The sequence below is a fragment of the Balaenoptera musculus genome, chromosome 8 (genome assembly GCF_009873245.2).
Source record: "Balaenoptera musculus isolate JJ_BM4_2016_0621 chromosome 8, mBalMus1.pri.v3, whole genome shotgun sequence".
Classification (NCBI taxonomy): domain Eukaryota; kingdom Metazoa; phylum Chordata; class Mammalia; order Artiodactyla; family Balaenopteridae; genus Balaenoptera; species Balaenoptera musculus.
The window spans coordinates 12430299-12718656 of record NC_045792.1 but is presented as its reverse complement, the minus strand read 5'-3'; the positions used below and the strand labels follow the sequence as shown (position 1 = coordinate 12718656).

Genomic DNA, 288358 nt, shown 5'->3' with positions numbered 1-288358 from the left:
GCACCACTATTTCCTCATCTGCGACATGGAGACAACCATCACCACCCTGCCTGCTGCAGAGGGATGCCGTGTAGGTCAAAGGAGACAGGAGAAGAAAGGCACTTGTGCTGCACACATGGGGCAGATCAGGCTGTTCCCTCCTCTCTTCTGCACCGGACATGGTAGCAGGACAGACTAGAAGACCCCCCACCCAGAATTAATTAGGACGCCTTGTTTCTCAACGCGTGCCTGGCGTCTTCAGTCCCAGCACCACCACCCACCAGCTAGGTAACCTTGAACCAGACAGCTCAGAGCTCTGGGCCTTTTCTTTGACCTGGGAGAGGAAGAGCTGGTGCCAGGTGACTGCTAAGCCCTGCCTTTGTCCCCTGGCCCCTCCATCCCGGACTCCAGACTTCTCCCTTCTGTCCTATCTTGCTCTCAGCCCAGGGGAGCCTGCGGAAGAGGAACCTGGGCTTCCAGTGAAGGTGCCGGCTGGCTGGCAGCTGAGAATGGCCGCAGATAGCACAGGGGATGGGACAGCAAAGGACCAGAAGTGAGCCTTCCAGCGCCCCTCGTGCAGATAGGCGAAAGATGGGGGGCTGGAGGGTGCCAAAGGGGATCCCCATTTGTTACCCTGGCACCTCGTGCTGAGCATCCTTTCTTTTCTCCATCTTTCATGTTCATTCATTCACCTGCTTCTGCGGCAAATATTTATACAACATGCCAGGCACCATCCTGGGTGTGGGGAATACAGAAGTGAGTCCGCTCACAGCCTCGTGAGGGGACCACACGAGATGTAAACAGATGGTTCCCGGCTGGTGTGAGGAGGGCTGGGAGAGCAGCCGGGTGCCTGGGGCATAGGGTGGGCCTGCCCCCAGGCACATGGGACAGCTCTCTCCCAGACACGCAGTCGGCTTGCTGCAATGATGGGAAAATACAGAAATTGCTTGGTGCCCAACAGCTTAGGGGGTGGTAAAAAAAAAAAAAATGCCAGAGAAAAAGGTTACCGGGTGGGATAATTAATGTTTTGCAGAGGAGGAAAATATTAGTGTGTGTTGCTCAGCATGGAAACACCTCAACTAACAAAACGGCTCCAAGAAAACAAGTGGAACCACAGGGTTTTTCTCACAAAAATTAAAAAAAAAGAAGAAAAGAAAAAGCAGTCACAGACGTACCTCCTCCAGTGGCTGAAAGAACATTCCCCGCCAGGTGAGAAAACCAAGGCCCAGCACTGGTCAGGGCAGGGCCTGGCTGCAGCTCTTTCCTGGGTGAAGGCTGACCAGCACCGAAAGCCCACACTGCAGCTCCTGACCCAGGCTGCCTTCTCATTTCAAGGCACTCATCCATCACCGAGGCGAGGGGAGTTTCTGCCCATGCTGGTCAAGCATCCTAAGGAAATTAGAGATTTCTAATTCCCGGGGGAGTATTCAGCCAGTGTCACATCTGGACGCTTGGGGTTCCACTTTCATGGGAAGGGTTGCATTGTCTGCAGCTCATGGTCACAGCAGAAGGACCTGGTTAATAGGAGGAGATAAGCTATTTTTGTTTCTACTTGTATGAACTGTAAAAAAATGTTCAGAATCTCCAGGCGATAGTACGGGCCCAATGAGCCTCTCTCCAGTTTGATGCCAAAGCTGACAGGGGCTGCCAATTAGTGCCAAGAAAATGAGCCAGAACCAACGTGCCTGCTCTCTTCCCCAGGTGCGATTCCAGGGCCATCGCCACTCAGGGGGATTGCTCTAGTTTTAGGCCTCCCTCTAGAATCTGGTCCAGGCCTCAAGAGACAAAAGTTTAGGAAGGATCCTCTTCCCACTGTCTCCAGATGCTTGGGGGCTGGAGCCCAAGGGAAAATTTATAAGACAGGCTTGTTGCTGCAGCAGCAAGCCGACCTGGAACTCCCTCTTCCGCCCCTGACTACCAGAAGATCAGCCCCAGAGTCCAGGCAAGGGTGAGCTCTCGGCTGTGTGGAGACGAGGGAGAGAGCATCATACCCGCAGAGAAGCCCAGGGAGCCCCCACCCTCCACTGGGACAGGATCGGGCCTGGGTCTTGCCATCCAGCTTGGGCATGGGTGACCCCTCTTTGTAACCCCAGAGCAGATGCAGAGCCAGCAGTCCCCACCATGCCTGGCCTGTGGGGAGCGGGTTTGGGGTTTGCCATTGGCAGCGGCTTAGCATTGATTGTGGCTCAGCTCCGGGACCCACGGTCAGCCTGAGGTCTTCCTCCACCAGAGCTGCCTGCTGCCCCCTTAGCCATCAGAGACTGCCACATGCGGCCACTGATCTTCCTTCCTTGCTTCCCCCCAGTTCATACCCAAGGTGTGAACGCCCCTCTCGTGGGTGTTTACATCCCTGCTTGAGCATGTTAGGCAGGTCTTTGGTTGGCCAGCTCTTTCCACTATAGACCCCACAGGTCAGGGTCCCTGGGCACTTTCAATGTCAAAGTGGATCTGGCTTAGAGTCCCAGCTTTACCAGATATGAACTATTTGGTCATGACAACAATAAAATAGCAAAAATATTATTTTACAGATTGATTATATTAAATAAGACAGTCTAAAAAAAAACCCAGCACCCAGATGTTGTTGCCCCCTTCTTCTTCTGCCTTAAGGTCCTAGGAAACAGACTCTAAGAGATTGGTACACACCTACTGAGGTGCTCTTGGGATGACGCTGGTGGGGGAGTGAAGGAAGCAGGACTGGGTAGAGGGAGAAGTTGGTCTGTGGTGCAGTGGCATCCAAGGCCTCGGCCGACCCCACTGGGAGCTTTGGAGCTGGGGTGCCCCTGCAGAGATGACCCACCTTGAGGCAAGAGGGCTAAGCCTTGTACCCAACGGCAACTGGTCACTGGATGCAAGCTATCCCCCAACCTAGGAAGGGGCATGACCTTGGGCAGTGCAGCCCCCTCGGGCTGAGGGCAATTCTGCAGGGACGTGACTCTGGGCAGCAATGAGCGCCTCCGTCCTAAAGGGGGCGCTGCGCTGCGCACCCCAACACCTCGCCCTACAGCCTCTCAGCTCTCTCCTCCTGCCCCAAACCTAATACCAGTTTCCAAGAAGTGAGTTAAATTCACTCTAGTAGAAACACGGGCTGGGAATGAGAAGGCCGCCATTCCTCTTTGGGCCCAAACTCTTAAATGTGGGGCTTTGGACAAGTTCTTTCATTTCCTTTACCCTCAGTTTGCTCATCTTTAAGTAGGCTCTAATCACTTCTCTGCCTTTCCCAGGGGGTTGTGAGGAGCTTAAAAGGCCATCATGCAAATTGTGAAATGCTCTGAAGCCGGTGGGATTTTTACAACATGGTGCCCACACAGACCATAAATTCAGAGTCACTCCTAATTCCAGTTTCACTTACTTGTGCCCCCGTAAGCTCGTGCCTTCCTGTCGGGCTGTGTGTCCTTCTCTGAGGCGTGGAGCATGGATCACCCCAGCCACGGCCCACCCAGAGGGCAGCGGAATGAGAAAGGTGCTGCTTGCAGGACCCGAATTGGTTTGGGTGTGAGGACAGCAGGGCCCTGAGCCCCTGGACACTGTCCTTTGCTGGGGGGTTGGGCTCAGGACTGGAGGCTGTCCTTTCCAAGAGGCTGAAGGACAGTGTTGCGGTGCCCGGACGGGAGGCAGCAGATGCCGTGCACTTCCTCGGAGTGCCTCGTTTCTTGGTCCTGATGGTGGAGCAGGTGGCCCTCCTGGTCGGCTCCCGACCGCTGGGAAGTCTCAGCCGCCACCTGCATCCATCACCAGCTGCCCTCCCTGGGAGCGAGATGCACCCAGAAGCATCCTCTAAATCAGCAGGTTGCTTCTACCCACACCGTGTCTGTCTGGCCCTCGACAGAGGTGAGTCACATTTTCTCCCCCAAGCCCAGCTTCGGGCATCGTTTCCAGGTGTTTCAGAAGCCTGGTTATAACGCTTTTCCTTTCCACTGACTGTGCTCTTGCTGGATTCCTCCTTCTAAGCCATTTTACCCAGTTTAGTTCCTGCTTCTTTTCTCTCCTCACCCCCTTTTTCTCTAAGTCTTTGTGGTGGGGAGAAGGGAGGGGGACCCTCAGAGGACACTGAATTTCCAATGCCAGTGCCCTCTGTGGCCGAGGAGCTTGTTAAAGGTTCAGGATCGGTGTTCTGCTAAGGCCTCCAACACCAGCTCTTTGCGCGTCTGTGAAGACCGGCCTCGGAGGGACCCAGGTGACTCGGAAGTCTGCACACTGGCCTCTGGAGTCTGCCTCAGCTGCCCATTTGCTTCAGCTGCAGGTCTGCAAGAAGAGAGGAAAGGAAGCCTGAATTCTGGCAAGACCACTGCAGTCCGCCACAGCGGCATCACCTGAGAACTTGTCAAGATTCCTGGGCCCCATCTGAAACCTGCTGAAACAGGTCTTGGGTAGGGGAACCCCGCCACCTGTCATTGAACAGGCCCTCCAGGTGACTCTGATGCCCACCGAAGAAGGCCAGGCAGGAAGCCCCCTTCATCAACCTCAGGAGAGCATGGTTGGCCTTGACCCTACCTCAGAACAGGCCAGCCATTAGCGCCACTGCCACCGGGACTGGAGAGCAAAGGTGGGTGTGGCCTCCCAGCAGAGTGTCTGAGGTTCCTGGTGTAGTGGTGAGGAGGGAGTCGAGGGGAAGGTTCTGGAATGCAGCCCAACATTCTTAGGGACCTGGAGACCTGGGCCATTCCACAGATCCCCAAGGCAGCACCATCCCCTACCCCTCCAGAGTCAGCATCTTAAAACCCCTTCATTTCCCAGGAAAAACCCAAAGCCTTGGAAAGTTAGGTCACTTACTCAAAGTCTTTCAGAAAATTAGTGGCTGAACCCAAACTCAGGCAGAAGGAAATTGACCTGAATGCAAATTCCAGCTTCTGAGGCTACAGGGATTTGTTAGTTCATTCAGTCATTCAACAAACAGCACCTACAGCCTCCCTGACTCAGTACAAGCTCATCTACACCCAAGCCTGTGTGGTAGAGGTGACCGTTTCCATTTTTCTGATGGAGGGAAATCGAGGCTTCCAAGGGCGAAGTTATTCTCCCAAGGTCCACAGCTTGGAAGCAAGCAGCAGAGTCAAATTAGAACCCAGACGGCCAGCTACAAGCCCAGAGCTTGACCCACGACTGATCTCTCCCATGAAAAAAATCCTAATGGCCAATGCCAACAACCCCTCTTGTCCCCGAGAAAGCCCATGAACAGTGATACGTCCCCAGCAGTTCTCGCAGGGACACAAGCCAGCTCTGTTCCCAGCGGCAGCCCGGGAATGGACAGAAGGGGCAGAGGAGAATCACTGCAGGGGGGAGCTTTGGCTGCGCCCTTACGCTTCACCGAGACTCAGCCCCCGCCTCAGGACCCTCACCCCCTCCTCGGGCCCGGGAGTCCCTCCCCACCCCCAGTTCAGCATGGCCTTGGGCAGGGCTCCACCATTAATTCCAGACACCATGTCTCCTCTATTTATGGGTTTTTTTCTTTGCTCCTGCGGTTCTCCCTGGATGAATGCCCCCTTTCCCTGGATTTACAGCATCCTCCTGCGGTGGGGTTGATGGCACTTTAATGAGAGTTACAGCTGCCTTCAACTGTGACTGCTGCATTCCAATTTATGGCCTGGCCTCCAGGAGTGCAGCAGGACTTCTCCCTGGCGGGAGGGGTGGCCTGGGATGGGGGTGGAGAGTGGAGGACTGCAATCTCCTCCCCGTGCCTGGGGACAGCCGGCCCGAGCTCCGAACTAGGGCTCCAGGCTCGAACTGGGACAACAGGGAACATTAAGAATGGGGCCGGGGGAGGGCATGCACTATAGGTTTGGGAAACAAGATCTCTCAGATTTTCTGGCCACTTCTCCCCCTTCCACGCCTGTGAGAACCATAGTTCTGAACTGGAGGACCCAGGGCAGAGGAAGGTAGAGGCATTCACAGAAAGCCTATTGTTCTCTAGTTGAATCCAGATGTGGATGGTGGGAGGGGGGGAGGGGGGAGGGGAAAGGCGGAGGGGAACTGGGAAAGCGGAACGCCTGGCAGGAGTGCCCGAGGTGCCCTGGAATTATTTCTGGATCTCAGTGCCTTCTGATTGGGGTCTAAAAGTGTCACCCCAAATTGGCCTCCATTGTCTCCAGTTAATAGATAGGAGGCGACATTGCCAATGGCTAAGCACCTATGGAAAACCTGCTGCCGTGTGTAGAGGACTATCAGGTACCTCTTGCTAGGCAGCCCAGACCTCCAGCTGTGTGGACTTGCCCTCTGCCCAGCACCTCTGCTACAGGTCCAAATGCAGAGGTGAATGCCTGGACACAGAATACAGTACTTCATTACATTATCACAACAACCCGGGACTTCCCTGGTAGTCCAGTGGTTAAGACTCTGCGCTCCCAATGCAGGGGGTCTGGGTTCGGTCCCTGGTCAGGGAACTAGATCCCACGTGCCACAACTAAAGATCCTGCGTGCCGCAACTAAAAGATCCCACACGCGGCAACGAAAATCCCTCATGCTGCAACTAAGACCCGGCGCAGCCAAATAAATAAATAAATATTTTTAAAAATTATCACAACAGGGCTTCCCTGGTGGCGCAGTGGTTGAGAATCTGCCTGCCGATGCAGGGGACACGGGTTCGAGCCCTGGTCTGGGAAGATCCCACATGCCACGGAGCGACTAGGCCCATGAGCCACAACTGCTGAGCCTGCGCGTCTGGAGCCTGTGCTCCGCAACAAGAGAGGCCGCGATGGTGAGAGGCCCACGCACCGCGATGAAGAGTGGCCCCCGCTTGCTGCAACTAGAGAAAGCCCTTGCGCAGAAACGAAGACCCAACACAGCCAAAAATAAATAAATAAATTAAGTAAAAAAAATTTAAAAAAAAAAGAAAAAAAAAATTATCACAACAACCCGATGAGATAGGAATTATTACTTTTGAGGCTCTCTGTCTCAGAGGTTTAGCTACACATCCAAGGCCATACAGCTGGAAAGTGGCAAAACCACAATTCAGACTTGGGGCTGTCTGACTCCACTGCCCATGCTCTACCACCCACTTTGGAGCCATGGCATTTGCCCAAGACCCAACGTTTCTTAGAAATCTGAAGTTGGCTCAAGTTGGCTCAAAGTTGCCCCAGAGTCATGCTGAAGACAGGCTCCCTGGGGCAAGACCTTGGCCATGTGTTTATAATGCTCCAGCCCGCTTTGCCCTTCCCCGTGCCCACCTGGGAGGCGGAGTCTGCTCTCCGGTGGCCTTAGAGAGGGAAGCTGCACCATCCGGGAAGGCCCAGGGTGTAGATTCCCCTAGAGGCCCTTGACCCTGGAGAGGGGAAAGGCCTGTCCCCGCCCTCCCCAACTCCCTGTTGCCTCATCCTCTCCAGGAACAGGAAGTCCATGATCAGGTCCGAAGGCTCAGCTGGGAGTGGGAGCCAAGGGCTGCAGCAGCGGGGACATCACCCCTGCCCTCCCCACCTGGGGCCGAGCCCACAGGGAACATCTGGCCCTAGGCAAGAGGCTGCGGCTTGGGTGGGACCCAGGGCTGTGCAGCACAGAAGCCCCTGGAGACTATAAGTGGGAGCCCAGACTTCGGAGTCAGACGGCCTGGGTGTGGCCCTAGTTCTGCTGCACTAACTGCGTGACCTTGGACAGAACACCGTGTCTCACTGTGCCCCCCTACAAAGTGGCGGGCATCGTAGTTTCTACCACCTGGAGTGCAAGTGGGTATTGATGGGATGCTGTATTTAAAGCTTTTGTAGTGAGCTCCAGAAATGTTACCTGGTACGTTTCTAGATTCCATTTCCCATGTCACTGCTGATTCCGGCTTCAGTTTCCTTACACTTATTATAGGTAGAAAGATCCTTTGGGATGAAACCATTCAGTTTCCCCAGGTCTCCCCAAACCTTTCATCCCAGGGACCCAAGGGACCGTAGAGGTATTAATTAGCGAAGCCTCGGGACAGGCCCAGGCAGTGAGGGAGCCTTGCTGGCATTAACTGATGCTATCAGATCTTTGCCTAGTCAGGATGGAGCGGTGCAGACTGCGACAGCCTCTCTGCCCTTGAGATTCACCATCTGCCCAAGACTACACTCCCAGAGTGGCTGTGGTGGGTGGATGGGCAGGCAGCTTCTCCCCTCCCTCCTCTTCACAGGGCCCAGCATGGAGAAGGGCAGGGACGAGCCGGGGGAGAGGCAGGGATGGGGCTACACCTCCTATGAAAGGGTCGGGGCCATGTTCTCAGGCCAGCCGACACACTTCATGCTATCAATGCCAAGGGCTGTGAGAGATGCCAGTCTCTGGCAATGGCCCTCAACTAATTTAATGAGCCCGGGGAGCCTGTTTGAAATGCAGAGTCCCAAGCAATGCCCTCAGTGGTTGAGGTCCAGGGACCTGTATTTTTAACAAGCACCCAGGGGATTCTGATGAGGCTGGTCTGCAGCACCACACTTTAGAGAACGCCGGTCTGATGTTTGTACGTCCGATATTACTTAGTGCAAAGCCAGGCACACAGTAGGCAACAATAATAAATGCTGATTGAAGAAAAAAAAAATGAGTGAGTGAGTGGGCAGAATAGAAGGAGACTATGAATGTCTGTACCGTCTTTAACCGAAGATCTGCCTTCCTCTAGGAATTCCCTCCCTCGGGGAAAAGTGGGCCCCTTCTCTCTGGCTCACTCCCTTTTGTGGGTGGGACCAGACTTCTGCTGCTGAAGTTGCAAGTGGCTGCCTAAGTTCTAAGGAAAGTTCTAGTTCACGCAGAAGAAACCCACAGAGTCCTTTTCCCCACCTCAAATCTAACCAGAGAGGTCAGGGATCCCTGAAGATTCTATTTCCAGAAAAATGCAAATACATACAAAGATTTGCCTATAATATCCAGAGTTCTGGACCCTGAAGCTATCTGTGGTTAAGGATCCCTGCTGGGGCATCCTTTGATCTGTGAGTCATTGTTAACTGCAGGGAGGTGGGCAAAGGGGAGGGGAGGACCCCGGAGGAGTGTCTGGACAGAGGGCGAGGCATTCAGGGCTCTGCCCCCACCCGGGGAGAGAGTTGGGCAGGAAGCCAAGGTTTGGCCTGGGTTTCTTTGCTTCCTTCTCCATCTCTCCAGGAGAGCTGAGGGGCAGCTAGGGCAGCAGGGGCAGGGCTGGGGGTCTGACAGACATGGGGCAGGAAGCAGCTGAGGTGACCCAAGAGTGTCACAGGGAAGGCAGTAAAGGAAGGAGAGGAAAAGAAGTTTTTCTAAACTCCAGTTGGTGCAGGCACCAGGCTAATTGTGCATCTCATCACATTTAGTCCTCCATATAACCACTAGCAGGAATTCCTATCCCCTTTTCACGTGTGACAGAGGGCGCGGAGACTCACTGGGCGGGGGAGGGGTATCACTGGCTCAGCTTCACACAGCCAGGAAAAGGCAGAGCCAAGATTTCAAAACCAGGCCTAACAAACACCAAAGCCGCAATCCTCCTTAAACTATGGGACTGGGACAGTCTCAAACTGCAAACTCAAGGGACAGTTTTTGCTCTGTCCTCCTCTGGTGCCACTGACAGCCCTTTCTGAGCTTCCCTTCGGTTATTTGCAGGAAATGAGAAGGAGGTTCCAAATAGACAGTGAGAAGGAGATTCCTTCCCCTCTGCCGTCACCCTGAGGGCCCTGACCAAGTCCCCCACCCCGACCCACGCAAGGTCTTGGGTTTGAAAGCTTGCTTGGTCTCCTCTGACTTGTTCAAGGGCATCAGGGCAACCACATACACACAGAGGGACTTTCAGATCCCCTATTTCCAGGAAGAGGCAAAAAGTTACAAATAAAATGAAGAACTAGACTCTTTGTAGATGAGAGAGATGCCGGGACATTTAGGAGGACAGCAGGCAGAGCCCAAAGCCCAAGACCTTGGAGCTGGACTCTGGTTCCAGGTTGAGTCCCATTCCTTTCTTGTGTGACCTTGGCATTCACTTCTCTGAGCTTCAATTTCCTCACCTATTAAATGAGTAATAATACCTGCCTCCCAGAGATATCATAAGAATTAAGTAAGAAAATGAATCCAAAGTTCCCAGTCTCACAGTAAGCAATGGATGAATAGTCATAGGGCCTCTCACCACTTCGTTTTTTGTTTTTGTTTCTTTTTAATTTATTTTATTTATTTATTTTTGGCTGTGTTGGGTCTTCGTTGTGGTTCACGGGCTTTTCATCGCGGTGGCTTCTCTTGTTGAGGAGCACGGGCTCTAGGCGCGTGGGCTTCAGTAGTTGTGGCACGCAGGCTCAGTAGTTGTGGCTCGCGGGCTCTAGAACACAGGCTCAGTAGTTGTGGCACATGGGCTTAGTTGCTCCACGGCATGTGGGATCTTCCCGGACTAGGGCTCGAACCCGTGTCCCCTGCATTGGCAGGCGGATTCTTAACCCCTGGGCCACGAGGGAAGTCCCACCACTTCGTTTTTAACAAGTGGGGTATTTGGGGAAAGTAAATTGAAATTCCAAATAGGAGACATGTAAAATGAGAAATAATTTTTAAAAGCTAGGAGTTGATTGAATCATCTTCTTTTCTCATCTGTAAAATGGAAATCATTATAGTACCTACCTCAAAGGGTTGTTCAGGATTTGATGAAAACTCATGAAAAGCCTCTGACATCCTCCAGCAGAATACTAGCGCATATAAGTGATTCCCATAACTGATCAGACTCTTCCGATTTGCACAGGGATGCTATACGCAGGTCAGAGAAACTGTCCACACTGAGGAAAAGTAGAAAGCTTAAATTCACGTCAAAGAGATTTGTGTTGTACATTAGAAAGAACATTCTAGTTGAAAGCTGGCTAAGATCCTGTATTTACACAGTAATAAATGAGTCCCCTCAGGATATGATGGGATCCTTTCCCTTCACAGACATTAAAAGAGAGATGGAACACTCTGTTTCAGAGGCTGCTGTATATGGCCCTGGCTGGAGGCACAAATCAATGCTTATGTCCAGGGAGTCAACCTTTGCAAAGAGCACTGTTATTATTCATATTCTAGTGATGCATCTTGGAATCATATTCATATCTCCTTTTAAATCTCTTCTGCAAGATCATATAGGAGAAAAATGATAACAAATGATTAGAGTGAGCTATCAACTGTTTAGACACGGCATGCTCCTTAACTATTAAGAATGACATGTGAACTGTGTCAATATATGGAAATACAGGTATGAAATGATGTTGAGAAAAGCAGAACAGGAAACACAAAGCTTGCCCTGATAGCTTCATAAGAGCCCTAAAGCTCAGAAGGTACTTTGAAGTAAATATTGATCAGGTTTTATTTTCTCTCAAGTAGTCTAAAACCATTGTATGCATTTTAAAATATATAGACAAATATATATATATAGATAGATAGATAGATAGATAGGTGAATATATATATACATATATTCACCTATGTGATGAATATGGAGCACAGAGGATTTTTAGGACAGTGAAATACTCTGTATGATACATTATGATATCACCATTATGGTACATAATGGTGGATATATGTCATTACATATTTGTGCAAACCCATAGGATGTAAAACACCAAGAATGAACCCTAATGTAAACTACAAACTTTGGGTGATAAAGATGTGTCAATGGAGGTTCATAGATTGTAAAAAAGGTACCACTCTGGAACAGAATGCTGACAGTAAAGGAGGCTGTGTGTATGGGGCAGGGAGAATACAGGAACTCCATACTTTCTACTCGGTTTTGCTGTGAACCTAAAATTGCTGGGAAAATAGTCTACTGGAAAGATGCTTTAAAGTCCTATTGAGATAATTGAAAGTGCACTAAATGTATGTATTATCATATTGTTTTCCCATGGTGTATTTTTCCATTTGTTCAGAAAAATAAAATAAACCTCTTTTAAAAAGTCATGACACTGGGCTTCCCTGGTGGCACAGTGGTTAAGAATCTGCCTGCCAATGCAGGGGACACGGGTTCGAGCCCTGGTCCGGGAAGATCCCACATGCCACGGAGCAACTAAGCCCGTGCGCCACAACTACTGAAGCCCACGTGCCACAACTACTGAAGCCCACGCACCTAGAGCCCGTGCTCCACAGCAAGAGAAGCCACCGCAATGAGAAGCCCGCGCACCACAATGAAGAGTAGCCCCCGCTCGCCGCAGCTAGAGAAAGCCTGCGCGCAGCAACAGATACCCAACTCAACCAATAAATAAATAATAAAAATTAAAAAAAAAAAAAAAGTCATGACACTGATGGTGGTTCTGAGATCCCCAGTTTGGGGAAGGAGGGTGTTCCTTTTTCCATTATGTAAGGAAGAGATGTGATCTTCCCCACCCTTCTGGCCCCAGCTAGGACCTGACCTTCCCTATTTACGATCTAATCGGAGGCAGAGAAACATGCTAAAGACCCTGAGCAGCACCTGTGATGGGAAAGCTGATGACTCTGGTCAGATATGGCCCCTGTCCAGGCCCAACTCACTCGTACTCAGCTCCCTGATGAGAAGCAGGATCTCACCCAAAGCCATAACAGGTACATTCATTTTGTAAGAGCAGTAAAAACCTGGCTAAACATCTGACTTTTCTAATTTTTTAAAAATAAATTTATTTATTTATTTTTGGCTGTGTTGGGTCTTCCTCCCTGTGCGCGGGCTTTCTCTAGCTGCAGCGAGCGGGGGTTACTCTTCGTTGCGGTGCGCAGGCTTCTCATTGCGGTGGCTTCTCTTGTTGCCAAGCATGGGCTCTAGGCGCGTGGGCTTCAGTAGTTGTGGCACGCGGGGTCAGTAGTTGTGGCTCGCGGCTCTAGAGCGCAGGCTCAGTAGTTGTGGTGCATGGGCTTAGTTGCTCCGCGGCATGTGGGGTCTTCCCAGACCAGGGCTCGAACCCGTGTCCCCTGCATTGGCAGGCGGATTCTTAAACACCACGCCACCAGTGAAGTCCCTCTTTTTTTTAGTAATAAATTTCCTCAGGGCTTTGCATAAAGAAAAGGATATGAAAAAAAAAAAAAAAAAAAAGAAAAGGATATGTACCCATGAAAAATGTAATAAACGCAAGGCATACACCCTGCCAGGTCCCCTCATTTTGCTGCAGGTTTATTGCCTAAGGTCTCTGCTGGAGCTGAGGGCATGGCTCCGCAGAGCAGGAGGAAGGCCCCTCTTCTCCAAGGTCTCCAAGGGTGCCCCATGGTGATGGAGTTACTGGTGCGTGAGGGGACAGGATGCCCTCAGGGACACACATCTGTATCTCCCTCCATCTGTGCTTTCCTGCAGTAGGGAGCAGTGCTGGCCTCTGCAGATGGCCTGAGGGCTTCCGTTTTGATGACGTGGCCCAGCCTGCTACCCGGGGGGGCCCTGTTCTCTGTGGACCACATGACCAGTGAGATTCTTGAGAGCAAGGACTATGTCTCAGGTCCTCACCTGCACGGCTCAGTGCCAGGTACACAGGGCTGTAGAAAAACTCATTATTGAAACCCTCTGTGCACAAGGTGCTATGCTGGGCTCAAGGGGAATACAAAGATGAGCCAGTACACCCTGCCCCAGCCATGAAAGGGAAACCCTGTGTGGCATCACAGAGGAGGCTAAAGCTGGCTTCTAATCTGAGCAGAGCCACTAATAGCGGGCCTCAGTTCTTTTATTTATTTATTTATTTATTTATTTATTTATTTATTTATTTTGTTGCGGGGTGGGGCACACTGCACAGCATGCAGGATCTTAGTTCCCCAACCAGGGATCGAACCCGTGGCCTGAAGTGGAAGCTCGGAGCCCTAACCACTGGACCACCAGGGAATTCCCCCTCAGTTCTTTTTATACCTTCTGGTTCAAGAACAAATGCTGTGGAATCTTTAAAACAAAAGGCAAAGGGTGAAAAGTATCTGAAAAGCTGCCCAAAAAGTAATGTAAGGGCTTCTTCCCCAGGCTTCCCAATCTCAATCCATGGTGCTGCCCAATGGCCCAAGCCAAATGTCCTTGACCCTCCCTCTCCCTCACCCCAAGTCCAAAGAAACATCAAATCCTATTTCCAAATTCTAGTTCCAAAATGCAGCTGAAGTCCAACACCTCTCTCACCTGCTGCCGCCACTGTGGTCGAAGCCACCATGACCTCTCCTCTGGATTGCTGCAATCCACTTGCACAGTGACCTTTTCAAAATACAAGTCTGCTCATGTCACTCCCTTATATAATACCTTTCAGTGACTACCCCACCGTTCTTAGGAAAACAAAACGATACTCACACCCTAACATTGCCTGCAAGGCCCCGCATTATTTCCAGCAGCTCTCCTCCCCTCGTCTCACCTCAGGCACTTGGGGAAGTTTCTGGGAAGCCCACCAGGCTCAGGCCCATACCTAAGCCATTCCCTTTGCCTGGAATATCATCTTTGCGTATCAATCCTGATTCATCTTTTAAGTCAACCTAGACATTGTGGGTCTAAGCTAGAGTCTCCTCTCGTTCTCCACAGTACCAGTTACAATTATAATTTAAATATTTGTTTCTGCACTTCTTTTTTTAATGTCTGGTTGCCTTGCAGCTGTAGGTTCCATCGCAGGATAAGGAAATGCTGCATCTGCTTTGTTCCACTGCTGTGGCCACAGCGTCTAGCAGAGTATGTGACTAGATGACTGACTGGCTGACGGATGGATGGATGGATGGAGCGATGGATGGATGGATGGGTGGATGAGTATCCAGGTAGGAGAGTAAGAAAGGCCCCCGGAAAGAACCAGCATGGAGAAGAAGATGGTTATGTTTGAGAACTTCAAGAGTCCCTGGTCTAGAATCGATGAGCCGAGATGTACCTTCTCTGGCAGTTCTGATCATTCAGGCTTCCTTTTCCTTCCTAAAAGTCACTGACTCAGCCCAACTTCATCTAAACTTCCCCTCAGCCAGACTTTCTGCCTGGGGAGAATGGATGCTCACCCAGCAGTCCCGGCCTCTCTGCCCTTCCCGCTCTCTATCCTGGCCGCTGCCTCTCCAGTTCACTTTCCCACCACGCCCTTGGATTTATGTAACCAAGTAGCTGTGTGATGCTGTAAAACTAATTTGCACTTCTGCTTGGGCAGAGCAGTGACTGGAGCTTTGCAGTGGCCTTGAGAGGTAGAGGCGAGCACCTCACCCCATCCCCAGGTCCCTCTCAGACTCAAAGCACGAATGGCCAGTCCCATCGGCAAGGGCCCAGCACCGAGCAACTGTACCGTAACCCAACCCAAACGCCAGTCACAGAAAGAAATTAAAAGAAAAATCCTATCACTGTTGCAAAGTCAAGCTCCCTATCGCATTCTCCCCATCTCCAGATAGAGGTCACTGGTTCAGTTTCCCTTTCAGCCTCCTGCAGGGATCCGTCAGCACCTGTTTTCTTGGACAGGGATTGGGAGATGGCATGGCATTTCTCTTCCTGCCAAGTTGAGGCACCCTAAGATCGAAAAGCAAAGGGGAGGTGCTTGCCCAGGTGTTGCTGCCCACTTCCCAGTTTCAGTGGTCTCGGTAGCATAAACTGGAAGACCTAAAGAGACTAAATAGAAAAAGTGTTCCGGAAGGAGTTGTGCGTGTGTGTGGAGTGTGGGCCGGGGAGGGGGGAGCCTGTGTAGGTCAAACAGGGACTTAATAGTTGATATAAGAGGAGTGAATAAACAGTTTAAAATAATAATAGCCACCATTTCTGGGGCCTCTACTATATGCCAAACACGTTGTGAAGTGTTTTGTACATAATGTTTCATTTAATTTTCAAAACAACCCAGTGAGGAAAGCATTTATGCACCCATTTTACAGATGAAGAAACAGGCTCCCTGAAACACACAGCTCCTGAGTGGCCAAGCTCCAGGACTGAGATGCTGACGCCCTTGCTTTGAACCACGACTCACAACTGCTTTCCTAGGACTAGGGATCAGAAAGGCAGGAAACTGGTTTACGGTGTGGCGGAGGGCTTGAGATTAGACATTAAGAACGTTCTGACAACGAGGGCTGTTCGGTTGTAGTCAGAGTAATTGGGCTTCTTAGAGCTCTTCCTCTGAGGGTCTTTACGTTTAAGATGAATGGATGCTTCTATGCCTGGCTGGTTTAAGGGAAGCGGTCTCTGTTCCCAGCATGGGGCTGTCCTGTTTGAACTAACTGACAGCCTCACTTGGGTACAAGATTGCCACACTTGGAACCATTAGATTACAGAAGAAGATAGCACAGGATGCGTGTCCGAATGCGGTGGAAGAAAGCAAGGGCCATAGGCAGGCAGATGCTACTGTGATTAAAAGCAAGGGCTTTGTGGTCAGGCGGCCTCGTGTTTGAATCCCTGCTGGCTCCCCTACTTGTGTGACCTTGGGCATGCTACTTAACCTCTGGAAGCCTCGGTTTCCTAGTCAGTAAAAGGCGGCTAAGAATAGAACATACTTTGGAGGGTTGCCACGAAAATTAAATAAGATGATACATGTAAAGTGCTTGGCACAGAACTTGGACATAGTAAGAACACAGTGAATGGTAGCTGCTATAATAATTGTTATTGTTGGAGTTCAGAGCCGGGAGAGAATAGTGCAGAGCTGTGTAGGTCAGTAGCTGAGAAAGTCTTCCTGGGAAACTCAAGTTTTGTCCTGGATCTTGAAGAGTTGGTCAGGCAAAATCAAAAGGAAGGAGAGGGACAGAGGGAAGGCTTACATAGTGGAGTGAGACTACAAATTCTCTATCCTAAAAGAAAAATCTAGTTTGATCTGTGGTTGAACTCAAGAAGGACATTGATTATGGGGAAGAGGCGGTAGGAAGAGATGAGGTCTTCTACCCTTGTTTCCAAACCCAGAATTTGAATAGAGACAAAGACAGCCTACACCTAGAAAAGAAACCAAACACAGGCCAACCAAACAGGGCTTCTTTGTTTACTTCTTCCGGGATCTCATTGGGGAGAAGAGGAAGGGGCCTAGGAATATGGCTGGGGGCAGAGCTGATGATGGATGGGGGACAGGATCTGAAACAGAGGAAGTTAGGAAATGTGGGTGAGGCCCTAATGACTCACGTGGGAAGACCTATCTCTAAGGCTGGATTGGGATGAGTGTCCTGTCAGGCAGGAGGCCAGTTTTGAGACCCTGGGCACCTCTCCAGCCCTGCCAGCTCAGAGTGGGAAGCCCTAGGGGAGCAGTCTTTGTGCTAATCCACTGTTCTCTGACTGCCTGCCTTATCTCCATAATGGGGAGATAAACTCCTTTGGGACCAGGATGTTTCCCCAGGAAAGATGCTGTTTGTTTTAGACCCTCTAAGCTTAACCCTCTGTCAAGTACCAGCTATCCATCCCTGATATCAAGCATCACTGGGCGTTTGTTTAAAATGCAAACTTTCAGTTCTTTTTCCTAAGGAGTCTGATTGACTGGATTTAGGAATCCAGGTATCTGTGTTTTTAACAAGCACCTAGGTGATTCTTTTGATAAGGCAAATTTGAAAAACATCAAGTTAGATAATCTCTTGAATCACTTTCAGTCTTAAATTTAGGCAGCAAAGTGTAGTAAGAAGAGCTCTGGGTTCGAAGTAAGGAGGTGGGTTCTGGGCCCCACCCTGCCTTTCAAGGGCATCTGGTCTGCTGGTGTCTTCAAGGTCCCTGGGTGCCGGGGTACCTGTTGTCATCTTTGGTACTAATAAGAACCCTGTGCTGGGGAAAACCTAGAAGGGAAGGAGGCTGCAGAGCAGAGGAGGGTATTCACCATCTGTGATCAAGATCTTGGAAAGAATAGGGGGACCTAGAATAAACAGAAGTGAAAGGGACATCAAGGAACAACAGGTTCAGAGCATCCCCCTGGGGTTGTCTCTTCCGGGATTGGCAGGACTTTGTATGTCTCAGCAACTCCCACTATATATACCCAGGGGGACATCTAGGCCCAAAGAATTTTTTAAATGTGCCTAAAGCACAGAGTTAATCAGAGAAAGCAGGAATCCAGATCCCTCCTGCCTTCGCCCAGTTCGTTGATGGGGTGCATGGCAGGGCAGTCATACTTTCTTGGGGCTTGTGGGAGAGCCTCTGACGGTCAAGAGCATTTTGAATCCCCAGACACTCTCCAGAATGGCCTAGAATGTAACATTTCCCTGAATCTGCTTGGCCTATTACTGGGAGAGAGAATGGGGGTCTGGGGAGGTGGGCAGGACTGGGGAAAGGTCGTGAATGGGGAAAGTGAGGGCAACGAGACAGAAAAGAAACTGCACAGGGGTTCACAGAATACGGCCCTTTGAGGGCCACCATGTCAGAGAGGTGCCCTGACTGATCAAGATTTCACACCTGACGGATGTCAACGCCAGCAGAACCCCAGCCCCTCTCTCCCGACCCAGGGCAGTCAAAAGGCTGAATGCGAGGCGAGGTCTGATTTTGCAGGAGCTTTGTAGAAATTCGCTTCGTCAGAGAAACTAAAAGACCAAACAAAACCCCTAAAACACCAAGCCCGATTCTTTCATCCACGTGGCACAAGAACAAGCCAAAAAAAGGGAGGCGGGGGAAGAGTCACCCGTCCCGCCCCTGCTGGGAGGAAGGGATTTGCTGGGAGAGTCAACTCCTGGGCCAGCCCGGTCGCTGCCGGGCGCGGCGGGGAGGCAGGGCGATTGAGAAAGCCCTGTCCCCACAAGGCCGCCTTGCACCGGTCACCTCGGCCCGCGCCACCCCTGTCCGCGGCCGCCGCCGAGCGCGGGGAGCCTCCGCGGGCCCTTTAAGGGCCGAGAGGTGCGCGGTCTCTTTAAGGCAGGTCCTGGTGGTTTCTGTTTTCTGAAGGAAGTGACGGGGGGTGGGATTGAATGAAAAGTGCAAAACAGAGTCTCGGAGCGCCGGAGTCAGGGGCCGTGGGAGCCAAGGCACTGGGCCGGGGCGGGGGGCGGACGGGCCCTGGGAGCGCGGTGTCCGCCTCGGAGCCGCCGGGGGACGCGCGACGGAGCGCAGCCCACGTGCGTCGGCGCCGCGTCGCGGGCGCCCCGCGGCTGAGCCCCCCGGGAAGCCGCGCCCCGGCGCCGCGAACTAGCCTCCAAGTTAGGGCGAAGTTTGGCCGAGCCGCTCCCCGCCCGCCCGCGGCGCGCCGGGACCGCGAGGGCGGAGGCGGTCCCCGGGGATGCGCCCACCCGGCCGCGGCGGGGTCCCCCCGGCGTCCCCTGCGCTGCTGCTGCTGCTGCTGCTGCTGCCGGGGCTTATGCAGCTGCTGGGGGCGCCGCGCGGCGTGGGCGCGGGGACCGGGGCTGGCGCGCCGTCTGAGCTGCGGGTCCGCGTGCGGCTGCCCGACGGCCAGGTGACCGAGGAGAGCCTGCAGGCGGACAGCGACGCCGACAGCATCAGCCTGGAGCTGCGCAAGCCCGACGGCACCCTCATCTCCTTCACCGCCGACTTCAAGAAGGTGAGGCACCCTCGCTCACCCCGGGGGACCTGCGTGCCTGAGCTCTCCGGGGTCTCAGTCGCACCGAGGCCAGCAGACGGAAGACTGGGCCAGGAGAAGGACGCGACTTAGCCAGGGTCACGCCGGGCTCTTATCCACACCTCTTTGCCCTGCTCCCCAGCGCCTAGACCCGGCCCTTCATTCTCCCCCACGAACTGCTCTGCTGCTTTTCCGATTCTCCCCTCCAGCCTTTCACTTCTTCTCTCTGGGTGCCCAGGCCACCAGACCAGCTCCCCACTTCGTCTTTCAGCTCTCCGAGAGCCCTCTAGGTGCAGACCCTACTTCAAGGGAGTCAGTGTTAATAACCCCGTCTCCCTTTTGGGAGTCATTTTCTCAGGCTCTATCACGGAAAAATCCTGGGCCAGGCATCAGAGGTCCTGGGTTCTCGCTGTGTGACCTAGGGCAAGTTCCTTTCCTTCTCCGGGCCTCCTTTCTCACCTCTGTACAGAGCAAGGGGGTGGCGCCAGGCCTCCCAGCCCTGACATCTTGGAGGCTATGTACCACCTCTCCTTGTTTCACTTTCCTGGGCTGGGGAAGGGGGTTCCTGGGAAGAGCTGCTTGTCCCATGTCCCTCCCAAGCCGAGGAGAAGCCGCTTCTCCTCTTTGGTCTGAAAGTCTGGTAAACTTGTAGCGGAAGACCCAGGGAGAGGTCCCAGATGAGGTCCCCAGGCTATGGGAGAGGTGCCACCTCTCACCCTGCTTGGCAGGAGGGCTGGCCAACCCCGTTTTGGCCTAGATTGCGGGGAAGAGGGTAGAGACAGCCTCTCCTCAGTGTGTGTGCGTGTGTGTGTGTGTGTGTGTGTGTGTGTGTGTGTGTGTGTGTGGTGGAGGGAACCAGTAGGTGGGCCTGGCCCCCCAGGATTGGGGCTGGGGTAGAGAGTGGAGGTGCTGGGCTTATCAGGAAGTGGACCTGGAAGGGCGGTGAGTGACTGACTAACGGTGACCCAGCAGCAGGAATCCTGGAGGGGAGGAAGGTGGGTGAGGTGTAGGTACACAAAGGGAGTCTCCTGATCACCTAAAGTCCTCCTCCCCAAGTCCCTCTCCTGATACAGAGGCCCTGTGAGGCTCTGTCTCTGGGGGAATGGAGAGGTGAGGCCGATGACACAGCCAGCAGCTGGGGAAGCCCAGGGCGGTGGGACTGTTGCCTGAGCCACCTCTCTCTCCTTCCTCTTAGAGACTGGGATCTGGGGGGGGAGGGGGTAGAGTTTGGAGTGTCAGCTAGGGACCGAGCAGAATCGCTGAAGATAGTACCAGGTGGGTGGGTGGTGATTCTGTGGACGGTGGAGGTGGGGCTTGACGGCCGATCTGTCCCTGGACTATTGAGTTGTCACTGACAAGGGATGTAGGGGAGACCAGTGGCGGGTGGGAGGTTGTGGGGGGGAGGGGCGGTTGAGTGTCGCAATGCGGAGGACTTTGCGACCCTTCCTCACTGAGCAGGCCCAAGCTAGGTTCTCAATTCAGGTAGGGGCAGGTGAGTTTGTGTGTGGAGAGAGGGAAGCTGACAGGGCCAGAACAACCCCAGAGTCCCCACTTAAACTCCAGGGGAATTTTGTCAAGTCTCTTCTTTTCCTAGAAAACCCAAATAGTGGCTGGACCCTCCCCAGGAGACAGGGATCTAATCTTCCCCTCTGACCTTCCACTGAAGCCCTTTGTCCCTGTGAGTGAGCCTCAGGCCAGCCTGAGTCTCCCACCTTCCTGCCCACTGCGCATTGTTCTGTGGCTGTGCTGAAACCCTAGAGAGACTTCCCCGACCCTGGCACCTCTCTGGCAGCCAAGGCTGTGGCTAGGACACCGGTGAAAGAGTGAACGGGTAGAGCTCAGCTTTTACAGCCTCTAACTGCAGCATGAAAGATTTTATTGCTCTACCCTGAGGGCGAGGGGAGGGGAGAGGCGGGGTGGCAGTGGGGTGAAGGCCTGGGGATTGGGGCTGAGGGTAGAGTAGGGGGCTGACTGCCCAGTTAGAGAATCGATTCGGAGCTGATTGTAAGAGCCTCACTTTTATTATTTTATTTTATTTTTTCCTTGTTAGTTATTTTAAATATAGCAGTGTGTACATGTCAATCCCAAACTCCCTAACTATCCCTCCCCCCAAACCTTACCCCCTGGTAACCGTAAGTTCCTTCTCTAAGTCTATGAGTCTGTTTCTGTTTTGTAAATAAGTTCACTTACAGCATTTTTTTTTTTTAAGATTCCGCATACAAGCATTATTTCTCTTTCTCTGACTTACTTCACTCAGTCTGACAATCTGTAGATCCATCCATGTTGCCACAAATGGCATCAAGAGCCACATTTTAATCCCCGCAGCGGTTCACACCACCACCCAGGTTTCCAGAGTCTGCTTTTCAGGTTAACCTCTGACCCAGAAGCTGACATTTCACACCCACCCCTGGCATCTCCAATTTCATCAGCAAGGGAGGGAATTGGGAGTGCAAAGTACCGAAAGGGAACCAGCTTTCCAAGGTCCCCTCCAACTCTGGGTTTCTCAGATGGTCTGGGGCAGGGTGGAGTTGGGGAAGGCTGGGCGTGGGGTGGAACAGCCTTTATCCACACCCCAGTCCACTGTCTGCATTGGCCAGAGCAGCTTTTATACGGGATCCTTCTGGGGTGGGTCACCTCTCTTGTTGCCTGCCCAGTCCTCAAGATCTTTGGCAGCTTTCCACGAGAAGCTTCTATCTAGAAGTAATGACTTTTCCTGTAGGAAAAAGTCCTGGACGTGGTGTTTCTTTTGTTTCATGTACCAAATCCATTTGGGGTGGTTTGGGAACAGTCCCTAGTCCACTTGGGAATAGTGACGTTGGCCATTTTGCACCTTTGGGAGACAGTCCAGACTGAAATGAGACAGACCTGGTTTAACCCTGGGCAAGCTACCTGATCTGTCCAAGCCTTCATTTCTTCATCTGTAAAATGGGGATAATAATGGTACCGATCCCATGGCCATTGTGAGGACTAAACAGGGCAATGCATATGAAATACTCACTGTGTGTCAGCTGCTGTACTCAGAGCTCCAGAAATAGAAGCCAGTAACTTTCATAATCATGGCTCACGTCGCATCTCAACATGGACCTTCCCCGCTAAGCCTGGGTGCAAAGGGGTTGAATGACCGACCCAAAGTCACACGGAAGGTCAGCACTGAACCTGGAAGAGCCTTAATCCTTCATCATAACCTTCTCTTTGAAGCTCCATATATTAGAGTTCTCCCGCAAAACAAATAATAGGGTAGAAATACAGATCTACAGAAAGAGATTTTATCATGAGGGGTTGGCTCCTACGGTTATGGGTGCTGAGTCCCACGGTCTGCTGTCTGCAAGCTGGAGGCCCAGGAAAGCCCATGTAGTTCCAGCCTGAGTCCACAGGCCTGAGAACCAAGCTCACTGATGTCTGAGGGAAGGAGAAGATGGATGTCCAGCTCACACAGAGAGAGCAAATTTGCCCTTCCTCCACCTTTTTTGTTCTATTCACACCCTCAACAGGTTGAATGATGCCCACCCACCCTGGTGAGGGCCACCTTCTACTCAGCCTACTACTTCAAATGCTAATATCTTTCCGAGACAGCCTCACAGACACACCCAGAAATAATGTTTTGCCACCTATGTGGGCATCTCAGCCCAGTGAAATGGAAACATAAAGTTAACCATCACACTCCAAAGTTGCTGGCCAGCCCCTCAGCAGGGAGCAGCCGTCCCTGTCCTGTCGATCTCCTCAGGGCAGCAGCGAGGCCCTTGTGCTGGGTGCAATGCAGCCCTCTGTCTGGATGATCTCACCACACCCCCCCCCCACACACACCACCCACCCCCCTCTCCCTGCCCCTTCCACCCTCTCTGTTTGCCTCTGCCTGGATGGGTCTCTAACATGGCCTGGCCCTCCCCACACTGCCACACTGGACCTGAAGCCAGTAAAGCTGTAACAGTGATCAACCTGCTGTAGGACACGTAGCCTGGAGCCCGGGCAAGGATGACAAACTCCACAAGCAGCTTGGAGCGACCAAATCACCATCATGAGTGACTGTAAGCCCTGCCCACAGGCTGCTGCCCGTCAAGCAGATCAGGCCGCAGCTCTCAAAGAAGTGACGTAGCTCAGCGACTCCCAAACTTTGCTGCACATTTGAATCGCCTGGGGAGCTTTAGAAAACCCCGAAGCCCAGGCTGCACTCCAGACTAATTAAGTCCGACTGTCTGAGGGTAGGAACCAGGCAGCCAGATTTTTAAAGAGCCCCTGGTGATTGCAATGAGCAGCAAAGTTTGGGAAGCACTCGCCTAGCTGCTCCAGGGAAGGAGGGACTTGGAGGAGGTTCCAGGTTAGACTGTTAAACGAAGGTAGATCCCAAACTCAGTCACTTCGTTGAAACCTGTCATTCTACCCACAATAATCCCTAATGTGTTTAAACAGCATATAGACTTGAGGCTTAATTCTCCGTGCCCTCAGTGCAGGAACTATAATTCATCATACACTCTCAACAAGCAGTGCTCTTCCTGAGAATCCAAAGCCTATGTATGTAATTATACCCGATTGTACAGACTTACTGGGCATATTACTAGCGGGCATGTCACCATCCCGGCTTTTGGTCTGACAGCCCTCTTGGTCCCCGTCCCCCAGGCTGCTGTTCCCGTTCAAGTGTCTCTTTCCCCTCTGTCTCCCAGTGTGAGTGTCTAAAAGCTGAGGGAGGGGATGAGTCATGTTCAAGCGGTTTGGTGCTGACCGGACCGGGAGGGTGGGGCTGAAAGATAAGAGAAAGTCATGAGCAGCTGCATGGGGGTGGGGGGAGGTCATGGCTGCAACGGGAGGAAGGAGCCACATCCAAATGTGTACAGGGAGGGGGTCAAGATGGGCCTCGGGCTGGCGCCAAGATAAGGGGAGCCATATAACAGAGTGGGTGAGCTCGAGGTCGCTCTGAGGGACCCAGGGAGATCGGAAACTTGCGCCCTGCCCTGGGCCCCGATGGGTGAGTGGGAGCCGATGGGTGAGTGGAAGCCAGAGGAAGGAACGGTCCAGAGAGCACCAGCGTCCCTGCCCTGGGGCTCCCCGTCTTGGTGGGGGGAGCAGCTTCAGCCTGGGAGAGGTAGTCAGCAAAGATGTGGAATGTGCAAATGGCCACGTTGCTGCCTGAGGCTGTTTATTCTAACAGGATATCACATCACGGGATTGTCAGACAGGACAAGCTTTTAGAGTCCAGTCTCCCCCTACCCTGCCTGTGTTCGGTCCCTGCAGTTTGGTGATTTGTAGTAGGGGCATTTGTTGGAGAGGATGTCTCTTGGGGGGACAGAGGGCAGTAGAGGTGCTTGCAGGAGAGGCCCAGAGTTTTTTGGTGTCCAGGGTATTTCCCCACCCTGGCAGTTCATGAGACGTCACCAGAAAGAATGATCCGGCTTGTGTCCATGGGACCCTCCGGTCTACCAGCAGTCCCTCTGCCGTGTCTGAGGAATTCCTCCCCACATCAGGGGTCAGCAGCCATGCCCCGAGGTCCAGCCCAGCTCCTGGAGTCTGGCAAGCATCTCCCACCCCCCGAATGCCTATGTCCAGATGGAGTCCTGGCAAAAGATCCTGGGTCGGGCAGTGAGGACTGCCACCTGGGACAAGTAAGTGGCCTGTTGGGATGATGGGGAGAGGCAGAAGTGAGGTTCTTCCTACGAGGCTTCCCAAGGTACACAGAGGTGGTGATGGTAGAACAACAGAGGCCAGCTTTGAGGTAAGAATCACATATATCTGAGCTGTCAGATCACACACTGACAGTTGCTTTCACACACCTGGCCTCATTCGATCCTCACCACTACATCATGCAGCAGGTATTGCTTCCATTTTGCAGATGTGCCAACTGAGGCTCAGAGCTCTAAAGTGACTTGGACAAGATCAATAGCTAACGAACGATCCAAGATTGGGACCCAGGGAGCCTTCCACTATATTCTGACTGCCTGTGCTACTATGGCATAGAAATGGGCTCCTTCTAGAAGGCTGAAGAAACCTGAATAGGGGAGGGGAGAGGGAAGAAGGAGACTGAAAAAAGCCTCGGTGCAGAGGAACAAATCTACAGAGAAAACCTCCTCTGTACAGATTTGGTCTGCGCCCCTCCCCCAGGCTCATCACAATTCCCCCACCCCACCCCTCCCACGAATTTTAAGTTTTGACCCCTTCACTGTGCCTGAGACACTCCCCGTTCCCCTCCCGCCATGGCCTCTGGAGAGATGGGGGGTGGCGGTGAGGGGACCATTTTTAAAACATCTCACAGATACTACTGAGCCCTCACTGTACATTTTTCTGCGCTTTACCAGCTGTGTGACTTGACAAATCACTTAACCTCTCTGAGGCACAGGTTCAGACATGGCACAAACCCAGTGTGACGCTTGCAGGCGTGTTGTGGGAAGTGAGTAAGAGGCCTCAGCCAAGCAGAGGCTGGCGAAGGCACGTGAGAAGAGAAATAGCAGTTCTAGCCAGGGCCCCAGCCCTCCTTGCTCACGCCGCCGCCGCCGCCGTTAAGCAGATGGTTCCTGCTCTGGGGACCAAAGCATTATTAGGATTCCCATCCTTTCAGCTGGCAAGCGTTGAAGTGGCTGCCACCAAGGTTCCCAGGAAGGGCTGTGGGTGGGGGAGGCGCTGGGGCTGGGAATGCAGGTGAGAGGGAAGCGTGGCGCCCCACCTCAGGAGCCCTGAGTCAGCAGGACATTGGGGCGCAGTTGATCCACATAAAGCCGCACATTGTTCCCGGGGCAGTCGGGACAGTAGTGACCTTTGGGATTTGGCTGACAGAACACTGGGGGCACTGGGAGGGGGCAGGCGGCAGTGCCCCCAGCTGGTGGTGGCACTAATGTCCTGTAACAAGAAGCCTCTGTCCGGGCCTAGCCCTGAGGGTCTGCAGGCATCTCGTAATGGGGGCAGCCTACGTCCTGGGCACCGGCCAGGGAATGTGCTTGGCCTGGCCTTGGGTTGAGTCCATCCGCCTCTGTACCTGCTTGGAGAGACAGGGCAGAGGGGCCAAGGTGCCCCTGAGTGTGCCCCGGGGCAGCCAGCATGGGGAGAAGAGGGCATTGGCTCCTGGCTGCCCCTCCAGGGCGACCCCTCACCTCCCTAGTGCAGTGAAGTTGGCTCCTCTCTAGCCATAAAGCAGCCCCAGCCAGGAGCAGAGCAATAGATACTTGGGTTGGCTCAGCCCGGGCCTCAGAATCACACACTCCGGCGTGACGGGAAGGAGACCAAGATGGTAGAGGAAACTCCCAGGAGACAGCGCCAGCCGTCCAAGGGCAAAGAGGAGAGGGGAGTTGGTGCTTTTGGAGACCCTGGAGAGATGGCCTTCAGCCTGGGCTGTGCACCCACCGTGGCACGGAGGTGGGCTGGGAGAGGGGCTTTGAGGGAAGGGCAGCTCCTCCATCCGGCCCTCTTAGTTTCCGGGTCCCCTGTGGTGCAAGGCTGGGCTGGCAGCAAGGTCTGAGACAGGACAGACCCCCTACCGCTCCCCACGGGGGCGCTGAGGAAGGCCCCTGGGAGGGCAGGGAGCTGGGAGCTGGTGATGGGAAGGCAGCAGGAGGGCAGAGGAGGAGGGGAGGTCGGCCAGGCTGGGGCTGGGGCAGCGAACGGAGGAGCGGATGCTGGTCGGGAGAGAGGATGCCTGCGAGGGGGTGTGCGTGCCCTGAGGGGAGAGTGACAGCATGTGTGCAGAGGCTTGTGTGTGAGATGGGGTGCGAGACGTGGCGTGTGAGACTTTGGGGGAATTCAAGGAGGGAGGGAGGGTGTGGGAGAGACTGTCGGGAGAAGGTGGGCGTGTGAGACAATCTGTGAGGGCTGCCACGTGTGACTGCGAGAAAGGGGGAGATGGGGAGGCTCCCGGGAGAGGCTGTGAGGGAGGAAACGTGCTCATAGGAGCAACGGTGTGAGGGAGAAGGGACCGCACAGCCGAGCCGCAGCGTGGGCCCTGGCGGGAGGGGCCTGGGTGCCGCTGGGTGAGGGGTGGGAGATGGTTGGAGAATCAGCACGTCTGGGTGAAAGATTATGGCCATGGGACCCATGAATGGGGGAAAGCAAGTGTCTGTGCGTACAGTTACGATTCAACTTGGCTGCGAGTAACATAAAACCCCACGGCAGCCGAAGCAAGAGAGAAGTTTGTTTCCCTCTTTCAGTCTTATCTAAGGCTGGAAGCCGGCAGTTGGGCTGATATGACAGCGTCACAGCCACCAGCGCTCCAGTGGGCTCCGTCTGTGGGGTTGCCACCCGTCCCCAACGCTGAGCTTTCCCTGGAGCTTCTCCCCAGGAAGGCAGCAGCAGAGGCCTGGCACGGGCTGTCAGCTCTTGGAAGTGCAGAGAGCTGCCCCCTGCTTTTCCCAGAACAGCCTTCTCTGTGAGATACAGTGGGTCTCAGGCAGCGTGGCAGGGAGTGGACGCAGAGGAGAATAGAATATTTGGGAAGGGGCTCCGGGGGGAGCTCGGAAGAGCAGAAAGACCACTGGATTGAGTCAGGAGATCCGGGCTCCTGGGCCTGGCTCTGCAGCTGTGTGACCTTGAAGGTCACGTCCCCTGCTGGAACCTCACTGGAGCATGAAATAATGATCCCCTAAATCTTCTAGAAGCCCAAATCACAGCTGTAGGACGACCAGCCTGCAGAAGCCCAGTTACAAGGAAGCCCAAGAAGAAAGAGCCGTCTTCTTTTCGGAGGCAAGGGGGTCGATGGAGGCCCCAGAGCACTGGTCCATTCGCTCAGCTCTGTGCCAGACCCTGAGGATACCGCATAAATAAGTGGAGCTGCTCTCTGGGGCTGGGGCACAACACGAAGGGCCTGGGGGACTTGTTGCCCGGGCAGAAGACACCACATGAGGACGGGGCCTTCTGCCGAGACGTTTAGGTCAGATGCACACTGGCCCAGCACAGCTCAAGTTTCTGATTCGGCTCTAAGCCAGAGATCCATTCATGTCCTACCCTGGCTCAAAACCCAGCAATGACACCCAGTGATCTGCTAGATGAAGCTCAGACTTCTTGGCTGGGCTCTCAGACACTGTGCCCTGCCCTCCTGCCTGCCAGCCTCTTCCTTCCACACTCAGCCCTCCCCTCCCCGGTACTCCCCTCACTTTCCTCAGGACCCTGGCCTGCTCTTGTTTGCCCACTCAGTGCTTCACTTATTCATTTCCAGATAGGTACTGAGCGCCTGCTGTATTCAGGGGGGGCGGGGATACACTGCAAATAAGATACTATCCCAGCCTCAAGGAGTTGAGTCTGGAAGGAAAGACAAGGAAAGAGATCATTGCAGACACAGTGGGATTCATGCTCTGGAGGCTAGGGGTTGGGCCTGGCCAGCTCTGCTGGAGGGTTGGTGAGGGCAGGGGTGATGGATGCGTTTGAACTGAGTCCTGAAGGATGATGGGCAGAAGGGGACAGCGCATCCCTGGCAGAGGCATCAGCTCATGGAAAGGCACATGGCGTCGCTCATTCTGGGAACCGCCATCTCTTTGGTTCAATGCTCAGCTGTCAGCCAAGATCTGGATGCCAGCCTCGGGGGGTACACTTTATGGTGAGGACAAAAGGAGCCTTGGAAGGGCACTGGGCAGTAGCGTGGAGGGATGGATGGGGTGGGGGCATTAAGAGGCCTTTGTACCTTCCCATCTTCTGTAAATGCCTCTCTCTTTGCTAGAAAGCCACCCATCCTTTGTCCAGACCACTGAAATGTGCTTCGCTCTAGGAAGCCTTCCCTCCCTCCACCCCTCCCAGCCCCATCCCTAAGGGGACAGAAATGCTCCCTCCTCCATCCTTTGCCCTATAGCATTTTGCATAAACCTCACCCTAGGTCTTATCATGACTTCAGTTGTAGGTCAGCCTCCTCTATGAGCCCCTTAAAGACAGGAGCCTTGGCCTTGGTCTTGCCCACTCCCCTGCCCCGCCCTGGCGCCTGTGAAGGCTCTGCCCCAGGTGATGCTTATCAGTGCTCTCCCACAGATTTGCCGATTACCTGCAAGCTCCAGCAGTCACCTGACTTCTCTGGGCCTCAGGTACATCTCTGGGAGAAAAATTTTTTGTCCTGCCTCTGCAGGTCTGGAGTAGATCACAGCTGGAGCAAGGCCAGGGATTGCAGCAATAATAGAGAAACTTAAGGAGTCCAGCCCACTCTGTTCTGAGACCTTTCACTCATTTTTCCTCACAGTAATCCCTTGAGGTGTAGGTATTGTTAGTTGTACTCATTTGACACATGTGGAAACTAAGATACAGAGAGGTTAAGTAAATCCCTCAGGGTTACAGGGCTCATGTCAGCAAAGCCAGGATTTGGACACGGCCAGCACTGGCTCCAGAGCCTTTGCTCTTAACTACCGTGCTCTTTGGGAACCTTAAAACCACCCCCAAAGGACTTCAGCAAATGCTATCTCCATGGCCATACCCTCTGTGTGGCCCAGTTTCAGCCCTAGTACTGTCCACTCCACTTCTTCCTGGTGGCCTGGCTCCTGGTGGGCTGGAGTTTCCTGGGAGCTCGTGGGAGAAGGAGCCTTGTAGAAACTGCCCATCTTGGGAACCCTAGCCCGAGTCCTGGACCTGAGGAGCCTGCCATGGGCTCTTCCCCAGCTGTGTGGTCCTGCCTTGGGGGTTAGGGCACATCTGGGTGGATCATCCCAGGGGACTCTCGGGCGAGGAGGAAACCTGGGAGCCAGGCATCCATCTGGCCTGGGCTTAGCATCTGGCCAGATGTTCCTTGAAGCAGGGAGACCTCGCCCCCTGCCCTGCCCTCTGTGCTGGAGGGAAAGGGGGCCCTGGAACCTTAGTAGTTAGTCTGAGGTGTGGGGAGTAGAAGGTAGGAGGAACACTGGTCATGATGACGGAGCCAAAGAGATCCAGATGCTTGGGCTGCTGTCTCCCTCCCAGGGCTCAGCACATGGAGTATGGTTTCCCGGAGACATAGGATTAAGAAGGCTGGAGAATTCAGGGTTTAATGAGGCTGTGGGCAGGGCAGGCAGAGGGCTTAGAAGGGTGATCCTGCGTCATCTTACCCTGATGTTTGTGTCAGATGCTGTTGTCTGTTAGTCACACAGAACCTTGAATAGGAGCCGCCACGTTCCCAGGGCAGGTCTGCAGAGGACGTACAGACCACCGCCGATGGGCACAGCTGGAAGAGGGCACTGCCTTCTCATCCTGGCTCTGCCATTTGCCAGCTGTGTGGCTTAGGGCAGACCACACTTTCTCTCTGGGCCTGAGCTTTAGTTTCTTTAACTGGGCATCAAAGAAATTGGACTCGTTGATCTAGGATGCAGCTGTGCATTGTGGTTGTGAGAGCTTGGATTTTGGAGTCAGACTGCCTGGGTTAAAATTCTGGCTACATTTCCTCTTGGTCCCATGACCTTGAGCAAGTTATCCATTCCAAACTTGGTAATAATCATAGTTCCTATCTCTTGTTATAAAGATTTTAAACAGGACGATACATCCTTTTTGACTCATGGTAACAATGACTTGTCCCTTCCAGTTATAAACTTCAATAAATCTTTGTCCTACACAAATAAATAGGAGATATAGAGGAAATCTATCTCAACGAAAAAGTTCTCATCCCCTCGCTTCACCCCCAGTCAAGTTCCCATTTTGGTAGCTTTTTGTTGTTGTTGTTGACGTTGTTTAATACAGAAGCAGGGAAAATACTCTAACAGATTTCGTTCGCCCCCTGGTCTGGTCTAAAAGTTCAAATACTTTCTCCTGCTAATGGTAGACGGGTCATATCCAAGCAGTGAGGTCACTTGGGGCATCCCTCAGACCACAGGCAGTGACACGTGCCTGTGGTATTGGAGAAGATGCTGTGAATATACCAGATGGGTTCTTTTAAAGGATCATTGCTGAAATTACCCCGGAGGTGGAATTTGGATTCTGCCTGGGGGTCCTGCCAGGGACATCCGCCTGACTCAGCCCCGGGAGGGGAAGTCTGGTATCAAGTCTCACCTGGCAGGAACTGAGCCCAGAACAGAAAATGCACAAGTGTACCAGCCTCCAGTCTCTCCTCAAACGACCTGACGGAGTGGAAGATTGGATGGCCCAGGCTGGCGGGGCAAGCAGATCCCAGCCTCGTGGCCCGAGAGTGGATTTCCTGTGGAGAGGAAGCTGAGGTTATCCGAGCTCTGATTCACCTTGCCTGCAAGTCTGGGACCATGAGGAACCTTATGGAACCTTTCTCACCAGCTGGGTCTCCGTTTCCCTTTCTGCAATCTTGGTGGAAAATCTCCCTGGACACTCCCACCCCTCAATGTTCCAGAGATCATTTACAGTGAAAGGAAGTAGGAAAATGTCCTTGTAGAGTCAGAGGACTTCCAAAGGGCATGGGTGTTTGTGCAAGGACAGCACTGACTAGTTTCAGATCACCTGGGACATTCGCTGGTCACCTGCAGTGATGACAGTGGCCCCGGCTAGCACCGCTGAGCACGTACTCCGGGCGGACATTCTGCTGTGCTTTCCCTCCACACTAACTCATTTAGTCTTCACCATAAGCCTCCAGGTAAAAGTGGCATCATCCCCATTTCACAAATGAGGCTTAGAGAAGGTGGGAGATAGACCTGTATGCCGGCTAATACAGTGTAGACTTGGAGTGGAACCCTGGGCCCCTCACTGCCTGTACTGGAATCCAAGGGGGACCCTCAGACCCTGTTCTCAGAGCATTGCACTCTGGCACATGAACAGTAAGCACTCAGTGAATGGGGGCTCTCAGTGGGCGAGGCCAGGGCACGGACATTGAAGGATGCATAGCTACACAGGGCTATATACCCTCCATGCTGGTGCAGGGCCATTGGGGTTCCTGGAGGAGAGCCAACATTGTGGCTTGGGTCCCTCCCAGGCTGGGGTTGGGGGGGGCTCTTGACAGATTCAGACCACTTCTTACTGGGACCTGCTGACTTCTCACCGCGAGCTGTTAGCCAAGGCACAGAGATGGGTGAGAGCAAGGGACACCTCAGGTGCCCAGGGTTCCAGCAGCCAGATTGGGAAGGGGACTCGATCCCACCGCCCTTCTCCCTTCTCCTTCTGCCCCCCCCCCTCCCCCAGCCTCTCTGATTCATGCAGTGAATCAGTCACAGGAAGGAGCCCTTGGCCTGCTGGTAATGCCATTAGTAACCCCGAGGGGAAAGGGGAAGTGGAGAGGGAAGGGGAAAGGTGAGCCGTCCCAGCTCCCGCAGGCCAGAGGCCACAACAGCTGCTGCTGTGTCTGCCCTTAAGCCCACCCTGACCCCACTACCTCGATCTGAGACGCAGGTGGCTAGGAGCCTGGCTGACCAGAAGCACCAGGGGCATTCTCCCCACACCTACTGAGTCCGCGAGAGAAACTCTAGAACCTGTACTTGTAAAAATGCAGCCCTCCCCCATGATGCCGTAGTCAGGTGGTTGTAGGGGCCCTGACTCACCCAGATCAGGGTGATATGGGGGTACCACCAAGGGGAAGCATCAGCTGTGAATGAACCAGGAGCCAAAAGGGGCGCTGTTTCCTTTAAGGTGACGTTCTGGACTTTTAAACAATTTTGTTTTGGAAAGCTTTCTAGCAGTTCACTATGTGAATTTTCCAGGAGGCTTTGGAACATCTGGGGTATGTTCTTTCTTTTAAGTCACGGGTTTAAATGGGAAAGAGAAAAATTTCCAGGCCAGCAAGAGGGAGGCGTCTATTGCAGGGCCGCGTCCAGGCCTGTGTCCTCTGCAGGGTCTGAGCTGAGCCCTGGGTGGGCTGGTGAGGAGGCCCCACCCCCTCTGGCCGGTTCCCATTCTTCTGCTCTTCCCCATCAGGATGTGAAGATCTTCCGGGCCCTGATCCTAGGGGAGCTGGAGAAGGGGCAGAGTCAATTCCAGGCCCTCTGCTTTGTCACCCGGCTGCACCACAATGAGATCATTCCCAGCGAGGCCATGGCCAAGCTCCGACAGGTGAGTGCCCACCCCACACCTGCCCCAGAGCCCTCACCCCTGCAGCTGACTCCTGGCCTGGACCCTACCCCAGCCTCAGTCTCCCACCCAGCCCCTGACCCACCTGATCGCTGGCACCCCACTCTTACCCTCTAGTCCTGAACCCCTTAAATATGCCAAACCTGACCCCATAACCCCAGATCCCTAATCTGCCCTGAACCCCCATCTCCCAGATTCTTCCAGTTCCCTAATCTCAGCTCCTCCCCGTTTATGACGGAGGCAGGTCGGATCTGCCTTCAGGCCCAGGGCCACCACTCATCATGCCGGTGACGCTGGACAAGTCACCTCACCTTCAAAACCCCTATTTTCTTACTGAGAGATGGGTTACGGTGAGAATTAAGTGGGATAGTGCCTGTTAAGTGTTCAGTGCAGCCTTCAAAACCCTCAGCCTGTTGCCCTGCTCCCAGTGCCTTCCTGGACCCCGGGCCTCTCCCCAGCCTCATTTAAGTTCCCTGAACTATCCAGCAGGAGCTGTCTGAGGCCCCTCCCTTTTACCTGCTTTTCCCAGTTGCCTGGATGTTGGAGAGTACGGGGCCCCAGAGGTCACTGACCCTGGGATAGTTCGCCTCGCCTGCCCACCTCCAACGCCACCCCCCAGCAACGTGTCAGAATTCTCCCTCAGGCCCCAGAGGTCAGCCCAGGCGGTCGCTGGCTGACAAGGCTTGACTGCGCCCTGGGTATCAGGTTCTCCGCCAGTTGGAGGGGGAGCTGGGTGCCCCTTGACTGCCACCCTGCCGGTGGCCCCAAGGATCCGAAGACAGCCGGCGTGGGCTTGTCTGACTCTCAGCGACCAGGGAAAGAGTGGGCAGGGGGCCTTCTGAGGCCGGGTGGGAACGACTCTTCTCCTCCACGCAGAAAAATCCACGGGCAGTGCGGCAGGCTGAGGAGGTGCGGGGCCTGGAGCAGATGCACATGGACATCACCGTGAACTTCAGCCAGGGCGGCCTGCTGAGCCCCCATCTCCGCAACGTGTGTGCCGAGGCCGCGGATGCCATCTACACCCGCCAGGAGGACGTCCGGTTCTGGCTGGAGCAAGGTCAGCTGCGTGCTGCCCGCTGCCGTATCGTCTCAGATATGATGGGGAGCAATGATGAGATATGCGAGGTCTAAACCCAGCTGGGACTGGTCAGGGAAGGCTTCCTGGAGGAAGTGATGCCTGTGTGGCTCTTTACTGAGAGGAGTCAGCAGATGAAAGGGACCAGTTCCAGGTAGGGACGCGGAGAACCGTGACTCTGCTAGGCCCCGGGGCGGGGGGGGATGCCCAGGCAAAGCCTCCCCTCATCCCTGCCCTTAGTGAGAACACAGATGGAACCTTCTGTCGTGGGACATGGGCACAGAAACCAGTCTGGATGGGGCCCAAAGATGCCCATTCCCACCTGCTACCTCTTCTGCCACCTCTCAGAGATCAGCTCCTCTCTTTCCCTTCACACCTTCCCAGGATCCTTGAGAACACCTCCCATCTTTGCACGGTCCCTGCCTTCCCGGCCTATGGGACCTCATTGCTGGCCCATCTGTGGGTCACCTTTCCCAGGACTGTCCTGAAGTCAGACAGACCTGGGATTCAGTCCTGACTTGCCTACCTACTGTGTGACCTCAGCCAGATGGTTAAACCTCTCTGGGCCGGTTTTCCCATCTGTAAAACAGGGGTGATACCACTTAGCCCATAGGGGTGCCGGGATGCCTGAAGGGGCCGTGCCAGGAGGCCCCCTCCCCTCCCCCATCCCTGACCTCCGCCTTCTCCCCCAGGTGTGGACAGCTTCGTGTTCGAGGCCCTGCCCAAGGCCTCAGAGCAGATGTTGCTGCCTCGCTGTGGGCAGGTGGGGGACCGCGGGAAGCCCTGCGTCTGCCGCTACGGCCTGAGCCTGGCCTGGTACCCCTGCATGCTCAAGTATTGCCACGGCCGTGACCGCCCGACACCCTACAAATGTGGCATCCGCAGCTGCCAGAAGAGCTACAGCTTCGACTTCTACGTGCCTCAGAGGCAGCTGTGCCTCTGGGATGAGGACCCCTAGCCAGCTTGGGATGAGGGGTGGTTCCTGAGGCAGCTGCTTGGGGCTCACTGCTCCTCCCCCAGCCGCCAGAGGGGGTGGCCACCCCCAACCGAGGCCTTATTGCTCTTCCTTCCCTCGTCCTAATCCCGAAGCCTCTGCCCCCCGACTTGTCACTGTGAAAGGGGGTGTGGCATGGCAGGGGTTAACTCATGAAGGCAGCCCCCCACTCTCAGCCTGTGCCTTCCTTGGGGACGGAGGGAGAAGGGGGTTCTCCAAGCTTGCCCCCCCCATCTCCCCTGAAATGTTCGCTTTCAAGCAACCAAAATACGACAGCGTGACTCTCCTATTTAACTCTTTGCAGGTTTAGACCCTGGAAGGTGTTGATGCCTGTGACACCCACCTCCCCACGCCCAGCCCCCTGCCCCACCCTCCAGAAGGAGCTGGCCCCTGTGCACCTTCCCACTGCCCAACAGGGAGGGGATCCTTGCCCCAGAGAGGGGGCAGCGCCGACAGCGGATCTCAACACGTTCCTCTCACTCCTGGCCTCTGAGGCTGCCCGGGGGCCAGCTGGGGGCCCCCCACCCTGAGACAGACCACAAGTGCCTTTGCGCAGACCTGGACTTTGCCGAGGGAGCAGGAGCTGGCTTGCACCCTCTAAGCAGAAATATTTTTGTAAGGTTTTGGGGCAGGGAGGGAGCATGAAGTATGAGGAAAACTTGAATCCCAGATTTTTAATGCAAAGTATTTATCATTTGTACCAGAAATAAAAGTTTAAATTTTTACTTGGCTGATAGCTCTAGACTCAGAGTTCTGAGAGAACTTTTGGCCAATGCTGCCACCTGGTGTCAGGAGAAGTGTCCCTGTGCTCCTGGTGACCCATCTTAGGACAACTCCTAAAGCACCTACTGTGTGCTCAGCCTTGTGTTGGGGGGAGAGGATGTAGATGGGGGTGGGTATTATTAGGAAAAGATATGACAAAATTTCTGCGCTTAAGAAGATGAGACATACATAGACGGGCAAGCCAGGCAGTAAAAGACCCCGTGACATAGACTGAAACGTGAGATATGGTGAAAACTCTGGAACCAGACTTCCAGGGTCAAATCCTGGGCATGATTTTTTTTTTAATTTTTGTTTTATTGAAGTATAGTTGATTTACAAGGTTGTGTTAGTTTCTGGTGTACAGCAAAGTGATTCAGTTACACACACATATAATAGTTTGCATTTGTTAGTCCCAACGTCCCAGTCCGTCCTTCCCCCACCCCCTTCCTCCCCTCCCCCTTGGCAACCACAAGTCTGTTCTCTATGTGAGGCTGTTTCTGTTTTGTAGATAAGTTCATTTGTGTCATATTTTAGATTCCACATGTAAGTGATGTCATATGGTATTTGTCTTTCTCTTCCTGACTTACTTCACTCAGTATGATAATCTCTAGGTCCGTCCATGTTGCTGCAAATGGCATTGTTTCATTCATTTTTATGGCTGAGTAGTATTCCATTGTGTATATGTACCACATCTTTTTTTATCCATTCACCTGTCGGTGGACATTTAGGTTGTTTCCATGTCTTGGCTATTGTAAATAGTGCTGCTATGAACGTAAGGGTGCATGTAACTATCTTTTCAAATTAGAGTTTTGTCCAGATATATGCCCAGGAGTGGGGTTGCTGGATCATATGGCAACTCTAGTTTTTGGAGGAACCTCCATACTGTTCTCCATAGTGGCTGCACCAATTTACATTCCCACCAACAGTGTAGGAGGGTTCCCTTTTCTCCACACCCTCTCCAGCATTTGTTATCTGTAGACTTTTTAATGATGGCCATTCTGACCAGAGCAAGGTGATACCTCATTGTAGTTTTGATTTGCATTTCTCTATTAGTGAGGTTGAGCATCTTTTCATGGGCCTGTTGCTGGCCATGATTCTTATTTGCTGTGCAACCTTGAGTTACTTTACCTCTCTGTGCCTCAGCTCTCTCAGCTATAAAATGGGCTTAATTGTGAGACTGAAGTGAATTTATACGTGTCAAGTGCCCAGCACATAGTGAGTGCTCACCGTGTTAGCTGCTATTAATATTGTTACCGTTAGTGAAGAGAGCAGACGTTTCCTCATTTATAAACCCGAGACAATGGAGCCAGACATCCTGAAGGCCTCTTCACTTCAAGAGTATCTTCTAGTATAAAGAGGCTGTAATATGAAGTGCCGGGCTGGGCACTGAGGACTTCCAAGGAGGAGGGATGTGCAGGCTGAGTTGATTGGGGAAGGTTTCCTGGACGAAATGGGACGTGGGTTGAGGCTCCAGGCTGGTGGGGATTTGGCAAGGTGAAGGGGACCGTGTGAGCACAGGGCAGAGACTGGAGTCTTTCAGGTGTTGGGCAAGTCCCAGGGGTCTCAACTCCTTAGGAGGGAGGAGGCTGGGAGTCAGAGCCTTCCTCACAGGCCTTGGAGAAGGAAAGGGGCTGGCAGGGCTGTCCCCCTTACTCTGCTCCCCAGCACCCCCAGAACAGGCTGCTGCTGCCCCTTGAACTGTGCTGGCCAGAGGGGTGTGTTGGGAGCTGGGCTTGCTTGATGGTCAAGTTGGTGGTAGGGGAGTGGGGATTCATCCTTTTCAAGTGGGCGTGCCTCTTTCTGAACCTGTTTTCAAGGACCAGCTTCAGCCGTGCTGGGGGGCAAGCTGGGGAGGCCTTCCTCCCCAGGCCTTTTTCTCCTTCACCTCCTGCCCAGCCCCTGCTCCGGGTGAGGGAGGGGATTACTTGGAGAAGGCATCTGCCACCCCTCTTAACTCTGTGGGTGTGTCTCCATTGCTGGGGGTGGTGGTCCCCAAACCATATGCCTTCCCTACTCACTTCCAAATAGCCAAGAATAATACTTTTTTAAAAAGTAATGTTTTCAAGACTTGGAGTGTTTTTCTGATCTTCCTTGGGGAGGGGGTGGATTAGCACCTCCAAGCCTGCCTGTCTCCTGCAGGGAGGGGCCTGCTGGACACTGTCGCTACAGACCACCCTGCCTGGGGCCCCTTCTGGGTCTTAGGGCATGGAGATGAGGATTAAGGTTCCCTGTGACTTTGGCCTGACCCTATGCTCAGACGAAGTCCACGCCTCCCATCATTCCAAAGAACCCTCCCAACCTCCCCAGCCAAGCTCTGGCTCTGCCACGGTGCCTCCAATTGGAAGTCTTATACTTGCGTGCATCAGACTCACTCAGAGCTTGTTAAATAGATGTAGATGGTCAGCTATTTGAGAGCTAAGGCTTTACTTTCCTCAGAAGTCCTTTGTGGATGTGAGAAAACACCTGCGAGAGGTAATATTCCTACAATAGTACTCATTTCTTCAGGGTTTACAAAGTGCCTTCATATAAATGAGCTCACTGGCTTCTTTCAGTGATTCTGTGACATCCTATGAATGCGGCTCACCTATGAAACGATGTGACTTGCCCAAGGTCAGAGAGTCATGAGAGCAGAGCTGGAATCCAACCCCAGCCTTCTTATGCCATGCACACTTACAACCCAAATGGGTTTATCGAATGGGCCCACTGGAACCTCAGCACGGCGCACCAGTGGGAGGGTGAACAGGGCCAGCCCTGCAGCAGCAATCACTGAGTACTGGGTGGGTGGGTGATTCCCAAAGCTCCCCTGGGACTGATGTTGGCAGGAACAGGCTTCTGATTGGTTCCCTTGGCCAAGGTAAGCAAGGCCCTCGGGTGGGAGCCTAGGAGACCAGATCTCACCAGTGCCTCTTCAAGCCAGAGGAGCTAAAAGTGGTGCCAGGCCTCCCCGGCAGGATCACCCGAGCGTGGCCGGGCCTGTACTTTCCGTGGGTTTTCTTCAGGCTTCTCTCCCTGCAGTCTTGTTAACCGCTGGATGTCTTAGGTGGGGAAACTGTGGAGCCCTACAGCTGGAGCACCTCCGCCCAGGGCCTTCACGGGACCTGGATAGCGTGCATGGAGCTGTCAAGGAATCTGGCAAAAAGTGGGGCAGGGGCCGCTCCCCAGAAGCAAAGCTTGAGGCTAAAAATTCACATGAGGAATGTGGGTACCGGCCTAGTCCCACCTCTGGGTGACCTTGGGTCACCTTGGGGTGACCCCTTCCAAGCCCCCAATTCCATCATCCACTAAGAGAGAGGGCCTCTCTAGACGTCTTCCCCGACACTGGCATTCGCTGTGTAACTGCTGCCTGGTATCCTACTGCAGAATATTAGCCATTTGGCTACTGATGGGCAATCGACTGGCTCCTATGGCCAGTATTTGGTAGATACTGTCAAATCACCTCCAAATGGTGCTGTCCAAATTTACATTCTCACTAGCAGTGTGTGAGAGGCCCTGTTTCCACACATTCCTGCTGTATCAGTCAGGGTTCTCCAGAGAAACAGAACAGAATATATATATATATATACACATACATATATATATATACAACTGTATACATATATATACAGTTGACCCTTGAACAAGGCAAGGATTAGGGGAGCAACCCTCCACAGAATCAAAAATCTGAGTATGATTTATAGTTGGTCCTCCATATCTGCGGTTCCTTAGCATGCGCAGTTCTGCATCCACAGATTCAATTGTGGATCATGTAGTACGATAGTATTTACCACTGAAAAAAATCCCCAGATAAGTGAACCCAGGCAGTTCAAACCCATGTTGTTCAAGGGTCAACCACACACACACACAAACACACACACACACACACACACACACACACAGACTGATTTTAGCTCACGAGATTGGGGATCTGACCAGCCAAGTCCTGGCAGCTGGCAGGTTAGGCCGAAGTTGATGTGGCAGCCTTGAGTCTGAAATCTGTAGGGCAGGTCAGCAGCTGGGAACTCAGATTCAATTTCTATGTTAAGTCTTGAGGCAGAATTCCTTCTTCAGGAAAGCTGTTTTTGCTCTTAAGGCCTTCAACTGATTGGATGAGGCCCACTCACATTATCAAGGGTCATCTCCTTTACTTAAAGGCAACTGATTGTAGATGTTAATCATTTCTACAAAATACCTTCACAGCAACACCTAGTCTAGTGTTAGACCAAAAACTAGCATCCTAGCCTAGCCAAGCTGACAGAGAAAATTAACTACCACACCTGCCATCACTTTATATTATCGCCAAGTGTTGGTCATTTTGACTGTGAGAAGCATCAAAGCATTCTAGGGTTTATCCTCCGATATGAACAAGTGACTAGAGAGAGGTGACTGGCCGTGCTGGTTCCCCGTTTGCCCCTCGCCCCCTGCATTCTCCACCTCCCTCTGCCCTGCTCTGTGCCCCAGGACTCCGACCTCTGGATCGGTCTCCCCTGGGCTCTCTCACCTCTGGCTCAGCCAGGAAAAGCACCAGACGTCAGAGGGCAGGATGAAAGAGACTCTGGGGCTTGGATTCCCCGCCCCTTACTTCCTCAGCACCACAGGTCTGGCCCTGGCTTCCTTCCTCCAAGGCTCCAGATCTCCTTGCACTCCTGGACAACTACTCCTCCTCGTTCCTCTTCAGCCCTAGCTTCTCAATGTCCCTTAACCCTGCTGGCACCTCTGTAAATAAGCAATACTTCATTAAAGGCCCTCTGAGTTCAGCTGATTGTTTTCCTGTAGAGATCCTGATGACGACAGCCGTCCCAGATGGGGACCCAGAAGGATGGACGGTGGATGGGAAGAGGGCCAAAGTGAGGTGGACGGCACAGGCCCACATGCTTCTCCCTGGGAGAAGGTCCAGACCTCAGGGGGCTTCCGGTCAAACAAGGGAGAGAGAAGGCGGGTCACAAGCTACCTCAGGACCCAGGCCTGCAGAGCCTTTCAGGAGTGGCGAGTTGGTGGTCCTGGCTCCCGCTGTGGGTCTCCTGCTGGGAGAATGTCCTGACTCCTAGAGGGGTGGGGGGTGGGATGAAGGGACACTGCACCCACAGTGCCCTCCTTTCCTGCATCCCAGGAGCAGAAACCTCTCTACCCCCTGCATCCATACCTGCCTTTCAGGATTCCCGCCCATCCTGATGGTGGGGAAGTGTCCCTTCTCCCCGACTCCAGGGTTTTGAATCCCAGCCCTTCCCCTTCCTCTCTGGAGAAGTGTTCCCTGCTCTTCCCCTGGCATCTCGCTCTTTTCTGCCTCCTGCCCCTCTGTGCTGAGAGTGTTTAAATCTTTGCCCTTTAAAAAGTGCAATCAAAAGCCCCTCAAACCCAAGTCCCACTCCACCTCTGCCCTATTTCTCCTCGTGTCCTCACTGTCAAACTTCTTGCCAGACTCCTCCTCCTCCCTCCCCCTCCCCCCGCCCCAGGCCGTGGCACTCAAGCCTATGCTGTGATGCAATCAGTAAAAGTCACCTGCTCCTGAAACTGGTGAATTATTTCCACCTAAGTTAGGCCAGATTCAAGGTCCTCCCTGTGCAAATACCATCACCTTCACGCACTTGTGGTTTTCCACCTCTTGCACTCTGTGATCTAGCCGCCTTGTACCGTGCGAGCCCCCCCCCACCGTGCCACGCACCCTCCTGGCATATGCTCTTCCCCTTGCTTGTCCTGCTTAGGCTCCCTTCCTCCTCCTTCCTCTTTGCTGGGGATTTCTGCTTAGATGTCCCTGCCTCTAAGAAGCCTTTCCTGATGCCCACCCCCAGACTCAGGTAAGACGTGCCCTACTGTGGGCCCCCATAGTCCCCCCTATTTCCCTGGTAGAGCACAGGCCCCAGGATGAGGGACTTACTGTTCGCTGGTCCGCAAGCATCGCCGGCCTGTGAGCTTCCTGAGGGCAGGGACACTGCCTGGCCTCTGTGCCATTCCCTGCCCCTAGCCCAGTGCACAGCTCCGATGGGTACTCAATTCCCAGCTCCAGATGGATGAAGGGACCGATGGCGCTGTCCTCCTGTGTTTGCGGGTGTAGGACTGGCGTGGAGCTCAGCAGCTCCAGAGGGCAGTGTGGGATGTGGGACGTTTTAACCAGCGGAGCTGTCCAGCAGCAGGACTGACAGCCTGTCAAGGCGGTGACTGGCTGACTCCAGAACTGGGCTTCCATGGTCAAGTCTGGCCTTGGATGGGGAGCATGGACTTAGAAGACCCAACAGCAGCCTGAAACTAACACTCAGTTATCTCCAGCTGGCCTGGAACTGGGGCCCTTGCCTGTGGTTCCCCCAGACGTGGACGGGCACGCACCACAGGAGACAGTGGCGGCGAGACCGCTTGGAAGGAGAGGTGGGGGGCGGGGTGGAGGTGGGAGGTGGGGGACTCAAGTCAGGATCATACACGCCTATCACCACAAGAGGGCGCCCTGGGCTTAGACTTGCCCTGAGCGCCCAAGGGGACCAGGAGGATCACCTGGCCTGAGGTAGGCGGGGAGAGCCAGGGAAGGGCTGACTGAGGCAGGACTCTGCCCCAAGGTGTGATTAGAGTGGCCGGACCCCGGCCCAATGCTGGCCCTGAGGTCAAAAGAGTTCATTGGAGGACAGAATTGTTATGCTGTTTTAAAATTAAATACATATATTATCTATTATTCAAAACTTTCAAGAGCAAAATGGGCAATTAGTTTGTATGTACTCCCCCTAGACGGGTGGGGTGGGATGTCTGTAGTTGAGGCTCAGCATTAGGGATATCAGGGGCAGGAAACAGCTGTGTCCTCTCCCATCCACTTCCCTGGAAAGTTGCTTTATTCTGGTTCCCGGCGCACCTCTCACTCTGTCACCCTGACACGAACCCCCTCCACCCCTATTCTGCAATACTCCTCCTGGCAGTGGTGCCATCAGATTGACTCTGAGGTGTGATTTTAAAAGAGGCCTGGAATTTCTCCCTGGCCTCTATCTTCCTTCCATCCGCTCTTTTAGGAAGCCTGAGCACGGATTCAGTCCCTGTGGTCACCCCAAGGCAGGGAGCTGACCCCCGCCCCACATCCCCATGCTCTGGGCCCTACAGCCCATCTGGCAGACAGAAAGAGCTAGAAAGGACTTGTTACTTGGTGGCCTTCCAGGACGCCTGGCTCTCCACCCTTCTCCCAGTCCTGACAATTCACACCAGCTGACATGACAGGAAACGAGAGTGAGCAGAAAGGCCTGCAACCAAGAAGTCCGCTTTGCTGAGGTAGGGAACAGGGCTGCGGGCCCACCTCGCTCCCCGAGCACCTCCTCCAGGGGTACAGCCTGTTTCCAGCAATGTGTCTGGACGGGGAGGCTTAACTCCTAGAGCCTTCCGTCCTTGAAGCAAAAGAAGCTGCTAGCGTGCTCACACAGAAATGGGGCCTGGGGGGGCTAGTAACTTCCTAGAGGTGCAGCCGAGGGGAATCAGACGTAATCTCAGGAGGACCAGAAGGACCCCAGGAGGGATCCACGTTGATCACAGTTTGGGGACAACAGGATCCTGGAGTTAGGCTTTGGCTGCTCTCTGAAAAAGCCCTCCAGCTGTTGAGAGGGTAGGGGGTAAAGGAGGAAGTGATGGGTCATTTGCATATCATTTGTATGTAATTTGCATGTTGCTCTTTCGATGTCCAAAGGCACTGAAATTTCCTGTCCTTGCTTCTTTTCCCATTTCTTTCCTCTGTTCCTTTCTAACCTCCAGGCAACTCCCTATCTCTCTCCTCTTCCCCACAGCTTTTTCTCTTCCTGGCTAAACAGAGAAATGGAGTATTAGGCCACGGAGGTGGCACCTTCCCCACCTCCCATCTGCCCAGAACTCAAAGAGCTGATTTCATGGAGACTATGAGTGTTCCACAGAAGCACTTATAGTCTCCATGAAGGAGGGAGGGACAAAGGGGTCTTCTGCACTCCTGTTCCAGTTCATCTAGTTGAAATGGTCATCAAGCAAGTCAGAGAGGGAAGGAATAAAAATCATCCAACCCTGCCCCTTGCCCCACCCAACCTTCGAAGGCCCAGGAAGAACATATGAAGGAGGAGCAGAGAGAATAGAGGGTCTCTGCTCTGCCTTTACTTGCCATGTCGCGTGACCTTGGGCAAGTCCCACCCCCTGTGGTCCTCTGGTCCCTCATACGATTATCTAGGTTTCCTTCCACCTGGAGTTGTATGCTCATAGAAGGGAAGAGAAGAGAAGAGGAGACTCAGGCTCAGACACTGGAGGGCAGGATTAAAAGTACCAGCTTTGGAGTCAGGCAGGCCTGGTCTAAATTTCAACTCTGCCATCTACTAGCTGCATTAACCTCCCTGAACCTCAGCTTCCTCATCTATAAAAGGAACCTAAAAATTGTATGTTCCTCCTAAAGGTGTGCTGACTAAATAAAAAGTACATGCCCAGCATGTAGCACTTTCTTGGCCTATAGGAAGCATTCAATCAATATGGATTGAATGAATGAGTAAATGAATGAAGGTGAGGTCCTGTCTGCTATCTCTCTCCCACCCCTCTCACCCTCCCATCCTTCCCCCAATCACCCCCTCCCCTGGTCCGGAACCCAAAACTGTCCTTCCAACTATGAAGCTGTAATGCCCCATCTCTTCCCCAATGGGCCCTATCCCCAAGGGTTCCACCCCCACCCGCAGCCCCAGGACCCCAGTATCCTAGGCTCCTAGAGCTGGAAGACCCTTAGAAATCATTAGGTACATGCTCCTCTGGCTTCTGGAAAACTAAAGCCCAGAAAAGAAATGTAACTTTGCACATGGAAAAGAGAAACAGTTTCCAGATACTGGTGGTCAGAGAATCAGACCCTTGGGGAACATGGCTATACAAATGCTATGCAAATAGAGATATGGAAATCACAAGCGCACAGGGGTATATAAACTACGTGCAGGCATTTTTCTAGGATGATGGTAGGTGAAGTGCAGTTGTAGATAAGAAATGGCCTCAGGCTTGGGGCCAAACCTGAAGTGGAGGAAGGGAGGGAAAGTAGAGGAAAGAGGAGGGAAGGAAGGGACAGTCTGGCAGTGTGCCAAGGTGCTGGGGGCGTGTCTCTGGGTTCACTAGGCCTCCAAAAAGCTACTGATCTCTTTCCTCAGCCAGAAGAAACAGGAAGAAAGTCTCCTCCCTTCTTGCCAAGAGTGGGGGGAAGAAAGGATGGTGCGATTGGGGGAGAGTGGTTTGTGTGGATCCGAAGAAGCACTTGTTAAACACTTTCCCTCCAGGGCCACTGTGGCACCCACTGGGCCCTTTCTGACACCCGTTGTGTACCCTGCACTGTGTTTGGTGCTGTGGGGGCAGCCAATCAGTTAACAGCCAGTAAGATAAGAAAAGTCCCGCAGAGCGAGCCACGGGGCTATTAAGAACATTGAAATATTATGGTAATTTAATAATAGATCAGATCACTTCCAGCTTCAGAAAGGAGGTGGCATTTGAATTGTGCACGAAGGGAGTAGAGTGCAGAGCTTTAGAATAGGAGCCCTGATACTTACTGGTAGGGTAACTTTGGGCACACTAAACTCTCTAAGCCTCATTTTTCCCATCTGTAAAATGGAAATAATAACAGTCCAGTTTACGAGTTGTTATGAGGACTAAACAAGATCAGGTGCCTTTCAAGTGTTGGTTAGCACAGTGCCTGACGCACTGAGAGCTCAATAAATGCTGGATATTATAATGGGGATTATTGGGGTGGATGGTGGGTGGACATACCAACTGGAAAGGACAGTGCAAACAAGGCACAGAGGCAGAAAAGCCCAGGACTTGTTCTGTAGGCAGGTTGATAGGGAGAACTGTCTGGAAAGAAAGGCGAGGTCTGTCCTGCTGTGGGCACACGGCTTTCAAGGCTTATACGCAGGTGGTCTCTTCGCCTTGGCACCTCTTCCTGGGACCTGAAGAGTGGAGGAGAAGGGTGGCGGGAGCTCAGGTGACGAGTCTATGATGGGTGCTGCAGAGAGCACTGGAGTGGGAGTCCAGAGACCTGATCCCAGCCAGGTTCCTTCCATCACTAGGGAATTGTGTGCCTTTGGACAAGTCACTTCCCAGCTCTGTAAATGAGGAGGTGGATGTCCCACAGCCCCTGACACTAGTAAATAGCTTCCACATCATACTCTCACAGAGCCTCGCAGCAACCTGGGACCTGGTAGGCCAGGCAAGAGACACTATCTTCACCCAGAAAATGTGATAATTAGCTGGGCCCTATCTAGGTCCCAGGATGTGGTGAGGATGCACGGGGGGGGCCTAGGTGAGCTTGACCACCTGCTAACTTCAGATAGATAGATGCCAGTTAAGATTAGCACCTGCCCCATTTTACGGCTGAGTAAACTGAGTTCAGGGAGATGATGAGCCTTGTCTCATGTCACACAGCCGGTAAGCGGCTGAGAGGTAGGATTCCAACACCAGATTCTTCCCAGGGCACTCCCGCGGCTTCTCCAAACACTTTCAGAGCTCCTCGCAGGGCTGGGGAGTCTGTCCAGACGGAAGCTCAGCCCGCCCCCCGACCTCCACGCTGTTTAATCCGCCAGGGGGTCCTCAGTAGGGCAAGCTGGCGGGCCGGGCGCGGTGGGGAGAGGCCGTTGGCGGGTCCGGGGCGGACAGGTGTTCCGCAGGGTCAGGACCCGCCCCGGCAGCACCGCCTGCCCCCTCCCCCGGCCCCCGGCTCCCCGAATGCAAATCGCTGCTTTGCCTGGGCCGGGGGCCAGGCGCGGGGGCCCTGCCAGGGGGCGTGGCCCGCGGCCCCCGCCCCGCCGCGCCGCGCGCTCACCTGGGGAGTGTGGCAATCCCGCCGCGCCGAGTGCTGCCCGGGTGGGCGGGAGGGAGCAGCGGAGCGCGCGACGGCTGCGGCGACGGCTCCGGCGGCGGCTCCCGCGGCGGCGGCGGCGGCCGGGGGCGGGAGGAAGGAGACCCTGGCTTCCCCGGGGGCCCGGCTGGGGCAGACGCGAGGGGCCTGGGGGGAAGCTGGCTTTGGCCCCGCCTGGGGCAGGATGGTGAATCTGGAACCCATGCACCCAGGTGAGGGGAGGAGGGCGCGAGCTCTGACAGGTGTCACTGCGTTCGGGCAGGGGCGAAGGACAGGGGCGCCGCTCTCGGGGGGGGGGGGGGGGGTCTTGTTCCCCAGCGGCCAGGAGAGGGCAGTGTGGATAGCGGGTCCGCCGGAGCGGGCGGGCGCAGGGTACGTCTGGGGGACTTTGGGGAAGAATGAAGGTAGGGGCTACGGGGTGGAGGGTGGGAGGGCTTCTGAAGCCTCACATCTGGAGAGCCCTGGCATCTGGAGAGCCCTGGCATCTGGAGAGCCGCAGCCGTGTGGGACCTGGGCGTGCTGAGCTGTGGTAGTCTCGGGGAAGTTGCCCTGTTCACTGGTTGCAGAAGGGTGGCTCACTGGCTCAGCCAGGGGTGTGGACCTTGGAGTGCAGAAGTGAGGGAAATACGTGTATCCACATGTTGCGTGTTTGGTGTCCCAGGCATTTACGTGAAGTATAGGGAGAGTGGATATTTGTAAGGTCTAGGGGGTGCCTAGGAAAAGTGAGTGGAGCTGGGCATTTACAGAGGCACACCTGGGGCAGGTGCCATGGTGCACATGTATTGATTAGGGCCTAGGGAAGCATGTGTCCGTGTGTATCAGAGGTGAGTCTACCTGTCCCCAGGTGTGTTGGGAGGGGAGGTGGAGCAGACCCCACCCGTGAAGGCGTACCTGCTCCCCTGCTCCGTGAGTCTAGGCAGTGCTGTAAGCCGGTGCGTGGCGGGGCTGGGGGGTCCATGTGCAGGAGCTGAGCGGGAGCTCTGTGGGACCCCACAGGAGGAGCAGCCTGCACAGGGGCCTGTGGGAAAGCGCTTCCATCTCTGTGTCTGGTGGGGGGGGGGCCAGTGAGAGATGCATCCTCTGTGTTCCATGTCCCATGGATTTAGATACGAAGCCCTCCTCTCCTCAGGGGTGGGAACGTAGGCCATGGAAATGCTTTTCCGGGAGTCAGTTTCTCCTGCGTGAAAGGTCTGTGGACATGGAGTGAACCGAGACCCCTCCATTCACCTTGCTGATCCGTCCTTCCACAGCCGGGCAAGGACCAGAGCTACTAATCCTGGAGGTTGGTCTTGGTGTCGGGGTGGGCCTTCTGCAGGTCTGAGGGCCTGAGCAGAGATGCACTCGACGTGGAGAAAGCTGAGCCTGATTTGGCCATTTCAAACCAGCAACTTGCCTCTTAAAGGGGGCAACACCCAATGAATGACCTTCATTAAGGACTTCAGGGCTGTTGACAGGAACTTTGTTACCTCTCTTTTCTGGAGGAAGAGTGAGGGAGTCAATTCTCGTGACCTACCCCAAGGAGCAGGGCAGGCTGGAGGCTTTGGCCCATCCTGGAGCCGCCAATCCTTGAAATCAAGCAGCAGTGGGTGCACGGGGGAGACCCAGTTTCCCAGACGCAGTCCTGCTGGGGCTGAGTGAAAACCAGCAGGCGGTGAGGTGTTAGCTCTGAGCGGATCCCCAGGTGCCAGGACATGCCAGGGAGGGCTCGGTGTGGCGGAAAGAATCATCCAACTGGGTATCATCCAATGGTTGGGGAAAGTCCATTTTCAGACCTTGTAGTACCATGGAGCTGGACATAGCTGGGGGCAGATCCCGGGTTCTCCTTCCTCCACTTTCCGCCAAGAAGGCCTAGGTGTGCATGGGAACAAGACTTGAAGGCACGCCCCCAGTGGGAAGTTCTTTAGGACCAAGATCAGAGACTTCCAGGGGGTTTTCCACCTCATTGTCTACTGGAGGCTCCTGTTCTGGGGGAAGTGGGAGGAGGGGGGGCAGCTGGGACCCAGCAGGGAGGCCGCCTGGGGGCTAAGAGGATCTAGCCGAGAGCAGGAAAGAGAGGGTGAGGTTGAGGTGAGGAGGCCATCCCTCCATGCCTGGCCTGGGAGGAAGCTCCAGGCTGACACTTTTCAGAAGCCCGGGCACCTCCCCCAGCCCTGTCCCCTGCAGGCAGACACAGAGGGGGTGATTGAGCTAAACCCAGGGTGCACTGACTCCTCAGGTGGGGTCTCCGTCTACCTGTCTACCTCGGGTGGGTGACCTGAGTCATCTCTCTACATTTGCTTGCCACTGCTCCCCAGCCCGCTTCTGTAGTCTATCTCCCCTCAGGGCTGTCTGGCCTCCCTGTGAGGTTTCCCGGCCCCTCTGTGGTGTTTGGTTCCCCTTTGGAGACCTCAAAGGGATCGCTCAGTTTGGGACTTTCTGTGGGGCCTCTCTGACTAGGTCTCCATTTGAGGGCTCCCTTTGCTGGGTCTTCTCAGTGGGCTCTTTAGTCCGGGGTCATCTTTGTAAGGTCTGTCATCGAGGGCCCTGCTGTGGGGTCTCTGAGGGAGGATCCGTCTATGGAGTGTCTCCCTGTGGGCCCCTCTCTAGGGTCTCTCAGTCCAGGATCCTCTCTGTGGAAATCTGGTCTCTTCTGAGCCCTATTTTTCCCCTCCCAGCGATCCTGTGTCCTGCAGATGCTTCATAAACAGCACTTGCCCTGTAAATCCCCAGTCCTAGGCCCTTGGGGATTCCCCCTCCATTGATCTACTGCAACAGTTTGGGGGGGATGGAGGGGGAGCAGGGGCACATAAAGTAGTGCATAAGGTCCCCCACTCAGCAGCTCCGCAAGCACTGCGGCCCCTGAGTCAGCCCATCTTTTTGCTCTGATAACCTGGATACCAGCCGTGATTCAGGTTGGCCTGAGACCTCAGCACTTTGTATTTTGTAGAACACCTCTCACGTGGGAGCACAAACACCTGAGCGGGCATGAGGTCACCAGACACAGGGGCATCCCGGCTAAGGAGGGGCTCCTCCCTCCCAGGCCCAAGGCAGGTAGACAAGAGTCAGACAGAAAACTCAAGAGGGAGAGAAGAGATGGAGGAAACAGTGGGAAACCAGCCGGAGGGGGACACCTGGTTAGTCCCAGAGCATCTCTTTTTTGCCCTTTTCCTCACTGTGAGCTGTTCCCTGTCAGGGTTGGGAAAGAAGGATCAAGTCTCACAGACTGATACCAGTTCCAGCTCAGGACCATTGGGTTGGAAGGTCTCTTGAGAGGAAGTGCATTTCTCTTGAAGAAGAGACGAGAGGCATCTCCTCCAGAGGAGAGTTGGAGCCCTGGCTAGCTCAGAAGTAGGACCGGTGGGCCCCTTGAATTTCCTCTGGTAGAAGTGCCTGCAGCAGTGGGTGCGGGAGGGAGAAGCAAGGAGGGAATTCCAGTCCCTTCCGAAGAGATGAAGATGGACAGTAGGAGAGAGAGTAGTGGGCCTTTTGCTTTCCTGGCATAGCCTGGGCCCAGGAGGTCCAGGACACTGTGGACACTCAGCCTGCAGCCTGGGGAAGTGCTGCCCCGTGGACTTTGCTCCCGCAGGTTCACACACACATCCTGGTTCACAGATGTGTAAGGAGGGGCTGCTGCTGGGAGTTAAGAGGTTTTACAGATCATCTCAGCCTGACCCTCCATTCAGAATCAAACCCCTGTGCAATCCCAAAGTATCACGATGTTGCTCCCATAATGGGTACATCCAATGAGTACATGTCCTGGCAGAGTGTGGAGCCTTTGACTCCTTCAAAAGTTATTTTTAGACATGATTAGGACAACCTTTTTTTTTTTTTTTAAATTATTATTTATTTATTTATTTATTTTTGGCTGTGTTGGGTCTTCGTTTCTGTGCGAGGGCTTTCTCCAGTTGCGGCAAGCGGGGGCCACTCTTCATCGCGGTGCGCGGGCCTCTCACTATCGCGGCCTCTCTTGTTGCAGAGCACAGGCTCCAGACGCGCAAGCTCAGTAGTTGTGGCTCACGGGCCTAGTCGCTCCGCGGCATGTGGGATCTTCCCAGACCAGGGCTCGAACCCGTGTCCCCTGCATGGGCAGGCAGATTCTCAACCACTGCGCCACCAGGGAAGCCCAGGACCACCTTTTATGCTAATTTAAAAGATCAGAGAGATGGCTTTTGGGTAGAGTTAAAGGTGGTGCAGGGAATGGGTGTTGGGGGAGTGTTTGGGTTACAGGCATAGAATTATGGTTTAGCTAAAAAGTTACCCTTCTTAAACGTCAGATGTTTGAAGTAAGTTGATTCAGAATACCTGGTCATCATCCCACCCTCACTACCTCTTCAACTCTCCCTGTCCCCGTGAGCATTTTTCCCATGAAGTCAGAATTTGGAGAATGCAGATGGCTTCCCAGGTAAAGGACAAATTACGATATTGCTTAGACAGAAAAACCAAAGCTGTTTACTGTAATGGGAGAAGGGGACTCCCATCGAAGCCTAAGTATCTGTTTAGTTAATTCGTTTATCACGTGCTTCCTTTGTGCCAGAAACTGTGCCAGGCAGTTTTCATTCAGTATCTTATTTGCTCCTCACTATAACTCTGGGAAGTATCATTTTTCTCATTTTTTTTTTTAGCTGAGAAAACTGAGGTTCAAATATGTGGCCGGGGTCCCCCTGTGCTAGTTAGGATGGCACTGGGATTAAATCCAGGTCTGTCTGCTGTCAAAACCCATGCTCTGAATTCTCGGCGCTACTGAAGCAGGTTTAAAAGCCCACTGAGGGTAAGCACTCACCCCCTCCCGCCCCTTCCCAGCAGTCTCTGACGTTTTCTCAGCACTGTTGAAGGATCCCTATGGGGAAGTGTGACTGAGCCGATCTGTAATAGGCAATGCCCAGCTCCAGTGTGGGACTTCATGGGTGGGACAAAGCTAAGCCCATTTCCCCACTGGAGCAGAAAGCGTGGAGTAGCAGAAGCCCTTTGCAGACGTGTCCAGGTGGCCCACACTAGTTACTCTGCATATTCATGCATGACAGACCATACAAAAAGTTTCCAACTGCAGCAGGAAGGACTTTGGTTAGGCTGGAGAAATGCCTTCTTAAATGTAGTGCACTGAGAGGGGTGGCAAGTGTGGTTGCAGGGTTTCCCCCAGAGGTCTGTAACCACGCAGGACAGTGTGGATGTCTGGGGAGGGCTGTACGGAGCTCCAGGTATTTACCTGGGAGTCATCACTTTGACTGGTCTCAAAACTACTCCTCAAACTACAGTGGCTTCCAAGGTTGCTTACTCCCTCCCATGCTCCTGGGGTGTTCCAAGGGCTGGAGAACCTTGGGACTCCCCATCTCTGTCTTGCTTGGCATGGCAGTCACCCCTCCTGCATTGCAGTCACTACACCCCCTGGGACCACACTTTAAATCTCTGCCAGAGCCACACACATCATTGCCCTAAAAAAAAAAAAAAAAAGAAGAAGAAGAAATAAAAGTCGGTTTCTTCCTGCTTTTCCTGGGGCGGAGGTCCACCCTTCTCCCTCATCCTGATCATCTCCAGACCTCAGGCATCCAGACTGTCAACTGCCCGATTACGTGGCGCAAATTAAGATGGCCTGCTTACCCAGCATTGGCTGGGGAGCCCGGTATGCAAATTGGCTCACCAAGACTGTATCTGGTTTGAAAGAGTTAAAGTGCTGCCCCAGAGAAGGGGGGGGGGGGTGGTCAACATGATTTGAATAAAATATTCTTCTGCCTTTAACGGCTTCAGTATTTGGGTGGTTTCATAAGGAGAGGAGCTGAGAGTGAGTTAGCTCGAAGTTGTCTCTTTCCTTCTCTTTGCTGACCCTTGAGGAGACTTAGGGGCCTCTTAGGCAGTGGCAGCTGTCTGTTGTGGGTAAATGTTTAATTTACTGAAATGAAGCAGGGCAGAGAGGCCAGACCCACAGCACTTGGGGGCTGAGACAGGGGGCCTTGTGTAGGTCTTCTCTCTCCTCGGGGCACTGACCTGCCTGCCATCCCTTTCTTACCGAGAACGTTGAAGGAGTAGGAGAGAAGGTAAGGGTTTCCAAGGAGGGCCACACAGGAACTAGGGTTTGATCACCAGACAGTGGGCTGACCTCTGAGAATCAAGCAGAGAATAGAGGCAGGATTGGCTAAAAAGGATGAGAAGGGCAAGCCTTGGTTCAAGGGTACTCTTACCTCCCAGGGTAGCGTTATTATGAGGGGGAGGACGGGAGATGGCTATTTCTTATGCTACTTTAAAAAATAACAGACATTCCCCAAATCCCAAAGGAAATGAGGATGGAGAATGAGAAGCATTCTCCCCCATTCCCCACCCTCCGCTGTACCCTTCCCCTTGTTAAATTTTTACCAACTGAGCCTGGTGATAGAAGGAAGTGGCAATGAATGATGCAAAGGGGACAGACCCTGCAGTAGCACTGGAGAAAGGGGGAAAGGAGGCAAGTCTGGGAGGAGGGGATATGTGCCCTAAGCTTATGAATATTCTAATAGTTGTATGTTTAGGAATCAGGAATTTGAAAGTCTGATGCTTGTTGTAATTACACATTCATCTTCGCTGTTTAGTTAAAGCCACATATGTCATAGCGAGAAAAATTGTGACCTGTTACTAAAATCAGTTGTGTTTTCCCTGCAGATATCAAGATGAGTGGAGATGTAGCAGATTCCACAGTTGCTCGAAATGCTCTCGGCCAGGTGGAGACAGGTAAGGGTCTTCTCTTCTGGGGAATGAAACAGAAAAGCAAGGGCAGGACAGAGTTACTGGAATTCATCAAATAATGGAATAATGTGGTATCTCTTCTGGCTTGGTCTTTCAGCCAATCAGACCCAAAGGCTGGGTCTTAGGAAACGAAGGGATTCCCTAGAGACAGGGGGTATGACCCTAGAGACAGGGGGTATGACCCTGGAGCCTTTGAACAGTAGACATTGGTCTACAGCGGAACAAAGCCTCTGAAACTAGGCTAGGAAAGGGCCAGATCCTTAGAAACAAACAAGAAGTTAGGGAGGAGATTCACTTTTTTTTTTTTTTTCATTTTTAAGTAACATTTGTTTTTTTGCTTTTTGTTTTTTCTACTATTTTTTTAATAGATCTTTATTGCAGTATAATTGCTTCACAATACCCTGTTAGTTTCTGTTGCACAACAAAGCGAATCAGCCATATGCATACACGTGTCCCCATATCCCCTCCCTCTTGAGCCTCCCTCCCATCCTCCCTATCCCACCCCTCTAGGTCATCGCAAAGCACCAAGCAGATCTCCCTGTGCTATGCTGCTGCTTCCTACCAGCCAACTATTTTTACATTCGATAGTGTATATATGTCGATGCTACTCTCACTTCGCCCCAGCTTTTCCCTCCCACACCATGTCATCAAGTCCATTCTCTATGTCTACCTCTTTATTCCTGCCCTGCAACTAGGTTCATCAGTACCATTTTTTTTCAAGACCCCTAGAAGCAGCAGGCTGTGTTCCCAGCTGCTACTGACTGACAGAAGGCAGAATGTGTCTTTAGTAGATGGGAGCTAAGGCCTTTTAACCCCAGATTTCTCAATAATCCTACTCAAGGAACTAATCAAAGAGGCCCATGTACAAGTGTTCCTCTTCCAAATTACATGCATGTGGGTGGTAAATAGACCCAGAAAGGAGGGCTTGGTGCCTGTAGATGACTTTGCTTTGTGAATAAAAGAAAGAGGACAGGAAAGAATTGAGAAGAAAGTTTCATAGCTCTCTGCTTTTAACTCCATAGTCCAAACCTTGCTTTGAAAGCTTCATATAATTAAAAAGAACTTAAAGAAAGATGAGCATAAATTGTAACATCACCAAATAACTTTAAGAGCATCCCAACAAAACCTCAATTCGTCTTTCATCTGGATCATTAGAGGCATAGAAATTAGAAGTGGAAGAGAATCGATGTCCCCCAGAGCTAAAATCTTTTCCCAAGTCTTCAGGTGCAGTCTAGTTCCATTCTTGAAGCTAAAAGACTGAGGATCAGGGACACGGTAATTGGGGGTCTTGTGGAGGCATCTGCAGGATACATTTACCATAAACTTTTCTGCCCCTCCGCCCTCAATTTAGTATTGAAACTGTCTGTTTGCACGGGTAGTGGTACAGGTTTTATATTTTGCTTTGTGTCTGGGAACAGTTAAGCTTGGAGAGGGTGGGCCAGTTGCAACCATTTGTCAATTGATTTATTAGCTGAGTATGTTTTACTAAAGGTCTGTGGAGTGGGGTATCTGTTCTCCCCAGTTGTGAAGAAAATTCCCTTTAATCTCCAGAACTCCAGCAAGGCTTTCATATCAGTTCACCTGATGAGTAGTAATAGGTACATCTCTGCTCTGAACTCTTCCCTAGAGAAAAACCAGAGTCCAGAAGCCTTGATTCAGAAGTTGAGTCACCCTTTCCCAGTAGCAGGCTGGCTAGAGCCAACTCTGTTCACCTGGGCCAGGTATATTGCCCCAGGTATGTGGTGACACAGCTAAGAGAGTGTCCATGTGGGTGGAAGACCGCACTTAGCAGGATAGCTCTGGTGCTCTGTTATTAGTTATGGGACCAAGTCAAGGCAACTGTGTCAAGAGTGAGAAGGACCTACATGAAACCCTGAAAAGCAATCCAGGAGATGGAGGGAGTGCAGAACCTAGGTGGGGATTAGGAAGGTTAAGGCGTTACAGGTGATCTCAACAAGTTCTGGCCTCCTGTCTGGGACTGTGGGAGCTTGCACAGACTAGGTTGAAGGAGAAAGAGTCTGAACATAAACTGGGACTTTCAGAATACGAGTGTCATCTCAGTGTCTGCCAGTTCAAAATGTGACCTTGGACCAGCCACTTTGCTTCCCTAGGAGGCAGGAACAGATGACCTTTGAAGAGTATGGATTTAGAATCAAACAGACCTGGGGTAAAAATCACAGCTCTGCTGCTTACTGGTTATATGATCTGATGAGTTAATTTAGCCTCATCTCTTCTAAAGAGGACAATTAATGTCCATCTTAGAGAGTGGGTTGAGAGTTAGCTGAGATATTTAAAGCCCTTAGCACAGTGCTTGGCACATGACAGCTGCAGTCATCATTTCCTCTAATGGCATCATTAAGATTCTGTGATTCTGTAATATACACAACGAGACTTGCTGCTAAGTGTTCTGGGGCTGCAGGTAGCTGGGGTGCCCTTCTCCCCTTCACTCAGGCCAAGTGGGTCAACCCTACAGGTTGATTTTGTTCCTTCCACCACTCAGGGAAAGATTCTGTGTGGGTCCTCCTCAACTCCAAGGAGACCCTTTAGTTCATACTGTCAGAACGCCTCCATTCCCAGATCCTTCACTTCTAGCGGCTCAGCTTGGTGGCTGGTAGCATCCTTACTTAGGTGACTGTCAAATTACTGCATGTTTTTAAGGGCAAGAAAAAAAGAGGCAGCTAATTAAAGTAACCAAACTTCCTGGAAAGTCATTCTGACTCATTTTTTACAGAGGAAAGCTTATCATGAGTCACAGTGATTACCAACTTGGTTTAATGGCTTCCTTTGGATTTTTAAAAGGCAGATTCCCCTGCCCAACAGTGCCTGAACTAAGGGGTGGTTTGTCTCTGGGTTTTAAAGAAACTATAAACAAAGGTGACCTAGAAAGCCCCAGCTCCCTGAGAGTACCCTCTGTGTTGTGTGAAATCCCCAAGGGGCTCGAGGTGGGAGCTGGGAAAGGGAAGTGAATTTCCCCTCCGCACTGGCCAGGACTGCAAAGGAGAGCGTTCTCTAGTCCAGACACAGACCTCCCGGTTGGTAGAGACCTGGCAGGGCAGCTAGCTCATTCTTTCCTTTCCCTCGGTCTATGAGGAAGCCGAGGCATGGGTGGACAGAGGGGAAATTCAGTGTCTTTGTGACAGCACTCGGGACCAGAGAAGGCTCCCGACGCCCTGGCCAGTGTTGTTTCCACACCCCGCAGAAGACTGACGCCAAGCTGTTTCTAGACTTCTGAACTATCAGCTTTTCTATCCTTCCTTTTACTCCCCGTTTTTACTTTTCCTTCTTTCTTGAGGCTGACACCGATTTTTTTTTTTTCCAGTTCTTGACTGAGTGGTTCATAAAAACATAGCCTTACCCACATTTCAAAAGCTCCCAGCTCCATAACTGACCATCCCCAAGCACCCAAGGAGATAACCCTATGACTTTTGACCACTCTGGTCACAGTGTAGCCTCCTACACAGGGGAGGACAAATACGGTGGGCTTGGGAGGAAGAAGGGAAAGGCCAGTCACATCCACGGAGCCTCCTTCCCATACCCAGGCACGTGGAGCCAACTGTACATGCATTACCTCATTTAATTCTTACAATTGCCGTTTTTATCAATGAGGAAACCGTGGCTCAGAATGAGAAACTAACTAGCCCAGGATCACACAGCTTCTAACCAGTAATCAAACTCCGGCCTGACTCCAGGCTATTAACTCCCTGCAGATTATTGGGCAAATGTTTCCCCCCCCCCACCAGACATTTATTTTCCTCCCCATTAAGGAGGGTTTGGGGCTGGATAGTCTCTAAGGGCTGAATTTTTAAAGATGTGTATGCAGTTCTGCTTTTCCAAATTCTCTGCCGTCAGTTCCCACACCGTGCATTTGTGTGGGGACTTCCTCAGCCCTGAACTCTGCCCGTCTACCCCGTCACCTCCCTCAGCCCCTATATCCCCTCCTTCCACCGTCCCTCTCAGCCCGCTCTCCTCTGACACCTCCAGCTACCTCGCTCTGTTCAGGCTCCGCCCTCTTCTCTGACCTCGCTGGCAGTCCTCGCTTGTGTCAGACCCTGGGCTCAGAAAGATAACGAAACAGTCCCTGTCTTCCAGGAGCTTTCCTCCAGGGCTTCATGGTGGAGTGGATTACAGGGCCAACTTGTGTTTGGAAGAGCACGTTCAAACAGTGCATTTGGACTTTACAACAATTCTGTGAGGGTAGATGGCACCATCCCACTTTGCAGACGGGGCAATTGAGGCTGGTTAGCTGATTTCCCCAAGATTCTGTATCTAGCAAATGAAAGAATTAAACTTGGGTCTTTCTAGTGACTATTTACCCAGAGATGGTGGTGGGAAGACTGGGGACCAGCACAGGGAACCAGGGACAGAGGACACAAGAGAGTGGCAGCATCAGGGAGATGCCGAAATTATGGCAGGCGGCTCCAGCCAAGGGGCTTGGCTCTCCTCCTTGGCCGGAGGAGAGCCAAGCCCCTGCTGGGGGGTTGGTCTCATCCAAGAGGCAGAAGCCTTGTCTGGTGCCAAAATGTGCTTGCTGGGGAAGAGAGGGAAAGAGCTGGGGTCCACTCACTCCCTTTGGTGAACTGTGGAGGGTGAGAATCTGGCCTTGGAGAGAACTGTCTCCATCTCTTCTCTCATCCTGAGCCAACCTCACCAACACACCAGCCCCGGCTCCCTGCATTCTGCAGGCTCAGTTGTCATTGGTGGAGTGGGGGGTTGCAGACCCAGATGACAGTGGATCAGACGCCTTAGGACCCTTGTCCTGCTCAGAGATCTGGGAAGGAAGGGCTCCATGAGGGGAGCCCAGGGGAGGAAAAGGGGAGCAAGCAGGAAGCGGGTGGGGACTGGACTCTGTCAGTCATCCCTTCCTGCTGCCCTTCTTCTCTGCTTCAGTTGCCCATCTGAGAGGTGAAATGGCTCACAGTGTCCCACCGTCCGGAAGAACCATCCAGGGGAGTTAGCTGCGTGGGGACCCTTTGCAGAAAGTCTCCTCACTTAAACCTGGCAACTTTCTGCATGGCTTTAAGAAGGAATGGACACGATTATGTAGGGGAGACCAGAGAGGTTAGTCATTCTCCTTAAGGCCCAAAGAAATAATGAGTAACTGACCCAAGTAGAGAAACCCCCTCTTGGTCAGTTCATTCCTGGGACCTCGCCGTCTCCACCCTACTGAGTCCCCAATAAAAGAGCCAAGGATAAAGAAACTACGTCTCACTGCGACGAAGAGATGCAGTTCCAGGCAGAAACAGGCAGAAGGCTCTAGAGACGTGTGTGGGTTTTAACCCAAATGTTTATGGAATAGAACTATTCTTTCAATGACAGAGAGGACGAGAGAAGTCTAGGAAGTACCTGGAGTGAGGTGAGACTTGGGGGAAGGTGCAGAACAGTCTCCAATTGACAGCTCTTTCTAAATGAGACACATGGGAGCACGCACACACACACATACACACACACCCTTCTATGATTAAATGACAGAGTGGGTGTGAAAGCACTTTGCAAAGTGTATGTCACCATACAAATACAGTCCGTCATTAGGTTGATAATTATCAGAAATGTTCAGGAGACAAGACAAAGCTCTGTCACTGAGCAGTGTGGGACAAGTCTGCTTGTGCCTTAGACTCGAGTTTCCTTGTCATAATATGGGGAGGAGAGGGCTTGGGGGAGTAAAGTGAAGAGAATGAGCTGGGTGGGCTCTAGGATTCAAGCCTGGTGACTCTGGTCCTGTGCCTCGGTCTGTACCCACTCTCGCCCTTACCTCTCTGGAGGAGAAAAAGGAAGCCACAGCCCTTCCAGATGTCCAGGGGGAACTGATATGAATCCCTGGATTCTGAGAGGATATCTTGTCCATACCTCTCTCTTCCTTTGAAGACATTTCAAAACCATCCCTGGAAAATAAAGGATCTTGTTCTTAGAGCTATTTTCCTCTCGTTTATCCTCCATCCTTAAGAAAAGCTAACCCCACAATTTCTCTTGGCCACCTATTCTTGTAGGATACAATTCTCAGTGTCGGGAAGTCCTTTCTTATCTCTCGTCTATAACCCTCATGCTGCAGCATAAGCCCCTTGCCCCTGGTTCTGGCCTTCTCAAACCAGAGTGGCTTCCATCTCACCACGTTACCAGTTTCTGTGCAGGGAGATGAGGAGGTACTAATTCACCATCCAGGCTTCATACTGTGGCCGTGTGTGCCAGAGGTCTCGGGAGAGCAGCCTGTGGGGTCAGGAGGTACCTGCCTGTAGCACACAGAGAACCTCTGCAAATAAAAGAGCTACTACAGCAGCTCCCACCTGCGCCACACGTTCTCACCCATCTAGTCCCAAACCCAACCCCACAGGGCAGGACCATGCTGCTCAGATGAAAGTGTTGTGAAGTGTTTTTAATAGCGGTGTTTTTTTTATATGTTGCTAGAAATCAGGAGGTTTATAACACATTCATGTCCAGAAATGAGTTAAGATACTTTAAAGTCTAAACACACTATATATGAGTGTGTTTAGGGGCGTGTATGTTGCAATCTCAAGACGGATAATAGTCCCTATGGACTAAATTAATACTTGCCTCTGAGTAGCAGGTATGTTTGTAAATATAAAATTATGTTAAACATTAGCACCAGTGCAGGTGAATGAGCCAAGCCCTGCCTGGCACCGTCCCTCTTCCTTTCGGAGATCTCTTTAAGGAAGGGCCACCTTCCCCACCCCAGCCGCCATCTCTGCAGCCCCCAGAAGAACATGGACCTCCTTTTCTCTCCAGCCTAAGAGGGAACAAAGCGAGGGGGCCAGGTGGGGGGGGCATCTGTGTGCTGTCTTTTACCATCTGGAGCTCCGCTTGGTTTCATCAGCGGTCATTCCTTAGGGCACCGCTTCAAACAACGTGGGCTGCAGGACCAGTCGTTTTACTTCCAGTCTGTCACAGAGCGGTCCACAGTCCCACCGTGCAGGACTGGTATGCAGCTCGTACCCACCTCGTACACACATTCAACAGGGCCCAGACTTGTCTACCCTGCGTCCACAGGGAGCGCTCACTAATGACGTACTTGGGGTGCTGTGAACATTTCTAAATTCTTACTCTCTGTGTTTGGACGCATCTGGTCTCCGACCTTAAGGAACAGTTCAGACCAGCCTGGCTGTTGGACCGCACTTGGAGGTGCCCTGCATTAGAGGATAAGAGTGTGCATAAGAATGCCCCTTTCCTTTGGCGTCCCACGGGCAATGGATACATCTTATGACCTTAGCATCCCTCCTACTCCCACTGTCGGTGCCGTGGGGGCAATGATGGGGAGATCCAGCAGGAGAGGTCGGTCCCAGGCTCTCCTTTGCTGCCAGGGGTGAAATGACACCCACCCCCAACCCGCTACCAACACACACACACACACACACACACACACACACACACACACACACACACACACACACACACGAGGCCCTGAGCAGCGTCCAGAGACTCAACGCTGTAGCTTCTGGGCCTTAGCCCTTCACTAAGGCACCCAAGTTGCAGCCCCCCTCCCTCATAAGCTGTGAGTAAATGCTTTTGGTCTCTTGGGCCCACCCTCCTCCTTAAGAAACAGTTACAGCAATGAACACCTGGTGTGGAAAAATGCTGAACAAGTGGAAAAAGAATTTGAAAAGAAATGAGCAGCCAAATTAGGGTTACGTCTTAGGGCTTGAAGAGCATCCCCAATCCGGACAACTGAAATGCAGTTACACTTGTTCCGCCCCACTCCCAAACACACAGACACACACACACCCAACTCACACTCCCGCGCAGACACACACGACTCACACGATCCCCACCTCAAAGCCCTCAGGGCAGGGTGGGCAGGCTGGCGGTGGGGTACACCCACTGGCAGTCTTCCTTTCTGGTCAAGGCTCTATCAAAGGCAGGCTGGGGTGGTCGGGGGTGTTGTGAAACTACAGGAGGGTCAGGGGAGACGGAAGTTGGAGTCTCTGCCAGCATTTGCTAGTGGGTCCCCCTCAGGAAGGGAAGGGCTCTGCCAGGATGACCCATCCTGAGGAAGAGCTGCTGCGGGGAGAAGCAGGTGCAGCTCCCCTTGCATCCTCTCACTCCCCACTCCCCACAGCCAAGGGGAAGAGGGGCAGACACGTCCTTAAAAGGGAAGCCGCATGAGGTCATCCCAACTGGGGCTGCGTCCCTCTCATTGGAGCCTGAGAGTCTGGTAGGACAGGGCTGGGCAGGCTGAGAGAATGACCAGAGTCCTCAAAGGAGGCTGAATTTCATTTCTAGGGACTTCAGCCACGGACAGTTCAAAGTCCCCTCCTGGATCCTCCGTGGGCTCAGAGCTGACTGTGGGGAGCTCCTGGGTAACAGCAGGGCCCCGGGAGACTCAGGGAGGGCAGGCCTTTGTGCCAAGCTAGGAGCATGGGAAACAGAGCTGCGGGCATCTCCCCAAAAAGCACTAGTGCTGTTGACTCAAAAAATAATAGGTGTTAATTTGCATGGCATTTTACATACAGGTTCTGTGCCCTGCTTTCCGTCTCCTATCACTGGCACCCCCGAAGCCCTCTAGGTCTCTCCTCTCCTGTCACCCCCTCTAGGAGCATCGCTGTGTCCTCCAGACTCCAGAGCTTCCTCACCACCGTCTAGCCCATCCTCAGATCAGGCTAGTCTGAGAAAAAAACAGCGGTTGGTCTCGCTTGGGTGAGACCAAATCTGGGTCCAGATTTGCACTAGAGAAGCAGGCAGGAAGCCTGGCAGGTCTGGGCCCCGTTGGGCACCTCGGTGAGGGGTGCCCCACCTGCCTGCTGGGAAGAGGAACAAAAAATCTAAGCCAGAGAACCCAGAGAGGGGCCAAAAGGAGAGGAAACCCAGTGGTTGCTATGACAATGGGGTCCTGGCGCCCAATTTGCATAGGGCAATGATTTCCATACTGCAGGGTGAATTTCCATCTCCCTGCCTCAAAGCCTGTTGGGGCAGGGAAGGGGGAGAGGGGAGAGGTCATTTGAAATTCAAATGAGGATGATTAAGGTTTTCTTGAGAAGGGAAGTGCGCACAAAAAGGGTTAAGCCGGCTGGGGAATGTCTGCTCTGGACTCCAAGGTATCAAAGGGAGGTAGCGCTGGGCTGGCTGCTCCCATCCTGTCCCTGTCCCCTCCCCTCAGGCCCCTGGAGGCCTGAGGGTGGTTGGCTGAGTGGGGTATTAGTGACCTCTGCCTCTCGGGAGAACCAACTGGGTCCCCATCCCCGCCTAGCCCCAACTCAGTTTACCCCCAGTGTCATAAGGATGATTGGGCTCTTAAGGACCGTAGAGTGAGTTCTGGTTCTGGCCTCAGGCCTGTCTCCCTCTGCTGACAACAGACTAGACATCTCAGGTTTTCTACCAGTGAAACTGGAGAAACAGTCTGCCCCTTCTCGTTTGGCTGAGGAGATGTGAGGAGAGATGGAATCTGGACTCATCTCTACCACGAACCTGTGTCAGCAAGTCACCTCTCCCGTCTTCAGGCCTGAGTTCGTGCATTGGACGAAGGGTCTGAACTTGAGAGTCTCTAAGATCACTTCCAGCTCTAAGCTGCTGAGATCCATGAGCACACGCTGACCCTTTGTGCTCACTGGTTATTGTTTGAAAGATGGGGGTTGCTGTACCTCTCAGTTCCTGTAATGTGTTAGGAAGGGCACTGCTGCCCCCAGCTTACCAAGGCGGAGGCATTAAAGGCATAGACTTTGGAGCCAGAGTCTGTATTTGAATCCCAACTTTTCTACTTACTAGTTATATAACCTTGGGCTGGTCACTTAATGTCTCTGCTTGGTTTCCTAGACTGTAAAATGGAGGTAATAATAGGGATAGGCTCCTAGAGTTGCCGTGAGGATTTTGTTTGTTTGTTTTTCTTTTTTAATATTGTGGAGAGTGAGGAACTATTTTTTGTTTGTTTGTTTTTGTATTTTTCTTTAATAAATGTATTTATTTATTTATTTATTTAGGGCTGTGTTGGGTCTTCGTTGCTGCGCGCGGGTTTTCTCTAGTTGCAGCGAGCGGGAGCCACTCTTTGTTGCAGTGTGCGGGCCTCTCATTGCGGTGGCTTCTCTTGTTGTGGAGCACGGGCTCTAGGCACACGGGCTTCAGTAGTTGTGGCACGCGGGCTCAGTAGTTGTGGCTCACGGGCGTAGTTGCTCCACAGCATGTGGGATCTTCCCGGACCAGGGCTCGAACCCGTGTCCCCTGCATTGGCAGGCGGATTCTTAACCGCTGCGCCACCAGGGAAGCCCCTGCTGTCAGGATTGAATAAGCCAACATGTGTAAGGCACTTAGAGCAGAGCCTGCCAGACAGTAATGCTATTTGCCAGTATTAGTATCAGAAGGACAGAGTGTCCACGCGTGACCCAATGGCCAATCTAGAGACCCTCTATTAGGAATATGGGCTGTCTCCTGAGTAGACCTACCTGTGAATTCGTTCACTCATGGCCAACACACTGTCCTATCCACCTGCGCTTGGGAGTGGGAAGCGTGCTTTGGTGAAGGACCCTCAAACAAACCGACTCCAGGCAATCAGGAAATGGCCAGAAGAAGGGGAGGGAGTTGGTGGAAAGACCCCTCCTCCCAGGACCCAGTGTTTAGGGATGGTACAGATTCAGGGAGACTAGATGATCTTTATAGTTCTGGAAAAATCTGAAGGTCTCATTTTTTCCCCCTCAAGTTTCTGTGGCGACTCCATATGTGTTTTCATTTGGAGATAGTATGTCAATATATACTGTGGTGTGGTCAGCCTTGGCTGGTGGGCAGATGTGGGCTTGAGTTTCTACTCGGCAATTTACTAATCAGTAACCTTGGGCAAGTTGATTAACCTCTCTGAGCCTCAAGTTTCCTCATCTGTAAAATGGGGATAATAAGAGCACCTACTCATAGGGTGGTTGTGAGGATTAAATGCTGTCCTGTGTATAAAATGTTTAATACAAAGCTTGGTGCATAGTAAATGCTCAATGAATGTCAACTATTAATTAATCCCTATTATTTGAAAATAGTGTTCTCCTGCCAAAATGTTTGAAAATTCTCTGATCTAGTCCCATTCTCCTATTTTATGGGGAAAGAGAGTGGGGTCAGAAAAGAGGAATGACTTTCTCAAGGTCACAGCAAAGGGTTGAGATCCCTGTTTCTTTAAAAGCCCTTTCCCTACCCTAGAGGCAGTCCTCTGTTTTTTGCTTTTGTTTTGTTGTTTTGTTGGACAAAGTCTCCCCCCTCTCCATCACCCTTCCCTCAGAATTGGCCCCTCCAGCCCTAGGAACACAGGCCCCAGAAGGAGAGGAAGCGACATTACCCCAGGTGAGGGAAAGGGCATGGTGTCTGGATGCAGAAGACGGCTGTGTGACATTAACCAGCCCTGTCCTCTCTGAGCCTCAGTGTACGCACTGGTGAAACAGGAGTTCTGGAATCCTGGCCCCGTAGACCTCACAGGCAGGCGAGACTCTAATAAGGACTGGATATGATAGTGCACTGCACAGAAAGGAACAAACCCAGTGCACGCCCCAAGACCCATGCGTGTTGGCCAGCGCACCAGCCCTGCAGCCAGAGCCCTGAGATCCAACTTCCTCTCCTCCAGCTCAGGCGCCATGACCCAGCCTCAGTTTCCTTATCTGTAAAACAAGTTGTGAGGCATGAATGAAACAAGAGTGTATCTGTGGCAGCTCTCAGAAGTGAGAGTTGTTCTACAAATGTGAGATAGCATCTCCCATCTAAGCTTTCTTACCACACACGTGGCCCTCTGAGCTGCACAAAGGACGTCTGTGTGCCCACATGAGGACCAGCGCCCGGCTGCACGCCCCTCTCTGTAGCTATTCCTGCTCTTCCCACCCACCCTTCTCACCCCCACTTCACTCAGTCCCGGGAAGGGGGCGGCGAAGTGTTTCTTACCAGCCTTAAAGCTCTTTGAATCTCTTCCCCTCTCAGGGCTGGGCAAGGAGTAGAGAGGGGGCTGGTCTGGAGGTGACCTTTAGGGAACCCCTGGGCTAGGGTGGAGAGTCAAGTCCGGGCGTCGGAACTCGGGCTTTGTTCCTGCTTTGCCATGTATTACCTGTGTGACCTTTAGTTCATCACTCATCCTCTCTGGGACTTAGTTTCCCTACCTGTAAGTGGTGGGTGCTGCACTGGGAGTCTCTGTGTGGTCCCCTCGAGCACAAGAAAGTTCTGATAGAAAAATAGCAGCCAAGGTGCTTCTCTGACCTGTGCTTGTTTAGGAGTGATGGGAACCCTGGGTTTCTTTAACAGAGTCTTTCCTTTGAAGTTGGATTTTTATTGTTTTCTAGGGTCAGCGGATTATGAGTGGAGACTTTGCTGGGGAACCTGGCCCTTTGGCCCCATTCCAGGCAGGGACCTGAGTCCCTGGCCTCTTCAGCATAGCCTCTGATCATGCTGCCCACTTTGGGCCTCAGTGTGAGGCCAGCAGGAGGTGCAGGGGCAATGCAGGGGGCCCCAGAGAGTCCCATCCATAGCTCAGACTGAGAAGAAACAGGGATTTTATTTCCTAAAGAATTCGAAGACCTCGGTGAGGAGCCTTTCATTTATCAAAGAATGACGACAGATGATAAAGGGAAGTCGGAGGAGGCTGGGCTTCCCTTTTAGCAAAGGTGGGCAGTGGGTGCCCTCCTCAGCCCCACGCTCCTGACATCTGTGGTAAGGGCCTGGAGAGCAAGGCTTCGGGGTTCAGTCTCATGACTGTGCAGGTGGAGAAACTCATTGGAACGCTCACACAGGCCGTGTTGCAAGGAAGCCCTGAGGTCAGTCATGTTTACTCTGCCATTCTAGAGAGGAAGAAGCTTTAAATCATGAAAATCCCCAAAGCCACAGACGGTCAGAGGTGGAGGGACCCTGTAAGATCATCCTGTCCTGGGGTAGCAGGTGGGTTTCTTCAGGAGAGCTGCTTCTGATCATCAGTGGTGGTCACTATGCACTGAGTTTAGGAAAAGGAGGCAAGTGAGGCCGTCCATTAGTGATGTCTGCCCTGGGCATGGCTCACACGCTGCATCTTTGCACCTGCTATCCACAGCCGGGGACACTCAGCTGGTGGAGAACTGAAGCTCAGATCTCCCATCCCCTATGCCAGTGTTCTTCCCACAGCCCATCAAGGACATCCTGTGTCCTGTTCTTCAGGTGGCTTCAAGGGCCAGCCTCAGTTTCCTCCTGGACATTTCTTTGCTCCTACGAAGAAGGTGGCAGGAATATAGGCAGAATTTTTTGTTTTAACATGTAAGGAAAATTGAAGGCTATGGAGATCAAGCAACTTGCCCAAGGTCCAGCATAAAACAGCCTTTGAAGTAACCCTCAAGCTCAGTTTACAGTGTGTTCTCTGTACAGAACTCTGACCATTAGGCAACAGTGCCCAGTTCCTTGGAGGGATCTCAAGTAACAAAAAAGGTAGGCATGGTGTCTGTGGGGTCTTGGGGAAAAGTGTTTTGACTGGTTTGAACGACCTCACTGGGAAGTCTGGTGGTTTCCTCTGGCGGCTGCCTGCCCAGCAGTGCTTCCAAGGTCCTGGTTGCTTTAATCATTGCTATCCCAGGAAGTGCCAGCACATTTGCCAAGTGGTCATAAAATGACAGTGGAAGTCTTGCTGGGTTAACCTGGGAGCGGAGCTGGTGAGAAGAGAAGCAGCCCAGAAATGGGAGAGGTTCAGCCGCATTGCAGAATGCTCTCTGCGTGTTACCAGGCAGGGGTGAAAATCCTGCTGGAACAGGATTCTTGTGCTTCCACCTCCCTCACCCAGAGAATTGCTCCCCAGGCAAACTCACATCCCAGCGCTGCCAAAGCATGCAAATCAGCGGGCCTGCGAGGCCGTGGCTCACAGAGGTAGGAAAGCAGAGGGCTGGCGCCGGCTCCTCCTGTCTACTGTCGGACGGGGCTCCTTGCCAGGTGGCTCGGACTGCTGACCTGGTGCCCACCAGATGCCAGGGAAGGAGAGGCAGAGGCGGAAGTTGCCTTTGACCCCTGTGCACCTCCTACAGACTGATCCTTGGCCTTTCTCATGGGGACTCCATTGGGTATTACGGCCATCCTGGCCTCAGGAAATTCTATCCAGAATCCCGGGTCTCCCTGCCAATTCAAGGTGCCTTTTACCCTCTTTTGGTCACTAAATCCCATTTTCTATGAACTGAGATGTTGTCTTCATAATTAACCCAAATCCCTCGAACTGTATTCTCGGCCTCTTCCTTTGTCTGGAGCTCTTTGGTATAGATGAACAGTTCTGGGTACCGTGTGGGACCAGTGAGATTCAGGAGTTGGGGCATTTAGCTGGAACTTGGATGGAGTCCTCAGACACTGTCTGAGTTTTAGAGACGCTAGCAGTGGCGTTACGCTAGCATGGGAAGGATGTACCACATTGGAGTTGGAGACATGGGTTTTTGTCTTCCCCTGAGGATCATTCCCAACACGTGCCCATACTTTAAAAGCTCTGTTACTTCGTACATATTATCACTTAACCTTGTTGAGACTCAGTTTTCTCACTGTAAAATGGGGGTGAATAATAATGCTTCATTTTCCCAAAGGCAGAGCACTCGCCTTGGTGATCTCTTCAGGTCCCTCCCAGCCCCGTGAGCCATAGTTCCAAGATGTTTGTGCTCTGGCTTTCTTGCTAGAAGCTTCATGGTCCAGAGATGGCCAGGAGACCATGAGAACCAAAAGAGGCTTGGAGAGACCTTAGCTGGTGTCCCTTCCAGCTTGGCACAGTTCTTACCCATTTGCCCCCAAGACATCCAAAGAGAGGATTCTGAAGCTTCCTTTGTGAGCCCTTTCTGCCCCATCTCTGCCCTCTGTGTTCATATCTTTTAGTTGTGGGCAGAACAAACAGGACAGAGGGAAACGGTGGGGAGAGTTCTTTGGTCCTTCATTGCCTCCCTCTGCAAATGCTACAGTGACCAGCTTCTGGGAGGGGAAGAAAAAGCCCTGGTACATTTCAATCAGCTGCATTGAATCCTAGGACTTTAGAGATAGAAGGAATTTTCAGTCCCCTGAGATCACCCGAGATCCCCCTCTTGATATTATCAAATTGCCCCTCAATTCAAATACCACTTCTATAACATCCCTGAAATAAGCAACCTCTGCCTGAATATTCCTAGCAATGGGGAGCCCTGTTGATATGAAACTGTGGGTTTCACTGCTGGACAATTCCACGTTTTACAAAATTCTTCCTTATACTGAGGTGAAGCCTGCTTTGCAGGAGCCTCCAGCACTGACCTTTGTGGAGCTGGGTCTTTGGAACTGCAGACTAAGCCTGCTTCACATCCATGCCAATATCTGGGGAGGAAGGAAGAGTACACTGACATTTGCTGAAGCACTTACTATGCACCAGGCACTATGCCAAGTAGATCTTTCAAATGTTCCCTCACTGAATTACTTTAAAATTTTTTATTTTGAAAAACTTCAGATACATAGAAAAGAGAAGAAACAGCTTAATGAACAGCCATATACCCATCACCTGGATTTAACAGTTGTTAACATCTTGCCGTATTTGTTTCATCCTTTTTGGGGGAAATATTTTATTTTTAACTTTTTATTTCAAATGCATGCAAAGGTAGACACTAAAACGATGAGCCCCATATACTCATTGCCTACTCTCAACAACCATCGCATCTCTGCCATTCCTGTCACTGGAATATTTTCTTGTAAATTATAGACATTATAACATTTCAATCCTAAATATGGCAGTATGTGTCTCTAAAACGTAAAAGACATCTAAGGGTAAGTGTTCTCCTCTCTAGGCTAAATATCCTTTCCTCATTTGGTGTGACATCTAAGCCCCTTACCGTCTTGGTCCTCATGTTGCACAGCCCAGTTCGTCAGGGTCCCTTTACAAAATGTTGCCCTGAACTGGACGTGATACTCTCAGCAGAGATCTGCAACGGTCTGCATGCCTGCTAATGCACAGGATAGCATTAGCTTTTTAAGCAGCTACACCACACCTGTGCAGCACACTCAGGCCAATATTGGCTTCAGTCAACTGAAGTTCTCCCGTTTTTGGTTTCTTTTTCACATGAGACACTAGCGCCAGCCTTCTCTCTCTTCCCCTCCCCACAAGGAACTGCAGTTTGCTTATTTCCAGATACTGTCTGCCAATAAACAGAAATGGGAATCACTTTTTTGTTTTTGTTTGGGAAGGAGAGGTATATTATATTTCTTTAGGAGATTTAACCTCTTTGAAAATGTAAAATACAGAGTATAGATATTTTGATGGTCAAGTATCTTAAATTATGCACACTTGAATTTTTAATCACCGTATGTATCTGCTGTGTTATTCCATTGCTCTAGTTTGAGGTTGGTTATTGGTATTGTTGAAAAAACTCTGTATCAGGTTTCACATTGTAGCACAGAGTCTTTTGTTTAAGCTTTATTGAGGTGTAACTGGTAAATAAAATTGTAAGATTTTTACAATGTACATCATGTGATTTGATACGTGTATACATTGTGAAAGGATTCCCACCATCTAGTTAGTTAACACATCCATCACCTCTATATTGTCTTTATATGTGTGAGAGAGAACATTTAAGTTCCACTCTTTTAGCAAATTTTAATTATACAGTACAGTGTTGTCAACTATAGTCACCATGTTATACATTAGATCTTCAGACCTGATTCATCTTACAGCTGAAACTTTGTACCCTTTTACCAACTTCTCCCTATTTCGGAACCCTTCCAGCATCTGGCAACCACTTTTCCACTCTCTGTTTCTATGAGTTTGACTCTTTTTTTTTTTTTTTTTTGATTCCACATATAAGTGATACCTTGCAGTATTTGTCTTTCTCAGTCTGGTTTATTTCACTTAGCATAATGCCCCCAAGGTCAATCCATGTTGTCGCAAATGGCAGGATTTCCTTCTTTCTCGTGGCTGAATAATATTCCACCGTGTAACATGTTATATATATATAACATTTTCTTTATCCATTTATCCATTGATGAACACTTAGGTTGGCTATAGTGAATAATGCTGCAGTGAACAGAGGAGTGAAGCTATCTCTTTGATATCCTGTTTTCATTTCCTGTGGATATACACCCAGAGTAGGATTGCCAGATCATATGTAGCAGATGGGCTTAAAGGTAGGGCATACTTTTGAGCAATTTGACTGCTTTAGTTGCCTACCCAGTATGAGGTAGAAAATTAGCTTTCTGGGTTACAGTAGTTGTCAAAACATAATTCCCTAATTTTAAAAAACTCTTTACTTTTTTCTCCTTTTTTTGGTGGTAAAAAACATACAATATTAAATTTAAACATAAAACATAAAATTTAAACATAAAATTTACCACCTTAATCATTTCTAATTTCAGCCTCCTCTATCTTTTATGTATACAATTGACCTTTTTTAACCTAAATGTAGGGCTTAGATTTATTCCTGTTACATTTTATGTTGTTGGTATTGGCCTCTTATTAGAATCAACCAAAATATTTTCTAATCCTGATTTCATCATCCAGTTGTCTGAATTAATCTCACGCTCTGCTTTAAATCACTTCCACATTTGATCGGCATCAATACTGCTTATTTGCCTAAACTGTTGATTACAGTCTAATACTTGGTTTTCTCTGTGTTGGACTTTGGATGCAGTGGGTTTATTGGGAAAATTGTATGAGTATGGGAGTTGCAAAATCCAAGCTTTAGTCCGGAATCAAGGTCTCTGAGGCTGTGTGACCACTGCAACGTGCTCCCCTCTGAGGTTGGACTTCAGAATCTTTCCAATGCTAAAAATAATGCTCCGGTCCCTCTGTGTGTCTGTCCTGCTTTGTTTTTTTTCTGCAAGTGGCTGCCATCTTTCAAAGCCAGAACTTGGATAATAGAATATGATCAGGTTTCTGCAGGTGGTGACACCTGTGATTTCTTAGATCTGAATAGAAGATTCGTTTCTGTAGCAGTTCCTTAGTGATTTGGATCAATTAAACACATAGTCATTCAGTTCCTACTATGTGTTAAACACTGTTTTAGGCTCTTGGGGTACAAAAATGAATAAGATGTAATAACCCTGGCCTCTAGGAGCTCCCAATTTCACGAGGGAAACAGACACACAAAACACTGAGTTTTAAAAAATGTGGTAGGTACTGGAAGAGGTATAAGTAAGAGAGGTGGAAACACAGAGGAGGAAATCCCTCATTTTGCTTTGGATAAGTTTCATGGAGGATGTGACATCTGAGTTGGGTCTTGGAGGACGAGTGTGTATTTCCTAGGGAGAGAGGGCATTCTAGTCAGAGGGAACAGCATGTGCAAAATCCCTGACCAAGGAGCAGGCCCAGCCTGATGGAGGAGTGGCCCGGGACGTGTGCAGCCCAGCCCACAACTGGAGAGTGCTTCCCAGCATATAGTTGAGCTTTACTGTATTCCTGGGAAGTGGGTGGAATTGAAACTATGACCTTATTTTGCCATCAAGATGCCTGAGGCTCTGGAGCTTCCTGCCTTGACCAAGGTCACACAGCTTGGGAGCGATGGAGCCACGACTTGAACCCTAATTCTCTGACTTCAAGTCCAGGACTGTTTCATGTATGCCCTGCTGCTCCTACACACCACAGCTTAAAGGGGTAGAAAACAAGTTTCTGGTGATTGTGGACCAGTATTTCCCACAATATGGTGATTGCATCTCTTTCTTTCTCTAGGAAAGACGGGTACCCTCCTCGCTGTTTCAAAAATGAATAAATTGGGTCCTGGGAATGGCTTGTCGGTCACCTCTCAACCTAGAGCATTAGGGCAGCAGCAGAACCCCAGTGAGCTTGATCTTGTCCCAGAGTTCCCAGGCACCACCTCCCAGGCCTTTCCTGTAGGCTGGGTGGGGAGAGGTGCCAGGTGGAACTAGGTCCATGGAACATGGGAGAGAAGCAGGAAGAAGCAGCAGTAACATGAGGGCTGAGGCCGTTTCGCCTCAGCCAGATCTGGAGAGAGAATCAACAGTGTCATCAGAAATGAACTAACGCCTGCATTAGACTATGTCATGGTGTCTCCACCTAGGCCCCCAGGTGCTCTGAGCTCCTTCTCCCCAGCTGGGGGAAGCCATGTCTCCTGAGGATACTCTGACCTGCTTAGCAGTGGAATCAGAATCGGAGGTGAAGTCACTTTGGGGGACTGAACCTTTATTCAGCTCCCACTGCTGAGCTAGTACCACTCTTTGCTGTCCCAGAGTAAAGGGGTCCGTCTCCTGGGAGGTCCTGGCTGGCCTGGGCCCCTCCAGTCCAGCCATTCAGTCAGCCTGGGACTCAAGGAGGATTAGACAATGATATCAACGCAGGCCAGGATGAGTCTGATGAGAAGGGGAGGCTCCATCTTCAGGCTCCAAGCGCAGCAGGTGCGTCCTCAGGGGAGAGGCCTACTGGAGAAAGACCCCGGAGAAACTCCTGGACAAGAGAAATTGTTCTCTTGTTGGCTGGTGGGTTTTAAAATTAATCTCTGAGTGCTGTTTGCTCATCTTTTGCATTTTGTGGATCTCACAAACAACACTCTAACGGCATCCGCAGATATCGAAAGTAAAGACTTTTCTTAATTGTTCACAATCCTGATGACCTGTCCAAGACAGACTGTTTTGGCCCTCAAGGTTTCTCTCCCTTTCTAGGTCTCATTCACATGTATGTTATTACCTCTTCTGGAGGTAATGGTGTTACACCTTCTCTTGCCTTCCAGACACCATACCTGCCTGGTCTTCCTCCTACTAGAGTGCCCACTCTTTCTCAGTCTCCTTTGCTGGCCCCTCCTCATCATTCCCAACCTTGACCCTTTTATTCTCCTTCATCTGGACTCAGTTCCTTTGTAAACTCATCAAGTCCTATGGCTTTAAATACCACCTATAAGCTGAAAACTACCCACCCTGTACTTCTGACCTGACACGTATCCTGAGTCCAAACTCCTTTCCCTGTCTCTCCTGGGATCTTTAATTGGCATCTCAAAGTTAACATGTCCCAGAACATAGCTTTTGACTTTATACTACCAGCCAGCTGCTCCCCGAGTCACCCCCATCTTGGGGAATGACTCCACCACTCACTCCATGGAGAAAGCCCAACCCTAGGAATCATCCTTCCTCTCCTTCCCTTGCACCACTCCTTCCAGCCATCAGCTGGCCCTGTCAGCTATCAATTCAAAATCCAGGTCCTTCTCACTACCTGCACGGCTGCCCTTCTATCCTGCACACTGCCCCCTCTCACCTGACCCACTGCGATAGCCTCCTGGCTGTTCTCCCTTCCTCCTTGCTCATCCCTACAGCTGATCACCGCAGGTGTAAACACTTAAGTCAAAGCATGTCACTCCTCTGCTCAAAACCCTCTGATCACTTCCCAACGTCCTTGGCATGAAAGCTGAAGTCTTCAGCACGACCCGTCTGCCAGATCCATGTCATCTTTCCCCTGGTCACACCCATCCACATCTCTCCAGCCTGGCTGGCCTCATCACTGTTCCTCAGCAGGCAAGCCTGTTCTTGCCTCACTCAGGTCCCGATCCCTCCATCTGGAATGATCTTCCCCAGACCACCCTGCTTATGGACAGCCTCTGACACACTCTTCCCCTGACCATGTATTATTGCTCTCCATAGTAACTCTCTCTAAATGAAATTATATATTTGTTTTCTTATTCCTTTTATGTCTCCTCAACTAGAAAAGAAGCTCCGTGTGGTCAAGGACTTCTGTCTATCTTTTCCAGTATTATATTTCCAGTGCCTAGAACAGTGTCTGGTATAGAGAGTGTATTTAGCAAATACTTGTGGAATGAATGAATTTGCTCTATGGTCAAATTTTAAAATCACTCCTTACTAGGCCACCTGTACAATGTCATGAAATAATTTTTAATATAAAAGCAATTTTATCTTTAAGTCTACCCTCTACACACACACACACACACACACACACACACACACACTATTTTCAGTCTGTGGGCCCTTCCCATCTTAACTCCCCTCACAGATTATCTATTTAGTCTTCGTTAGTCTCAAAATCAGGCTGCTATTCAAAGGTGACTTCCCGTCTCACTAATTTCCTCTTTCTCAGAATCCTGTAGCCCTCAACCTCTGCTGTCATCTTGCTGGCCCAGCTGCTCTCGGAGATGCTTCACAACCAATCATACAGGCAAGGGCTTCACTTACCCGTTGTTTAGAACAGAGCAGAGGGAAGGGGGCTTAGGTTAAAGCTCCAGAGGATTCTCCTGGACCCCATTCATTCATCTATCCGGTGTTTCTTGAGCCTCTGACCCATGTTAGGAACTGTGGTGGCCATTGAGGAGAAAAATGAATGTCATCCTCCTAGTTTTCAAGGAATTCATAGACTAGAGGGAGAGAGAAGCATGCAGGCAAATAAAGAGTTACATGACATGTGCCATGCGGCTAGTAGAGAAGCCTGAAGGACCAGAGAGAAGGGGGACCAACTTTGTGGAAGGGAACAGTGCATGGAGGCGTGGAAACGGGAGAGGTGTGGCGCGTTTGGACATGAGCAAGCTTTCCATGAGTCTGGAGCACAGGGTACCTGGGAGGGAGGGAGGTGAGATCATGAGAGGCAGCAGACAAAGCCGGGAAGGTAGGCAGAAACCAGGTCATACAGGGAATTATATGTTATACTAAGAAATTTGGACTTCATTCCAAAGCTATTGAAGAACCGATGGAAAGCAGAAGAATTTTCTGATTGAAAGTTCTGAATTCATTCACATGTTCATTTATTCATTCATTCAACCAATATAATTTGAGTTCCTATTATGTACTAAGCCTAGTGCTAGGCTCTGGGTGGTATTTAATATCATCTTCTTGCCATTATAGAGCCAATAACCCATGGGCCACAAAGGAAGATTGTTTGGCAGCTCCTGCCCTGAAGAGCTATATGAATAGGAAATTTAATTATAGCAAAGAATGGAAGCAATTTCCCTAATAACAGGTATATGTTTAAGCAGATTTTGGTATCTCCATAAATGGAATATTATGTAGCCATTAAAAATGATCTTTGCAAACATAGGAGAAAGATTTATGACATTCCTTAATAGTGTAGGAGAAAGATTATGACGCTCACTGGAAAAAGCAGGGTAAAAAATCTATACAGAGTGATATATATCAATGAGGAAAAACAAGCATAAAAAAGACCATAAAATATACAAAAATATTAATCGCAGCTGCCTCTCTGCAGATTGATTTTTCTGCTACTTTATACTTTTTCTGTACCAAAAAGTTTTCTCTATTAAGCACACATTTACTTTATCAACCCAACATTTATTATAAAGGGAAAAAGATGAATAAAACCAAGAAGAAAAGTTGGGGGCGTGGAAACAGGGGTGACCCTCATCTACCTGACATGATTTAGGTGTCATCAATGCTGGAGGGCTGGGATAGTGGGAGGCCTTCTTGCCTTCGGGCAATTCCTTGAGGATTTGTGGCTGGTCATTCCTTGCTTTTCCATTACAGCATGTATCACAGCTTCTGTCTGAGGGCATTTGGCAGAAGCAATCTGGTGTGGCAAGTTCTAATCTCAGTTAGACTATGTGACCTTGGACAAGTCAGTCTCCCCTTTCCCTGGTTACCTACCTTCCTGAAGGAGGTTTTCCAAAGACTTTTCCAGGAAACAGGATAAGCAAGAAGATTCTGGTCACAGGGCAGGCATTTTGTTCTTTTTCAAAATAAAGATAAGCCCATCCCAACATCCTATTTTCCACTAACTTTCAGTCTCTTCCAATCCTGCTAGCTATTAATGTTTTCTTTTTTTTTTTAAATCTCTTCCAGGAAATGATCGAAACGGCTTAGATTTCAACAGGCAGGTAAGGACATTCAGAAGAAAACCTTTATTCTATAAATTTTGGGGGTCATTCATACTATGTCAGGTGTGGGGACACAAAGAAGATTAAGGGAAGTTTGAGGGTGTTTATTCATAGACTCATAGCTCTCAGAATTGAAAGGGGTCTTTCAAGGGCTTTTGCATCCAACCCCTCCCCCAATCCACAATCCAACGTTGGGGTCACCTCTTCATTATGTCCTCAAAAGAGTACTGACAGCGCAGCCCTATTTAGGATTATCTGCAGGCTGGATGTGGTCTGGAATCTAAGACCACAACTCTTTTCCTATCAAAGCTCAGCTTGAGTTGCCTCTTGGGCAAGTCTGTTTGCATGGCCTGACTATGTGTAGAGGAATTTGTGGAAGTACGAAAGATGGAGGGTTGGGCTCCTCAGGGAACTCCTGATTTATTTATTTATTTATTTATTTATTTCTAACATTTTTATTGGAGTTTAATTGCTTTACAGTGGTGTGTCAGTTTCTGCTTTACAACAAAGCGAATCAGTTATACATATACATATGTCCCCATATCTCTTCCCTCTTGCGTCTCCCTCTCTCCCACCCTCCCTATCCCACCCTTCTAGCTGGTCACAAAGCACTGAGCTGATCTCCTTGTGCTATGCGACTGCTTCCCACTAGCTATCTATTTTACATTTGGTAGTGTATATATGTCCATGCCACTCTCTCACTTTGTCCCAGCTTACCCTTCCCCCTCCCCGTGTCCTCAAGTCCATTTTCTAGTAGGTCTGCGTCTTTATTCCCGTCTTGCCCCTAGGTTCTTCATGACCATTTTTTTTTTTTTTTAGATTCCATACATATGTGTTAGCATATGGTATTTGTTTTTCTCTTTCTGACTTACTTCACTCTGTATGACAGACTCTAGGTCCATCCACCTCACTACAAATAACTCGATTTCGTTTCTTTTTATGGCTGAGTAGTATTCCATTGTATATATGTGCCACATCTTCTTTATCCATTCATCTGTCGATGGACACTTAGGTTGCTTCCAAGTCCTGGCTATTGTAAATAGCCAAAGGAACTCCTGATTTAAAAGAAGAAGATAGAGGACAAAACAGGGGAGCCAGGACAAAAAGAGTTCAGGAAGGAGGGTGTAACCCAGCTCAGTGGGACAATGGAGATACAAGTTGGGCGCCTTTAAAGGAACAAGCTGGGTGGAGTTCAAGTTAGTCAGGGAGGGTTTCAGGCAGGAGAAGGTGGTGTTGGATGGATTGAAGGATGGATAGATCTGGATGTGTAAAGAGGAGGGTGAATGAAGAGAGGACTTCCCATTGAAGTTAGAGGCTGATGGGAAGGTTGGGGGCTGAGGGCGAAGACAAGGTGTGATGTCAGAGGCAGATGGTGGGAGGGTTCATTGGGGGGACAAAGTCTAAATTGGAGACAAGCAGGAAGCAACACTGGGCCCTAGAGTGAGGCAGAGATGTGAGAATTAGAAACAAAGTCAGAAAGCCTGGGTTTGGGTCCTGTTTTGGCCACCAGCTAGCTGTATAAGTTTGGTCAAGTCACTTAATATTTTTAGTATGAGTTTTCTCAGCTGAGGAATTAATTTATTTCATAAATTTGGGGTGGGGGAGGGAACATGTACTGTGCCAGATGTGGGAATACAAAGAAAATTAAGACATGGTCTCTTCCCTGGAGGAGCTCACAGTCTAGATTGAGGAGTGGGGGAGATAGAGATAGAGGGAGAGGGAGAGGGGAGGGGAGAGAGACACTCTTGAGTGGATAATTATAATACAATCTCATTCATGCTTTATTGGAGGCGTGTAAAAAGCATGGTGTCAAACAGAAATGAGAATACTTCATTCTTCCCGGTAGCTCAGGGCAGGCTTCATGGAGGAGGTGATATTTGATTCTAGCTCTGAAGAGTCAGTAGAGTTTGTTAAGCAGAGAAGAGTGGGCTAGAGAAGGAGACAGCCAGGGGGAAGGAAAGACAACCCCAATTTGGGGATACATTTGATACTCACTAGGGGTCCTTCCCACTCATATCCAGAGTCCAAGTTTAGAAGGAAGTCAGGGGTGGAGGTCAAACTCAGACATATGTTCTTCTCCTCCTTTATCTGTAGAGTGACTTGAAGTCCTTACTAACATTTCCTGAAAGGCTTTTAACTCTGGGTACATCCTTCACAGTTGGAGAGGAACAATCTGGAGTCCTAACCCAAAACCTCTTAGGCAACTTCTGCAATTGTGTTCATTGGGGAAGTTTGCTAACACATGGAGGCCAGCTACTCTCACTCTGCCCTCAAGACCTAAGACAGAGGTAGGCTTCAGTTAAAGATACATCTAGGTGAGCTAAAAGGAAGGACTTGCAGCCAATGTGGCTTACCAAACACTGGAAGAGCTACCAAGGGAGGGAGGCTGTAGAATCAGCTTCTCTCTCAAGGTCTTTAAAGATGAGACAGATTCTCATCTGAGGGATAGTTTGGCCAGGTTTGTTTCCAGGGCAGGAGGATGGAGGACATTCCCGAGGATTCAGTGATCCTGAAGGAGCCCTCGGCAGGTTGGGATGTGGCCTGTTGCCTGTGCTTTCCGAGGGTCCCAGCCCAGGGTCCACCTCTCATGGTCCCTTGGATGAAATGCACGTGGAGGAGCCCATCCCACACCAAGACGTGGTGGCACCAGCCCAGCCCACAGGTGGCCCGCTCCACAGGCCCGGTGGGTTTGGCTGCCTGTGTGATCTTTCTAGAGCTTGGGAAACCCTTGTGCTTAGGACAAGGCTAGGGACAGCCCCTCTGGCCCCAGCAGTGTCTGATACAGAGACGGGGTGGCAGACGCAGGAGAGCAAAGGATGAGTCGCTGGCCTTGGTGAAGCTCACATTGGAAGGCCCCAAGCCAGTTGGTGCAGTTGGGAATTGCAGCCAGGGTCTGGGCGCAGTGCCGTCCTAAGGTTGCATGAGCGAAGGACGCTGCCTCATCATGAAGTTTCCTGCTGAGCCTCTTAACTTCCTGGTCCCAGGAAAGCAGCCTGAGCCTGTTTGGGAGATAATTGTGAGCTGATCCAGAGACCCAGAAACAGGGCCACCCCTCAGTCCCCAGGAAAGATTAAGACAGAGTTGGGAGGCCACAGAACAAGGCCAGATCCCTGGACAGGGAATCAGAGGTCCTGGGTGCCAGTGCTGTTTCCACCCTACACAATCCTCTTCTCCTTTCTGGGCCTTAGTGCCCTAATGAATAAAAGGAAGACATTTGCTTGAGATGATTGCTAAGGCCCCTGCAGTCTGTATGTTATGGTCCCATCAATTTTCTCATGCCATATTCTGTTTGGTTTTGCTTCCACTTTCCTTTCATGTTTTTCTTTGAAGAGAAATGGGGAAGAGAGTGTCCATTTCTTCACCCTGAGCTGTAGAGAGTGAGGAGAAATATGTCACATGGAATCTTTCCAGCCTTTATGATCTTGTGTGATCCAGCAAAAAGAATCTTTTGAAATTCAAGGGACAGAGACAGGAGGACCCAGCAGGCTGGATCAGGGGCCAAACGTTCATTCTTTGAATATTTAGTCATTCCTAAGAGCTGGATAGCGGGTGTCATTTGTAAGAAGATAAATGGCAATGAACTCTGCAGTGAATTCTGTAAGAGACATAAGAGTACTGAGCTCTGAGATACTGCCCAAGGATGTCACCAAAGAGATGGTGTTGAAGCGGGTGACAAGGGAAGAGAAGGGGGTTTGATTGACTGGCAGAGAGGGGCGGCAAGAATATTCCAGGCATAGGAGACAGTAAGGGTGAAGCCTCACTATGTAAAAGGGAACTGTGAGAAGGTCAGCATGGGATGTGATGGTGGAAGATGAGGCTGGGCCAGATTATGTAGACCTTTGAATACCCAGCAAAGAAGTTTATTTATTTATTTGTGTATTTTGGCTGCGCTGCATGGCTTGTGGCATCTCAGTTCCCCGATCAGGGATTGAACCCGGGCCCTCGGCAGGGAAAGCGCAGAGCCCTAACCACTGGACCGCCGGGGAATTCCCAAGAAGCTTAGATTTTATCCTGTGGGCATTTTCAAGCATAACTAGTTTCATTTAATGGAAGAGCCTTAGAAGGGGGTGTGGGTGAGGAGGGAAGGAAGGATGAATGACGCACTGATGCAAGAGAGGCCTGATGGGATGCCATTGTGGTAGGAGGAGTGGGCAATGCCAAGGAGAGGGATTAAGCACACAGACTTAGAGCCAGACAACCTGGGTTTGACTCCTGGGCTTGGCACTACCTGGTGGTGTGACCTTGGGCAAGTTCTTCAACTTCTGTGTTCCTCAGTCTCCTCATCTTACAGGTGGGGAGAATAATGGTACCTATCTCACAGGGCTGTTTGTGTGTGTGTGTGTGTGTGTGTGTGTACCTCTTAGACAATGTCTAGAACATATAAACTGTATAGGTATTTGCTCTTATTATTCCTGTGTCAGTAAAGCATGGAGAGACTCAGATTTGAGAGAGATTTTGGGTATAAAATCAGGAGGATTTTGGCAACAGTTTGGACAGCTAAGGAAGGGGAAGGGCCCGGCAGGATTCTTAGGTTTCTAGCTTGAGATACTGAGCATTAGTGGGACTAGAACCGGAGATCAAGAGAACGGGAGGTCCAGCCGATTAGTCCAGATGATGGGAAGAGGAAGAAGGGCAGATAACGGACAATAGGTGCTCAATACGTGATGAGAAATTTGGATCTGGAGCCCAGCAGACAGGTCAGGATGCATACTGAGGAGTCACCATGGAATCGTGTTAACCAAAGTGATGGGAGGGAGTGAGGTCACCTAGGGAGGGTGCACAGACTGGGATGAGAACCCAGGGCAGAGCTGGAGAGAAGGAACATGTAAGGGGCAGGCTGAGGAACGGGCACCCATAGATGAGACCAAGAAGGAATGGTTAAAGGGATGGGAGGAGAACCACACCCACAAAGGAGAGACTTTCGTATGAAGGTGGGGATAGCAGACAGCATCACAGCACGCAGAGATATTGTAGAGCCCCAGCCTGGAAGGGGCCACGGTTTGGCAGCGAGGTGAACACTGGTGGCCTCATCGTAGCGTCTCTAGCGTCCGTGGTGAGAGCAGAAGCCAGATTGCTGTCGTCGAGGGGTAAGGAGAAGTTAGGAAATGATGGAGACGAGGACTGCAGAATTCTCTTTCAAGGAGTGGGATGATAAAGGGATGCAGATGTTGGCTGAAAATGGAGACAGTGTGAAGGGAAGGTTTTGGGGATGAGGGAGACTTTGGTGGGTTGTGGGCCTGGGGAGAGATAGGAGATGCCGTAGAGGAGACAGAAAAGGGAGAACATGGGTGGAGGGTTTATCCTGGAAGAAGAGAAGGGCTCTTCTGGGAGGGAGGGAGGGAGGGAAGGCTGAATGCCCTGTGGGTGAAGTCAGGAGCCTGAGGACAGCCTTCTGGTCACAGAGTTTCTCCACTTCCATTTCCTGCTCTTTTTTTTTTGGCTGTGTTGGGTCTTCGTTGCTGCGCATGGGCTTTCTCTAGTTGAGGCGAGCAGGAGCTACTCTTCGTTGCAGTGCGCAGGCTTCTCATTGCGGTGGCTTCTCTTGCCATGGAGCACGGGCTGTAGGCACACGGGCTTCAGTAGTTGTGGCATGCGGGCTCAGTAGTTGTGGCTCACAGGCTCTAGAGCGCAGGCTCAGTAGTTGTGGCATACAGGCTTAGTTGCTCCGTGGCATGTGGGATCTTCCCAGACCAGGACTCAAACCCATGTCCCCTGCATCGGCAGGCGGACTCTTAATGACTGCACCACCAGGGAAGTCCCCATTTCCTATTCTTTCAACCAACAGCTAACTTCAGAAGAACATTAGGAAGTATCATTGGCTTAAAGGGGTTTGGAGAGTCCACAATGACAGATGCACACCTGGGGAGCCTTGCCCTGCTCTGTGCTGGTGACTTCTGGGTCCCTCGTCATCCAGGGCTGTGGGTGTCCACCAGACCCATCAGAGCGATGTCTCCATCTATGCTGTTGAAAACTAAGTCTTGCTAGAAGACTTCACAAAAGTTCTCTGAGGCCAGAAGAGAGTCTGAAGCAAGTTGGCAGGTGTCTTTGTCCCTGAGCTTCCTACCCACAAAGCTGAGAGCCAGTGGCCTGGGATGCTATCTCAGCCCCAGGCCTGGCAGCGTTCTCAGCTCACCTGTGGCCGCAGCATTCAGCCCTCCAGTGCCTCTCTCGGGAACCCGCCCCACTAGTCCAGAGCAGTGGCCCCACTGCGCTCCCATAGTGCGTTTGGTTTTGAATCAAATGGGATTTTCCTTCGCCATTTTCTTGACTGTGAGCTACCACGGATTCTTTTTTTTTTTTTTTGAATTTTTGAATTTTATTTTATTTATTTTTTATACGCAAGTTCTTATTACTTATCTATTTTATACATATGAGTGTATATACGTCAATCCCATGGATTCTGGCTGCTCCCGGCCTGCGTCGATTGTAGTGTTTAATCAGCTCAATGGGACATCTTCTCTAAAATCAACAAAATTCAGCCTAAGGAAAGGTCTCTGAGGATTCTGAATGATGGAGAGGCTTCTCCGGGGAGGCCCATGATGGAGACACAGGGGAGGCAGGACCAGACTCTCAAGTGAAGGTCTGCAGTGAAGACATAGTGAGCCCCTCCCCCAGGCGCCCAGGGAGCAGCCCCAGGAGGGCCGGCACCACAGCAGCTGAGCACCAGAGGACAAGGGAGGGAATTAATTGACCACATTGGACCATTCAGTTCCACAAACCTGTGTCTAGCTGTGAGGGGTCAGAGGGGAGTAGAACGTGGTCCCTGCCCACGGGAGCTCCCAGCTGGTGGGAAGAAAATGTAGCAGAGGCTGCAGAGGGGATGGAGGGCCCCTGCGCTGTAATAATGCTGATGGGGCTGGTTCAGTGAGTCTAAGAAAGCCAGGCAGGTGTGTAGAGCCAGGGGTAGTTGGCCCAATAAGCTGGAGGGAGACTCTGAGACCTCGCTGTGAAAGACCCTGGAGGATGAGAATTAAGGATGGTGAAACTCTTGACTGCTGAGGCTTGTTTCCCTCTGCTGCAAGATCCAGCTTCTGGTCCTGTACTTCCAGGTTGAGGCAGGATTATTGAGGGTGGATGGGCAGACTAAGAGAAGAGGAGCCAGCAAGCCACATTTTGCTCAACCCTGAGTAGTAGGGTTGGGTTTTAGAGTATTGATGTACATCATCCTTCTTCTTTCCCCCTCCAAGGTACCAAAGCAGCTGAAAAAAATAGATGCAGGAGCCTGACAGATAGAGCTGCAGGGGGGACAGGGTTGGTTTTTTTGTTTGTTTGTTTTTAGAGTGTTTTTATCACCAAAAAGAAAGTGACACGGCTACCCTAGGAAACATTGCTCTAAAAATCATTTAACAATAAAATTATAAAGACAAAGTAATGACAAAGATAGTGGATAATTCTACCAGAAAGCCTAGATGGACAAAAAATGTATAGTGGACATATCAAAACATAGCTCTTATATCTTTGTCAAACAAGAGAAGAGGAGAACAATAAAATATTGCTTTTAGGAGATACCCTTTAAAAAATGTACAATTTATTCGAAAAGGCTGCACTTGAACGACAGTCCAGAACTTATATTCACTTAATTTGTTGGGGGACATGGCTTTGATGTGTAGCCACAACGGACTTTCAAAGGCCTTGCTCCAGAATTAAATACATCCACCTGGCACAGATAGAGCTGGTGGAGAACAGACCTTAAAGTACCCTCCTAGACAACAGGCAGGTCTCAGAAGGTGCCAAGTCGCACACACCCACTTCCTTCTAAACCTGTGTTCTCAGCCTTATCAGACCCAATGTTCCTTGTAACAAGGATGCTATAAAGCCCCTTTAATATCCTAGAATGAAATTTATAGAAAACATACATAAAAACCGGTAAGATACTCTAATTTGAATAAGGATTCAAAGGAGAATGAAAAAAATTAAAATGATATAATATGTATTTCAGCAAGTAAATGCTTGGGCACATTCCTCTGGAAGGTTTGATGAGATAGTAGGATGCTTGCACCTATATGAATGTGACAGACACAAGTACAGACTGATATTGGTATGCTCTACTGGCAGCTGAAAAGCCATGATTTTCCAAAATGTTAAACAACTCTTGGTAAACTTCCAAACAAAATAAAATATAATCTTTCCTCAATTTATACAGAAAATGGCATCCTGGAAAAAGTCAGTGCATATCAGAAGTGTGCAAAAGATATGTTGTGCCTGCATAAAAACTGGAATTGGGCTCTAGGCTCATGTGATACAGGCAGGCTTTTTACTGACACGAGTGTCCAGTGGGGCGTTTGAAAGTCGGATGCGAGTTGTACAGGACACGAACAAGAGTTTCTTGTCTGGTACTGTCTTCTGCGTTGCAGGATGTCTAGAATGCCTGTCCTCTGCCTGGTAAATGCAAATAGAACCTCTTAATTATTAAGACAGAAAAACCACCGCATAGATTTCAGAGAACGACCTTCAGGTTTGCTGTCATCCCCAGGGAGGACAGCTGACCTAGACTCACCAGGGACATAGGTCACTTCTACCAGGAGGCAGAGGGCGAGATGTTCCTCTAGCTGTGATCCTTCCACACAGAAAGACAAGGCAGTGGAAAATGGAGGCTCCCCAGCACTGGGAAGAGGCACCCCCAAATAATACACACAGACCTGCCCTCAGAGAACTTACTTGCTATTCAATGAAGGAGACAGGTCTGAAAAGTTCCTTAAAATGTCAGAACAAGGGATATGTAAACCAGTGCAGCTTCAACAGGGAATAAGCTGGGCTTACTGAGTAACAAGGTAGATGGAGAACAGAATTTTCAGGCAGGAGATCATTGGTGAGAAGAAATGATTCCTTTCTCCAAAGTGATTTCCCCATTGTAGTCAAGATAATATAACAATAGAAATAGTTATTGGATCCTGCCTGTGTGCAGGCGCTGAGCGCCAAACGCTTCATATTTACTGTTCCATTTATTACTTAGAGCAACACTGTGAGGTCATTGGGATCATTCCAACTCTATAGATGAGAAAACTGAGACTCTGAGAGGTTAAGGAATTTTCCCACAATCACTCCATCCATAAGTGGGGAGTTTAAAGCCAGGCTGGCCAGACTCCAGACTCAGTGGTTCTCCCACTCCATGGCCCTGCTCGTCTTGGAGGAGGTGGTCCCACGTGGTAGCTGAGCCGATTGTCTGTGTTGGCCAACCTCTCCGTGTCTCACAGCCCTCATCCAAAAGTGAGAACAGTCATGCTGTAAGCCTTAATTATAGTTAAGATACATAACTTAGAATAGGCTCTGACATACAGTAATCGACCAATAAACATTAGCTGCTATTATTTCTGATGAATGAGAACCCATAATTTTCTCTTCCCCTTCTCTCCCTGGATGGCTGCTGCATTGGGCTTGCACCAGTTTAGATGGGCTGCAGCTAAACTCGTGTTTCGATGTTATCAGAAAGGAAATTTTTTTCTGAGATCCACGATCTCTCCATCTGAGCTTCCCCCACCTACCCCAAGTTTGGGTGGGAAGCAAACGATGAGTGTCATTGCATTTGGAGAGGTGGAAATTTGTCCTCCTTTGCCAATCATGCTCTGCTCTTTGGCCTGAGGCTCAGATGTCAACTGTCTCCTGTTTGTGGCCTGGGCGGCAGCCTTGGTATTAGATGGACTGAGCCTTGCTGAGAGCAAGACGGTGAAGAACAGGTAGGAATGGGAGCAGCCGGGGTTTTCGGGGGACCTGTCCCTAGAACACCCTGGTTGACCCAGCTACCCACAACACCACCACAAAGCCTCTCTAGGGTACTGGGTGTCGGGCCAGCTCATTCAGGCTGCAGTGCTGGCACAAGCCCACAGTGCATCTCGATGGGGAGTGGAGACCGAATGTTCCTCTCCGCTCAGGTGTGGGGTGGAGAGTGGTGAGGTCACAAGAGGAGGACGGAGGTGTCGGAACCCTCTCCCTGATTCTGCAGGGATCCAAAAGGGGGTTTTCTTTGGAGATTTGAATGAGTTGCCTTTGGTGGGTGTAGATTCCGGTAAAGCAGGGCCAGTTCATCCCCCTCTCATGTAAGAGTCTTTTTGGAGCAGGGGTCTTGAAAAGGAAGCTGGATTTGGCCCCAGTGGCAGAAGAAGTTAATACCACCCTGAGTTTAAAGGCACTGGGCCGTGCCCTTCATAAGCAGTATCTCCTTGAAACCTTACAGCAACCTAGAGCAGTAGCTTTTAGAACTCCCATTTTACAGATGAGGAAACTGAGTCTCAGAAGGGTCAAGAGACTTGCTTGGAACCAGGATTCAAACCAAGGATGATGGGATGTGCGAGGCACTTTACCTAAAGTTATATCTTACTTGATATTACATCATCCTTACGACAGCCCGGTGAGGTAAGCATGATTATTCCCATTATATAGCTAGGGTAACTATAGCTCAGAGAGGTTAAGTAATTTTTACCCAAGGTGGAGCTCAGATATACAACAGGCCTGTCTGACTCTACACTGTGTCAGGCTGCTTTTGCGAGAGACAGAGAGACAGAGAGATCCTGCAACTCGATGAGCCCTAATGTTGCCCGGAGCCCCTCATCTGATGTCTGCACAGTACTTTTCCACAGGTCCCAAGCCCACATGCTCACACCGCAGACCTCTCACGGCCGGGCTTGCCAGCTCGCATGGCAGAGATGCTATCTGCAGGCTCAGGGAAGGCTGCCAGGGGAAGGGTGGGGCGAAGAAGGGCTCCTACCCAGAGGGTTCCCCTACCCCAAGTGGAGGAGCACGTCCCTGGGCCTGTGCGTGAGAAGGGTGCAGGGAGGAGAGGAGCGTTTTCTTGTGTGTGTGCCTGCAGGGCAGGGGGTGGGACCTGCCCTTCTTTTTGCCCCCCTGTCAGAGGGCTGTCGAGGCAGTTCTAGTACCTGGGAGATTCTCCTTCTCCCAGAATCACAGCTGCGGCAGAAAATAAACTTTTCCACCTCAAACTTCCCTCTCCTAGTCTAGCCCAAGAATGGCTTTGGAGGCCGCACTTAGGGCTCAGGAGCCGTTTCCTTGTACCTGCTCAGTTCCCTACCAGGCCACATCCCATCTCACGGCCCCCTCTGCTTGACAACTTACAGAGGACCCCATTAAGCCAATAAGTTTTAACTCACAACAGCTATTAAACAAGTGTTATCATTCTCATTTGACAAGGGAACTGAGACTCAGAATGGTAAAGTGACTTCAATTAAGTGGCAGAGCCAGGACTTATTCAATGTATCTTTATTCAGTGTCTACTTGATAATGGGCGCTGTGTCCAGTGCTGGTCTGCTGTCTCCAAATCCAGCTTATTCTACTAATCGGCTGACCCCATTGCCCCCATTGCCGCCTGGGCCTCTGCTGCTTTTGTTCAGATCCAGTGTCAGGACTCCCTTCCCTCTCCCCTGCGAGGCCACTAAAATACCCTTGGCTCCCAACCTCCAAGGATCCTTGGTTCACACCCTGTTTTGTTTTCCTGTCTTGGCAGCCCCTCGCCTGCGCTGGCATCTTCTAACATTTTCTCCACAGACTTCGCTGGCATGGACTGCTGCAGGGTGTCTGGTTTTAGGCTTGCAGATGACAGTGTAGTGGTCAGAGGTCCAGCTCTGGCGTCGCACAGACCTGGATTTGAATCTCAGCTCTACCAACAGGAACCCGGTCACTCACCCTCCCCAAGCCTCAGTTTCTGCCTTTGTAAAAAAGGGGGAAATCATAGCATCAACCTAATAGTATTGTTAGGAGGAGGATTACATACAATCTTGAGTGTAAACTGTCCGGGACTTAGTAAGTGCTCAATAAACTGGACTATTGTTGCTGTTGCAACAGTATTGGTTCTAGCAGCCCCGTTTCATATCACCCTGGCTCCAGCTTGCTCTTCCTCTTAAGCTCTGCCCTTGGGAGCCTCTGAAGGCCGGAGGTTCACCATTTTCCGGATGGCAGTTCTGCTCATATTCTCCTCAACTGCTGGCGTCCCTCTGAGTGCTCTTACTTGTGCCCTTGTACCTGACTCAGCCTGTTACTAGAGGAATAATAAGAAAAATATGCCAGACTCAGTTGGTGCCGGGTAAATACAGGCATGCCTCACCATACCTAAAAGGGTGGTTCCCGAAATATTGTACCTAAGTCAAAGTTTTATCAACTAAATTCTATTTTTTTTTCCACCAAGAGCCTGCTATTTAAAGAAATGTTACACTGGATCTTTTCAGAGAATAAAACATGCCCTTTTACAGTCAGTTGGAGCCAAACATCATTTATAGGGTTTGCTTAAAGTGAGTTACATATCAATTTGGCTTTCCCTCGATGACATCTTCTCAAAGAAAGTGTGTGATCCTAACAAGGAAAATTTTAAACTTTACCCATTCACTGTGGACAGGCTCACTTGAGGGCTTGGAAGTGGGTTTGCAGGCCAGTTGGGTAGCTGGTAAACTGAGGCCCAGAAAGATTTGGACACCCAGTCCCTGGGGATAGATGTTGATTCGTGCCGGGACCAGTGGTGGAGTGCTTCTGTGCCCCCTGTCCCGGGCTGGGACTCTCAGAGGTGAGGCTGCTAGGGTAAGAGCCCCCAGGCCAGAAAGGGTTAACACCACTCTGGAGGAGAAAGCAGTGCAGCTGCCCAAAGGCAAGGAGTCCCTTCCTCTCTGCAGTGAACCAGAGCCAGCTTCCTTTCTGAGGATTTGGTGCTTCCCCTTACACTGGACCTGGCGGCGCCGAGGACAACCTCCTGGCTATCAGGGCAGTCCCCAGCCTGGCCTTGCCCGAGGCCGGGAAGAGACAGACACTCTTCCGGAATAAAGCGGGGTGGGGAATGGCAGGACCTGGGGTCTGGGACTTTGCCCAGAATCTGGCCACTCAGCAAGGGCCCAGCACTCTTAGTGTGGGCTGCCCCATCCTGCGTGGGCGGGAGAAGGATGGGGGTAGTCTAACCTCACAAGGGACCTCCAGGCCCGCTTCTTCCCCCGTCCTAAGGACTTCCAAGTACCGCCGGGAAATGAGCCTCTTTGAAATGATGGAAGTGTCCTGAAGGTAGAGCGGAATAAAGGAAGAGGCAGCACCTCGACTCTGTTTTGAATGAGCCCTAGGACTGGCCTCTCTACCCGCACACACCCCCGCCCCCGCCCCGCCCCCTCACTCCCCCCCCCATCGCCCTGCCAGCCCCTCATTCATCTTTCCAAACTCAGCTCAAACGTCTTCTTCTCCAGGTAGCCCTCCAGAAGATGGGAAATATTTGAGGAAACAGTCTATATTGTATTGATTACGGTAGAGCAGTGCCTGGCGCAGAGCAGACATTCAATAAGTGTTTCCTAAATAGATGGACTGATGGATAGTTGGAATGAGCCTATCCGCCCATCCCTCCATCCTGGGTGCCAGGAACTCCCATCTCTCTGCTTTTCAGGACCTTCTCCTCCTCAGGCTGCTCTGCTCCCTGTCATCTTTCAGCCAGCGATCCGCAGAAACGCACCCCTTTTCCCAGGGAGGTGAGCTTGTTGGGTGTCCGCACGTAGCGTGTGTGGCGGGCTCCATCCAATCCGCTCTGGTAAATATTTCCCAACTTCGCCACTTGCTGGCTGGGCCCCAGGAGTTGTTGGATGAGGCCTCTTAGCTGTTTGCTCAGTGGGTGCTGGGTGCCAAGGCCTACCCTCTAGGGATCCAGGGTCTGCACATAGGACTCTGGCTAACCTAGTTTTTTAAGCTCTTTGAGGTTGAGAGTCCAGTACCAAGCTATATATCTCAAGCCAGAATAGGCCCTTTACAAATGCCCCTTAGGGAAGACAGGACTGAGGTTCTCCTGGGACTGCCGTCTCCTGGCCGCTTCAATGGAAAGTATGGTTGGGGATATCCAGTGACATCTGATATCACTGTGACGTTATTTTTCATCAGCTGTGGAGACAAATTTGGGTTGAGCTTCTAACTCTGGAGTGAGTCAGAGACACATAAACCCTTAGGGCTAAAGGGTCCCTTAGCACCTGTCCCCCTGTTCCCAGAAGGGTTCCACAGATCTCTGCTGTCGGGCACCAAGGCTTTCTTCTTCCTTTCTCCTATCCTGTCTGTCAATACACTTATTTATTCATAATATTACATCTTATGGCTAAATTTTCACCATCTACAGTGACATCTTAAAAAAGAAAACATAGCAAATTTTTATAGAGCTCAATGTATTCAGTTTTAACAGTCTGAGATTTTGCATTTTTTTGGTATTAAAATGTTAATTGTATGTAATGAAATGATGACCTGAGTAGGTGATACTGGTTAGTTTAATATTATTTGGCAAAATAAAAGAACACTCTCTGAGCTCTGAAAAAAAAAAAAAGATTTACTTGTCAGGAGCCTCAAAAGCTTAGGAACCAGTGTGATTCCAGCCTAACCTACCTCCTGGGGCACACGTTCTACTACTGACACCCCTGACAGGTGGCCGCTGGCTCCACACCTCTGCCAAAGCTCTCCCATGAATTTGGGACTCACCGCCCAGAATACAGCCCCCTCCAGGGTTCAGTGGGTTGCAATGCTTGGCCATTCTTTCTCCTGATAGACCCTATCAACCTCCCTGTGATGGTCACCCCGTGGTCACCACTCTGCCTGCCTCAGCTCCAAGGCCCGAGTCCATCCCCTTCACTTGACAGCCGTTCAGTATTTGAGAAGAGTTCTCACACCTAAGTCTTCCCCTTTCCATGTAAACATCCAGAATTCCTTCAATAATTTCACGTATCATGTTTCTGATTGCCTTATTTAAAGCAATTACACACATAGTACATGAATGCTATGTATACTTTCTTGTAAAAATATTTAATAATAGAGATAAAGAAGAATTTTGTTCCCTGTTCAGCCTCAGCCCTCTTCCCAGAGGAAACACCTCTTATCGGTGTGGTGTGTATGTGTTTAGAAGAATCTTCTCTCTGCACGTACATGGATATGGATACAAATGGAAATGTATAAATATATGTGGAGTTTTAAAAATGCATATATATGTACATATGTAGGTAGGTATAAATTATACAGTGTGTATTCTTTTGAGACTTTCTTTTGAAATTTAAAAATAAGATTTATAGATTGTTTCATGGCAGTACATATAGGACTGATTATGATTATTGTTAATGACCGCATACTATTCTACTGTTTCAATGTAATTTTACTGTTCCATTGCCCTATCATTGGGCATTAGGTTGCTTCAGATATTTTTGTACAATGCTATACAAACTCTTTGAACTTGTTTGTGCCTTGATGCCTTTATATGTATAGGTTTCGGTCTGCCAATCACCCTCTTTAAGTGTAGTATCCACAAGCGTACAGCATTCAATACTCAGATGACATCTGGCTAGGCCAGAGCACAGTGGGACACTTGGTTCATTCATTCATCCATTTATTCATTCAACAAAACTTGGTGGAGCAGGTACCATATCTTTATTTTGCCCTGATTTCTTTCCAAGCCCAGATAAGACAGTGGCAGGCCTGTCCGCCTGAACTTGCATGGTTAAGTAGGGGAACCTCCCTCCATACTCTACTGTACTAGGATGGTACAGCCTACCCTACAGATTTTTAAAAAGGTAATTGTATCACACTTTCAACTTACATGCTCTTAGGGTCAGTTAACACCTCTCAAGTCTTTTTTTAAAAATCTACACTGTTGCCTCAACTTGTACAGTTAATTTTCATATTCTTAGTAAAAGATTTTTACATTTCCTCTTATGTTTTATCTTATTACTTTCTTCCCTTCCTTGCACAATTTCAAGATTTTTTTTTAACCTTGATGTCTTTGTGCAAGGTACTAGCTAGCCCTGCTCCTCATACAGAGATGTATGCAGGGCACATACATCATCATACTCTAAGGTACTGATAACATTCTTTTTTTTTTTTTAATATATATATTTTTATTTTTATATATTTATTTATTTTATTTATGGCTGTGTTGGGTCTTCGTTTCTGTGCGAGGGCTTTCTCTAGTTGTGGCAAGCGGGGGCCACTTTTCATCGCGGTGCGCGGGCCTCTCACTGTCGCGGCCTCTCTTGTCGTGGAGCACAGGCTCCAGACGCGCAGGCTCAGTAATTGTGGCTCACGGGCCTAGCTGCTCTGCGGCATGTGGGATCTTCCCAGACCAGGGCTCGAACCCATGTCCCCTGCATTGGCAGGCAGATTCTCAACCACTGTGCCACCAGGGAAGCCCAACATTCTTAACAAGACTGGGCAATGAGCAGAGTCCGATGACATGCCATTGGAGACATCCCTCCTGGATGACATTGATTCATTAACTAACACTATCTCAGCCCTTATGACCCCATCTTGACCTCCAGGGACATGTATATATGTATACATACAATAATTACAGCATTCACCTGATCCTCATTTCTAAGAACCCTCTATAAAAGGAAATGAGCCTAGTTTGGCATGCCTTTTTAAGTCAGTGTGATACAATGGAAAGAGGATTGATTCTGGATCTGGTCAGACGTAGGTTCAAATTCCAGCTCTGCCACTTTCTAGCTGTATGGCTTTTGGGAAATCCTTTGACTTCTCCGAGACCCAGTTTCCTAAATTCAAGGATTATTGAAAGTATTTATACATCAATTCTGCATCTATTTAATTAAGCACTTACTAAGTGACAGACAAACAAGATAGGTGTCCCAGGTAATAAATGTGCAGAATCATTAACTTCATATCGTTTTGGTGACAAAAGCAGGGAAGGCTCTTCCTAGAATAGGTTTTATAGACATTTAGCCCTAACCCTTGAGACCTGGGTAAGACTCAGAGACGATTTTCCTTTTATAAGTAGGGAAACATATACTGTCAGAGAGTCCCTTGGCTCAAGTTGACTCCGCCTTTTGGCAATAAATTTGGTAACTGCTCCTCAGCCTTAGAGAATTTAGCTTACACGGTTAACTGTGTGGGTTCAGCCAACCATTGTGCCTGGAGCCCTGTCGCAGGCTAATAAGGGTAACAGGATAGATATGTAGTCAGTAAAAATTGAACCAAAGGGCAATTTTGTCAAAACTGGCCCCATGTCAAACAGCGACACAGAGCCACTGCAGTGCCTCACTTATCCAGAGAGCCAGCTGCCTCACCTATTTAGAATCCAGCTGAGAATAAGAAGGAAGAAAATGAGACCTGGAGCCAAACCCTTTCTCAGAGCCTCAAACTTTTATTTTAGAAACAGTTATAACAAACTTAACTATCTGTTTTTTCTAGCCCTTAGCAAATAAAAGTTGCGAAGTTGAGCTGAAATAGGGGCTGCTAAAAGCAAGGATAACAACAGTAGGATAAAAACCTGGTTGTGAGAAAAGAGGCAGAAAACCTGGAAAAAGCAGAGCTGCAAAACAAAAAAAAAGGCGATTCAGGCCATTTAGTGCTACTGCCAACAGAGAGGCCAAGGACTTCAGTGTCCCCAAGGGCATGATTTCTTTTAAAAAGAGTTCACAATTAAGATTGAGTCATTGACTAAATTATCTTTCAAGTGCTATTTAAGGGAAAGAAGAGATGTATATAATACATTAATAAATATCAAAAACAAAACCAATAAATATCTATCCAAAACTGAAATAAAGACTTGGAGCTACAAGGGATCGATTTCAGTGATTGAAAATCCACTTATTTGGGGAGGCTTCCTCAGGAAATCCTAGGAATTTGAAAGATGTGTTGAATGTTTTTTTATTGAGGCACAGTTGATTTATAATATTATATTAGTTTCAGCATACAACATAGTGATTCAAAAATTTTATACATTATACTTCATTTATTATTATAAAATATTGGCTATTTCCCTGTGCTGTACAATATATCCTTGTAGCTTGATTATTTTATACATAGTAGTTTGTACCTCTTAACCCTCTACCCCTATCTTGTCCCTCCCACCTTCCCTCTCCCCACTGGTAACCACTAGTTTGTTCTTTTTGTCTGTGAGTCTGCTTCTGTTTTGTTATATTCATTCATTTGTTTTATTTTTTAGATTCTAAATATAAAAGATAACATGCAGTATTCGTCTTCCTCTGTCTGACTTATTTCACTAAGCATAATACCCTCCAGGTCCATCCATGTTGTTGCAAATGGCAAAATTTCATTCTTTTTTATGGCTAATATTCCATTGTGTACATATACCACTTCTTCTTTATCCATTCATCTGTTGATGGACATTTAGGTTGCTTCCATATCATGGCAATTGTAAATAATGCTGCTGTGAACATTGGGGAATTTGAATGAACACTGGAGAATTTTTGAATTAGTGTTTTCATTTTCTTTGGATATATATCTAGTGGTGGACTTGCTGGATCATATGGTAGTTCTATTTTTAGTTTTTTGAGGAATCTCCATACTGTTTTCCACAGTGGCTGCACCAATTTACATTCCCACCAACAGCATACAAGGGTTCCCTTTTCTCTACATCCTCACCAAAATTTGTTATTTATGGTCTTTTTGATGATAGCCATTCTGACAGGCATGAGGTGATATCTCATCGTGGTTTTGATTTGCATTTCTCTAATGATTAGCAATGTCAAGCATCTTTTTCATGTGCCTGTTGGACATCTGTATGTCTTCTTTGGAAAAATGTCTATTCAGTTCTTCTTCCCAGGTTTTAACTGAGTTGCTTGATTTTTTTTTTATATTGAGTTGTATGAGCTGTTTATATATTTTGGATATTGACCCCTTATCGGTCATATTATTTGCAAATATTTTCTCCCATAGGAGAAAATATTCTCAGTAGGCTGTCTTTTTGTTTTGTCGATGGTTTTGTTTGCTGCACAGAAGCTTTTTAAGTTTAATTAGGTCTTGTTTATTTAATTTAACTTAATTTTTTTAAATTTTATTTTGCCTTATGAGACAGATCCATCCAAAAAATATTGCTACAATTTATGTTAAAGAGTGTTCTTCCTATGTTTTCTTCTAGGAGTTTTATGGTTTCTGGGCTTACATTTAGGTCTTTAAACCATTTTGAATTTATCTTTGTATATGGTGTGAAAAAAATGTTCTAATTTCATTCTTTTACATGTAGCTGCCCAGCTTTTCCAGTACCACTTATTGAAGAGACTGCCTTTTCCCCATTGTATATTCTTGCCTCTTTTTTGTAAATTAATTGACCATAAGCATGTGCATTTATTTCTGGGTTCTATATTCAGTTCCATTGATCTATGTGTCTGTTTTTGTACCATTATCATACTGTTTTGATTACTGTATCTTTGTAGTATAGTCTGAAGTCAGGGAGCATGATACCTTCAGCTCTGTTCTTTCTCGCAAGATTGTTTTGGCTATTCAGGTCTTTTGTGTTTCCGTACAAATTTCCATACAACAAATAATTTTATTTCTTCTAGTCCTGTGAATAATGCCATTGGTATTTTGATAGTGATTGCATTGAATCTAGAGATTGCCTTGGTCATTTTAACAATATTAATTCTTCTAATCCATGTACATGGTGTGTCTTTCCATCTGTTTGTGTCATCTTCAGTTTCTTTCATCAGTTCTGAGTACATGTCTTTTACCTCCTTAGTTAGATTTATTCCTAGGTATTTTATTCTTTTTGATGTGATTTTAAATGGGATTGTTTTAATTTCTCTTTCTGATAGTTCATTATTAGTGTATAGAAATGCAACAGATTTCTGTATATTAATTTTGTATCCTGCAACTTTACTGAATTCATTGATGAGCTCTAGTGGTTTCTTGGTAGTGTGTTTAGGATTTTCTATGTATAGTATCATGTCATCTGCAAACAGTGACAGTTTTCTTTCTTCTTTTCTGATTTGGATAGCTCTTATTTCTTTCTTGTCTGGTAGCTGTGGCTAGGACTTCCCATACTATGTTGCATAAAAGTGGGCATCCTTGTCTTTTTCCTAATCTTAGAGGAAATGCCTTCAGTTTTTCACCATTGAGTATGATGTTAGCTGTAGACTTGTTATATGTGGCCTTTATTATGTTGAGGTATGTTCCCTCTATATTCACTTTGTGGAGAGTCTTTGTAAAAGGATGCTGTTGACTTTTGTCAAAAGCTTTTTCTGCATCTATTGAGATGATCATATAATTTTTTATTCTTTAATTTGTTAATGTGGTATATCACACAGATTGGTGAATACTGAACCATCCTTGCAGCCCGGGAATAAATCCCACTTGATCACGGTACATGATATTTTTAATGCATTGTTGGATTCGGTTTGCTAATATTTTGTTGAGGATTTTTGCATCTATGTTCATCAGTAATGCTGGCCTGTAATTTTCTTTATTTGTGATATCTTTGTCAAGTACTCTTTAAGGGAAAGTAGAGATGTATAAAATACAAGATCTCTACTCAAAAATGAAACCAATAAATATCTATCCAAAACTGAAATAAAGGGTTTGGAGCTGTAAGAAATATATTTCAGTGACTGAAAATCCACTTATTTGGGAAGCTTCCTCAGAAAATCCTAGAAATTTGAAAGAAGTGTTGAATTTTAAATCAGATAACTTGAGTCCAAATCAGAGCTTTCCTGCTAGCCAGCCATGTACCTTGGATAAATCATTTACCTTTCATGAACCTTGTTTTCCTCAACAGTAAAACAGGAATAGCATCACTTGCCTTTTCAATCTCATGGGAATATTCTGAAAATAGACCAAACTGTTATGTTTGAAAGTGCTTTGTAAGCTGTAGAACATCATGGAAAGGTATAAGTGAGGTCTGTAGGCCACAGACCTACAGGTGTTGCCTGCTGGTAGACAATGACTCAAGATGCGGCAGAAGAAGGAGATGGATTCCCAGTTATTGCTAAAAAAAAATACACGCACACACAGAATACACGTATCTGCATATATGTGTGTTTATTTAGAAAATGTGCCCCTAAGCCTCTCAAGACTTCCCTTTCACCACGTAAAGGAGGGAAATGTAACTAACTTGAATACCTCATAAACTAAAAACTTCCATACAGACTAATGAAATTTTGAGTGCTTACGATTTTTAATATTAATTTTAAATTAAGATTAATCTTAATTTTTTCTAATTTAAAATGAATAATTACCTTTAAAAATTTGAACACTGCAGAAATATTTGACTTAGAAAGTGAATACCTTCTGAAACCCCAAATACCCTCCACTCCATCTATTATTAGCAGTTGGATTGATTATGGTCTTTCAGAATTTTTTCTGTGTTAGTTCTTTTAGTCCTGCAGGCATTCAACAGAGAATTCCTGAAATAGTCCTTTGTTATAAAGGATAAACCTTTAAGGGTGGAAATACATTTTCTATCCTAAAAACTTGCCATTCTGTCTCCTCCTCTCCATTCTTACTGTTTTGGCCTTAGGCATGTCCTCATCAGGTCTTTACCTAGACTATTGCAAAAAACAGCTTTTTAACTAGTTGCCCCACTTACAGTTGTCCTCTCTTCAAATCCATATTCCACACAGCTGTTAACATAATCGAACTAAACAAAAATCTTGCGTGTCCCTGCCCTTTACTTGAGTTACACTTTGCCCCCGAGTCCAGCCTCAACTCCTTTGCGTGAGCCACAGGACCTCTGTCGTCAGGCCCTGGCTGTTTGCCCAGGCCTCTCCCACCCCACGCTACTGCAACGCTGAATTGCTTGTCTCTCCTGAACATGAAGCCGTGTTTCACCATCTGTGACTGTGGACAAGCTGCTCCCACTTCCTGGCATGCCCTGCTCTACCTTCTCCTGGTGAAACCGTCTTTGTCCTTCAGGGCTCCTCACAGGCTCCACTTCTCTCCGTGGAGACTTCCTACCTCATTCCCCTTTCTCTAGCTATCCTCTGCCCTGACAAAGCAAATCACAACCTTTCCATGTGACCACTGTACCACCTTCCCATTGCTGTAAGTACTGCACTCTAGGTAATTGCTTTTTTACTTGCTGTCTCCTAATTAATCTGGGAGGTCCTATTCACCTTTGTGTCCCAGTTCCTCTTGGTATACAATGGGTGTATACCAAATATTTATTGAGCTAAACTGGGAAGGGGACCTTTATGGGGCAGGAAAACCTCTGTTTAAAGCATGCCACATGGAGGACTGTCTACTCCAACTGCTGTTGGAGCAGACCTGGTGTCAGAGGGCCACAGAGGTGCCTTGTTTTATTTGGGGTACCAGAAGAATACAAGAGATAAGGGCCTCAGCCTTACTTAGAAGACTGTTCTCAAATATGAATGTTACCAGGGAAAAGCCTTTTACGTGCATTTATAGCCAACGCTCAGGCTTTCAGAGACAGGCTTCCAGGTCACAGGCAGTTCCCCAGGGGATGCCAAAGAGAATCTCATTCAGACTTGTTGAAAGTTTGCTTTCAATAACTACGTCAGCCTCACATCCATGTAAAAGTCCCAGGCTACACTTCTGGATGGAAATGTTTACACCAACTGTGCACCACACGTGAAAACAGCATGGCACATGGGGAGGCAGAGGTCAACAAGCTCATTTTTTTTTTTTTTTTTTTTAATCTGAGAATCGGGTCCCAGATTTAATTAGTATGTTGCAGAGCAGTTTAAATTTATTTATTTATTTACTTTTGGCAGTGTTGGGTCTTCGTTTCTGTGCGAGGGCTTTCTCTAGTTGCGGCAAGTGGGGGCCACTCTTCATCGCGGTGCGCGGGCCTCTCACTATCGCGGCCTCTCTTGTTGCGGAGCACAGGCTCCAGACGCGCAGGCTCAGTAATCGTGGCTCACGGGCCCAGTTGCTCCGCGGCATGTGGGATCTTCCCAGACCAGGGCTCGAACCCGTGTCCCCTGCATTGGCAGGCAGATTCTCAACCACTGCGCCACCAGGGAAGCCCCAACAAGCTCATTTTTACGTGGGAAATTCTGGGTGGGAACCCAGTGGGGCCGCCTTACAGAGTGGTATAGGCAAAAGGGGGCCTGGAGGCCAAAGACCCAAATAGCAAGTCAGGCTCTGCTTTTCCTGGCTACGTGATGGACATATTAATTCCTCCTAGTCTTGGTTCCTACATCTGTAAAAATGGTTGGATAAGATTTTTTCCCTCATTGAATCATCATGAATAATAAATGATGATGCTTTTGAAAGTGTTTTTTAATTTCTAAAATGCTTTAAAAATATTCCTTTTTCCCTTTCTCGAACTGATGCTCTTGGAGCTAATCTGTGTAGCGCTTCATAGTCACAAGTTGGTGTGTATGCATGCATGTGTGTGCGTGTGTGCCTGTGTGTCCGGGACGAGCAAGGCATCTGTCCTTCCTTTCATTAGTCTCCTTTGGGCCCCAGAGTAAAATGTACACTGGCGTGAGGATTTCATGGCATGGCTGAGCCTTGTCTTTCCCCTCTCTACCTCTCTTCCTCATGATGAGGGAGGAAAAAAGCAAATATCAACCCCCTGGAGTTAATTCGTCCATGTGAGAGTCAAGGGAATACAGAATGCTGGGTCTCAAACCAAGTGTATTAGGTTACACATCAAGTAGATGTGTGCTTTATCTGTGTCTAAACCTTACCCTGTGTAGTAATGGAGAACTCTGAATCGGGACTGAGATTAAATCTTATTAGAGCAATGGGATTAGGGTTACTACTGAGTTACTTGAGGAGCCAGAATAGGCAACAACATCAGAGTGATAGAAATAGAAGATAGAGCCATGCTGCAGTGCAGTGGAATGGACCAAATACTGGGTGGAGAGTTAGGAGACCAGTCCTTAGGGGCCCTGCCTGAGTCTCCAGGCCTGGCTTGGCTGCAGCTCTAGCTGTGTTGCCCTGAGCAGGTGATTTCTCCTCTCTGGACATCAGGAGTCACAGCTGTAAAATGAGCCATTTGAACCAGGTGATATCTACATTTCCTTCCAGTTCTGATGGGGAAGGAAGGGAATCAACACTTGTTGAATGTCTTCCATGCACCTGACACAATCCGCGCTAAGCTACCTTGAAGAGTCTATGATTCTATCACACATGGTAGTCAGGTTTATGTAGAAGAACTATGGAATCAAATAGACGTGGATTGAAATCCCAGATCTATTATTTACCAGCAGTGTAACTTTCAGCCAGTTTCTTAACTTTTCCAAACCTCAGTCTTTTCATCTGCAAAATGGGTCTAGTGACACAATAAATGTACTTGTAGGCTCACAAGTCAATGCCCACTCTCTCTTCTATACATTCCAAATTTCTTAAGTAGATTCCATCTCATCTATTTTCCTCCTTTTGTGGAGGCATAATCTAGGCCTAGATGGATGAGTGAAGTAAATAAATATTAGATCATGCAGGTTTTTAGAGGCAGGGATAGAGCCCGAAGTCAGGTCTCCTGGTTGATTCTGAGCCTTGTGCTTGTTTCCTGGATGTCTTTTTCTTTTTTTTTTTTTTTTCCGTCCCCTGCTCTAAAAAGGATTACAGACTCATTCCATGATAGGCATCCCAATGTATGCAAAAGAACCCAGTGTGATGACAGCCAGCATTCACACACAAGATGATTCCCAAGAAGAGCCACTGGCAAACGGTTCTCAGAGTTTGATTCTGAGACCGTGCTCAGCATTTCTTACCCCACCCCACCTCACCCCACCTCCTGCCATTCCACTTCTTGGGGGGCAGAAGAGCCATCTATGTGGGCGAATCAACAGTTCTGTGTGGCGCTCCTTCCCAGCCAAAGAACCAGAGAAGGTAGCTCTGTGCCCTTGTCCAACAGGTAGGCAACCAGGAAAACCAGAAGACTCTGATTCAAGACAGATCAGGGTTGGGAATTCCCTGGCTGTCCAGTGGTTAGGACTCGGTGCTTTCACAGCTGGGGCCCAGGGTTCAGTCCCTGGTCAGGGAAGTAAGATCCTGCAAGCTGCACGGCGTGGCTGGAAAAAAAAAGATCAGGGTCAAAAAAGAGAGCTTGCATCAATCCAGCTCCTCAGTGGAAGCAGACGCTGCTGGCATCTCCCGAGGGCTGGGAAGTGGTACAATGGTTAAAGTTGTTCAAGTCCTGGGCACCAAAAATATCTGTGAGGATATGTCCTCAAAGAGAGCACAGCCCCTTCCTAGAGTTTTTAAACTTGAATGCACAGACCGATATGCCAGAGGGAGAAGAAAACTTTTATGGGCTTAAAATGATGGGGTTTTTTCAGACATGTGTCAACACTAGCAGTGCTGTGCCCTAAGAACTGAAGCCAAAGCATTAAATAACATGACTGATAAGCTTTTTGCATTTGCAGAAGAGGTACAAGCAGGAAAAACAAGGATGCCTCTTTGGAAAGCTTCTTTTCAGGAGGGAACAACTCTAAGTGGCTCCAGCCTCCTAAGAAACCGTATGTTTATTAAAGGGCCCCATGTCTCCTCACTTCCATCACTCCTTTGTCTACAAGTTCGATGCTTTCCAGGAGAAGATCCCAATGTGCACGGGCAAAGGTGTGCCTAGGCTGGTCTGTCGTAGGTCTGACTAGAGACCAGGGACTGGATGAGGCCATCTCCCCAGGTACTTCAGGGAAGCATCCAAAGAGGCAGGAGCCTTGGACTCATAGGGAGCAGCCAAGAGCCATGGAGGAAGGAGAGTCCCCCAAGCAAAAATACAGCCAGCATCTCTTAGGGGACTCTCAGCCTTGTTCATCTGAGATAAGTTACCTGCCTGCCCTACTCTACGGCTTGGAATATATTTTTAGGATCTTTTCATGAGCAAAACGTTTGTCAACCCTTTTATAGATCAGTTACGAAACAGAAACTCTTCCTCACTGCTAGGGAGACGTATAGAAGGGGGGAAGAAAGAAAAAAAAAATCTTGCCTGTAATTGAAGGCAGGTTGGGAGATGTTCACGCTTTGAAATTCTCCTTCTTGTGAAATGTTTATGAAACACTTTCCACAAACGAGTTATGCAACTGGCACTACAGCTTTGATCATTTTCATCGCCAGTGATATATTCATTAATGTTGAGTTGTTTTCCCCCCAAGAGAGGGCCATGTGAAATGTCCCGGGGAGGGGGCTAAGGCTAAGTACTCCAGCCCCATTGCATGACCCCAAACAGATGGTTAATAAGGAGGTCCAAGTGTAGGTCTGGGCCAGAACATCACCTATGGTCTGTTCTCTCTCCCATCCCTGGGATGTTTGTAGTATTGTTTTGTAGATAGAGTGCCTGGGGAGGGTCAGAGGACCATTCTCTTGTAACATTTAGCCAGTGTCTTGTCGTGTAACTTTACATGCATCTCTGAAGCACTCCTGGTCTCTGTGAGATGGGAAGATAAACACTCATCCCCACACTTCCTGGCTGGGCGGTGAAGCCAAATAGGGAATGTATGAAGGGTTTCCAGTTCCTCAGAAGGGTCTCTCTCTTCCCAGAATGAGGCTATTTCTTTCTAAAGCAGGTGATGTCCGGGAGTTTGCTGGGATTAGAAAAGATAATCACCCATGATACCTTTCTACCTCCTTGGTAACTGCCCAAGACTCAGTGTAACACCTTTGCACAGCTCAGTGGGTGGAGAAGATCCTGAGCTAACAACCCATGTCTAACAGATGGACGGGATGACCGATGGCTGTGACCAGGCAAAGGCCTCTGTGGTGGCCCATGTCCCCAGGGATTAGTCCATCCCAAACAGGGCCTGGAGAAATATTTCACTTGCGTGAGAAGAAGCTCCAAAGGGACCCTGGAGACGATCTTCACGGTTCCAGACAGGTTGTGGGTTTGGTTGGGTTTTCACAAGTACAGGGGAAATTGGGTCTTCATCCAATTTGCCTCCGGTTCTCACATTAGAAGTCAATGGGATCCAACAGAAGTCTCTCTATCTCATTTTCCCGATCCACAGCCAACACCCAGTTGCCTGGAAAGACTCCAATCTTTTCCATTCGATAGCTGTGAAAGGGATTTTTGGATTTGGAAGGGACTTTATTTCTTGATTTCTTATTGTGTTAGCCCCTGAACTCTCAGAGAATCGTCGGAGACGTGTGCCGGGGTCGGGGGTGGGCGGCAGGCAGAGTTGCTGCTGTATCTTCTTCTCCTCCGAGTCCAGCTCTGCTCTTTCTGAGACCCACCGACCAAAGTGGAGATTTTAGAATTTGTCACAGGAGAAGTAGTCTGCTTTACTGTCTTTCAAATTGGTTTGTTTAGGATTGTCTCCTTTGGGGTTTACCGTCAGCAGCTCACACACAAGGGGTAATGAATTATGAAAAATGAAAGAGTAAGAGGTCAGTAAAGCAAGAACTGAGAAGAGGAACACACAGAGTTGTCAAAACGCCCCAGGCTAACACCCAGAGGGATTTTTTTGCTATCAGGCACTTCATTTTCAGAAGTGGGAGGTCGACAGTGCCCCTGAAAGAGTTTGGAGGGCAATTGATCCAGGAAGCAGATGAAAGAGTGAGTTTTCTTTTATGATGGCGGTGGTTTCTGAAATTAAGTGTTGCAGGAAGACCTGGCACTGATTCTAACAGATAGCACCCAGGTTGGAGGCAAAGCACATGTTTTCAAGCTGTGTCATAGCTACCCCTCCTTATCTCCCCGTTGCGCATAATGAGTCTATAAAGGAACCCTGCCACTTGCCTCTGAGCTGGAGCCGAGCCAAGCTCCCTGCGGTGGTTCCACCAGTGTGCTTTGAGCTCCAATTTTCCATGTTCTCCCTCCGTCCCCCTCCATCCTGCCTCACCTATCCCCACTCGGGATGAGGGATGTCCAGGAGCAGGAGGGGACTGTAGAAGGGAGATGTGGGGAAGGGAGGCTTTGCTTAAGTAAAATCTCCCCTCTGAGCAAAGCTTAAGATTGGTGGTGGTTTGAAATAAGTAGTTTATCATCTATTTTGAGCTTTTTAAAACCTGCTAACAAATGTTTCCCCGGAATCTAGGATGTGAAAACTCTAATTTCTGGGGGAAGAACTAGGACAGCAAGTGTCTTAGATGGAGATGCCAAGTGTGGGTGGGGAGAGCTGAAGGGCACTGGGGGTAGGATGGCGGCTGTCCTAGAGATCACTCCTGCGGGGCAATGCCTTTGGAGTTTTCCTGATGTCTAACTCTCTGCCCCCATTGCGCTACTTCCTGACACTCTCCTTTTCTCTTCTTTGCTTCCAAGACTCCAGAATAGCCTCCTTAGGTGAGAGAAGAGAGGAACGATTTGTAAAGACTGTCCCTAAAAGAAGCATCCTCTTACCAATTTTGTTGCAACTAGGACTTCCTAGTGCTGTTTAGATCTGCTTTATCTAAGAATACTACAGCAATATGGACTCGCCAGATTCTGCCAAATACACCACGGAATTGGAATTTTATAATTCCATTTTAGGACTGAAAGAAAAATGATGTAGAATCGTACAACAGATGGGGAAACCAAGTCTCATAGAGATGAAATGATGGCTCAAGGTTATATCGTCAGTTAGAGTCAGAGTTAGGACTAGAAACAAGTTCTAGCTCCCTGTTCGATGTCTTCCTCACTGTATCCCACTGGAGGATGGAGAGGTGGATTCTGATTATGTCTTTTATTCAGTTAGCACGCATTCAGTTCCCACTATGTACAAGGCCCCATGTTTAGGGCATGAACTCCCTCCTCAGTCTCTGTCACTCAACAAGATCTTCCTAACTCTCCAACCAAAGGGAACTCTTGGTTTAGTAATCCAGAGCACCATTCTTCCACAGCAATTAAACACAAGTAGAGCTGTTAGTCTGAACCTTTAACTTGGGTTAAACTAATACAGAAAAGATTCCAGGATGATTCCAGGATGTCAGTGATATTCCCTGTAGAGACCAAGAAAATGGTTTAAGCCAGGGTCTCTATGGCCAAGAGGTTCCGTCAGAGGGTCCCCCAATGTCTTTTATAAGGTATGGTCTAGATCCCAAGCTCCCTGCCATATTATATGAATCCAAAGTCACTTGCATACTCCCTACCCACCCCCCCATCCCCACAATGGACTTCCTGAAACGCTGCAAGAGGGTACAGTAAGTCCCCTACATACGAATGAGTTCCATTCTGAGAGCACATTTGTAAGTCCAATTTGTTCACAGGGCCAACAAAGAGAGCCTAGGTGCCCAACTAACACAATCGGCTATATAGTACTGTACTGTAATAGGTTTATAATACTTTTCACACAAGTAATACATAACAAACAAACACAAAAAATAAAGAAAACATTTTTAATCTTACAGTACAGTACCTTGAAAAGTACAGTAGTACAGTACAACCGCTGGCATACAGGGGCTGGCATCAAGTGAACAGGCAAGAAGAGTTGCTGACTGGAGGAGGGAGAGGAGGTGGGAGATGGTAGAGCTGAAGGATCGTCAGCAACAAGAGACGGAGGGCAAGCTGCAATTTCACTCACGCCTGACGTTGATGGCACAGGTTCTGGTTCCTTGCTGGAACCAGATGCACGTTCTCATCTCTGAAAGTTTGCAACTTGAAGGTTTGTATGTAGGGGACTTACTGTAGTTGTTCTCAGGGTGGGAGGAGGGGTGGGCACAAGTAGTGCTTCCTGCCCTGCCCTTGGACACCTGGAAAGCCCACAGGTGGGTGGTTGAAGGGTGGTAGAGGCTGGAGAGAGTTTGCAAACCACCACAGTCCCCTCAGGCTGCAACTACAGCAGTGATTGTGAAGGAGACATGTCCCCACCTGTAAGGAGACAGGCAAGGACTGTCACCTAAGCCACATGGGTGAAGAGGCCAGCTGCAAAGGCAGCTCAGCACTCAGAGGGCAGACAAGTGGGGAAAACAAGGGGGGATGGAGGGGAAACTGGTTCCCAGACTTGGGATTTCGTGGACCAGGAAAATAAAAAACTATAAGATAAAGGAGATTGGTAAAGGGTTGCCTTTTTTTTTTTTTTTTTTAAATTTGTGAAAGTGGGGAGTTTTAAAAATACCATTTAGGATCACCATCATTTCCTAAAAGAAATTCTAACATACCACCCCCCAAGAAAAAAGAACATCACCTTGGAATCTAAGAGAAATGTTTAAAGTCACTACAAAAATTCCTCGTTTTTTGGAGTTTCAGTGAGGAAGAGCATATATTGCACTATGTACCAGCACATGCCGCAGAATGATGTTCGGGAACGATCAATCCAGGTGGATTCCCCATCTCGAGGATGGTTACTCCACAGAGACTCTCACCTCTGTCCCTTACCAGCTGCCCTGGCCCGAAGGGCTCACGCAGGCAGGAAAATCAAGCTGCAGCGCAGTAGGCGCTGAGCTAGTTCTTTGACTCTCCAGGCTTGTCACTCATCTCCTGCCTCTGTCTTCTCTAAGTTTCCGCTTCTGTCTGCCTGGGGAGGCCCAGAACTGATGCTCTCCCCCTGCCTCCACTTACAGATTAAAACCGAGGACCTCAGTGACTCTCTGCAGCAGACCCTCTCTCATCGGCCATGCCACCTGAGTCAAGGACCTGCCATGATGCCTGGAAACCAAATGTCTGGGGTAAATGGCAGCCCGAGTCGGGAAGCCCTGATATTCTCAGAGGGCCAGTGAGTTTAAGTCAAGCCTCCTGCAAAATGTTTCACCTCTAGATCTGGCTCTCAATGAATGCAGATTGAGCTAAAAAATCCCCTGCAGGGAAACTTGGAGGCCTGCGTTGGGAGGGGGGCTGGGTTACAGAACAATCCTCTGAGAGATGAAGCCTGGCTAGTTATGGGAAGAAGGAGGTCTCCACCTCTCGGGAAGAAAGAGGAATCAATCTTGCCAAAACAATGGAGCTAGCCCCTACAATGGGGTTAGCTAGCCCGTAACAATGGGGCTGGGGTCTGCCAGCCATATTCAGGGGAGCCCCATGATGACAGCTACTGCTGTGGTTACAGAGCATTTCTGTCCCCAGTAAGCCCATTCTCCTCCCCCAAGCTTTTGTCATACTAGAAGGAATAAAGAGGCATCTGAAATAGTAACAACAAATGTGTGAGAAGGCGGGTGTCCACGCGGCAAGCCCCTTTCTTGATCTGGATTCCCAGGGGAGGAAAGAGCCGACCCTTCCCTGGAAATATTTAAGACTAGAACGTGCATTTATTCCTTCACTTCTTTATTCAGCAAGGGTTTACCAAGTCTTTTCTTTGTGCACAGACCTAAGCTCAGTCCTGTGAGGTCACAGAACCCTGGGGGTCTAGGTCACAGAGGACTCCCAGATCCCCCAGGTATTGGGAAGTAGTATTTCCCTTTTGGGGGCTAGTGGGAGGAAGCCAGGGGAAATGGACTTTCTGTTTAATCAACGTGGTTTTATTAAGAACGAATAACGTGCCTCTTCCTCCAGGAAAGGTTCAGGACCAGGAAATGGCCAAGACAAAAACGGCTTTTAGCATATCAAGTGGCGTGAGATTTTTTTTAAAAAAAATTAGAAAACTGGGATTGCATGTCATTTCTAGGGTAAACCTCTGAGAGATGGGTAATACCCACAGTCTGTGCCCTCGGGGCATTATCGGTCTAACTGGGAGACCGTTCTGATACACACAAAAGTTAAATAACAAGGCAAGGTTTAAGCAAGGCACAGCTTGGCTGAGTGCAGGAGGTTTAACAACACCATCATTAATGGGGTAGCTGCTGTGTGCCAGACACAGGGATACAGAGGCATAGGGCAAGGTCCCTATGGAGACCCACAGGACAGATGGGCGGCGGGCAGATGGAGCCCACACTTGCAGCTTGTAGATTCTGGGATGCCTGTATCTCCCTGCACAGGACGTGACTTCCCTCCACCCGCTCCAGCAGCTTGTGCTGGTTCCCGGACACCTACAGTCTGTCTCCCAGTTCCTGCTATCTCAGACCCAGCCTGGGCAGCAAGGTGAGAAACCCTCGGGGCTTCTACATAGGTGAGTGTGCTAAGGAGCTGCTTCTGCCTGCTGGGACCCAAGTGTGGGCCGTGGCTGACTGGCTCCCACTCTAGTATAAAGAGCGGCTTGTCCACCTCAGGGCCCGAGGAAGCGACCTGGTGTGGCCCTCCAGGTTGAGTCTCCTTTTCTGCTTCCCCCTCCCATCGTCCTCAATTTCATGGCCAATTGAGACCGAAGGCACAAGGGTGGCAGGAGCTGGGGCAGAACAAGGAAGGAGAAGCTCCTTGGGAATCGCAGTCCAGAGAAGTCCCGGATCCGTGGAAATCTCCCCAGCACGTGGATGTAGACTCAGACTTCCACCCTCGGGAAGCTGGAATTCCATTTGGGTAGAGCGGCAGTGCCACCCACAGGCTGTGGAGAGCGTTTTCAGGTTTTCTTTGGCAGGGAAGTTACTCACAGAGAACTTCTCCTTGGCCAAGAACAAACAGATTAGAATACTCACAATAATAGCTAACATTTCTTGAGCATGATATGCCAGGAGCCCTGTGGAGTGATTTTCCTGACATCTTTCTAAATAACCTCGTGTGGTAGGTAGTCATATTATGTCACCGGTGACCTATTAGAAAGTTCCATAACAGTCTGTCGGAAACCCATGTTCTTGGCATTGCATTGTACTGCCTCTCCCTCTCCCATCTCCACCAACTAGGGCTGAAAGTGATGAAGTATAAGCTTCCCTCCGTTGTACAAATCCCAAGGAGAGTCTTTGGAAATCCAGAATCCAAAGAAAATGCAACTCTGCCTTCTGTCCTTAGCACCTGCCCAAGTTATAGTTATCCTTAGTTACCAAGTCATCTCAGAGTGTTTTTATGATGATGAATGAGAACATATGTGAACCTGTGAGTATTTATGTTAGCTAAACAATATATATCATACTCCTGGAATAGGAAAGGGAAGGTAACAGTTCATTCTGTTTCTTTTTGAAAGATGGTGTTGTGAAACTGGCTCAGGCATATAACCAATGAGGTCAGTGTATGACACAGGGGGAAAGAAACAGTTTAGTATTTGGAATCGGAAAAACTCATTGGTTAAAAAAAAGTCCCTTGCTAGCTGTGTCTCCTTGAGAAACTTACCTAACCTCTCTGAGGTTCCATTTTCTCCTCCCTAAAACTGGAATCATAGTAAAACCCTGCCTCACAAGGTTATTGAGAGTTATTTGAAATAATGCATGTGAGAAGGCTTTGTACATTTCAAAAGGCAATGTAAGTGTCAGATTACTATTAGTACTCAAGCCTCCGACTCCCAGTACAGGGCTCCTAACGAGAGCTTTTTTGCCTATGTATTTTAATAACGAAAAATTAAGCCTTGGTGGTTTTAGACTGAGGAGCAAAATGGTCAGCATCTACACATCAGTGACCCAGAACAGCTTAGGGGCAACAGAGAACCCTAAGTTCTGCTGCGTGCTGAGTGATTGGGGTGACCTTCCTCATTGTGTGCTTCTGTAGTTTGATGGCCCCATTCCCACAGTGAGAGTGAGAGTTCCTGGCTGTGGCTCTTCTTAGAGGGAGCCCACTGGCATGACCACCATCCAGGCAGAGCCCTTCACGGACAGTTTTCCTGGAGAAAGCGATCCTCAGGCCGTGCCATGAGCAGGTAGAGTCCGTACCACCAGGGAGAGTTGCCTCCAGCTCTTCCCTTCTCTCTCAGCCTTTCCTCCCAAGTGTTCAATGTCTGGGTCCTGCCAAGAGCCTCTGGCAATTGGCTGCTGCCTTTTGGAGCTGTATGGCACCGTTCCCTTGATCCGGCATCTTTGCAGATCTGGCTAGGCCTTTGTAGCCATCCCAGGTGCTTCTGCGGGCAAAACGGAAACCCTCAGCTCCAGCTTGAATTCTTAGTCATCATCCCCACATCTCCTTCCCTCTTGGGTTTCTTCAGGCCTGGTTATCAAATCCCAGAGCAGGTTGCCTTGACCCTCCTCAGCCTTTGCACCACTCCAGGCAGGCGGGCAAGCAGAAGGACTGGTTTGGGGACTGCTGTTTACATCTGTGTATCCCCGTGTCTGATTCGCCTCCACCTGTGTGTGGCAATCCTGACAGTGTCCATGGGGGCCTCTCCACAAGGCTGGAGGCGGGGGGGGGGGGGGGGCGGGGGGATGGACATGATTAGGTAGCGCAGGGTGGGGGTGGGGAGGCGGGGCGGGGACATTTATCACGGTTCCAAAGGTGTAGAGCATGTCTTTTCAGCCGGCCTGGATTTGATTCGTTTGCTCCTTTGTTCCTCCCCTTTCACCCAGGTCTGCAGTCAAATCTTCTCCACTTTCCACAGCAGCAAAGCTCTCTCCTCCTCCCGCAGACGGGGCCTGGCCTGGCGTCCCAGGTAAACACCCACATTCTTCCTGTTTCAGCTCCTGACAGAGTTGAGCTCCTAGGCTTCCCCCACCCCCTTGACGGTACACTTACCCCTCTGGGAAGAGGAAATCGCAAGGGATTATCCCAGTCGGCACGGGGGCAAATTCAAGCCACAGCCAGAGGAAATGAGGGACCCAGTGTCACTGGTGGAGCCAGAATCAGAGGCCAGAGATCCCAGCTCCCGGGCTAGCCTGCTCTGTGTGCAGGCACTCCACTCCCGCCCCAGTCAGGCCCTGGCATCACTCCTCTGAGAACCAGGGATCGGCTAACTTTCCAGGGATGCCAAGGTGACCGCCAGGCCTGCCCAGGTGCTCTCAAGCGCCAAGGGGGAGACCAGAAGCCCAGAGACCTGATGTCCTGAGAACTGGTACCAAGCCAGGGCCTCTCACCTCTGGGCCTCTCTTAAGAGCTGCTCTTCTAGACTGCTTCCTGGAGGGGATAAAGCACGGGTCAGGAGGATGGAGGCCTGCGAGAGGGCCCTTTGCAGAGCTGCCATGGTGCCACACAGCACCTGTTTGCCAGGGAGAAAAAAGGCACCTCTTCCTCTGGCCAGACGCGGCCTCACGCCAGGGAGTGTGGCTTGGCGAGGGCAGCAGGAGCTACACTGGAGCTGCCGCTCCTCCCCTTATCTGGGTGACCCGGGGCAGTTAATGCCTGCACCGCTGCCTGAGACGCCTCCGCAGAGATGGACGTGTGGAACAGTTGGGAATGACTGCAGAGACCCTAATGTCCCTTCTCGGGGCTAAGATCCCCGTGGGTCCCTCAGGACCCTGGCTTTACAGGGCTAGAGTCCACTGGAGGCCCCTGGAAGGGGGTGGGTGCCCCCTAGTGGCTAATAGAAATGGGGACACCAGAGTCTGAGCTCTTGGACCTTCTGACTGCTCTCCGAATCGCATCATCACAGAGTTAGATCTGGAAGAGATCTGAGAGAGGGTTCAAGATCACCTCTCGTGTCTTATAACACGAGAGCCAGGCGAGACCAGAAGCAGAGAGACTGTTTGGAAGGTTATGAAGATCATCCTGGGGCAGCAGTAAAGGGGCTGGCTTTGGGTGGTGGCAATAAAGGTAGAGAGGAGGGGCTGACAGGGGATGTTGGGGAAGTTGACTCAGTGCAATTCGGCCACTGATTGGATGTGAAGGGGGAAGGTCTAGCAGAGAGCTCAAGACATGTTTGTCGGATGAAGGAACAAATGAGTTCATGAAAAGGAAGGCTGAGAGAGGACCGAGGCTTTGTCCTGAGAGTCTGGTCCACGCCACCTCCTCCCCCGCGGAACAGGATCAAAGCCTAATGGTTTCAAATCATTCTGTTCTAAAAGACCCTCCCTTGGGGGGTAAAGAGTCCTTAACTTCTCTCTGGTCATCACAAGGCTGCCTGTCTGAATGGGAAGCCTGAATATCTTGGAAGAAAGGAGTAAAGTTAACCCCAGTCTCGGAAAAGAGTAAACTGGAAAGGAGTGAGAAGAGGATGGACTTAGGCCACGTCATCCACATCGGTAGCAGCCCCTGCCCTGGACACAAGCCCCTTAGGACCCCAAGCCTAATGGGTTTCTGCTCCTTCTCCGTGGACGTGTGGGATTTATTCCTGACCCCAAATGGGCACAACATGGATTCTAGGTATAAGGGTCTGTTCTCCTATGAAAATAAACTAAAGAAAGAACATCTCCTGACAACCACAAATGAGATCAAGGTGCACTTAGACAGCATTGGAATACTTTTGATTAAAAACAACAAAAAACAAAATACTCTCATGAAAGAAAATGATTGTTTAGAAAGTAAAATGGCAGTCACAAGAGTTTGGAATTTTATGGAAATTCCATTAATGCAATGAATCTCAGATGCTGTCTGTTATTTTCAGTTAATGCCTGTTGAGCACCTCAGTTAGTTTGCTTTGTGGAAAAGAACGGGCAAGGCAAACAACCTTTTCCTTGTCCCGTCCTGAGATCTGTTTTGGGGATCTTTGTAAACAAGTCTGCTAGCTCCTTTTATGGTAGAAAACTGAAAGGAGGAAGTTACCTGCTCAGAGTCAAATAGTGAGTCATAGACTAAAACCCAGAAAGGCCACCTCCCTGTCCCACACTCCTACTGTTTCTACCCCAGCTACTCCGGCTATTTGCTAGTCCCTTCATAGAGACTCCAATTTCCACGTCCACACCATCGAAATAATAGGAATCCAATCTGTCATCCTCTAAGTGGGCCTATTAGTACAAAATACCAGGAAATGCATTCGATCTGTTGACTGTTTGTGGGTTGGCTTGGTGTGTGTCTGCTCTTAGGCAGTTGGACGCCCTGGGGTGCCAGGATCCTCTTTAGAACCGCATCTGGAAGCATCCCAGCATCTCCCAGTCCCCAAGCATCTCCCCAGCTCTGGAGGAGCCGATGAGCCCAGTGACCTGGAGGAGCTGGAAAAGTTTGCCAAGACCTTCAAGCAGAGGCGCATTAAGCTGGGCTTCACACAGGTTCGGTTTGGGGCAAGGAGGTGGAAGAACTTGGGTTGAGTGAGTAGAGACTGGGGTTCCCGAGTGGAGGTTTTAAGAGCTCATTGTGTTTGGGGCAAACCCACCGTGTTCCTGCGTCCCCTGAGAATGGGGCACAGTTGCCGTTGGTAGGGAAAATGGGAACACTGCTGGTGGAGGGGAGAGGAATGAGAGCCAGGCAAGGAGCTAGGCATGAGGGCACAGCGCACTCAGAGTCTAGTGAGAGAAATAACCAAGTCTCCATCTTAGAGGGAAGAAACTGGAAGGGAGCCAGGGTGAGCAAAGGTTCGCTGGGTGTGGATAGGTGCTAGGATGGTGAGGGATGTGGACAAAGGAGAGAAGGGGCCTACCTCTCAAAGTTCTTCCCTCTCCGTCCCCGCGTGCAGGGAGACGTGGGTCTGGCGATGGGAAAGCTGTATGGCAACGACTTCAGCCAGACTACCATCTCCAGATTTGAGGCTCTAAATCTGAGCTTCAAGAACATGTGCAAGCTCAAGCCGCTGCTGGAGAAGTGGCTGAATGATGCAGGTAGGCCTCAGGGACACGAGGATGGATGGAGCCTTAGAAGGTCTGCAGGGAAGGGGATGGTGACTGGTCCGTGTTGCGGCTTTCTTTCTTTTTTTTAACAACATTTTAAAATTATTTATTTATTTATTTATTTATTTATTTATTTCTTTCTTTATTTATTTATTTTGGCTGCGCCAGGTCTTAGTTGCAGCATGCGGGATATTTTTTTTTAGTTGCAACATGTGGACTCTTAGTTGCGGCATGCGAGCTTCTTAGTTGCAGCATGCGGACTCTTAGTTGTGGCATGCGTGTGGGATCTAGTTCCCCAACCAGGGATGGAACCCGGGCCCCGTGCACTGAGAGCATGGAGTCTTACCCACTGGACCACCAGGGAAGTCCTCTGTGTTGGGACTTTTGGCAGTCAATACATAGCACCCTTTCCTCTCCTCCTGAGTCTGGAACCAATTGAGAAATAAGACACAGGAGATAGCCAAGTAGAGATGAAAATGTCAGCTTCACTACTGATAAAGCGCATGGAAGACATAGCTTTAGGTCTGTGGCCACGAAGACTTGCCCCATTTTATTCCCTACCCCAGACACACCCAGCCTAGACCGTAGGACAGCTCGCCAGAGACAAAGCTCGGGTCTGCAGAGCAAACACACTTACCCAGACTGCTGTCTGGACTAGGTCTAGGTCAGGGCCATAGGGAAGTAGGTTCTCTAGGGTCACATGGCCGGGAGGAGGAGGCAATAGGCACAACGCAAGATCTTCATCTGGCTAATTCTTGAGTAGGTTTTCAGAGGGCAGGGAGTTACTCTGAGCTAGACTGGTTGGGAAAGCCTTACAGCAAGAGTGGAGTTTGCAGGAGGATTCAGTCAGGCGTGGGGGTGGGGGGGCCAGGAGGTCCGGGTTGTAAGCCAAGGGCAAAACGTTTGCAATAATGAATGGAAGAGCTTGGTGTCATGGCATAGCATGGGACAGGGTTTCTCAGCCAAGGCATTAGCAACAGCTTGGGCCAGAGATTGCTCTGCGGTGGAGGCGGTGCTATGAATTGTAGGCTCTTTAGCAGCACCCCTGGTCTCTACCCACTAGATGCCAGGATCACCCGCCCCCTGTTGAGACGTGTAAAAATGTGCCGAACGTCCCCTGGGGGGGTGGGGGTGGTACAGAATCTCGCCCCAGGTTGAGAACCACTGGTCTAGGAGCAGAGCCAGTGTCAGGGCTGGGCTCTCGTCTGTAGATAGTGTGGGTCAGTGGTTACTATGGAGAGAGAGGAAAGCGGGGGATGGGCAGCCAAGGGTGTGACCCTCTCAGAAGTTGCTCCACGTGGAAACAAGGGAGGGGGTGAGGAAGCTCCCCACCCCACCCCGCCCCACCCCCGCCGGGGGAAGGCTGATCCTTCGGAGGTTTTACAGGAGGCCGAAGTGAAAGAGGTGATCAGAAGGTCTTAGGATCTTCGGGAAGGGATCTTGCGGATCATTTCTAGTGCGATTCCCTGGCTGCGCCTGAATCCTTCCTAAGGGACATCCCCGCCGACCCCTCATACAGCCTCAGCCCCAACACTCACACTGAAAACAAAGTGGCTTCCACACCAACATTCCGCCACCAAATGCCACTGCCTTTAGCTCAAAACACCGGTCCTCATTTTCCTTGGGATTCACATCCAGGCCTACTTATAAAACACAGGCTCATGGGCGTCACTCGTAGGAGCTCTGCCTGCACCCTCTCACACCCACACACGCCGCTGATGTCTGGGTGTCCCTGAACCGTGACCGCAAACGCTGGAGGCACTGCAGTGAGAGGCAGGGAGGACCTTTGCCCAGAGCAACGAGGGGAAGCAGGATTCTTAGTCTGTCTGGCTCCCCTGTGTGGGGGAGGGGGCTGCAGAACCTGCCGGGAAGGGTCATTGGACCCCAAGTCCATCGAGCCAGAGCCTGAACCAGCCGCCTTCCCTTCTCTGAGCCTCCCCTGCTCTCTCTCCTCCCCACAGAATCCTCTCCCTCAGACCCCTCTGTGAGCACCCCCAGCTCTTACCCCACCCTCAGTGAAGTGTTCGGGAGGAAGAGGAAGAAGCGGACCAGCATCGAGACCAGCATCCGCCTGACTCTGGAGAAGAGATTTCAAGATGTGAGCGGACCCTTTGGGTGGGAACGGGTGGGCCGACTTGCACAGGGGTTGAGCAGACGCACACAAGCCCCTCGGCACCACCCCTGAGCCCCCACACACCTGCCTTGGGAAAGGGTCGGGACACAGAGACACGCTCCCTCTCCAGGTGCCCCGGTGTTTGAATGAGAGGCTGGGTTCCAGAAACTTCCTCCCCCACTGACCCTTCTCGCCCTGACCTCTGTTTGGTGCCCATTGTCCCTCGAGCCGGGAGAGTTAAAGACTGGGGTATGGAATCCCAGAGGAGAGTGTATCCCTGTATCCAGTTGAGAAAAAGGGAGCAAAGCCAGGGCATTGTAGATAAATTCTTCATTTTCTTTGCATTGTTTTGTATTTTTCAAATTATATATATAATAAATGCTCATTGTAAACAATCTGGAAAATGCAGGGAAGCAGGAAAAAAATCCACCACCAAATGCCATCTAAATGCACGTCCTTCTATTTCTTTCTTCTTCATACATTTAAATATTTGTAGTCATATTACATACAGACACCTTTTTGAACTTGCAGCAAAAGTATATTCTTGAGCCAATCTGTGGACGCTAATAATACCAGTTATGTGCCCCGGGGGAGCTGGGGAAGAGAAGAGTGATAAACAGGTGTGGTCTAAACAGCCTCTAATCAGGATCCCTTAGGTACCAGCCTCCAGAGCTTCCATCCACACGGCATAGTCCCTAAAGGGCTCGCCTGTGGCCTAGTTCCACCTTGCAGGCCCCAGGCCTCCAGGACTCCTGTCTCTCCAGCAGACTCTCCAGCACATATGACTCAGGACCTGATGGCTGCATACTGCTGGCAGGGTGACAAGACCTGGCTTTTCCTTCTGATTAAGTTTCTCAGAGCAGCAAGAGTAAGGGAGGGTGCAGAAGGGAGAGAAGGGAGTTAAGAACAAAGATTGGGTGGGGGTAGGAGGGGTCAGAACAAAGGAGTGATGGATATGTATTGGAATGTGTGTGTGTGTGTGTGTGTATATATATATATATATACACACACACACACACACACACACACACACGTCTCCTCTATGGTCTTGATGGGTCCACATGTTTTAACTTTATCATTTCCTATTTTGAGGTAGGCAGCAAGAAATGACGCGAGAGAAGGGTATCAGATTCTGAGGAAAGAACAGAAGGGAGCGTGTGTTCTGGGGATTCTGCCTGCCCTACCTAACTCATCAGTGGGCTCCTCTTTTCAGAACTTCTGAAGAAGGAGTGAGAGAAGAGCCTCCACCCTGTGTCAGGCCCTGTGCTTGGCAGTTTATACACATTTTCTCATTTAATCTTCATAATCATCCTATACGGTAGGCATTATTTCTCTCATTTCATAGATGATAAGACTGAGGCTCAGAGAGGTTCAGAAAGTTTCCTAAGGCCACAGAGTAAGTGCTCCAGCCACTATTCCATCGTAGGTCCGATTCTAAAGCTTTTGCTCCATCTATTGTTCTATCCTGCTTCTTTGGAACATCTGTTCCCCACGCACAGTTCTTGATCCTATTCCCGTCTCCTCCTGACTACTCTATCCCTTTGGTTTCTGTAGAACCCCAAACCCAGCTCAGAGGAGATCTCCATGATTGCAGAGCAGTTATCCATGGAGAAGGAGGTGGTGAGGGTCTGGTTCTGCAACCGACGCCAAAAGGAGAAGCGGATCAACTGCCCCGTGGCCACACCCATCAAATCACCCATGTACAGTTCCCGGCTGGTGAGTGGCCAGGAGCCAAGTTGCCTGCCAAGCATTGGGGGAGATGAAGCCTGGAGGGCAAAGAGTCCTCCCCGTCCTAAAGAAGATGGGGGTTGGAGAGCAAGGAATAAATATATAAACAAAGAGATGCTGTATACAAAATACATATAATATAAAGAAGGATAAGGAGATAGAAAGCGATTACGGGGAGATGCTTTTATAGTAGAGGGGTAAGAAAAGACCTCTCTGATAGGGTGACATTTGAGAAGGGATCTAAGTATTGAAAGGGAACGAAATATCTGAGGGTTAGAGTGTTCCATGTAGAGAAATCAGAAAATGAGAAGACCTGACATGTTTGAGGAACAGCAAGGAAGCCAGTGTCACCAGGGCAGGGTGAGGAAGGAGGTGAGAAGTGGGAGATGAAGTCAGAGAAGTAACGGGGAAGTAACAGGAAGCCATTCACCACGGTCTCAGAGGCCATCGAAAGGACCTTAGCTTTTAGTTTGAGTGAAATAAGAAGCCACTGGAGAACTGACATGGGTTGCTATGTGGAGATTAATTTGTGTGGAGGCAGGATACCAGCCTGAGAATTACAACAATCAGGCTGAGAGTGGTGGAGGCTTGGGCTAAGGTGGAGATCATGGTGGTGAGGAGGCGTGGCTGGATTCTGAATGTATTTCAACCACGAGCCAACAAGATGTGCTGTTAGCTCAGATATGGAGTGTGAGAAATAAGGCCAAGATGACTTCAAGGGTTGTGACCTGAGCAGCTACTTGGAAGGTGCTGCCATTTTTTGAGATGATGAAGACTGCAGGAGGAACAGGTTTGAGGGGGAAAAAAGACTAAGTATTCAGAGCTGGTCGTATTAAGTTAGACTTACCTCCTAGGCATCCAAGAGGAAGGGTCATGCAGACAGTTATATCTGTGATTCTGGAGTTCAAGGGGGAGAAGTCAGGGCTGGGAATAATTTGAAGTTCAGGCAGAATGGGAAGTTTGGAGGATATGTAATGTCTTCTCCATCTAGGAGAGAGATGGTGCCTGGAGGGTGGGGGGGAGGGGGAAGGTTCTTCTTCAACCCTAGGGATGGTGATGGTTGAAGGTTAAGGGAATTGGGGATAATGGTGTTGTCCTCTGTCTTTTAGTACTCAAGGATGGGTGAGATTCAGCCTCATTCTGGGTGGGACGTAGCTATTTCATAAAACTATACTATTGTTTATTCTTTCACCATACATTTATTGACCGTCTACTATGTTTTGGTCTTTGTGCTGAGTGCTGGGGATGCACAAATAAGTAATATTTGTTCCCTGTCCCAGAGCACCTCACTGCCTAGCAGAAGAGACAGACAAATAAACAAATGATAAACAACATGATGATTTCTCTTGGAGAACTTAGGAGTAGCAGCTAACAAAGCCTTGGGAGGTGGTGGTTAGGGAAGGCTTCCCCAAGGAGATAATTAATACCTGGGCTGAGTCTAAAAAGACAAGAAAGAGTGAAGAGGCAAATAAGTGAGGGGTGGAATTCCCCCAGGGGGATAGTATGAGAACAGCGGTATGGAGGAGGGAGAAGAGGGCATATGCACGGAATCGCAGGTGGTTCCACGTGGAGGAATGTTGAAAGATGAGGCTGGATAGATCAGCAAGGGCCAGACAGAAGGGGCTATGAGCAGGGCTAAGGAACTTGAAGCCCTGGGGAGTTGCTGAAGGATTTGAAGTAGGGCATTAGTGTGATCTGATTGCTTTTTAGAACGATCACTTTGACTGTAGTTATAAAGGGTGGTTTGAGAGGCATCACATTTAGTTTCAAAGAGACCAGTTAGATGTGACTGCAGTTATCCAGCAGAGACATTAAAAGGGCTGAAGCAAACCCATTTGGTAAGAATGAAGCGGATGGGAGAGATTCAGGAGATAATTAGAAGGTAGAATTATTAGGTCTTGGTTAATAAATTGAAAACTGGGTGGGGCAGGGAGAGCGATAAAGGAAAGAGAATACTCTGGGATGACTGTCAGCATTCAGGCTGGGCTGATTGGGTAGAAGCTGGTGCTGTAGATGGAACAATTAAACACAGGGGGAGGAGCTGGCTTAGGAGTAGGAAAAAATGATGATTTCAATTCTTTACATCATTATGATATACAGAGAGGCCTGTGGGACACCCAAGTGGGAATGCCCCTGGGCACTTGGAATAATGGGTCTGGAGGTCAGGAGGAAAGGCTAAGACAGAGGAATGGACTGGGAGTCATAAGCACACAGGTGGTAGTTGGAATCCTGGGTAAGGAGGAGCTCACCTGTGGAGTCTGTACAGAGGAAGCAAAGAGGAAAGTTGAGGTCTCAACCCTGGGGAACACTAGCTTTAGAGGGATGGGCAAAGGGGGAGCACCAAGGAAAGAAACTGAGAAGGAGGAACCAGAAAATGCAAAAAATTGCAATGAAGTACATGGAGGGGTGAAGCAGATGTGAAGAGCCCTGCAAGAGTGCTTTGGGAGCACAGATGAAAGACCCCCAAATCAGAATGGGGTGTGGGAGGGCTAACCCCCTGATTTGTTTGGAGAACAGACTAGGACTTAGCAAAAAGAACAGCATAGCTGGCAGAAGGAACAGTGTGTGAGAGGCATGGAATTATAAAACAACATGATGCATTTGGGGAATCACAAGCCTTTTGGTCTGGCTGGAGCTAAGGGTTTAGGACTAAGACAGAGAGGTTGATGAGAGCTAGATCATGGTGGGTCGTGGACGCTAAATTACTCTCAAAGATATGAAGAACCGTTGACAGTTTTAGGTTGGAGACAATGCGATATTCATTCACCATTGCTGTCTTAAATACTTACTGAGCACCCACCATCTCTTTGGCACTGGGATATGGTGGTGCACAGGATACTTACTGGTGATCTCTGCTTAGAGTCTAGCAAGGAAAACAGACATTAAACAAATGCAATTTGTGATGAAGCCTCCAGAGAAGATGTGAGGGTATTTGAGGGACCTAACCTAGTCCAGATGTCAGGGGCTTCTCTGAGGAATGATGCTCAAATTGACAGCAGAAGAAAGAGTGGACTTGAATGGGGAAAAGGTCTGAGTTGCGGTGGGAGACAGGACGGAAGGGTGGAGATAGTGTCAGGAAGAACATTCTATGCAGAGGAAACAGTGTGTACAAAGGTCCTGAGGCTGGGGTGGGTGGGGAGAGGAAGCAAAGAAGGTTGGAATGGAACCCGAGGAGTGAGAGAGAGTGTGTGAAAGAGGAAGCTGGAGTGGTAGGCGGGGGCTAAATCATGTAGGGCGTTGTAGACCATGTTAAGGGAACTGAACCATGTCATAAGAGAGTCAGAATCTTTAAACATGGGGCTTTGTTTAGAACAGATGGGAGGTAGTTATCACTTTGGTTCAATCCCAGCCTGGGGCACCAACGTGGAGGAAAGTGGTGGGAGGCACGGAGGAGCCGTAAAGGAGTGTCATGGGTTCTCATCGTGCATTCAACACATATTTACTGAACACCTGCAAAGTTCCAGGCACTGCAGTAGACACTGAGGACACAGCAGGGGACCACGCAGGCATCATCCTGCCCTCATGAGTTCCCCAGCCTAGTGGGGGAGAAAGATGTTAAATAAATAATCACATTAATACTTGTGGCATCCTGAAGGAAGAGACTAGAGAAAATGTTCTAATCCTGTCTTCTCCTCAGGTCTCATTGGGACACTCTCCGTGGGACTAGGACATAGTTTCTTCTGCTTCTGATGTGAAATGATCTCTAAGATACACAGTTAAGGGGAAAAAAAAAAAAAAGAATGAGACAGAGAGAGAAGGCAGGAAAAAACAAAGGCAAAATTATTCAGACCAGTGTGCACAGAATGCTTCCATTTATATACAGAATGTTAAAGGAACCATATCTATGTCTGCTTGCATACGTATAGTCTGTCTCCAGAAGGAAGCAGAAGAAGCTGGTCGCAGTGACTAAATAATTATTTGTTTAAAAACAACAACAAATTTCTGGGTGTGTGGCAGCAGGGAGGGGCGGAGGAGAAGAGAGAGATTACCGATAACATCTCTTACCTCTTACCACGCTGCTCCACACCTGTCTCCACCCTTGGTGGGCCCCAGCCGACTGAGGAGGCTCCTTGTAAAAGGGCAGGTAAATGAAAGCAGCAGAACAATTGCTGATTAATTAGGAAATGAGTACATGCCGCATCCTGTCGGGATGGGATGTTCCAAACTGGGGAGGGGAGGATCGCCAATCACAGCTCCCTGAGCAGAACTTCCTTGCAAGATCCTTTGTAAAGGTTGATCTGAGCGTCCCAGGTCAGCATGAGAAGAATAAGGGGGAGGAAAAGTATGCAGGGTTCAGCTCAAATGAAGAAATAAACAGTTTCTAGCTAGAAACACACAACAGTTGACAGCTTCCTGCTGGAAGGAAGGGAACTAACAGCCTTGCGCTGTTGGCCAGGGATTGAGTTGGAAGCTTTACGGACATTATCTCATTAAATCTTAATTAAAAGAAAATATGAGGGAGGTATTACTGCTATTTTATGGATGAGAAAACCTAATCTCAGTGGGGTTAAGTAACTTGCCCAAATCACACAGACAGTGGTGAAGCCAGGGCTCACCCCCAGATCTGTTGGGCCACAATGTCTATTCTTTTTATTACGTCTTGTTGCAGGTTGTGCTAGGATAGTAATACTGACGGGGGGGGGATTCCTGAACTGCGTGGGAGGTTAAGCTAAATCATCTTCGGTCCCTTCCAAACTCAGAGTTGATGATGTATCCAGGGCAAGATGAAAGGCTTCAGAGACTGCAGTTCATCTCCTCCAGTTACCTCGGGAGAGTGGATGGTCCACTCATGCATCAAGATGGGAAGCCTGAAACAGGGTGGTTAGGGCTGGGGGCTCTGCTGCCCTGAGCAAGTGCAGGGGTCTTTTAAGAAAGAAGAAGAGGGACTTCCCTGGTCATCCAGTGGGTAAGACTCCACACTCCCGATGCAGGGGGCCAGGGTTCGATCCCTGGTCGGGGGACTAGATCCCACACGCATGCCGCAACTAAGAAGTCCGCGTGCCGCAACTAAGACCTGGCGCAGCCTAAATAGATAAATAATAAATAAAATAAATAAATATTTTTTACAAAAGGAAGAAGAAGGGACTGGAAAATAGACAGCCATCCAGCAGTGTCAGCCACAGCAGGGTCCAGGAGGCATGGTCCTCTCATCACCGGAGCACTTGAGCAGGGCAGCTTCAGCCTGGCAGTGCCCAAGAGACCTTGCCAGGGGACACACAGCAGGGAGGGCAGGGCCTGGTGTCAGCAGCAGGGAGCCGCGGGAGCAGGGCAGAGCCAGAGCTGGGTGCTGTACGTGGTCCAGAGACCTTCCTATGAAACAAGGCACAGAGTGCAGGTTTGGGATTAGGAAGTCATCCAGGAAGCTGAGCCCTGTCTCTGCAGAGTCTGGGGCCCAGCATCCTAGGAGAAGTGCCAGAGGTGGGAGAAGGAAGCAGAAGTGGACATTTATAAGCTTCTGTTGCCTTTCAGGTGTCTCCCTCTGGGTCTCTGGGGCCCCTCTCTGTCCCTCCTGTCCACAGCACCATGCCTGGAACAGGTGAGCTCTAAAAATGAGGTTTCTGAATAGTACCAGAATTCTTTTAAATAATGGGATACTAGAACTGAGAGGTACCTACCTAAGTCAGCATTCCCAAAACGTATTTCAAAAGATGTTAAAATCTGTGCTAGGAAGAAAAGGCTTCTGTGATCAAGTAAGTTTAGGAAATGCTGGGTAGGCAAAGTTTGAACAAGTGTTTGTTTTTGTTTTAATTGCCACACTTTCTCCATACAAATGAGCTGTATGGAAGGCAAGGTTTTCCAAACCAATTTTCTACAGAACTCTATTTTTCAAAGAGTATTCCAAAGCATTTCAAAGAACTAGAGAGGATGACCATATGACAGTCCCAGTGTCTGACAGTCCCTTGTCCTGACATAATTATCAATACCAGTGCCTTCGACCCTTCAAAGCATCTTAGGTTGGAGGGTGAAATATATGTCACCTTCTCCACGGAATGCTGTTTGGGAAACTCAAATACAGTTTAATCCAAATCTGCCATATTACAGAGGTCGAAAAGGGGATGCAGGGAAGTGAAACAAGTTGCCACAGGCCACAGAGCTGCTTAGCGAATGGCCCAGGCCTCCTCACTCCTGGTTGTGTTCTTTCTGGAAGACCACGAACCATCTGGAGATGGCAACGTCAGAGAGGCTGGCCGTCTTTACCTGTGCTCTCAGCTTCTCTTTTCCTCCCTGAGCACTTTGCTTTCTTTCCTCCTCTCTTCCTTTCCAAGGCTTCTGGTTCTTTTGCTCATCCTGCCCCGTGGTCTGGGGCTGCGTATACCCAGCCCAGGGCGTGTCCTGGAGTAGGATGATTTTGGCATCTGTATCTCCTGTGTTTTGGCTAGTCTGGGACTCGTAGAACCAGCCATGCCACTCTCCAGGGCCCGGGCCGAGGAGAGCGTGTATGATGAGGGCCCCTTTGGGGCCGGGTGTCGATGCTAACATGGTAGGAGTTGGGCAGATGGGTGGCGGCTAGGGACAGGGTGAGCCCCCTTGGAGGATGCATGTCTGAATGTCACGAGGTCCCCAGACCCAGCCTCATTGTTTCCCCCTTGTTTTTGCCTCTCCTGGTTCTCAGTAACGTCATCCTGCTCCTCTGGGAACAACAGCAGGCCTTCGTCTCCTGGCCCAGGACTCCACGCCAGCAGCCCTACTGCATCTCAAAATAACTCCAAAGTGGCTGTGAACTCCTCCACCAGTTTTAACTCTTCAGGGTGAGGCGGAGGGGAGAGCCCAGAGATACCTCAGCGGGGCCGAGGGACATGTGAGGAGCTGCATCTGGGTCAACACCTTGGGAAGGAAAGCTTGTCACGGGGCTGGCCAAGGGGGATGGGGGTGGCAGGGAGGGGGCAGCGTGGAGCGCCAGACTGGCCTCTCTCCCTAGGGAGTGGGATTTAAAAGAGAAGCCTCAGCCAGTGAGCAGTCCTGGCAAGGAGCTGATGTCAACAAAGCCAACATGTCCCTCCTCACTGGGAGGGTGGAAATTTCCAAACCCTCCTGTCAGAAAGGGCCAGGTCCTTCCCTGGGCTGAGGAGTTCCCCTCCAGGCCAGCTCCTCTGCTCTGGGGTGTTCTGCCCCGAGCCTGAGCTTCCTCCAGCATGGCTGACACCGTGAGAGCAGGAGGGTGGGTGCTACCCCCTAACCTCGTGCTCCCACCCGGGATGCAGCGGGAAAAGCAGCCTCTCAAGCTTTGATTAATGAACCAAAGAATCTACCCTAAGAAGTGTTCTCAGCGGATGCCTCGAGAGATCCTTCCCCGATTCAGAACAAAACAGAGATTTGCAAGTTAGGCGATTGGTTGAAGACCTGAGCTTGTCGGAAGAAATGAACCCACTTGTCCAAACCCAGACTGTTCAACAAGGCAGCCGCCTCTTATGGGCCAATTGTTGCACAGCCCGAAAGGTTGGAGCGCCTCAGACACCTCCACCAAAAAAAAAAAAGAGAGAGAAAAACATATAATGTACATTTTAAAGAATTGTTTTGAGATATAATTCACTTTCCATAAAATTTACCATTTTAAAGTGTACAAGTCAGTGCTTTTTAGTTTATTCACAGGGTTGTGCAATTGTCACCATAATCTGATTCCAGAACATTTTCATCACCCCCCCGCCCCATACATACCTGCTAATACTCACTGCTCATTCCCATCTTCCCTCCTCATTAGAAGCTGTCCGATTGACTTGTTTCTTCCTTCCTTCTAGATCTTGGTACCGATGGAATCATCCCACCTACCTCCACTGAGACCAAAAAGTTTCTCCTATGCCACCTGGCCCTGTATTCCCCACTGGAAGGAAGGGAGTCACGCCTTCTCTGTATGGACAGATTACTTTCAGGAGAGTAGAAGAGAATCTCCACTATCAATGAACCCAAACTCTTGCCTTCTTCAGGAGCAAGGGCCTCTGGAGATCCAAACTGTGACCGAACCCTGTGCTGCCTCCTAGTGCTCTTGAAACGCACAGCCCTCCTAGGAGGTGACCATTTTTACCTTCCTTGCCTGTGCCCTTCTCCTCTCGTTCCAAATATGTCAGATGGCTTCACTGCGACTGTGGTCTTTCAAAAAGGACCTCTTGCCATTATTCTCCAGCTCATCTCCAGCTCATTCTGGGCACAGCCATTTGCCTGGTGCCAAACCACCAGAGGGGAGAGAAGGTTTTGACTCTGAACTTAGCCACAATCTCCGAACTGATTCTAGAATGTATGAAAAGATTTGAATCTGATGTCTCCACCAAAGCTCTGATGTCTTCTCTGTTCAGCAAAGCTTTCTGACTGAGTCTTCATGTTACCCTATTTTCTCTTTAGCCCCGCCCCTTTTCCAGAACCACATCCATTCATGATTGTGTTCTCCGAATTCCCTCCTCTTTACAGAACGCTGAGCCACGCTCAGCCCCCTGGGCACATTGCTCTGCCCACAGGTGTTCTTCTGTCTGCTCCGTCTGCCCCAGAGTTCAGGAACGCTTGTTCTTTCTATCCTTTCCTGTATTTCTCCTTATCTTGTCCTCTCTCCCTTCTCCTGGTGCAGAAGGAAGAACACAAACGCACACACGCAACAATTATGCTGGCAAAATACCTATATATAGCCCTTTCCTTTTTTTGCATTATGTTCTTCTCTCCTTAATGTGGAATTTTCCAGCAAAATGTTTAACTCAGGTGTGAATTTTGAAGATCTCTGTAATATTTTATCTTCTTTAACAAAAAAGAAAGAAAAGGAAAGGAAAAAAAATACCAAAGTGTGAAATACCGTGCTAGCTTCCACAAGAGTTCCCACGTGGGCTGGGAATCCTTGTTGATTTCTGCAGGAACATTCTTTCTTGAGTCTCCTTCTTTGTGGGCCAGTGTGTAAACATGTAACATGAAGCCATTCCAGAAATGGTAACTTTTTTTTTAGAGACTGCATATCCAAGAAAATGATGAGATTCAAAGGAATCTCTCTGTTCCTAAATAAATTTGTATGGTGATGATATACAATATTCCACTATTGGCAAGAAGAGGTTTAGATTATTCTGGGTCTTTTGTTGTGGGGGACATGTGAGTGCATGTAATGAAACGGGATGGAGAAAGGGTTTCAAATTGGTGGATTAAGTCTGTGACTCCCCGAACTGATGCTAAAGATGATATACATTAATACAGGACTCCAAAGAGTTCAGAGTTTCTACTCTTTTTGACAGAACAGCCTTGAGGACAGAGTAGGTAAGAGATTGGCTTCCTCATTTTGTAAGTGGGAGAATGGAAAATGTTTAAGGTCAAGTCATTTGGAGACTTTAAGAGGTGAAGGCTGAGGCTAATAGTTCATATCTCAGATGTCCTGAAGGTCAATTATTCATTGTTCGCAATGGAAAGTGATAGACATTTGAGACAAGGGATAATTCAAAAGTCAAATCTATTTGGCTTTGGAATGCACTGTGACTTTTGATGAGAGGGTTGAGGGGCAAGGAAGCTATCCCTGTGGTTTTTCTTGGGTTAATAAAAATTTAAAGAGTTACCATTTTTGAGGCAAACATTGACCTGTGGTGGGAAAGGGAGGCCCTTCAAAAATGTAATGACTGAAGGGAAGAAACTTAAATTGGCATTAAACATTTTTGCAAATAATAATATCCAAGGGAGAAATTCTTACTTAAATAACCATAAGTTAAGTGTTTTTCATGTTTGGATGGGGCTTAGACTAATATTTCATGTCATGAAGTGGAAGAAAGCCTGTTGGTAGTGGTTACTTTGTCAAGAAAAGATCTAGTTGAAAGGGGCTCGGTATGTATCAAAGAGACAAGAGGAGCCTGCAGCAATAATTTAAGTATGTAAAGAAATTACTCTGCCACCCATGAGCCCATCTGTGCATATCTGTGCATACACACGCACACGTATGTATGCTCTGTTCCTTGCATACACATGGGTGCCAGAGCTGATGCTTTCCTGCAGCAGTCTTGGCCACCTTGACATCTTGCTCAGGTGAGTGCTGAAAGCTGATGTCCTGCACTGTCCATGATGCTGGTTTTCACTCATTTGACCCTTTAAAAAATACTTTATTTTTTAAGAGCAGTTTTTGGTTTACAACAAAATTAAGAGGAAGCTTTGGAGATTTCCCATAGAGCTCCTGCCCAAACACATTCGTAGCCTTCCCCATTATCAACATCACTCACGAAAAAGTAAAATTTTTTTACCAATAATGAACCTACACTGACACATCACAATCACCCGAAGTCCATAGTTTACCTTAGAGTTCACTCTTGGTGTTGTACATTCTACAGCTTTGGACAATAGTATAATGATGTGTATCTATCATTATAATATCATAGAGTATTTTCACTGCCCTAACAATCCTCTGTGCTCTACCTATTCACCTCTCTCCCTGCTATGACCTTACAACCACTGATCTTTTTTACTGTCTCCATAGTTTTACTTTTTCCAGAATGTCACATGGTTGGAATCATAGTATAAAGGCTTTCCAGGTTGGCTTATTTAGTAATATGCATTCAAGTTTCTTTCATGTCTTTTCATGAGCTTGATAGCTCATTTCTTTTTAATGCTGAATAATATTCTCTTGTCTGGATGTACCACAGTTTATTTATTCATTTACCTACTGAAGGACATCTGGGTTGCTTCCAAATTTTGGCAATTATGAATAAAGCTGCTATAAATATCCGCATGCAGGTTTCTGTGTGGACATAAATTTTCAGTTCCTTTGGGTAAATACCAAGGAGCGTGATTGTCGGATCGTGTGGTAAGAGTATATTTAGTTTTGTAAGAAACCACCAAACTGTCTTCCAAAGTGGCTGTACCACTTTGCACTCCCACCAGTAACGTTACCAGAGTTCCTGTTGCTCCACATCCTCACCAGCCTTTGTTGTCAGTGTTCAGGATTTTGGTCATTCTAATAGGTGTATAATGGTATCTCACTGTTGTTTTAATTTGCATTTCCCTGGTGACATGATGTGGAGCAACTTTTCACATGCTTATTTACCATCTGTGTATCTTCTTTGGTGAGGTGTCTATTAAGATTTTTGGCCCATTTTTTAATCAAGTTGTTTTGTTTTTTACTGTTGAGTTTTAACAGTTCTTTGTATATTTTGGGTAACAGTCCTTTATCAGACGTGTCTTTTGCAAATATTTCCTCCCAGTCTGTGACTTCTCATTCTCTTGATATTGTCTTTCACAGAAGTCTTTAATTTTAGTGAAGTCCAGCTTGCTAATTATTTCTTTTATGGGTTGTCTTTGGTGCTGTATCTAAAAAGGCATCACCACACCCAGCATCAGGTAGGTTTCCTCCTTTGTTATCTTTAGGAGTTTTATAGTTTCGTGTTTTACATTTAGGTCTGTGATCCATTTTGAGTTAACTTTTGTGATGGTGTAAGGTCTGAGTCTAGGTTCATTTCTTCACGTGTGGATGTCCAGTTGTTCCAGCTCCATCTGTTGAAGACACTATCTTTGTCCCATTGTGTTGCCTTTGCTCCTTTGTCAAAGATCAGTTGACTGTATTTATGGGGGTCTATTTCTGGGCTATTTGACCATGGTTTTTATGAAAGAAATAAACAGAATTACAGTCTTAACTGCTCAGCCTCCTGTAGCTTCCATTGTCCATTGCCTTGGACAGTTGCTGAACAGAGTCAAACCTGAAAGTGGGTACCAATTCACGTTTCATGTCTGCAAGATTCTGTAAAACTCATCATTCCAGTCAAGTTTAACGGAAGCCTGGTTAGCTTCTTCAGCGTCTAATTAGGCACCAGAGAATCAAAGGGCAACCACCAGTCATTGTTTAGGAGGAAGGAAAGGGAAAAAGAATTGTTGCTGCTGCTTTTTGAACTTGCAAAACTTCGATCTTTAGTTGACTCAAGACTGGTAGACCCAGCTGTGGGCACCCAATACTAAGGGCTTTTGGTCCAACTCAGAGAATGAGTTTAGTCGCAGACTCAAATTAGGAATCCTGTCCTGAGGCCCCATGTTGCCGGTTCATTGCCTCTTCTCCCTGTGCACTCTGCATCCCCTTGCTACATTCATGGACTGCTTTTGCTGACTCGCCTGCTTCTCATGCTAGACTGTGGGGAGCTCCTTGTAGCTGAGTCTGTCTTTTTCTCTGTATCCCCGTGACTAGCATTGCGACTAGTACATAATACGCAATTCAGGTTTTTAAAAGTTGAATGCTTTCTTTTAACCTCTAAACAACTTCTAGTGCCTTTCACTGACGTTAGGAGCTGTGAATATAGAAAAATGTAGTACCATCTGTAGTGGAGGCAGACTATCTTGGTGGTTAAGAGCATGACCTCCAGTGCCATATTGCCTGGGTTCATACCCAAATCTGCCTCCTATTAATCATGTCACCTTGAGCAAGTTCCTCAAGTGCTCTGTGCCTCAGTTTCTCACCTGTAAAATGGGGATAACAACAGTATCCATCTCATAGAGTTCTTGTGAGAATTAAATGAATTTATATATATATATATACATATATATATGTAAAGTGCTTGGAACAATGCCTGATACATTAATAAGTGTTATCTGTTATTATCATGATTATTATGATATTATTGTTATTGTTATTCAAATAAATTGGTGGAGAGCTTCCTGTCCTCTGCTCTAACAGCCCAGAACTTTCCTGGGGGACACCACACTTGACAAGCATACGATTTGGTGGAACAAGGGTTGTGGCCAAAGATATGTGAATTAATAAAATTTAATCCCAAGTAATGGAGCTTGAACCTGGAATCTCAGTCACCCCAGAATAAAGGCCCAATAAAGGCTCCACTGGAAGAACTAGCACCTTCCCTTATCCCCTCAGTCTTTAGACTCCTAATATGTACTCTGTTCTGTCCTGGGAAATGGTGGCAGCAAGAAGATAATTTCAGATTCAGATACTAGAAGAAAAAAACAATACTGCAACAAGAACAAATGGGGAAAAAGTTGAGATGTGCATACCATATGTTCATTTAGTGAAATGGATCTTTCCTTGTTTTCTTCCTGCAGGCTATTACTACCTCTTATCTGGTCTTTTCCAACCCACATGTGACAGGCTGTCTTCTCCAATTCGTCTTATACTGATTTTCATTGAGTCTCTATATAGCAGTGATTCTCAGCTTTGGTTGCACAATGGAATTACCTGGGAAACTTGAAAAAAAATTTGACCCTCACACAGATTCTGATTTACTTTGTCTGGGATGTGGCCCAGGGAATTGGCACAGCTCCTCAAGTGATTCTATTGTTCTGTCAAGGTGGAGAACCACTGCCTGAATGGGCATACAGATCACTGGGGACTTTGTTAAAATGCAGATTCTGATTCAGTAGATCTGGGGTTAGGGTCTGAGATTTTGTGTTTTTAACAAATTCTCAGGTGATGCAGATTTTGCTGATCCCTGGACCAGACTTTGAGTAGCAAGGACTTGGAGAGCATGGTAAAATTATTCCCTTTGCCCAATATCATCATAGGTTTCCTATTATCTGCATAATAAGATGCCTCAGCCTGGCATCTTAGGCTGGCATCAGTCATTTAAGGTCCTCTAACATCAGTGGTCCCCAAATGTGACTAATCATCTGAAGATCTATGGGCAGATTTTAAAAGATACAGATTCCTGGGCGTCACACCAAGCCTACTAAAGCACAACCTTCAAGGTGCGGCCTGAACAAAGGGTATTTTGAAAACACTTCCCAAGTGGTCTAGATGGTCATTAAGGTTTAGGAGCTTCAATATGCTTCCAATATACATTTCCAGGCTCATTGCCCATTCATTCAACCAGCAAACATTTATTGCACCTGCCTCTGTACCAGGTACTAGGGAAACAAAAATGAAAAGAGTGTGATCCTTACTCTTAAAGGGCTGGCAAGACAAATGACCCAAACTAGACTATTTATTGTTTCCCACACATGGCCTAAATGCTCACAATTCTGCTCAAGGTCAGGTCTTCTCTTCTTAAGAATGTCTGGGCCCCTCAGCATGCTACCTTTGCCTGTCCTGATCAGCTCAGATGCCCTCTTTACACCATTTGCATCTCCACACTTATGTTTGGTTATCTCTTCAAACTTACTTTCCCTGATGTTAAAACAGATCCAGAGAGGAGAGAGGATTAACCCAAAGTGAGGTAACAACAACAATAATTAACATTCATATAACGACTTCCATGCACCAGCCATTGCTATAAGCACTTTACACATGTAAAGTGTGTAGAAATCTTGTGATAACTTTATGAGACAGCTATTATTATTATCCCCATTCTATGAATGAGAAAACGGAGGCACAGAAAAATAACTTGTCCAAAGATACACAGTCAGTAACCGAGCCAGGTTAACCCTTAAGCCTTATACTCTACTGCCAAGTTGGTGACAGGGTTGACATGAGAAGGAATATGTAACTCTAATTTTCAGGCCTGAGCGCTTCCCTGGAAATTAGTCATTTGTGTGCTTGCTTCACAACTTAGACTCAAGCGTGAGGGCAGGGACTATGTCTTTCATCTCACACAGTGCCTGGCAGGGGTGCAAGCACTTAGTAGATGCTCTACAACTTGTTATGGGATGGGCTGTCCCGTCGTGGGGGGAGGGGATGGATATTTATTCTAACAAACAGACAACAAACAAACACATAAGCAAGGGCAACAGCCTGCAGGTCTCACGTCACCACTAGGTCATCATCACCCCTCCCCACCACCGCCCCGCCCCCTCAGGCCTGCGCGAAGAAGGAGGACCCTCCCGCCCTCTTTCTGAACAGTCTCTGGTCCAGCTCTGGCTGTGCGCTCCGTCCTCCCAGCCAGCAGGTGCCCCTAGACCACCGGCTCCTCCTCTGCAGCCGTCAGAGCCTCGTCCTCTCTCCCTCTTTGCGCTGCTTCCTGATCCCAGGATCCGGGCCCTGAGCTCCGGGGCCGAGGTTCCCGAGGCTTCCCGAGGCTTCCCGGGGCTCTCGGCCAGGTAACTGCGCAGCGGGGACCGCCCGGCTCCCGAGGCCGGGCTGGGCTCCGGACGTGGATGGCCCGGCCTGCGCGGTCCGCTGCGGGGGAAGGAAGAGGGCAGATGGCCTGGCCTGGCCTCTGAGGGGAGGGGGGGGTTCCTCCTGCCTTTGGGCGCCGGCGCGGGCGCCGGGTGGGATGCTGGCATAGCGGTCCGGCTCAGGTGCGCCCAAGCCGGGTGTGACCACAGTGTAGGTAGGCGCGTCCGGGGGAGATGCGCTCGCGGTGCCTGCCAGGCGCCGAGGTTGCTGCTCGCTCCAGCCACGCCTGCTCCGAGGCCCAGGGCCAGGTGGGCCCGCCCAGCGCTCCTCCTCCCGAATCTGACCCTGGACCGGGAGGAGCAAGGACAGGAGCCTTGGAATTCTGAGCTGGAACGGCCATCGGCCATCTAAATACCCTGTCATTCTTTCACCCAAGAGTGAGAAGCCGAAACGCGGAGATGGAGTGACTTTCCCAAGGTCACAGAGTTGTATCTGCCATTTATAAATGTCTATTCTTTGTTTGTAAATGGGCTACCGTGTCCTCTGTTCTGCCAGGGAATTAGGATTCAGGGAAGAGGACTCTAAAAATACTAATCGGCATATCCAAATGAGCTGATCCGCATTACTGGCTGGTGACCCTGGCCTTTAAAAGGAAGTGAGAGAGGACAGTTCTTTTCACTCTGGGTCCTTTGTACTTCTGGCCCTTGCTCTGAAAATTGGCCTGGATGTTTTACGAAATTATCTCAGAACTCCTTGTCAGAACTGGGCCGGATCATAGAGTTATTTTCAATCCTTTTTTCTTTCCTTTCTTCTCTCTCTCTTTTTTTTTTTTTTTAAACTGAGGCTCAAGAGGTGAAAGTGATTGCTCACACTCTTTTGGCTATTTAGGGGCAGAGACAGAACTGGAACTCAGGTCAATGACTGACAACTGCTGTTTTCTAATCTGATTTCAGAGGAAAGCTGTACAGCACTTGACCTTCATAAAGCCCTCTCTGGATAGCATTCTTGGGAGTGGCTTGTGTATTGAAGTGTGTTGGTCCACAGATACTATTTCACTTGTCAGAATAGGGTTAAGCAATAAGTGTAGCCATGCAGAAAATTCCTGCTGAGATGAGACAGATATCTGAAATGTTTTTTACTTTTTTATTTGTACTTTCAATAGAGGAGCTAATGAATATTAATAAGGACATCTTGGTTATTTTCAGATTTTAGTCCTATCTGACTATATTGACTCCATTACACTCATTCTTGTCCTGAAACATTTATCACCAGTAAAAATTTCAGTCAGTGGCTTTCTGACTTTGTTCCATTTTTAACTAAATAATTGTCTTAAAGATATTTTTATATCTTAACAAAAACTCCCCCCTTGTACCTCAAAATCCTGCTTCCCCTTTGGTCAATCTTTGAGTTGGATTTCAGAACTGAATAGAACTAGGAGTTTATTTTTTTTCCCTTCCAAACTATTTAGGTCTTTGTTTAGTTCTGTCTTTAGGTTTACCTCAAGTTTTGATTTTGACTGATAAACCCATGATCCAAACCCAGACTTCAGTTGACTTTAGTATCAGCTTAAAACCACGTTAAACTGCCATGTGTCATATGACTTCTAGCAGAGACCACAAATGGTGGAGGTTTTTTTCCGTGAGGGCTTCTTATTGAGATTTTTGAAATATGAACACATTATCTAATACACATATTGAATTACTTGTGTATTGTAGTCCAAGGTCAGTCATCACTGGGAGGTTATTGACATTTACTCATCATAACAACATATACCATATTAGACCATCTGCTAACTCAGAATGCAGTTCCTGCTTTTCGGTTTACAGTTTTGACCAGTTATCTCTAAGGAACACGCAATCAGAAATACAGCCACGCTTCAGTAGAAGATTCTTGGCTCTGTAGATAAGGAAAAAGTGTTTCCGGGAAGGCAATATTTTTGTACTGTCTTAGAGTAGAAATGAAGGTGTATACACAAAATGACCCAATGCTGTTTTCTTAGGGTGCATCCTTTGTTTTTCTGGTTTTGGTCTTTTCATCGTAGGATGGCCTTAGCTCTGTGTCTGCAGGCGCTGTGCAGCCTGGGGGGCTGGCTCTCGCTCTACATTTCTTTCTGTCGCCTGAATAATCACCGAAGCTATGAGTGGAGCTGCCGGCTGGTTACGTTCACCCACGGAGTCCTCTCGATAGGTCTCTCAGCTTATATTGGCTTCATTGATGGCCCTTGGCCTTTTACCCACCCAGGTAGGTGGGAGACATTAGAGAGTTTTCCCTTAGGAATTTATGATTTGGGGGTAGTCTTAGAAGGATGGGACTTCTACACAGAATTTGTATAATACTGAAGAATATTGAAGAATAATTACTATTATAATGTGCTTTGGGAGTCTCCATTCATCTTCATTGTTAATGCTGATATTGTATGTGTCACCTAGTGTTTCTGCTTTTCATAACTCTCTATTTTTAAAACAAATCTTAATTGCTTTTTACAATTTAATCGATCAAAATGTATAAATCATAAAGCTAATATCAACATCTACCACCAGCCCCAAACAGACACTAATGGACTGCATTATACATACTTTTTGGTAACCTGCAATTTTTACTTGATTGTATATTCAAAGGACATCATCTTTCCATGTCTATGTATATAGATCTTCCTTATCCTTTTCAGTTGTTATATAATATTGTGTTGTATGCATTTACTATCTTTTATTTAACCAATGCCTCATTATTTGGGGGCAGCTATATTAATTTTTAAACTGCTAGATGTACTGATACAAGTGTTACTTCCTTAGAATACAAAACCTATATCCCCTTGAATTAGTTTGCTGGGGCTGTTATAACAAAATACTACAGACTGCGTAGCTTAAACAACAGAGATTGATTTTCTCACAATTCTGGATGCTAGAAGTCCAAGATCAAGGTGTTGGTGTGTTTGATTTCTTCTGAGGCTTTGCTCCTTTGCGTGCAGAGAGCTGCCTTCTTGCTGTGTCTTCACATGGTCTTTCCTTTGTGCCTGTCTACGTCCTAATGTCCTTGTTTTATACGAACACTACCCTAACATCCCTATTTTAACTTAATTACCTCTTCAAAGGCCCTATCTCCACATATAGTCACATTTTGAGGTACTGGAGTTTAGGGCTTCAACATACGAATTTTGGAGGGACATAATTCAGTCCATAAGTCCTCTAGAATATGATTTTTTTTTAATTCCTTAGATTCTTTCTTTTTATAATTTCTTTAGATTGCCATATTGAGCTTCTGAATTTTCCCCCAAACTGTCAAACTGATAGGAAGCAACTCTTAAGCTTTATATTTTATATGGAGGCTCTTAATGGATTCAGACATGTCAGGTCCTTGCACCCTATGTTCTTGGACATGGGAACATACTAACTTTTGGGGTTCTCTCCAGAGTCCACTTTCAAGACGAGTTAAGGCCACCAATGTCCAATAATCTAACCCATTAAGCTAAGAAATTAATCTGGCATTTGGGACAGAATAACTTTTCCATTATGGTTTATTACAGGATATTGAATATAGTTCCCTGTGCTATACAGTAGGACCTTGTTGTTTGTCCATTCTATATATAATAGTTAGCATCTGCTGCTAGTGGGAGAGAATAACTAAAAGAGTCTAGAAACAGAGCTTTAGCTGGTTAAGAAAAAGAAGACAAGAAAGAGACTGTGTAGGATTTTAATTGAAAGAACAAAATAACTGGATTTTATGCTGCTACACAGAGAGGACGCTGAGATAATTGCTGGTGCTTAAATCACTCATTGAGATCTGGTGCATCAGAACAGCATTTCCTGGGCCCTGTAACATTGGTTTGATAAAGACCAAAGTTTTAGATTTTAGTGTTTTGGTTTTTTTTTTTTTTTTTTGGTTGCCTTTAAAAAGCATGTGCCTGCAATTGTTTTTGTTTTCAGTGATTCAGAAAAGTTTGAGAAAGAGCAACACAGGATCTCTGTGTAAGGTAGCACAATTCCCAGCCACTCAATTTGCTTCTGTCTTGGTTTATTTCAGGCTCACCCAATACACCTCTCCAAGTGCACGTTCTGTGTCTCACCTTGGGCTACTTCATCTTCGACTTGGGCTGGTGCATCTACTTCCAGTCTGAGGGGGCCCTGATGCTGGCTCACCACACACTGAGTATCTTGGGCATCATCATGGCCCTGGTGCTTGGAGAGTCAGGCACAGAGGTCAACGCAGTCCTCTTTGGAAGCGAGATTACCAATCCCTTGCTACAGATGCGCTGGTTTCTTCGTGAAACAGGCCATTACCATAGTTTCACTGGAGATGTGGTGGATTTCCTCTTTGCAGCTCTGTTCACTGGAGTGAGGATTGGTGTAGGAGCTCACCTCCTCTTCTGTGAAATGGTCTCACCCAAGCCCAAGTGGTTTGTGAAGGTTGGGGGAGTTGCGATGTATGCTGTGTCTTGGTGTTTCATGTTTAGCATCTGGCGTTTTGCATGGAGGAAAAGCAGCAAGAAGTACCACACCTGGAGAAGCAGGCGGAGTGAGGAGCGGCAGCTAAAACACAATGGACATCTCAAGACGCACTAGCCAAGGCTTGCTCCAGACAATGGATTGGGTTAAGTCAGCCACGGGAACCAGGTTGGAGACATGGCTGTTACAGAATCCTGCTTATGACAAACTTAGGTTTCAAAAAAGGGCTAAATTTATCCATCCGTTTGGTCAGTCTTGGAGCGGAACACATCCCAGTATTAAAACACTAACTTCTGCAGCTGCGTAGTTGTAGAAAGTGAGACTACCGGCAGTAGTTGTAAGTCAGATCTGTGAGGTGAGCATACTGCATTCCTTTTAAGTTGTGGTGACCCTGGCTCCTTTGTCCCTGGGAGGCTTGATGATCAGACAGCCTAGAAAGGAACTCAAAAAGCATTAGTGCTGTTTCTTCCTTACTCCTTTGAGAAGTGACTCCTTCAACAAATATTTATTCCTACTTTCTGTGTAGCAGCTTAAAGAAATGCACCTCATTTCCTATAAAGTGAGGAACTTTCAGGAAGATACATGCCTTTGGCATTCTGAGCATTGGATCAGGAAATTGAATGGGGGGACAGAAGGATGAGAGAAGGATGTGGGTGAAACCGTGACGGTGGTGGGGGCTACTTACTGAGCCTCCCTATACCATATACTTGGTATATACCATAAAGGACTCCCTGTACTTGGGAGTCCCAAGATCACCCTCAGGCTTGGTGCTTCGCTAAGAGGACTCACAGGACTCAGCACGTAGTTGTACTTAGAGCTTTGATTTATTACAGCAAAAGGATACAACGAAAGATCAGCCAAGGGAAAAGGCACCTGGAGCAGAGTACAGGGGAAACCAGGCCCAAGCTTCCAGAGCCCTCTCCCAGTGGAATCACGCAGGATGTGCTTAATTCCCCTAGCAACGATTTATTCACAATATGTGTGAAATGTCTAGAAGGAAGCTTGTTAGAGACTAAGTACCCAAGGTTTTTTTTTTTTTTTTTTTTTTTTTTTTATTATTATTATTTTTTTTTAAATTTTATAGCTACTTTATTTATTTATTTATTATTTATTTTTGGCTGTGTTGGGTCTTCGGTTCGTGCGAGGGCTTTCTCTAGTTGCGGCAAGCGGGGGCCACTCTTCATCGCGGTGCGGGGACCGCTCTTCATCGCGGTGCGCGGGCCTCTCACTATCGCGGCCCCTCCCGTTGCGGGGCACAGGCTCCAGACGCGCAGGCTCAGTAGTTGTGGCTCACGGGCCCAGCTGCTCCGTGGCATGTGGGACCCCCCCAGACCAGGGCTCGAACCCGTGTCCCCTGCATTAGCAGGCAGACTCTCAACCACTGCGCCACCAGGGAAGCCCAGTACCCAAGGTTTTAATGGGGGGGCCTGGTCATGTAGGCAGCCTTTTCCTGACTCCCAGAAGGAAAGGAGGTTTTCACCATGAACCACATTGTTTGTACAAACAGTTTAGAGCCAGTGAGCCAGTCTCATCAGTTCATGTGGGAACCTTCCCAATGAAATCTAAGTCTTCAGATGTCAGCCAAGGGCCAACCTTGCAAACAGCCCTTTCCAGGCCTACTATATTAACTCTTTTCTGCACAAAAACCATAGAGCTAGAGCTTTGGATGAGAGATGAATGAGGTGTGGGCAGATTTACCGGGTCCTGTTGTACGGGTTCTGCCCTACCAGGAAAACTCTGCCAGTTCTCAGGGCTTTTGTGCATTAATCTCCTAGGCATGAGAGGCTGTGACTGAATTCCATAGGGATTTACCATGTGGATTCCACTGGGCTTGAGATGCCAGTTCAGGTTTCAGCTCTGCTATACATACTGCAAACCAGAACCGAAGACCAAATGTCCTGGCCTCAGGGTGATGAGGCTATTTTTTTTTCCATTTCAGATACATTACCTGTTCATCCTGTTAACTACTTTTTCTCTGGAAAAGGTGCCACTCTCTCTGGATAATATATTATGACAAGGCCCGTGTTGGAAGGAAAAAATATTTCTTAATCAATAGTCTCTCAGCTAGGAAAAGCAAGAACGTAAGTGTAGAAGGGCTTAGGAATCGAGAATTCTTCGGTTCTTTGAACTAATTTGGCTACTCACCTGCCAGATCATTTGGGCAGGTCACTTGTTTACTCTGCTTCAGTTTAAACCCCATTGTCAATTAAGGAAATACCCCATTGTGAATTTCACAGAGACATTAGGTGGTGTTTTATTAATGCAGGTCTTTAATGTAGAGCTTTTATGGGAAAAAAAGGAAGTTTTATGTATTTGTTTGTTTGTTGTTTATTTATTCATTTGATTGTGTTGTTGAGACCAGTGGTGAGCGAGTAGCTCAGCTGATGAGCAAGGGTATGGGAATGTTGAAGTCAGGGCTGGACGTGAGTAGGAAGTACCAGCCCATTCGATGGTAATCCTAGCCTAATGAGTGGTCTTGAAGATGGACGTCATTGTCCAGGCATGACCAAGTGGTTGGAACTGCATGAGGTCATCATTGCTCTGGGAAAAGCGGCTTTAAAGGCATGTTAACCGTGGGTCTTTTAAAATGACTGTCTTCTGGTTAAGGGGATTTGCTGGACATGAGAATAATCTGACAGTAGCATCTCTATCTCTTTTTTTCTATGATCAGTGTCCCTGAAATGCTGGTTAGCTTCTTTCCAACAAAATTGTGGTCCAAGTAGGATGCTGGGGAATGCTGATTTTAGCAAAAGCCTAGTTAGAAAAAAAAAAGAGTGGCTTGGCACAAAAGAAAAAAAAAAAAAAAGAAAAGGAAAAAGCCGTCTCTTGAGTTTTGGCACAGTGCAAGCCGTCCCATACCAGACAAATGAATAGACTTAATCTGGTACCATTCTTTTCTCCTTCCACCTCAGAAGTGAAGGGATTGCAGACCTTGCTCTTTTAGGGGAAAGTACTTAGGTTTCTTGAATTTCCTGAAACCTACCTAGTGATAAGGGAAGGCGAATCCCTCATTTCAGCTTTTCTTGCTGTTGTAGCTGATAACTCTGAAGGAAACTCGCTGAGAGAAAAATGTGAAATGAAGGTGACTCAGCAGTTAAGATGCTGAGTCAGTACATGAGAGGTACATGAAGGGCTAATTCACATGTGGTATGGTTGGACACATGAAGTACTCATTTGCATTTAGATTACTATGTAATAGTCATTAACACTGCTCAAGAAGGATTTCTATTTCAGTGAGATTTGTACTAAATTTTATAAAAATAAACAACTTTTTATCAACCCAGAGTCTGGCTTGATGTCTTTGTTCTGGTTCTGCCAGAAGCTTAAAAAAAAAAGGCTTTTGGCCTGTAGAAATGTTGACCCATATTTATACTTATCGGTAAAATACTTCGTAGCTGTTCTTATCCACCATTCCTAATACTGCTTACTTTTTGAGGCAACAGTCTACATACAGAAAACAGTTTGCCAAAAGAAGGAGGAAGAACTTAATTTCTTTCTTATTTTGCCACCTGTTTGAGCAGTTGCCTTGAGAATGATGATGTCCAGTTGGGTCCACAAAGACAGGCCCTTCGGCTGTCCTCAGGCTCTGCTTCCCATCCCTGGAACAGTGTTAGACACATAGTAGGTGCTCAATAAGCAGGTTGAAAGAATGGATGAAGGCATGAGGATGTAGTTTAGAATTATCCCCCACTGGAAAACGTTCTCAAAGAGCATGCGCAGTGGATGGTGTCACCAATGTCATTTTTCTAGGTAAAGGACTAATGTCCCTGGGGCGTGTGTTCTGCCTAAATTGGTGTGACTCTTCTAAAGGTATTCTATACACAGACTTAAAACAGTCTAGAGCTATCAACGGCTGTAAAGAGGCTTTCAGGGACATTTTTTACCATTAGAGCTTTGTGCCTGAATATAGAGATTTTCATCATTAAAAAAAATAGCTCTGGAGTGAATAACCACTGACATAATTAAATCCTTTGCTTACCATCTTCTGAAGCTTTCCCACAGCAAATGCCCTCTTTGCTCACAGCTAGAACTTTGGGTCTGTTTAAGTTTGGAAAGATCTTGAAAGCAGCCTGCCAAGAGGTTTTGTATGCAAGGAAGAGAAGGTGAATTAGGAAACTTTCCCAGTTTGTTTTATTCCTGAAGCTCGTGTAGTGAGGCATTCTTGAAGAGAAGAGGGGAACTCATTTTTTAAGTGCATGATTTGATGAGTCATTGGGTCCAATTAATTTGATACCCACACTATAAAATTATTAGAATAGGGCCAAAAAGATATTTAGTATGTCTAAGAAAGACAAACGTTTGAGGATAAGGTTTGCATTTTGGTCATTTTTTATAGATTGATGGAGCTCTTTGCAGTTACATATAGAAAATGTGCAATTATGAGTTTTCAGGATAGAATTATCATGCTAGGGTACACCAGCAGGTGGCAATGTGTCCTGGTCTGATCATTAGAAGTGGCTTGGAACCCTAATCTGCTTCTATTCTTTCCCAAAATAAACATTACAAAATTAGCTGGCTGTGCGCTGAACTTAAAAAAAAAAAAAAAAAAAAAAAAAATCAAGCAATAAAGAGTCATCTTTGGCCTCTGTTTATCTTTTTCTTTTTTTTACCCGTTCTAACGTCAGCCTTAGCTCATGCATCTATTCAGGGATAATGATCCTTTTATGCACTGTTGCGGATTGACTTTTAGAAACAGCATTGTTAAGAAGTAATTGTTTCCCCTCTCCTCGTCCACTGTTTGTTAGATTTGCTTTGCCACTTGATTTCCACAAAGAGGCTAAAGACCCTTACCCATCGATACAGGTTTGAACTCAAAAGTCTGAAAATAGTTGGATAAAGAGACAGCCACTTCAGATGTTTGCAGGCGGAATTGAAGAAATACATTATACATGGTACTTGAATCGCTGTAATCTGCATTATGCAATCATAAAACTGGACGGTTATACTAAATCTATCTACCCAGTAGGAAAAAAATATTATTTGGGAACCCTTCAAAGAGAACTGTAATGCTATTTACTGGATAAATATATTTTATTTTCTGCTCCCATTTCTTTCCACAACAAGCTTGTTAGGTCGCTGTGGAAAGCACCATGCTTGCTCAATTTGGCAAATAATACATATCATTTTGCCAAGGCAGAAGCAACCTAAAAGCAACATTATACGAAGAAATCCTGGCTCCAATTCCCCAGCCCTATACACCTCCATCCTCCAACCCTCTGCGTGCAGCCAAGACTGGTGCGCGGAGGCCCCTGCCCTGGGATGTGGCCAGCAGGTGCCCCAGGTGAGCGGCCAAGGCCAAAACCTCTCTTTGCTGGGGTTTGTTTCACAAGAGAGGAGTGGGGTCCGGCCACCCGGATCTGAGTTCGCTTCCATCGGTCAAAAGCAGTCTGTGCGTGTTATCGGAAAAGGAAAACAAGTATGCTCCCTTAAGGAATACAAGTTTCGAGGACAAGGGGGTGGGTAATTTCCAAAAAGCCTCTTATCCACAACTCCTCGGGATTGGGGGCGTGCTCTTTGGCGGTCTCAGGCGAAAGCCGAGTTGGTGCAAACTAGGCCCCAAAGTTCAGATCTCCGGCATTCCCAGGGTCCTGGGGACAACTGTGGGTTGGCGGGTGGAACTCCCAGAGCCAGACGGAACCCACCTCCCTCCGCCCCGCAGAACTACTTTTTCCGCTCCCTCCAACAAGACTGCGGCGGAGGCGTCCGCGCGGGGACGGCGCACACCCGCGGTCTGCGAGCGGAGGGCGGTACGCGGGACAGCGAGCGCGGGTCGCGCGGGCGGCGGGGGCGGCCCGGCACGCCGCGGAGGGATCCCGGGTGAGGCGGCTTCCCGAAGTCAGAGGGGAGGAGGCCAAAAAAGTCGACGGGGGAGGGGAAAAGAGAGCTCGCGCTGGATGCGGCCGGGGCCGGGAAGTCAGAACCGGAACCGGAACCCGTGCGCGCGCCTGCGATTGTCGCGCGGCCCCCACCGCCGGCGGCCTCCTCTGCCCGCCGCGCGCGCTCCCGTGAGGGCCCCAGGACCCGGCGAGCCGGCCCTGCGCTCCGAGTCGCCGCCGTCGCCGCCGGCCTCCGGCGCTGGTGCTTCGAGGCCGGGTCGGACGGGAACCTCCCGCCCCTCGCGGGAACCGCCGCCTACCGGCGCGTCGGGGAGGAGCCGCCGCCGCCGCCTGTGCAGACCGCGGAAGAGCCCGGGCCTCCGAAGGATGGGTAGCAGCCGGCGGAGCTGAGAGACCAGGTTCCTGTCACCTCCGGCTGCGGGACCCCCCCCCCCACCCCTTGCCCGGCACCCGCGCTTGTCCCGGCGCCCGGAGCCTGGTGGGGGCGACGAGGAGAACGAGCGGTGTCCCCCGGTCCGGGGCCATGGAGCCGCGCGCGCCTGGCGCGGGGCGGCCCGAGACGCGGCCGAGGCTGCGGCCAAGAGCGGCCGGCAGCCCCAGATAGACAGCGGAGCCCATCGGGCCCGGCCCGGCGCGGGGACTTTCAGGCCCCCAAGGCCGCGAGGAGGAGCCGACATCCAGCCCCGAGCGGATCCCACCCCGGCCTCGGAGGGACTCCCGGGCCGCCTTCCCCGAGGCTCGCCGACTTCCCTCCGTGACAAAGTTTTCTCCGGTGCTTTGCCGAGGAGGATCGCTCCCTAGCTCTAGAACTCGCCTGCTGGCGGACTTGCTCGGCTTGATTTGGGAGATAACTTGCCTCGCTCCCACTCACATCCCCTTTCCTTGACCACTTCCAGTCGGACGTTCTAGATGACTGAATGGAGTTTTGAGTTGGACTCTTGTGTCCCCTACGGAGTCGGGCCTGATCCCGGAGCGCTGGGGGTGGGGTGGAGGTGTTACTGTAAAATGCAAGTTGGATAAAAGGAGGACCTCTCGCCAAGGGCCCCAATGAGTGGCACACAGTCTACTATCACCGACAGGTTGGTATGAAGCTCCCCTTGCGCTTAGCCTCCCTGGATGGGGCCCGACCTAGCAGGAGGGTCAGTGATTGCTGATTGCCTCTGCCGAGTGAAGTTGACAGGCAGCGGACAGAGGGTTATTTCCGAGCTCTGCAATTAGTCTGGGGTTGCTGCCAAGTTACCCGGTTGATTGAATTTGGAAACGTAGTTTTGTTTTGTTTTTTCTGGAGAGAAACTTTTCTCCAGATTCTCGGAGGAGGGGTAGGTAAAGCCACGATTGTGTTTTTCTGCCCTTCGTGTGCATTAGGATTGTGTACTGATCTTGGAACCAGAGAGAGGAAGGTCATTTTGGGTGAAGGTCAGTGCCCCATGTCGGCTGGGGTATTGGTGCATCATCAGTTTTACTCCTGTCCTGTAGTTCTCTAGAGCCTGTTGCATTTTAGGACTTTCTGTTTGTGAACTTCACTCTGAGACTGTCGCATGATTTATGAATTTGATGTCCTTGAAGCATTGACTTGCACAGTGCTTATTATCTAATAGTTTTCCAGAATGTTGGAAGTACTAGTAAATCACAGGTTCCTGGTGGGAACAGTATCAGGGAACTGAAAAAGGGCGCGGGAACATCATGGGGCTTGATCTTAATTATGGCATTTTTAGGATTTCATATTCCAGAAACATTTGCATTTAAGGGGTGTAAAGCCTAAGCGAATTATGTAGTAGAAGCTGGCAGGTGGATTTGTTGAGTTGGGTGAGTCCTTTATAGTACTTAACTGTGTTGCTTGGTGGTGGTTGGTGAATTGAGCTAAACCATTTGTGGTTTCAGTGGAGTTCCCTTACTCTTAAGAGTTATTCTTTGGAATATTAGGTTAAGTGATAAAAGCGTGTTCCTTTACTACATTTTATTTCTCAGTTTAATTATGACATTGTATCCAGGTCCCAAGTTTCAGTCAGCTTTTTTTTTTTTGTCAACCTTCAAATTACATCATTTAAAAAAAAAATCAAATAACTGAAGTAAGGGGCCAAAGAAAGCACTTTGATGAGAAGTACAACAATAGTACTCCAGCAGAAAGTAGTTGAATTTCCTAATAAGAGAGTTTCACCCAATTGTAAGACTCATTTGTTGATTTTAAAAGGGCCAAATTCCATTGTCATACCATAACAGCTACTCCAGAAACAGAATTTCCTGTTCCTGTTGATGCTTTTCAGTATCACGTGAATGTTCACCTAAAAGATTCCATTAAATATTTAAACTATTTATTCTTTGTGTATTTTTTTACTGTGTTTAATTTTCAGCTTCTCTGAGAGTACACTTAACACGAGTAGCAACAATGCTTATCTTGATTTCTTCTAGTTATTCCCATTCCTTTTCCTTTCAGGGTGTTTTTTGCCTCTGAGAAATCACTTTCATGGGTGTGTGGGTAATTGTTTTCCTTGTTCATTCAATTCTTGCCTTCTCTGTTGACCCTGCAGACAAGTCTTATTAGGAACTAACGTGGTGTTGGTAGTTTTCATTGCAATAGTAGGGGTGTTTAATTTTGTAGAAACAGAACCTAGGGTCACTAGCTCATTCCGCATGAAAATCACCTAAAAGGCCCCAAGTAATGACGTTTCTTCTTTGCTTCTCAGAGATTTTCTTCCTCTTTCCATTATCTTGGAAATAAAATCTTGGGATTTGTATTCTTTTTATAACTTAGATGAGATAAAAATGTACAATAAGCATGAAATTAATTAATGCCTGTTTTTTGCCAGGCACTGTGCTAGGCACAAAGGATTACGAGATGAATATTCTAAGTATAAGATGAATCTGCAAATTGGTTTGGGTATTAATATTCTGCAATGAGTTCAGGTGCTGCCTGATTTCACATATTCTTTAAAAGAAGAAAGACTTTAAAAGCCACCTAATTTAATGTGCATTGCTGAGACAGTATAGATTTGTGTTTCTTTGGAATTTACTACTAGTTCCCCCCCACCACACACACACACAAGATTTATTCTTATGTGACCATTGCTTTTTCTTTAAACATATCTTATTCTGTAAATATCAAGCGTCCATTGGCTCTTAGGAGAGTAGTTGTCCCTGATTTGAACATAGGTTGGGGTGAAATCTGGAAGTACTGGTTTAGTGTTATTTCTGTGCCAGGATGCCTTAATAAAGTTATGGGTATAGAATAGTTCCTAGCTTCTTCTCAGCCTTACCTACCTCATCCTCTTTTCTCATTGTCTGACTCCAGTGCCCTGTAGGTATATTTTGCTGATTCTAGAGCTATTGGCAAATTAACAGTGCCTTTTTAAAGGTCCTTTCAAGTTTGAAGTACTGTATGTGGTGTGGCTTTGTTTTGTAGAGTGTGCTGACCCACCAGGCCAGCTGTGTCAGTTAGAGTTCTTTCATTGTGGTGCTTCTGACTACAGAGTCTGTCTGTCCTCAGTTGAAATCAGACTAGCTGGTTTTGGGCGTTGTTCTGTTTTGCAGTTTGTGGCAGGCGACACATGGCTGAACAAGATAAGAAGGGTTTTATTCTTGTGTTAGGGACGTGCTGAGGCTGGGATGGAATTCAACTATGTTTAGGCTCTGATTGGTTACTTTGGATACTCAGAACTCTGTTATATCCTGTTATTATTTTGCAGTTAAATTAACACATTTGTTTACTCCCATTTTTTTCCTCTTTATCCTCTACTCCTCAGGCTCTCCAGCCTCCCTTTTAAAGGCGTAGTTATCAATTTAAAACTCAAACTATGTGTTCATGGTAGCTACTGTTTTTATGTAGTGTATCTGAACTGTTAAAAAAAAAAAAAATCTAAGCAGCTTTTGAATACCATCCAGTGTCTTGCTTTGTAACTTCTTTGAGACCTGGAGACTATATTTTTCAATTTTTAGAACCAGTGCTTCAAAAGTGGTAGAAATATCTGATTGCTGCTGTTCAGTTTACACTGATTGCTGCATTCAGTCCTAAAATATATCCTAATTGTTTCTAATCCTCCTAGATGCTTGTGTCTCCCTGAGAGTTTAGGGGTCCTGTGGCAATTGGAATTTCTTCTGAGGGATATGAGGAGAGAATGCTTTTTCAACGGACTGAGTAAATTATTTCAGGCTATCTTCTAGAACAATGAGTTTTCAGGGACAATACAGGTGGGATTTTGTTATAAAGGTCTTTGTTGAAGTAAATGAACTTATGTCTTGTCTAGGACTTGTGGATTTTGTTGTTTTTGATTTATAAACAAAGGTTTTAAATATATTGGCTTTTTTTTTTTTTTTTTAGCACTGTAAGGTCAGCTTTAAGCTTGTTTAACTGAAGCAAATTTTTTGTTCTTTGTGTTTTTTGGTTTTTTTTGAAGCAAGTTTTTAAAATGAGTCTGGAAACCTGTGGCTTCATATGCATTTACCCAGTAATTAACGTTTTCATTCATGATACGTTTTCTGCCAACACTGCCATATAAGAATGCTTTTGGTTAAAAAACAAAACAAAAAAAATTCTGTGTGTGTGCTATTTTCAAGGCTGCTTGAGTCATCTGCAAGGTGAGATTATTTGTCACATTCACTTATAAAATCAGTCATTTGGTAAATACCAAATTGAAAGTGGGGACCTGGATCACAGTGCTAGCTTTGTATTCAATTTTATGTTGTCTTTTCTCCTAGTTGTTCGGTTTAAAATCCTGATTCATACAGGTATGCAGTAGTACATTCACTTGTACGCTTTTACACGAGTCAACATGTACAGTCCGAAGTAAATTTTTTTAAAAGTACAGAGCTATAGTCTTACAGATAAATGGCACATTTATAAGATGTTCATATGTATTCAGTGAGATGACAAGAGAAGCTTTATTTGAATCATTACAAAAGTATGTTAACCTGGTAATACCACTTAACACATTAGTGGCTTCCAGTTGTTAAAATGTAGCACGTAACATTGAGTTAACATGTACGATTTTTTTAAAATTTCAATTTAGGAAATGATATTTGAGGCATACATTGATGAAACCCATAAATGGTGGATTTTACATATTTTTCTGTGGAGCATTGTGATTCTAGGGAAAACAGTTGGAAAATCTTTGAGTAAACAAAATGTGATTGTCTCTTCTGAAAGCTGTCTAGAAGTGGGTATGAATTGCCTACCAAACTGATACGGGTTATAGAAGCAGCAGAATATATTAATGGTTTTCCAGAGGTAATTGGAGAAGCGCTTTTACATCATGGTTGTCTAACAAAGTTACTAGAAATGTTTCTTATCATATAATTGCTTATCTCCTAGAAATTGACCATGCCACATTTTCACAAACAGGGAGCTTAACTTCATTAAGTCTCAACCATTAAAACTTGGTTTGGATGATGTTTTAAAACTTCATTTGAAGACATGCTCCTTTTCCTTTTAATAATTAAGGATCTTCAAAATAGTGGTATTTGAACTGAAGTTTTAAAACCAGCAAAATTATAAATATTTTGTTTCCTTTTGTGTGAAATACCCTGATGTATGTAATGATATCCAGTAGTAGTGTAGTTCTTCAACTCAGCGTGAGGCAGATCATCGCTTACACTTTAGGCAACTCATAGCATTTAGGTCAAGATTATAAAACTGGAAAGGATAGACCCAAGATATGACCTAGATTTTCTGGCTCTCAAGTCCCCCACTTTTCATTTTAAATTATTGTCTTTCTATGTGTATTTTTTCTGTCCTACTTCTCTTGTAACTTTCCAAGCTGACTAAATCAGAGTTGGATTTTTCTCTTACAGGATGCTTTCTAGTACCTTATCCATTCTAATTTTAAGTATCTCTAGAGGATAAAGCTCTCGTCACTTCCTCAGGAGACTGAACAACAATCTGATAGATCTTGTAGTCAGGAAGTTTTTCCTGATCTTTAGCACAGACTTTTCTTTTAAGTTGTCCTGTTACTTGTATATACTTGCTGTACCAGGCTAAATAATGATCTCCTCCCATTTTATGTTTATGTGACTGTGAATGGTTCAGACAGTTATCCACCACCCTTTCCTTCCCCCACCCTTATTCTTAGCTTAGCCAAGTTGTATGTTCTGTTGATTCGTGTCCGAAAATCAACCTGTTCCTCTTAATATTCTGTTAACTTTTCTCCAACTGCTCTTCTAGCGCAAAATGATTTTTTTCTTTCGGCGCTGTCCTACTACAAAGTATGATATTCTATATTTTATGTTTACCCATATGCTAGAACAGCAAGTTCCAGTTTAGTTTTACTGTAATACAGGGGTCTTCAGTTTTCTCCAGGCATAGCCCAAAATTATGAGTAAAGAGATTCTCAAGATCATTTTAACTCAGTATTATTTTAGATAGTTTTTAGAATGGATGCGGGAGATGTCACCATCAAAAAAACAAACAAACAGGTTTATACAAACAGCATAATTAGCAAATCGACTAATTAAGCAATTACTCATGTTATAAAAGCCTTGTTTACGAAGTGATTCTTTCCAATATGAATGAGTGCCCCTAATGTAACCAGTGTTATCAATTATGTGTCAAAAGTGTAGCAAATAATAAGCCATCCTTGGTTGAAAATTCATCAGAAATGAAGATGAAACATCTCTGAACTTAGAAGTAAGTGAAGAGATGTGATTGTAGCTTTAAAGTAAAATATCTGTTACCATATGGTGAGATACATCTGTAAATTGTTATTCCTTTTTTTTTTTTTTGTGGTGGTTTTTCAGTCTTATCTTAAATTGTGTGTCATTTTTTCCATTGTTTGTACGTGTGTTGTTTTACTTTATTTTTTCGAGTTATTTCCACATATTGGTGAAAAGAAATAGACTTCAAATGCTTAGCAGTATTTTTCGAGTAAGATATACTGTTATTAATGTTGAAATAATGTTTTACTTTCTTACTGTATTTACAAGAATTGTTATTAATGATAAGTAACAGAAGGAAAAAGTGGGTACTTAAATTATTATAAGATATATACATATATAAGATTATAGAGCTTTTGAATGTTGTATTAGTAGACCTTTATCGTTGATACTTAGTTTAAAAGTATTTAAATAGATGTCTGTGTTCTTTTGTGTTTTGCTAGTGATTTTGTTTCCTCAAACTTTAGAATTTTGGAAACAGGCCAGATTTAGGGCATTTTACTTTCTCTACTTAGGATATCTAGAGTACCAAGATAGCCATATAAGAAAGAAGTTTATAAGAGAGTTTCTAACTCCCAAGACAAACCTACGAAGCTAGTACCAAGAATAATTTTCAGCTTTTTGATTTTGCAGAGGTAATACATGATGGTGCCAAAGGTCAGAGGCCTTGCCTAAATTGCATAAGAATGCATTACTGACTTTCAGTAAAAGGAGAAATATACTAAATTTTCCGTACTAAATTAACACGCACCAATGCAGCTGACAGTTTAGATTCATACCAAAACAGGATCTCTTACTAATTCAAGTGCTGAATCCTGGTTTTTGAGATCACAGTCACATGATAGGCCTGGGTGGCTTCCCAGTGTTGAGAGAGAAGCAGGTCTAATGGCAGTGAAAAAGTAGATTTCTTGTCGTGGGACTGTGAGTAACAGTTCATGAAGAAATTGGAAATATGTAAGAAAACCTGGTGTAGTTAATGTTTACTCTTAGCCACTTGTCACACTGCTTTGTCTTTTGATGCCTATTGTAGGCATTTAAAGATATTGCTCTGAGACTACAGTTTTGGTTAAATATTACATTTAAATGCTGATCTTAGGTTCACACACTCGAGCTTAAGGAGGATTTTGCAGGTCTTCTGTGGATTCAGAAAATGTAGATTATTCTGTTGTTGAAAAACTGGAGACTTCCTCAGCGTCTGAATAAATTATATGTGAAATTGACCATACAAGGCAGAAGGTGGCTATGTCTTGTCCAGAAGAGTAACAAGTCCCCCAAATACACTTATGTACTTAAATGCATATGATACCTTGTGAAGGTGCTTAGACATATCTTTCCATAGATTTTAGATGGAAAACTCTGCCTGTGTTCCAGACACAAGCTGATCTGTTGTGGTTGTCCTGTACAGTCTCTGTGGTTTACTCAGGGGAAGTGGTTCTTGTGGGTAAAGGTCTGATCTTTTCAGAGATTGTTGGTGGCACATGCATTGTCAGCTTATTTCCTGTCTTTTTGGCTGTTTGGGCAAGACCTCCTCAGGGCAAGTACTGCTGAAGGGGTATTTAAATATTTTGTAGTGGCAGGATAGATGGTTATAATGCTGTATAATACTTAACTCTCAGGCGATACGAGGGTTAAATTAATGTTTGTAAAGTGCTTTGAGATCCTAAGATGAAAAGTGCGGACATGTCCCTAATCATATTTGCAGGTTATTGCTCAAATTTAAGTAAAAACATAGTCATGTAGTAAAGCATTAGTTTATTGGCCTTGAGACTTCTGTAACCATTCAAGTGTTGTTTAATCACCACAAGATGGTTAGAATTTTTTCCTTTTCTTTTTCCTTCTAATGCTTTTTAAAATAATTTTACCCTACATGGGTTAACTTAGTGGAGTAGATACCTTGTCTCTAGTTAAGGCTTGTGTATGGTTAAGGCTTATTCACAAAACTTAACACCTAGAGCGAGCTTCTTCACCAGCTTAATTGGCATACTAAAATAATGTAATTGAGAGAATTTCCTCTGAGATCGGTAGCTGCACCACCCATATACAAGACCCTATATTTGCTTTGCTGAAACCTTGGGATGAGCAAACTGATAGAATTGCATGTGTTATACTCCTAATTTTTAAAAATGTTGTTTTCGCAGTTAGCCTTTGCCACTTTAAATAATTAACAATGAATGTTTTATGGGAAGAAGTTTTCTTTAAAGCTAAATTGCAACTAATTTTCGAGTTCCTTAAGGGTAGAAGGATAGTTCTTATTCATTTTTAATCAGTTACTATCTGCTTTATTATATTTTTATTCACTTTTAATGCTAAAAAGCATAAGGAAGAAAAAAAAAATCGCCCAAATTATCCAGCTATCCAGATGACGTTATTCAGGTCACACACACACACGTACACACGCATGAAAATTCAAGTGATAGATAATATGATATAATACTATATAAAGTCTCCCTCTGATCTTAGCCCTATTCATATACACCTCTGGTTCTCAGACTCTCCCCTCAAAGATAACTATAATTCATTTTTTTGTGTGTCTACTTTCCTAAACATTCTTATAATATTTTAATATTCTTGGTACCTAGCCTGTAGTAGGTGTATCTATCAGCTTTTGCTAGGTTGTGCTACCATAGCAACACCTTCAGATATCCGTGGCTTACTGTTTTACTTCTTGCTTACATTGCATCTTGTCAGCTGTGGATTGGTTGAAACATTTTTGGAACCCAATATGCCATTACTGTGGCAGAGGGAAAGAGCAGGAAAACTGCTCATGCAAACATACAATGGCTTTTAAAACTTGTACTCAGTCAAGGTGTACATCACTCACATGTCCTTGGCCAAAGCAGTCATATGGTCACGCTCATTGTCAGTGGGCCATGGATGTATACTCCTCCCACAGGTGGCATTGCAAGTCAAATGATAATGGGTGTATAATCCTCTTAAGGAAGGAAACGGGAGAGTGAATAATTAGGAGCAATAATATAGCCTACCACCGGAGGTGATCAATAAATGCTTGTTAAATGTGAAAGTTTTTTTTTTTATGGAATATTTTAAACATGTACAAAAGTACAGAGAATAGTATGATAAACCTCCATGTTCTCATCATTAGCATCAATAACTTTCGGTGTATGGACAATCTTGGTTCATCTGTTTCCTTTCCCTACTTCTCCACTGGATTATTTTGAAGCAGTTGCTGGATATCACAATTTCACCCATAAATATTCCACTGAGTATCTCTGAAAGATAAAATCTGAAACTGTAACTTCTTTTAGTAAATTCTTACTATTTAGTTGGAGGTAATGGTACTGTGTACTGACAGGTGTCAAGTAGGAAAGGATGTTCATGAAGTGTGTCTAGAATTTGACAGCTAGAAAGTTGTTTTGATTTCATTTTGAGTATTTCTGGAGGAGGCTTACAGCAGAATGTCATCTATTTTAACAATTCCTCCTTTTCTCTACTTTAGTGTGTGTGTGTGTGTGTGTGTGTGTGTGTGTGTGTAGCATAAGCAGGTAATTAACCTCTGGGAAAAAATAACATTGCAACAGATTTGATTTGCAGGAGGTTCCATTTCTCACTGAGCCTCTGTTGGAATGACGCCAATTGAAAGGAATCCCAGCCCTTAATGGCTCTAAGTCTTCTGGGAGTTCCCAGTCAGTGATGTTATTTACTCTGGAGAAGAACATCAGAATCATTTATAAAAATTCTGTATTCACCTCTGCTGTTTGCTGTGCAGAGAAAGGTTCTATCAAATCTTTAAGGAGATCCCTAAGATGATATAAAAGTATGGAAGTGAGTCTGTCTAATTTTAGTTTAGAAATAATTAGTCACTTTCAACTGCTTAGGTTAGTTCATCTGAGGGCCTTTTTAAAGCCTCCATTTTGACTCAAGACTTCATAGATTTTACTAGCATATAATGTAATACAGTAAGTTTACTTATCATTTCTATGGTTATGGGAGTAATAGACATTATATTATGGATTTAGAATCATAAGTTTCACAGGACATTCTTTGGGGAGGGGGTGTTATGTAACAGTGGGAATCAAATTAAACAGATACAATCCCTTCTTCAGTTTGTAGATTGGCAGGTGACAATGAGGTGATCAAAGAGGATTTATGCAGGCTAGTGAATAAATAAATTATTGTATATAACATGATGAAAATAGTTTATTTTAGTATAGTGTTATCTAATTATGTTTTCTTAACTGGCTTCTTTCACTGTGCATAGAAATACTTAGATTAAAGTGGTCTTTATAGGTATCCAAGTAGTTTTAGTTTTCTTTAATTAAGTTGTATTGTTAATCTCATTTCAGAATCCACGTAGTGACTGAAGTACAAAATTGGCTATCATGGACTTGTACATAAAATTTTATTTAAATTTGATTTTTTCTTGGCATTGGATTGATTCTGGCTTTGGGGCAATACAGTATTTTTAATAAAAATAATAATAAGCAGTTTTTTCCCATGGAGAATAACTCTTTGACTTGCCTTTTGTTCATATTATTTTTCTGTTGTATCATGATTGAAAAACATTCATTTTGAGATAATAGTTTGTTAGTACCTTTGTCAGAATAATATACTTGCACTTTGGTTGCATTTTAGTTGCATTTGTTAATTGCGTAATTTGGGGAATGGTTTGTGGTTTCTTGTAACTTATGTATTTGTGTTTACTTGTGTTTCTTGTGTATTTATCCAGAAGCCCTACATGATCAGAATTCTTGAGACAGTGTTTAAAAGTAAATTGGGTGTGTTAGTAAATGGATGTGAATAGTAAAAAAAAAAAAAAGAGAGAGAAGGTTCTTACCATGCAATTATTGCATAACAGGCTACAAGGTATAATTTGTTTCCAAAAAAAAGAATTAAGTAAAATATATCTATTGATAAATATTAGTAATTATATTAATTTTGACTTCCCTGGCAGAATTCTTTTTGAGATTTTCTCTTTGTTAGAGATTAAAAGTAGCTTTTAAAGGAAAAGATATTGTAGCTCTTAATTATATATATATATATACATAAATTTTAATTTTTTAGCCTTTGTAAGAGAGGAGTAGTAAAAGGGAAATGAATGAGGATGATGTAGAGAAAAGAGCCTGGGTTTTGGTGCGTCAGACTTGTTCTGCTTACAAGCTGGAAGACCTTAGGCAAATTTACGTCTCTGAACAACAGTTTAGTTTTCTCATCTGTAAAAATTGGAATAATATCACTTACCTTTAGCGTCGTCATGAAGATTAAACGAGAATGTATTTAAGTACATTAAAGAGGTCAGTAAGTTATAATAGCTCTTATTGTTTAAACTTCAGAAATTAGTTAGGTTTCCTACAACTTTGATCTATGCATTTAAAATGATTTTTTAATTCATATGTATTTGCTGCTGCTACTGCTGTGACAGTGTTTTTTCCTTGCTGTGATAATATTCCCTTTCTTTTATATTTCAAATTATAGGCTGTTCTTAGAATTAAGGTGCATTTGGAAGTGAGGAATAGACTAAAGAGGCAGTTATTTCAACTCAGACTGTGAAACAATAACATCTCTAGTTACAGAATCAGTAAGACTTTTTAGGATTGACAGTCAACCTTTTTTTGTTTGTTTGTTTTTGAATTTTATTTTATTTATTTTTTTATACAGCAGGGTCTTATTAGGACAATCAGCTTTTGATCACTCAGAATTTGTCCAGTTCTGTCTTGACAACATCAGTTCATTTGTTTATTCATTTGTTCAGTTAAATATTGAATGGCTACCCTGTGTAGGTCACTGTGTTGGCGAAGTTACTTTGTGTTCTTGTTACCTGCTGATTTACATTTAAGAGTTAAGAAATTTACCTGTAAGAGTGATATTCATTGATTAGTGTTGAAGGTTAAGGTGAGAAGTCATGTGTATTTTGGGGAAGTAGTGGTATGAAATCATAATTAATAGTTAAATTTATCTTATTTTTTAAATAAAAAAAATTAATGTTACTTTTTATCATATACTATCTTTTTATGTTTCGTTTCTATTTTTCAATTTAATTGGATTTTGGTGAGTTATCTAAACTAAGATGAAAAGGGCATGGAGTAGGTTGAAATTTAAGAAGCTTTTAGATGTCCATTGCTTTTGCATAGAAGAAGTCACATTTTATTGATTAGGCATTGCTTTAGTCACTACTTGAAGGAGAACCTCTCTACTCATTAGCTACCTCTTTGAAGGTAGTAGCAACCCATTAAGCCTATACTTTGTCATCCAGTGATAAATACGGTGATGAGTTGATCAGTGGAAGATTCTGGAAGCTACAGTAGTTTGATTATTAGGAAGACTGCTTAAGTCATGATGACTTGTTGCTCTAATAGTTTACACATTAGAAAGGTGGCAAGGTGAAACTAGGTGAAAAATGAACATTTAAAATGAGATGAAATTTAGTTTTATAAGGAAATTTGGGATGTGATAAAGGATTTTATATTTACTGAGTACATACTAAATGCTGAACACTGTCCTAGGTACTCTCTGTGCATCGTCTTTTTAAATTTTTCTCAGCTATGTAAGTTAAATATTGTTGTTCCTATTTTAAAACAGAGAAAAATGATGTTCTGAGACCTTCACTACCTTGCTCAAGGTCACATAGTTTCTAAACAGAATTGCGGTCACATTGTTTCTAAACAGAAGAATTGGGATTATGATTCCAATGCCCACTTTCTTCTGGCCTACTGGTCTCAGGTTTGCTTATACTATGATTGGCTCAGCTGGATCAGTCAGTGGATCTTTTGAATCAGTTGGATGAAACCCAGAAAGTGGATTTTGTCTTCAACAAAACCATTAAAGTGTTGTCTTTACATTATAATTTCTAAACTATGTTTTATTCTTTTTACTCTTAATCACCTATTTATTTATTCCCTTTTCCAGAGGGATTTTGTCTCATTTCCTCTAAAAAATGGCTACATTGTATTTCGGTTTCTTACTCATTTTTTGAAACTATATACATACATCTGTAAACATTGGACTTTTTTGAAGCCGAATATGTGTTGCTTGTAAATCATTTTCCATTATAACTATTCCAAAGTTCTTTTAAGAAGTTGAAGGGACTTTCCTGGTGGCGCAATGGTTAAGAATCCACCTGCCAATGAAGGGGACACGGGTTCAAGCCCTGGTCCGGGAAGATCCCACATGCCGCAGAGCAGCTAAGCCCGTGTGCCACAACTACTGAGTCCGTGCGCCACAGCTACTGAAGCTCACGCACCTAGAGCCCGGGCTCCGCAACAAGGGAAGCCACTGCAATGAGAAAGCCCGCATACCGCAACGAAGAGTAGCCCTCGCTCGCCGCAACTCGAGAGAGCCCGCGCGCAGCAACGAAGACCCAATGCAGTCAAATAAATAAATAAATAAAAGAAGTTTAAGGCCCATCTAATACAAGTTTTATTTATTTATTTATTTATTATAGGCACACAAAACAGAAGTGACTCAAAAAATTGTTATATTGAGTACGTAAGAGTAAGAAAAGGCAGCAGATGAATGATTTTAATAGTAAGTGATTGGGCCTTTGTGAAACAAATGATATAAGCAAATTGGGTTTAAGTTTTTTCTTAGCAAGTATCTATGTTTGGTTAAGTGGTAATGGAGACTATGTCTTCTTTTTAAAGATTTCTTGTTATAGTAGTGATCTCTTCTTTGTCATTTAGTTTATATTTTCTGCCACTTAAAGAAATATTATCCCTTTTATTCTAGCTCTAGATGCATCTTCTGTGCCATAATACATTGTTACTTTTAATCTTCATTTCTTCTTTGTAAATGATGTTTTTATTGTTGTTACTGACAATTCCGTGGCATGAATCGTTTTAGTCTGGCCATTCTTTATGCCATAACATTGGAAAACTTGCTTAAGAGATATTTCAGTGTATTGTTTTTTAACCTAACTCTTTTTAGCTATGAATTGTTTTCTTGCATTTTCTTTGTAACCCTAGAGAATCTAGAACAGAGATAGGCAGATAGTTGGTTTAAGAAAGAAGCCCACAAACCAAATCATTATTTAATAAGTACTGTTTCTAGGTAGAGAAAGGCTAGAGAATTCTAATTTGAGAATTTTGCTAGGTTTCAGACTTACAAAGAGGCTGCATGCAAAAAGGCAATGCCCTTTGAAGCATTCTTATGGATGTGGAGACTTTATAGCCCTTAGGGAGATCTACAGACATCCGCTATGCTGAGTTCTGGGAAGCTGCTTTTTCCCATGCTTGCAGCCTCCCTGTGGGGTAAAGTTCTGTTAATTTTGCATAAATATTTACCATATCTCATTTTAGCTAGCATTGCTTCCTCACACTGTTAGCAATAAGGAAATCTTTGCTTATCCAGCTTGCAAAGTTTGTTATCGATATGACTCGTCTGGAGAATGTTGTTATCTTTGTGGGTTGATGAAGTTAAAAGTCACATTGGAAAAAATAATGAGGAGGTAGATGACAAATTCACAGCCCATAAATAATCTATTTATTATAGAAGTATTTGCCCATGCTTATTTTCCATATTTAAAAATGAGCAGGTTATTATCATACAAACAGTATGATTCACTTCAATCTTGTCACATCTAACAAGTCAAATCATTGTCACTTTCATATATTTTGTCTGTATGATACTAGAATAATTTACATTCTCATTTACTACACTTTTACAGTTGTTTACTCATTTAGTAACAATAAGCTTTCATTTATTAAGTATAATTCTAGGTGCTTTTTAGGCATTATATTTAATACATACAACAACACAAGACAGATGTTATTCCTGTTTTACAGATGAGAAAAAACTTAGATTCAGAGACATTCATTGACTAGCCCAGTATTTCCCAGCTAATACATATTTGGGACCAGGTTTAAAATCCAGGTCTTATGACTCTTGGTTCATTGTATTTGTTACTGCACATAATTTTGGGTAACTATGATTTCTGTGAAGTTAGAATCCAAACACAACTAGAAAGTATAAAATTCAAACGAGAGGGTTCAGCCAAAGAAGGTTATTTATTTAGTCTCTTATCTTTTAATGTAAATTACAGCAGCAATTTCTAAATTGTGTTCCACAGAACATCCAGGACATTTTAATAGGAAAGTAATTTTTTGTTTTCCATAATTTTCTTAGGAGCCCTACATTGTCTCAGGCACTCAAGGCAAAAGGTAGAATGTAAAATGGAATTAATGGAATTAATATGTAATCCCCCAAATTTTATTATTTAAAAAAAGTCCAATTTATTATTTAAAAAATGGACCAGTCTGGTTTTTTAGTCAAAAATAGTTCAATATTTGCAGTTTCATGTGATTTATCCTAGGATCTATATGACTACATCTTAGATCTTGTTGTTGCTTGGAGAGATTCTACTTTCAAGTTTTTGTGTTTTTCTACTTCTTACCTTCTACTCCTCCTTCTCCCCAGTTCCCTTCTGTATGCATTCTTTGCCTTCATTGTCATCGCTGGGCTTCTCATCTCTCCCATCTGACCCCATCTAGAATCTCTCCTCTTCCTCAACCTTTTAGTTTCCTCAACCTTTTATTTATTTCCAATTGAGTCCTTTTGCCATTCCCTGTCATTTTCTGACCACATGGTAGATACGTAAGAGGCTTCCTGTATTACTTACCAATTTTCTTTAGAGTAGCTTAGCAAAAGTGATTTCAAAGATGATACCTTTTATTTTGACCTATCTCACCCTTTCTTTACCCACCTAGGAGGTAGTAACTCATTAATCTCTTCATCCAAAATACATTTATTCATTAAAAATCATGTAGTACGCACTGTAGCATTTTATACATAATAGTTTACTTATTCCTTACAATGACACTGTGAGGTAATGCGTTTTATTATATAATCTTCATTTTGCAGGTGAAGAAACAGAAACTCAGAAAGTTTAAGTAGCATGCCTAGTGAGTGGCAAAACTGGGATTTTAGCCTTAAGTTTGTCTGACTTCCAAACCTGCACTCTTAACACTATGCTATACTGCCAGATAGAATCAGCATTGAATTGGGTACTCTTTCTGCCTTTTAGGAGCTTCTAGTCTAATAGAAGGAGACAGACATGTAGGCAGCTAGCTGCACAGGGTGCAGTGGGACTCGAGAAGAATCAGTACTTTCTGGACAGATTAGAAACAAGAGATGAATACTTCCATTGAATCCTTAAAGATGGGTTGTAGTTATCAGACAGGTGAGGAATAGAAGATCATTTCAGGTAAAGCAGCAATATGAACAAAGGCACAGAGGTGAAATAGCTCACCTTTTCTAAGAACGCATGTAGTTCCGTGTGAGAAGAGCATGGAGGTTGACTACCGTCACAACATTTGGTAAAGTTGCAGTGATAGGAGGCATCATATTATTTTTATGCTCTTCTGAGGAGTTCGGGTTTTATCCTCTGGATTGTGGGAAACCACTGAAGGTCTTTAATCAGAGGGGTAATACGATCATTGTTATGTTATAGAAAGATCATTTGGGCGGCAGTGTGAAGACTTGATTAGTCTTGAGAAGTTTTAGGGGCAGAGATACCAATAAGGAGACATTTTTCAATAATGAAAAAGAATGAAGTATCAAAGTTGTAACATTACATTTAAAAGAGAAGAGACAAATAGAGCTATTAAGAAAATGTTAAGAATACCAGTAGTATAAGAAGGGTAGGTGGTGAAAGTGAGGGCCTTTCTGGCTTGGGTGTTTGGATGAGTATTGGTACCATTCACTAAGGTGTGGAATATAAAAGGGAGGAGGCACAGTTTTGTTTTATTTTTGTTTGGTTGACTGATAAGATGAAAGATGGAGAAGAAAACAGAGGTGGTAAGGGACAGATTTAGTTTAAGGGTACTGTATCAGTTATCTAATGCTGCATAATAGATTATCCCAAAACAATAAATAAACTTGCACTATACAACATGGTAGCCACAAGACACATGTGGCTATTTAAATGTAAATTAGTTAAAATTAGAAAAAATTGAAAATTTAGTTCTTCAGTCACACTAACCACTTTCAAGTGTACAGTAGCCCTATGTAGCCAATGGCCACTGTTTTGGACATTGGACATTGAACATTTTAATTATTGCAAAAAGTTCTGCTGGACAGTGCTAAACCTTTATTATCTCATACAGTTTACTGTAATAAAGAACCTGGGAGCAACCTAGCTGGGTGGTTTGTGGTTCTGGGTCTCTAATGAGATTGCAGTTGAGATGTCTGCTACTGAAGCAAGGGCTTGAGTCATCTGAGGGCTTGGTTGGACCTGGTGGATCTACTTCCAAGGTGACTCACTTACATGCTGGCTAAGTGAGTGCTGGTTGTTGGTAGGAGACCTCGGTTTTTCACCAGGAAGACCTCTCATGGTGGTGTTTGAGGCAGCTGGCTTTATCCAGGTCAAGTGATCATAGACAGCAAGGTGGAAGCCATAATGACTTTCATGAGCTAACCTCAGAAGTCACATTCTTTTTTGTAAAGTTCTCTCAGCTCAGCTGAGAGATCAGCTCTGTTCAGTGTGGGAGGGAACTATACAGGGCATGAATTCCAGGAGGCAGAATTAGGGGGTTATTTTAGAGGCTGCCCACCACAGGTACCTATGAAACATCCAGGTGCAAATGTCTAGTAGGTGACTAGATGTAAAGGAGTGAGGGCTTGGCTACTGCTATTGTGTTTGTGATGGTAGTTGAAGTACTTTGAATAGGTGAGTTCAACAAGAATGAGACTGCACCAGAAGGATGGCCCATATAGTATCATGGGTCACATGTTTTGGGGAGGAGAGAAGTGCTTTCAAAGGCTATTGAGAATCAAAGTTACAGAGAATCAAAGGAATGGTTGCAGAGGAGTAGGAGTACCAGGGGAGTACTTTATAAAGGATCCTTCATGAAGGGATAAAAGTTGAAAGTAGAGTGTAATTAGCATTGCTAAATGATACAAACTAGTCAAGTAAAGAGTCATTCTTTCAAAAATTATTTATCGAATATGCGGGGAACCACAGAAAGAAATATAGATGAGTAAGACGAAGCCTCTAATAACATATAATACAGCCTGAGGAGATACAGTTACAGAGAATTTCTTGGAGGAAGATAATACCTTAGTGTAGAGCCTCTTTAAGGTAAGGAGTTGAGTTGGGTGTTAGGTATAGTGTGTCTCTGTGTGTGTGTGTGTGTGTGTGTGTGTGTGGCATGGTCTGTGGAGGTGGTGGTGGTCATAATATGGATAATAGAATAGACATTTTAGGCAGAAAGGATGGTTTGTTATGTGTGGGATATTGCTAGAACATGAAGTTTGTGATGAGGGAAAGTGAGAAGAGACTGGAAGGATAATTAGAATGGTCTTGAATGCATGTAAAGGAACTTGCCTTTATCTTGAAGGCTGTTGTTTCCCATACTTAAATTATTTGGATATTAACTAAATGACTTAGGTAGTATCCAAATAATTTAATCCCTCATCTATCAGTTACTTAATCTTCTGTAACATTACTTTTTAAATTGAAAATCCATTTCCAAAGGAAACTTTATTTCATTATTATAAATAGAAAATCAGTATTTTTGCCATATACAGAAGGTAACAGTAGAAAAAATTACAAACTATTATTAAATTTTAAAAAATAAAAAAAAATACAGTAATGCACCCTTTGTTTACAGAAATGTCTGCCTGAAAAATCGGTTCCTCAGTGAAAGACTGCTTTTAGTCAGCAAGAAAGGGATACTTCTTTGGACATTGTTTGGTATATAACTCACATGAGATTTAAGGTCATTGGGACAGTTTCATTTTTAAATTTTGGTGTTAACAAGCACCAAGAATCCTAACTTTCAAGTGTTTGTGGTTGGAAAGATCAGAAAATAGTTAATGGTCAACTTTGTTCTACATTTAAATACTAATAAAAGTTAGGCCTTTTATTCAAAGAAACCATCTAACGTAATCTTTAGAATCTGTTCTTTTGAATGTGTCAAGTTATTAGTTCGTGTTCATGAAGTAGAAAAGGGGTTCTTCATCTCCTCTTTGCTGCCATCCAGCTTGGGAAAATTCCTGTGAAAAATTATCAGATGTTTCATGCATCTTTTATAATATTCAGAATACTTTCAGTGGTTTTTCAGAGGAATCCTTAAGTAATCTTTTCAGAGGGGAACAAGAATCCAACTCACTTATGTATTTCATAGTTCTAGTTTTGCACCTATCTTGTTCACTTTGTTTTGTATGTGGAATGCTTAAATTTGTCAGGATAAATGTAAGTTGTTCGCATGAGCAGATATATTTTTCAAGATGTGCTTATTTGCAAAAGTTGTCTCATTCATGCATATTATCTCACAAATTGAAGATTTCTTCCAGAAATATTTGAAATTCTTCCTGCAACTCAAATGGATGTGTGAAGACTTTTCCATTATTTCTGCCAAACTCTGTAATGTAGTTCTAGTTTTGAAGTTAAGATAGGGAATACTTTTATAAGATTTTTAATGAATGTTTTTGAGCTGTAATGGCTGACAAAAAGCATGCAAATAATAGTGTTAATAATAGAGTTGCTGCAAAAGTGCCAAGAAAGAGTATCATTCTTGATGTTAAGATAAAAGTTTTGGAGTGACTCAAGGTGGCTGATTACATTTAAGGAACTGTTGGAGGAAACATGTGGTAAAGATGAGTGGTCATTTAGGAATTCACAAAATCCTGTAATCAAGGGAAGCTAACATTATCCAATCTTGAAAGATGTGACCAATATATTTAAGAAGAGAGGGGAAAAGTAGTAGTTGAAATCTCTTAGTTAACCTCAATTTAGTGGACTCACTCCATTTCTCCTGTAGAGCATGACTTTTACCCACAGTGGGTTAAATGCTTACATCTACAGGCTACTCTTGTAGTATGTTTGAATATTTCTACTCCTTGCAGTTGAACTGTATAATCCCAACCTTTTGTACTTGTATTGGAATTTGATAGTTTAGTTAAATATTATGAAAACCGATGAAATATGAGCATAAAAAAGAAAGTTATTTCTATGAAAACTGAGTTGTATGTGCTTTGGAAATACGAGTAGGGACTTGTAACTAAAGAAATTGCTGTCAAATTAGAGATGGATGAAAAACAACTATTAGCTATTTGGGAAAAAAAAGAGTCCAGGGATTATCTTTAGTTTCTTTGTCCACTGTAAGGAAACTGAAACAGGAAATAAACATAGCATGTGTATTTTAGCATGGTGTATAAAAGAAAGACCATAGGGCATTCCAACACATTGTTAAAGAAAAGGCCTTGATCCTGCATTTAAAAATTGGCAAATAAATGTACACATATATATTTTAAATTGGAATGAAGTTTAAGTTGTGCATGAGTGTTTTTTTTTGAAACGGTTCCTTACTCTAACTGCTCTTTTCCATTAAATGGCCAATCACTGGTACCAATTAATTGAATAGGACAGTTTATACTGTATGGCTAGAGGCATGTCATAACTTTGATTTGAAGAGAAGAAAACATGAAATGCTTCTTTTTCAAGGCTGCTATAATGACCATGTTACAGGTGCGCTAATTGTTAGTGTTCCTATTTCCAGGAATGCTTTACTTGCATTTCATCTTAAATTTTTAAAAATTTTAATAATAGTTTGTATATTTTGTCTGTTGTTGCTTTCTATGTCAAATAATATTGGCTTTTAAATTTATAATAGTGAAATAAAGTTTCCTTTTGAAATGAAAACAGAACATTAGCATGTTATGTTATGTGACTGTGGCAGATGATTAAGGCAGAGTTTAAGCATATGGGGACTAATAACCTCCAGGTTAAAGGCAGGTTCCTTAACATACATTTAAGACCGTTCACTACTTGGCTTTTGTCTGACTTCTCCAGCTTTATGTCTCACTGCTTTCTGTTATCACACATGTCATGTTGATCAACACAGGGACTGCCTCTTCTCAAGGACTGAGCCCAGACCAGACCCATAAAGTAGTTAGTAGAGCTAACTCTGATAGCTCTGAGGACAATGCTTTGGATGAAGGAATCATGGAACTAATTTTTTCAGCTTTACTGAGCTTGTCTGTCTTATTCACTTTTGTGTTCCCAGTACCTGGTAGACCGTGAAGTAAATATTTGAATTGATGAATAAATGAACAAATAAATCCAAATAAGAGGTATAGTGCCATAGCATAAGGCATAATCTTGGGTACTGAGCAGAAAATTTCTGAGACAGTGCCTTGCTGTGTTGGGAACTTCATCTTTTTTTTTTTTCTTTTCTAAATTGTAATTTAAAAGAATACTGAATGCTAAGGAGGATTGTGATAAGGCAGTGTTTTTTGTATTCTTCAGTTGAGGATATAAATTCGTTTAAACTTTATAGAAAATAATTTTACAATATAGCTCAGAAGCCTAGGACATATTTAAACCTTTTGATCCAGTAATGCCAATTTTGGTATATATCTCAAGACATAAAGGAAGTAAAGATTTAGTTATCAATTTTTATACAAAGATGTCAGCCACACCATTATTTCTAGAAGGGGCAAAGAAGAACCAATCTAAGTCAGGTGCCTCTGAAGAGGTGATGGCAAGGAGCTCCCAGGAGACTGGTGTTAATAAATTACCTTATGACATTTCGTAGAGATTTATATAAGCACTAAAGACATTTTCAAGTAAACCTTAATAGGAAGGTGTCCATGGTATGTGAAAAGTAGGAGATAAAACTCCAAATACAATGCCAGTTATGTTTTTAAAAACATACATGTAATATAATGCTTAAAAAAAGACTTCTGGGCCATGTGCTAATTTTTTAAATGTTTCTGGGTTGTGAGATTATGAATGATTGTTTCACTGTTTATATTTATCTGTATTTTCCAGGGTTTCAACCATGAATATATATATTGCTTTTGTAATTAGAGATGTTTTGTTTTTAAGTAAAAACTCTATTTAGTTTTATTTATTTATTTAATTGATTGATTTTTATTTTAATGAAAAACTGTGTTAGTAATTTGATAGAAGATCAGAAGGAAGTAATTCTTGAGACTAGGAATGCAAATGGGAGACTATAATGGGAGATATGAGAAGTTCCTGCACTAGGGCAGGGGTGATGGATTGGAGAGGACTGTAGTGACCAATGAATGAGCTAGAGGGACAAAGAAAAATGAGGGATCTAGGATGACTCCCAAATTTCTGGATGTTTAATGTAAAGGTTTTGAGATGAAAGTTTGGCTCTTAAAAAAAGGTATTCTTATTTGGGGAATATTTAAATTTAATGAGGTTATTAGCAACTTCAGTTTCCTTTTCCCATTTACTTCAATTCTTTAAATTTTATGTGTTGTTGAAGATCTTATTTCTAATTTATTATGGTTAAGAAGAACAAATAGGTGATATGACTATGAAGATAATGTGTTTCTGACATCTGTCACCCTGTGGATTGCCGGTTTAGTGAACCTGGTTATCTTGATAAGTATTAGCTGACTTGCTCACCAATTTATGTGCACCACTCCTAAAGTCATAATCTTAGTGAAAAACAGCACCTCCCAAGTAGGGAAGGAAAATTTTTATGTCAAATTGTAGAAATTACATGTACCCCTGGTAGCACTTTCAACAGCAAAAGCCAAAAAAAAAAAAAAAAAAAAAAATCCTGCCAACTATTCCTCCATTGCAAGACTCTGGAGAAAGGGTCAATTAAAAACAGAAAATGATACCAAAGGTATCTTTCTTGATGACCTGAAGTTAGATTTAAATTTAAATGTATCGGGCTTCCCTGGTGGCACAGTGGTTGAGAATCTGCCTGCCAATGCAGGGTACACGGGTTCGAGCCCTGGTCTGGGAGGATCCCACATGCCGCGGAGCGACTGGGCCCGTGAGCCACAACTGCTGGGCCTGCGCGTCTGGAGCCTGTGCTCCGCAACAAGAGAGGCCGCGATAGTGAGAGGCCCGCGCACCGCGATGAAGAGTGGCCCCTGCTTGCCGGAACTGGAGAAAGCCCTCGCACAGAAACAAAGACCCAACACAGCCATTAATAAATAAATAAATGTAACTATTAAAAAAAAATTAAATGTATCTACTTGGGGGTGTTACATTAAAAATTTTTTTAAAGCTTTTCATGATGCTGTGGGCAATAAAATAATATAGCGAGTGTTTTGTTCTTGCATTGCAAATATGAGCTTCCTTATTTTTCCACCAAAGTATTGGCTAATCTCTTTCTGGTTGTGAGCAACAGGTAAATAATATGACCACATTCTGACCCCAACCTCCTGACTCCAGTTTCCTAATTCTGAACTTACCCATCTTCCCTCCTTCAGGGTCACATGATAACATATAGTCCATCGGTGGATAGAAATAAATAGGAAAGAAAAAAATTTTAACTAGACTACACTGTGGCAAAGTAGAGTCAGGTAGTTTTAAGAAGCTTAATTGCTGTCCAGCAGTCTTATTGGATCTGATTCTTCTGGTGATTATACAAATAGGGATCACACACTATGGGAAGGAAAGAGTAGATGATTGATCTGCAGTTCTGCTATTCACATCTCAGAACTGTTATGTGAATAATTTTGGAACTTTTCCTATACTTTTGGGGAAAAGCACGTTAATGGGAATTTTTCCAAGAATTATAGAACAGCACAAAAAATCAATAATTTCTGTTGTTTAGATGCTTTTAATAACTTTTTTTAATCTTGGAAATTTTAAAATCTGGAATTTTTAAATTAAAAAAATTTTTATTTTAATAAAGTTGGAATACTTTTTTAATGATAAAATAAGACCCAAAGATTTCATTGTGGAATAGAGAAGAAAACTTGTATGGAATTTAAAGTAGTCTTATATTTGAATAGCATATTTATTTATTTATTTATTTATTTATTTATTTAATTTTAGAGAGTTTTAAGTCAGTGAACTGGTGGTAAAAGCCACTTATGCATTATATTTATCATTTTATGGAAATTAATTGGAATTAGTTTTAACAAAAGTGTTATTCTGAGATATAAAAGAATGTTTTATTCTTTAAATGAATTCTAAATTTAAAACTGAAAAAAACCTGTGCTTTCTGTTATTAAATAGAAGTCTCAGTTAGCCGCAACATCTAATTTAAAAATTTTCTTTTCCCCTCATTTTACTTCCTTGTAGAATATTGCAAGCATAAGACAAAAAAAAAAAAAAAAGAATATAATGAACATCTAGGTACCTACTATGTATCATCATCATTTGGGGGGGAAGGAGGAGAAATAAAAGTCACAGATAAAGTTGGGGCTCTCCTGCATACTTTTCTCTAATTGTGGTCTCTACTCTTCCTCTTCACTTATACTCTGGTAAATTTGGTGTTTATTGCTCTCATGCATGTTTTTATACTTGTGCTACATAGTTATATATCCTCAAACATTTTAGAGGTTTTTTAGGGGGGCAGATTTTTTAACTTTATACAAATTTGAATTCATGTTGTATATATTTTGCAACTGGTGTCTTTTAATTAATAAAATATGAATATAGTATGAGGTAGAGAGTAAGTTTTATTTTCCTTAGAGATTACCAGTTATCTTGCCATTTGTTGTACAGTTTATCTTTTCACCATTGATTTGCAATGCCATCTTTGTCATATATCATGTTTCCATGTTTTGTGGGGTTGTCTCTGATCTTTCTATTCTGTTTGGTCAGTTTAAGTTTTTCTATACCAACGCCAAACTGTCCAAATTACTTAAGCTCTATAAGCAGAGTAAGTCTCCTTACTCAGTTTTTCTTTTTCAAAATTTTCATTGCTATTCTTGGCTTTTTCTTTTCTGTATGAATTTTGGGATCAGCTTATTAGATTCCATAAAAAGCCCTCTTGGGTTTTTAATTGTACTTGCATTGAAGGTTTAGTTTAGTTTGGGGAAAATGAACATCTTTATGATGTTGTCTTCTTATACCTGAACATGTTATTTCTTTAGAAGTTTCAGGTCTTCTCTTATGTTCTTCAATAATAATTTGTAATTTTATCTGTAGAAGTCTTAAAACATTTTCTGTTAAGTTTATTCTAGATACTTCATGATTTTCACTGCAGTTACGAATGGTTGGCCTCCCTTCCCTCCCCTCTCCTTCTGTTTCCTCCGTCCCTTTCTTCCTTCTTTCTTCCTTCCTTTTTTTCTTCTTTCCCCTACCATTCCCATCTCCTTACCTCTGTCCTTCCCTCCCTTCTGTATCATCTAATATTTTAATTTCGTGTGGTATTGGCCAAAAGTTCTGTTTAAAGTAGTGTAGTATAGAGGAAAGCATATGGACGTCAGAATTGCTAAAATGAATCCTAGCTTTGTACCTCAAGGATGACATGATAACTAAGTCAACTTTTTTGTTCTGTTTTTTGAGCCTAATTCTCCTAATCTATATAGGAGAATAATGCTTTCATACCGTCTACATCACAGGATCAAATGAGATTTGATTTTTTTTTCTAATTAAAAACTCAATGCAAAAAGTTGTTACTTTGGGGCAGAGGCAGATATTAAAATCAATAATATTAAAGAAAAATGCATGAATACATACACTTACTTTGACTTAAAAAAATTATTTATAATGTTTATACCCCACTTGCCCAAAAAGGATGTGAAGTGGTTTATAATAAAGAACACACACACATATACACACATCCCAATTAAATACATTAAAAGAAAAATAAGAAATCAAGTTATTACAGTGAGGTAAATGCAAATATTACAATTATGATTAATAGCAACCATTGTGATTAATCCTCTCTGCTTTTGGGATGCTGTGGGAAAAAGATAAATATGATTTGGCTATTAGTGGGCATATTTCCTCCTTTGTAACAAAGAAGCAAAATTTTTATTATTTGCCATTAAATTCATAAAAAGTATTAGTCACATGGGTTTCATGACAATACTGTTTCTCCTACAACAGTTTCATAACAAGTTAAAAGCAATTTTTAAAATGTCTTTTCTAATCACCTTTAATAAAAAACTGAGGAGGTAATATAAAGCATAACTTACTGAAACTGATTCTTTGAGTGGACTAAGCTACTGTCAGTTAGATATTTTGTAACCTAATTTATAAGGCACTAACTTGGATTGTAATCTAGAGAAGTGGTACTCTATATAAACGTTTTTGTGTTACCTTCATACTTTTGAATATTGGAATTTTTGGTGACACCCTTAAAGCCACTGAAATTTTCAAGAGAACGCTAGATAAGTAATAGTAACTACAAGATAACCGCTACTACGATAAAAATACCTTATAAATTTCAAAAGAATCCACAGCTATCTCATTATTTAAGTAGTCCCCATTAGCACTGCAATCTGGGTTTCAGGAGAACTATTTATTGCTCTAATAATGTTTTCTTTTGTGTTCAGGAAGCAAAGTTCTTTTTTTTTTTTTTTTTAATAAATTTATTTATTTTATTTATTTATTTTTGGCTGTGTTGGGTCTTCGTTGCTGTGTGTGGGCTTTCTCTAGTTGCGGCGAGCGGGGGCTACTCTTCATTGCGGTGCGCAGGCTTCTCATTGCGGTGGCTTCTCTTGCTGTGGAGCACGGGCTCTAGGCGCATGGGCTTCAGTAGTTGTGGCACTTGGGCTCAGTAGTTGTGGCTCACGGGCTCTAGAGCGCAGGCTCAGTAGCTGTGGCGCACGAGCTTAGTTGCTCTGCGGCATGTGGGATCTTCCCGGACCAGGGCTCGAACCCGTGTCCCCTGCATTGGCAGGCGGATTCTTAACCACTGCGCCACCAGGGAAGCCCGCAAAGTTCTTATATGTTCTAATAGATATACCATCTTTAACATTGACTTGATATTATTTAATGCCTCTGAATTATAGTTTGTGCTTCACTACACACTGTGTCATGTACTAGGCTAGTACAGAGTTCTTTTAGCAAACCTTTCTCCTAGTGTGTTATTAATCAGTTTGCTTTGCAGGGTTGGATCTGCTCTTAAACATATCTTGATCTTCTCTAGGCAAGTGAGCAACAGAATGTAAGAATCCTTTCTTGGTTAACTCCTTGCATTTGAAAGATTTATTTATGGAAAACTGAAGTTTGTTTTTTAGAGGTAAGACAGGTGCTCATTTTTTGTGGGATTTCCCACATTTTTTAAATGTCTCTATAGCAGTTCAGCAGTTTAAGCATTGCTTGGATATTTTATTCTTGGGAGGAGGAGAAACATTCACTCCTTTTGATTTAATTGCCTTTAAAGAGTAGGGAGGTACTTCTGGAGATTAAGTTGGATTATTGTTATAGCAAAGTATGTGTGTGAACATTATGATACTTGATAAAAACAGCTTCACTGAGCTACTGAACATCTCTAGCTGATTCTTCTGCTCAGCTCCATCCAGAAGTTTACAAAGCTAAGAATTAATTTCTTGAATTAAGTTTCTTTCTTTTTTTTTTTTTAATTGAAGTATAGTTGATTTACAATGCTGTGTCAGTTTCTGGTGTATAGCAAAGTGATTCAGTTTTATATATATATATATATATATATATATATATATATATATATATATATATATATTCTTTTTCAGATTCTCTTCCATTATGGTTTATTACAGGATATTGAATATATTGGGTTGGCCAAAAAATACCTTTGGTTTTTTAAAATTTTTTATTTATTTTTAATTTTTGGCTGTGTTGGGTCTTCGTTTCTGTGCGAGGGCTTTCTCCAGCTGTGGCAAGTGGGGGCCACTCTTCATCGCGGTGCGCGGGCCTCTCACCATCGCGGCCTCTCTTGTTGCGGAGCACAGGCTCCAGACGCGCAGGCTCAGTAGTTGTGGCTCACGGGCCTAGTTGCTCCGCGGCATGTGGGATCTTCCCAGACCAGGGCTCAAACCCGTGTCCCCTGCATTGGCAGGCAGATTCTCAACCACTGCGCCACCAGGGAAGCCCAATACCTTTGGTTTTTAAGTAAAAATAAAAGACATATTTTTCATTTTCACCAAGAACTTTATTGAGCAACGTATTCACCCTTTTGTTCCACTACCTTCTGCCATTTTTCATGCAACTTCATAATTCCATCTTCCCAAAACTTTTTATCTTTTTGAGCAAAGAACTGTTCCAGGTGCCTTTTACAGTCTTCCAGGGAATTGAAATTTTTTCTATTAAGAGAATTTTGTAAAGACCTAAGTAAATGGAAATCCGAAGGTGCAATGTCTCGTGAATATGGCAGATGAATCAGAACTTCCCAGCCAAGCTGTAACAGTTCTTGCCTGGTCATCAAAGAAACATGCAGTCTTGCGTTATCCTGATGGAAGATTATGCGCTTTCATTTGACTAATTCTGGATGCTTTTCGTCGAGTGCCGCTTTCAGTTGGTCTAATTGGGAGCAGTATTTGTTGGAATTAATCATTTGGTCTTCTGGAAGGAGCTCATAATAGAGGACTTCCTTCCAATCCCACCATATACACAACATCACCTTCTTTGGATGAAGACCAGCCTTTGGTGTGGTTAGTGGTGGTTCATTTCACTTACCCCGCGATCTCTTCCCTTCCACATTATTGTACAGTATCCACTTTTAATTGCCCATCACAATTTGGTTTAAAAATGGAACGTTTTTGTTACATTTAAGTAGAGAATCGCTTGCGGAAACACGGTCAAGAAGGTTTTTTTTGCTTAACTTACGTGGAACCCAAACATCAAAGTGATTCACATAACCAAGCTGGTGCAAATGATTTTCAACACTTGATTTGGATTTTAGTATGTCTGCTGTCTCCTGCGTGGTATAACGTTGATTTTTCTCAATTAATGTCTCAATTTGATCGCTGTCAACTTCAAACTGGTCTACCTGACCATGGAGCACCGTCCAGCAAGAAATCTCCAGCACAAAACTTCGCAAACCACTTCTGACACGTTCGATCAGTCACAGCACCTCCATACACCACAAATTTCTTTTTGTGTTTCAGTTGCGTTTTTACCTTTCTTGAAATAATAAAGCATAATATGCTGAAAATGTTGCTTTTTTCTTCCATCTTCAATGTTAAAATGGCTACAAAAAATTCACCAATTTTGATGTCTTTTTTTAAATGCATGCTGATATGACAGCTGTCACATACAGTCTAACAAAATAGTTTCGAATGAAGTTAAAGGCAACTAAGTGCTACTAGAGCCATCTTACAGAAAAAACAGAACGAACCTTTTGGCCAATCCAATAGTTCCCTGTGCTATACAGTAGGACCTTGTTGTTTATCTATTTTATATATAGTAGTTGGTATCTGCTAATCCTAAACTCCTAATTTATCCCTTTCCCACCCCCTTTCCCCTTTGGTAACCATAAGTTTGTTTGCTGTGTCTGTGAGTCTGTTTCCGTAAATAAGTTCATTTGTGTCATATTTTAGATTTCACATATAAGTGATATCATATGGTATTTGTCTGTCTCTTTCTGGCTTATTTCACTTAGTATGATAATCTGTAGTTGCATCCATGTTGCTGCAAATGTGGCATTATTTGCTTCTTTTTTATGGCTGAGCAGTATTTCATTGTATATATGTACTACATCTTCCTTATCCATTCATCTGTCGATGAAGATTGTTTCCATGTCTTGGCTATTGTGAATAGTGCTGCTGTGAAAATAAGGGTGCATGTATCTTTTTGAATTATAGTTTTGTCTGGATGTATGCCCAGGAGTGGGATTGCTGGAACATATGGTAATTCTATTTTAGTTTTCTGAGGAACCTCCATACTGTTTCCCACAGTGGCTGCACCAACTTACATTCCCACCAAAAGTGTAGGAGGGTTCCCTTTTCTCCACACCCTCACACACCCAGCATTTATTTGTAGACTTTTTAGTGATGGCCATTCTGACCAGGGTGAGGTGGTACCTCACTGTAGTTTTGATTTGCATTTCTCTAATAATTAGCGATGTTGAGCATCTTTTCATGTGTCTATTGGCCATCTGGATGTCTTCTTTGGTGAAATGTCTGTTAAGGTCTTCTGCCCATTTTTTGATTGGTTTGTTTGGTTTTTTTTGTTATTGAGTTGTATGAGCTGTTTGTGTATTTTGGAAACTAATCCCTTGTTGGTTGCATCGTTTGCAGATATTTTCTCCCAGGCCCTAGGTTGTCTTTTCATTTTGTTTATGGTTTCTTTTGCTGTGCAAAACCTTATAAGTTTGATTAGGTCCCATTTATTTTTGCTTTTATTTCTGTTGCCTTGGGAGACTGACCTAAATCTTTGTTTTATTTATTTAAATCTCTATTTTATTTCCTCTCTGATCTTTAGTATTTCCTTCCTCTGCTGACTTTAGGTTTTGTTTGTTCTTTTCTAATTCTTTTAGGTGGTAGGTTAGGTTGTTTATTTGAGATTATTTTGTTTTATGAGGAAGGCCTGTATTGCTATGAACTACCCTCCTAGAACTGCTTTTGCTGCATCCCATAGATTTGTATCATTGTGTTTTCATTGTCATTTGTCTCAAGGTATTTTTTCATTTCCTCTTTGATTTTTGTTGTTGACCCATTGATTTTTTAGTAGCATATTGTTTAGTTTCCATGTAATTGTTTTTTCTTGTTTCTCTTTCTGTGGGTGGTTTCTAGTTTTATGCCCTTGTGGTCAGTAAAGATGTTTGAAATAATTTCTATCCTCTTAAATTTGTTGAGGCTTATTTTGTGTCCTAGTATGTGGTTAATCCTAGAGAATGTTCCATGTGTACTTGAAAGGAACGTGTATTGGTTTTTTTTTTTTTATATAATGTTCTGAAAATATCAATTAAGTCTAACTATTCTATTGTATCATTTAGGATCTCTGTTGCCTTATTGATTTTCTGTCTGTAAGATCTATCCATTGATGTGAATGAGACGTTAAAGTCTACTACTATTATTGTATTCCCATCAGTTTCTCCCTTTATGTCTGTTAGTATTTGTTTTATGTATTTAGGTGCTCCTATATTGGGTGCATATATGTTAGCAAGTGTAATATCCTCTTCTTGTATTGATCATTTTATTATTATATAGTGTCTTTCTTTATCTTTCTTTATGGCCTTTGTTTTAAAGTCTGTTTTGTCTGATATGAGTATTGCTATCCCTGTTTCCTTGTCATTTCCGTTTGCATGAAATATCTTTTTCCATCCCCTCATTTTCAGTCTATGTGTGTCCTTTGCCCTAAAGTTAGTCTCTTGTAGGCAGCATATTTTAGGTTCTTGGTTTTTTTTAAAATCCAGTCTGCCAGTCTGTGTCTTTTGATTGGAACATTTAGTCCATTGACATTTAAGGTAATTATTGATAGATATGTGTTTATTGCCATTTTAAACCTTGTTTTCCAGTTGATTTTGTATTTCTTCTTTGCTCTTTTCTTTTTGTTTTTTCTTATGTGGTTTGATGGTTTTCTTTTGTATTATGCTTGTGTTCTCTTCTTTTTGGTTTTTGTGAATCTGTTGTGTGTTTTTGATTTTTGGTTACCCTGTTTTTGAATTAAGTTTCTTACTTAATTCAAAATTCAGTAATACAACATATACAACATTGCAGAAATTACCTTTCAGTATATAAAATTAACCTTGTGAATTTTGATATATCATTCTCAGTCCTCATAAATTGTAAACTTAGAAAAAAATATTTTTAAAAACAAATTTCTCTTTGAATAGTGAAGAATTTATGTGATGGTTTTAGCAAAGAATATGTTTTGATGAATAACTGATTACACTGAATCATGTAGATTAGTGATTTAAATCACCAACATAGCTCTATTAATTTAAATCTATGATACAGAATATAGATATTTTGGATTTTGAAGTTTCAAAAATGTTGGAATCCACCCTCAATTTTGAAGGGCACACTAACAATTTGCTTTTACCCAACCAGATCTTTTTCAGACTTGTAAAAGAAATGAAAGAGATTGGTATTTCACTCTGGTTTCCCAGTGAAGATTAAGAATGAGAAGTTAAATGACTTAAAAAGTTAAGAGAGAGGACTTAATTTAAACTTAATTTAAGCATGCTTCAAATGACCCTCTCCATTTCTGCCCTTCCTCCTCCCACAGTTCGCCACTATAATTCTCAGATTTTAAGCAAAATTAGTTTTCTCATCATGGAAACTGTTGACATTCATTAACAAGTGGTTTTACTTTGAAATTTATACAGCAAACACCAAAGAGTGAATTGTTGCTGTAATCCATGGGAGTCTTGAGATTGACGTCAAAACACTAGTACAGCTGTATAAGCAGTGGGAAGAGTATTTTTAACATCCTTGTTAGATCATCTTTTGACCTTTTTTTGTGTGCTTTCTCTTCTTCCACTAAATAGTTAAAAAAAAAAAAAAAAAAGGCCTCACAATGTAATTTTCTACCAAAGCTGCAATGATGTTCTTTAAATTAGCACCTGTACCATCCTTTTCTTGATCCCCTTCCCATTGTTTCTTTCCCTTCCTTTCCTGTAGTGTTCTAAGTTTTTCTGATGAGATGGACTTTTTAATTTGGTAAAGGGGGAATGGAGGAGGGAGAGCTTTTTTTAAGAGTTTATTTTTTAGAATAGATTACATTTATAGAGAAATTGAAAAGCTAATACAGAGGGGAATGTGTATCCCATACTTGACCTCAGATCCCCAGATTATTAACATATTACCTTAGTACTGTACATTTGTTACAATTAATCAATGAGTTTTAATACATTATTATTAACTGAAGTCCAAAGTTTATTTTGATTGCCTTAGTTTTTACCTGTTCTCCTTTTTCCGATCCAGGATCACACCCAAGATACCACATTACATTTAGTTGTCCTGTCTCCTTGGACTCCTCTTGGTTTTGACAGTTTCTTAGACTTACCTTGTTTTTGATGATCTTGATAGTTTTGAGGAGTACTGGTCAGGTGTTTTATAATATGCCGCTACACTGGCATTTGTCTGATGTTTTTCTCACAATTAGACTGGAGTTATGGTTTGTTGGAAGGCGGATCACAGAGATATAGTGCCATTTTCATCATATCATATCAAGGGTATATACCATCAACATGATTTATGACTGTTGACAGTGACATTGATCACTGGGCTGAAGTAGTGTTTGTTAGGTTTCTCCATTATAGAGTGTTGGAATGTCCTGGTAAGAATATCCTAGTTCGGGGAATTGCTCTGGTAATTACTTGGCTTTAGGTATTAAAGTAAGTCATCAGGCTTCCCTGGCAGTCCAGGGGTTAAGACTCCACTGAAGTGCTTCCACTTCAGGGGGCACAGGTTCAATCCTTGGTTGGGGAACTAAGATTCCGCATGCCACGCGGCGTGGCCAAAAAGATCATCATATTGATATAGTGCTCATTGAAATGTTAAATATTTTTACAAATAGTATTTTCAGAGCTAAGAATTAAATTTTTAAAATGTTCAGCCTTTCAAGTTTTATTTTTGAAATAAAAGTTCATTTTCCTATGTCATTCTAAAGATTTTATGTTTATCTAAAGCAACAATTAAGGTTTTAATATTTTAGGTAGGAAGTTACAGAAGTTAGTCAATTTATAAGCTATTTAAATTCTGGACTTACTCTATTTTATCTTTTAAAAAATAAACTTATTTTGAGATGCAATTTACATATAATAAAATTGACTCATTTTAAGTGTATATTTTGATGAGCTTTGACAAGTGTATATAATTTTTAATTAACACTATAGTTTAACTAACACTATAGTTTAACTAACACTCTAATTAAAATACAGAACATTTCTGTCACTCTCAAAAGTTCTCTCATGCATTTATTCACCTAAAACCATTGATCTGCTTTCTGTCACAAGAGTTTTGTCTTTTCTAGAACTTCATGTAAATGAAATCAAACAGTGTATAATCTTTTTGTGTCTGTCTTCTGTAATGCTTTTTTGATTCATTCAAGTTGTTACATATTATAGCAGTTTGCTTCTTTTTTGTGCCATATAGTATTCCATTTGTGTGAATAGTTTCTTTATCTGTGTACCTGTTGATGGGCATTTGGATCATTTCCAGTTTGGGCTATTTCAGATAAATCTGAACATTTTCATATGAGTTTTTGTGTGATGCACATTTTCGTTTCTTTTTGGTCAAAGCCCTGAATTAGGATTGCTGAGTTGTTTGATAAGTGTATGTTTAACTTTACAAGAAACTGCCAAACTCTTTTCCAAAGTGATTAGCATTTTACATTCTCATCAGCAAGGTAGGAGAGTTTCACATGTTCCACATCCTTATCAATACTTGGTACTGCCAGTCTTTTTGGTCATTTTTGTCAGTGTGAGTGGCCATTTCATTATATTTTTTATTTACATTTCTCTTAAGATTAATGATGTTGAGGACTTTTCATGTGCTTTTTGCCCTTTGTTTTCTTTTGTGACGTGTCTGTTCAAATCTTAAAAAATTGGCTTATCTTGTTATTGAGATTCAAGATATGAGCCCTTTATCAGGTATGTTTTTGGTAAAATTTTCTCCCAGTGTGTGGCTTGTCCTTTTACTTCCTTAACATTGTCTTTCAAAGAAGAGATGTTTTTAATTTTGATGAAGTTCAATTTATTAACTCTTTACATTTTTGCTTTGTGGATCCTATCTGAAAAATCTTGACCTAACCCAAGATCACAAGAATTTTCTCCTGTTTTTTTTCTAGAAGTCTTGTAGTTTAACTCTTATGTTTAGGCATTATGATACATATCAAGTTAACATTTGTATATGGTGTGAGGTAAGGATTGAGGTTTGTTTGTGTGTGTGTTTCAGCATATGTTCTAGTGCTATTTGTAGAAAGGACTATTCTCTCCTTATAGAATTACCTTGACATCTGTGTTAAAAACTTACCATCTTCGCCTGGGTCTATTTATGCTCTCTCTGTTACGTTTGTTTTTGATAAATATGCCTATCCTTATGTCTTGTTTTAGCTTTACCTTAAATCTTGAAATAAGATAATGTAAGTCTTCCAACTTTGTTGTTTTCCTAAAAATTCTTTTGGCTCTTCTAGGTCCTTTGTATTTTCATATGAATTTTAGAATCAGCAAGTCAGTTTCTGTTTTTTTAAAAAGTGCTGTGATTTTGAGTATGATTATGTTGAATCTAGTTGAGATTGGGGAGAAACAGTATTTTAACAGTATGAGTCTTCTGATCCATAAACATATTCTCACTCTTCATTTATTGAAGTCTTTAGTTTCTCTCAAAAGATTCTACAGTTTTCAGTGTACAGGTTTTGCACATAGTTTAACTTCATCTCTATCTATTTCATGTGTTTTGAGGTTATTTTAAATGGTATTTAAAAATTAATTTTTGATTTGTTGCTAGTAATAGAAGTATAATTGCTTTTGGTGTATTAATCTGTGTACTGTTTTCTTGCTAGACTTATTAGTTCTACTAGTTTTTAAAAATTCCTTTAAATTTTTTACATAGATGATCACCTTTCATTAAAGAAAATTGTACTGCTTTCTTTCTATTCTGTGAGCCTTTTATATATTTATTTTTATTGTGTTACTCCTCTAACATGTTGAATGGAAGCTGTGAGAATAGACCTGTAGACATCCTTGCTGTGTTTTTGATCTTAGAGGGAAGGCATTCAGTCTGTTAAGTATGATGTTAATGTGTTTATTTTTTTATAGATGTCCATTATCAGTTTGGGGAAGTTACCGTCTATCTTAGTTTGCAAGAAATTTTATCATTAATGGGTATTGAATTTTGTAAAATGCAGTTTCTGTGTTCACTGAGATGATCATATTTTTTTTGTTGTTTTTTTTTTTAGACTGGTGATATGGTGAATTACATTGAATTTTGAATGCTGAGCCAACCTTGCATTCCTGAGATAAACCCCATTTCATCATTATGTATTATTTTTTGTATATATTGATAGATTTGGTTTGCTAATATTTTGATAAAGATTTTTACATCTGTGTTCACAAAGGATATTGGTTTTTCATTTTCTAGTAATGTCATTGACTTGTTTTGATATCAGGGTAATGTTGGCCTCAGAAAATGAATTGGAAAGTGTCATCTGTTTTCAGGAAGAGTGGGTATAGGATGTTATTGTCTCTTTCTTTTTTTTTTAAATTTTATTTATTTTTGGGTGCATTGGGTCTTTGTTGCTGCACGCGGGCTTTCTCTAGTTGCAGCAAGCGGGGGCTACTCTTCATTGGGGTGCGCGGGCTTCTCATTGCGGTGGCTTCTCTTGTTGTGTAGCACGGGCTCTAGGTGCGCAGGCTTCAGTAGTTGCAGCACTTGGGCTCAGTAGTTGCGGCATGCGGGCCCTAGAGTACACAGGCTTCAGTAGTTGTGGCACGTGGGCTCAGTAGTTGTGGCTTGTGGGCTTTAGAGCGCAGGCTCAGTAGTTGTGGCGCACAGGCTTAGTTGCTCTGCGGCATGTGGGATCTCCCTGGACCAGGGATTGAACCCGTGTCCTCTGCACTGGCAGGTGGGTTCTTGACCACTGTGCCACCAGGGAAGTCCCTATTATCTCTTTCTTTACATGTAGGTGAGAATTCACCAGTGAAGTCATCTGAGCCTAGAATATTCTTTGTGGGAATGTTTTTAAACAACAGTTGCAGTCACTACCTAAGAGTGCCTGCTATTCTGACTTTAGCATCATAGACTAATTATTCAATAACCTTTTTGTTTTGGAATAATTTTAGATTTAATGAAAAGTTGTGAATAGTATAGAGAGTTTCCATATATCTCATACCTAGTTTTCCTCATTGTTAACATCTTACATTACTGTGGTACATTTGTCAAAACAAAGAAACTGACATTGGTATTAACTACACTACAGATTTTATTTGGATCTCACCAGATTTTTCATTAATGGTCTCATTGACCAGGATACCACATTGCATTTAGTTTTCTTGTTTCCCCAGTCTCTTCCGGTTTGTGACAGTTTCTCAGGCTTACCTTGTTTTTCATGACCTGAACAGCCTTGCGGAGTCCTGGCTGGGTGTTTTTTAGAATATTCTCCAGTCTGGGTTTGCTGCTGTGTCTCATTATTAGGGTTATGCATTTGTGGAAGGAATACCCAGAGGCAAAGTCCTCTTTTCACTTCATCTTATCAGGGTATATGATGTCTACATGACATTCATATAGCATCACTGATGGGATTAACCTGGACCATTTGGCTAAGATAGTGTTTGCCAGGTTTCTCCACTTTAAAGTTGCTCTTTTTCTCTTTCCATTATTTCCACTATTCTTTTAAAGCAAGTCACTTAACTCCAACCCACACCTGAGGGAGAAGGAAGTATCTACATACTTGATTTGGAATTCTTCTGTAAGGAAAATTTGTGTCTTCCCTCGCTTATTTACTTATTCAATTATCTATGTCAATATGGATTAATGTATATTTATTTCATATTTTGAGTTCTAATCCAGTACTGTGTTTTTATTTTGTTGCTCATATTGTTCCAACTTTGACCCCTGGAAAGACTTTCAGATTGGCACTTGCCCCTATGCTTTTGTTTTTTGAGTGCTTCCTTACTTCCTGGTACTGTAAGATGCTCAGCCTCATATTGTGTATTCTTTGCCCTGATTATAGAATCAGCTGTTTTCCCAAGGAGCTATGATTCCTTTTATTGGAGAATGGTTTTTAGAAGCCAAAATGTGGGCACTGGGTGTGCTCATTGCTTTTGAGGTGCCATTGCTTTTAGGCCCTCTCGAGGGGTAGAGCTAGTAATGTATGTATATATACGCACATATCTATAATTGTTTCTGTATGCATTTGTATCTATATTAAGTTGAACATGAGTTCATACTGATCTCTGATTTTAATCCAGTACCACAGGGTTCACTCTATTTTTCCTTTCTTGTTTATGTGTAACTTCCCTATGTGACAGTGAGAAACCTGGCTCTGACCATCCATTATCCATTTACTTATTTGTTCAACTCCAGTATACATGAAAAGCTATTTCAGAACCATTACTCCATATACCCACGAGAATCAAATTTTCTATTTAGAGTACAGTGTTTATTTTTGTTTATTAGCCTTACAACTTCCAGTCAAAACATTGTTTTCCAAAGTTAGTTAGGTCAGCTCCTCCCCTCCCCCATCCCTGTGGTGCAGGTATGTCATAATTTGTAATGCTGTTAGATTCGTTCGTCACAGTCCACATTTCATCTTGGAATCTTCCAACAGTCTGATTGATGGTTTTCTTTGTTGTTGTATGATCAGCATTCAGTGAAGTTCACTCTTCCTAATGTGCAGTTCTGTTGGTTCTGACAAAAGAGTTGAGTCATGTATCCACCACCCTAGTATTGTACAGAACAGATCCTGCACTCTGAGTGTTCCCTTGTGTATCCCCTTTGTAGTCAGTCACTCTCCCCTCCCCTAGTCCCTAGTAATTGCTAATCTGTTTTTTGTCTTATCTGTTTTTAATTTTTGCATTTTCTAGAGTTGCATATGAATGGAATGGTATGAAAATCTTTGGATTTTGCATCTGACTTCTTGAACATAATAAAATGCATTTAAGATTTATCCATATTGTTGTGTGAATTAATAGTTCATTCTTTTAAAATTGTTAAAGAGTATTCTGTTGTGTGGATGAATCATTCCGCCATTGAAGGACATCTTGATTACTTCCAGTTTTTAGCAATTATGAGTAAAGCTGGTATGAACATCCATGGACAGGTTTTTGTGTGAACATAAATTTTCACATCACTTGGGTAAACACCTAAGTGTGATTTCTGGGTTATATGGTTGTATGGTAAATCATATCACTACTTCTCTATTAAGTACTTAGAAACCATAAATTCAGTAAATCTGTCCTTTAATATTGCCCAAGGAGAGCATTAAAATCAGTCTCTAGCTTAAAAAATCTGTAAAATCTACTCATTTATCTATCCTTTTGTTATTCTTTTGTTTATTTTTTACAAGCTACATTTGCCATGGTGTGCTTTCTTAGAAGGCGATTCTTCATAGATCACTATTTGTAGTTCTGAGATTCTGTAAATTCATCCATAAATTCACAGAACTCTGGGCTATAATTTATGTGAATGAAATGATTACTGGGTTTAACTTATAATTGGATATATCCAAATGTTTTAGGGAATGGGTTTTATAAAACAAAGAGTATGTTTTTCATTCATTACTAATGTATTGATCCCAGAAATTATGTGTGTGCAAATTGTCAAGTTGGGTTGATTCTTCAGAAAAGGAAAGTAGAGGCTAATGAGTCTTCTTAGTGTGGCAGTGCGTTTGGTAGAAAACAGTGTTTGGGGAAAATTACTGTTATAGAAGAATTACATGGCTTCTAGGGATTAGATTGAATGAGTGTGTGTATTGTCCCTCCCTCATTCTAGTGTAAGTGGCAGGGATGCTAGTTAACGGAATGCCAGACATCATAGTGCCTCGGGCATATTTAGAGACCAGGGAAGATTTACAATAATCAAACACAAGTTGACAGAGTAGCATGAAGAAATTTCAATCCTCTCAGCCTTGCTTACAAACTTAATTAGGCTTATTGGGTCAGAAAATATTTTTCCTCCTCCCATTTTTTATCTGTTTCTCTTTCACCCCCACCTCCTGTTCCAGAGTATCTTTGAAGGGGTCACACTACCAACAAAAGGAGACTCTTTTGGTTAATCCTAATGTATTTGGTTTATTTGGCTTTAGGGAAAGGAACAGTGGCAACAACAAAATTTTAAGATATATGAGGAACTCCATTTTTGATAGAGACACTATATGTTTTTCTAAAAATCATACTTTATTCAGGAAATTATGAAGAAAATTAATTTTCTGTGGCTCTAGAATTGGATCTTTTACAAGTATTTTTAATTTGTGGGAGCTGCTTGGCCCACCTCCTTAACATATTGCCAGCTGCATCTTTGCTTTATTTATCATTTATGTAATTTTACAGTGTAATCTTTTAGAGCAGTGTATGTGGATGCTGTTCTTTGCATTTCCATTAGCAGCGCAGTGTTGGGCTTCGGTTGATGATGGTGGATGATTGGGGGGTGGAGAAGAGGTGGAGTTTCTTCATATCATTCCTCTCGTGGTCAGTAAAATCAACCGACAAATGCCTTTCCAAGGATGTCGAGTATATATAAAGGAAAAGCCTAGGAATGCTAAGGGAGTGGTGTTTTAGTGAGGATTTCATTCTCCTCTACTCCATGGAAACGAGCCTTTTGAGCTTTTACTTGTCTGCTGATTTGTCCGGTGATCCAGGTAATCTATAGCAGTCTTTGTTTTCTCGGTGTTGTATGAAATGTAGCAAAATGGTAGAAAAATAGCTTTAGTGAAAGGGATATACTTATAAAAGAGGAATAAAATTTAAAAGGAAAAGGGTATTTTTACATTGTTCATTATTCTTAAAATAGCTTTTAAGGTTTTTTTTCATGTTTTAAAGAGACTAATTTGACCTAAAGGAAGAAAATTCCTAGTTTTAAAAACCTGTGCTTTAATTGCTTAGCTTGAGAACAAAGGTTTTAACATCCAGCATTGCAGGGATATTTTTATTCAAAAGGATAGGAAGCAACATCCTTCTTTTACCTTTTTAGAACTGAATTGACATAACTTCTCTTGAATCTTATCTAGGGACTCTGATTTATTATTCTATAAATTGTGAGTTAATTATCTGAAGCTTCAGGATGCTTGTTTCCCTTTGATACCTAAGAGACCTTGGATGGGATATGAGGGGGCCAGGGATTAATCCTATAGTGGGGGAAGGGAATGTTTTTACAGAGTAATCTTCATGATTGTTCTTTCATTTGAAGCTAAATTGAAATATACAATCATTTGGAAATGGTGATATGCATGATACCAAACACTCTTATCAATTTGAATTATTTTATCCTTTGTTCAGTTTGTGGTATTTTTGTTCTTATCAGCTAAAATGTTGGTTATAAATAAGAAGAAGCTGCCAGATTACTATGTGATGGCATTGGAATTGCAATTCTGAGGGTTTTTTTTTTGTTTTTTGTTTTTTGCATTCATATCTGTGAATACAGGAGCAGAGGCATGAATGTAAAAAGTAGAAGTGGTATAAAATGCTGCAGGCTTTTTTGTTTTCTCCTGAAGGTGTTTTTCATGGTGGAAGCTGTTTTCTTTTAAACAGAAAGACCCAGGACCATAGTTTATGATACAAGAAGTGTTTAGTGCTACAGACTTTTCTGTTGAGAAATGACAGACCAAAAACATTTTAAAGTATACTCTGAAGCTTTCAGTTAATTTGATTATCTCCATCATAGTGATATGAGTTATCATACTATTTGCCACTTGAAAGCTGGTTGTTTCCTTAGAATACTAATAAATTAACAAATGCTCATTGAGTTTACATTATGTTTAGTACTTTAGATGTAAACATGGTTTATAGTCTAGCCGAGGGTATAAAAAACCTATGCATATTATGCACTATTTTTTTTATGTGTGTGTGTGCTGGAATACAAGTATTGGTTATATACTTACATACTGACATGCAGGTATTTTACATAAACTACTACATTTAATCCTCATAATAACATCATCACAAAACTATCACCATCCCTCTTTTATAGATGAGGAAATTTATATTTTGAGAAATTAAATAATTCATCATAAATAACAAAACCATAAAGTGATGAAGCCCAGGTCAGTCAAACTCTAAAACTCTTTCTGTAGTTTTAATATGAGTGGATTAAAACATTTTATCACAATTATTTGACATCACAAAGAGTGATGCCAATAGAATGAACAGGAGATCCTAGTCTCTGCCAGGAATTGAGTGGATAAAAAATTTAGCATCATATTTATAAAATGTCAAGGTTGGACTAGGTCACCTAAAGTTCAGTTCTAACATTATATGATTGTATTCCATGTAAGAGATTTTCATGTGTGGCTTATGGAAACAGGTATCATTACTTTCAAGTTTTTATTATAAATATATTTAGTTTCCATTCCTGATCCTTTATAACCTGCTCTACTTTTTCTTCAGGGGCTCTCTGTAGTGCATATCACCACCTAATATATTACAGTATACATTTATATATTAAGTCATTGTTGTTTATTGTCTCCCTCTTCCCTTTCCCCCAGATACATTTCAAGGACATAGGCTAGTGCCTGACTACATAGTATGCAGTTATAAATTCATTTATTGAATGAATGAATGAATAATAGACTTTTATAGTACATTGGTAAGATATATAAGTAACTTTATACTTTTTAATACCAACAGATTCTCTTGGGGCTAACATTATTCATTTTACTATTAGAATGACCATTTAAGGAACTATTTAGTGTGAGAATTTTGAAAAGAAGAAAACCTACAAAACAATTGAGTTTAGGCGAGTAAACAAATTTGTTGAAACTTCCCCATACAAAATTATTGATAGTATGGAACTTGCCAACCATAGGTTTACCCAATATTCTATTTTAAAATACTAAAGCATTTTTAGATTCTTTCACATACGCAAAGAAAAACACAGTAGCAAAGTTCCTTTTTGGTTTATCTGTTAATTTATGTATACTTTCAAATGTTATTAATTTACAGTGGATAGAAAATATTCAGACCCCACTGAGTCTTTTACTTAAAAGATATTTCATGAAGTATGACATTATGTTAACTGGTAGTTTTGGTTCATTTGAATGTTAGACTTTTTGAGATTTCAGTAGCTTTATTGAGGTAAAAATTGATGTATAATAAACTGTATATATCTAAAGTGTAAAATTTGATACGTTTTGATATATATATACAGATACAACTGGGAAACTGTCCACCCCAATCAAGATAATAGACATATCCATCACCCCATACCTTTTGTAATTCTTCCCTCCCAACCCTCCCCACCCATCGTCAGGTACCCACTGATATTGTCATTATAGATTAGTTTCTATTTTCTTGCTTTTTGTCATTTAGATTAGTTTGCATTTTATTGAATTTTATATAATTGGAATTTTACAATGTGTGCTCTTTTTGTTTTTCTTTCATTCTGCATAATTACTTTAAGATTTGTCCATGGTGTAGTGTGTATCAATAGTTCATACCTTTTTTTTTTTGCTGAATAATATTCCAGTGTATGGATATACCACAATTTGTTTATCCATTTATCCATTGATGGACATTTGGGTTATTTTCAAGTTTTGGACTATTAAGAATAAATTTGCTTTGGACATATAAGTCTCTGTATGGACATATATTTTCATTTCACCTAGGAGTGGAATGGCTGAATCATGTGGTAAGAGTGTATTTAACTCTTTCAGAAACTGCCAAACTAGTTTTCTGAAGTGGTTTTATTGTATTACATTCCTACCAGCAAAGTTCCAGTTGCTCCAAAGCCTCACCAATACCTGGTATTGTTAGTCTTTCTAATTTCAGCCATTTTAGTGGGTGTGTAATGGTATCATTGTAGTTTTTATTCACATTTCATCTCATGATCAGTGATGTTGAGCATCTTTTTATGTGTTATTTACCATCCGTGTGTCTTCTTTCATGAACTATCTATTCAAATCTTGTTTTTAATTGTGTCCTCTTTTAATATTGAGTTGTAAGAGTTCATTATATATTGTGGGTATGAGTCCATTATTATATATATGATTTGGAAATATTTTGTCCCAGTCTGTGGCTTGTCTTTTCATTTGCTTGGTATTCTCTCTCTTTTTAAAAAGCTTAATTGAGATGTAGTTCACATTTCAAAGATCAGAAGTTTTTAACTTTGAATCTCAGTCTGTCAGTATTTTCTTTTATGGATTATGCTTTTGGTATATCTAAGAAATATTTACCTAACTGATATTTTTCCTGTATTTGCTTTTAGAAGTTTTATAGTTTTAAGTTTACTTTTAGGTCTGTGATACATTTCGAGGTAATTTTTAATATGGCTTGAGGTGTAGATTGAAGTATATATTTTTACATATGAATATGCAAATATTCTTGCACCATTTCTTAAACTGTCTTTTCTCCACTGAATTCCCTTTGAACCTATGTTGGAAATCAGTTGTCCATATACATGAAGTCTCTATTCTGTTCTGTTGATTTCTTGTCTGTCTTGACAAGACAGCCCCAAACCACACTGTCCAAAACCACACTGTCGACTACTGTAGCTTTATAATAAGTCTTGAAATCAAATAGAGTTAGTCCTCTATGTTCTTCTTTTTTTAAAATTGTTGGCTGGTCTAGGCCCTTTGCATTTCTACATTAACATTGGAATCAGTTTGTCAATTACTGAAAAAAAGCATGTTGGAAATTTAATTGGTATTACGTTGAATCTGTAGATCTTGTTGAATCAGTGTTGTTAAAATGATGTCTTAACGATATTGAGTTTTCCAGTCCATGAACATGACATATCACTGTACTTATTTAGGTCTTAATTTTTCTCAGCCATGTTTTCCGGTTTTCCGTTTTCAGGTCTTATATATCTTTTGTCAGATTTACCCTAAGTATTTAATATTTTAATGCTATCATAAATAGTATTGCCTTTTCAATTTTAATTTCTAATCATTCATTGCTAGTACAATATACAGAAATACAATTGATTATTGATTTTGAATCCTACAGTCCTTTTAAGCTTATTAATTAGTTCTAGTAGCTTTTTTGTTGATTTCATAGAGTTTTCTACGGAGATCATCATGTAATCTGTGAATAAAGACAGTTTTACCGCTTCCTTTCCAATCTGGATACCTTTTATTTATTTGTTCCTGACTTACTGCACTGGCTAGAGTAGTACAGTGTTGAGTAAAAGTGGTTAGAGGAGATATCCCTGTCCTGTTCCTAATCCTAGGGGGAAAGCATTCCATTTTTCACTTTAAGCATGATGTTAGCTGTAGGGTGTTTTATAGATGCCATTTATCAGGTTAGGCTTTTCATGAGTGTTTATTGCTATAAGAACTAGAAATGTAATTTATAACACTATTGCTCAATTTAAATAAAGGTTTTTAAAAGTAGAAAAGATCACATTTACATTTTTTAAGAAGAAAGGCTTTCGGAGTATTTTTCAATATAATACTCTTTTAACAGGTGAATTCCACCACTGCAGTATTCTGGCATTGCAAGGGACATCATAACTAAACATTTTTAGTATTTTTTCTGCTATGTAATTGTTGTGACATAAATTTGAAGTCAAAAATATTATAAGAACATGATGGGGAAGTAGAAACTATAGATACATAAAATGTCCTTTAAAATAAAGTTTTTTCATAAGTTTATGGATTTTTTGATTCCATGAAAATTAATAATAAGGAGTAAAATCATATAACCTTAGCAGTATATCTCAGATTTAGTCTAACCCTTACATTTTACAGATGATGTTAAGTGAATCTCTTGGGGAGTCTCATGTACTTTCACGATTTCTGCTATCATGCTGATGTCATCCAAATCTGAAATGCCAAATCAGTCTCTTTCTGAACTCCAGTCCTTAGTAGACATGTCTACTATGATGTCCTGCAGGTACCTTGACTAACATAAAACTGCTTATTTCCCAAACCTGCTCTTGCATTTTTTTCCATGGTGAGTGGCACAGTAAAATGTCTTGCTACCTAAGCCAAAATCCTTTTCCTCCTTTTTTCCTAAATCTGCTGGAACTTCAGTGCTTATTTTCATAGTATTATTTTTGGTATTTATCCCCTTTTCTTCATTTCCTTTGTGATTGCACTCTTCATCATTTTTTAATCTGTAATATTATTATTTTCTAATTAGTTTTCCAGCACTCAGCTTCATACCTTTCCTGCCCATTCTTCATGCTGTTTGCAAGGCAATATTTCTAAAATACATATTGGATCATATTACTGCTTGGCTTACAATCTGTTGGTGTTCCTGCATTGTCTTTAGCAGTGGTTTTTTGGAGGAAGAATGTTATGGACCTCTTTTGAAACCCTCTCTAGAGAGTCTCATAGTCTAAAATTTTCAATACCTATAGAAGCTGAAACCTGGGTTAAGAACCTTTCTACAGACCGAAGTTTGAATTCCTCCCGTATGGTATATGGACCCCCTTTGATCTGGCTACTGTTTATCTCTCCAGACATCATTACTCTCCTCCCACCCAACCCCCATACTCCAGCCATACTGAGCTACTTGCATTTTCTCCAAACACATCAGCGTATGCTTCTTCCCTTGCTTATAATTCCTCTAGTTGACTCTTTTCTTTGGTTGAATTATTAATTCATTCAACAAATATTTATTGAACATTTTGAGGAGCTATGCCAGGTGCTGGATTTACTGTGTACTTATAGAGCTGTCTAATGATATAGACCAACATTAACCACAAAATAAATAATTATAAAATGTGGTAAACGGTATTAAAAAAGAAAGAAAAGGGTGATTATGGGAGACAATAACAGAAGGAGCTTAATTTAAATTGGAGAGCAGAGGTCAGGAAAGGCCTTTCTGAGGTAGCAACCTTTAAGCAGAGACCTAAAGTATACTCAGGACTTGGGTTGGTAGGGAGGGTGTCTCAGAGAAGAATACAAGATGTCCTTTTGGAGGGAAGAGTGCATGTGAAGCACTAAAGGTAGGCCATTGTGGCTGGAGCGTAGGCAGTGAGCAGGAGAGTGGTAAGGTTGAGATTAGAAAGGTAACAAGAGTTATGTTTTATATTTGGGCCTTGCATGTCATGTTTGGTGTTTGGATTTTTTCCCTGAATGCAGTGGGAAAGAATTTAAGTGGGGGAGGACATGATAAGATTGGTGTTTTGAAATTTTATGGCTGCTGTATGGGAAAATGAATTGGAGGATGTGTGTAAGACTAGAAGTGGCAAGGCCTATTAAACTATTGCAATAGTCTAGGTTTGAGATGAGATGGCTAGCTCTAGGCTAGCAATGGTGAAGGTCAGAAAAAGACAAATATGAGATATGTATCAAAGGTAAAATCAGTAGACTTTGATGATGAATGTTAACTCCTTGAAAATAGTGACATTTAGTTTGTGTCTTCAATTTCTAGAGCAGTGCCTGGTATACAGTTAATGCTCAATAAATATTGTTGGATGGACGGAGAGTTGGATGCATTGGATGTGGGGCCTCACAGAGAGGAAGCTGTCATTAATGATTTCTAGATTTCTGACTGGATCAGCTAGGTGGATGGAGATCGGTTTATTGAGATGGAGAAGCAGATTTTGAGAGGCAGAGTAAGAATTTAGTTATAGATTTATTGAATTTGAGATGCCAGTGGGATATCTAAATGCATATGCCCAGACGGCAATTGGTTAGGGCCCAGAAGGTAGAGGAAGTCCATCTGACAATGTCTAATATCCATTCTTTCATTAGACAAATATTTATTGAGCACCTACTCTGTGCCTAGTACTGCCCCGAGATATAGCAGTGAACCAGAGATCCTTACATCATAGAGTTTATATTCCTGCAGGTTAGGGGTAGGATGAGTGATAGATCAACAAATAAATGCTTTTTAAAAAATGAGTACAATATGGGGTATAGTGAGGGCACAAGATTAAGACAAGTTTTCCATTGAGGAAACACTCATCTTTCACTGGATGGCAGTGGGGGGTGGCTTTTGTTACAACTATGTATTAATTTCTGTATGTTAGTTGATTTAGTGCTTACCCGCAATTTTCTTACCTTAGCTTCTACATTCCTGAGTTGTTTATTTTGACTATTTTTTATTGGATGGATTTTGGCTTTAAGTAGATTTTACCCCCTCTCCAAGAAGAGCTCATAGGTGCTTTATTACCTTATTTCTCTAAAGATTCCTTTTATTTCTATTTCCAGTATGTATAAAAACTTTTAAAGGAAATTTAGACATTGTATCATTTCTCTTCTCACACTGGAGTCATATTTTCTAGCATGTGGAGTCTTATTGTGGAGAAATCTGGAGGCTAACTTAATCTTTCCCATTTGCACATAACTTACATTTATTTGTCTAAGTGCTCATATAGCTCTTTATTTAAAAATCTTAAATTTCTATAACTTTAACAGTGTATGTGTTAGGGTTGATTATTTTGTGTCTGTTTTTATAGGGTACATTGTATCCTTCCCATCTTCAGATACAAATAATTCTGTATTTTTTGGAATTTTTAAAAATATATTTTTGAATATTCTTTTTATCCCTGTAAAGCATAATGGTTACGAACAAGGCTCTAGAACTGTAAGGTCTGGGTTCACAACTCAGCTTCTCTGCTTACTATCTGGCCTTGGGCAAGTTCCTTAATCTTTCTGTTCCTTAGTTTCTTCATCTTTAAAAACAGGGATAATAGTAGTATTTACTGAGGATTAAATGAATTAATATATATATAATGCAGTTGCAACAGTTACTGGCATATGTTACATGCACGGTAAGTGTTAGCTATTATTATTAACTATTCCATTTTCCTGTTACCTACTGTTCTTTTCTGTTAGTGTTCAAAAGGCCTGTGTGGCTCACAGCAAAGTTCTTGAGGTCACAGGGTTTTCTGTTTTGTGTTCTGGTGGCAGTTGCTCTGTGTTTCTATCGTTATCTCCACTTTACCTCCAGCATTTTCCTAGACCTAGGAATGTGTCAACATGTTTTGTTTTGTTTCGTTTTCCTTTTAATTTTACTTCCTCCTGTTGTTCTGTTTCTACAGAGACCCACTATTCCCTTGTTCTAGCCACACATCTGGATGTTGTGTTCCTAGTCAAAGGATAGTTAGATCTTCATTTCAGATCTGTGATCCTTAGGCTTAAGGAAATCTGATTCCTGTTCAGGTCTGCTAAGACTTCCTTGGTATGCATCGAGAATTTAATAGATTTGGCAAGTATGTTTTGTAGTTAGTGGTTTAAGGTTATACTCATGTCCTTCTTTCATGAAAGATGGATTTTTTTTCCCCCTCTATTTTTGCTTTTAGTGTTGAGGAAGGCTAGTGGAGTAAAATTGCTTTCGTTCTTTTCCATCTTTATGTGGAGTTTAATGCATATTTATTGCATTGAAGGAATGAGTGGTTTGTGAGAACATTGCCATGAATAAACACATTCAGGTGGAAACAGATTTCTCCTTAGATGCATAGCTGGCAAGTCGCCCATGTGGCACGTAGATGTTAACTAAATTCTCAACCAAGCTTTGAGATTTGGAGACACGGATTCTGTAGGATTGGGAATTCTTTCATAACCAGTTTTTATTGGCTTATCTTTGCCTAAAACGAATAAAGGGTATGAATACCTTTCTAGCTAAATATTTTGTAGTTATACCAGATATAGTTTTCTGATTCTCACTCATGTGAAAACTTTTAGTTAACTGTAAAAAACTATACAAAGGGAAGATAATGTTTTGTTGTAAGGTAGTAGTCTAGAGGTTGAGAGTAGGGACTCTAGTTAGACTATGAGGGTTTCAGTCAGAAGTCCTCCATCTACTAGTTATATAACTTGTATAAGTTACTTAATTTCTTTGAATCTCACAGTTTTCTACTATAAAAAGAAGCTAAAAATAATATGTCTCTCTTTGAATTTTTGTTAGAATAAAATTAACTAATATATATGTATAAAATACTTCATGCAGAGACTGGCATATGGTAAGTACTCAAGTAAAACTACTCAAGTACGTTTTAGCTAATATAATCATGATTTTAACTGTTAATGATTATTCTTATCCTGGGTAATGGAGGACGTATATTTGGAGCAATCTGCCTAGCATAGTTTTTAACTACCAAGTGTAACCTGAAGGTATTGAGTGTTCCTCAACTAATAACCATTCTTCCCAAATGAGTATTTTTCAGGGAATCTAACCTCAAGAAATATGGACCAGCTTACTGTGTTATTCATTTTTTAAATAATTAATTAATTTATTTATTTATTTATTTATGGCTGCGTTGGGTCTTCATTGCTGTGTGTGCGCTTTCTCTAGTTGTGGCAGGAGGGGGCTACTCTTCGTTGCAGTGTGCGGGCTTCTCATTGCGGTGGCTTCTCTTGTTGCGGAGCACGAGCTCTAGGCGTGCGGACCTCAGTAGTTGCGGCATGCGGGCTCAGTAGTTGTGACTCGCGGGCTCTAGAGCACAGGCTTAATAATTGTGGCGCACAGGCTTAGTTGCTCCATGGCATGTGGGATCTTCCTGGACCAGGGATTGAACCCGTGTGCCCTGCATTGGCAGGCAGATTCTTAACCGTTGCACCACCAGGGAAGTCCTTCTGTGTTATTCTTTACCTCTCTAGTTTATGCTTATTTCCAGCCAGTTTATCTCTTCTTTAAACTACAAGTTCAGCAGAACGATTTTTCTCATAAGAATTCAGAAACCTTTGTTCTGATGATGAGCCCATTTAAATTTGGGTTTGAGCACTGATACAAAACTAAGCTGGATTCCTTTAATGGGGAATCTGTCCATTCACCCTCCCAGGGTAGAATTTTTCAGGAACTAAATAGCTTTATCTAGCAGGGTCTTCCTGCCATTAGCAGTGGAACAGTACAAAGGCCACATTGAGCATAGCTGCTGGGGAAACCTTTTTCCTTCTCTGGCCTGTAAATGCTGTTCTGTCTCTGTGAAAAGCCCTGACATCAGCTCTTGGAAAAATCCAAATACTTGTGTTAGAACAGGGCTGAAACACTTGCCTGGGTAGAGACTAAATGGCTGAACTATGGTTCTAAGTTTACCAGATGCCTCTCAGTCATGTTATGCTTAAAAAAAAAATTGAGGGGCTTCCCTGGTTGTGCAGTGGTTAAGAATCCGCCTGCCAATGCAGGGGACACGGGTTCGAGCCCTGGCCCAGGAAGATCCCACATGCCGCGGAGCAACTAAGCCCGTGCGTCACAACTACTGAGCCTGCACTCTACAGCCCGTGAGCCACAACTACTGAGCCCACGTGCCACAGCTACTGAAGCCCATGCGCCTAGAGCCCGTGCTCCGCAACAAGAGAAGCCACTGCAATGAGAAGCCCGCGCACCGCAACGATGAGTATCCCCTCCTTGCTGCAACTAGAGAAGCCTGTGCACAGCAATGAAGACCCAACACAGCCAAAAATAAATAAATAAAATAAATTTAAAAAAATTGAGTCTATGAGTTTCAGATGTTATCTAGAGAAATTAGGATAGAAAGGACAATCTAACAGCTACCCCCCTTTCTTTGCTAGTTTCCTCATTTTATTCTTTTTCCTAACTTCAAGATAATGTGGAATTCATGCTTGTTGGGGACAGAATATATCAACATTATAAACTTTATATAGTATTCTCCACATATTAGGTGCCTCGTAAGTATTTGATTTTGGGGGCAAAATACACTGTTACTGTAAACATAGACTGAACTTAACTTTCTTAGTGTTCAAATCTATGGAATATGAAAGTTCATTCATCAGAGGGCTCCTTTAAAACATGAATCAGGTCATGACTTAAAAACCTACAGTGATGTTCCATTGTACTTTGAATAAAATCAAAATTTGTTGACATGGCTCATATTCTTACATTATCTGGTTCCTGTCAAAAGATCTGTTGATCTTGCCTTAGTACTTCTCTCTTGGTCTTTATGCTCAAGCCACAGTGGACTTTGTATTTCTTGAAAACAGTAAGCTTCTTCTCCCTTGTGACCTTTGTACTGGCTGTTCCCTTTGCCTGTAACCCTCTGGCTCCAGATCTTCTCATGGCTGGCTCCTTTACCTCATTTATGTCTCAGCTCAAATGCTTTAGAGGTCTTTTTTGAATAAACTAAATTAACTCATTTAATCACAGTTACATGTCTTTTATTTTTCTCATAGCGCTTACCACTATCTGAAATTATTTGGTACAGTTATTTGTTTGGTCTGTTGTCTTCTTGTAGAATGTAAGCTTCTTGAGAGCAGAGGCCTTATCTGTTCACCAATGAACCTCTAGTGTCTAGAACAGTGCTTTGGCACAGATTGCTGCTCCTGTAACTCAGTATGCATTTGGCTGCCTGTAACAGGAACTAAGTCACACTGACTTAAGCAGTAAGGACATTTACTGGCTCACATAAAAAGAGAAATTTTTTTTCCTTTTTTCTTCTTTCCTTTTTATTGTATCTTTAAGAGATGTTTGTTAGCTAAACCTATTGTGGTAATCATTTCACAATATGTGTAAATTAAGCCTTCATGCTGTACACCTTAAACTTATCCAGTGGTGTGTGTCAATTATTTCTCAATAAAACTGGAAAAAATCAATCGATTAATTGATTAAAATAATTGAATCCAAGAGAAAGTGGAAAAAAGTGAAAAGGGGAAACAAAGAACAGATGAGACAAATGAAAAGCAAATACCAATGATGATAGACTTAAACCTATCCATATCAGTAATCACATTAAAGGTAAATGGCCTAAACACCTCAATTAAAAGGCAGAGATTATCAGATTGGATAAAATAGCAAAGCCCAACTATATGCTGCCTACAAGAAACACATCTTAAAAATAAATACACACAATTTAAAAGTAAAAGGATGGAAAAAGATATGCTATGCCAACACTAGTCAAAGTAAAGTTAGCATGACTACATTAATATCAGATAAAGTAGATTTCAGAGCAAAAATATTATGAGGGATAAAGAAGGTCAATTCATAATGATAAAGGGGTCAATAAAGAAAAAGAAAACATAGCAGTTGTAAACTTCTATGCATCTATTAACAGAGCTTTAAAACTCATGAAACAAAAACTGATGTAACCATGACAGACAAATCTACAATCATTAACAGTGATTTCAATATCCCTCCATAATTGAAACAAGTAGACTGAAAGTCAGCAAGGTTACAGAATACTTAACACTATTGACCCAATTTGCGTTTATAGAGCACTCTAGCCAACAACATAATACACTTTTTTTTTTTTTTTTTTTTTGCAAGTGCACAGTGGAACATTTACTAAGATAGACCATATTCTGGGCCACAGAATAAATTTGAATAAATTAAAAAGATTTAAGTCATACAAAGTGTGTTCTCTGACCACAATGGAATTAGGTTAGAAATCAATAAAAGAAAGATTTCTGGAAAGTCCCCAAATATTTGGAAATTAAACAGCAGAATTTTGAATAACCCATGGCTCAAAGAAGAAATCAAAAGGGAAATGGGAAATTATTTTGTGCTGAATGAAAATGAAAACACAAAATATCAGAATTTGTGGAATGCCACTAAAGCATTACTTAGAAAGTTATAGCATTAAATACCTATTAGAAAAGAGGAAAGGTCTAAAGTCAGTGACATCAACTTCTGTTTTAAGAAACTAGAGAAATAAGAGGAAATTTAAACCACATTAAGCAGAAGAAAGAAAAAATAATGATCAGAGTAGGAGTCAATGAAGTAGAAACAATAGAGAAAGACAGTGAAAGCAAAAGCTAATTCTTCTGAGAATATCGGTAAAGTTGTTAAATCTCTAGTCAGGCTGATCAGGAATAAAGATGAGAAGACAAACATTACCAATTTCAGGAATCAGAGAGGTGATATCACTATAGATTCTATAAATATTAAAAAGATTGTAAGGGAATATTATGAATAGCATGCCAGTAAATTTAACAATTTAGGTGAATTATGGTTTGGAATTTTATAAATCCCAACAATATTAATATATAATACATAAGTATATATACCTATGTATTATATAATATATAAATAGCATATAAAATACATATATATGAACATATAAAAGACATATGTATATGTGTGTGTGTGTGTGTGTGTATGTATATATATACACATATACATAGATGGGAGCTAGATTTCTCACTGTCAGATAGGGAAGTTAAGCAAAGAGGGAAGGTGAATGAACTCTGTGGTACTGGATTAGAATCAGAGACATCAGTATGAACTCATGTTTAGCTTAATAAATATGCAGATGGATAGATACTATACATGAGTTAGTATACACACATGAATTTCTTAGCTTTGTTTGCTGAGAGGGCCAAGAAGTGTTGACACCCCAGTAGCAGCAAGTACACTCAGCACCCAGATCTTGGTTTCTAAATACCATTGTCCAATAAAATGACTCCTTAGAGAAATGGTTGATTCTAGGGCTGGAGTAGGGAAGATATAAGATGAGTCTAAAGCACTTTGTAGTGCCAGAAACAGGAAGTGCTCAAAAAATAAAACAGTGGGGGCATGTCAAAGGGGTACAGGTGAAAGAACTCTCAATGGCTTAAGCTGAAATCATTTGAGCAAGAAAATAATGTAGTATTGGATTAGAACTCAAAGTATAAAATAAGTATACATGAGTTCATGCTGATAGAAATTATTGCATAAATAAGAGGAGAAGACACAAATTTTCCTTATGGGAAGAATTCCAAGTAGCATATGTAAATTCTGCCTCCTCCAGGAGATGGAGCTTAATCTTCCCAACCCCTAGTATGGACTGGATTTAGTGACTTGCTTCTAAAGAATAAAGTATGGAAAGGGGAAAAAAGGAACTTTACAGGGAGAAGTCTGGCAAATGCTAACTTAACCAAATGACCAAGGTTAACATTGCTAGTGATGTCACGTTGATATTGTACATCCTTTGATATGTGATAAGAAAGGCATTTCACCTCTGTGGTATTCCAGAAATAGGCCCACATATATATGTACAACTGATTTTCAACAAAAGTGTAAAGGCAATTCAGTAGAGAAAGGATGGTCTTTTCAACAAATGATTCTGGAACAATGGGATACCCATATGCAAAGAAATAAATTTCTATCCATACTCATGCCCTATACAAAAATTATTGCAAAATATGTCATAGACCTGAAAGTAAAATTGAAAATCATTAAGCTTTTAGAAGAAAATGTAGGAGAAAAGTCTTTGTGACTTTGTGTTAGGCAAAGGTTTCTTAGATATGACACCAAAAGTGTGTGCAAAAGACTGTTTCCAAATCACAGTCACATTCACAAGTACCAGAGGTTAGAACTTCAATATATCTTTTTGGAGGACACAATTCAATGCATAACAAGTGTAGTGGTTCCCAGTTTAGGGATTGCTTTTATGTTTAATGCAGGGGAACTGAGAATTTCTCTATATACTAAGTGCAATTCCCATACTGTGTAAGTAAAGCATCTTCCATATCTTTGCTTACTTTTCTTTCAAATGCAATGATGGTGTTGTAATTAATAAATACAAGTTCATTTGAAAATATTATGAGTTTGTTGTAGCTTTTTGGCATTTATTCAATTTGTGGATAATAGACCTATAACTGCTATTATGTGGATCTCTGCTTTGTTTGTCTGTTTTTACTTTTAACAGCAATAGTCTCTTTCACCTATCTTGTGCCAAACTTTGACACTCGGACACCAAAATAATGTTACATTGGCCCTTTGTCTTACAAAGTCTGTTCCTAAAACAGGTCCTTCAGCTTCTTGCTTCTGTGTGTTTCCTTAAGGGATAGAAATGAGTTCATGGGATTGAGCTAGGGGACTGCTGTGTCTTCTCTTTTCTGTTTACCTGGTACACACAGAAACTCCTCTTTATTTCTAGCCAAACTCCCATGTGGATTCCTTACTGTAGATAAATTCATCTTAAGGAAGAAATCAAGAGGGAGTGCATAACTTGAATTACAATGATATTTTGTTACAACATTGTTTATTATACTAAAAAGTGGATCTAGCCTAAATATTTACAAATGGGAATTGGTTAAATTAATTAAATAGCTATATCACAAAGTACTTTGCAGGTATCAAGAATTATCTAGAGCCCTGTTTTTTAAATCTTTATCTCATTTGTAAGTTCAATATATAAAATAAATAAAAGCTAAGCAGCTCTGATGTATGGGGAACCTAGAGTCTTCATCTATTCAATTTTGTCCTCTGAGGGACCTCTTTCGAACCTCTAGGATTTTATGCAGCACAGTTTAAAACCAGTGCTGTAGTGAAAAATGTAATGATGTAAAATTATGTTGATGTTAAGTTAAAAAAATTACCAAAACAATATGTCCAGTATGCTTTAAGTTTTATAAAAAGAACTTTTATACACTGTGTTTATACTATATACAAATACAATAATCTGTATCTTGAGAAAAGATGGGGGAAATATTCATTAAAATGCTGGGTGTTGAGATTATAGCTGATTTTTGGTTTCTGTTTTGTCTTTTTAATTTTTAAATTGTGTACGTGTATTTCTTTGGGAATACAAGATATTCTTTCATATTAAAAAGTAGAGAACCATTGCTTAATAGGAAACTTACATTTTGGGAAAGATAACAGTCTCATTCCTCAATCCCTTGAGAGAGAGGAATTATCTTGAAAATGTTATAAAAATGATATTAGTAGCATAGATTTATTTAGAAATTATTAATATCAGTAGTCTTATGTGTTAAGTATGTTAGGATAAGTCACATTTTTAGCATCTAAGGGAGAAAATGGAGCTGAATGTCAGTGAATTCAGAATGAACTGAACTTTGTAAAGCAATGATTCTCAATTCTGGGATGATGTAAGAAGAATGTCAAAATAATTAAAACACCCTTTCTCTCCACCTTTCCAGATTAAGTGCTCTGGTGAGCCATTGTTACTGATAAGAGTATACCTCAGCTCTAGTTCCTTGGTTTTATTTATTTATTTATTTATTTATTTATTTATTTTTGGGTGTGTTGGGCCTTCGTTTCTGTGCGAGGGCTTTCTCTAGTTGCGGCGAGCGGGGGCCACTCTTCATCACGGTGCGCGGGCCTCTCACTGTCACTAGTTCCTTGGTTTTAGATCAAGAAAAACTTCTGTAGAAGAAAGGGTGAGATGGCATGCATATCACTAATTTTCTCACCTTTGCTCCACAAAATCAGAGGGTTTTTTTTCTTTGTGGTAGTTTGAAAGTTTGGGGTATTAAGGTTTGGCAGCAGAAAGTGCGGTTTTATGGTAAACTAAGTGGACAGTTAAGAGGAATTGAGGAATTGTTAATATTTGATGGCAGAACCAGAGTGTTTATGAAGAGAAATCTCTCTAGTTTAAAACCAAAATTTTCATCAGAGCATTATATACGTAGACAGTAAAAGTATTTTCAATGAAAAATAATTTCCTCAGAAGAAAATAAAACACTTTTATGGATGTGGAAGGTGTGTTATATAGAAAATTTAATTGTAATGATATTGGCTGTGATCAGTTTTTTTAGTAGTCTTATCTTTACCTATATTTTATATCCATATAGCCTCTAAATTTTCATTATTTATAGAAATATTTCATCAGCTAAGGAATATGACTTAAATATAAGGATATGTAATCAAAATACTTACCCATGAAGCACTTCTTATATAATTTATACAAATCGTAAGTAGAAAACATAGGATATGCTCAATCCTTATTCCCTTAGAGTTCTTCCTGGAAAGTGTATGAGGTTTTTATTTCCTCAAAAGAAATAGACATATGTTGGTTTAGTTCAAGGAAATTGTGAACATTTTTAGAGTATGTGGGAACTAAGTTTATACTTTCCTCATTCCCTATATTTTCTTGTGATTTTGTGATTTTGGGGGCAGTCCTTGTCATTTAACTTCGGTTAAGTATAGCTATGGCAGTGATTAGCCTTCTTGTATTCAGGGAATGAGTGCACACCAAGTACCAACACCTGAAGGTAAGCAGAGATCAAGAATAATCTTTTGTGATTTGGGAGTTAGTGTAGTTTTGGTTATTTTTCCTTCTCCCAAGATTTTAGAAATAAAAGAGTCCTATTCCTGTAATTGTGTTGACACTTGATAAGAAATGTTTAGGCGCACTTAAGATAAATCCATTATAATTTGTTTTCTTGTTTAATTGGTATTCCTTGCTACAGAATTCTATTTTTTAACTGATACATAATAATTTAAATTTTGAGTAGAACTTTTTTATATAATAGAAAATAAAATATTATTTGACATATTTTATATTTTAATTTTATATTTTATGAAATTGTCAAGCTGTGATTAATGCTGAAGCTTGTCTCAGTGGCACCTCAATGCAAAAGGTAAAAAGCTAATAACTAAGACTTTCTACTTCTTCAGAAGCACAATTGTATCTTTCTGCAAATTTGCAGAAAGCAGCTTGTCCTAACAAATTTTGCACATTGTCACTTAAGTTTACAAAATTTGAACATTTAATATTAATATATGTTATGTAAAATCTTGTTGGGAAACATGCCTATCCTAGATTGCGGCCTTTTTTTCTCTCTCTCATTTTTATTTTCACAAACATTTCCTGAAATAGGGAACAGTGAAAAAAGATTAAGATTTAAATCCTTATCTAATGAAAATCATACATTGTCCCTGATTTATGTCATGAGATTATTCCGTAGAGTCCAGTTTCTTGCTGATATTTGTTTAATAATGGATTTGATGGTTTGAATGGTATTTAATGAGATGAGTATACTTAAGTAGTTTGAGGATCTCAGACTTTTTCAAGCTTTTTTTTTTTACTCATTTTTTTTTTTTTTTGGAGTGAATAGTTTGAAGTCTAAAAAAACACTAAGTTAATGGTGATACTTATGATCTCAAAGGAAATTCATTTAGAAACCTTACAGGAAATACTCACAAAAGTGATAATGTTCCAGATTGTCAATAAAGAGATGAAAGTTTAATAAACTGTTATTTTTATTGTGAATTACTTTTTCCAGTTCAGAAACAACCAATATGCAATTTATAATAGCTCTGGCAGAGGGAATTAAAATAATTTAGAATTTACTATTTGATTTGTCAAAGTATGTCCAAGAAATAAGAGACATTTACTTAGGGTCTGTCTTGTGTTTCAGTTCTTCAGTAAAAGTGGCAGTATTCTAAGCTATGTTTTAAAAGTTAATTTGAGATCTTACATTACATTCTAGTGAATCATTTTTGGATTTTACACAGAACTGAGCTCCTTGTTCCTTGTCATTCTGTGGTTTGTATTGCAAGGTCCACAAGTTTAAAACTAATAACACCATGAAGAATTCTCCATGAGTCATCCTGTCAGCTGTAGCTTCTGCTTTAGAGCCTTTCTGATATAACTAATTAATGTTTTATTGCCAGCTCTGCTAAACTTTTCATGCTTTGGATATATATGCTAGTAAAAAAGTACAATGGTAGATAATGTTCAGACTTTTTTTGGCTAGTTCCAAAATTTTTAGTTCTTTTAGTGACTCTGAGCTAGACCAGTTATAAATTATAAGTGGCAAAAGAATTTATGATTGGTGTTTTTTTTTTTGGTGGGGAGGAGGGAAGTGGTAGTGGTCATTTACTACTATTGGTTCTATGAATCTTGCTGTCCAGAGATCTAAAGATTGAATTAACAGTTCAGCTGAAGTCAGTACTATGTTCTGAATCCCTATACTTATGGGCACTGTGTATTGTAGACAAATGTTCTTTTAGCTGTTATGTTTGTTATTTTGTGAAAAATGATATAATACTTGAGCTAGCTGGTTCATATTCATATTAGAGTAATTTCAAAATTAAGTGCTATGCTTCAGGTTATTTAAATTATTTTATAGAAATATATAAATGAAAAACTCGATTTACATCTGGGACACAGAATGCCTTAATCATTCTTGATATTTTAAAGGAGATGAGGAAATAATGGACTTTTTTGCTAAGTGGCAGGTATGGTCAACATAATTTCACTATGTTTAAAAAAAATCACTGACCTTACTTGCCAGGAAAATTAAAAGTTTTGGTCGTAACCTGATATTTTTTCTTACCCTGTAGCATCTGGGAAGTTTGTTAACTTGAGTAGTGCCATTAATTTTATATAATATGACTTGGCAAGTTAAGTTTATAGTTTCATCACTGGCTTTGAATTATGCATTTCTGTGGATTTTACTGAGCTAAAAACCGATTGGAATATTGTTAGTCTTTATTTTTATTTTCTATTGAATTTGAAGTCATGCAGCTAAAGTTCAGATTTTATTTTTGTTCTCCCTAATAGGTAATAATAATTAAGTGGTTACTATGTGCTAGGCAGTGCTTCTCATTTAATGCTTCTCATTTTCTGATTTAATCCTCAAAACAAACTTGTGAGGTAGGTCTAGTATTGTCACTGTTTTACAGATAAAGAGGTTAAGCAGTTTGCCCACGTTCAAGTACCTTTTCATTGTGAAACTAGAATATGAGCCTAGTTATATTTTTTCTGAGGAGTCCCTGAACCTAAGGCCCTGAGATCACTTGTAATTTTCATTGACTATAACAATATTGGAATAGTCTGTTTTTTTCACTATTGTTTATTATCATTTTATGAGGGGTTGAGCCTTAGAATTATCTTAATTGTTATCTGTTTTGCAGAGTTCTTTGTCTAGTAACTCTCCTCACTGGAGTGATTTTTTTCCCCCTGCATTTTAATATCACTAAAATCAGGATGTATCTTACAATGGAATTTTTGAGAATTCTAAATTTAGTAGCTAACATTGTTTGACTGTTAATAAAAGCTTGACCACTATCCAATGTAGGTAAGATTTCCTTAACTTCCTCCCCTTCATTTCAGTTATCCATTATTAAGAACCATCTAACTCTGAAATTCCTCATCATAACTAAACCCAAGGGAGAAAAATCTAATATCTTGGAGGAGGCAGAGAGTAGGAATTAAGGTTTGATTGTGATATCCCTATTTCTTCTTTCAGAACACTTCTCACTGGAGTAGTATCAAAAGGCTAGCTCTTTTCTCACCAAAATCAATAAAAGGAAAATATGATTTCTAGTAGGCTATTTATTATAAGCAAATATGTGATGACACAAAACTTTGGCAGTTCTTTGCAATATTTTTGATCCAGAAGAAATTCTGTTTAACGATCTTAAAAGTTTTAAGTTTTAAAATCTTAAAAACAATTATAACATCGTGTACGTATATTGTAGAATAGTTAAACCTGTCTGGGACTTCCCTGGTGGCACAGTGGTTAAGAATCCATCTGCCAATGCAGGAACATGGGTTTGAGCCCTGGTCCGGGAAGATCCCACATGCCGCGGAGCAACTAAGCCTATGCACCACAACTACTGAGCCTGCGCTCTACAGCCCGCAAGCCACAGCTATTGAGCCCACATGCCACAACTACTGAAGCCTGCGCACCTAGAGCCTGTGCTCCACAACAAGGGAAGCCACCGCAATGAGAAGCCCGTGCACCATAACGAAGAGTAGTCCCTGCTTGCTGCAACTAGAGAAAGTCTGCGCGCAGCAATGAAGACCCAACACAGCCAAAAATAAATAAAAATAAATAAATTTATTTTAAAAACCCCAAAAAACAAAAACCTGGCTAAAAAATGGAAGTTTTACTCCACTATATATTAATTATAGGTTAGGGTTATTTAATTACCAAATCACATTTCCCTCTATAATAACATATCGGGAGGAATGGGAAAATAAAAAATTGGGGGAGGCCTCTGTATACTGCTACCTAGTGATTTAATACTAGAGCTCAGAGCTAACAAGGAAGAGGCATCCTGAGTCAAGTGAGTGAAAGTGTTGTGACATTTAAGGCCCTTGGTTAGGATTTTTGGCATACGAATATGCTTAGTATAGGTAATCAAAAATAGGGACATCTAGTCACCTTATCCCAATGGCTCAAATTCCTGATAACCCTTTTCTTTACATATTATGGTTCTTCATATTGGCAGTTTGACTTTGTCTTATAACTAGCAGAATACATACACACATATATAAATATGCACGAAACATGTTCATTGTTGGCTAAATGTCCACGTCATCAATATGATACTTTCAAAAGCCAGACACATTTGATTAAGTAGGCATATCCAACATGTCAACATTCAAATACAGCTGTTCTACTTAAATATCTAACCAAAGGAGATTTTCACAGTTTTATGATTGGACTATACAATGGACAGGGACTTGAAAATAGGGGATTTTGTACACCAGAATTGTTTCATCAGCCTTGTGTTGGGTTACTCTGTTGCTTAGAATATGGCCATTTCTTAGCCTTTAGACCTACCTTTCTGTAGCATTTGATAGTATTATCTCTTCTTTACTGGTTCCTAGGACAACCCTTTCTCTATTCTGATTTATCTTCTTAATCTCCTTCATTGGCTCTCACATCCTTTCTCAGTTGTTCAGAAGCTAGGTTTCTTTTCCCCAGGATTTGATCCTTGGTGTTTTCTCTTTACCTGCTGTTTTAAATTTCAATGGCCATCAATAGGTTGGTGACTCAAATCTACAACTCTAGCCCCAAGTTTTTCTTTGGGGTTCTAGCTTTCTATTTCCAGCTATCTGATTACATCTTCATCTCAATATCCAGCAGATGGTAGGGATTTTACAAACCATGGGATTCTCTTGGTGATTTTCTTAGCTGGAGCAGAGGGAAGAATGAAATAGCCAGGAGGGCCCTTGACTTTGTTACTTGCATACATGCAACTGCACATACATAGGTACATACATATTTCTTTGTTTTACCACATACTTGAAAGTGGAATTTGGTGACTAGAGAAAAAGTATTGTGATGTAAATAAAGATTTTCTTGAGAAAAGTTCTTTGTACTTTATGAATATAGTAAGTCGATTATGATAAGCGAGTTATACTGTAGGGTGGTCCTTCTTCTTTATCTTCTCATTCCATTTTTGTCCTCTTTCCCTTCCTTTCCATTCCCTTGTAAGAGAAAATAACTCAGGAAACTGGTTTACACTCAATAGTCTGGGAACTTCCAGGTTTCTTTACCAGAATCTCCCTGGATGATGCAGTTTCTGACGCAAGCAGCATTGTTTTTGGGTAGGAATTTTTATAATGGCTGTCAGTCCAAGTGGCTAAGGTTGCTAACTGCAGGTATTATCCTTTGCAGAAATTCAGCTGGGAATTCTCTTCTGCCAACTTTTATGTTCATCTTTAAATTTAAATCCCATTCCCTTCCACCTCCCCCAACAAGTAAGGATGGACTACTTAGGAACTCTTATTTCTGAAGATTTGGTAATCTTTTGTAATCAGTATATTCTCTAGAGCAGTGTCCTCTCTTTTATCCCAGAACCCCCTTTCCTTGTTATCCCTAACTTGGTCGTAAGTTAATATGCTATCGCTTATTAGGGAAGTTTTTAGATTCTCTGTCTTTTTCTGTGAATCAATTTTTATTTATGTAGGAGTTAAAGGGATTTGTAATTAAAGTTATGTTTAGACTAAGGTTTTTTTTTTAAAACTAAACTACCTCCATGCCAAATAAAATAGTCAGGTATCATTTTATGTTTATTTCTTACTACCCTTACTAGTAGCCTTAAAAAAATTTACTGATATTCTTAATAAGCCCTGTCTTTATCACCTAAATAATCTTTACATAAAATGTTATAGGTTGAGATAATTCTAAAAAGGACAGAAGTGAGAAGAGGAATGGGAGGATGTTTGAGAACACTCTTTTAGACTTAAGTTAGCATTTGTGTATAGCATCAAACTCTTATCAAGAAGCCTCCAGTAATATTTCCTTTAAAAAAGACAACCAGGAGAAAAGGCTGTAGTTCTTTTAGCTTACAGAACTGAAAAAATTTTTTAAGTACCTTTGTTTTCTACTTTTGGAATATATTTTTAATAACTGATAGTACCCCAATGGTAATTTTTTCTAGATTTCTGGTATTATCTAAACATAAATAATTGAGAATCATGATTTAATCATGATCAAAGGTTAGACACAGACCAACCAATAGAGCAGTAATCAGTACCCAGATATTTTGGATGGGGAAAGGTGAAGAAGGAACTTTTCTTGCTAGGAAAACTAAATATAATATTTTAATGGTAAAATATTTCTCTTTGCTTAAGTTTTTTCAATCTGTAAAATGGAAATAATATCTTCATAGTTATTTTTTTAGGATTAAAAAATAATACATGTGAACAGTTTGGAATAGTGCTTAGCATCTACTAAGCTCTCAATAAATGTAGCTATTGCTATTATTATTTGAATTTTTAAAAAGAGAACCCATACTCAGGGACAGCTGATGGTAAATGCACCTGCAATTTAAGATTTAACAAAGTAGTTAAGATATTAAAAAATGGTATCCAACTCCACCTGTTTGTTGAATCTTGCTTTGGGAAAGTTAGTATAAGATTTAAATCCCTTATTCTGGTTTTGTAGAATGAATAAGCTTAATGACAATCTTGCAAGTGAAATAACTACATCTATTCTTTTTGTTTTTTCTTTGTTTCAGGTTTCCCCTCAAAAAACCTATAAGGTAAGTTGTTCAGTTGCACTTCATATATTTAGGTTAAATTTTACTTAGAAGTGTTCCTTTGAAATTATGGTGCATTTTTGTGGTTTTAGAAAATGTGGATTTAAGTAGTTTAAAGTTTCAAAATGTTTTACAAATTTAAAATATAACAGGTGTTGCATATTTTTTCTGGAAGACAGCATTATTTTGATAACATTTCCAATGTTTTTAATATAAGCATTTTAAAAGTTTGTTCAAATTGATGCTTAAGATCACTCCCTATGAAGAGATTTAATTTTAAAATCTATTGTGACTGTTTTCAGTTGTGAGTAGCTTGGGGAGTGTAAATGGATTGCCAGTTTTTGATGTGTTTTATCACTTGGGTAACTGTAACTGCCTTTTTAGTTAATGAACTTTGACAAACTGGATCAGTCTTAATTACCCTAAGACAGTAAAGGAAAAAATCCAAAATGTCCAAATATGTCTGTGCCTATATCTGTATCTCCATATTTATTCATTTCCTGGGATTAAACGCCTCTTCCTCAGTACTTGTTCTTCAGCATCTTTTTTCTCTCTCATCTTAATTGTTGTATGTATTATTTAAAATGTAGGTAGTATGTCATTCCTAATTATTATAGTACTTTTATCATTTCTAGTGATGGCATAGTCCAGGATACCAACGCTAATCTTGGCATTTCAAGTAATTAGAAGTGTATGTATTATAGTAGTGGTCTTGTTTGCTGCCCAGCCATTATCTGATCAAGTATAATTGGGTAGGTCATAGGAAAAATAATAATTCTTATGTCATCTGGGCCTTGGAAAGACTTCTGTGGCAAGAGTTATAGGCAGGCTTTAAGAGAGCCTTGCCCTAGAGAACAAATGTATGGACACCAAGGGGAGACAGCAGGGGCGGGGGGGGGGTGGGGGGGTGGGATGAGTTGGGAGACTGGGATTGACATGTATACACTAATATGTATAAAATAGATAACTAATAATAACCTGCTGTATAGCACAGGGAACTCCACTTCACTGTACAGTAGAAACTAACACAACATTGTAAAACAACTATACCCCAATTAAAAAAAAAAAAAAAAGCCTTGCCTAAGATTTTTCTTTTTTAAAACTGTTCTCATCCATGCTGTATTCACACAGTGATTTTGAACCTGGCCATAATATACATAGGGGTTGGGGAATATGTTTAATTACTTTTAGGTACTGTTCTCTTATCTGTTAAATGGAAATAATAGTGATTAACCTGTGAAAACCACTAAAAGGTTTTAAGCAGTTATTTCTCAGAATAAAATAGACTTTATTACTAAATACCACTCATTATTTTTAAGCACTTTTTATAACCAGGTAAATAGACTCTGTATTAAACATAGCATAGACTGAATTTTAAAACTTCTTGAAAAATATAAATTAGAGAGGTTTGTGAGACTGTGTAAGGTAAACTGATTTCTTGGTTTCTCTTTGTAAGACACACTTGGGATTTTTAAATTAAGTTTTTATTCCATTGATTTTCTTATAGTAAAATATTTAATTGCTTTTATTTAATTTAGGCATGGAAGTATTTTGAACCGAGAGTCACCAACAGATAAGAAGCAGAAAGTTGAGCGCAGTACATCACATGATTTTGACCCCACAGGTAAAGCGCTTTGTTCTGCCAAAGAATATTGAGAGTAGTGAAGTTTCCAGTAATAACACTTTAAGCTGCATGACCACCTGAAACACCCAGCAGTAGCTGTTTGATCTGTTTAAGACTCTCCTTCCTCTTCAATTATGTAATATAAAACCTTTGCACTCAGGAGGAATACAAGCATTTTTAACTTTCAACACTATGGATTCCACTGTGGAAACATCATTATAGGCTCAATTATATTTTAAAATAATGATGCTAATAGAAATGGTTATTGTATCATAATTGGAGATTTTGGTCAGACCAAGAACTTGGGTAAATCCTAGGTATGAACAGTAGTATGTTTATAAAATCAAGGCTATAATCAAGGCTTGATAACAACTACATATTCTGTAGTCATCTAAAAATTCAGGTGTGGTCATGGTAAATTGGAGTATTAGATAAAATAATTTAAAATTAATGATCATCTCATTTTAGAATAAGCAAATGAATAGAAATCCCTTTTTCTTCAAAGAGTATTCTAAACTCAGACAGCTGTCTTTCAATCTCAGTAGTGTTGATCTTTCCTAGAGTTTTCATGCTGGTGGACTTTTGACTATTTATATTCTTAATTTTGTATGTATAGGTTGAACCCCTCTTGTAATATATAGGCCTTTGCTTTCCCCTTGTAAACCCACTCAGTATTTAATTTATAAAAATTGCTTGATAATTTTGCTTTTGTCATTTGAAACTTATTCTTTGTTCATATACTCTTTTATTACTTGTATGTTCCTATGACAAAAGATGAAGTAAGTAAATGCTAAGGTCTCAGATACATAAGTATAATATATCTATTTTTAAGTATTTTCACTTAGAAGTATAATTTTTAATGGAGTATTTTTTCTGTCTAATTAAGATTGTTTATACTTTTAGTAAAGACTGCTAGTTTATTTTGAAAAATATAAATATTATCTAGGAAGGGAAGAATGGGAAGTGAATAGCTACTAAGTTACCTGCATCTTGGGTGGTAGGTGAAAAGTGAAATCCCAATCATCAATTTAGGAGGCTTTGGTGGTGGAAGTATGTAATATGTAACTTCTTGCATCTCCATTAAGAAATAATTCTTTATTTCTGACACCTAATTTTGATGTCATAGGGCTCAGAGGCTTTCATTTATATTAGTTACTGTCTTGATAATTAGGGTCACACGTTTCTGCCCTATGCTCATCAAAGCATTATAGTCTTGTTAGATTGACTTACTCTGTATTGGTCATCTGTGATGTGCCTATCTCCAGAGACAGATTAGCAAAGTGGTATTCAGTGCTTCATAATGAGATTATTACAGCTTTTAGTGCTTTTGTCATCTCTACAATTGTCAGATGATATATTTTGTAGACTTTTCATGTATTGTTTTGTTTGAACATATTTTTATTGCACTGTCTTTTCTTTGATAAATCTAAAATATGTCATTACCTGTGCTGTTCGTGACTATTCTAAGGGCTATCACCTGTGATGTTCATACTTTGTGTTTGCACGATTTAACTTGATCATGATTCATTCTTTTTTCCCCCATGAATTTTTCCCCTTACATTGGTCTCCATATTTTCTATATCTCTCTCCTTTTCTCCCGCTCCTGTGCAGATAGCTCCTCCAAGAAGACAAAGTCTAGTTCAGAGGAGAGTAGATCCGAGATATATGGTAAGCTAATGTAGCCAATTCAGCCTTGCACCTTTGGAGCTTGCTTCATGCTGTTTCTTTTCTTTCTTTCTTTCTTTTTTTTTAACTGCAGTCTCTTGTGTCTGCTCTGCATGGCATGATCTATTGCAGGGAAAGGGAGCCTGGGGTTTTAATGTGGCTGTGATGTGGAAGCTTAAGGTTGCTAGAAACTAACATTGTAGAGTAAGAATAGGCACATTACCCATCTTCTCCTTCGTCTTGTTTATGTTAGGAAAGTGATTATCTCTAATATGTTTGGGTCAAGTTTCTCCAAATAATATGGATGAGCTTTGAATTCTTGGCATTTTCTTCCCATGTCCCGTTTGCAGAGTTTGGATCATGTAGAATTTCATCAGTGCTACCAGTCTTTTTCTCTAAGTATAGTACTGGTATAGTTTGATGTGTTAGCAGTTCTTTGGAATTTTAATTTTATTTTTAATTGTTTCTTTATTTTTAATTGCCTCATCATCTGGAAATGCTGTTCTTGTGTAATTTATCTACAACAGCAAAAATAGCCTAAGTATTTTATTTGTGTAGCATGAAGAATGTCTCTGCCTTTCATAAGTTTCCGCAAAGCTTATTCTCAATGGGAAAATTTCAAAATGACACCTTTAAAAAATAATCTTCACAAAGAGCAGCTTTAACCTGAATGGTCAAGTTTGCAACAGATGATTAAAACACTAATATTTCCAGGCTATGTCCTGTCTTCCAAAGATAATATAAACCATGTTTGTGAATTTCAGACATATTTTTCCTTTTCTTCTGCACAGTTTTACCTGCCCTCTTTTCTTGATTTGGCATCTAATCAGTGTTTTGAGAAAAGTGGATAAGAGAAGCACTGCCTGGAACCTAGACTTTTAAAATAATCTCTGAAAGACCAGTAAGTTTTTTTTTTAAAAGAAGATTCCAAATTTGGCCTCAAAGGAAAACCAGGTCTTCTCCAATAGAGCCAAAAGTCTATCAAGTGGAAGTTTCCCTGGGTGCAGCTGTTTCCTAGCTTGATATGCACATGAAAGGAAAAAATACGTGAAAATGCCTCCTTTCTCTTTTAAGACACTTTATAATTTATATCTCCTGACACTTGAACACATGATGTCAGATACTATTTAGTATTATGGGGCCTGTGTTTGGTTATAAATCAGTTAATGCCTCTGTGTTAGATACACACATATAGTTCTTTGCTTGGGTTTATGTGACCAGTACTTTTTCTGTGTAGTTAAACCTTTTACAGTAGTTCAACAGGAAATGTGTACCATGCCCTATAGCATGTCAAGTTCATGCTTTTTCTTCCTTCCAAAGTATTTGGCTCCTCATAAGTTCTTGAGACTCTGTCTTTCTGTTCTATATAAAGAACTTCCTATGGTTTATTCTCTTCTTAGGAATGTGAACACTATCTTTATAGCACCATTCTTTTCCAGCAACCTTTGCAATGTTGTAATTTCATCTCCCCCACCATTTTCCTAGATCTGTGGTATGTATGCAAAAGCTTGCTGTTTGCTTTGGATGAGACTAACAATTTAGGAATCCATGACTAGAAATAGTATACTAAGATTTTTCTTACCAGCGATGGGAATATTAACACTAGTTCAGACATGCCATTGGCTTGGTAGTAATAGAAACATTTTAAGTGGTAATGGGGAAGTAAGGTGTGGCTTCTCTGTGTTTGTTTCTTGAGAACCCTTGAAATACCTTTTTTGGAAGGAACTGAGCCATGAGTTCTCAAAAAGCACTTTTGAGAGGGATGAGTTGATCAGAACAGAGTTAGCATGCTAACTTAAATCTCTTTGACATTACAAATATTTTATCACCTGTGTGAATAGACTTCTTCAGACTGTGTGCAGTTAGCGTGGGTGAAAAGGAATCTCTAGAGAGTTATGGAAAGCTTGGAAATACTGGTATATGACTGAGTAGAATCATAGCAACTGGTGACGTTGCTTTAGTGTAGGGTCTCTTAACAAGCCCACTTTTAACTTTTAAGATTATACATTGTCTTCTCTTGGGATAAAATTGTTAGCTGGGTACTTCACACAAATACTAGTCATTCACTTACAAATTATTTATTTAAACTTCCCTAGCCATTTTTAGAGCCATTTTGTGAGATAGATTTACTTTGCTCATTTTAAGAGGAAACCAAATGTTTGTTTTGTATTCACTTCTTTGTTAAGTTTCTGCCCAGCGCAGTAGGTCAATATTTGTTCCTTTTCCCCTTATTTTCCCCTCTGAACCTTTTGGAGTCTGTTGACCATGTACAGATATATTTTCTGATCTGCAATTTTAATGATACTTAATTTTCTATTTTCCTTACTAATATTGTAATGGAGAAATTTTGTGGGGGTTTGAGGAATATGAGAGATTTAGCAGGGGAATTTTGAGTTAGTCTACAGCTTCTTCCTAACTTCTGTCTTGGTGTCATGAAGAGATTACAGCTGATGGTGTTATGTACAAGAAAATAAACCATGTCTTTTTGAAACTGTCTTAGTCTGTTTCAAAAAGACTTCTGTAACAAACTACCAGAGGGGCTTCTATAACAAAATACCAGAGACTTGGCTTAAACAACAGAATTTTATTTTCTCACAGTTTTGGAGACTAGAAATATGCAGTCAGGCTTCCAGCATTGGTCAGATTCTGGTGAGAGCTCTTCTCCGGGTTTAAAGACGGCCACCTTCTTGCTTTGTGCTCACATGGTCTTTTCCTTGGTGCAAGCACGTGTAGAGAGGGAAAGAGAGAACAAGCTGTTTGGTATCTTATAAGGATACTAATCCCAGCATGAGGGCCTCACTCTTATGAGCTTATTTAACCCCAATTCCTCCCCAAAGGCCTCATCCCCAAGTACTATCATGTTGAGGGTTAGGGTTTAAACATATGAATTTTGTGGGGGTGACACAAACATTTAGTCCATAACAGAAGCGAATTGTTAGTACTTGAAATATCCAGGTTTGGATACTTCAGAGTGTATTTTCTTTTAATTCATATATATATATTTTTTCCAGCTTCTCATATCTGTAAAATGAAAACTTCTTGGTTTGATTTTTACTCTCATCAAGTTATTATTCTCTCTTTTTTCTTCAACCTTGTGAAGAGCATTCTACATGAACCTTCTGTGTCCTCATAAATCACTCACTTCCTAACCTCTTAAAATCTGACTTCTGAACCCATACTATCTGGAAGGTGAATCAAAATATCCAACTTGAAAATTTATGAACTTTTTCTCAGTTCTCAGCTTCCCCTTGTGCCATTAGGCAATGTTGATGCCCTTTCTTTGGTGTATATAATATTAAATCAACCTGTTTCTTTTCTCTTTATAATGGTTTGGCTTTTCTGTACTTGATTTCTTTTTCCATATAAATATAGGCATGACTCAAGTTTCTGTCCCTAATCTTTCTCCCTGTTTCCAGTCTCATATTTATAACTGTTTGCTGAATACTTGCACCCTAACTATCCTTCAAATCCAAATGAGCAATCTGGAATTTATCATTGTTAACTATGGCTGGAAATCAATCTTCCCCTTGATTTCCCTGATTCTTTTAATGGCATGGTCATTTTCCCATTTACTTAGTCTTATTTTCTTAAATTTATCTTTGACTTCTCCCTTTCTCTTGTCCTCTATTGTCAACTACTTGCTAGGTTTAATTGATTCTACCATCACATTATTTTTCACCCCCTGCTGTTTGGTTTCATCTCCACTGCTTTGTTCAGTTTGTCATCATGTCATTAGACTATAGACTCATAACCAATAGACTCATAACTTTCTTTCATGTTTATTTCACATTGATTCACTTCCTTTTCTCCATTCTACTGTATTCAGTCAGATGAGTGTTACTGAAGTAAGGATTTGGTCATTCACTTTTTGGGAAAGTACAAATAGTTATTAAGATATGCCATAATTTGTTTCCAATTCATCATTCTCCATTAATCTAGTACTGTTCACCCAAAGGTACCAGACTGTCCTCCAAATTTTCCTTTCCCAATTGTGGCTTGGTCCTCTTTGCTCATGCCATTCCCATTGTTTTGAATGGATTATCTCCTATAACTCACTATTAGAATCCTCCCCATCCTTCAAGGCCTAGGTTCAAATACTGCCTCTTTCATAGGGCTTTCCTAGGTTTACCCAGTTACTTTTGTTGTCTGAACTTTGACATCCTGCTTTGTATCAAGTTATTTGTATTTATATTCATCTTTGTATCTCCCATAATGCCTGACACACTGGAGTCACTCAATTAAGTGAGTTTTGAATGAGTGGTTGTTGAGATTGGGATGAAGTATTTTAGTAAAGAGAATTGATGGAATACAATGTTGATTCATCATAATTGGATTTTTCTTTCCTTTGAAAAATTTTAAGGTAGAAGAAAATGTAACTTTGAAAAGAGACTTACTGTTGGTTATAGTCTAAAAGAATGAAATCGGCATGCTTGGAACTTAAGCCTCCTCTTGCTGGCAGCATTATGCATTTAGAATCAAGAAACTTCTTAATCAAAGGATTATCTGAGGTCTAACTCATAAAACATGATGTCTGGCAGCAGTTTAAAAATGAGCTGTTTTTATGGAGTTGCACATGGTCTTTCTCCACACCCTTCCCTGAAGCTAATTTTTAAGAGGTGAGACTTAGAGAAGTTTGGTCATGTAATAAAATCAAGGTGAAGAAAGACTAATGTGCTTTTCCTAAAGTAAATGCAGTATGAAAGGTTTAGCATGTTGCCTTGCATTTTCATTAGTTTTCTGTTTGGCAGTATAGTTGTTGCATTGTTCAAGGAATGTATTACAGTGAAACTTGAGAGTACTTTTTCACCTTTTTCAGAATACCTTAAAGACTTCTTCCCCTCCCCACAGCAAAGCATTACAAAGACTTAATTTTTTTCACTTTCAAAATACAATCCTTGGTAATTCACTTTTGAGTAAAAAACAGTCTTTTTTATATGGGTTTCAAATGCTGCATTGGAAAGGGGGATCAAGGTGGTGGAGTAAGAGGATATGGAGCTCATCTACTCCTAAAAACATGAAAAATACATCCACATGTGGAAAAATTCTCACTGAAAACTAACTGGAATCTGGCAGAAAAACTGCTATACAACCAAGGCTGCAAGAAAGATTCCCACGTAATTGGGTAGGATGGGAAGAAAAGCATCAGGCTGAGATCTCTGCCCCTAGAAGGGAACTAAGAGGAAAAGAGAGATAGCATGGGTGGACACTCACCCTGGGGAGCCACAGACTGGGCATCCCAGTTCTGGGATCCTCTGTAGAGGAGACAGGCCTCCTTGGCTGCTTGGAGAACCAGTGGGACAAATAGAAAAGCTGGAGAAGCCTAGACTCCACTTGTGAGGAGTATGCAGGTACTGGCTTGCCAACAAAACACACACTTAAAAGGAACAGAGCCAGCTGGAGCCTGACCATCAGAGATTCTGCTCCAGCAAATTGAGAACAGACCCCACCCCTGACAAGGCGGTGACTGCCACTGAGTAGAGAGGAAATCTAGCCTTAGACCCTGTGCAGCCTCTAGTTCCCCCAACACCAGCCACACTCCCTATCAAGGTGATAGTGGCTAGCGTACCCTGAGGAAAAATGTGGCTGGCATCTACATCAAGTTCAGCCCTCACACCAGAGACACTGGGCATATACAGTCTACAGTGGGATGCTCCCAGATAAAAACATCCCTCAAGACCACAATGGATAACTGTTTCACCTAAATTCATAGAGACAGAGAACATTAAGTAAAATGATAAGGAAGAGGAACTACTCTCAAAAGAGCAAGAGAAAACCCCTGAAAAAGTAAATAATGAAACAGATAATCAGTCTACCAGATAATTAATTCAAGAAGTTTGTAATAAAAATGCTAAATGAATTAAGAAAGAGAACTGATCTAAGCACAGATCATTTTAACATGGAACTAGAATCCATAAAGAAGACCCAATAAAAAATAGATAATTCATCTTCTGAGATAAAAAGCACTCTAGAAGCAATGAATAGCAGACTGAATGACACAGAATGCATAAGTGATCCAGAAGATAGAATAATGCAGATCACCCAATAAAACAGCAAACAGAAAGACAAATTTAAAAAAAAATAAAAGCAACATATGAGAACTTTGGGATAATATAAAACATGCCAATGTTTATATTAAAAGGGTTCCAGAAAGATGAGAGAGAGAAACAAGGGGATCAAACATGTATTTGAAGAAATTATGACTGAAAACTTCTCAACCTAAAGAAGGAAACACATACCCAGTTACAGAAAGTATAGAGGTTCCCAAACAAGATGAACCCAAACAGACCCACACCAAGACATATCATAATTAAAATGGCAAAATGTAGTTAAAGATAAAGAGAGAAGTCTAAAGGCAGCAATAGAAAAACAAAGAGGCATACACAAGGGAATCCCCATAAGGCTATCAGTTGATTTCTCTGCAGAAACTTTGCAGGCCAGAAGGGAGTGGCATGGTATATTCAAAGTCCTGAAGGGGAAAAATCTGCAACCTAGGATACTCTACCCAGCAAGATTATCATTTAGAATAGAAGGAGAGGTAAATAATTTCTCAGAGAAGCAAAAACTAAAAGAAGTCAGCAATACTAAGCCTACCGTAAAAGAAATGTTGAAAAGTCTTCTCTAAATGGAAGAGAAGTAAGAATCTACAGGAAAGGGAAAATCCCAATGGGAATGGTATATATACAGTAAGGATTGAAGATCACTTTTAAAAAATTGTAAAAGCAACTATAAATACAATAAACAGTAAAGGGATAAGCATGAAGATGTAAAATATGACCTCAAAAACACAAAATGTGTGGGAGAGGAGTAAAAAATGTAGATCTTTTAGAATGTTTGAACTTAAATGATTATCAGTTTAAAGCAAGTAGATATAATTATGGGTCACCATATATGAACCCAGTGGTAACAACAAATCAAAACCCTACAGTAGAGGGTACTGTAAAAGAAAGGAAGAAAGGAATTCAAGCATACTACAAAAGAAAATCATCAAACCACAATAGCAGAAACAAAAAGAAGAGGAAATGAACTATGAACTACAAAAACAACTGCAAAACAAGGAATAAAATGGCAATAAGTACGTACCTATCAGTAATTACTTTAAATGTCAATGGACTAAATGCTCTGATCAAAAGACATAAGGTGGCTGACTGGATTAGAAAACAAGAGCCTTCAATATGCTGCCTACAAGAGACTCACTTCAGGGTGAAAGACGCACACAGACCGAAAGTGAGAAGATGGAAAAAGATATTTCATGCAAACAGAAACAACAAGAAAGTGGGGGTAGCAATACTCATATCAGATAAAGTAGACTTTAAGACAAAAGCTATAATGAAAGACAGAGAAGGGATAAAGGAATCAATACAAGGGATTATACAATGAAAAAGGGATCAATACAAGAAAAGGGTATTACACTCGTTAAGATATACACACCCAGTATAGGAGCACCTAAATATACAAAGCAAATACTAAGAGATGTAAAGGGAGAAACTGACAGTAATACAATAATAGTAGGAGGCATTAACACCCCACTGTCCTCAATGGACAGATCATCCACACAGAAAATCAGTAAGGCAACAGAGGTCGCAAATGACACAATAGATCACTTTGACTTAATTGATACCTACAGGACACTACATCCCCCCAGAAAATGCAGAATACACATTCTTTTGAAGTGCACATGGAACGTTCTCCAGGATAGATCACATACCAGGTTACAGAACAAGCCTCAACAAATTTAAGAGCATAGGAATTATATCAAGCATAATTTCCAACCACAACAGCATGAAACTAGAAATCAACTACAGAAAAAAAAACAGGAAAAGAACAAACATGTAGAGACTAAACAATATGCTACTGAAAAACCAATGGGTGAATGATGAAATCAAAAAGGAAATTGGGAAATACCTCGAGACAAATGAAAATGAAAACAAAACTTTCCAAAATCTATGGGGTGTGGCAAAAGCAGTTCTAAGAGGGAAGTTCATAGTGATACAGGCCTTTCTCAAGAAACAAGAAAAATCTCAAATGACAACCTAACCACCACCTAAAAGATTTAGAGAACACACAAAGCCCAAAGTCAGTAGAAGGAAGGAAATAGTAAAGATTAGAGAGGAAATAAATTAATTAGAGATAAAACAATAGAAAAGATTAATGAAACCAAAAGGTATTTTTTGAAAAGACAAACAAAATTGATAAACCTTTAGCCAGATTCACCAAGAAGAAAAAAGGATGCAAATAAGAAATGAAAGAGAATAAAAACAAAAATAAACAAATAGGACCTGTTCAAACTTATAAGCTTTTGCACAGCAAAGGAAACCATAAACAAAATGAAAAGGCAACCTACAGAATGGGAGGAAATATTTGCAAATGATGTGACCGACAAGGGCTTAATTTCCAAAATATACAAACAGCTCATACAACTCAACAACAAAAAAACAAACAACCCAATCGAAAAATGAGCAGGAGGCCTAAATAGACATTTCTCCAAAGAAGAAATACAGATGGCCAATAGGCACATGAAAAGATGCTAAACATCGCTAATTATTAGAGAAATGCAAATCAGAACTACAATGAGGTACCACCTCACCCTTGTGAGAATGGCCATCATTAAAAAGTCTACAAATAACAAATGCTGGAAAGGGTGTGGAGAAAAGGGAACCCTCCTACACTTTTGGTGGGAATGTAAGTTGGTGCAGCCACTGTGGAAAACAGTATGGAGGTTCCTCAGAAAACTAAAAATAGAATTATCATATGTTCCAGCAATCCCACTCCTGGGCATATATCCAGACAAACCTATAATTCGAAAAGATACATGCACCCCTATGTTCATAGCAGCACTATTTGCAATAGCCAAGACATGGAAACAACCTTCATTGACAGATGAATGGATAAAGAAGATGTGGTACATATATACAATGGAATAGTACTCAGCCATAAAAAAGAACGAAGTAATGCCACATTTGCAGCAACATGGATGCAGCTAGAGATTATCATACTAAGTGAAGTAAGTCAGAAAGAGAAAGACAAATACCATATGATATCATTTATATGTGGAACCTAAAATATGACACAAACGAACCTATCTATGAAACAGAAACAGAATCACGGACATAAACAATAGACTGGTGATTGCCAAGGGGGCGGGGGGTGGGAGAGGGATGGATTGGGAGTTTGGGGCTAGCAGATGCAAACTGGTATATATAGAATGGATAAACATTAATGTCCTACTGTGTAGCACAGGGAACTATATTTAATATCCTGTGCTAAACCATAATGGAAAAGAATATGAAAAAGAATGTGTATATATGTATAACTGAGTCACTTTGCTGTACAGCAGTAATTAACACAACGTTGTAAATCAACAATACTTCAATTAAAAAAAATACCAAAAAACAAAACAAACAAATAAAAAAAAAGAAATGAAAGAGGAGAAATAACATCTGATACCACAGAGATACAGAAAATCATAAGAGAATACTATGAACAGGTATATGCCAACAAATCAGACAACCTAGAAGAAATGGACAAATTTCTAGAAACATACAGCCTGCCAAGACTGAGTCAAGAAGAAACAGACAACTTGAACAGACCAATCACTAGAAGTGAAGTTGAGTCTATAATTAAAAAAAAAAAAAAAAAACTCCCAGCAAACAAAAGTCCTGGACCAGATGGCTTCACAGGGGAATCCTACCAAACATATAAAGAACTTATACCTATCCTTCTTAAGCTATTCCAAAAAATTGAGGAGGAGGGAACACCCCAAAATTCATTTTATGAGGCCACCTGATACCAAAACCAGACAAAGACATTATAAAAAATTACAGGCCAATATCTTTGATAAATATAGATGCAAAATCCTCAACAAAATATAAGCAAACGAAATCCTACAATACATAAAAAGGATCATATACCATGATCAAGTTGGATTTATTCCAGGGTCACAAAGATAGTTCAACATACACAAATCAATGTGATACACCACATTAACAAAAGGAAAGACAAAAATCACATGATCATCTCAACAGATGCAGAAGAAGCATTTGATAAAATTCAGCATCTATTCATGATGAAAACTCCCATCAAAGTGGGTATAGAGGGAACATATCTCAACATAGTAAAGATAAAACAAACACACAGCCAACGTAATACTCAACAGTGAAAAGCTGAAAGCCTTCCTGCTAAATTCAGAAACAAGGCAAGGATGCTCACTCTCACTGCTTCCGTTTAACATGGTATTGGAAGTCCCAGCCACAGTAATCAGACAAGAAAAATAAATAAAAGTTATACAGATTAGTAGGGAAGAGGTAAAACTGTCACTCTTTGCAAATGACATGAAACTCTATATAGAGAATACTAAATTATCTGCTGAGAAACTACTAGAACTAATAAATGAATTCAGGAATGTTGCAGGATACAAGATTAATATACAGAAATCTGTTGCGTATCTATACACTAATAATGAAATATCAGAAAGAGAAAGTAAAAAAGACAATTCCATTTAAAATCACATCAAAAAAATAAAATACTAGGAATAAACTTAAGCAAGGAAGTGAAAGAACTTTACTTTGCAAACTGTAAAACTCTGATGAAGGAAATTGAAGATGATTCAAAGAAATGGAAAGATATCCCAGGCTCTTGGATTGGAAGAATTAATATTAAAATGGCCATACTATCCAAAGCAATCTACAGATTTAAATGCAGTCCGTATCAAAGTACCCAGGACATTTTCTGCAGAACTAGAACAAATAATCCTAAAATTTATATGGAACTACCAGAGACCTCAAATTGCCAAAGCAATCCTGAGACAAAAGAACAAACTGGAGGTATAACCCTCCCAAACTTCAGACTATACTACAAAGCTACAGTAATCAAGACAGCATGGTATTGGCACAGAAACAGACACATAGATCAATGGAACAGAATAGAGAGCCCAGAAATAAATCCATGCATCTACAGTCAGTTAATCTACAACAAAAGAGGCAAGGTATGCAATGGAGAAAAGACAGTCTCTTCAACAAGTTGTGCTGGGAAAGCTGGACAGCCATGTGTAAAACAATGAAATTGTAACATTCCCTCACACTATATACAAAAATAAACTCAAAATGGTTTAAAGACCTAAATGTAAGATCTGAAACCATAAAACTCCTAGAAGAGAACATAGGCAGAACACTCTTTGATATAAATTGTAGCAAAGTTTTCTTGGATCAGTCTCCTGAGGCAAAAGAAATAAGAGCAGAAATAAACAAGTGGGACCTAATTAAACTTAAAAGCTTTTGCACAGCAAAAAATGAAAAGAGTACCTATGGTATGGGGAAAAATATTTGCAAATGATGCGACCAGCAAGGGGTTAATATCCAAAGTATACAAACAGCTCATACAATTCAATATTGAAAAAAAACAAAACAAAACCCAAGCCAATCAAAAAGTGCACAGAGGAATTGAATAGACATTTTTCAAAGAAGATATGCGGCTGGGTAGCAGGCATGTGAAAAGGTGCTCATCATTGCTAATTATTAAGAAATGCAAATCAAAACGACAATGAGGTATCACCTCACACCTGTCAGAATGGCTACCGTTAAAAAGTCTACAAATAACAAATGTTAGAGAGGATGTGGAGCAAAGGGAACCCTTGTACACCATTGGAGGGAATGTAAGTTGGTGCAGCCACTGTGGAAAACAGTTTGGAGGTTCCTTAAAAAACTAAAAATAGAACTGCCATATGAGTCAGCAGTTCCACTCCTGGGTATGTATCTGGAAGAACGAAAACACTAATTTGAAAAGACATGTGCACCACAATGTTCATAGCAACACTATTTACAATAGCCAAGATTTGGAAGCAACTCAAGTGCTTGTCAGCAGATTATTGGATTAAGTAGATGTATATAGCACAGGAACTACATTCAATATCTTGTAATAACCTATAATGGAAAATCTGAAAAAATATATATGTATATAACTAAATTGCTTAGCTGTACACCTGAAGTTAACACAATATTGTAAGTCAACTATAGTTCAGTTTAAAAAAAGGATGTCTTGTGTATACACACACATAGACACATACACACACACCAAGAAATATCACTCAGCCATAAAAGAAAAAGAAATAATGCCATTTGCGGCAATGTGGATGGACCTAGAGAGCATTATGCTTAGACAAATACTATATGATATTACTTATATGTGGAATCTAAAAAATAATACAAATGAATATATCAATATATGCAAAACAGAAACAGACTCACAGATATAGAAAACAAACTTTTGGTTACCAAAGGAAAGAGGGAAGGGAGGAGGGACAAATTTGAGGTATGGAATTAATAGATACAAACTACTATATATAAAATAGATAAGCAACAAGGATATACTGTATAGCACAGGGAACTATATCCAGTATCTTGTAATAATGGATTATAATCTGCAAAAACACTGAATCACTATGCTATATACGTGAAACTAACAGAATATTGTAAATTAATGGTACTTCAGTAAAAAAGCATTTAAAAAGAAAAAAAGCCACATTATTATAATAGGAAAACATGTCCTTTGTTTCTAAAGAGAAAAAAAATAGGAAAGGATAATATTTACATAAATTTGATAGATCATCTATCTTTACTTCACTGATAATGTGAAGCATGACATTTATTATCAGCTTCCAGGTGAAATATCATATTCCTTAAAAGACAGGAAGTAAAGAACTAGAGGAGTTATTTTAGGATAGATGGAGTATCAAATTACTTTGGTTAGAATTTAGCCAGGGCAGAAGGTTAGTGTCTGTGTAGCATTATTTCTCTACTTGGCATAGTTTTCATGGATATGATTTTACTTTTTCTTGAAAAGTGACTGAGTATGATTTATTTATAAAATAAGTTCAGATTTACTTAGTAAATATTCATTGAGCACCTGTTATATGCCAGGTACTATGTTAAGGGATAGATATCAAGATAATAGGAGACTGTACCTGCTTTCTAGAAGTTTACAGTCTGGTACAGAATAAGTGCTTTTTTGTAAGTATGATAATAGAGATATGCACTTGATTACCAATATTCCATAGGCACTTAAAAACTAGATAGTTGTGGGGCTTCCCTGGTGGCACAGTGGTTAAGAATCAGCCTGCCAATTCAGGGGACACGGGTTCGAGCCCTGGGCCGGGAAGATCCCACATGCCGAGGAGCAACTACGCCCGTGCGCCACAACTACCGAGCCTGCGCTCTAGAGCCCACAAGCCACAACTATTGAAGCCCGCGTGCCACAACTACTGAAGCCCAGGTGCCTAGAGCCCGTGCTCCACAGCAAGGGAAGCCATCGCAATGAGAAGCCTGAGCACCGCAACGAAGAGTAGCCCCCGCTCGCCACAACTGGAGAAAGCCCACGTGCAGCAACAAAGACCCAATGCAGCCAAAAATAAATAAATAAATTTATTTAAAAAAAAAAACTAGATAATTGTGGAAAAAAATGTTCATATGGCTCTAAGAACAATGAGAGTGAAGAAATATTCCTGTGACTACATTTCAAATTTAGGCTTTATCGTTACCTTACTTGTTGAACACTCTTTCTGCCTGCCTTCATACAAAGTGCTTGGTTACAGCTCATATTAAACAGTTCATATTAAAGTGATTTTGTGACCTTATAAAAACTTATATTCAGAGATAAACACACTTGTATGGTGATTATAATTAATACTCTTTATACCAGAGAATAAGGGAATTAGCAAAATAAGCCAACAAACAACAAACAAACCATGGGCTATATGTGTTTGTAAGAACCAGAAAAAGTTAAAATGATGGAAAGTTTTTTTTTTTTTTAATTAGTGAAATTCAAAAATGGTTATTTTGGAATTAGGAGTCCACCTTTTCTCTCTCCCTTCTTTAATAACATATAGGGCCTGTTATATCATATTTTAGTTAGATGTTGCCATTGTTTCCCTATTTGTTTCTCTATTATCCTTCCCTTTCAAGATTTTAAGTTCTTTGAGAGCAAAGACTCCTAGTTGTTTTGTATTCCTCATAACACCTACAGGTTACAGTGTTAAATAACTAGCAGACAGATGCTCAATACAAATTTGCTAAAACAAAGTGGATTTTTTTTTTTTTGTCAAAAAGGACATTTCAAAAATATGATAGTCAGTATTGGTGATGTCAGTGTTAAAGGTGGAGTTTATCCTGTGTGGTGGGTTAAAATAGCTTCTGGTCTACAATAAGTAGAACATTTCAGTAATTTGAATTCTACAGATTCTGAATTGGCTATGTATGTATGTTTTCTTTTTGTATTGGTAGTCTAGTAATTCTTAGATATTCAAGTATATCAGAGTCTCAGATTAGTAGATGGACTTAGAATAATAATATTGATAAATGGACAGTATAGTGGGGTTGAGGAGAGGAAAAAGATGAATATGATATCAGCGCACATAGCTCTTTCCCTTTTTCCTCTTTCTTCTTTGTTCCTCATCTCCTTTTAATGTAGAACTAAAGGGGAAAGTTATCATGCTGAACAATTTTGAATTGGAGAATACAGGTTTGCAGTATTCTGAGGCAACCCTAATAAATTTTTTCAGTACTTAGCAGTCTGTTAGGACCCTAAGCATATTTGCTAAAGTTAACTGTGTGTAGTGGTATTTTTTTTCTCTCTGATCACCTCCCTTTCTGAGCTTCCGTTCATCTCTAGACTCCTATACTTTTGTGATTTTCATTAATTCATTAGCAATTTTAAAAAATTTCCTTTTGTGCCAGAACATATACCAGGTCCTGAGATAAGTTTGTAAACAAGATAGAGCCCCTGAACTCTTTCAGGGGAGTATTTAATCTAATGAGAGGATAAAAACAAATACAAATCAGTTGTGAGTGATAAAGATACTCTGAGAGTAAATAGAGGGTGCAGTGGGAGTCTAGAAGGGGGCACCTAACCCAGTCTTGATATTTAGGGAAAGTTTTATAAGAGGAGGTGATTTGTTTCTTGAGGGCGTCATGCTGTCTCTCATCTTCTAAAGTTATCTATCACAAGAAGCTCTGTAAAATTTCCTTACTTCCTTCCCCATCTCAAAGTAATTTGCTGGTCTATTAAACCAAAACAAAATTCACACAAAGACATCATAAATGAGAATTGATCCTTCTAAGGAGCATTTACATTAATGATAGGAGTTCATTAACACAAATGTATTTTTAATTGATTTTTAATTGATGGCATGGGTAAATGAGTAATATATTTCTGAGCAGGAAAATCCAAGTGCAACCCGCCCCTAGTCATAATAAAATAATACCTAACATTTATGAGCCCTTAGTATTTGTCAGGCATTAAGCTAAATACTTTAGGTACATTATATTCAAGTGAAGTACACAAACATAGCAAACTCTTAACCCCCACTACTCCTCTCCCTCATTGTGTACAAGTACCCGATTCTCTACAGGGACCTGGAAGAAAGTCTGCTTAAGAAGCTGAGTGGCTTAGCACAGGAAACATCAATATTAGAATCTTTCAATTCACTCATTTTCAGCCCTTTGGAAATGAGATGAGATAACTGGGAGGGATGATTATAGCATGAAAAATATATATATTCAGTGCTGCAGTTGTCTTGACTTTTAAAAATTCAAAGTATGTAATTTATTTTGAAATTTCAAATGACTGTAAAGAAGGTCATCAGATGTTTACGTTTCCAAAAGTGGGTGTGCATTTTAAAAGATTCCTGTAAAACAGTATTCTCTGATACTTACATTTATTGTGTTATGTACTAGAAATTTATAAAGAATGCCGTTTTCCTTGATTTTATGTATTTATACCCATTCTATTTAGAGTTTTTCCTAATTAGTTGAAGGAAGCAACATTAAACAAAAGAAAAATGGTTAAATTCTGATGGGTTATCTTTCCTCTGCCCCCATTGCAGCTTCCTATTTTGTAGGAGTGGTGACACTGTGAATTCAAATACTGTTTAGTATTTAGTAGTCTCTAGAATTGAGGTCTCACTCATTTTTTAAATATTGAAAATTAACTTTTTTGAGATCTAATTTACATAAGATAAGATGCAGTCATTTTAAGTGTACAAGTTCACTAAGTCTTGACAGATGAATACTCATGTAACCATTACCTTAATTAATGTATAGAACATTTCCATCAACCCAAAAAGTTCCTTCATGTCTCTTTGCAGTCATTCTTACCTCTCCACCCCATCCTGCCCCTAGGCAACCACTAATCTGCTTTTTCTTACCAGTTTACTTTTTGCCTGTTCTACATTGGAATCATGTAGTATGTACTCTCTTCTGTATCTGCCTTCTTTTGCTTAACATGATGTTTTTGTGATTCATCCATGTTTGTTGCCTGTGTGAGTAGTTCCCTTTTTTTCTTGCTTAGTAGTATTTTATTGTAATGGCTATACCACAGTTTGTTTATCCATTTATCTGTTGATGGACAATTGAGTTGTTTCTAGTTTTTGGCTCTTATGAGCAAAACTGCTGTGAACATTTGTTTACCAGTCTTTATGTGGACATGAGTTTTCATTTATCTTAGGAGTGAAGTTGCTGGGTCATATGTAAATATATGCTTGCCTTTATAAGGAATTTCCACCATTTTACATTCCCACCAGCAATGTATGAGAGTTCTAGTTGTTCCACATCCTTGTTAACACTTGGTATTATCAGTCTTTTAATTTTTAGCCATTCCAGTTAGTGTATAGTGGTATCTCATTATGGTTTTAATTTGCATTTTCCTGAAGACTGCAGATGTTGAGCACCTTTGCATGTGCTTATTGGCCATTGGTGTATCTTTCTTTGTCTGTTCAAATCTTTTGTCCCTTTAAAATGTGTCTTCCATTATTGGATTGTAGAGTTGTTTTTTTAAATATATGTCTGGATACAAGTGCTTTATCAGATAATTTGTAATGCGAATATTTTCTCCCAGTCTGTGCTTGCCTTTTCATTTTCTTACCAGTGTCTTTAGGAAAGCAGCTATTTAAAATTTTGAGTCCCATTTGCCAGTTATTTCTTTTATGGATGCATTTTGCATCCTAAAAGATCTCTGCCTATCCTAAGGTCTTGAAGCTTTTCTCCTATGTTTTCTTATGAAAAGTTTTGGCTTTTATGTTCAGGTCCATAATTTGCTGTAAGTTAATTTTCGTGTAGGGTTATAAATTAAGGTTCAAGTTCGTGTTTTCTATTCTGGGATCCAGTTATTCTAGTTTTTCATCTGCAGTAGACTCATACTTGTGTCATTTCATTAACAGCAAGAAATATGCATATATATTCATTAACGTGCAATCTTTAGCATTTCCTTTGTTTTGTACATCAGACTTATTTAAAAGATCATGGCTCTTTGTATAAAAATCTTAATTTTGAAGTAGTTTTTGTTTTCTAATCATCATTATACTTGTGTTAGTTTACATGTTTTACATACTGATTTTTGGTGAAACACTTAGATTCTGAAAAGCTGGAAGTATATATTAAATCTTTGGCTAACAAAGAATTCAGGATCTTCTGATCTTGATCTACGATAAAACAGCCCTGGGCACTAATCAGGGTTCTGTTTTGGGACGTCCCTATTCCTTTGGTTGTGGTCTTCTTTTTCTCACCTTGCCTTGACAATTTTTGTTTGCTATTTAAGTAGAAGGAAAACAAATTCTCTGTAGGAATCAGGTAAGTATATGAAAGAAATCAAAGAGTTGGTTGAACTCACAGGTTCTTTCTGTATCTTTCCTACTTTTTTTCTCTTTTCTTTTTATTTTTTCTACGAGCCAAAGTCTTTCTTCCCTTGGACTTTTCCTTTTCTTTCCTTTGGACTTTTCCTTTTCTTTCTCCCTTTCAGAAGAGCTGCAGGTGCTCTGTAAGCACTTTCTTCTTTTTTATAGTCTGTTTTTTTGAGTATATTTTCTTGAGAGTAAGATTGGACTTCTCTAGAGTTTACCATGGGATGCTTCTAGCCTAATGTCCCAAAATATTTGATTATCTTGGGTTTAAACACCAGTTAGAGCACCAAAAACACAGGGAGGTGGGGGAGGATTTTATATTACAAATAAATTGCATAGATGTGACTGGGCATTCTGTCTGTCTCCTCTCTAATACTTCATATTTTCCAGTTTGCCTTAGCTGTTTTTAATCTTGGAGCAATTCTGCTGTACCTCCCCTGTGAGAAACCAGTATATATGATTCTTTGTGATATTCTTGTGTTTGTTTTGCTTATGGGGTTAGTGCTCTTATTTTTTATATGGGTTTCATGTGCTACCTTGTGTTTCTCCAGATAGACTACAGTTCATTACTAATATGTAATTATTGTCTTTTTCTCTGTTTTCTCTTTCCTTCTCTCTTTACCCTTTGGTTCTTGTACAGGTCTTGTTCAGCGTTGTGTGATCATCCAGAAGGATGACAATGGATTTGGGCTGACGGTCAGTGGAGACAATCCAGTGTTCGTACAGTCTGTCAAAGAAGGCAAGGCATTTTTAAAAACAGTCTTGTCACTTGGGAGCAAACAGAGTAAGAATAGAATAGTTTAAAAATGTCTATTGCTTAGAATAAAATAATCACATACATTACAAGTCATATGGCCTTATTGTGCTAGAGTTGTCTCTAGTGTTATGGTTATAGGCATGAATTTACCCCAGTTGGTTTTCTTTTGTACATTATGGAAAGAAAACAGTTCTTATATTGTTTTAGAAATCATATGACTCCTTAGTCATGATACTTTACTCATCATCACTTATAGAAGTTTGTGGAATTTTATTTCTTAATGGCACCAGAGATATTTGGGTAGAGACAGATTAAAGAAGTGCTTGTAGACTCAAAAATATCCATCCTTTTCTCCCAAATGACAATAATATCTTGAACTACTATTACCATGTATTGAATACTTCCTTTATCTTGGTTGCTGTAATTTGAGGTAGGTATTTTTTATCTCCATATTGCAGGTGATATCGAGGCTTAGAGTAAAAAAAAACATAAAATCTGTCCATGGTCATCCAACTAGTGAGTGGCAGAGGCAGGATTTGGACCTAAGTCTGTCTGACTTTACAATTCGTGTTTTTAACCATTTTGTTACACTGCCTCTCTTTCAAGAAGATTATCAGTGAAGGTAAATGAATTACATTTTAAGAATTAATTTCTCTTACAGATGGAGCAGCCATGCGGGCTGGTGTACAGACAGGTGATAGAATCATCAAGGTAAGGAAAAGACTATTATGGAATTTATGATAGAATTAAAAAACAGCATATATTAGCCATATTGTGATTTTTTTAACTTGGATTTTTATTAAAAGCTACAGATTATATATGATGGATTTATTGACTATAAAAACTTATATCATTCATTTAAAAATTAATGTTACCCTTTACTGAACAGCATAATAAAAGGCTTGAATAAATGGAGTCATAACTCGCTGTTGTAAAGATCATATTTCTCCAAATTAATCTCTTAGCAAGAAATTCTCTTCAAGATATATTAATAAATTTGGGGAGGTGTGCCATTCCTTATCAAGCTTCCAAATAATTATTTGTTCTAAGTGAACTTTGCAAAGGTATTATGTGTATGGGTAAGTGTGAGGTGAGATGGTGCAGATTAATTTGAAGCAAGTGACTCTAGTATACCTATGGACCTATCTGTGGGACACAGTAGAGAGTCCAGAAACAGCCCTTAAGTTCTGATCAGTAGGGAAAGAATGGATTAGTCACTAATTACTCTTAAGACAACTGACTAATGTGATTACTTAAAATCAAATTACTATACAGGAAAAGACACCATGAACATATTTACAAAGAACTATCTGGAAATAAATATTTGAAATATATTACAGAATATAATAGCCTTAATTGTAAAGAGTACTTTCAAATTACTAACAAAAGAATAAATAGTCTGACAGAAAAAAGGGCAAAGAATTTTATCAGGCAATTCTCCAAAGTAATTGAAATAATATATCAATGAGGATATGTCCAACCTCACTGATAAGAAAGAAGTAGAAATTAAATGATAGGTGAAAATATATTTGGTTGTCAGAAATTTTAGATTAATAATACACATTTGGCATAGTTTGGGTATGGTAAAATGGCTACTCATAAACTTGTGAATATAAATTAGGTAAAATCTGTTTGGATGGAAATTTGTGAATATGTATCAAAAGTTACATATTTTAAAAAGGTATATAACCTTTGACCACAATTTTGCTTTTAGGAGCTTATCTAAGGTTTAAATGTGAAGTGATATGTGTACAGGAAAATTCATTTAAGCTTTATTGTATCGAAAACTTGTAAACAATCTAAATATGCATATACTGAGGGCTAAAGAAATAAATTGCATTTCACCTCCAGCTTTTAAAAAGAATAGATTAGGTCTATTTGTACCTATATTGAAAGACATCCATAATATAATAAAACAGTGCTTTTTTATTTGCAGAAAAAGGCAGTTACAAGGTATATGTATGTGTGTCTGTGTATCTGGTGTGTGTATGCTAGAATAGTGTCTCAAAGATTAAACATCATGCTTAACAGTGATCATCTCTGGTGGGCATGACAAGTGTACTTTTACTTCTATTTTATACCCTGATATATTTGAACTTGTAAAAATTAGTGTTACTTGCATCAGAGAAAAAATAATGTTAGATTCATGTTTGATATTTTTACCTTAATTTGTTTGGTTTAGTGGAAATTTTGGATAACACTTCCTACATTTAGCCTGTCTGAAAATTAGTTTTCTTTGTAAAGGTTAGGTGATGATTGGAAAACTAATAGTAAATTGAATATTATTGTAGAAATATTGCTTATTCATCTTTTAAAAAATTTATTATGCCTTTGGAAAATCAGTGAATTTGTAATTAAAAGCAAAGGGAGTTTTTAATTTGCAAGGGTTCTTCACTGTGAAGGATTTGCAAATCTGTTGCATAGTATGTTTTGTCATTTTTCATGGTGAATAAGTTATAATAGTTATAATATCCTTTTAATTTTTTTAAACATCTTTATTGGAGTATAATTGCTTTACAATGGTGTGTTAGTTTCTGCTGTATAGCAAAGTGAATCAGCTGTATGTATACATATATCCCCATATCCCCCCCCTCTTGCGTCTCTTTAAATCAAGGCCTTTTTTTGTGCTCAAGTTCATTTTGTTGCTGAGTATACCTTATAGAATAGTGGTAAAAGTGACTATTGAACCAAATATATATGCATTTTAATATAGTCCTGTTTACTATGTTATAATTGGTTGTATTACATATGATAATTCCTGAAGTCAGTTTATCCATTGTCTCAACTAGAACTATCTGACAGACACTATTTTCATTTTCTTACAGGTGAATGGAACTCTGGTGACTCATTCAAACCATTTGGAAGTGGTGAAGCTAATCAAATGTAGGTGAACGTTATCCTCAGTTTTGTTTTCTGAAACCCTTACAGCAAAGATAAGCAAACATTTTCTGCAATAGGCCAGATAGTAAATTTTTTAGGCTTTGTGGGTCAGATAATCTACTACTCGACTCTCATTGTAATGTGAAAGCAGCCATAGACGATGCATAAATTAATGGGTATGGCTGTGTTTCAGTAAAACTAAATATTTGCCCAGACGATCTGTGGGTTGAATTTAGTCCCTTGGCTGGAGTTTACTGACCCCTGTATTAAAGGAAAGTCTGAGGTGAAAATTCTTAATTTACTAATAACTATCTTCAGTCCACTTCTTTTATGTGGTTGATTATAATGTCCTTGTTATTCTTGGTAATAATGAAAGCATATTTGAAAGAAATGCATGAGTTGACCTGAAAGAGAAGAGGTTGAGAAATCAGACACAGTGGCCTGGATGAACTGAAATGGACCTTTCAAAATCATGTAGCATAATCATGTTCCCTCAGATAAGTAAATGATTAAATAATCCAGGGGAGTGGTCTTCTCTTGGAAGTCTCCAGGGTTAAGAATTTGTAGTCTTCTGCATCAGACTATTCCACAGTGTAATAGACTACAATTAAGAGATACTTGTTTATGGCCAAGCAGAAACACTACTTTTTTATTTAATATTACTTCTTTTCATTAAGTGGACATCTTTAGAATAAATTTAATAAACAAATCCTTCCTGGCCTTATTATTGCTTAGATAAAGCAACCCGTGAATGCCTTTATCTCTTCCTCAGAGTACCAGTGCTCTAAAATGATCACTTTGATCTTAGTTCTTAACTTTAGTACATTTTAAAAAGCAATGGGATGATCAGAATTAGATCCTCATACTAGAATAAATTTGATTACTTATTTAATGAGATTAAATGATTAAATGTGATTTATGAATTTTTATGTGCTACATAAATATGATGGTTTATGGTAATAAATATATGCCTGGTAACTAACTGTTGCAGAGTATAAAAAGATTATTTCTTTAGCCTTTTAGGTTATATATTTTACTTGTTCCAGTATCAATTTTACTTAAAAAATTAAATCCTGAGACTGTAGCAATACATTACTTATCCAATAACAAGAGCCTAGCTAAAAACTCAAAATAAGCATAAAACACTCTGAGTATCGAAAACAGATATAAATTAGAAATGCCTAAACCCTGTGTGCTATACTTGTAGTAGAGCTCCCTCATGTCCTACTCTTCGATGCATATTCTAGACATAATAAAAGTGATTCCAAATCAAACCAGTTTAAAAACATCTAAAGAAGGGAAGGGAAGAATGAGGAAGCTATGAGAACCAAGCACATGGATAAGTTAATAAGATAGATTAGATGACTTTGTGACAGAGAGAAATATGATTGAAAAACTTTAAAAAGTGTATGTGTATAAAATCTCCCCAATATCACAGCATTTGTGATCATTAAGTATAAAAAAAATTTTTAGAACCCCAAACACTGTGAAATAATTACCAGCGAGTTTCATGAGAGGATTAAATTGGGAGAAAAAGTATGAAATACAATTTAAAGTTCTACTGAAAAGTCTAAGAGAAAGATTTTGTCATTAAAGGTCAGTTATCTAGAAAAGTTTTTTATTTGGAAAGCATTATTTCTTCTTGATTCTAGATAACTCATGAATGTCTGTTTTAGAGTCTTTCTGGTTCTGGGTAATTTTGCTTTCCATAGTTTTTTCCCCGTAAAATGCCTAGTGAATTTGTCTTCTCCAAATTTTTAAAATTAAAACTCACTACTTATTTGTTGTGGTTTTTTTTCTGGTTTTTGTCGGATATTTTTTGTCACACTCATTTTTTAAAGTGAATTTAAAATTGCGTCATTACAGAAAGTTAGTTAAACCTTGTCTAATTAGTATCATCTTAATATGGTGATTTTTAAAATTTGCATTTGAGAAATTGATTGAACATAGCCATTAGTAGATAGTTGATAATAACTCATTCTTCTCTAAATTAAAAAAAATTACTGGGGTTATAAATCTTACTTGCTTTTAAGTAATATCTGACCTTATGAGTAAGTAATTTGCTATCTGAAAATGGCATTGTTCTTTTAGAATTTTAGGGGAGTCATAAAAGAGAAATGACAAATAGGATTATTTTTCTGTGGAGAAATGATTAGCAGATGATGAAGCTTTCTCATATAACTGGATCTTTTAGAACTATCAAAGATTAAGTAGTAAAAGTTTTTTGACAATGTTATTTTCCCTTCCCTCCCCTTTCTTCCATCTGCCCACCCCAAGCGGGTTCCTATGTAGCTCTCACTGTTCAGGGACGCCCACCTGGGTCGCCCCAGTTTCCACTTGCTGATTCTGAAGTAGAGCCATCAGTCGTTGGACATATGTCTCCCATCATGACATCCCCTCATTCACCTGGAGCATCTGGGAATATGGAGAGAATTACTAGTCCTGTGCTCATGGGGGTAAGAGTGGGAAACGTCTTTGTAAATGCTCAGTTGTATAATAATGCCTTTGCTTTATGTTGAGTTTCAAAGTGTTGAGTTGATAAACAAATTTAAGTTTAAGATTCTAGAAAATAACTTGCTGATAAAAATAATTACCTAATAATTTGGAATGATTACAGGGTATTGGGATAGCAGATTTAATTCAACAAATATTTAACACCTACCATATACAAAACAGGGTGCCACCCACAAAAATATAATTAAGATATCCTATGTTCAAGGTCCTTTGTTATCTTAGAATATATACTCCAAGAGGACAGGGTTTTTTTTGTTTATTTTATTTATTGTTGTGTCCTCAGAGCCTGAAATATTGCTTGGCATATAGTACTAAGTACTTAATAAACCTTTGTTGTTTGAGATTGAATCAAGAGTATACAAGTAATTTTACTACAAGGGCAGATGTAGACATTATGAGAAGGAAAATATTAAGTTCTATGAGATTTCAAAGGAGGGAGAAAGCACATCCAGTTGTGATAAGGAATGACTTTATGGAAAGCTATTATTTGAATTGAGCCTTGAAAAACAGGTAACATGAGGAAGAAGGCAACCCAGGTAAAGGAAGTAGGATTAACAGAGGTAAAGAGCCAAGAAAGCATCAAGTATTTTGGGGAAATAGCCAGGACTCTTGTTTGGCTGGTGCCCGTTAAAGATTTATGAAGTAGGAGATGAGCTAGAAAAAAGTAAGACTATTTATTTTGAAAAGTCACAACTACGAGGCTAATTTACATGTAACTGAATGGGCAGTAAGAATATATTACAAAGTTTTTGAGGAAGAGAGTGATGTGATTATAACAGGATTTTAGGAAGACTAATTTGATAAAATATTATAGGGTTGTAAAACAAGGAGAAATGACAGGAGATGAATTAGGGATCTGTCTTAATACTTCAGGTAGGAAATACTGGGAATTTGAACCATGCACGGGAGTTGATAGTAAAAATCCAAAGGAGGGAAAGTGTAAGATATTATTCTTTTTTTCTTTCTTTCTTTAAAATAATTAATTAATTAATTAATTAATTAATTAATTTTTGGCTGCATTGGGTCTTTGTTGCTGCGCTTGGGCTTTCTCTAGTTGCGGCGAGTGGGGACTACTCTTCGTTGCGGTGCGCAGGCTTCTCATTGTGGTGGCTTCTGTTGTTGCAGAGCACGGGCTCTAGGCACGCGGGCTCAGTAGTTGTGGCTCGCGGGCTGTAGAGCGCAGGCTCAGCAGTTGTGGCACACGGGCTTAGTTGCTCCGTGGCATATGGGATCTTTGTGGACCAGGGCTCGATCCCGTGTCCCCTGCATTGGCAGGCGGATTCTTAACCACTGCGCCACCAGGGAAGCCCAAGATATTAGTCTTATACTTAAGGCAACCTCATTTCTTCAACAAATATCAATATTTAATGGTTTTTGAACCTAGTTTAGCAAAAGTGAAATAGAAGAGTTGACATTTCCCTGTAACCTTTTATCTTTAAGTGTCATGTCTAAAAGTTTGTCTTCATAACCACCAGAAATAAAGAAAATCCTGATAGGTATTGAAAATTGGAGCTGAGACATAACATTGTATGACTCATTTTCGATACTTAGCTTCACTTTCCTTGTATTGGTTCTTGTTTTTTTGTTTGTTTTTTTATCTTTTTCTAGGAGGAAAACAATGTGGTTCATAACCAGAAAGTAGAAATTCTGAGAAAAATGTTACAGAAAGAACAGGAACGGCTACAGGTACTAAGTTAGAAATGGGGCTGTTTGTAGGCCAGTAAAAACGTGAGTGGGCATAGTTGAGTTGGTATTTATTATAATCATAATTAAGCACTATTGTAATCAACGCCATCAGCTATTTTATTGATTAAGAATAGACTTTTAAAAGATTTTCTTGACATAAGTAATTAATTCTTGAAATATTTTTATAACTTTTCAGTTATTGCAGGAAGATTACAGCCGAACACCTGCCCAAAGATTGCTAAAAGAGATCCAAGAGGCCAAGAAACACATTCCTCAACTGCAAGAGCAGTTATCCAAAGCCACAGGCTCTGCTCAGGTAGCATCACTATTAAAAGTGCTACCCAACCTTTTGCAGGAAAATTTTCTTCTGGGAATGTGTCAGAGAATGTTGCAGTTGCCTTTTTTAAAAGTTATTTTTTCTAGCATAGGCCAACAGGATGTCCTGTGTTGGATGTTACAGAAATAATGATTAACTAAAAGAAATGTGGGCTTCTGATTGTTTGCTTGCTCATGATATCATGCTTCCTTGTTCCACAGTAATTTTAGAAAGAATTGAGTGTTTTTGCTTTGATATCACAAATTACAAAAATATATTTAGATACATATATTTACATTTTTGAGATGTATTCTGCCATTGTAAAACAGAACGGCAGTTATGTTTTTAAGTAGGGACGTACGATTTTTCTTATTTAATCTGCACAACACCCTTTGAGATTAGACGTTAGTGTTGTTTCCCCCCATTTTACATAAACACTTAGAGAAACTCAGAGAAATTAAATAACTTGTCTGAGGTCATGTAGCTCAAGCGTGATGGAACTGGTATTTAAACCCAGTCTGATGAATTCAAAGCACATTCATATTCTTAATAACTATTTTTATTCTAATTTAAAAATAGATTTCAATAGATTTGCTATATAGATATGTTTTGAAGATAGTAGTCTCACTAGAAAAATAGCTTGGCATTTATATGTCAACCAGATTTATGTTCTATAATATTTAGATTGGGGATATGGAGAAATGAGTAAAAGCTGCTTATTTGTTATTCTTCATGAGTTAGGTCTGTAGGTTCACAGAACTAAAAGGATTCTTTGAAATCATCTATCCTAATCTGCTCATTTTAAAGTTAAAGAGAAATCATGCAGTGGTTGAGAAAACTAGGGCCTAAATTGGTTAAATGACTCAAACAAGGTCACACATTTGTAAGGCCTCCTGACTTCCTGGTTCAGTGTACTTTTCATTACACATTTTTGTTGTTGTTGTTACTTTTAGTCCCATTAGCTATATGAAGTTTTGAGTATTCTGCCTCAGTAATATCGACAGTTTATATTGTGGTTATTACTGAGCAAAGACAACAATCTTACTCTGTTTGAATGGTAAAACTGTTGTTCCTGATTTAAAAGCTTATAATAATTTACAGTATAGCATTGTGTCCCAGAATTGGCAATTTATTGAAATTCTAAAGTGTTGGAAGGTAGTTAACCACAAGTTATAGTATCATAATCTTTACTAAAGGGCAGGGAATATAAATTATATAAGTTAAACTGTTTTATCTTTTTGCTTTATTTGAAGTTTGAGATTTTATTCTCTTTACTGAAATACCACTTTCCCTGTCTTTAAGGTCATGCCATCTGAGAACCCCAGAATTAGTAGTCATTTACGCTTTTGACTTTTAGAGCTTTAAGCATTCTTGATTACATCAAACTGGGTGACTTTAAACAGTCTCCATTGAGGTTGCAGTGCAACTCTGTTTCTTTATGCAGTCCATAATGAAAGGGTTTTTTGTTGTTTGTTTGTTTTTAATGTGTGTGTGTGTGTGTGCTTGATCTGTTTTAGGATGGAGCTGCAGTTACATCCTCCAAGCCATTAGGCGATGGGCTAGCAGTCAGTGAAATAGAAGCAGATCCTGGTGATGGACTAGGCAGAACTGACTATGGCAGTGGAGATGCTTCTCGGCTCAGTAGCGACAGTGCAGATGTAAGTGTTCTACACCTTTATCTTCTTGTATTTTTCTCTACAGCCTCTTTCTCGATTTGATTGTAAGTTTTGTGAGCTACAGGTGTTTTCTTATTACTTACCTTTTATCGCCACCATCTTTAATATAGCAATTTGATGAACAGAAATTCTGGATACTGTTGTATATGAGCTTTTAATTCCAGACTTCACTTTTTCCCTTGGACACCATTGCCAAATGTTTCTTTTGAGGAGATGGAATTTCCCAGCAGGCGTCTTGTTTGTGGGTAGAGAAGTTAATAATGCCAGTGCTTTCTTACTGAACCGAGAGGCCAACTGTTGATATCTTTAAGAGCATGTTAATATTCCATTTGTGGTCAGAGTGACTCAGTCTTGAATCATGGGGCACTTTGCCATTACAAAGAGGAAAAGCCTTAGTCCTCTTAGATAGACTTTAGTTAATAGCCCATGTTTAGTAATGCTTTCCTGATTAACCCAGAAATTACCAGATGTACATGGATTTTTGTTAAGAAGATGATCAGAAAGTATTTTAAGCTGAATATGATGTAGCACCATAGTTATATGAATACTTAAAAGCTAAGTTCAGTGTTACTTACTCAGCAATACTTTGTAAGTAGTGTGCAATAATAGGAATAATGAATTAAAAATAGATCACCCTCTTTAAAAGTGATGAGGAAAGTAATCTACATCAGTTTTTTTTTTTTCCAATGTGGGTCATAAAATCAATTTAGTGGGTTGGGGCCAGCATTTTAAAAAAATAATAGGATAGGAAGTAAGAGTACTTTTCATGTAGAAGAGCTAAGTGTTACTTTTTTTGACTTTTGTTGTCCACACACATATATACACACTCGTGTGTATATGTACACATGTATCAGTGTGTGTGTGTATGCATGTGTGTGCATGCTGGTTAGCAGTGTGAAATTTCTCTTATTGGAGGTTGTAAAAAAAAAAAATGAAAGCCACTGATCTAAGCCATCATTTAGGGTATCTTTTGAGGCTTAACGCTCAGTGACTCAGTTCCTCATGCGAGGAAAATTTGAGGATTTTTTTTATTTTTTGAAAGATGTTGATAGGAATCTTATGATTGGATAGGCTGTCTTAATGAAAGATTTCAATTTTGACTCAAGAAAAAAATTATAGTAGCTTACATTTATTGGGCATATATACCATAAGCTATAATATGTGTTATACATTTTTTATCTTAGTTAATTCTCAGAACAGCCTTATGAAGTAGTAGTAGTATTGTTATCACAGCTTAACAAAAGAAATAACTGAGGCCAAAGTGAGTTAACTAACTTGCCAAACTTACCCAGCTAATAAGTGATCTGCCTCTATCTAGTTTAAAAATACCAGTACTCAGAGGCTCCAAGGTATGCAAATGCATAACATTTGGGGAGAGCAGTGAAAATTTTACAGGTATACTAGGATTATAGATGAAATGGCTGGAATTGATCTTAGAAACAAAGCCTTGAGTCCAAGTTATAACTTGTTCTAGCAGTACTGCTTTTGGGAATCCTCACATTTTTCCTTTTTGATTTAGTGCTGGTTCTCCTGTCTGTTTTCATGGCTTGTCTCTACCATTAGATGGAAAGTTTCTTGAGAGCCAAGCACCCATCATATTTGACTTTATGTCTACAAAGACTGGCAGATTGTAGGAATTCAGAACAAGTGATACAAATGAAAATTTTGAATTTTATCTTGTATTTAGAGAAAATGTTAACAATAAAATCTGTGGCTTAGAAATATAACTTTATGAAATACAGAGTGAATTGGCAAGTGTAGAAACAGGCATTCCAGTGAATTAAGACTGTTTGGCACATGATTGGTGTTTAATCGGTATTTGAACAACAGAATGAATGAGTAAAGAGTTTGGGCTTTATCATGCATGCAGAAGAGAGGCACAGTCAGAAACATGTCAGTGTGGAAAATGAATTGGAGTAAAGAGACAGGGAGATCAGCAAGAAAAGAAGACTGCTTGGCTTAAGAGGAACTTAACAAATGTGTGTTAAATGGCTGATAAATTGTCACCATTTATTGAATACCTACTTTGTGACAGCGGTTGTACCTAATGCTTTACAGATATTCTTTTTAACTCTCACTGTAATCTTAAAGAAGCAATATCACCATTTTATAGATGCGGAAATTGAGGCCAAATAAGTGGATGTTGTGGAAATCCAGATGAGAGATGATATGGTGCAGACTAGGATATTCGCTGAACACCTAACAAACTCGTGTAATTCCTACAGGTGTCTTTTTGAAGCTAGAGATGTGCTGCTTTTAGCTTATGGATTTCCATGTTTGTTTCAGTTGTACTGTATTAAGATTGTAGGAACCGATCAATGCTTCTAATTTTTTTTTCAATTTTCTGCTCCTTTTTTATAAAATAATCTCTTTATGGTGTTTGTGATATCATTATCATTGTAAAATTCCCTGCTTTTGATCACCTCAGAGAAGGCTTTAAAGAATACCCACATTTCTGGTTCTCACAAGAGAAGCAACTTGATCACAAATCATCATCTAAAACTTAGAACATCTGCATCTCTGATTTTCATTTTGCGCCCGACTTTTTAAAAATTATTTTCAAAAATTTCAAACCTATTCAAAAATAGACTAAGATAATGATCCCCCTCATGTCCTTAATCATCCAGCTCAGCAGTCATCAACAAGTGCTCAAACTTGTTTTTGTCTATATTCCTTCATTCCTCATACCCTCCGAATGCTGGATTATTTTAAAGTAAATCTAAGACATTATTTCATTAATATGCATCTTTAAGAGAAAAGAAGACAAAGAAATGATAGCCATAATACCATTATCAAATCTTAATATTTTCTTAATATGCAGTTTGGTTACCCCAGTAGTCTTATAATGATCTTTTTTCAGTGGGTTTATTTGAATCAGGATCCAGTCAACATCTTCAGCCTTTGGTTGATAAGTCTCTTAAGTTATAATAGTTCCCTCCTCTTATCTTTTTTTGCTATTTTGTTGTTGTTGTTAAACTGGGTCACATGTCCAGTAAAACGACCCACATTCTAATTGTATTTTCATGGTGTTGTTCAGCATGTTCCTTGAGTATATATTTGCTGAAAATTGGTAGTAAGATCTAGAGTCTTGAACAGATTAACATTTGAGAGTTGTTGTTTGGCAAGAACAATTCATGGGTGGTACTGGGTATATCCTATTATATTACATCAGGAGGAGAATGTCTGGTTGTGATTGTTAAGTTTGTATAAGGTGTTCAGATGATGTCAGCATGATTCCTTCATTATAAATTTCTACATTAAGCTTTTATCTAATGTTTTTACCTGCCATTGATAGCAAAATGCCTGCATCCATTATTTAATTAGAGGTTTCAAAATGATAATATAATATTGTCATTCATTCTGTATTATTAGATGGAATTATTTTATAAAGAAGAATTTTCCCTTACTAGTTTTAAGTTGCCCTAAAATATCTTATATATAAACATTTGATTTTTCCTTTATGTATGTGTTTTCAGAAGAGTTGGTGCCCTAACATACTCCAAAGGTCACTAATGTGGGATGTGTGCCCACATGTGTGCACATGTGTGTACCTGTGTAATATTTTGAATTTATAGATTTTTAAGATATTTGCTTATTGCATTTCAGTCCATTGCAGTCATTATTCTTTTTGATACTTATTAAATTGTCCCTTTTTTTGGGCCGGTGGTAGTCCCCTCAATTTGTCTTCTGTGTTCTTTTGACATGACTCCCCAGTAACATAGCTTTCTTTCATTTTGGTGTGACAAAATTATTCTCGCTTTATCTTTTATACCTCTTGACCCAGAGTCATCCATTTCCCCCAGGTGGGGCTTATATTTGAAACTACTGTTTTCTCTATCTTGTGGTATCTAGGCATATGTATAGGTAGCATATATCTTCCGTATAGGCATTCACACAAAAATCTCTTGTATCTCATTTTCAGCTGCTCTGAAGAATTGCTTCGGGTGTTCTTCATCCCCCCAAAATTGAAGTTCTGTGTATCATGTAGTTTGTATTTTACATTAGGTCATCCCAAACATACCATGTAAAGTTTATAAAAATCCGTAAATCAGTTTACATGAGGTAGTAACGGAAAAATAGAAGCTTATTTTCATTCATATAAATAGACCAAAATGCTTTTAACTTGGTTAGAAAGAATAGTTTGGGGCAGAGAGGTTTAGAGGAAATGGATAAAGATAGAGTTTGATTTTGACATAAATAATTTTTTTTGGCTGCGTTGGGTCTTCGTTGCTGCACACGGGTTTTCTCTAGTTGTGGCAAGTGGGGGCTCCTCTTCGTTGTGGTGTGTGGGCTTCTCATTGCAGTGGCTTCTCTTGTTGCGGAGCACGGGCTCTAGGCATGCGGTCTTCAGTAGTTGTGGCTCACGGGCTCAGCAGTTGTGGCACACGGGCTTAGTTGCTCCGCGGCATGTGGGATCTTCCCAGACCAGGGCTCGAACCTGTGTCCCCTGCATTGGCAGGTGGATTCTTAACCACTGTGCCACCAGGGAAGCCCTGACAAAATGAATTTGTGGTATATAATACATCTGGTTAGAGTTATTTGATAGAAATTAACCATCAGGCCTAAAGATGAAATAAAACTATTCTGTATTGTTTTTTCAACATAAAACTAGAAAGCTAAGAGAATAAGTGACTTGCCGAAGTCAGGTAAAAAGTAGCAGAGCCAAGTTATTATATGAAAGATATTCAGTAGTTTCAAACACAAATATGAATTCAGAACATTATTCTTTCACACAGTTTTTCTTTATCTCCTTTGGTGAGCCTATCGAAATGAAATTAATGTCTTTTTTTTTTTCTCATTAGAGTCCCAAGAGTGGCCTGAAAGAGAGGATTTATCTAGAGGAAAACCCAGAGAAAAGTGAAGTAATTCAGGACACTGTGAGTATGAACTCCATGAAATGGTAGTGTTTTCTTTAGCTTTCCTTATACTTAAGTGACAGACATATCTGATATTTGTGTGTGTGTGTGTGTGTGTGTGTGTGTGTATATATATTTTGGAGCAAAAACTTAAACTTATTAAAGGAACTTAATAAAGATTTGATAAATGGAGAGCTACTCCATAGTAATATTAGGTGGTTAAATTTTTTTTACAGTAAAGTGCACATATCATAAAATATACTATTTTAACCTTTTTTAAGTTCATTGGCATTGTTACATTCACATCATTGTGCAGCCATCACCACATCTATCTCTAGAACTTTTTCATCTTTCCCAACTGAAACTTGGTGTCCACTAAACACTAACTCCCCATTATCCTCTCCGTTCAGCTCCTGGCAACCATCATTCTACTTTCTGTCTCTTTGAATTTGACTAGGAACCACATAAAAGTAGAATCATACAATATGTGTCCTTTTGTGACCAGCTTATTTCACTAAACATAATGTCTTCAGTGTTCATCAGTGATTTAGCATGTATCAGAATTTCCTTCCTTTTTAAGGCTGAATAATAATCCATTTTGTGTATATACCACATTTTGTTTATCCATTCATTCATCAGTGAACACTTGGGTTGTTTCCACCTTTTGGCTGTTGTGAATAATGTTACTCTGAACATGGATGTACAAATAAATATCTGTTCAAGTTCTTCCTTTCAGTTCTTTTGGGTGTATACTCAGAAATGGAATTGCTAGATCTTGCATATTCTTAATTGAATACTTTTAGCATTCTGATTTTATTTTTTAATTAGGACTTGTGTAAAGTTTTATAGTAAAAGATGTAACAGCATATTGTGATTCATCTATTATTAGCAACATAAGGACTGTTGAAAAATCAGAAGCATCACATCAAAATTAACAAAGACAAAGACAAAGAGTTGTCTCACTGACACTATACACAAATTTCTGTTGTTTCACCTGATTTTTAAAAAAAATTATTAAAGGCTTGTGGTTTAAAAAACAAGAGTAAGAAAGGCGGAATCAAGTTCAGGAAATGCAAATACATAGAGTTGCAACACACTTAAGGAAGAAAAACTACAGCTATGTATTATTCACTTAATTTATAACTTGTTGGTCCATGTATATAGTTTCAACTGTAACTACTGTGCAGATAACTCCCAAATCACTATAGCCTCACTCTCTTTGCTCAAATCCAGATCGTACAGCATTCAACTGCTGTCATATTTAAGCCAAACTCATTTTTTTCGTATTTGTTCCAAATTTTCTATTTCTCTTAATACTGTGTGGTCTCTGATTTCAGTGTTCGTAGTATTCAAATATCCCATATTTTTTGCACTATGCAGTAATGTTCCACCACTGCCTTTTTCATGTGAAATCCAAATTTGTAAGTGAATTGACACATGGATGAGCTATTGCACGGGAGTGAGATCTGCCGACCTACAATTTATTTTTACAGTCTTGTCATTGTTTCTATAGCAGTGTTTGTGTGATTACTTGAACATTTTATTGCATTATGGCAGTGCTTTTCAACTAGGAGTGATTTTGTCCCTTGGGGGACATTTGGCAATGTCTGGAAACATTTTTGATTGTCATGACTCGAGGCTGCTCCTGGCATCTAGTGGGTGGGGAGAAGCCAAGGATGCTGCTACACATTTTACAATGCATATGACAGCTTCCACAACAAAGAATTATCTGGCCCAAAATGTCAACAGTACCGGGATTGAAAACCCTGCATTATGTACTTATGAAAATGAACTTTAAATGAAATAATTAAGGTTCAGTGACAGCTTTCAATTATATGACCTTAATACAAATTTTTGTATTAACCTCTCTGCTAAACTTACTTCTATTCTCATTTTTCCTTTGTCCTGTTGTCTTCATTCACTTTTAATCTAACTTTTTAAAATTGTTAACTATTTATGTAAGCCAGCTTTATTTCTTTCTGTAACAAGGTCTAGATATGTATGAAATAATAAATGAAGTATACAGAGAGGGATTAGAATCAGATAACCAACGGTGTAGTAAGCAAAGGGTGTTTATTATTTCTCGCCGCCCCCCGCCCCCAAGAAATGTTCTCCCCTGCCCCCCGCCCCCAAGAAACAATCAACACTGGAAAATTTGAGAACCACTTTGAAAATAAAGTATCTAAAGAAAATAAATAAAAAGAAATCCAGTCAGTTTAGTGAACCATGTCTTTTTGATGGTTTGGCTTTATCCTGTCTCTGAAATTGACCACCAGATAATTTTTCTGTTCCTTTTCTCTGAATGTTACCAGGACACTCAATCACTTATTGGGAGTCCCTCTACCCGTATAGCACCTCATATTATTGGAGCAGAGGATGATGACTTTGGTACTGAACATGAACAGGTGATGACTTTTTTTCTAAAAAACAAATTATTAATTTTCTGAGATGTTTGATTTCTTGCAAAAATGAACACTTTCTGGAGACTGAAATTATACTTATAAAGATTTGAAGCTAAAATCTTAGAACTAAGATTAATTAATTGGCTAATTGCCCAGGTTAATTGCTTATTTTAGCTTTGACCAATACAAATGGCTTTGCTTTTGAAGCTGATAAGAAGTCATTGATTTATACCTAAGTATCTCTCTCATCTTGGGGGAGGGGTATGTTATTATAAATTTTTAAAAAAATTTCAAATTCCAGTTGTTTATTGATGGTATATAGGAATATGATTGGCTTTATTCTTGTCCTTGTATCCCATCATCTTGTTATTAAACTCACTACTTCTAAGAGCTTTTTAAAGTAACTTTTTAGGATTTTCTACATAGACAACCACGAACAGAGACAATTTTTATTTCCTTGTTTCCAATCTGTTTATCTTTTATTTCTTGCTCTTACCTTTATTGTACTAGTTAGGATTTCCAGTATGAGGTTGAATCGGTGTGGTGAGACAAGACATCCTTGTCTTATTCCTGATCTTAGGAAGAAAGCATTCAGTCGTTTATTATTAAGTATGATGTTAGCTATAGGTTTTTTTGTAGATACTTTTTTTTTTAACTGAGAAAGTTTCCTTCTATTCCTAGTTTGATAGGAGTTTTTATCATGAATGGATGTTGACTTTTGTTGAATGACTGAGGTGATCATATGTTGTTTTTTTAAATTTAGTCTCAATATGGTAAATTACATTAATTGATATTATTAGCATTTTGAAGCAGCTTTGCATTCCTGGGATAAACCGCAGTTGGTCATAATGTATTTTCCTTTTCATAATAATGTTGGATTCAATTAACTATTATTTTGCTGAGGATTTTTGCATCTGGGTTTATGGAGGATATTAGTCTGTAGTTGTTTTTTTTTTTTATAATGTCTTCGGTTTTGATAGTTGGGTAATGCTGAACTCTTAGAATGAGTTGAGAAGTGTTACTCCTCTTGTATTTTCTGAAAGAGATTGTATAGAATTGGTATTATTTGTTTAGATTAACTTATGTGATTCTAGGTTACCTTAAGTTTAACTATTGCTGTTTTCTGTGTTCAGTGTAGTTTGGGAATATACAAGTATTCTAGGAGTTGTCTTATTTAAAATCATACAGCTCCCTTTCCTACCACCATTTCTACAATTAGCTCGAAAGGAAGACAGCTATTTTGTTATTAGGCAAAAAGCCTTCCATTACATTTTTAGAAGGGTTATTAGCCTGATTTTTTGCATACTGATTTGTAGACATGTGAGCTCTTTGATAATCATCTTCTGGACTTTTATTCTCCCAGGAAGGTCTTCCCTCCAGCCTATTCCCAAGAGATTATTTTCAGAGGAGGAGATTCCATAGCCTGTGTTGCTAATAAATTCTAGTGAAATTTTTTTAAATCTTGAATTTTTTTAGGGTAGGTTAAAGTGAAATTTGGATAGTTACGTTTAATTGAGCTGACGTTACATTTTGCAGTTATATATTGTCATTATTGATGTATAATTACTTCCTTTTCTAGATCAATGGGCAGTGCAGCTGTTTCCAGAGCATTGAACTGCTAAAATCTCGCCCTGCTCACTTGGCTGTTTTCTTACACCATGTAGTTTCACAGTTTGACCCTGCAACATTGGTAATATATTTTATGATTTCACCAATTCAGAGTTCTTACATTGATTCATATACCATAAAACTTTTCACTTCAGCAAGATGAGTGGATGGACTTCTTTCAGTTTTCTAAACATATTAGATATGAAAGATGATTAAAATGTTACTAATTTATTTTTTATAAGACTTGGTTATATGGTAATAACTACATTGTTTATGGTGACCTACTTGTTCAAGGCATTCCTACTCAATGAGGATCTAGCAGATTACATTTTTCATGATTTCTCCCCCATTTCTTTCTCTACTACAGCTCTGTTATCTCTATTCAGACCTGTATAAACAGACCAATTCCAAGGAGACTCGTCGTGTCTTCCTTGAGTTTCATCAGTTCTTCCTGGATCGATCTGCAGTAAGTTACCAAGTTAATATTATAATCTTTGCTTTAGTACATTGAAGTATTGGCCTCCTACTTCTAGTCTTCCCTCCCATGTTTTTGGACTTCACTGTGCTTTCTGACATCTGTATTATATCTCAATTACTGATTATTCTTGACTATAATTTTGTTTATCATTTCTAAGTTAGTTGTAGGCATATGAATTCTCACAGTAGGTTTTAAGGGATATATATGTATATTTGGGTTTATACATGTGCATATTTAGGATGAGGGAGTGAAAAAGAGAACATAAATGATATACATATATATATATATATATTAGGATCGAAAGGGGAATACTTGTATAATTGAACTCTGGTTGGCCTCTTTGAAGTTTGGAGGCACAAGTTTAACTGAAAAATGGTGGAAAAGATCTTACTAGTATAAATGATAATAGATAATAGTAATTTTACCAATAGAAATCTTAGTAAGGTTTTTAAACTAATATGTTTTTGTTTTTGTTTTTTCTGTAATTTTCTTTTTTTGTAGTATCTGGTTTTGGTATCAGGGTGATGGTGGCCTCGTAGAATGAGTTTGTGAGTGTTCCTTCCTCTGCAATTATTTGGAAGAGTTAGAGAAGGATGGGTGTTAGCTCTTCTCTAAATGTTTGATAGAATTCGCCTGTGAAGCCATCTGGTCCTGGGCTTTTGTTTGTTGGGAGATATTTAATCACAGTTTTAATTTCATTACTTGTGATTGGTCTGTTCATATTTTCTGTTTCTTTCTGGTTCAGTCTTGGAAGGTTATACCTTTCTAAGAATTTGTCCACTTCTTCCAGGTTGTCCCTTTTATTGGCATAGAGTTGCCTGTAGGAGTCTCTATGATGCTGTGTATTTCTGAGGTGTCTGTTATAACTTCTCCTTTTTCATTTCTAATTTTATTGATTTGAGTCCTCTCCCTCTTTTTCTTGATGAGGCTGGCTAAAGGTTTATCAATTTTGTTTATCTTCTCAAAGAACCAGCTTTTAGTCTTACTGATCTTTGCTATTGTTTTCTTTGTTTCTATTTCATTTATTTCTGCTCTGATCTTTATGATTTCTTTCCTTCTACTAACTTTGGGTTTTGTTTGTTCTTCTTTCTCTAGTTCCTTTAGGTGTAAGTTTAGATTGTTTATTTGAGATTTTTCTTATTTCTTGAGGTAGGATTGTATTGCTATAAACTTCCCACTTAGAACTGCTTTTGCTGTATCCCATAGGTTTTGGATTGTTGTATTTTTGTTGTCATTTGTCTCTATAGGTATTTTTTGATTTCCTCTTTGATTTCTTCAGTGATCTCTTGGTTATTTAGTAACGTATTGTTTAGCCTCCATGTGTTCGTGTCTTTTACGTTTTTTTCCCTGTAATTTATTTCTAATCTCATAGCGTTGTGGTTGGAAAAGATGCTAGATATGATTTCAATTTTCCTAAATTTACTGAGGCTTGATTTGTGACCCAAGATGTAATCTGTCCTGGAAAATGTTCCATGTGCACTTGAGAAGAAAGTGTAATCTGCTCTTTTCAGCTGGAATGTTCTATAAATATCAATTAAATCTATCTGGTCTATTGTGTCATTTAAAGCTTGTGTTTCCTTATTAATTTTCTGTCTGGATGATCTGTCCATTGGTGTAAGTGAGCTGTTAAAAGTCCCCCACTATTATTGTGTTACTGTCGATTTCCTCTTTTATAGCTGCTAGCATTTGCCTTAAGTATTGAGGTGCTCCTATGTGCATATATATTTATAATTGTTATATCTTCTTCTTGGATTGATCCCTTGATCATTATGTGGTGTCCTTCCTTGTCTCTTATAACATTCTTTATTGTAAAGTGTATTTTATCTGATATGAGTATTGCCACTCCAGCTTTCTTTTGATTTCCATTTGCATGGAAAATCTTTTTCCATCCCCTCACTTTCAGTCTGTATGTGTCCCTAGGTCTGAAGTGGGTCTCTTGTAGACAGCATATATATGGGTCTTCTTTTTGTATCCATTCAGTGAGCCTGTGTTTTTTGGTTGGAGCATTTAATCCATTCACATTTAAGGTAATTATCGACATGTATGTTCCTATTACCATTTTCTTAATTGTTTTGGGTTTGTTTTTGTAGGTCCTTTTCTTCTCTTGTGTTTCCCACTTAGAGAAGTTCCTTTAGCATTTGTCGTAGAGCTGGTTTGGTGGTGCTGAATTCTCTTAGCTTTTGCTTGTCTGTAAAGCTTTTGATTTCTCCGTCAAATCTGAATGAGATCCTTGCAGGGTAGAGTAATCTTGGTTGTAGGTTCTTCCCTTTCATCACTTTCAATATATCGTGCCACTCCCTTCTGGCTTGTAGAGTTTCTGCTGAGAAATCAGTTCTTAACCTTATGGGAGTTCCCCTGTGTGTTATTTGTTGTTTTTCCTTTGTTGCTTTTAATAATTTTTCCTTGTCTTTATTTTTGCCAGTTTGATTACTATGTGTCTCGGCGTGTTTCTCCTTGTGTTTATCCTGCCTGGGACTCTCTGAGCTTCCTGGACTTGGGTGGCTATTTCCTTTCCCATGTTAGGGAAGTTTTTGACTATAATCTCTTCAAATATTTTCTCGGGTCCTTTCTCTCTCTCTTTTCCTTCTGGGACCCCTATAATGTGAATGTTGGTGCATTTATTGTTGTCCCAGAGGCCTCTTAGGCTGTCTTCATTTCTTTTCATTCTTTTTTCTTTATTCTGTTCCACAGCATTGAATTCCACCATTCTGTCTTCCAGGTCACTTATCCATTCTTCTGCCTCAGTTATTCTGCTATTGATTCCTTCTAGTGTATTTTTCATTTCAGTTATTGTGTTGTTCATCTCTGTTTGTTTGTTCTTTAATTCTTCTAGGTGTTTGTTCTTTAATTCTTCTAGGTCTTTGTTAAACATTTCTTGCATCTTCTTGATCTTTGCCTCCATTCTTTTTCCGAGGTCCTGGATCATCTTCACTATCATTATTCTGAATTCTTTTTCTGGTCGGTTGCCTATCTCCACTTAATTTAATTGTTCTTCTGGGGTTTTATCTTGTTCCTTCATCTGGTACGTAGTCCTCTGCCTTTTCATTTTGTCTGTCTTTCTGTGAATGTGGTTTTCGTTCCACAGGCTACAGGATTGTAGTTCTTCTTGCTTCTGGTCTAATATGTTTTATTATTAGCCTTGCTATAGGGTAAATAACAGTTAGCCCTTAATACTTCTTGAAGAATCATGCTGCATGTCCCTAGTTCTTTCATATTTGCATTTCTCTTAGATGACTGTTTCACACCTTTTCTCTCTTGAAGTCTCCATCACTTCCTCTCCTGTTCTTTTCTCAACTGATGACCTTGCTGTTTCTTTGAGAAATTTAAAGTATACAGAAGATAACTTCTACCAGGTATATCATCCTACCTCTCTCATACCATATGCTCTGCCCTCTCTCCTGATGCTATGTAGGGATTGTTCTGCTTTTATCTAAGGGCACCTCTTCCCCTCTTTATCCAGAGTGTATTTTCTTATCCCTACTTAAAGATTAGTTATTCTAGCAATTCTTCTCTCCTGCATCATCAGTTTTTTTGTTTTCTACTGAATCATTCATATTAGCATGCAGACATGGTTAGTTCTCCTATCTTAAAACAAACAAACTCACATAGAAATATTTTGGCTCCACTTCTTCCTCCAGCACTTGCCCCATTTTCTTTGTATTTTTTGCAAAGTTACCTGTACACCTACACATAGCTGAATACAATTACCTTCTCAATGAAGCCTTCCCTGACCAATTTACTTAAAATTTCATCTCCCCCCACTTTCTGTCACCTTTCCCATGGTATTTTTGTCCATAGAATTTATATTTTCTTTTTTTATTTATTTTTTGTCTATATTCCTACTCTTCTACCCCAAGTGTAAGCTCCATCAGGGCAGATATTTTTGTTCTGTTTGTTCATTGCTGTTTCACCAGCACTGAATAGATCCTTGCAGAGTGGTCACTCAGATAGTTTACTGAATGGATTAGTTAGGGTTCTGATTATACTGCCATTGTTTAAAATATTACACAATGTATTTATTAAGATAGCTTTCTTTCATGAAGAAATGACAGTATATTTGAATTTCACATTTCTTAAGTGTGCTTTCTCCATGCTAAGTCAAAACTTTATATTTTGCTGCTCATGATCTATATAAGTTTATCAAAATGAAAGTATAAGAACCCTGATAGATTAATTTGCTAATTATTCTTTTATGCCACAGGTCATATTTATTTCATATAAATACCCACATACAGAAATGAACATATATACACTTTTTTGCATTTGTGCTAGAAATACTTTTAGGAAAGTTGATTTGAGCTACTTTATGGCAACTTCAGTTAAAGAGAAAGCTTTGAAATCCATTTCACTGTTCTTCAAATAAATAGTAGAGATCTCATAATTTTTAGCAGTGACTTATTTTCAAATGTAAAACTTCAGGTCTCATGTTAATTGTTTAAATTCTGGAAGGATATGACTTAAGTAGGTGTATAATACAAACATGAAGAAGTTAATATATTTTCTCCAAATGCAAAACAATTTTTTTCCAAGATATTTCCCAAATTAACAGGAGATAATTATCTGGTAATGGGACCAAAAACTGCAGTTATTGTGTGAACAAATCCTAGCTAAGAAGAAGTAAATTATGACACAGTCGTCTTAGTTCAAGAGTAAGAACTACACATGAAAGAACTAGAGATTTAAGACTCCAAAGTCTCAACATTGATATCCAACACTTTCTCATTGGGAGTGTGACTATTACTGTGAGAATTCTTTAGCTTTACATAGCAGAATGCTTGGGAATATCATGGTCTGTAGTGTGAGTATATCAAATACAGCAAATAAAAATCATCATTATATATGAGTAAATTTTTCATATGATATACACATAGTTGAGGTTTTACCTATATTGATTCAAATGATGTATAACTGATTATCTTAACCAATGATTCTAGAAAGCCCAAGCCAATATTGATTCATTCTAGAAAACTAAAGCCAACAGGAATAAGTAAGGCACAGAAGCATTCAGTCATCTAGTAAAACGATTGTAGATGTTTCCCTTATAACATGAGCCTTGGGAAAAAGGCTTATTTTCAAGTTTAACAATAGAACATTCCAGAGCTATGAAATTTAGATGGTTGGAACCTAAAAAATGAGCTTATACATGAATATTCTTGTAAAAATAGATATTCAAGTTGTATCTCTTTATTTTGTGTAAGTCCTTATATGCATCCTGAAAAACTCTTAGTACTATTTCACTTTTTGTTTGCATTTTTGTTTTAGCACCTGAAAGTTTCTGTTCCTGATGAAATATCAGTAGATCTAGGTAAGTCTGGAGCACCAATATGCTGGAGAATTACATCTCTATAGATACGTAGCTCAGCTCCTCCCTAAGGTTTCTATCTGTTACGTGGTGACTAATAGGTGATATGAATCACAGCAGAAAAAAAGCCTATAATACATTTAAGGGTAAATGAAAGATGAATTCTGAGATGAAATACATAAAATGTGTTGAACTTCTCTTTGTCTTACTTCAAGTTAAGTTTGCACCAAATAGTGCCAGTTATAATGCAAAAAATATGCCTTAGATCAGGTGACTTCTTCTATTTATGCAGAAAAAAGAAGACCCGAGCTTATTCCTGAGGATCTACATCGCCACTATATCCAAACTATGCAAGAAAGAGTCCACCCAGAAGTTCAAAGGCACTTGGAAGATTTTCGGTAAGCTCGGTGGTAAGCTGATACGGTTGTTCTGAATTAATTTTCTTTTTAGGTAGGAAAAGGTTATACATTAAGTCCTTGGCTTAGCATATCGTTTTTCGCACTGTTACTAAAACCTAACGCACATCTGCAGTCAAAAGGTTGGCATGGTACTGAGAGTGCATAGTCCCCAATCCTTACGCTGTCAGGAATTGTGCTTAGTATTAGTACTCTGTGCTAAGTGTGTCCTTCAGGATATGTGCTCTGTTGAGTGATTGCCTCTAGAATTTTCTTCCTCCAGTGTCCTAGGTGGCATGGGCCCCCAAATAGAAAACTGACATTTTGCCTGTTGCTAGAAATTCACAGCTATGGAAACTCTGACGAAACATCTCCAGAGGGAGATAGTTTTTCTCTAGGTTACCTCAGGAAATTTCTCCTATTCCCTTTAGACAGAAACGTAGCATGGGACTGACCTTGGCTGAAAGCGAACTGACTAAAATTGATGCAGAGAGAGACAAGGACCGGGTAACTCTGGAGAAGGAACGGGCATGTGCAGAGCAGATTGTTGCCAAAATTGAAGAAGTGTTGTAAGTAACAGAAATACATGTTGAAAGGCCCTCTCTACTAACATGCTAACTGTGCTTAAAGTGAACAAACTTAGAAGGGGGGTCAGGTTGTCTATGCGGAGCTGTTTGTTCTGTCATAATACTTGAGGAGCTGGAATTGTAAATGTATGCTGATGCTTTAGATGACGTTCTTGTATTTCTTTTCCTTGGTATTGGTAAAATGAGTAACTCTAAAATTTCTAACTGATCAAAAACAGGTTGAATACTTATATTGGCTTCAATTCACAGACTTTGGAAATGTTTCTTGCTATAAAACATTTACAGTTGATGACATGAGTGTGAAAAGCATATGGTTCCTTCAGGGATTAGAATTTTTCTGATGTTTTATTCCAGGTGACAGAGATTTGGGGTGGGTCCCAAAGCATTTGGCTCTGTTCTGCTGTTTCAGTTATCTGAGTTTAATAACAACTCTTTTATTAAACTTTAATATTTCATTTTAAAATGTTTTTATTTTTAGGATGACTGCTCAGGCTGTAGAAGAAGATAAGAGGTAATATAACTATTTTTTTCCTAGAATTTTAAGGAAAAAAGAAACGATCTTGTCTCCTGCCCTAAATTATGATTTTTTTTCTTTTAACATAAAAATATAGACTGTCTCCCTCTGGTGGCCTGTATTTTACTTGACGAATATTCTAGTATCTTGAGTAGAATCCTTTACTATTCACAGTGAATAGATAGCTCCTTATTTTTCACTTGATGAATTCTAAGAATTTCAGCTTTGGGGTTTTAGAAGTCATTTGATATCTTTATTCTACCCACCATCCCTTCCCAGAAGTCTTATTTTACTTAATCCTTTCTCCCTCAGTTCAACAATGCAATATGTTATTCTCATGTACATGAAGCATTTAGGAGTAAAAGTGAAAGAACCTCGAAATTTGGAGCACAAGCGAGGTCGGATTGGATTCCTTCCAAAAATCAAGGTAAGACTAGAATAATAATAGTGTGTTAAGGTCTCCGTGCTTCTTTACATTTGACTGCAGTGCTTTCCTTCTTTGTATTTACTTTTTCAGCAAATTAGTGCTAGGCATGCCAATAGGAATAAGATATGGTCCCTGTTCTCAAGAAACTCAAAATCTAGTGAGAAATCCAGCCATGCAAACTAATTTATTAGACAGTGTGAGAAGTGAAACTAGTAGTTTATACAGAGGACTGTCCCTAACTGTTCTGGCCTTATACTTGTCTTTTATGGTACCTGTCAGTGTTTGTAATTATGTATGTTTTGGTTTCATTTTTGTTAGATTGTAAATCTGGATGAAGATAAGGACCTCCTTCATTGTATCCCCAGCTTTTAGCATAGTGCCTTCGTACATTATTAGCTTAGTAAATATTGTTCAACAGATGAGTGAATTACTTAGAACAGGCTCCCAGTAAATGTGCTATAAACCTACCTTTTACTTTCCAAAATTGTCAGTTCTGAAGGGTTTGAAAAGGCATCTTGAGTTTGGTGTGTACATAGTACTGTGTGCCAGCCTCTAATGAGTGCCCTGTGTGTGTGTGTGTCTTTCATTTACATTTAACCAATTTCTTTCAACTGACCATTAGAATGTGTTTCTGTTTAAAAGCAACAAAAGAAGTCTACTCTGTTACGTATCTCTTATCTTTCTGATTGTACCTCAACTCTAGCAAAGTATGAAGAAAGATAGGGAAGGCGAAGAAAAAGGGAAGCGAAGAGGATTCCCCAGCATCTTGGGACCCCCAAGGAGACCAAGCCGTCATGACAACAGTGCAAGTACGTTGAAGTTTAAAATGCTGCATTCCCACCATTCCATGCCATCTTTACATTTAGGCTCATTTAGCTAGAATGGGTTGCTGGAGAAAGGTGTCCTAGGAATGTTTCCACTGAACTTCTGTTGTTTCTATTCAATGTCACTTCTGAACTAAACCCCCGTGTGACTTTACAGTTGTCATACACATCTTATTTAATGTCAGTAGAGTATTCCATTAGTTGTCCATAACATAATCTACTTACCTGTTCTGATTTTGTTTGCATTCAAATTCTGATTGTTAAATTTATAAAACAAAATGTGCATGGATTTCTCCACCATACTTTGTTTTACCTCTTTATACATATGTTACTCACTGTCTCCATACTTCTGCAGTTTTTCCACCTCTTCATTGTGTTTTATTTCCTGATGTCCCTCCACCCTCAGGCCTACTGGAGAGGCAGTCTCCTAGAGAGGGCCGCAGGAGAAGTAGGGGCGGGCCTGCTGCTGCGGGGAGAGAAATTAGCTCATATAGTGGTCTTCAAGGTGACAGGTACCACATTTGAAAATACTGGCATGGTTGGAGTTGGGGGGGTATTGTGATACAGTGAACCTGAATGTCCCACACAATGAGGAACTCTCACTCACAACGCCAGTGGTGCCCCTTGCTGAGAAACACTGAGAAGGTGAAGGAAATTTTTAGGGAAGAGGTTGAGGAGAACAGAGCGTTTCACAGATGCTGACCATGAGTTCCAAGGGATACAGAAGAGGAACTGTAGGAATTAGGGAAGGAGGAATTTTAGGATTAGAGATGTACAGAGCTGTGTGAGACGCGCCAGGCTATGGGGGATGGTGACCTGAGAGTCTTTAGCTTCTCACGGTGACTGATGTGAGCAGCTTAGGGATTACCCTGCGTGGTCTCTGAGGCACGTCGTGATGACGGGCTTGTGAGTGTTAGGGAGCAGCTAGGGGCTTGCTAAGAGCTCACAGAGCTAAAAGGCCTCGTCTTCTCTCTTACAAATGAACACAGCTTCGTATGTGTCCATCTCTGGCTCTCGGCATCCCCTCTCCCCGCACCCGCTGTTGCCCTCCTCAGCTCCTTTTCTCATGACCGTTTTTCTTCTGCCTCTTCTCTCTCCCCCTCATCTTCTACCATCTCCCACCCTTTTCTCTTCGTCCTCCTTCACCTTCCCCTGCCTTTCTCTCTTTCTCGCTTTCTTTTCTCTCTCTCTCTTTCTTTTCTCTCTCTCTTTCTTTTCTCTCTCTCTTTTTTTCTCTCTCTCTCTTGCTCTCTCTTTCCTACCTCCTTCCTTCCTTCTCTTTCTTTCTTCCTTTCTTTCCTTTCTCTCCCTTCCTCTCTATCTATTGCTCTGTTTATCTATCTATCCCTCACTCTGTATAATAATTCATGTTATATTTTTCTAGGCCCACCATATTCCAGACATTTTTCTAGATTCTTTTCATCATCTTTTTTTTTTTTAAGCTGCTTTGCAGCATGAATCATTAACTATTGCTTTCCGTTCAGTTGGCAGAGCCATGGAACTACAGAAGCAGCGCCACCCTAAGCACATATCCACACCCTCATCTGTGAGTCCTGAACCTCAGGACTCTGCTAAGTTGCGCCAGAGTGGATTAGCAAGTGAAGGAGCAGACATTGGGTACCTGCCAGCCAATTCCATGTCCTCCACGGTTTCAGGGGCCACTCTTTCCCAGGAAGGAGGGAAAGAGAATGATATGGGTGAGCTAATGCTGTAGTTCAACTTAGCTAAGTATCAGGATTTTAAAACAACTATACTAAGAAATTGAGTGGCAGATTATTTAAATCAAGACTGAATGCCAGTTTTAGTTTTAATATTTTAATATTCTATAACCAGTGACAAATCTGTGCTGAATGGTAATTTTGAGTTCTTATCCATTCAAAAAATATTTATGGACTTCTCTGTCAGTCATTAGCTCTGTGCCAGATGTTAGCATACAATAATACGTAGATTCTTGCCCCATGCAGCTTAGTCTTCTGGGAAGATAAGTCATACAAATAAAAACTTCAAATCGTGGGGAGTGTTGAGGGGACTGGTCAGAAGTTAGAGGCAAATGTGTGTATGCGGGGAGGGGGGTGCATCTAAAGAAGACTTTTAAAAAAAATCTGAGATTACCAGGGTTGTTTTGTTTTTTTTTTAAATGCTAAGGGGAAGCCAGTTGAGAGGAAGAGGTTGAAAATGCGGGAGATGGACTATGTATCCAATAGAACAAAGTTTTGAGAAGGAGAGAAGTGATGATATGTGGGGTGTATGTGAAGGGCAAGGTTATTAGCTGAGAATTAGGATTTAGTGAGAAGGGCAAGGGGATTTGAAAAGTAAAGAAAGATAGGAAGTAATTGTAGATAATAGAGAAAAGAGCTTATTACCATATTCCTTCATATTTGTTATAATGGGTTTCTGAAGCAAGTGAGCTGGAAGAATTAGGTGGTTTTATTTGGAGAAGGAAATGCCTCTCTATATTGGTGATTTTGGAAGCAGTTCAATTTCTGGTATGACAAGATCAAGGATAAATCTGTGGGAGTGGTCACCAAGGTGACAAAGAGGGGGTTACTAGAGATGAAGAGGGTAAGGAACCAAGGAACCAAGGGTTTGAATACCTTTATACACACAGACTTTGAGATCACTGCATGTGATAGTAGCACAGAGAGGAAAACTGTGAGCCAGCAGCCAAAGGTTCAGTGTTGCTAGATGGTTGTTGGTAGGGGGAGAACATGTGATATTGTTCAGAGAGTGAGAGCCTCAGTGGAGCAAGGGATTTTTATAAGAAGGTAAGATAATAGTCTAAAAGTAGTACTGAGAAAAAAGAAGAGTCTCTATCTCATCTCCACCCTGCAGTACACAGTGTATGACCGAAACATCAGTCTCTGTTTGAGAGGGCTGTAGCAGAAAAGGTTACCTTCCATGGCATAGGAAAGTTTTTACTTAAGACAAAGAAGTAGGGGTGACATTTGTAGAGAAGTCTGGAGGTTCTGTCTTATATGGAATTCTGAAGATGTTGGATTGAGTAATGCATTAATTCATGGCTCTCATGTCTCATTGAAATAAAAGCATGGTAGGTAATGAATAAACAAAAATCATGAAGAGAAAAGAAGTAGAGGAAGAAAAGATATTATCATTCAGTAAGAGATTTCCACAAATTTTGGGGAGATTGAAAGTGGGCAAGAGTGGTTTGATGGATAAAACAACATAAAGGAAGTCGGAGCCTGTAGATCGTTTAAGGAGTCCAAGGTGGGAGCCAGTCTGTCCATTAGAACCCAGGAGAGACTTTGGGCTCAGAGGTGGCATAAGTTACGGAGTACATGAGTAAGAAGTAAAGCTGAAAATGATGAATTAATTGAAGGTCTGTAATCCAAACAGTTATGTCAGCAGCTTCTGATCCTTACATTGTAGAATATAAGCAGTCTATCATTCCTGTGTCAGAAGAAAATGAATATGCTCTTTGTTACACAAGTTGAGTGAATTGTATAGGGAGTTAAGTCCTCCATGGTATTAGTGCCCTGGAGCTCACTTTAGGGGACCTGGAGCATGACAGTAGGCATGCCAGGGGCTTACCCTGCTCTGAGGAGCTTCCAGCTGAAATGGCCCTACTTCCACATAGCAGACTGGAAAGCCAAGTCAGCTGCCCAGTCTTTTATTCTTACATATGAACAGCATTACCCACTTTTGGCAAAAGTTATTAGAGTCCAGACCTAAGATAATATATAATGCCAAACATATTAGTGGTATAAAAAAGAAAATAGAAAATAAACACAAAAACTGCCACTAGCAGAAAATAATTTAGGTAATAAGTAAGAACTTATAAAAATACCTCTAAATTAGATAGTATTCTTGAAGAAATTAAAGAGGTTATTATATCTAAAGCAAGAATAGGATGTTATAAAAAAGGAGCAGACACCAAAAAGTTTTAATGTAACTATTACATATAATAACTGTTTTATTAGTTATTAATTGCTTTGTGATAAATTACCCCAAAACTGAATGGCTTAATACAAAAAATATTTACTACCTCACATTTTTGGTGGGTAAGGAACTCAAGAGCAGCTTAGCTGGGCAGTTCTGGCTTGAAGTCGCTCATAATGCTGCAGTCAGGATGTCAGCCAGCCATCTGAAAGCCTAATGGGGCCAGGAGACCTCTTCTGTGCTTCCGCAGGTGGCTGGTGGCAGGAAGACTGAGCTCCTTGCTGGAGGCCTCGGCTCCGCACCACATGGGCTTCTCCGTAGGACTGCTTGAGTGTTCCCTGACGTGGTAGCTGACTTTCCCAGAGTGATCCAAAGGAGAGCAAGAAAGAAATCCCAGTGTTTTTCTTTATGACTTAGTCTGTATGGATAATACCCCCTTATTTCAGCAAGTTAGAAGCAAGTCACTAAATCCAGCCCACATTCAAGGAGAAAAAAATTAGGTGCCACTGCTGAAGGGAGGAGTAACAAAGAATTTGTGGACATATTTTCAGACCACCACAGCTGCTAATAATTAAATAAGAAGAAAAAAAAGAAGTCCCTAAAAATAAAGTCAAGGAAATATTTCAGAATCTATATCAGAGATATCAAGAGATAGAAATTGGAGAGACAAGAATTACGTAGAGAACCACCACAGAGGTTCAACATCTTCTCTTTCACAAAACATCAGCAGAGGAATTGGAGGAGAGGCAGTTAGAGAAATGATAGAAGAGAGCTTCCCAGGGCTGAAAAAGAATACATGTCTTCAAACAGAAAGGGCTTACCCGGAACCAACTACAATGAATAATAATGTTTTAAAAAAAGACCTATGCCTAGAGTAGCTTTGGAAATGTCAGTGCATCAGAGATAAAGAAAAAGAATCCTGAAAGCTTTCAAGAGAAAGAAAATGGAGATTATGCTGTGTCACATTTCTCATAACATTAGGTGCTAGAATACAAAGGAGCCATGCCTTCAACTTGCTGAAAGAAAATGGTATTGAACTTAGAATTCTATATCCATCCAAACTATCCATCAAATATGAAGAAAGATATAAAGACATTTTCAGATACTCCAGGATTCAGAGTTTAACTGAAATGCACCCTTTCCTTGAAAATAATTTAATATACACACTCCAGCAAAATGAGAGAAAAATTAAGAAAGAAAATCTCATGGGGTCCAGGAAGCAGTGGAAACAACCCAGGAAAGTGGTGAAGGGCAGTTCTAGGATGATAGTTGTGTCACAGGCCAAGGGAGCAGCTGCTCCAGATTGGAACACAAGAACCTAGGGGATAAGAGAAAAGGAGATATTAAGCAGTTTATAGTAACAGATGAAAAAGTTTGTGACTTGATAAAATTATATTACTTTGACAGCAATAAAAGAAGGGCATTTAGAAATGCTAAGAAGAACAGAATTGTTCAAGAAAGTCATGATTTGAACATGAAGCAAAATTTAAAAATGGCATAATCTTAAAGTAATTGTTGGAGTATATGACTTTAATGTAATAAATACTCTGTTTCAAGTGGGCTAAGAGTTGTATCATTGGACCAGTAGAAAAGAAAACATAATCCTAACTAACATGCCTCTTAACCTGGCATGAATAATATGTATATGTATGTTGTATTACAATATGTGTATGGTCATAATAATGTAAGCACACTGTATGTTTTCAGACTTTTAGAATCAACCTAATGGGCAAAGCACAGAATATTTAGTTGTGGCTGCAGATCAGAATGGAAATGTAAAAAAATCCTCTTTATGATACAAGTAAAAATGTAATTGAAAGAAATGAAAGGTAAAAGGAAAGAAATATAATTAAAGAGAAGGATATGGACACTAAATACCTAATTTGACATAGAGGAGAATTAAAAGATACTAACGCCTTGTTGGAACAAAGATATATATATAATTCTATCATTTAAGCTTAGGGAATAACAAATAAGCCAACTAGGAATAATAATATAGTTATTAAACAGTGGGAAGAAAAAGGGGAGGGAAGTGAAGATGGGGCATATAAGTGAGCAAAATCCTCAGAGGAAGAAGAGATAGATATTACCTAAATATAATAAGTCCAGAAAAAGAAGTATGAGGTTATTATTTGGAGGTGGACCCCCATAATAACTAAAATTTGAATGAAAAAGATTGGCACTGGGGGTAAAAAAGGATAAAGTAAGAGAATGTTTCTCCTTATCATATGCCCTTCTGAGTTGTTGCCATATTTTATGTTGATTTTTTAAAACCTGCTTAAAAATGATTTTCCTGTTTATTTTTTAGTGCATTTAAAAATGTTATATTAGGGGGCTTCCCTGGTGGCGCAGTGGTTGAGAATCTGCCTGCCAATGCAGGGGACACGGGTTCGAGCCCTGGTCTGGGAAGATCCCACATGCCGCGGAGCAACTGGGCCCATGAGCCACAGCTACTGAGCCTGCGCGTCTGGAGCCTGTGCTCCGCAAAAAGAGAGGCCGTGATAGTGAAAGGCCCGCGCACCGCGATGAGGAGTGGCCCCCGCTCACCACAACTAGAGAAAGCCCTCACACAGAAACGAAGACCCAGCACAGCCAAAAATAAATAAATAAATAAATAAAAACCCATTTAGCCATCCATTTCATTCATCTGTAAAAAATAAATAAATAAAAGGATTCCTGGTACCTAGTAGATGCTCAATAAATATTTAAAAAAAAAATTTATATTAGAATTTTGTTTCTAGCTAACCTGCAATTGTTTAAGTAAGAATTTGGCTATGGGTGAGGTTGAAACTTTCTGGGTTACTAACTCTTTTTTTTTTTTTTAATCATTGTCTTTAGTAACACCATGTGAATGTCTGACTTGTGTCTTTTCAGGATCAAAGCAAGTTGGAGAAACGCCAGCATCTGGAGACTCCTTAGATGGCACACCTCGTACTCCCAGTACCATCTTTGACTTCCCACCTCCTCCATTAGACCAAGTGCAGGAGGAGGAATGGGAAGTGGAAAGGTAATTCAGTGGTATCTTAGGGGCGTTTAGGACATTGCTTAAAAGTTCTTCACTGTATAGTATGCCTATACTCTGTAGCATTTTTTCCCCCATGTGTTTTTTGGGGGAAGAAGTAGAACTTACTGGTAGTAAATACTAGATAGGTACTGAAATGTTTTTTAATTTATTTGATACTAAATCATTGCAATATCCAGAATTATTTATCAGCCACTGTAGTTTAACACAATTTTGAGTATCTTTGTCATAAATTTCTTGATTACCGTTTTGTTTTTGTGTTGACTCTCTGTTCTCCGTCATTTTAGGGTGACTGAACATGGGACACCAAAGCCCTTTCGAAAGTAAGTATCCCTAAAGTAGCTTTCAATAGGGCATATTTTAAGAAATATATCTTTTTTCCCCAAAGTCCTAGTTTTAAAGGAAAAGAAACCCTGTACACAAATCTGTTAGATAGTATAAAAGAAATTTCTTAATAAACACAATTATTTAAAAGATATTTATAGAGGTATTTATAACACAAGTAAGCTGTTTTCTAGGAGAGGATGATGTATTTATAACACATGTAAGCTATTTTGTGAGAGAGGATTATGTTTCAGGCTCTGTGCTAAGCAGTACTTCAGAAATATGACTGATTTACTGTAGTGTAAAGACTTGTGCTATTTCCCATCGTCCATGTGATATCCTCAAATAGAATCCATTATTTTTTCTTCATTAGGTTTGACAGCATAGCTTTTGGAGAAAGTCAAAGTGAGGATGAACAGTTTGAAAATGACTTAGAGACAGATCCACCCAACTGGCAACAGCTCGTTAGTCGAGAAGTGTTATTGGCACTAAAGCCTTGTGAGATCAAAAGACAGGAGGTAATTAATGGTGAGTTTAATTAGTTTTTGTTGTTGTTATTCACATATATTGAGTTTTTTTTTGTTTTTTTTTTTTTTAATTTTTTTTTTTTTTTTTTTTATAGCTACTTTATTTATTTATTTATTTATTTTTGGCTGTGTTGGGTCTTCGGTTCGTCCGAGGGCTTTCTCTAGTTACGGCAAGTGGGGGCCACTCTTCATCGCGGTGCGGGGACCGCTCTTCATCGCGGTGCGCGGGCCTTTCACTATCGCGGCCCCTCCCGTTGCGGGCCACAGGCTCCAGACGCGCAGGCTCAGTAGTTGTGGCTCACGGGCCCAGCTGCTCCGTGGCATGTGGGATCTTCCCAGACCAGGGCTCGAACCCGTGTCCCCTGCATTAGCAGGCAGATTCTCAACCACTGCGCCACCAGGGAAGCCCCTATATTGAGTTTTATTAGAGTTAAACCAACCCCCGAGCCTTGGAGTTTGCTTCGAAGTATCTGCTAGCCTTTTGTTTTGAACAGAGAGGAAATTAAACTAATAGATAGATGATCCGTGAACTTTCCAACTTAAAAATGCAAATGATTGTATGATTCTTATTGATAATTTAAAAGGAAAATGTATTTAGCATTCAGGTTATTTAAGATTCGTAGCATTATAGATCTTAAACTTGAAAAATCATTGAGACATTTGTCCCATCACTTTACTTTCAGGCTAAGTTATTTTTATGCATAGATTGTAAATGAGGAAGCTAAGGCTCCGGATGAGTGGTTGAGTTAGTCAAGATCATACAGCTGATAAGTGATCGGAAGAAAACTAGAATCTTGGTCTTCCTTTATCCTCGTGCATGTTCTTTATTTTATCCTAGCATATATGTGACAGAGAGGTGTACCTGCTACTGTCTTTAGGCTGTGATATGAATAAATATCCTTCCTGTCTCTAGCAGCATTGAGACACAGTGAGACTATAAAGTCTGGCCTCAGAAATAAGGGTTTATAGGCAAATTAGGTAACACAGAGTGCTATTATTTCTGAAGAGGGTTGAATTCAAAGTCTATATGCTATTTGGGCTTACAGTTTTCTAATGCTGTAGTTGTGATTGGTTGGTGCTACCAACCAATGGATTTTGGAATACATTGTTAAGTTTTAAGTACAAAATAGTTTTGATGATATTTTTCATTTGCCAGTATTTATAGCTCTTAGAGCCAGTATGCAGGAGAGTTTCATGTAATCAAGAAGTGACTTCAGAGATACTATATCCTTTCAAAACTATAAATAATTATTATATAACTCATTTGCTACTTAATTTCAGCTAAAGCCTATGTTTGATCCCATTCTAAGTAAGGTAACATTTTATATTTCCTTTTTTTCTGCTTAGAATTGTTCTACACTGAAAGAGCTCATGTTCGAACATTGAAGGTTCTAGATCAAGTGTTCTATCAGCGAGTTTCCAGAGAAGGAATTCTGTCACCTTCAGAACTACGGAAAATTTTTTCAAACTTAGAAGATATTCTTCAACTTCACAGTAAGAGAAATTGACTCTGATCTTTGTCCCTAACATTTCCAATAGATAAAAGATTGTGAGTATGTAAAGGGACCATAACAGTCAAATCTTATAAATGTATCCATGTGTTAGCTTTCCTGAAATTATATAACTAAATGTGAGCATAACATAAAGAAATGATTGGATGTTTGAATTTCTCCCCAACCCTTTACCCCCACCCCACCCCCCCCATCAGCCTTTTTTATACAAAGTGTTAACACAGGACTTAGGGCCTAAAGTCAGTGCCTAAGATGAAAAACATGAATAGTTAAAATTACCCTTGGAAATTCCCTATTGATTACAATATATATGTTTTTAAAAAATATATTCTATATAATAATATATGTATAAATATATTTTGTAAGTAGTAGTATACAGCATATAATCCCATGGTGGGAAAATTTTCAGGAATTAAATGATTTTATTGTTTGGTTGCTTGGAATGCTTGAGTGAATACATAAAACATCTGTCTTGCTGGCTTTCCCTGGTTGTAGTTATCCTGGACTTTTGTAGACAGTGGTATCAGTTCCTCTCTTTTTAAGTCACTGTTTCTCCAGGACCCTTAGTTTTCAGTCTTTCTTTCGTCAAGGATGCCATCACCACCTACCAACACCCTCCCGCCAAATGGTTGCCTTTTGCTCCTTTGTGGGTGATCCTACGTCTCACCAGTGTGCACGGACACGTTCAAGCATGATGATGTCCATTGCCTGGGAACACACATATTTTGAGAGGAACAGTGGGCGGAGTCACCTGTACAATTGAACTTTGTTTTTTATGAACATGGTTGGTTATAGATGGAGTCTTGAGGTTAAATGCGTATTTGATGCACCTATACTGTGTATAATGTGCTAGTTTCCACATGGTTTTATGCCTTGGCAACTGTTTTTCAGATAGAACTCAAAACATTTAGGTGTATAGGAATTGGGTCCAGATTTATATTTAAGGCGATCAGAAGTAGCTATACTACTCTGAAAATCCTCTTTTTTTTTGAAAATTTAGGTTCGTGGTACTACCAGTATCTCAGCCTGAAATGAATGTATGCTTAATTTTTTTTCATTGTTTTTTTTCTCCCTTAGTTGGGTTGAATGAGCAAATGAAGGCTGTTCGAAAGAGGAATGAGACATCTGTTATTGATCAGATTGGGGAAGATTTGCTGACTTGGGTAAGGAGATTTGCTATTTAATTTAAAATTTTTCATAGACACTTGATCAGATTCAAGGTTAAGTTGCTAACCTTCCCAAGTATGCAAACTCATCCATTTTGCAAAGCTAATGTAAAGATGAAAAGGGGTCCAACTGCGTATTCTTACTTATTCTTCTAATAAGTGCCCAATCAACTACATGCTCTTTTCTCATCAAATTAAAGATACTAGTTCTTTGTGTTTAAAAGAATGTAGAGTAACATGGATATTGATAAAAAATAATTTAACTGATGTAGAATTTTAACTATCTTCTGTTGTCAAAATCTCAGAATTGTACTGTAAAACATTAGACAATTGTAGATCCAGAACTACCATCACAAAAGTAGAAAAGTGAAAATTACTTAATCTTATGTACAAAGAAAGAGTTCAGAGACTATAGTAGCTGTTTGTCAAATTGTATTTATCTTTCCAGCTGACTCTTTATCAGTATATACTCCATAATATATACTTATGTGCCAAGCACTGTTCTAGGTACTGGGGATGCAGTAGCAGTCAAAACACATATGGCTCCTGCCCTAGTGGAGCTTATAGTCAATGGGAAAAAAAAAATTAAAAAACAGTCGTTAGTTATTTCAAGTGTGATTAGTGTTACAAAAAGGGGAGAATACAGGTTATTATGGGAATAGATAGCAAGGAGACCTAAACTGGAACATACAGAAAATCTTCCTGGGGGAAAGTGGGTTTGATCCAGACATTTAAAGAAAGTACTACAGTTAAGGCTGTGAATAATAGTAAAATATGTGATGTAGTTCTCAAAATTTTAACACTGGTTGAACAAGAACTGTTAAGCTATGCCAACAGATATTTACTTCAATATGTAGACTGAGGAAATGTCACAAGATTTTGGTAATTTTACAATGATAACTTTTTGGTAATTTTACAATGATTGATAATTTTACAATGATTAAACACTAGAAAGTTGCCTAAAACAATCTTGATCCTACTCCTTTCATTGATGGTGAGACCGTGACTCAGAATCTACTAATCTATTAGTAGAGCTCTTCTTAGCCACTAGCCACTTGACACGTAGAACAAGATCAGGGAATCATAATCCAGTCTCATCTTGCATTTACTGAACTTTCCAAAGCATTTTCTCCTTAGGCCCACGCTGGCATCATTGTTATTAAGGAGACTTAACTTCCTTGAAAAATCCAGCTTATTCTGTGGCTACTCTGTGATGGTGGGACTCATTTTGTTTCTTGATCTCTGAGTTCTGTTGCCTTGGCAGCACCCTACTCAACTTGAAACAGAAAATTAGTAGTATGACATAACGTAGCATCAATTTTCTTGTTAAGTTTGGCTTAAAAAGTTGTAAGTCATATGGACTTAACGATATCAATCTTGATTCCTAAGCAGTTTAATTTGCATCTCGTATAAATAATGTTTAACACCAAGTGTCAAGTGAGATTCATCATTAATAAGGTACAGAAGTACATTGGTCCTCGTACCACAGTCCTTTGGACTGCATAAATCTACTACATGGTAAAATAAAGTGGAGATACCTCTTAAAAGTGGGACCACAAATTTATTTTAGAACATTCAAAAAGAATTGTATTCTTGACCAATGTGATATGCCTATAAAATGTTGAGGAAAAGCAGAATGGACTAACCAATTTGGTTAGTAGCTGCTAGGTACAAAGGGTTAATTTAGGGCAAAGTGTTGGCCAGAAATACTAAAAGCAAAAATCATAAACAGGTGTCTAGGTTTACTCTATTTTTTAAAAAATAGTTTTGGAGAATATTTTTCCAGTATTGGTCCCTTGAGGTCACCTTATATATACTTATGCTGCTAGTAAAACCACTGTAAAACTGCTTGAGGCCAGGGCGTTATTTTCTTTTGTAAACCCAGCCGCTGTTAGTAATTGCGTGGCACCTGGATTGACTAACGTACCAAAAATGCTGCCAGTCTCATCTCTAAATATGTTGAGTGTTACATTTATAATAGAATAAGAATACAACATTGGCGCAACCTATTAAAATATCACTTTGTATGTGTCATCGTTGAAGAAAAAATACTCTGAATTTATCTACAAATGCCCTACGAAAGGATTTTTTACAAAATACCTTCGTGTATAAACTTTTGGAAATATGGCTTTAAATGGGAGATTTTATGAAAAGTTTCTTTATAAACCATAAAGCAATTATTACAAATATAAAGGTGGTTTTAAAAATCATTTATTCAACCCGTACTTATAAGAATACCTATTATGAGTGAAGCACTTGTTAGGTGTCTTAGAAGAAACCTTAAAATCGTGGCATATACAAACTTAAATTTACAAATGAAAAATATCAGTAAAAAGTATAATTTTTAGTAAAAGAGGGTCATAGGCTCATGAATCTTCCCCAAGAGAAATTCAAGGGATGGATCCCTACCTTCTACATAGGTGAAGCAGCAGTGATTTAATTTTATGGTGACCCAGAAAAGTTATGACCTGCCCCGGATTTCACAGTAAGAAAGTAAGCTAGAATCCCAAGGATTTTCTTCCTAGACCAGTAAGACAGTAATTTTTGTGACGGTGTCACATTCTAAGAAAATCAAATTTAATCGCAGTCTTTAAGCATTTTGTGTCTCATATTGCCCAAGTGTCAATGTTTCTACCTGATTTAGAAGTGGAATAGACTGAAAAAGTAGTAAGTAAGTTGTGGCAGGCTACAAGCAAGAATATATTAGACTGTGATCAGAAAAGGTCTGGATATGTCAGGGTCAGACCCTTTTTAATGGAGAATCATTGATAATCCACATAAAATGTGTAGATTTCTGTTTCTTGTCACTTGAGGATACTTATTGGAATATTGCTAAGGATCGTGGCTGTCTCTCATTTTGCCTGGCCTTATGTAAGCTCAGTATCCCATTCTCTATTGTGTTCTTTGCGTTCTTGGCACAGTTCAGTGGACCCGGAGAGGAAAAGTTGAAACATGCCGCTGCTACCTTTTGCAGTAACCAACCCTTTGCCCTGGAAATGATCAAGTCTCGTCAGAAAAAGGACTCTCGATTCCAGACTTTTGTGCAAGTGAGTTGAGTGAGTCATGTAAGAAAAAAGAAATGCAATTTTTTATCAATTATGGAACAAACTAGGGGAATCCTAAGACTAAACTTTTTACAAGGATTATATCTATGTTTACGTTTTGAAAGCCATACATTTTCTCTTAAATTACTGGAGGATATAAAGATGATATTGGAATGGTGAATAATAAAGAATATATGGCAGGATTACAATACTTGACGTAGAAGTCCACATTGCCATGGAGATGCTGTCAGGAAATGGCCCGTGTACACTATTAAAATAATACCGTCAAAACATCAGAATGGCCTTATATCAAGCCCAGGGAAGAGCATAAAAAGCAGTCATGCTTACTATGGTATATATTGGTGTAGATCAAGGGTCAGTAAACTATAGCCCTCCAGCCATATCCAGCCTCTTCCCTGTTTTTGTAAATAAAGTTTACAAAGCTGTATTTACACAGTTTATATTTTATTGCTGTATAACAAATTACCACAAATGTAGCAACTTAATGCAAATGTATTATGTCACAGCTTTTATAGTTTAGGAGTACAGATATAGTTTATCTGTGTCCTTTCTTCATGCTTTCACCAAGCTGAAATCAAGGTATCACCTGCAGCTGCAATTCTCATCTGCCACTCTTCTAAGCTTACACTGGTTGTCAGCAGAATTCATTTCCTTGTAACTATAACCGGGAGCCCTGTCTTCTTGCTGTTGTTGACTAGGAACTGCTCTCGGCTCCTAGCGAATGCCCAAATCTCTTTGCTACGTGGCTCTTGTAGGCAGTTTACAAGATGGATGTGTCCTTTTCTTCCAGGCCAGTAGGAGTGTGTCTCTCTGACAGAGCTTTCTTTTAAAGGCTCCTCTGATTAAGTCAGACTCACCTAGGACAATCTCCTTTTCGATTGATTCAGAGTTAACTGATAGTCACCTAATCACAGGAGTGATATCCCATCATATTCATAGGTTCTGTCCACACTCAAGGCGGGGGTGGGGGGGCATTATATGGTGTGTACACCAGAAAGTGAGAATCTTGGAGGCCATCTTAGAACTCTTCACTACACATAGCCAAGTTCGTTGCTTTATGTATTGTCTGTGGCTGCTTTGTGTTAAAACAGCAGAGTGGAATAGTTGTGACAGAGACGGATGGCGTGCAGAGCCTAAAATATTCACTCTCTGGCACTTTACTGAAAAGTTTACAGAACCCTATTACAGTTGAGCTGATATATCGAGACTGGTGATCTACTGTGCCTACTTGGAGTGGCAGATAGCAAATTAACTGACTAGCTTTTGGTAGGAATGCCAGTCGTTGAAAAATGTAACTAGATTTTTTTAATATGTGAAGATAAAATTTTTTTCACAAGAAAGCAATTCTTAGAGTTGATTATGGATGCTCTCAGTCTTTGCTTAAATAGATAACACAGAAGCCATTGGCTGAGTGATAAAGGCAACGTTATGTGATTAAAGGAGAAAGCAGAAGTGTAGTGTGGCAGTGGTATGTCTTGGCAGGTTTTAAGTCTTGATTTAATAACCAGAGCTGTGTTGCTGTAGACAGTTACATGATGAATATGTGGTATGTGTTAGGTAATCATAGTCCTAATAAGAATTACAAATTCACTTATTTGACTTTAATTTTAGGATGCTGAGAGTAATCCACTGTGTCGTCGTCTGCAGCTGAAAGATATCATTCCCACCCAAATGCAGAGGCTTACTAAGTACCCTCTTCTATTGGATAACATTGCCAAATACACAGGTACAGCATTCTCACTGAAATTAAAGAACTTAGGAACAACAAAAACAAAAACACATATTCTGCTGAATAATCTCTCACAGCATCCTGGTGTCTGGACATTGAATTTCCAAATAGTACGGCAAGATGTTCTAACAAGATTCAATCCAGTCTTCTTTGGGCTATTTGATTTAATGTACTCCGTTAATAGCTTTAGCACAGGGTTTAGCAAACTCTGGATCACGGGTTAAATCTGGCTCACCATGTATTTGTGTAAATAAAGTTTTATTGGAACATAATCATACTCACTTGTTGAAATGTTGTCTCTGACTACTTTTGTAATACAGCAGCAGAGCTGAGTAGTTGTGACAAAGACCATTTGGCCTATAAAGTGTACAAAAAAAGTTTACCACTACTTCCTCTAGCATATATCATATTTGCTTTGAAGAAGGCTTATACTGGGTTGCAGAGATGTTTTGTATCTATATATGTACTTTCATTAAGTCCAACCAATGCATTATCATTCCAACTCTCCTGTTTTGAAACGTGAAGTGAATCTGAGTTTCTCAATTGAGCTTTAGGCTCTTATGCTTAGTTCTCATTAATAATTCTATGCAATCAACGCCTGTTTCTTATGCCTGGGAATTTGAAAATACTCATACACATTAACTTTTATACTTTAATATATTTATTCAGTATAGTTGGACTACTGTTTGGAGGACTGCAATTTTGAATGTTCTGATTTTGGTATTCTTTACCAAAATAGAACCTCAACATAATCTCAACACATTTTGGTGAAGTTCATCTTCTTTTAATGATACAAATGTTGTAAACTATCTTCTTTCTTTAATATAATACCAAATTCAAAGAAACATATTTTGGAGTTATTTTGAATTGTTTTATTATTCAAAATATATTGTTTAATGGGTCCACTGTCCATAATCATGTAGGCTGTGCACTTTGATAGGGGGAAAGGGGTCCCATTTATATAGCTTACAATGTGAATGAAACCCACTCCTTGGGGTGGGCCTGATACTTGATATAAAGCATCTCTCCTTGGATTTGGTTTCTTTTTTAAAGGTTAGTATTGATGCTTAAAGTACTATGATAAGAAGTCTTACCTGTCCAAAGACTACCTGAATTGAGATTCTGCTGTAGGATTTTAGCCTGGTATAAAAACATTCAAGGTCTTGGACTTCCCTGGTGGCGCAGTAGTTAAGAACCCACCTGCCAATGCAGGGGACACAGGTTCGATCCCTGGTCTGGGAAGATCCCACGTGCCACGGAGCAGCTAAGCCCGTGTGCCACAACTACTGAGCCTGCGCTCTAGAGCCTGCGAGCCACAACTACTGAGCCCACGTGCCACAACTACTGAAGCCCGTGCGCCTAAGGCCTGTGCTCCGCAACAAGAGAAACCACCGCAATGAGAAGCCCACACGCTGCAACGAAGAGTAGCCCCCGCTCGCTGCAACTAGAGAAAGCCCGTGCACAGCAGTGAAGACCCAATGCAGCCAAAAATAAAAAATAAATTAAAAATAAAAGTTAAAATAAATAAATAAAATATTCAAGGTCTTAGTATGCTTTTATAACTGTTGAAATAAAGTGATATCTCATTTATGTATATACTTACATTCTTTTCTTATTTCCTCCATTTTACATTTTGGATTTCTTTGCCATATTTAGAATGGCCAACAGAAAGGGAGAAGGTGAAGAAAGCTGCAGATCACTGTCGTCAGATCTTAAATTATGTAAATCAGGCTGTTAAGGAGGCAGAAAACAAACAGGTAAGAAGGAAAAAGCAAGAAGACACAGGATGACAGTGAGAATAAGAATATTAAATTAGTGTTACCTGGAATCTGTTAAATATTAATTGAAGCTGTTATTACATAATTGAAGGGCGGGACATTTGTTAATTATTCATGTAGTAGGTAGGTCCAGATCAATTTGGGATAGAACATCAGAGTTGTATTTGGCTTTTATGAGCATCTCTAGCTGCTTGTTTGCTCATTCATTCACTCTGTTGGTGAGGCTGTAGAAAAACGGGAACTTCCAAATGTATTGTTTGGAGTGTAAAATGATAAAAACCCCAGAGGACAGTTTGGCAATTTATACTTAAATTAAAAATGTACGGGGCTTCCCTGGTGATGCAGTGGTTGAGAATCCGCCTGCCAATGCAGGGGACACGGGTTTGAGCCCTGGTCTGGGAAGATCCCACATGCCGCGGAACAACTGGGCCCGTGAGCCACGATTACTGAGCCTGCGTGTCTGGAGCCTGTGCTCCGCAACAAGAGAGGCTGCGGTAGTGAGAGACCCGCACACCGTGGTGAAGAGTGGCGCCCGCTCACCGTAACTAGAGAAAGCCCTCACACGGAAACGAAGACCCAACACAGCCAAAAATAAATAAATAAATAAATAAATTTATTAAAAAAAAAAAAAGTACGTATTCACACGTCCATTCTTTGATCCAGCAATTCTCTTCCTGGTGATTTACCTAAGAGAAATGAAGATACGTGCCCATAGACTTGTACAGGAATGTTTATAGCATAAACCAAATGTAAATATAGTCATAAACTAAAGTAATACTAGCAGTAATGGATGACTCTCACAAACATTATACTGAGTGAAAGAAACCAGACACCAAAGAGTGCATATATGTAATTCTATTTATGTGAATTTCTAAGGCTAAACTAATTTATGGTGGAAAAAATCAGAAAAGTGGTTGTCACTGGGGATCTGGGGACAGAGATTAGCTAGGAAGAAGTATGAGGGAGCCTTCTGAGGTGATCGATGGTCATATTTCATATCTCGATAGGAGCTTCATTACATAGGCATATGCATTGGTAAAAACTGGTGGAAAGGTATACTTAAAATGTGTACATTTCACGGTATGTAAATTTTAATTTAAAAAAAGAACTGTTAATAAATATTGAACTCTTGTTAATGATATGCATGCTAAAATGTTTAGAGATAAAGTGTGTTATATCTGTAACTTATTTTGAGACACATCCAAAATACAAGATGGATTGATGCATAGTTAGAGGGATGAATAGATGGATAGGTATATGATAAAACAAATATAGCAAATGTTAGTTGTGGAATGTAGATGGTGGGTATATGGGTGTTTACTATACACATTCAGACTTTTCTGTATATTTGGAAATTTTTATAATCTTGGGGAAAAATGTACCCTTTAGTCTAACAGTTGTTTCTCTAGAAATTTATTCTAATATACATGTCCGTCAGTAAGGTGTAGTTAAACTATAGTTCATTCACAGAGTTGAATACCATGCAGCCACTGGAAAAATAGACTACTCTCTCTCTATGTGCTAATGTGGCACAGTCTCCAAGATATATTGATGACTGATACACACACACACACACACACACACACACACACACACAGGGAGAGAGAGAGAGAAATGTGTATATGAATATATTGCATTACCTTTTGAATGAGTAATACACATATGAATGTATTATGTTACCATATATTTCTTTTTAAAAAGCTATATCTACACGCAACAGAGCCGAGCGTGCTTACATCCATATGTATTCTTTTTTCTTAGAGTTTTTCTCATAGGCTACCCAAGAAATGGGTGTTAGAGATTTCTTCTTTAGGGAAAATTGGGGCTGGGAAGGCAAGAGGACAGGGTTAGAGGGAGACTTACTGTTTATTGTGTGCCTTATATTACCTTCTGAATTTTGTACCATGTACTTTATTTACATATTTAGAAAGTAAATATATGCTAGTTAGCAGCCAGAGAGTTTGAAAAGAAGATTGGAAAAGAACAGCTAACGAGGTAGGAGGAAAGTTAGGAGAGGATAATATCACCAAAGCCAAAAGAAGGGAGTGTTTTAAGGAAGAGTGAGTTGTCGGTTGTGTCTGATGTTGCAGAGAGTTCAGCAGAATGCAGGTACAGTGTCCATTTGATTTAGGAACAGGGGGGTCATTGATATCCAAAGCAGTAACCTTAGCTGTGTCCTGTCTCATTTTCAGCGCTTAGAAGATTATCAGCGTCGCCTTGATACCTCCAATCTGAAGTTGTCAGAGTACCCAAATGTTGAAGAGCTCAGGGTAAGGGATGGTCCAATCATAATTTAGAATATAAAATTTGCTAAAGACTTGGCAGGTAATTAACATCTCAGTGGGAACATACATCACCTGAAGGAGTTCTTGCATCATAGACTGTCTGTATTTATGGTTCTATTCTTCCTTTTAAATGTCTTGGTCTGTGTGAGGATTGTTTTAGTCTTTCAGTAGGGGAATATTTCATGTGAAACTAACTTTTTGTGACAAGGATTTGTAGGAGACTAAGGAACATTACTTATTATTAAAATTAATTTTATTGTGTTCTGTAGTTTGAAGAAGAGTAAGGCTGTTTACTGTGGGAACTTGCCAGATTTTTGAGTAAAGGAAGATAATTATTTTTCTATGAAGCTCTTCAAAAGCATAAAAGTTGAAACCATTACAGGAATGATAGTAAAATATTTATTAATTGCCTCTTCTAGTACATGGAGCTTTTGTATTGAGTAACTTAGGATTTTAAGTCTTTCTTGTACTGTTTCACTGGTTGTTCTGGCAGATTTATTTGGTGGCTGTTAAAATAGACTTTTATTTATTTATTTTAAGAGCTTATCAAAAAGCATGCTAATATGCTGAGCCCCTTAACTTCCAGAGAATGAGATTTTTCTAGAGCTACTTATGCTAAAAGATGATTCTCTTATTAAGTTATTAATATTTAGAGCAAGCCTCAGTACTACCTGGACTTCTGTGAAATGCTATTCCTTAGAACTTTTTTTGGAATGAGAGCCTAGGTCAGAGGCTTCTTATAGATAAGCTATACATCATCCTCGTCTAGTTACTTATTCATAGAAAAAAATAAGGAAGGGGTTGAGAATCTAGTGGCTGAATATTTGCAGCTTCATTTTCATTAGCTATTACCATCTGTTTAGAGTGAAATTTGGAAGACAGTAGTCCTGAATGTTTTTCTACAAGATGCTTTTTCCTTTCTAGAAAAGTTTATTCAGCTTACTTTAACCTGATTTTTATTCCATTTTCAGTAGTTGACAGATATCAATAATAGTGAATGTAAATGGTATCTTTTATAGTAAGAATTTCTGGAAAGGAGACTAAATGGAATATCATCTCACTAAGTGCTTGGAAATAATTTGTGTGTAATTCTCTTTATTTTGGCAGAATTTGGATTTAACAAAAAGGAAGATGATTCATGAAGGGCCATTGGTTTGGAAGGTGAATAGAGATAAAACTATTGGTAGGTATACTGTCTATTGGTTTGAGGGAGAGTGGAGAAAGGAAAAGAATAGGAAGTTTTCCTTATGCCAAAGAGAAGAGATAGCCGTTCACATTTTTCAGTGACAGCAGTTAGCAATGGTACTTTGTGTTATTACTCATTTACAGAAGATCTGCTTATGTTATTTTGTTATATGTGAAGCATGTTAAATACTCATTTAGGGATGAAGCAGAAGATTTTGTCATGATTCAGTCCTGTCTCCATCCTTGTATTCTAATGAGTCTCAGCTTCCTCTAAACCACTGTATCTCAAACTATCTGTAGTGAAGAACCAGTGTTTTTTATCTCTTGTCAGTCACAAACTGACACTTTGGTGTAATACATTAAAAATGAATTATTAAAAAATGAAGTAAAAAAATACAATAGCAAGTACATTTTTAAAATTTACTAGATTTAACAGAAATCAGTTTTTGATGTCAAATTGTTATAAAGTTGATAAAACACATCTCAATCTCTGTACTAATCACCTCTCCTACATTTTTATTTCTAGATCTATACACTTTGCTGCTGGAAGATATTCTTGTATTGTTACAAAAGCAGGACGATAGACTGGTGTTAAGGTGTCATAGTAAGATTCTGGCATCTACAGGTGATAGCAAACACACATTTAGCCCTGTCATCAAGTTGAATACAGTGTTGGTTCGACAAGTGGCAACAGGCGAGTATGTCCGCTGCGTAACACTAACCTCCAGGTCCATCGTAACGTTTCATAAGATACTCAGTGTCGTTGAAGTAGCACAACTGGCGTAGTTTTGTTCCTTTTATGTTCTTATACAGATTAAATGAAATTTATTTACTGCTTAGGACATGAATACCCCAAAATTATTCAGGATGCTTAGATTCTCTGAATAATTTTCTGCATATTACTTTTATCTTTATGTCATGTTCAAATCATTGATGACACTAGTGAAGACAATGAATTGGAGGTAATACCATTGAAAAGGCTTTCATTTTTTGATATGGTGGGGAAAAGGCAAAAACTGAAGAAAGAGGTGTGGTTTAGGTTTTTAAAAATCAGTTTCAGTTAGGAAGTTACATATTAACTGTACTAATAACGAGATCTCTTTTAAAACTTGTTAGTTCCATAGTGGTGAGATAAATTTATGACCTCTTTTCTCCAACACCCACTGAATGTTACTGACTAACCATTTAGCAAAAGGGCAATTCAGAATAAATGCAAAAAGAGCAATAGTGTTTATAGTTCAGTAATTTAGATACATTGACACTTTCTTGTTTTTAATAAATTACTGTGGAATTAGTGCTAGCTTTTATAATCTTTGTTTTATTAAAGTATATATAGTATAACATACAATAATTTGCACAAGTTTTAAGTTATAGTTTGATGAGTTTTACAAAGTGAATGTGTGTTTACAAAGTGATCAGGGGTAACCTTTACCTAGATTAAGATGCAGAATAATACCAGGACCCTAGAAACATCTTTCCCAGCCTCTGTGGGTCATATTGTTAGAGTAATTTTTGTCTTGTTTTCCCAGATAACAAAGCTTTATTCGTCATCTCCATGTCTGACAATGGAGCCCAAATTTATGAACTGGTGGCACAGACAGTTTCTGAAAAGACTGTGTATGTACTGGATATAGCTACCTTGCTCTAATATGTTTTATTATCCTGAATATAATATTCCACAATTTAACTGCTTTTGTAAAAGGACTTTGAAAACCAAAAACTATGTGGAAACAAGTACTTCCTCTATATTCTTTGAGAGGTGTTCTTCTAAGAATTTCTTCCTTTTTAGATGAATGTCTCTTATTTTGGTTCTATTCTATTGAAAGTATCTTTTCTAAAGAGAAAATTCTCAAAAGCATCAAGTGAAGTTTTTTTCATGGGTAGTGTATCCATAATGTTGTTAGGTTTTATAATCTCTACTTAATAGTATGTCACCAAAATAAAGCTATTCTCTGGCAGAAATAGTGTTTTTTGACTGTTGGTTTGGTTTGGTTTCTGGTATGGCTTGTTAGTTTTTATTTTTGCTTTCTGAGTGTATTTAAAGCGTGTTTCTTTTTCCTTTCCCTCCTGTGTTTTGTATTCTTTTCAAACTCCCTGCAGCTGGCAGGACCTCATCTGTCGGATGGCTGCATCAGTAAAGGAACAGTCCACAAAGCCAATCCCACTGCCACAGTCACCACCTTGCGAGTGAGTGTGCCTTTGCTTCCGAGTAGGAACGACTTTGTGGTTTTGGTCAGAGAAAGAATGGATAATTCTTAACATTTTGTTGCACTGATGTTTAGGCACCTCATGAAGCTGAAAGATTTTTTTTTTTCCCTTCCATAGAGGAGACAATGATGAAGAAGAACCTCCAAAATTAAAAGTGGAACATCATGGCATTTCAGTCACTGGTCTGCAGAGTCCAGGTAAACTGATCTGTTAAGTTAACCTGGAAGAATGGAGTCTACCTATTACTCAATAAAATGTGAAGAAACGTTAACTCTTTTGGTTTATGCAGGATCTGGCATCAGCTATTCACTTTAACAAACTTTGCTTGTGCGCCTTTCTGTGTACCATTATCACACCGCGCTAAGTGCCATGTATTTTACTTAGCGGACAATCTCTGTAGCTCATGCGGTTATTTTTTTCCAAATATTTCCTGAATGCTTCACGTTAAAAGTTTTGTTAAGATACGTTCTACTTTTTCTGTTCCATTGAACAGACAGAGATTTGGGATTAGAGTCTCCTTTAATGTCGTCAAAACCTCAATCTCATTCGCTGGATACCGCTGGGAAATCGGAGGTGGATGATCTCTTTGTGGCTGAGAGACAGTTTGCAAAGGAGCAGCATGCAGATGGCACTCTAAAGGAAGTTGGAGTCAGTTATCAAATCACCGTCCCAGATCCACACTTGCCTGTCTCAGAAGAACGGTGGGCATTGGACGCACTAAGGAATTGTAAGTTTTATTCATAAGTTAATACAGAGACTTATTAAGCACCAGAGTTTTATAATGTACCATGAATTTTCCCTTCAAGAATTTTACAGTCTAGTTGGGAAGATGAGAGAAAACTTTCCCTCACCTTCTTAAGTAAAAAAACAAAATAGGTATGTCAAAATTGATCTGGTTGGTGTGACCAGAGAAGGGAGGCATTAGAAAACAAGAGAGATGTGATTATTGCCTTGAAGAATGGGTAAGATTCAGGTAGGTATTTAGCAGAATATATAGAAGTCAGTCAGACAAGAAAAATGGTAGGACCAAATAGGACCAAAACACAGAGGCAAAAACTCTGAGGGTGTTCAGAGAGCAGTGGGTAGAGCAGCTGGCCTGGGGCAGACCGCACAAGCTGAAGGGGTCATGGGGGTCAAGGTTAGAAAGGTGGAGGACATGTTGTTGAGCCCAGCTGTTGTGGAACTTGAAGAGCAGGTTGAGTCCTCCGGACTTGAAGCGTGGCAGGCCGCAGGGTTTTGGGGACTTATTCAGGCTACAGATCTTCTTCTGTTTTCTTGTGGAGAGTGTGGTATTCTTCACCACGACCCATCCTTCACACACACACACAGACACACACACACACACACACACACACACACACACACACACACACACACGAGTGGCTGGTCCTTGCCACTTGGTCAGCCACCCACTCCCTCTCCAGCCTGGTTGAGAACCACTGTTACAAATGGGAGTGGATCACACGCGTCAGGTGTATTGGAGGTGGGAAAAAGGCTGAGAATGATTGCTTTAGCTGCAGAGAAAGAACCATTTGAAGTTGCTAAGCTAGGGTGTATGACTGATGGAAAAAGATTACTCCGGCTGATAGCTGCAAAAGGATTTGAATGGAAATAGAGTTGGAGTGGAGTGGTCTGGGCTTGAGGCTAAAAGGGTTTGGGCTAGAATGGTGTTAGAAGAATAAAAATAAAGTGAGAAACCAACAAATACTTAAAACAATTGACTTCTTTGGCTGCGAGGGCAAAGGTAAGGGACTGTTTAGAGATAATTTCAGTATTTTTGTCAGAAATAAAAATTAGAAAAGACCACCACTGCTACACTTTCTTTTTCCCTTCTTTTCTTTGCCATAGATTATGGGCTTAATTTTAAAACATGTTGAGATTATGGTAATGAATGGCAAGCCATTTAAGAGGAAGGATGAGCAGAAGTTGAGAGTTTTAAGACTGGAACTTTGGAGGAGGTCAGGGAGAGAGATGGATCTGAGTGTCAAAGCCGTAAGTGTTCATAGCATCTCTCAGGAAGTGACTGCAGAGCAAAAAGAAGGAGGGTCAAAGACCCAAACCTATGTGGAAACTTTATTTAAAGAGACCGAAGATAGAAATTAAGGCCGAGTTGAAAGTACGGAATTGGTCAAGTTCTTTAAAACCTAATTTGTTCTAGACTCATAGAGTTAACAGTGGTAATGATTTCTGATGGTTCCACTAACATTGTCCCAGTGACCCTCTCATTGTGTGAGTGACCTCACAGCATGCACTTGCCCATTTAAAATTAAATCCGTTCTATATTCAACAACCAAAGGAAGCTGTGGTACTAGTGAGGTCATTTTTAAAAACTAATAAATATTTCCTTATCCTTTGAAATTATGCATGCTACCAAACATTGGAATTAAATTTACAGGGCAGTTTTATTTTCTTCTTCACCATTTAAGGAGATTCTTTGGGTTATTATAGATAAAATAAATGTTCTCTGTGTCTAATAAAATTAGAAAAAAATAATGCCTATGTAGATAGTGTCTGCTTCTGGAAAAAGCAGAACTTTCAGGTTCTTTTGTCTAGATGAACACGGCTTTTCAACATCCTTTTAAGAAGTACCTTTGGGGTATTATTCCAGTTATATGGTAGAAAATGTGGAGGTAGGCATAGAGGAGAATAATAGGAGAATCCCCCACTGAGAATTCTTAAATTTTTTTGACGTCAAGTTTAATGTTAAATTTTCTCTAGATGGTGTTTTATTTCATTTCTCAAAACAAAAAAATGACTGTATGAAATTAGTATTTTTGCCTGTATGTTACTAAAAAGGTACTTACTTTAAGAGAGAATTGATAATTCCTCTAATTTAATTCTGTCAGTTTGAGGTTATGGTTGTGAATGCTTGTGTTTTTCCCCCCTTCCTAAATCTTTCAGTGGGTTTGTTGAAGCAGTTGCTGGTACAACAGCTGGGTTTGACTGAGAAGAGTGCTCAGGAAGACTGGCCACATTTCCCAAGATGCAGGACAGCCTCTCTGGGGGTGCAGGCCTACGGTGGAACCCAGAACCCTGAAAATATTAAGGCCTGTCGTCCTTGTGAAGGACAGATGCCCTTTAGAACTGGCGCTGGAGACATTTCAGCTCGTTGCAGTGCACGGACTTCAACTGAACCTTCTGCTGCACGGGACTCAGTGGTACTGGCATTCCAAGATAGCCAGGCAAGTAGCATTTTAGTAATGGACCGCATGATTCTGACCCCAGAGATGCCTCCCGCAGAGCCAGAAGGGGGTCTTGATGAGAGTGGAGAGCACTTTTTTGATGCCCGTGAAGCACATAGTGATGATAATCCATCAGAAGGTGATGGAGCAGTTAAAAAGGAAGAGAAGGATGTTAATTTGCGCATCTCAGGCAAGTTCCTTTCACATTTAAACTTTGATTTCAATCACTGTTATTTGTCCTATGTGCTGAAATGGATGTCGCTCGGGTATCCAAGCATTCTCTCGTGTGTGTGTGTGTGTGTGTGTGTGTGTGTGTGTGTGTGTGTGTGTGTGTGTGTGCAGTATCTGTTCTTTCATGCAATGAATAAATACTGAATCTACTCTATGCCACACCCTATCGTAGGTGCTGGGAGATATAGCATGGAATAAAACACGGAAAAATCCACCATTGTCATGATGCTTAAGCACTACTTGGGGAAAGAGTAACTAACTGTAAATGAGTTAACAAATAAATAGATGTCAGATAGTAAGAATTAGGAGGAAAAATAAGTCAGACTGAGGGGCCGAGGGTAATGGGGGCAGACCAGGTGATCAGGGAAGAAGGCCTCTCAGGAGGTAGCATTTGAGCAGAGACCCAAGGGAAGTGAAGGAAGAAGCCACGTGGGTACCTGGAGGTAGAGTGTTCCAGCAGAGAAGGATAGCGCACAGGCTGTGAGGCAAGAGCAGGCGTTCTGTGGTTAAAGCATGCAGGGTGAGGGAGACAATGGTGGGAGATGAAGCAAGGCAGGTGTTTGGCAGGGAGGGTGGTGGCAAGATCATGTAGGGACTCGGTAGCTTTCAGCTTTTCACTTTTAAAATGCTAACGAATACGAGGTTATTCAGAAATTACCAGGAAAGTTTGCTAAGTTTACCTTTAACCTGACGTAAGAAAATTCTGAGGCACTTAAAACTTAACCTGGGAATTTGGGAGTGAATGGCCTTTCCCCTTCTTTAATAGCTTTTAAAGTTGTCAGCAAATCACCCCACGTCTGTTTTCTGATGTGATGATGGCGGCACTGATCTCATCAGACTGTTCTGTCTCTATCGATAGGAACCTGTCTGATCCTTGACGGCTATGAAGCGGTGCAGGAGAGCTCCACGGATGAGGAGGTGGCTTCCTCGCTTCCCCCGCAGCCCACGGCAGGCACCCCCTCTATAGACTCTACCCGCCGGCAGCAGCATTCTCCCCAGAATGCTCATTCTGATGGGGCAGTTTCGCCTTTCACCCCAGAATTCCTGGTCCAGCAGCGCTGGGGAGCTATGGAGGATTCCTGTTTTGAGCTCCGGAGTCCCTCCTCTTGTGCAGATTCACAAAGCCAGATCATGGAGTACATTCGTAAGATAGAGGCTGACCTTGAACACTTAAAGGTACCTCAGACCTCAACATCCTTAGGACTCGGATATAAAAAACACATTTAACAGAGAGGAAGTGTAGAATGATTAACGTGCTGTTGTCAGTAACCTTGCTCAGGGTCTAGATTTGTATGTTTTCTTTGACGATTGTCTGTGAATAGACCTGGATGCAAAACTGAGATCAGCATTTTTTATCTGATCCCAAGAACAGAAAAAATTGTAGCTCTGTAAACCGTGTGTTTGTATGGGTTTCTAAGTTTAAGAACCTAAATATATTTGGGATGATTGGCTGGCCTCCATGAGAAGATGTGGGCAGTAAACTGAGATAGGTGGGGTCTGTGTAGTTAGGAATCTAGGCTGGGAAATGCTTTAACTTGCCATAACCTATTAATTATCTGTGAATTGTTAGGTGATGTTGGTAGTTTCCCAGGTGCTGTGACAGACAGAAATTGTCTCCAGTGGCTCCTGTAATTTAAAGGCCTGCCTGTGAGTGGGAGTCTTGTAAATTGGTAATTGAAGATGTCACTGCATAAGCCACCATTGCAAAACTGACCTGTGTGGTCATTTCTGACAACAGGACTTTATAAGTTTGCCATCAGTAGGCACAGCTGCTAGAGCCCAAATGTTTGTCATGACATCATTTAGCAGAGGTTTCAGGGACAGAGTTCGAAGTGTCCTTAGCCTCTTAGCTAAAGACTGGTCTCCCTTAGTTTTTCTTTTAACTTCATGTGGTAGGTTTTCCCTTCTTCATATGATTATATGTAGAATCATCCTGTGACTGATAAGATTCTAAAAGACCACTGAGGGCACGTTGGCTCTAATTAAGTTCATGCCGCATGTGGGACCATTTTCAGGGTGACTCCAGGTGGGGAGGGGGGGCAGTGGGATAATCACCTCTATCGGTTGCCCTCTCCTCTACTTTCTTCTATATGGGAGCATTTTAAGTTATTCACTCAAGAGAGAAACAGGTAAAAGGAATGAAACTTACTTTTTTCGCCTACTAACAAAATTTTTAATGATGTTAATGTTGAAATTTGGAAGCATGTCCCTATAATATAAAAAGCCTTCTTTCCTATTCTCAAAATAAACTTTTCATGATGTTCAAATGAAAAACCTATGGGTTTTATTTTACAGAAGGTGGAGGAAAGTTACACCATTCTTTGCCAAAGGCTGGCTGGATCAGCCCTCACAGACAAGCACTCAGGTATGTGAAAACTGTGGATTTCAGACTCAAGAATCATCCTGCCTGAACAGTGCGTTGAATGAAATGATTTATTATTCTTTAAAGTGGAGACCTTCTGAGATTCCATTTCTTCTCTCTCTTAGAAAAACTGCTTGTTTCCAAACATCATATATCAAGCAGAGGCTGCTGTCTGCTGACTCAGCTCTTGTTTTCTAAGAGAAACTGCAGTTGTCAGTCCCCACGCCACCCGCCTTCTGTCTTTCTTCACCTTTGCAAAAGCAGAAGGCAGAGCTGTGGTGGGCCCAGGAAACTGAGGCTCCCTAGTGGTGGAGGCAGGTCCTCCTCAGGTCTTGCTGTGCTTTTGTGTCTCCCCTGACGGCGAAAGCAGTGTCCCCCTGTGGCTACAGATGGATTTGCGTTCAGTGCAGCAATTTGTACTCATTTGCTTTCATGCTTTTGGATGAGGCTATTCTGATCCAGAAACAAAGATGTTAACAGTGTCCACAGATTTCAGATATGTTCTCTAAGTGTTCATTTTACTTCGTTCTTTCTTCCTAATTTGATCTCCACACCTCCTCGTTCTTCCCAGATAAAAGTTAGAGCCGCGTGTCCTGGAGGTGACTGCAGGTTGTTGGATTTGAGCATCGGCCTTGTATCACCACGTCCTGGCTCCAGCGTGGACACAGAGAGAGTGTGTGACAGAGGATCTGCCTGCGAACACCCCGGGGTAGCCACGCCCCAGGGGCCCAGAGCGGGACTGGTTCTTCCCAGCCTGGCAGCTGCACTAGTCTGTCAGTGAGGGGACATCCGTTCTCTCACTCTGCTCTCCTCACTATCGGAAATTCATTTTGATTCAGAACAAAAACCAAATGTATAGAGCTTTGGGTGTAGAATATGAAATTTTACTTAGACTTAAGAAAAAGAGAAAATCAGATGTATTTATTTGACTTCATTCCGTATTTGAAAGCACATTTTAATTTTTATTTTGCCATGTTTTGTTTTAATTGAGTAGAGAGAGTTTTAGCCCTCTGTATTTAGTACACCCAAGCGTCGATTGCTCCCGAAGCAGAGAGTTCAGGATGGGGTGTTAGGAGGTGGGGTAGAGAGGTGACGAGGAGGAGGGGGTAAGCAGGGGAGGGAGGAGCATGTGGCCTCCACCAAGCTGTATCCCACGCCCTCTGCTGCCCAGTAGGCCGCTTGCCTGAGGGTCACCTCAAAAGCGTAGTCTGCTGGGACCCCTAAGCGCAGAGGACTTGAGCTCTGTGCTCCCAGGTGGGGCTTCCTCCCACCCGAGGCGAGCACCTCTTCTCTGTAGCTGGGATCCACTCCCAATGAACAGGAATCCTCAATGTACTAAAGAGCAGGCACTTGAAAATGGGTGTATTTTCTCTTATTGTCTCCTTTTCTGTTGAGGGTTGGGATTTGGGAGGGAGAGGAAAGCAAATTTTATTTTCTTGACTATAAGTTTGTTATTCTTGGTATTGTTTCATTTTTATAATTATACATTAGACTTTGGCACTTGTGTAAAATTATCCCTGCAGATTGAGCAGGAAGTAAAAACAAGCAAACGGCGATGCTTCAGGTGGTGGCAGGGGTGGGGGTCGCTGAAGGAAGGGTGGGGTGGGAGCGGGTGAGAGTCTGGGGAGGTTGTGTAACTGAATCACTACTGAGTTGAACAATGGCTTTCATTAGCCACGGGTACTGCTGATTATAAGGCCAGTAACATTTTAGTACCTGGAGGTTTGACTCTAATTTTTGCACTGATGGTGCCAAAGGGCTCTTTGAGTTAAAAAGAGAGCCGAGAGTGGAGCGGAGAAAGCTGTGGTGGAGAAGGCAGAGCTGCTCCGACCAGCTCCAGAAGCACTTCCTCTGACTTCACTGCTGGAGCTATTTCCACACTGGTGCATGACTGACCTTAAAAATTGCAGACCAGAACATACACTGGATACTGCAGGCAAGGCATTGGTAACTGCCTGCTCTAGAATGAATAGTAGTACTGGCAGCACCCTCCAGAGGATAAATGTTTCAGAACTGTAACTTGAGAACTCCTTCAGTTCTATTGGCTTTCTGTGGTTTTCTTTGTGCATCAGGTATGTATGTTTGGGAGTATTTTTGCCAACTAAAACTAAATCATTTGTCAAATATGAAAATTCTGTTAGTATGCAAGGAGTTCGTCCACTGCTCATATCTTTCAGTAGTGCCCTCTGAACTCTGTGGGTAGTTAGGATGTAATTTTACTCTTCCCTGCCATCCCCCCACCCTCTGCCCAAATATATATATATATATAAAAAATATATATATATTATATATATATATTATATATATAATATATATATATAAAATTTTCCCCTCCTCACAGTGGTCAGGCTTCCCAACTACTCTTACAAACACCACTACAACTTAACAAGCTCCTCTATGTCCAGATTCCTGCTTCTGTTTTTCCAAAACTGATCTGTGTTTTTAAGTAGACCAACTTGGATTGTTGGACCTCATCTATAAATTAGAATTTTATTTTGAGTTGTAGCCCAAGTATAAATTAAATCAAAATGGGATTAAAATTTTTAGAAGCAGAGGCTAATATATAAGTAAAGCTTGGGACTTGAACTTTCTGTATCTCTTAAGAGAAGCAAGTAAAAACCAAATGGTTACATTGTGCTGCTGGAAATAATGTAGTCACTCCCAACTAAAAAGAATTACACCTGTAGTTACTTGACACTAATACCATCTGTGGACAGTTAATCAGGAGAAAGGTAAATACAAATAGAACTTTCATCTTAACTTCAGAGGCTGCAGGGTAATTGCAGAATTCTCTAGCACTCATTCCTTTAAGAAGCTTTGTCTGTTAGCAGAGTTTTGGTTTCTCTTCTAGCTCAGCCATTCCCTGGTCCTTAGCAACTATTTGCTTTTCTTTTTCCTGAAGTTTAACCTCTCCTTGGAACAAAAACAGGGCTAACTGGAAAAACATTTTGACCATAGCTCTAGTACTTCCAAATAAATTCATATCCAGATTGTCAAACAAAGCCCCCAAATGAAGTCTAATTCTTAAGAGATTCCACAATTTTGAGTGTTCTTTTTATCTTACCAACCTAACTTCTTCCCTTCTTCTCATGCTGGCCCTCCCACACCCTCTATTTTCTTTTGGCCATTATAATCACATCCATTCCGCTTTGATACTCTACCTTCCTTTCAGAACAATGGAATTAGATATTCACCCTGTCTTTGACTGAGGCTGGTTACCATCAAAGCCATTTTCTCAAAGTTACGTGACTAGAAGTTGGAATCTACTTCCATAGGGAAAGATCCAAGGGTGGTAGACAAAGCAACCTTCCCGGAGCAGGAGAGCTGGGTTTTACCTATTGTAGTGACCTGCCGTGACCCTGTGCTCTCTCATGTGGCCCTAATGGCTCCTTTGTTATTAAGTGGCAAATTACATTTGGAGTGTCTCCTTCCTTTTCAGAGAACAGAGTTAATCAAGGCAAATCAACAAACCCCCAGAGTGCGGTAATTTAAAATCATGATCCCTGCCCTAGAAACGATATATTTGGCATACTTTAAAATCAGCTAACTTGGACTGCTTGAGTTGTCTTGGCTATTAGGACCTAAACGGTTACTACTACATTATGCTGCACAGAAGGTATATTTTATAAGCTTTTTAGCTTTCTTTTCCCTAAAACAACTCTAACAGCTGTTAGAAAGGATGAGTCCCTCTAAAGTTTTTTTGTTAATGTGTTTATGGAAGCGGGTGGGGAGCTAGTGTGATAGTAGAGGAGAAGAGCCCATTTTTTTCCTTATTTTCAAAGCTAAAGAAAATAATTATGCTTCCTGTGAGTTGTCTTTTACTCGCACACTTTTTTTTTCTTTTTGATATTGTTAAATTTGTATTACGTGGAGCTTCTATATTTCAAACTGGAAGCTGTCTTCTTTGAAGGTGGTATATGATGTTATTTTGAGCTACTAGAGCTTTGGTCAATATTTCCTTCCCTATATGTCACGGGGGGCACCGTTCAGAACTGTGTACAGAAGACCTCAAACAGAAAATTAGCAGGAGCTTCCAGTCAGCTTTCTGCTGGCTAGTTTTTTGGCCCCCAGTATTACAATTTTTGTTTTGTAAATCATGTTTTTGCTGACTTTTCCGCCCCTTTTCAAAGTGATCTGAAAAATTGTTCTTTCCTCAAGAAAAGAGTTCCTTTGCCTCATTCTTCCCCACTGGTACTGATGGTTTTGAAAATAAATTGGTCGGAAAAAATTGTACCTCCTAGAAGGAAGCCCTGTCCACCATTTGCAGGTGCCAATGGCTAAGCAGACGTACTGCAAACATAACTGTAATGCACACTGTGGGTTATTCTTAATCAGCCTCTTCCTGCTAGAACATTTTATTTTCCTTGTTCACCATACAATCATGTACTCTTTAACAGAAATTACTTTTAAAGAAATCTGGAACTATCTTAAAAAAAACTTTATTAATAATCATGTATTTTTACTGATCACATTTTGAAATGCCTAAAAGACTTTATTGTTCTAATTATCCAGATGTACCTTTGTAAAATAGCTCTTTTATGAATTAGCTGATAAGGCTGTACGTTTCTGGAACAAAATATTGGTCATCTAAAAACTCTGTTTTCTGGGGTCTGGGAAAATAGAAAATGAGAATTCAAATATTAAATATGCTTAAAGGAACCAAGTATGTGACTTTTTATTTATATTCCTCTTGATTTGTCTTATACAAGTTATATTAGAAAAGTTTTGGCACCAAGGAGGCCTCAAGTGATCTTACTGGCAGCGACTGTCTAATATCTTGCTGCTTGTTAGAGCATCTTTACTAGAGAGACCAGCGAGTTGATCTCCGTAATATATGAACTTCCCTGAGGACACTCACAGCTGGAATTGCCCCAGCATCTGGGGCAGCTTTGTTGTTTTTCTAACAGCTTTACTGGGATATAATTCACATAACATACAATTTACTCATTTAAAATGTACAATTCAATGATTTTTTATATATATATATATTTTTTAATGGTGGTAAAATATATATAACATAAAATTTTTAAGTGTACTTTAGTGGGATAAATGGGGCAGCTTTTATGGCTCACTTAAAGATAACTTTGGTTTAATGCTACCCTAAATGAAATAAGACATCTTTATTACCATTCTTATCCTCAATGTTGGACTTCCTAGACTACCAACATTTCTGTGCTTTTATGGATCCCATTTCAACTCTCCCATTTCAAAACCTTGAGTTTTGGCCTTTTTTGTATGTTGGTTTTGACATAGAGGTGTAATTTGATTTATTCTTGGGATAATAGTTTAGTTTCCAGTCATTCAGCAGTGCGTTTGGCTGATAGAGCTAATAAGCATAATAAAAAAATGCTTAGGGGGAGTTCCCAGGTGGCCTAGTGGCTAGGATTCTGGGCTTTCACTGGGGTGGCCTGGATTCAGTCCCTGGTCAGGGATCTGAGGTCCCGCAAGCCCCATGGTGCGGCCAAAAAATAAAAAATAATAAAAATGCTTAGGATTTTGTAGATCTTTTAAACCTTAAAAAAAAATTGTCAAATGTACTTTGCAGAAATTA

At 42.4% G+C, this 288358-nt stretch overlaps 4 protein-coding genes across 21 annotated transcripts; all 4 read left to right on the top strand.

The window, feature by feature from the left end:
- Window positions 1-18350: 18350 nt before the first annotated feature.
- OAF (out at first homolog) lies at window positions 18351-35871 on the top strand. Its single transcript, XM_036860675.1, has 4 exons — window positions 18351-19186; window positions 32927-33061; window positions 33956-34136; window positions 34847-35871. Exons 1-4 carry the CDS (start codon window positions 18908-18910, stop codon window positions 35110-35112), a joined length of 861 nt encoding a protein of 286 aa, XP_036716570.1. The 5' UTR covers window positions 18351-18907; the 3' UTR covers window positions 35113-35871.
- Window positions 35872-46687: 10816 nt separating this feature from the next.
- POU2F3 (POU class 2 homeobox 3) lies at window positions 46688-124712 on the top strand. 14 transcript variants are annotated; one of them, XM_036862539.1, is made up of 15 exons: window positions 46688-46893; window positions 51283-51428; window positions 53288-53356; window positions 74295-74372; window positions 76004-76038; window positions 106111-106215; window positions 107458-107588; window positions 109840-109922; window positions 112232-112410; window positions 112815-112956; window positions 114927-115063; window positions 116633-116794; window positions 122276-122342; window positions 123420-123555; window positions 124543-124712. In XM_036862539.1, the coding sequence occupies exons 3-15, from the start codon at window positions 53296-53298 to the stop codon at window positions 124580-124582; spliced, it is 1356 nt and encodes a 451-aa protein (XP_036718434.1). In that variant the 5' UTR covers window positions 46688-46893; window positions 51283-51428; window positions 53288-53295; the 3' UTR covers window positions 124583-124712. The 14 variants fall into 14 exon arrangements, with proteins under 14 accessions (XP_036718434.1, XP_036718433.1, XP_036718432.1 ...); XM_036862538.1 differs by lacking the exon at window positions 51283-51428 and having other exon boundaries at window positions 107458-107560; window positions 112228-112410; XM_036862537.1 differs by lacking the exon at window positions 51283-51428.
- A 6826-nt stretch (window positions 124713-131538) lies between these two features.
- On the top strand, window positions 131539-139437 carry TLCD5 (TLC domain containing 5). Of its 4 annotated transcripts, XM_036862678.1 has the most exons (4): window positions 131539-131716; window positions 133777-133976; window positions 135756-137202; window positions 137589-139437. In XM_036862678.1, exons 2-3 carry the CDS (start codon window positions 133778-133780, stop codon window positions 136292-136294), a joined length of 738 nt encoding a protein of 245 aa, XP_036718573.1. In that variant the 5' UTR covers window positions 131539-131716; window position 133777; the 3' UTR covers window positions 136295-137202; window positions 137589-139437. The 4 variants fall into 4 exon arrangements, with proteins under 4 accessions (XP_036718573.1, XP_036718574.1, XP_036718575.1 ...); XM_036862679.1 differs by lacking the exon at window positions 133777-133976; XM_036862680.1 differs by lacking the exons at window positions 131539-131716; window positions 133777-133976 and adding an exon at window positions 131864-132212.
- Window positions 139438-142975: 3538 nt separating this feature from the next.
- On the top strand, window positions 142976-287466 carry ARHGEF12 (Rho guanine nucleotide exchange factor 12). Of its 2 annotated transcripts, XM_036861859.1 has the most exons (41): window positions 142976-143093; window positions 206142-206165; window positions 207701-207786; window positions 209398-209454; window positions 227754-227852; window positions 228532-228581; window positions 230696-230753; window positions 233028-233206; window positions 234873-234950; window positions 235147-235266; window positions 236784-236924; window positions 241745-241819; window positions 244111-244203; window positions 245780-245890; window positions 246176-246274; window positions 251549-251591; window positions 251881-251986; window positions 252415-252552; window positions 253049-253081; window positions 253397-253511; window positions 254215-254320; window positions 255820-256032; window positions 261107-261239; window positions 261542-261577; window positions 261952-262106; window positions 263453-263599; window positions 264694-264779; window positions 267704-267829; window positions 269459-269573; window positions 271233-271333; window positions 273547-273624; window positions 274747-274822; window positions 275351-275518; window positions 276354-276441; window positions 276925-277011; window positions 277150-277229; window positions 277526-277759; window positions 279934-280404; window positions 281305-281621; window positions 282741-282810; window positions 283379-287466. In XM_036861859.1, exons 1-41 carry the CDS (start codon window positions 143062-143064, stop codon window positions 283387-283389), a joined length of 4635 nt encoding a protein of 1544 aa, XP_036717754.1. In that variant the 5' UTR covers window positions 142976-143061; the 3' UTR covers window positions 283390-287466. The 2 variants fall into 2 exon arrangements, with proteins under 2 accessions (XP_036717754.1, XP_036717755.1); XM_036861860.1 differs by lacking the exon at window positions 209398-209454.
- Window positions 287467-288358: the final 892 nt, after the last annotated feature.

What these genes read in the sequence shown, in the direction of transcription:
- POU2F3 (XM_036862537.1), top strand. Translation starts at nt 46,866, where the DNA reads ATGGTGAATCTGGAACCCATGCACCCAG. An exon ending in TCTGGAACCCATGCACCCAG is followed by an intron (nt 46,894 to 53,287) that starts GTGAGGGGAGGA and finishes TTTTCCCTGCAG; the next exon opens with ATATCAAGATGAGTGGAGAT. An exon ending in CCATGTACAGTTCCCGGCTG is followed by an intron (nt 116,795 to 122,275) that starts GTGAGTGGCCAG and finishes GTTGCCTTTCAG; the next exon opens with GTGTCTCCCTCTGGGTCTCT.
- OAF (XM_036860675.1), top strand. Translation starts at nt 18,908, where the DNA reads ATGCGCCCACCCGGCCGCGGCGGGGTCCCCCCGGCGTCCCCTGCGCTG. An exon ending in TCACCGCCGACTTCAAGAAG is followed by an intron (nt 19,187 to 32,926) that starts GTGAGGCACCCT and finishes CTTCCCCATCAG; the next exon opens with GATGTGAAGATCTTCCGGGC. An exon ending in CCATGGCCAAGCTCCGACAG is followed by an intron (nt 33,062 to 33,955) that starts GTGAGTGCCCAC and finishes TCCTCCACGCAG; the next exon opens with AAAAATCCACGGGCAGTGCG.
- ARHGEF12 (XM_036861859.1), top strand. Translation starts at nt 143,062, where the DNA reads ATGAGTGGCACACAGTCTACTATCACCGACAG. An exon ending in TCTTCCTGGATCGATCTGCA is followed by an intron (nt 246,275 to 251,548) that starts GTAAGTTACCAA and finishes TTTTTGTTTTAG; the next exon opens with CACCTGAAAGTTTCTGTTCC. An exon ending in TGTTAATTTGCGCATCTCAG is followed by an intron (nt 280,405 to 281,304) that starts GCAAGTTCCTTT and finishes CTCTATCGATAG; the next exon opens with GAACCTGTCTGATCCTTGAC.
- TLCD5 (XM_036862677.1), top strand. Translation starts at nt 133,712, where the DNA reads ATGACCCAATGCTGTTTTCTTAGGGTGCATCCTTTGTTTTTCTGGTTT. An exon ending in TTGGCCTTTTACCCACCCAG is followed by an intron (nt 133,977 to 135,755) that starts GTAGGTGGGAGA and finishes GGTTTATTTCAG; the next exon opens with GCTCACCCAATACACCTCTC.